At 37.8% G+C, this 263400-nt stretch overlaps 95 non-coding genes across 95 annotated transcripts; all 95 read left to right on the top strand.

Annotated features, from left to right (window-relative positions):
- The first annotated feature begins 11663 nt into the window (after positions 1 to 11663).
- Positions 11664 to 11736, top strand: trnav-aac (transfer RNA valine (anticodon AAC)). The gene has a single exon. It is a non-coding gene; the product is annotated as a tRNA-Val (tRNA).
- Positions 11737 to 14690: 2954 nt separating this feature from the next.
- On the top strand, positions 14691 to 14763 carry trnav-aac (transfer RNA valine (anticodon AAC)). Its single transcript has one exon. It is a non-coding gene; the product is annotated as a tRNA-Val (tRNA).
- Positions 14764 to 31369: 16606 nt separating this feature from the next.
- On the top strand, positions 31370 to 31442 carry trnav-aac (transfer RNA valine (anticodon AAC)). The gene has a single exon. It is a non-coding gene; the product is annotated as a tRNA-Val (tRNA).
- A 1741-nt stretch (positions 31443 to 33183) lies between these two features.
- trnav-aac (transfer RNA valine (anticodon AAC)) lies at positions 33184 to 33256 on the top strand. The gene has a single exon. It is a non-coding gene; the product is annotated as a tRNA-Val (tRNA).
- A 677-nt stretch (positions 33257 to 33933) lies between these two features.
- Positions 33934 to 34006, top strand: trnav-aac (transfer RNA valine (anticodon AAC)). Its single transcript has one exon. It is a non-coding gene; the product is annotated as a tRNA-Val (tRNA).
- Positions 34007 to 35747: 1741 nt separating this feature from the next.
- On the top strand, positions 35748 to 35820 carry trnav-aac (transfer RNA valine (anticodon AAC)). The gene has a single exon. It is a non-coding gene; the product is annotated as a tRNA-Val (tRNA).
- Positions 35821 to 36900: 1080 nt separating this feature from the next.
- Positions 36901 to 36973, top strand: trnav-cac (transfer RNA valine (anticodon CAC)). The gene has a single exon. It is a non-coding gene; the product is annotated as a tRNA-Val (tRNA).
- Positions 36974 to 51273: 14300 nt separating this feature from the next.
- Positions 51274 to 51346, top strand: trnav-aac (transfer RNA valine (anticodon AAC)). Its single transcript has one exon. It is a non-coding gene; the product is annotated as a tRNA-Val (tRNA).
- A 3380-nt stretch (positions 51347 to 54726) lies between these two features.
- On the top strand, positions 54727 to 54799 carry trnav-aac (transfer RNA valine (anticodon AAC)). The gene has a single exon. It is a non-coding gene; the product is annotated as a tRNA-Val (tRNA).
- An 892-nt stretch (positions 54800 to 55691) lies between these two features.
- On the top strand, positions 55692 to 55764 carry trnav-uac (transfer RNA valine (anticodon UAC)). Its single transcript has one exon. It is a non-coding gene; the product is annotated as a tRNA-Val (tRNA).
- A 1446-nt stretch (positions 55765 to 57210) lies between these two features.
- trnav-aac (transfer RNA valine (anticodon AAC)) lies at positions 57211 to 57283 on the top strand. Its single transcript has one exon. It is a non-coding gene; the product is annotated as a tRNA-Val (tRNA).
- A 2855-nt stretch (positions 57284 to 60138) lies between these two features.
- On the top strand, positions 60139 to 60211 carry trnav-uac (transfer RNA valine (anticodon UAC)). Its single transcript has one exon. It is a non-coding gene; the product is annotated as a tRNA-Val (tRNA).
- A 739-nt stretch (positions 60212 to 60950) lies between these two features.
- trnav-aac (transfer RNA valine (anticodon AAC)) lies at positions 60951 to 61023 on the top strand. Its single transcript has one exon. It is a non-coding gene; the product is annotated as a tRNA-Val (tRNA).
- A 5541-nt stretch (positions 61024 to 66564) lies between these two features.
- On the top strand, positions 66565 to 66637 carry trnav-uac (transfer RNA valine (anticodon UAC)). Its single transcript has one exon. It is a non-coding gene; the product is annotated as a tRNA-Val (tRNA).
- A 1876-nt stretch (positions 66638 to 68513) lies between these two features.
- Positions 68514 to 68586, top strand: trnav-uac (transfer RNA valine (anticodon UAC)). The gene has a single exon. It is a non-coding gene; the product is annotated as a tRNA-Val (tRNA).
- A 917-nt stretch (positions 68587 to 69503) lies between these two features.
- Positions 69504 to 69576, top strand: trnav-cac (transfer RNA valine (anticodon CAC)). The gene has a single exon. It is a non-coding gene; the product is annotated as a tRNA-Val (tRNA).
- Positions 69577 to 70305: 729 nt separating this feature from the next.
- trnav-uac (transfer RNA valine (anticodon UAC)) lies at positions 70306 to 70378 on the top strand. Its single transcript has one exon. It is a non-coding gene; the product is annotated as a tRNA-Val (tRNA).
- Positions 70379 to 72141: 1763 nt separating this feature from the next.
- On the top strand, positions 72142 to 72214 carry trnav-uac (transfer RNA valine (anticodon UAC)). The gene has a single exon. It is a non-coding gene; the product is annotated as a tRNA-Val (tRNA).
- Positions 72215 to 74524: 2310 nt separating this feature from the next.
- trnav-aac (transfer RNA valine (anticodon AAC)) lies at positions 74525 to 74597 on the top strand. The gene has a single exon. It is a non-coding gene; the product is annotated as a tRNA-Val (tRNA).
- Positions 74598 to 75166: 569 nt separating this feature from the next.
- On the top strand, positions 75167 to 75239 carry trnav-aac (transfer RNA valine (anticodon AAC)). Its single transcript has one exon. It is a non-coding gene; the product is annotated as a tRNA-Val (tRNA).
- A 507-nt stretch (positions 75240 to 75746) lies between these two features.
- On the top strand, positions 75747 to 75819 carry trnag-ucc (transfer RNA glycine (anticodon UCC)). Its single transcript has one exon. It is a non-coding gene; the product is annotated as a tRNA-Gly (tRNA).
- Positions 75820 to 76363: 544 nt separating this feature from the next.
- On the top strand, positions 76364 to 76436 carry trnav-aac (transfer RNA valine (anticodon AAC)). The gene has a single exon. It is a non-coding gene; the product is annotated as a tRNA-Val (tRNA).
- Positions 76437 to 77936: 1500 nt separating this feature from the next.
- On the top strand, positions 77937 to 78009 carry trnav-uac (transfer RNA valine (anticodon UAC)). Its single transcript has one exon. It is a non-coding gene; the product is annotated as a tRNA-Val (tRNA).
- A 2114-nt stretch (positions 78010 to 80123) lies between these two features.
- On the top strand, positions 80124 to 80196 carry trnav-uac (transfer RNA valine (anticodon UAC)). Its single transcript has one exon. It is a non-coding gene; the product is annotated as a tRNA-Val (tRNA).
- Positions 80197 to 88532: 8336 nt separating this feature from the next.
- On the top strand, positions 88533 to 88605 carry trnav-uac (transfer RNA valine (anticodon UAC)). Its single transcript has one exon. It is a non-coding gene; the product is annotated as a tRNA-Val (tRNA).
- A 1873-nt stretch (positions 88606 to 90478) lies between these two features.
- Positions 90479 to 90551, top strand: trnav-uac (transfer RNA valine (anticodon UAC)). Its single transcript has one exon. It is a non-coding gene; the product is annotated as a tRNA-Val (tRNA).
- Positions 90552 to 90888: 337 nt separating this feature from the next.
- Positions 90889 to 90961, top strand: trnav-uac (transfer RNA valine (anticodon UAC)). The gene has a single exon. It is a non-coding gene; the product is annotated as a tRNA-Val (tRNA).
- Positions 90962 to 92306: 1345 nt separating this feature from the next.
- On the top strand, positions 92307 to 92379 carry trnav-uac (transfer RNA valine (anticodon UAC)). The gene has a single exon. It is a non-coding gene; the product is annotated as a tRNA-Val (tRNA).
- A 355-nt stretch (positions 92380 to 92734) lies between these two features.
- On the top strand, positions 92735 to 92807 carry trnav-aac (transfer RNA valine (anticodon AAC)). The gene has a single exon. It is a non-coding gene; the product is annotated as a tRNA-Val (tRNA).
- Positions 92808 to 94502: 1695 nt separating this feature from the next.
- Positions 94503 to 94575, top strand: trnav-uac (transfer RNA valine (anticodon UAC)). The gene has a single exon. It is a non-coding gene; the product is annotated as a tRNA-Val (tRNA).
- Positions 94576 to 96145: 1570 nt separating this feature from the next.
- On the top strand, positions 96146 to 96218 carry trnav-aac (transfer RNA valine (anticodon AAC)). Its single transcript has one exon. It is a non-coding gene; the product is annotated as a tRNA-Val (tRNA).
- A 535-nt stretch (positions 96219 to 96753) lies between these two features.
- Positions 96754 to 96826, top strand: trnav-aac (transfer RNA valine (anticodon AAC)). The gene has a single exon. It is a non-coding gene; the product is annotated as a tRNA-Val (tRNA).
- Positions 96827 to 98163: 1337 nt separating this feature from the next.
- Positions 98164 to 98236, top strand: trnav-aac (transfer RNA valine (anticodon AAC)). The gene has a single exon. It is a non-coding gene; the product is annotated as a tRNA-Val (tRNA).
- Positions 98237 to 98771: 535 nt separating this feature from the next.
- Positions 98772 to 98844, top strand: trnav-aac (transfer RNA valine (anticodon AAC)). The gene has a single exon. It is a non-coding gene; the product is annotated as a tRNA-Val (tRNA).
- Positions 98845 to 100969: 2125 nt separating this feature from the next.
- On the top strand, positions 100970 to 101042 carry trnav-aac (transfer RNA valine (anticodon AAC)). The gene has a single exon. It is a non-coding gene; the product is annotated as a tRNA-Val (tRNA).
- Positions 101043 to 101523: 481 nt separating this feature from the next.
- On the top strand, positions 101524 to 101596 carry trnav-uac (transfer RNA valine (anticodon UAC)). Its single transcript has one exon. It is a non-coding gene; the product is annotated as a tRNA-Val (tRNA).
- Positions 101597 to 102140: 544 nt separating this feature from the next.
- trnav-aac (transfer RNA valine (anticodon AAC)) lies at positions 102141 to 102213 on the top strand. Its single transcript has one exon. It is a non-coding gene; the product is annotated as a tRNA-Val (tRNA).
- Positions 102214 to 106507: 4294 nt separating this feature from the next.
- On the top strand, positions 106508 to 106580 carry trnav-aac (transfer RNA valine (anticodon AAC)). The gene has a single exon. It is a non-coding gene; the product is annotated as a tRNA-Val (tRNA).
- Positions 106581 to 107276: 696 nt separating this feature from the next.
- On the top strand, positions 107277 to 107349 carry trnav-aac (transfer RNA valine (anticodon AAC)). Its single transcript has one exon. It is a non-coding gene; the product is annotated as a tRNA-Val (tRNA).
- A 507-nt stretch (positions 107350 to 107856) lies between these two features.
- Positions 107857 to 107929, top strand: trnav-uac (transfer RNA valine (anticodon UAC)). The gene has a single exon. It is a non-coding gene; the product is annotated as a tRNA-Val (tRNA).
- Positions 107930 to 108864: 935 nt separating this feature from the next.
- Positions 108865 to 108937, top strand: trnav-uac (transfer RNA valine (anticodon UAC)). Its single transcript has one exon. It is a non-coding gene; the product is annotated as a tRNA-Val (tRNA).
- Positions 108938 to 109633: 696 nt separating this feature from the next.
- On the top strand, positions 109634 to 109706 carry trnav-aac (transfer RNA valine (anticodon AAC)). The gene has a single exon. It is a non-coding gene; the product is annotated as a tRNA-Val (tRNA).
- A 507-nt stretch (positions 109707 to 110213) lies between these two features.
- Positions 110214 to 110286, top strand: trnav-uac (transfer RNA valine (anticodon UAC)). The gene has a single exon. It is a non-coding gene; the product is annotated as a tRNA-Val (tRNA).
- A 783-nt stretch (positions 110287 to 111069) lies between these two features.
- Positions 111070 to 111142, top strand: trnav-aac (transfer RNA valine (anticodon AAC)). Its single transcript has one exon. It is a non-coding gene; the product is annotated as a tRNA-Val (tRNA).
- Positions 111143 to 112401: 1259 nt separating this feature from the next.
- trnav-aac (transfer RNA valine (anticodon AAC)) lies at positions 112402 to 112474 on the top strand. Its single transcript has one exon. It is a non-coding gene; the product is annotated as a tRNA-Val (tRNA).
- Positions 112475 to 112981: 507 nt separating this feature from the next.
- On the top strand, positions 112982 to 113054 carry trnav-uac (transfer RNA valine (anticodon UAC)). The gene has a single exon. It is a non-coding gene; the product is annotated as a tRNA-Val (tRNA).
- Positions 113055 to 114741: 1687 nt separating this feature from the next.
- On the top strand, positions 114742 to 114814 carry trnav-aac (transfer RNA valine (anticodon AAC)). Its single transcript has one exon. It is a non-coding gene; the product is annotated as a tRNA-Val (tRNA).
- Positions 114815 to 115321: 507 nt separating this feature from the next.
- trnav-uac (transfer RNA valine (anticodon UAC)) lies at positions 115322 to 115394 on the top strand. Its single transcript has one exon. It is a non-coding gene; the product is annotated as a tRNA-Val (tRNA).
- Positions 115395 to 116177: 783 nt separating this feature from the next.
- trnav-aac (transfer RNA valine (anticodon AAC)) lies at positions 116178 to 116250 on the top strand. The gene has a single exon. It is a non-coding gene; the product is annotated as a tRNA-Val (tRNA).
- Positions 116251 to 117509: 1259 nt separating this feature from the next.
- trnav-aac (transfer RNA valine (anticodon AAC)) lies at positions 117510 to 117582 on the top strand. The gene has a single exon. It is a non-coding gene; the product is annotated as a tRNA-Val (tRNA).
- A 507-nt stretch (positions 117583 to 118089) lies between these two features.
- trnav-uac (transfer RNA valine (anticodon UAC)) lies at positions 118090 to 118162 on the top strand. The gene has a single exon. It is a non-coding gene; the product is annotated as a tRNA-Val (tRNA).
- Positions 118163 to 118945: 783 nt separating this feature from the next.
- Positions 118946 to 119018, top strand: trnav-aac (transfer RNA valine (anticodon AAC)). Its single transcript has one exon. It is a non-coding gene; the product is annotated as a tRNA-Val (tRNA).
- A 535-nt stretch (positions 119019 to 119553) lies between these two features.
- On the top strand, positions 119554 to 119626 carry trnav-aac (transfer RNA valine (anticodon AAC)). The gene has a single exon. It is a non-coding gene; the product is annotated as a tRNA-Val (tRNA).
- Positions 119627 to 123084: 3458 nt separating this feature from the next.
- Positions 123085 to 123157, top strand: trnav-aac (transfer RNA valine (anticodon AAC)). Its single transcript has one exon. It is a non-coding gene; the product is annotated as a tRNA-Val (tRNA).
- A 2978-nt stretch (positions 123158 to 126135) lies between these two features.
- Positions 126136 to 126208, top strand: trnav-cac (transfer RNA valine (anticodon CAC)). Its single transcript has one exon. It is a non-coding gene; the product is annotated as a tRNA-Val (tRNA).
- A 311-nt stretch (positions 126209 to 126519) lies between these two features.
- Positions 126520 to 126592, top strand: trnav-aac (transfer RNA valine (anticodon AAC)). The gene has a single exon. It is a non-coding gene; the product is annotated as a tRNA-Val (tRNA).
- Positions 126593 to 134267: 7675 nt separating this feature from the next.
- trnav-uac (transfer RNA valine (anticodon UAC)) lies at positions 134268 to 134340 on the top strand. Its single transcript has one exon. It is a non-coding gene; the product is annotated as a tRNA-Val (tRNA).
- A 954-nt stretch (positions 134341 to 135294) lies between these two features.
- On the top strand, positions 135295 to 135367 carry trnav-aac (transfer RNA valine (anticodon AAC)). The gene has a single exon. It is a non-coding gene; the product is annotated as a tRNA-Val (tRNA).
- A 1073-nt stretch (positions 135368 to 136440) lies between these two features.
- trnav-uac (transfer RNA valine (anticodon UAC)) lies at positions 136441 to 136513 on the top strand. The gene has a single exon. It is a non-coding gene; the product is annotated as a tRNA-Val (tRNA).
- Positions 136514 to 141435: 4922 nt separating this feature from the next.
- trnav-uac (transfer RNA valine (anticodon UAC)) lies at positions 141436 to 141508 on the top strand. The gene has a single exon. It is a non-coding gene; the product is annotated as a tRNA-Val (tRNA).
- A 1687-nt stretch (positions 141509 to 143195) lies between these two features.
- On the top strand, positions 143196 to 143268 carry trnav-uac (transfer RNA valine (anticodon UAC)). Its single transcript has one exon. It is a non-coding gene; the product is annotated as a tRNA-Val (tRNA).
- A 1210-nt stretch (positions 143269 to 144478) lies between these two features.
- Positions 144479 to 144551, top strand: trnav-uac (transfer RNA valine (anticodon UAC)). Its single transcript has one exon. It is a non-coding gene; the product is annotated as a tRNA-Val (tRNA).
- Positions 144552 to 145462: 911 nt separating this feature from the next.
- On the top strand, positions 145463 to 145535 carry trnaf-aaa (transfer RNA phenylalanine (anticodon AAA)). The gene has a single exon. It is a non-coding gene; the product is annotated as a tRNA-Phe (tRNA).
- A 2328-nt stretch (positions 145536 to 147863) lies between these two features.
- Positions 147864 to 147936, top strand: trnaf-aaa (transfer RNA phenylalanine (anticodon AAA)). Its single transcript has one exon. It is a non-coding gene; the product is annotated as a tRNA-Phe (tRNA).
- A 6549-nt stretch (positions 147937 to 154485) lies between these two features.
- trnav-uac (transfer RNA valine (anticodon UAC)) lies at positions 154486 to 154558 on the top strand. Its single transcript has one exon. It is a non-coding gene; the product is annotated as a tRNA-Val (tRNA).
- A 1687-nt stretch (positions 154559 to 156245) lies between these two features.
- trnav-uac (transfer RNA valine (anticodon UAC)) lies at positions 156246 to 156318 on the top strand. Its single transcript has one exon. It is a non-coding gene; the product is annotated as a tRNA-Val (tRNA).
- A 1210-nt stretch (positions 156319 to 157528) lies between these two features.
- On the top strand, positions 157529 to 157601 carry trnav-uac (transfer RNA valine (anticodon UAC)). The gene has a single exon. It is a non-coding gene; the product is annotated as a tRNA-Val (tRNA).
- A 15084-nt stretch (positions 157602 to 172685) lies between these two features.
- On the top strand, positions 172686 to 172758 carry trnav-uac (transfer RNA valine (anticodon UAC)). Its single transcript has one exon. It is a non-coding gene; the product is annotated as a tRNA-Val (tRNA).
- Positions 172759 to 174437: 1679 nt separating this feature from the next.
- On the top strand, positions 174438 to 174510 carry trnav-cac (transfer RNA valine (anticodon CAC)). The gene has a single exon. It is a non-coding gene; the product is annotated as a tRNA-Val (tRNA).
- Positions 174511 to 174847: 337 nt separating this feature from the next.
- On the top strand, positions 174848 to 174920 carry trnav-cac (transfer RNA valine (anticodon CAC)). The gene has a single exon. It is a non-coding gene; the product is annotated as a tRNA-Val (tRNA).
- Positions 174921 to 175649: 729 nt separating this feature from the next.
- Positions 175650 to 175722, top strand: trnav-uac (transfer RNA valine (anticodon UAC)). The gene has a single exon. It is a non-coding gene; the product is annotated as a tRNA-Val (tRNA).
- Positions 175723 to 176854: 1132 nt separating this feature from the next.
- On the top strand, positions 176855 to 176927 carry trnav-uac (transfer RNA valine (anticodon UAC)). The gene has a single exon. It is a non-coding gene; the product is annotated as a tRNA-Val (tRNA).
- Positions 176928 to 178015: 1088 nt separating this feature from the next.
- On the top strand, positions 178016 to 178088 carry trnav-uac (transfer RNA valine (anticodon UAC)). The gene has a single exon. It is a non-coding gene; the product is annotated as a tRNA-Val (tRNA).
- Positions 178089 to 178828: 740 nt separating this feature from the next.
- Positions 178829 to 178901, top strand: trnav-cac (transfer RNA valine (anticodon CAC)). Its single transcript has one exon. It is a non-coding gene; the product is annotated as a tRNA-Val (tRNA).
- Positions 178902 to 179220: 319 nt separating this feature from the next.
- Positions 179221 to 179293, top strand: trnav-uac (transfer RNA valine (anticodon UAC)). Its single transcript has one exon. It is a non-coding gene; the product is annotated as a tRNA-Val (tRNA).
- Positions 179294 to 180400: 1107 nt separating this feature from the next.
- trnav-uac (transfer RNA valine (anticodon UAC)) lies at positions 180401 to 180473 on the top strand. Its single transcript has one exon. It is a non-coding gene; the product is annotated as a tRNA-Val (tRNA).
- A 3099-nt stretch (positions 180474 to 183572) lies between these two features.
- Positions 183573 to 183645, top strand: trnav-uac (transfer RNA valine (anticodon UAC)). The gene has a single exon. It is a non-coding gene; the product is annotated as a tRNA-Val (tRNA).
- Positions 183646 to 184322: 677 nt separating this feature from the next.
- trnav-uac (transfer RNA valine (anticodon UAC)) lies at positions 184323 to 184395 on the top strand. The gene has a single exon. It is a non-coding gene; the product is annotated as a tRNA-Val (tRNA).
- A 1497-nt stretch (positions 184396 to 185892) lies between these two features.
- Positions 185893 to 185965, top strand: trnag-ucc (transfer RNA glycine (anticodon UCC)). The gene has a single exon. It is a non-coding gene; the product is annotated as a tRNA-Gly (tRNA).
- A 337-nt stretch (positions 185966 to 186302) lies between these two features.
- trnav-aac (transfer RNA valine (anticodon AAC)) lies at positions 186303 to 186375 on the top strand. The gene has a single exon. It is a non-coding gene; the product is annotated as a tRNA-Val (tRNA).
- Positions 186376 to 188080: 1705 nt separating this feature from the next.
- Positions 188081 to 188153, top strand: trnag-ucc (transfer RNA glycine (anticodon UCC)). Its single transcript has one exon. It is a non-coding gene; the product is annotated as a tRNA-Gly (tRNA).
- Positions 188154 to 188900: 747 nt separating this feature from the next.
- Positions 188901 to 188973, top strand: trnav-aac (transfer RNA valine (anticodon AAC)). Its single transcript has one exon. It is a non-coding gene; the product is annotated as a tRNA-Val (tRNA).
- Positions 188974 to 191883: 2910 nt separating this feature from the next.
- Positions 191884 to 191956, top strand: trnav-uac (transfer RNA valine (anticodon UAC)). Its single transcript has one exon. It is a non-coding gene; the product is annotated as a tRNA-Val (tRNA).
- Positions 191957 to 196857: 4901 nt separating this feature from the next.
- Positions 196858 to 196930, top strand: trnav-uac (transfer RNA valine (anticodon UAC)). The gene has a single exon. It is a non-coding gene; the product is annotated as a tRNA-Val (tRNA).
- Positions 196931 to 206517: 9587 nt separating this feature from the next.
- trnav-aac (transfer RNA valine (anticodon AAC)) lies at positions 206518 to 206590 on the top strand. The gene has a single exon. It is a non-coding gene; the product is annotated as a tRNA-Val (tRNA).
- A 24446-nt stretch (positions 206591 to 231036) lies between these two features.
- trnav-uac (transfer RNA valine (anticodon UAC)) lies at positions 231037 to 231109 on the top strand. Its single transcript has one exon. It is a non-coding gene; the product is annotated as a tRNA-Val (tRNA).
- A 1305-nt stretch (positions 231110 to 232414) lies between these two features.
- On the top strand, positions 232415 to 232487 carry trnav-uac (transfer RNA valine (anticodon UAC)). Its single transcript has one exon. It is a non-coding gene; the product is annotated as a tRNA-Val (tRNA).
- A 1153-nt stretch (positions 232488 to 233640) lies between these two features.
- On the top strand, positions 233641 to 233713 carry trnav-aac (transfer RNA valine (anticodon AAC)). The gene has a single exon. It is a non-coding gene; the product is annotated as a tRNA-Val (tRNA).
- A 1452-nt stretch (positions 233714 to 235165) lies between these two features.
- Positions 235166 to 235238, top strand: trnav-cac (transfer RNA valine (anticodon CAC)). Its single transcript has one exon. It is a non-coding gene; the product is annotated as a tRNA-Val (tRNA).
- Positions 235239 to 237520: 2282 nt separating this feature from the next.
- trnav-aac (transfer RNA valine (anticodon AAC)) lies at positions 237521 to 237593 on the top strand. Its single transcript has one exon. It is a non-coding gene; the product is annotated as a tRNA-Val (tRNA).
- A 13089-nt stretch (positions 237594 to 250682) lies between these two features.
- On the top strand, positions 250683 to 250755 carry trnav-aac (transfer RNA valine (anticodon AAC)). Its single transcript has one exon. It is a non-coding gene; the product is annotated as a tRNA-Val (tRNA).
- Positions 250756 to 254487: 3732 nt separating this feature from the next.
- trnav-aac (transfer RNA valine (anticodon AAC)) lies at positions 254488 to 254560 on the top strand. Its single transcript has one exon. It is a non-coding gene; the product is annotated as a tRNA-Val (tRNA).
- Positions 254561 to 257957: 3397 nt separating this feature from the next.
- On the top strand, positions 257958 to 258030 carry trnav-aac (transfer RNA valine (anticodon AAC)). Its single transcript has one exon. It is a non-coding gene; the product is annotated as a tRNA-Val (tRNA).
- Positions 258031 to 261427: 3397 nt separating this feature from the next.
- trnav-aac (transfer RNA valine (anticodon AAC)) lies at positions 261428 to 261500 on the top strand. The gene has a single exon. It is a non-coding gene; the product is annotated as a tRNA-Val (tRNA).
- A 1508-nt stretch (positions 261501 to 263008) lies between these two features.
- On the top strand, positions 263009 to 263081 carry trnav-aac (transfer RNA valine (anticodon AAC)). The gene has a single exon. It is a non-coding gene; the product is annotated as a tRNA-Val (tRNA).
- Positions 263082 to 263400: the final 319 nt, after the last annotated feature.

A 263400-nucleotide genomic window follows, 5' to 3' on the forward strand; every position in this document is an offset into this window, starting at 1 on the left:
CACACGCGAAAGGTCCCCGGTTCGAAACCTGGGTGGAAACAGTGCCCTTTGACACATTCAGTAAGAACTGTATTTATAACAGTGAATAGTTGCTTTCATAAATGCCTTATTTTGGAAATTCAAATAAATGATGTGAATATCAGTAAAATTTGGTTTAGTCCTTGCAAAAATCACATGCGGCAGTTTCTGTAGTGTAGTGGTTATCACGTTCGCTTTACACGCGAAAGGTCCCCGGTTCGAAACCGTGTGGAAACAATGCTCTTTGACACATTCAGTAAGAACTGTATTTATAACAGTGAATACTTGCTTTCATAAATGCCTTATTTTGGAAATTCAAAGACATGCAGTGAATATCAGTAAAATTTGGTTTAGTCCTTGCAAAAACCACATGAAGCAGTTTCTGTAGTGTAGTGGTTATCACATTCGCTTCACACGCGAAAGGTCCCCGGTTAGAAACCGGGTGGAAACAGTGCTCTTTGACACATTCAGTAAGAACTGTATTTATAACAGATAATAATATTTTGGAAATTCAAATACATGCAGTGAATATCAGTAAAATTTGGTTTAGTCCTTGCAAAAACCACATGCAGTAGTTTCTGTAGTGTATTGGTTATCACATTCGCTTTACATGCGAAAGGTCCCCGGTTCGAAACTGGGTGGAAACACTGCTCTTTGACATATTCAGTAAGAACTGAATTTATAACAGTGAATAGTTGCTTTCATAAATGCCTTATTTTGGAAATTCAAATACATGCAGTCAATATCAGTAAAATTTGGTTTAGTCCTTGCAAAAACCACATGCAGCAGTTTCTGTAGTGTAGTGGTTATCACATTTGCTTCACACGCTAAAGGTCCCCGGTTCGAAACCGGGTGGAAACAGTGCTCTTTGACACATTCAGTAAGAACTGTATTTATAACAGAGAATAATAATATTTTGGAAATTCAAATACATGCAGTGAATAGCAGTAAAATTTGGTTTAGTCCTTGCAAAAATCACATGCGGCAGTTTCTGTAGTGTAGTGGTTATTACGTTTGCTTTACACGCGAAAGGTCCCCGGTTCGAAACCGGGTGGAAACAGTGCATTCTTTCATAAATGCCTTATTTTGGAAATTCAAATTCATGCAGTGAATATCAGTAAAATTTGGTTTAGTCCTTGCGAAAATCACAAGCAGCAGTTTCTGTAGTGTAGTGGTTATCACGTTCGCTTAACACGCGAAAGATCCCCGTTTCGAAACCGGGTGGAAACAGTGCTCTTTGACACATTCAGTAAGAACTGTATTTATAACAGAGAATAGTTGCTTTCATAAATGCCTTATTTTGGAAATTCAAAGACATGCAGTGAATATCAGTAAAATTTGGTTTAGTCCTTGCAAAAACCACATGCAGTAGTTTCTGTAGTGTATTGGTTATCACATTCGCTTTACATGCGAAAGGTCCCCGGTTCGAAACTTGGTGGAAACAGTGCTCTTTGACACATTCAGTAAGAACTGTATTTATAACAGTGAATAGTTGCTTTCATAAATGCCTTATTTTGGAAATTCAAATAAATGATGTGAATATCAGTAAAATTTGGTTTAGTCCTTGCAAAAACCACATGCAGCAGTTTCTGTAGTGTAGTGGTTATCACATTCGCTTCACACGCGAAAGGTCCCCGGGTGGAAACAGTGCTCTTTGACACATTCAGTAAGAACTGTATTTATAACAGTGAATAGTTGCTTTCATAAATGCCTTATTTTGGAAATTCAAAGACATGCAGTGAATATCAGTAAAATTTGGTTTAGTCCTTGCAAAAATCACATGCAGCAGTTTCTGTAGTGTAGTGGTTATCACGTTCGCTTAACACGCAAAAGGTCCCTGGTTTGAAACAGGGTGGAAAAAGTGCTTTCTTTCATAAATGCCTTATTTTGGAAATTCAAATACATGCAGTGAATATCAGTAAAATTTGGTTTAGTCCTTGCAAAAACCAAATGCAGCGATTTCTGTAGTGTAGTGGTTATCACATTCGCTTCACACGCAAAAGGTCCCCGGTTTGAAACCGGGTGGAAACAGTGCTCTTTGACATATTCAGTAAGAACTGTATTTATAACAGTGAATAGTTGCTTTCATAAATGCCTTATTTTGGAAAGTCAAATAAATGATGTGAATATCAGTAAAATTTGGTTTAGTCCTTGCAAAAACCACATGCAGCAGTTTTTGTAGTGTAGTGGTTATCACGTTCGCTTAACACGCGAAAGGTCCCTGGTTCAAAAACGGGTGGAAACAGTGCTCTTTGACACATTCAGTAAGAACTGTATTTATAACAGTGAATAGTTGCTTTCATAAATGCCTTATTTTGGAAATTCAAAGACATGCAGTGAATATCAGTAAAATTTGGTTTAGACCTTGCAAAACCTACATGCAGCAGTTTCTGTAGTGTAGTGGTTATCACATTTGCTTCACACGCGAAAGGTCCTCGGTTCAAAACAGGGTGGAAACAGTGCTCATTGACACATTCAGTAAGAACTGTATTTATAACAGTGAATAGTTGCTTTCATAAATGCCTTATTTTGGAAATTCAAAGACATGCAGTGAATATCAGTAAAATTTGGTTTAGTCCTTGCAAAAACCACATGCAGCAGTTTCTGTAGTGTAGTGGTTATCACGTTCGCTTAACACGCAAAAGGTCCCTGGTTTGAAACCGGGTGGAAAACGTGCTTTCTTTCATAAATGCCTTATTTTGGAAATTCAAATACCTTGCAAAAACCACATGCAGCGATTTCTGTAATGTAGTGGTTATCACATTCGCTTCACACGCGAAAGGTCCCCGGTTCGAAACCGGGTGGAAACAGTGCTCTTTGACACATTCAGTAAGAACTGTATTTATAACAGATAATAATATTTTGGAAATTCAAATACATGCAGTGAATAGCAGTAAAATTTGGTTTAGTACTTGCAAAAATCACATGCGGCAGTTTCTGTAGTGTAGTGGTTATCACGTTCGCTTTACACGCGAAAGGTCCCCGGTTCGAAACCGGGTGGAAACAGTGCTCTTTGACACATTCAGTAAGAACTGTATTTATAACAGTGAATAGTTGCTTTCATAAATGCCTTATTTTGGAAATTCAAAGACATGCAGTGAATATCAGTAAAATTTGGTTTAGTCCTTGCAAAAATCACATGCAGCAGTTTCTGTAGTGTAGTGGTTATCACGTTCGCTTAACATGCGAAAGGTCCCCGGTTCGAAACCGGTTGGAAACATTGCATTCTTTCATAAATGCCTTATTTTGGAAATTCAAATAAATGATGTGAATATCAGTAAAATTTGGTTTAGTACTTGCAAAAACCGCATGCAGCAGTTTCTGTAGTGTAGTGGTTATCACATTCGCTTCACACGCGAAAGGTCCCCGGTTCGAAACCGGGTGGAAACAGTGCTCTTTGACACATTCAGTAAGAACTGTATTTATAACAGTGAATAGTTGCTTTCATAAATGCCTTATTTTGGAAATTCAAAGACATGCAGTGAATATCAGTAAAATTTGGTTTAGACCTTGCAAAAACCACATGCAGCAGTTTCTGTAGTGTAGTGGTTATCACGTTCGCTTAACACGCGAAAGGTCCCCGGTTCGAAATAGGGTGGAAACAGTGCATTCTTTCATAAATGCCTTATTTTGGAAATTCAAATACATGCAGTGAATATCAGTAAAATTTGGTTTAGTCCTTGCAAAAATCACATGAAGCAGTTTCTGTAGTGTAGTGGTTATCACATTTGCTTCACACGCGAAAGGTCCCCGGTTCGAAACCGGGTGGAAACAGTGCTCTTTGACACATTCAGTAAGAACTGTATTTATAACAGATAATAATATTTTGGAAATTCAAATACATGCAGTGAATAGCAGTAAAATTTGGTTTAGTCCTTGCAAAAATCACATGCGGCAGTTTCTGTAGTGTAGTGGTTATCACGTTCGCTTTACACGCGAAAGGTCCCCGGTTCGAAACCGGGTGGAAACAGTGCTCTTTGACACATTCAGTAAGAACTGTATTTATAACAGTAAATAGTTGCTTTCATAAATGCCTTATTTTGGAAATTCAAATAAATGATGTGAATATCAGTAAAATTTGGTTTAGTCCTTGCAAAAACCACATGCAGCAGTTTCTGTAGTGTAGTGGTTATCACATTTGCTTCACACGCGAAAGGTCCCCGGTTTGAAACCGCGTGGAAACAGTGCTCTTTGACACATTCAGTAAGAACTGTATTTATAACAGTGAATAGTTGCTTTCATAAATGCCTTATTTTGGAAATTCAAAGACATGCAGTGAATATCAGTAAAATTTGGTTCAGTCCTTGCAAAAATCACATGCGGCAGTTTCTATAGTGTAGTGGTTATCACGTTCGCTTAACACGCGAAAGGTCCCCGGTTTGAAATAGGGTGGAAACAGTGCATTCTTTCATAAATACCTTATTTTGGAAATTCAAATACATGCAGTGAATATCAGTAAAATTTGGTTTAGTCCTTGCAAAAACCACATGCAGCAGTTTCTATAGTGTAGTGGTTATCACATTCGCTTCACACGCAAAAGGTCCCCGGTTCGAAACCGGGTGGAAACAGTGCTCTTTGACACATTCAGTAAGAACTGTATTTATAACAGTGAATAGTTGCTTTCATAAATGCCTTATTTTGGAAATTCAAATAAATGATGTGAATATCAGTAAAATTTGGTTTAGTCCTTGCAAAAACCACATGCAGCAGTTTCTGTAGTGTAGTGGTTATCACGTTCGCTTAACACGCGAAAGGTCCCCGGTTCAAAAACGGGTGGAAACAGTGCTCTTTGACACATTCAGTAAGAACTGTATTTATAACAGTGAATAGTTGCTTTCATAAATGCCTTATTTTGGAAACTCAAAGACATGCAGTGAATATCAGTAAAATTTGGTTTAGACCTTGCAAAAACTACATGCAGCAGTTTCTGTAGTGTAGTGGTTATCACATTTGCTTCACACGCGAAAGGTCCTCGGTTCAAAACAGGGTGGAAACAGTGCTCATTGACACATTCAGTAAGAACTGTATTTATAACAGTGAATAGATGCTTTCATAAATGCCGTATTTTGGAAATTCAAAGACATGCAGTGAATATCAGTAAAATTTGGTTTAGTCCTTGCAAAAATCACATGCAGCAGTTTCTGTAGTGAAGTGGTTATCACGTTCGCTTAACACGCAAAAGGTCCCTGGTTTGAAACCGGGTGGAAAACGTGCTTTCTTTCATAAATGCCTTATTTTGGAAATTCAAATACCTTGCAAAAACCACATGCAGCGATTTCTGTAATGTAGTGGTTATCACATTCGCTTCACACGCGAAAGGTCCCCGGTTCGAAACCGGGTGGAAACAGTGCTCTTTGACACATTCAGTAAGAACTGTATTTATAACAGATAATAATATTTTGGAAATTCAAATACATGCAGTGAATAGCAGTAAAATTTGGTTTAGTACTTGCAAAAATCACATGCGGCAGTTTCTGTAGTGTAGTGGTTATCACGTTCGCTTTACACGCGAAAGGTCCCCGGTTCGAAACCGGGTGGAAACAGTGCTCTTTGACACATTCAGTAAGAACTGTATTTATAACAGTGAATAGTTGCTTTCATAAATGCCTTATTTTGGAAATTCAAAGACATGCAGTGAATATCAGTAAAATTTGGTTTAGTCCTTGCAAAAATCACATGCAGCAGTTTCTGTAGTGTAGTGGTTATCACGTTCGCTTAACATGCGAAAGGTCCCCGGTTCGAAACCGGTTGGAAACAGTGCATTCTTTCATAAATGCCTTATTTTGGAAATTCAAATAAATGATGTGAATATCAGTAAAATTTGGTTTAGTACTTGCAAAAACCGCATGCAGCAGTTTCTGTAGTGTAGTGGTTATCACATTCGCTTCACACGCGAAAGGTCCCCGGTTCGAAACCGGGTGGAAACAGTGCTCTTTGACACATTCAGTAAGAACTGTATTTATAACAGTGAATAGTTGCTTTCATAAATGCCTTATTTTGGAAATTCAAAGACATGCAGTGAATATCAGTAAAATTTGGTTTAGACCTTGCAAAAACCACATGCAGCAGTTTCTGTAGTGTAGTGGTTATCACGTTCGCTTAACACGCGAAAGGTCCCCGGTTCGAAATAGGGTGGAAACAGTGCATTCTTTCATAAATGCCTTATTTTGGAAATTCAAATACATGCAGTGAATATCAGTAAAATTTGGTTTAGTCCTTGCAAAAATCACATGAAGTAGTTTCTGTAGTGTAGTGGTTATCACATTTGCTTCACACGCGAAAGGTCCCCGGTTCGAAACCGGGTGGAAACAGTGCTCTTTGACACATTCAGTAAGAACTGTATTTATAACAGATAATAATATTTTGGAAATTCAAATACATGCAGTGAATAGCAGTAAAATTTGGTTTAGTCCTTGCAAAAATCACATGCGGCAGTTTCTGTAGTGTAGTGGTTATCACGTTCGCTTTACACGCGAAAGGTCCCCGGTTCGAAACCGGGTGGAAACAGTGCTCTTTGACACATTCAGTAAGAACTGAATTTATAACAGTGAATAGTTGCTTTCATAAATGCCTTATTTTGGAAATTCAAATAAATGATGTGAATATCAGTAAAATTTGGTTTAGTCCTTGCAAAAATCACATGCAGCAGTTTCTGTAGTGTAGTGGTTTCCACGTTCGCTTAACACGCGAAAGGTACCTGGTTTGAAACCGGGTGGAAAAAGTGCTTTCTTTCATAAATGCCTTATTTTGGAAATTCAAATACATGCAGTGAATATCAGTAAAATTTGGTTTAGTCCTTGCAAAAACCACATGAAGCAGTTTCTGTAGTGTAGTGGTTATCACATTCGCTTCACACACGAAAGGTCCCCGGTTCGAAACCGGGTGGAAACAGTGCTCTTTGACACATTCAGTAAGAACTGTATTTATAACAGATAATAATATTTTGGAAATTCAAATACATGCAGTGAATAGCAGTAAAATTTGGTTTAGTCCTTGCAAAAATCACATGCGGCAGTTTCTGTAGTGTAGTGGTTATCACATTCGCTTCACACGCGAAAGGTCCCCGGTTCGAAACCGGGTGGAAACAGTGCTCTTTGACACATTCAGTAAGAACTGTATTTATAACAGATAATAATATTTTGGAAATTCAAATACATGCAGTGAATATCAGTAAAATTTGGTTTAGTCCTTGCAAAAACCACACGAAGCAGTTTCTGTAGTGTAGTGGTTATCACATTTGCTTCACAAGCGAAAGGTCCCCGGTTCGAAACCGGGTGGAAACAGTGCTCTTTGACACATTCAGTAAGAACTGTATTTATAACAGTGAATAGTTGCTTTCATAAATGCCTTATTTTGGAAATTCAAATAAATGATGTGAATATCAGTAAAATTTGGTTTAGTCCTTGCAAAAATCACATGCGGCAGTTTCTGTAGTGTAGTGGTTATCACGTTCGCTTAACACGCGAAAGGTCCCTGGTTTGAAACCGGGTGGTAAAAGTGCTTTCTTTCATAAATGCCTTATATTGGAAATTCAAATACATGCAGTGAATATCAGTAAAATTTGGTTTAGTCCTTGCAAAAACCACATGCAGCGATTTCTGTAATGTAGTGATCATCACATTCGCTTCACACGCGAAAGGTCCCCGGTTCGAAACCTGGGTGGAAACAGTGCCCTTTGACACATTCAGTAAGAACTGTATTTATAACAGTGAATAGTTGCTTTCATAAATGCCTTATTTTGGAAATTCAAATAAATGATGTGAATATCAGTAAAATTTGGTTTAGTCCTTGCAAAAATCACATGCGGCAGTTTCTGTAGTGTAGTGGTTATCACGTTCGCTTTACACGCGAAAGGTCCCCGGTTCGAAACCGTGTGGAAACAATGCTCTTTGACACATTCAGTAAGAACTGTATTTATAACAGTGAATACTTGCTTTCATAAATGCCTTATTTTGGAAATTCAAAGACATGCAGTGAATATCAGTAAAATTTGGTTTAGTCCTTGCAAAAACCACATGAAGCAGTTTCTGTAGTGTAGTGGTTATCACATTCGCTTCACACGCGAAAGGTCCCCGGTTAGAAACCGGGTGGAAACAGTGCTCTTTGACACATTCAGTAAGAACTGTATTTATAACAGATAATAATATTTTGGAAATTCAAATACATGCAGTGAATATCAGTAAAATTTGGTTTAGTCCTTGCAAAAACCACATGCAGTAGTTTCTGTAGTGTATTGGTTATCACATTCGCTTTACATGCGAAAGGTCCCCGGTTCGAAACTGGGTGGAAACACTGCTCTTTGACATATTCAGTAAGAACTGTATTTATAACAGTGAATAGTTGCTTTCATAAATGCCTTATTTTGGAAATTCAAATACATGCAGTCAATATCAGTAAAATTTGGTTTAGTCCTTGCAAAAACCACATGCAGCAGTTTCTGTAGTGTAGTGGTTATCACATTTGCTTCACACGCTAAAGGTCCCCGGTTCGAAACCGGGTGGAAACAGTGCTCTTTGACACATTCAGTAAGAACTGTATTTATAACAGAGAATAATAATATTTTGGAAATTCAAATACATGCAGTGAATAGCAGTAAAATTTGGTTTAGTCCTTGCAAAAATCACATGCGGCAGTTTCTGTAGTGTAGTGGTTATTCCGTTTGCTTTCCACGCGAAAGGTCCCCGGTTCGAAACCGGGTGGAAACAGTGCATTCTTTCATAAATGCCTTATTTTGGAAATTCAAATTCATGCAGTGAATATCAGTAAAATTTGGTTTAGTCCTTGCGAAAATCACAAGCAGCAGTTTCTGTAGTGTAGTGGTTATCACGTTCGCTTAACACGCGAAAGATCCCCGTTTCGAAACTGGGTGGAAACAGTGCTCTTTGACACATTCAGTAAGAACTGTATTTATAACAGAGAATAGTTGCTTTCATAAATGCCTTATTTTGGAAATTCAAAGACATGCAGTGAATATCAGTAAAATTTGGTTTAGTCCTTGCAAAAACCACATGCAGTAGTTTCTGTAGTGTATTGGTTATCACATTCGCTTTACATGCGAAAGGTCCCCGGTTCGAAACTTGGTGGAAACAGTGCTCTTTGACACATTCAGTAAGAACTGTATTTATAACAGTGAATAGTTGCTTTCATAAATGCCTTATTTTGGAAATTCAAATAAATGATGTGAATATCAGTAAAATTTGGTTTAGTCCTTGCAAAAACCACATGCAGCAGTTTCTGTAGTGTAGTGGTTATCACATTCGCTTCACACGCGAAAGGTCCCCGGGTGGAAACAGTGCTCTTTGACACATTCAGTAAGAACTGTATTTATAACAGTGAATAGTTGCTTTCATAAATGCCTTATTTTGGAAATTCAAAGACATGCAGTGAATATCAGTAAAATTTGGTTTAGTCCTTGCAAAAACCAAATGCAGCGATTTCTGTAGTGTAGTGGTTATCACATTCGCTTCACACGCAAAAGGTCCCCGGTTTGAAACCGGGTGGAAACAGTGCCCTTTGACACATTCAGTAAGAACTGTATTTATAACAGTGAATAGTTGCTTTCATAAATGCCTTATTTTGGAAAGTCAAATAAATGATGTGAATATCAGTAAAATTTGGTTTAGTCCTTGCAAAAACCACATGCAGCAGTTTTTGTAGTGTAGTGGTTATCACGTTCGCTTAACACGCGAAAGGTCCCTGGTTCAAAAACGGGTGGAAACAGTGCTCTTTGACACATTCAGTAAGAACTGTATTTATAACAGTGAATAGTTGCTTTCATAAATGCCTTATTTTGGAAATTCAAAGACATGCAGTGAATATCAGTAAAATTTGGTTTAGACCTTGCAAAACCTACATGCAGCAGTTTCTGTAGTGTAGTGGTTATCACATTTGCTTCACACGCGAAAGGTCCTCGGTTCAAAACAGGGTGGAAACAGTGCTCATTGACACATTCAGTAAGAACTGTATTTATAACAGTGAATAGTTGCTTTCATAAATGCCTTATTTTGGAAATTCAAAGACATGCAGTGAATATCAGTAAAATTTGGTTTAGTCCTTGCAAAAACCACATGCAGCAGTTTCTGTAGTGTAGTGGTTATCACGTTCGCTTAACACGCGAAAGGTCCCTGGTTTGAAACCGGTTGGAAAAAGTGCTTTCTTTCATAAATGCCTTATTTTGGAAATTCAAATACCTTGCAAAAACCACATGCAGCGATTTCTGTAATGTAGTGGTTATCACATTTGCTTCACACGCGAAAGGTCCCCGGTTCGAAACCGGGTGGAAACAGTGCTCTTTGACACATTCAGTAAGAACTGTATTTATAACAGATAATAATATTTTGGAAATTCAAATACATGCAGTGAATAGCAGTAAAATTTGGTTTAGTACTTGCAAAAATCACATGCGGCAGTTTCTGTAGTGTAGTGGTTATCACGTTCGCTTTACACGCGAAAGGTCCCCGGGTGGAAACAGTGTTCTTTGACACATTCAGTAAGAACTGTATTTATAACAGTGAATAGTTGCTTTCATAAATGCCTTATTTTGGAAATTCAAAGACATGCAGTGAATATCAGTAAAATTTGGTTTAGTCCTTGCAAAAATCACATGCAGTAGTTTCTGTAGTGTAGTGGTTATCACATTCGCTTCACACGCGAAAGGTCCCCGGTTCGAAACCGGGTGGGAACAGTGCTCTTTGACACATTCAGTAAGAACTGTATTTATAACAGATAATAATATTTTGGAAATTCAAATACATGCAGTGAATAGCAGTAAAATTTGGTTTAGTACTTGCAAAAATCACATGCGGCAGTTTCTGTAGTAAAGTGGTTATCACGTTCGCTTTACACGCGAAAGGTCCCCGGTTCGAAACCGGGTGGAAACAGTGCTCTTTGACACATTCAGTAAGAACTGTATTTATAACAGTGAATAGTTGCTTTCATAAATGCCTTATTTTGGAAATTCAAAGACATGCAGTGAATATCAGTAAAATTTGGTTCAGTCCTTGCAAAAATCACATGCAGTAGTTTCTGTAGTGTAGTGGTTATCACATTCGCTTCACACGCGAAAGGTCCCCGGTTCGAAACCGGGTGGGAACAGTGCTCTTTGACACATTCAGTAAGAACTGTATTTATAACAGATAATAATATTTTGGAAATTCAAATACATGCAGTGAATAGCAGTAAAATTTGGTTTAGTACTTGCAAAAATGACATGCGGCAGTTTCTGTAGTGTAGTGGTTATCACGTTCGCTTTACACGCGAAAGGTCCCTGGTTCGAAACCGGGTGGAAACAGTGCTCTTTGACACATTCAGTAAGAACTGTATTTATAACAGTGAATAGTTGCTTTCATAAATGCCTTATTTTGGAAATTCAAAGACATGCAGTGAATATCAGTAAAATTTGGTTTAGTCCTTGCAAAAACCACATGAAGCAGTTTCTGTAGTGTAGTGGTTATCACGTTCGCTTAACACGCGAAAGGTCCCTGGTTCGAAACCGGGTGGAAACAGTGCTCTTTGACACATTCAGTAAGAACTGTATTTATAACAGTAAATAGTTGCTTTCATAAATGCCTTATTTTGGAAATTCAAATAAATGATGTGAATATCAGTAAAATTTGGTTTAGTCCTTGCAAAAATCACATGCAGCAGTTTCTGTAGTGTAGTGGTTATCACGTTCGCTTAACACGCGAAAGGTCCCCGGTTCGAAACCGGGTGGAAACAGTGCATTCTTTCATAAATGCATTATTTTGGAAATTCAAATACATGCAGTGAATATCAGTAAAATTTGGTTTAGTCCTTGCAAAAACAACATGCAGCAGTTTCAGTAGTGTAGTGTTTATCACATTCGCTTCACAGGTGAAAGGTCCCCGGTTCGAAACCGGGTGGAAACAGTGCTCTTTGACACATTCAGTAAGAACTGTTTTTATAACAGTAAATAGTTGCTTTCATAAATGCCTTATTTTGGAAATTCAAATAAATGATGTGAATATCAGTAAAATTTGGTTTAGTCCTTGCAAAAATAACATGCAGCAGTTTCTGTAGTGTAGTGGTTATCACATTCGCTTCACACGCGAAAGGTCCCAGGTTTGAAACCGGGTGGAAACAGTGCTCTTTGACACATTCAGTAAGAACTGTATTTATAACAGTGAATAGTTGCTTTCATAAATGCCTTATTTTGGAAAGTCAAATAAATGATGTGAATATCAGTAAAATTTGGTTTAGTCCTTGCAAAAACCACATGCAGCAGTTTCTGTAGTGTAGTGGTTATCACGTTCGCTTAACACGCGAAAGGTCCCCGGTTCAAAAACGGGTGGAAACAGTGCTCTTTGACACATTCAGTAAGAACTGTATTTATAACAGTGAATAGTTGCTTTCATAAATGCCTTATTTTGGAAATTCAAAGACATGCAGTGAATATCAGTAAAATTTGGTTTAGACCTTGCAAAAACTACATGCAGCAGTTTCTGTAGTGTAGTGGTTATCACATTTGCTTCACACGCGAAAGGTCCTCGGTTCAAAACAGGGTGGAAACAGTGCTCATTGACACATTCAGTAAGAACTGTATTTATAACAGTGAATAGTTGCTTTCATAAATGCCTTATTTTGGAAATTCAAAGACATGCAGTGAATATCAGTAAAATTTGGTTTAGTCCTTGCAAAAACCACATGCAGCAGTTTCTGTAGTGTAGTGGTTATCACGTTCGCTTAACACGCGAAAGGTCCCTGGTTTGAAACCGGTTGGAAAAAGTGCTTTCTTTCATAAATGCCATATTTTGGAAATTCAAATACCTTGCAAAAACCACATGCAGCGATTTCTGTAATGTAGTGGTTATCACATTCGCTTCACACGCGAAAGGTCCCCGGTTCGAAACCGGGTGGAAACAGTGCTCTTTGACACATTCAGTAAGAACTGTATTTATAACAGTAAATAGTTGCTTTCATAAATGCCTTATTTTGGAAATTAAAATAAATTATGTGAATATCAGTAAAATTTGGTTTAGTCCTTGCAAAAATCACATGCAGTAGTTTCTGTAGTGTAGTGGTTATCACATTCGCTTCACACGCGAAAGGTCCCCGGTTTGAAACCGGGTGGAAACAGTGCTCTTTGACACATTCAGTAAGAACTGTATTTATAACAGTGAATAGTTGCTTTCATAATTGCCTTATTTTGGAAATTCAAAGACATGCAGTGAATATCAGTAAAATTTGGTTTAGTCCTTGCAAAAATCACATGCAGCAGTTTCTGTAGTGTAGTGGTTATCACGTTCGCTTAACACGCGAAAGGTCCCGGGTTCGAAATCGGGTGGAAACAGTGCATTCTTTCGTAAATGCCTTATTTTGGAAATTCAAATACATGCAGTGAATACCAGTAAAATTTGGTTTAGTCCTTGCAAAAATCACATGCAGCAGTGTCTGTAGAGTAGTGGTTATCACGTTTGCTTTACACGCGAAAGGTCCCTGGTTCGAAACCGGGTGGAAACAGTGCTCTTTGACACATTCAGTAAGAACTGTATTTATAACAGTAAATAGTTGCTTTCATAAATGCCTTATTTTGGAAATTCAAATAAATGATGTGAATATCAGTAAAATTTGGTTTAGTCCTTGCAAAAATCACATGCAGTAGTTTCTGTAGTGTAGTGGTTATCACATTCGCTTCACAGGCGAAAGGTCCCCGGTTCGAAACCGGGTGGAAACAGTGCTCTTTGACTTATTCAGTAAGAACTGTATTTATAACAGTAAATAGTTGCTTTCATAAATGCCTTATTTTGGAAATTCAAATAAATGATGTGAATATCAGTAAAATTTGGTTTAGTCCTTGCAAAAACCACATGCAGCAGTTTCTGTAGTGTAGTGGTTATCACATTTGCTTCACACGCGAAAGGTCCCCGGTTCGAAACCGGATGGAAACAGTGCTCTTTGACACATTCAGTAAGAACTGTATTAATAACAGTGAATAGTTGCTTTCATAAATGCCTTATTTTGGAAATTCAAATAAATGATGTGAATATCAGTAAAATTTGGTTTAGTCCTTGCAAAAATCACATGCAGTAGTTTCTGTAGTGTAGTGGTTATCACATTCGCTTCACACGCGAAAGGTCCCCGGTTCGAAACCGGGTGGGAACAGTGCTCTTTGACACATTCAGTAAGAACTGTATTTATAACAGATAATAATATTTTGGAAATTCAAATACATGCAGTGAATAGCAGTAAAATTTGGTTTAGTACTTGCAAAAATGACATGCGGCAGTTTCTGTAGTGTAGTGGTTATCACGTTCGCTTTACACGCGAAAGGTCCCCGGTTCGAAACCGGGTGGAAACAGTGCTCTTTGACACATTCAGTAAGAACTGTATTTATAACAGTGAATAGTTGCTTTCATAAATGCCTTATTTTGGAAATTCAAAGACATGCAGTGAATATCAGTAAAATTTGGTTTAGTCCTTGCAAAAACCACATGAAGCAGTTTCTGTAGTGTAGTGGTTATCACGTTCGCTTAACACGCGAAAGGTCCCTGGTTCGAAACCGGGTGGAAACAGTGCTCTTTGACACATTCAGTAAGAACTGTATTTATAACAGTAAATAGTTGCTTTCATAAATGCCTTATTTTGGAAATTCAAATAAATGATGTGAATATCAGTAAAATTTGGTTTAGTCCTTGCAAAAATCACATGCAGCAGTTTCTGTAGTGTAGTGGTTATCACGTTCGCTTAACACGCGAAAGGTCCCCGGTTCGAAACCGGGTGGAAACAGTGCATTCTTTCATAAATGCATTATTTTGGAAATTCAAATAAATGATGTGAATATCAGTAAAATTTGGTTTAGTCCTTGCAAAAGTCACATGCAGCAGTTTCTGTAGTGTAGTGGTTATCACGTTCGCTTAACACGCGAAAGGTCCCCGGTTCAAAAACGGGTGGAAACAGTGCTCTTTGACACATTCAGTAAGAACTGTATTTATAACAGTGAATAGTTGCTTTCATAAATGCCTTATTTTGGAAATTCAAAGACATGCAGTGAATATCAGTAAAATTTGGTTTAGACCTTGCAAAAACTACATGCAGCAGTTTCTGTAGTGTAGTGGTTATCACATTTGCTTCACACGCGAAAGGTCCTCGGTTCAAAACAGGGTGGAAACAGTGCTCATTGACACATTCAGTAAGAACTGTATTTATAACAGTGAATAGTTGCTTTCATAAATGCCTTATTTTGGAAATTCAAAGACATGCAGTGAATATCAGTAAAATTTGGTTTAGTCCTTGCAAAAACCACATGCAGCAGTTTCTGTAGTGTAGTGGTTATCACGTTCGCTTAACACGCGAAAGGTCCCTGGTTTGAAACCGGTTGGAAAAAGTGCTTTCTTTCATAAATGCCATATTTTGGAAATTCAAATACCTTGCAAAAACCACATGCAGCGATTTCTGTAATGTAGTGGTTATCACATTCGCTTCACACGCGAAAGGTCCCCGGTTCGAAACCGGGTGGAAACAGTGCTCTTTGACACATTCAGTAAGAACTGTATTTATAACAGTAAATAGTTGCTTTCATAAATGCCTTATTTTGGAAATTAAAATAAATTATGTGAATATCAGTAAAATTTGGTTTAGTCCTTGCAAAAATCACATGCAGTAGTTTCTGTAGTGTAGTGGTTATCACATTCGCTTCACACGCGAAAGGTCCCCGGTTTGAAACCGGGTGGAAACAGTGCTCTTTGACACATTCAGTAAGAACTGTATTTATAACAGTGAATAGTTGCTTTCATAATTGCATTATTTTGGAAATTCAAAGACATGCAGTGAATATCAGTAAAATTTGGTTTAGTCCTTGCAAAAATCACATGCAGCAGTTTCTGTAGTGTAGTGGTTATCACGTTCGCTTAACACGCGAAAGGTCCCGGGTTCGAAATCGGGTGGAAACAGTGCATTCTTTCGTAAATGCCTTATTTTGGAAATTCAAATACATGCAGTGAATACCAGTAAAATTTGGTTTAGTCCTTGCAAAAATCACATGCAGCAGTGTCTGTAGAGTAGTGGTTATCACGTTTGCTTTACACGCGAAAGGTCCCTGGTTCGAAACCGGGTGGAAACAGTGCTCTTTGACACATTCAGTAAGAACTGTATTTATAACAGTAAATAGTTGCTTTCATAAATGCCTAATTTTGGAAATTCAAATAAATGATGTGAATATCAGTAAAATTTGGTTTAGTCCTTGCAAAAATCACATGCAGTAGTTTCTGTAGTGTAGTGGTTATCACGTTCGCTTCACAGGCGAAAGGTCCCCGGTTCGAAACCGGGTGGAAACAGTGCTCTTTGACTTATTCAGTAAGAACTGTATTTATAACAGTAAATAGTTGCTTTCATAAATGCCTTATTTTGGAAATTCAAATAAATGATGTGAATATCAGTAAAATTTGGTTTAGTCCTTGCAAAAACCACATGCAGCAGTTTCTGTAGTGTAGTGGTTATCACATTTGCTTCACACGCGAAAGGTCCCCGGTTCGAAACCGGATGGAAACAGTGCTCTTTGACACATTCAGTAAGAACTGTATTTATAACAGTGAATAGTTGCTTTCATAAATGCCTTATTTTGGAAATTCAAATAAATGATGTGAATATCAGTAAAATTTGGTTTAGTCCTTGCAAAAACCACATGCAGCAGTTTCTGTAGTGTAGTGGTTATCACATTCGCTTCACACGCGAAAGGTCCCCGGGTGGAAACAGTGCTCTTTGACACATTCAGTAAGAACTGTATTTATAACAGTGAATAGTTGCTTTCATAAATGCCTTATTTTGGAAATTCAAAGACATGCAGTGAATATCAGTAAAATTTGGTCCTTGCAAAAATCACATGCAGCAGTTTCTGTAGTGTAGTGGTTATCACGTTCGCTTAACACGCAAAAGGTCCCTGGTTTGAAACAGGGTGGAAAAAGTGCTTTCTTTCATAAATGCCTTATTTTGGAAATTCAAATACATGCAGTGAATATCAGTAAAATTTGGTTTAGTCCTTGCAAAAACCAAATGCAGCGATTTCTGTAGTGTAGTGGTTATCACATTCGCTTCACATGCAAAAGGTCCCCGGTTTGAAACCGGGTGGAAACAGTGCTCTTTGACACATTCAGTAAGAACTGTATTTATAACAGTGAATAGTTGCTTTCATAAATGCCTTATTTTGGAAAGTCAAATAAATGATGTGAATATCAGTAAAATTTGGTTTAGTCCTTACAAAAACCACATGCAGCAGTTTCTGTAGTGTAGTGGTTATCACGTTCGCTTAACACGCGAAAGGTCCCCGGTTCAAAAACGGGTGGAAACAGTGCTCTTTGACACATTCAGTAAGAACTGTATTTATAACAGTGAATAGTTGCTTTCATAAATGCCTTATTTTGGAAATTCAAAGACATGCAGTGAATATCAGTAAAATTTGGTTTAGACCTTGCAAAACCTACATGCAGCAGTTTCTGTAGTGTAGTGGTTATCACATTTGCTTCACACGCGAAAGGTCCTCGGTTCAAAACAGGGTGGAAACAGTGCTCATTGACACATTCAGTAAGAACTGTATTTATAACAGTGAATAGTTGCTTTCATAAATGCCTTATTTTGGAAATTCAAAGACATGCAGTGAATATCAGTAAAATTTGGTTTAGTCCTTGCAAAAACCACATGCAGCAGTTTCTGTAGTGTAGTGGTTATCACGTTCGCTTAACACGCGAAAGGTCCCTGGTTTGAAACCGGTTTGAAAAAGTGCTTTCTTTCATAAATGCCTTATTTTGGAAATTCAAATACCTTGCAAAAACCACATGCAGCGATTTCTGTAATGTAGTGGTTATCACATTCGCTTCACACGCGAAAGGTCCCCGGTTCGAAACCGGGTGGAAACAGTGCTCTTTGACACATTCAGTAAGAACTGTATTTATAACAGATAATAATATTTTGGAAATTCAAATACATGCAGTGAATAGCAGTAAAATTTGGTTTAGTACTTGCAAAAATCACATGCGGCAGTTTCTGTAGTGTAGTGGTTATCACGTTCGCTTTACACGCGAAAGGTCCCCGGTTCGAAACCGGGTGGAAACAGTGTTCTTTGACACATTCAGTAAGAACTGTATTTATAACAGTGAATAGTTGCTTTCATAAATGCCTTATTTTGGAAATTCAAAGACATGCAGTGAATATCAGTAAAATTTGGTTTAGTCCTTGCAAAAATCACATGCAGTAGTTTCTGTAGTGTAGTGGTTATCACATTCGCTTCACACGCGAAAGGTCCCCGGTTCGAAACCGGGTGGGAACAGTGCTCTTTGACACATTCAGTAAGAACTGTATTTATAACAGATAATAATATTTTGGAAATTCAAATACATGCAGTGAATAGCAGTAAAATTTGGTTTAGTACTTGCAAAAATCACATGCGGCAGTTTCTGTAGTGTAGTGGTTATCACGTTCGCTTTACACGCGAAAGGTCCCCGGTTCGAAACCGGGTGGAAACAGTGCTCTTTGACACATTCAGTAAGAACTGTATTTATAACAGTGAATAGTTGCTTTCATAAATGCCTTATTTTGGAAATTCAAAGACATGCAGTGAATATCAGTAAAATTTGGTTTAGTCCTTGCAAAAACCACATGAAGCAGTTTCTGTAGTGTAGTGGTTATCACGTTCGCTTAACACGCGAAAGGTCCCTGGTTCGAAACCGGGTGGAAACAGTGCTCTTTGACACATTCAGTAAGAACTGTATTCATAACAGTGAATAGTTGCTTTCATAAATGCCTTATTTTGGAAAGTCAAATAAATGATGTGAATATCAGTAAAATTTGGTTTAGTCCTTGCAAAAACCACATGCAGCAGTTTCTGTAGTGTAGTGGTTATCACGTTCGCTTAACACGCGAAAGGTCCCCGGTTCAAAAACGGGTGGAAACAGTGCTCTTTGACACATTCAGTAAGAACTGTATTTATAACAGTGAATAGTTGCTTTCATAAATGCCTTATTTTGGAAATTCAAAGACATGCAGTGAATATCAGTAAAATTTGGTTTAGACCTTGCAAAATCTACATGCAGCAGTTTCTGTAGTGTAGTGGTTATCACATTTGCTTCACACGCGAAAGGTCCTCGGTTCAAAACAGGGTGGAAACAGTGCTCATTGACACATTCAGTAAGAACTGTATTTATAACAGTGAATAGTTGCTTTCATAAATGCCTTATTTTGGAAATTCAAAGACATGCAGTGAATATCAGTAAAATTTGGTTTAGTCCTTGCAAAAACCACATGCAGCAGTTTCTGTAGTGTAGTGGTTATCACGTTCGCTTAACACGCGAAAGGTCCCTGGTTTTAAACCGGTTGGAAAAAGTGCTTTCTTTCATAAATGCCTTATTTTGGAAATTCAAATACCTTGCAAAAACCACATGCAGCGATTTCTGTAATGTAGTGGTTATCACATTCGCTTCACACGCGAAAGGTCCCCGGTTCGAAACCGGGTGGAAACAGTGCTCTTTGACACATTCAGTAAGAACTGTATTTATAACAGTAAATAGTTGCTTTCATAAATGCCTTATTTTGGAAATTAAAATAAATTATGTGAATATCAGTAAAATTTGGTTTAGTCCTTGCAAAAATCACATGCAGTAGTTTCTGTAGTGTAGTGGTTATCACATTCGCTTCACACGCGAAAGGTCCCCGGTTTGAAACCGGGTGGAAACAGTGCTCTTTGACACATTCAGTAAGAACTGTATTTATAACAGTGAATAGTTGCTTTCATAATTGCCTTATTTTGGAAATTCAAAGACATGCAGTGAATATCAGTAAAATTTGGTTTAGTCCTTGCAAAAATCACATGCAGCAGTTTCTGTAGTGTAGTGGTTATCACGTTCGCTTAACACGCGAAAGGTCCCGGGTTCGAAATCGGGTGGAAACAGTGCATTCTTTCGTAAATGCCTTATTTTGGAAATTCAAATACATGCAGTGAATACCAGTAAAATTTGGTTTAGTCCTTGCAAAAATCACATGCAGCAGTGTCTGTAGTGTAGTGGTTATCACGTTTGCTTTACACGCGAAAGGTCCCTGGTTCGAAACCGGGTGGAAACAGTGCTCTTTGACACATTCAGTAAGAACTGTATTTATAACAGTAAATAGTTGCTTTCATAAATGCCTAATTTTGGAAATTCAAATAAATGATGTGAATATCAGTAAAATTTGGTTTAGTCCTTGCAAAAATCACATGCAGTAGTTTCTGTAGTGTAGTGGTTATCACGTTCGCTTCACAGGCGAAAGGTCCCCGGTTCGAAACCGGGTGGAAACAGTGCTCTTTGACTTATTCAGTAAGAACTGTATTTATAACAGTAAATAGTTGCTTTCATAAATGCCTTATTTTGGAAATTCAAATAAATGATGTGAATATCAGTAAAATTTGGTTTAGTCCTTGCAAAAACCACATGCAGCAGTTTCTGTAGTGTAGTGGTTATCACATTTGCTTCACACGCGAAAGGTCCCCGGTTCGAAACCGGATGGAAACAGTGCTCTTTGACACATTCAGTAAGAACTGTATTTATAACAGTGAATAGTTGCTTTCATAAATGCCTTATTTTGGAAATTCAAAGACATGCAGTGAATATCAGTAAAATTTGGTTTAGTCCTTGCAAAAACCACATGAAGCAGTTTCTGTAGTGTAGTGGTTATCACGTTCGCTTAACACGCGAAAGGTCCCTGGTTCGAAACCGGGTGGAAACAGTGCTCTTTGACACATTCAGTAAGAACTGTATTTATAACAGTAAATAGTTGCTTTCATAAATGCCTTATTTTGGAAATTCAAATAAATGATGTGAATATCAGTAAAATTTGGTTTAGTCCTTGCAAAAATCACATGCAGCAGTTTCTGTAGTGTAGTGGTTATCACGTTCGCTTAACACTTGAAAGGTCCCCGGTTCGAAACCGGGTGGAAACAGTGCATTCTTTCATAAATGCCTTATTTTGGAAATTCAAATACATGCAGTGAATATCAGTAAAATTTGGTTTAGTCCTTGCAAAAACAACATGCAGCAGTTTCAGTAGTGTAGTGTTTCTCACATTCGCTTCACAAGCGAAAGGTCCCCAGTTCGAAACCGGTTGGAAACAGTGCTCTTTGACACATTCAGTAAGAACTGTTTTTATAACAGTAAATAGTTGCTTTCATAAATGCCTTATTTTGGAAATTCAAATAAATGATGTGAATATCAGTAAAATTTGGTTTAGTCCTTGCAAAAACAACATGCAGCAGTTTCTGTAGTGTAGTGGTTATCACATTCGCTTCACACGCGAAAGGTCCCCGGTTCGAAACCGGTTGGAAACAGTGCTCTTTGACACATTCAGTAAGAACTGTATTTATAACAGTGAATAGTTGCTTTCATAAATGCCTTATTTTGGAAATTCAAAGACATGCAGTGAATATCAGTAAAATTTGGTTTAGTGCTTGCAAAAACCACATGCAGCAGTTTCTGTAGTGTAGTGGTTATCACGTTCGCTTAACACGCGAAAGGTCCCTGGTTTGAAACCGGTTGGAAAAAGTGCTTTCTTTCATAAATGCCTTATTTTGGAAATTCAAATACCTTGCAAAAACCACATGCAGCGATTTCTGTAATGTAGTGGTTATCACATTCGCTTCACACGCGAAAGGTCCCCGGTTCGAAACCGGGTGGAAACAGTGCTCTTTGACACATTCAGTAAGAACTGTATTTATAACAGATAATAATATTTTGGAAATTCAAATACATGCAGTGAATAGCAGTAAAATTTGGTTTAGTACTTGCAAAAATCACATGCGGCAGTTTCTGTAGTGTAGTGGTTATCACGTTCGCTTTACACGCGAAAGGTCCCCGGTTCGAAACCGGGTGGAAACAGTGTTCTTTGACACATTCAGTAAGAACTGTATTTATAACAGTGAATAGTTGCTTTCATAAATGCCTTATTTTGGAAATTCAAAGACATGCAGTGAATATCAGTAAAATTTGGTTTAGTCCTTGCAAAAATCACATGCAGTAGTTTCTGTAGTGTAGTGGTTATCACATTCGCTTCACACGCGAAAGGTCCCCGGTTCGAAACCGGGTGGGAACAGTGCTCTTTGACACATTCAGTAAGAACTGTATTTATAACAGATAATAATATTTTGGAAATTCAAATACATGCAGTGAATAGCAGTAAAATTTGGTTTAGTACTTGCAAAAATCACATGCGGCAGTTTCTGTAGTGTAGTGGTTATCACGTTCGCTTTACACGCGAAAGGTCCCCGGTTCGAAACCGGGTGGAAACAGTGCTCTTTGACACATTCAGTAAGAACTGTATTTATAACAGTGAATAGTTGCTTTCATAAATGCCTTATTTTGGAAATTCAAAGACATGCAGTGAATATCAGTAAAATTTGGTTTAGTCCTTGCAAAAACCACATGAAGCAGTTTCTGTAGTGTAGTGGTTATCACGTTCGCTTAACACGCGAAAGGTCCCTGGTTCGAAACCGGGTGGAAACAGTGCTCTTTGACACATTCAGTAAGAACTGTATTCATAACAGTGAATAGTTGCTTTCATAAATGCCTTATTTTGGAAATTCAAAGACATGCAGTGAATATCAGTAAAATTTGGTTTAGACCTTGCAAAATCTACATGCAGCAGTTTCTGTAGTGTAGTGGTTATCACATTTGCTTCACACGCGAAAGGTCCTCGGTTCAAAACAGGGTGGAAACAGTGCTCATTGACACATTCAGTAAGAACTGTATTTATAACAGTGAATAGTTGCTTTCATAAATGCCTTATTTTGGAAATTCAAAGACATGCAGTGAATATCAGTAAAATTTGGTTTAGTCCTTGCAAAAACCACATGCAGCAGTTTCTGTAGTGTAGTGGTTATCACGTTCGCTTAACACGCGAAAGGTCCCTGGTTTTAAACCGGTTGGAAAAAGTGCTTTCTTTCATAAATGCCTTATTTTGGAAATTCAAATACCTTGCAAAAACCACATGCAGCGATTTCTGTAATGTAGTGGTTATCACATTCGCTTCACACGCGAAAGGTCCCCGGTTCGAAACCGGGTGGAAACAGTGCTCTTTGACACATTCAGTAAGAACTGTATTTATAACAGTAAATAGTTGCTTTCATAAATGCCTTATTTTGGAAATTAAAATAAATTATGTGAATATCAGTAAAATTTGGTTTAGTCCTTGCAAAAATCACATGCAGTAGTTTCTGTAGTGTAGTGGTTATCACATTCGCTTCACACGCGAAAGGTCCCCGGTTTGAAACCGGGTGGAAACAGTGCTCTTTGACACATTCAGTAAGAACTGTATTTATAACAGTGAATAGTTGCTTTCATAATTGCCTTATTTTGGAAATTCAAAGACATGCAGTGAATATCAGTAAAATTTGGTTTAGTCCTTGCAAAAATCACATGCAGCAGTTTCTGTAGTGTAGTGGTTATCACGTTCGCTTAACACGCGAAAGGTCCCGGGTTCGAAATCGGGTGGAAACAGTGCATTCTTTCGTAAATGCCTTATTTTGGAAATTCAAATACATGCAGTGAATACCAGTAAAATTTGGTTTAGTCCTTGCAAAAATCACATGCAGCAGTGTCTGTAGTGTAGTGGTTATCACGTTTGCTTTACACGCGAAAGGTCCCTGGTTCGAAACCGGGTGGAAACAGTGCTCTTTGACACATTCAGTAAGAACTGTATTTATAACAGTAAATAGTTGCTTTCATAAATGCCTAATTTTGGAAATTCAAATAAATGATGTGAATATCAGTAAAATTTGGTTTAGTCCTTGCAAAAATCACATGCAGTAGTTTCTGTAGTGTAGTGGTTATCACGTTCGCTTCACAGGCGAAAGGTCCCCGGTTCGAAACCGGGTGGAAACAGTGCTCTTTGACTTATTCAGTAAGAACTGTATTTATAACAGTAAATAGTTGCTTTCATAAATGCCTTATTTTGGAAATTCAAATAAATGATGTGAATATCAGTAAAATTTGGTTTAGTCCTTGCAAAAACCACATGCAGCAGTTTCTGTAGTGTAGTGGTTATCACATTTGCTTCACACGCGAAAGGTCCCCGGTTCGAAACCGGATGGAAACAGTGCTCTTTGACACATTCAGTAAGAACTGTATTTATAACAGTGAATAGTTGCTTTCATAAATGCCTTATTTTGGAAATTCAAAGACATGCAGTGAATATCAGTAAAATTTGGTTTAGTCCTTGCAAAAATCACATGCAGTAGTTTCTGTAGTGTAGTGGTTATCACATTCGCTTCACACGCGAAAGGTCCCCGGTTCGAAACCGGGTGGGAACAGTGCTCTTTGACACATTCAGTAAGAACTGTATTTATAACAGATAATAATATTTTGGAAATTCAAATACATGCAGTGAATAGCAGTAAAATTTGGTTTAGTACTTGCAAAAATCACATGCGGCAGTTTCTGTAGTGTAGTGGTTATCACGTTCGCTTTACACGCGAAAGGTCCCCGGTTCGAAACCGGGTGGAAACAGTGCTCTTTGACACATTCAGTAAGAACTGTATTTATAACAGTGAATAGTTGCTTTCATAAATGCCTTATTTTGGAAATTCAAAGACATGCAGTGAATATCAGTAAAATTTGGTTTAGTCCTTGCAAAAACCACATGAAGCAGTTTCTGTAGTGTAGTGGTTATCACGTTCGCTTAACACGCGAAAGGTCCCTGGTTCGAAACCGGGTGGAAACAGTGCTCTTTGACACATTCAGTAAGAACTGTATTCATAACAGTGAATAGTTGCTTTCATAAATGCCTTATTTTGGAAAGTCAAATAAATGATGTGAATATCAGTAAAATTTGGTTTAGTCCTTGCAAAAACCACATGCAGCAGTTTCTGTAGTGTAGTGGTTATCACGTTCGCTTAACACGCGAAAGGTCCCCGGTTCAAAAACGGGTGGAAACAGTGGTCTTTGACACATTCAGTAAGAACTGTATTTATAACAGTAAATAGTTGCTTTCATAAATGCCTTATTTTGGAAATTCAAAGACATGCAGTGAATATCAGTAAAATTTGGTTTAGACCTTGCAAAATCTACATGCAGCAGTTTCTGTAGTGTAGTGGTTATCACATTTGCTTCACACGCGAAAGGTCCTCGGTTCAAAACAGGGTGGAAACAGTGCTCATTGACACATTCAGTAAGAACTGTATTTATAACAGTGAATAGTTGCTTTCATAAATGCCTTATTTTGGAAATTCAAAGACATGCAGTGAATATCAGTAAAATTTGGTTTAGTCCTTGCAAAAACCACATGCAGCAGTTTCTGTAGTGTAGTGGTTATCACGTTCGCTTAACACGCGAAAGGTCCCTGGTTTTAAACCGGTTGGAAAAAGTGCTTTCTTTCATAAATGCCTTATTTTGGAAATTCAAATACCTTGCAAAAACCACATGCAGCGATTTCTGTAATGTAGTGGTTATCACATTCGCTTCACACGCGAAAGGTCCCCGGTTCGAAACCGGGTGGAAACAGTGCTCTTTGACACATTCAGTAAGAACTGTATTTATAACAGTAAATAGTTGCTTTCATAAATGCCTTATTTTGGAAATTAAAATAAATTATGTGAATATCAGTAAAATTTGGTTTAGTCCTTGCAAAAATCACATGCAGTAGTTTCTGTAGTGTAGTGGTTATCACATTCGCTTCACACGCGAAAGGTCCCCGGTTTGAAACCGGGTGGAAACAGTGCTCTTTGACACATTCAGTAAGAACTGTATTTATAACAGTGAATAGTTGCTTTCATAATTGCCTTATTTTGGAAATTCAAAGACATGCAGTGAATATCAGTAAAATTTGGTTTAGTCCTTGCAAAAATCACATGCAGCAGTTTCTGTAGTGTAGTGGTTATCACGTTCGCTTAACACGCGAAAGGTCCCGGGTTCGAAATCGGGTGGAAACAGTGCATTCTTTCGTAAATGCCTTATTTTGGAAATTCAAATACATGCAGTGAATACCAGTAAAATTTGGTTTAGTCCTTGCAAAAATCACATGCAGCAGTGTCTGTAGTGTAGTGGTTATCACGTTTGCTTTACACGCGAAAGGTCCCTGGTTCGAAACCGGGTGGAAACAGTGCTCTTTGACACATTCAGTAAGAACTGTATTTATAACAGTAAATAGTTGCTTTCATAAATGCCTAATTTTGGAAATTCAAATAAATGATGTGAATATCAGTAAAATTTGGTTTAGTCCTTGCAAAAATCACATGCAGTAGTTTCTGTAGTGTAGTGGTTATCACGTTCGCTTCACAGGCGAAAGGTCCCCGGTTCGAAACCGGGTGGAAACAGTGCTCTTTGACTTATTCAGTAAGAACTGTATTTATAACAGTAAATAGTTGCTTTCATAAATGCCTTATTTTGGAAATTCAAATAAATGATGTGAATATCAGTAAAATTTGGTTTAGTCCTTGCAAAAACCACATGCAGCAGTTTCTGTAGTGTAGTGGTTATCACATTTGCTTCACACGCGAAAGGTCCCCGGTTCGAAACCGGATGGAAACAGTGCTCTTTGACACATTCAGTAAGAACTGTATTTATAACAGTGAATAGTTGCTTTCATAAATGCCTTATTTTGGAAATTCAAAGACATGCAGTGAATATCAGTAAAATTTGGTTTAGTCCTTGCAAAAATCACATGCAGTAGTTTCTGTAGTGTAGTGGTTATCACATTCGCTTCACACGCGAAAGGTCCCCGGTTCGAAACCGGGTGGGAACAGTGCTCTTTGACACATTCAGTAAGAACTGTATTTATAACAGATAATAATATTTTGGAAATTCAAATACATGCAGTGAATAGCAGTAAAATTTGGTTTAGTACTTGCAAAAATCACATGCGGCAGTTTCTGTAGTGTAGTGGTTATCACGTTCGCTTTACACGCGAAAGGTCCCCGGTTCGAAACCGGGTGGAAACAGTGCTCTTTGACACATTCAGTAAGAACTGTATTTATAACAGTGAATAGTTGCTTTCATAAATGCCTTATTTTGGAAATTCAAAGACATGCAGTGAATATCAGTAAAATTTGGTTTAGTCCTTGCAAAAACCACATGAAGCAGTTTCTGTAGTGTAGTGGTTATCACGTTCGCTTAACACGCGAAAGGTCCCTGGTTCGAAACCGGGTGGAAACAGTGCTCTTTGACACATTCAGTAAGAACTGTATTCATAACAGTGAATAGTTGCTTTCATAAATGCCTTATTTTGGAAAGTCAAATAAATGATGTGAATATCAGTAAAATTTGGTTTAGTCCTTGCAAAAACCACATGCAGCAGTTTCTGTAGTGTAGTGGTTATCACGTTCGCTTAACACGCGAAAGGTCCCCGGTTCAAAAACGGGTGGAAACAGTGGTCTTTGACACATTCAGTAAGAACTGTATTTATAACAGTAAATAGTTGCTTTCATAAATGCCTTATTTTGGAAATTCAAAGACATGCAGTGAATATCAGTAAAATTTGGTTTAGACCTTGCAAAATCTACATGCAGCAGTTTCTGTAGTGTAGTGGTTATCACATTTGCTTCACACGCGAAAGGTCCTCGGTTCAAAACAGGGTGGAAACAGTGCTCATTGACACATTCAGTAAGAACTGTATTTATAACAGTGAATAGTTGCTTTCATAAATGCCTTATTTTGGAAATTCAAAGACATGCAGTGAATATCAGTAAAATTTGGTTTAGTCCTTGCAAAAACCACATGCAGCAGTTTCTGTAGTGTAGTGGTTATCACGTTCGCTTAACACGCGAAAGGTCCCTGGTTTTAAACCGGTTGGAAAAAGTGCTTTCTTTCATAAATGCCTTATTTTGGAAATTCAAATACCTTGCAAAAACCACATGCAGCGATTTCTGTAATGTAGTGGTTATCACATTCGCTTCACACGCGAAAGGTCCCCGGTTCGAAACCGGGTGGAAACAGTGCTCTTTGACACATTCAGTAAGAACTGTATTTATAACAGTAAATAGTTGCTTTCATAAATGCCTTATTTTGGAAATTAAAATAAATTATGTGAATATCAGTAAAATTTGGTTTAGTCCTTGCAAAAATCACATGCAGTAGTTTCTGTAGTGTAGTGGTTATCACATTCGCTTCACACGCGAAAGGTCCCCGGTTTGAAACCGGGTGGAAACAGTGCTCTTTGACACATTCAGTAAGAACTGTATTTATAACAGTGAATAGTTGCTTTCATAATTGCCTTATTTTGGAAATTCAAAGACATGCAGTGAATATCAGTAAAATTTGGTTTAGTCCTTGCAAAAATCACATGCAGCAGTTTCTGTAGTGTAGTGGTTATCACGTTCGCTTAACACGCGAAAGGTCCCGGGTTCGAAATCGGGTGGAAACAGTGCATTCTTTCGTAAATGCCTTATTTTGGAAATTCAAATACATGCAGTGAATACCAGTAAAATTTGGTTTAGTCCTTGCAAAAATCACATGCAGCAGTGTCTGTAGTGTAGTGGTTATCACGTTTGCTTTACACGCGAAAGGTCCCTGGTTCGAAACCGGGTGGAAACAGTGCTCTTTGACACATTCAGTAAGAACTGTATTTATAACAGTAAATAGTTGCTTTCATAAATGCCTAATTTTGGAAATTCAAATAAATGATGTGAATATCAGTAAAATTTGGTTTAGTCCTTGCAAAAATCACATGCAGTAGTTTCTGTAGTGTAGTGGTTATCACGTTCGCTTCACAGGCGAAAGGTCCCCGGTTCGAAACCGGGTGGAAACAGTGCTCTTTGACTTATTCAGTAAGAACTGTATTTATAACAGTAAATAGTTGCTTTCATAAATGCCTTATTTTGGAAATTCAAATAAATGATGTGAATATCAGTAAAATTTGGTTTAGTCCTTGCAAAAACCACATGCAGCAGTTTCTGTAGTGTAGTGGTTATCACATTTGCTTCACACGCGAAAGGTCCCCGGTTCGAAACCGGATGGAAACAGTGCTCTTTGACACATTCAGTAAGAACTGTATTTATAACAGTGAATAGTTGCTTTCATAAATGCCTTATTTTGGAAATTCAAAGACATGCAGTGAATATCAGTAAAATTTGGTTTAGTCCTTGCAAAAACCACATGAAGCAGTTTCTGTAGTGTAGTGGTTATCACGTTCGCTTAACACGCGAAAGGTCCCTGGTTCGAAACCGGGTGGAAACAGTGCTCTTTGACACATTCAGTAAGAACTGTATTTATAACAGTAAATAGTTGCTTTCATAAATGCCTTATTTTGGAAATTCAAATAAATGATGTGAATATCAGTAAAATTTGGTTTAGTCCTTGCAAAAATCACATGCAGCAGTTTCTGTAGTGTAGTGGTTATCACGTTCGCTTAACACTTGAAAGGTCCCCGGTTCGAAACCGGGTGGAAACAGTGCATTCTTTCATAAATGCCTTATTTTGGAAATTCAAATACATGCAGTGAATATCAGTAAAATTTGGTTTAGTCCTTGCAAAAACAACATGCAGCAGTTTCAGTAGTGTAGTGTTTATCACATTCGCTTCACAGGCGAAAGGTCCCCGGTTCGAAACCGGTTGGAAACAGTGCTCTTTGACACATTCAGTAAGAACTGTTTTTATAACAGTAAATAGTTGCTTTCATAAATGCCTTATTTTGGAAATTCAAATAAATGATGTGAATATCAGTAAAATTTGGTTTAGTCCTTGCAAAAACAACATGCAGCAGTTTCTGTAGTGTAGTGGTTATCACATTCGCTTCACACGCGAAAGGTCCCAGGTTTGAAACCGGGTGGAAACAGTGCTCTTTGACACATTCAGTAAGAACTGTATTTATAACAGTGAATAGTTGCTTTCATAAATATAACAGATAATAATATTTTGGAAATTCAAATACATGCAGTGAATAGCAGTAAAATTTGGTTTAGTCCTTGCAAAAATCACATGCAGCAGTGTCTGTAGTGTAGTGGTTATCACGTTTGCTTTACACGTGAAAGGTCCCTGGTTCGAAACCGGGTGGAAACAGTGCTCTTTGACACATTCAGTAAGAACTGTATTTATAACAGTAAATAGTTGCTTTCATAAATGCCTAATTTTGGAAATTCAAATAAATGATGTGAATATCAGTAAAATTTGGTTTAGTCCTTGCAAAAATCACATGCAGTAGTTTCTGTAGTGTAGTGGTTATCACGTTCGCTTCACAGGCGAAAGGTCCCCGGTTCGAAACCGGGTGGAAACAGTGCTCTTTGACTTATTCAGTAAGAACTGTATTTATAACAGTAAATAGTTGCTTTCATAAATGCCTTATTTTGGAAATTCAAATAAATGATGTGAATATCAGTAAAATTTGGTTTAGTCCTTGCAAAAACCACATGCAGCAGTTTCTGTAGTGTAGTGGTTATCACATTTGCTTCACACGCGAAAGGTCCCCGGTTCGAATCCGGATGGAAACAGTGCTCTTTGACACATTCAGTAAGAACTGTATTTATAACAGTGAATAGTTGCTTTCATAAATGCCTTATTTTGGAAATTGAAAGACATGCAGTGAATATCAGTAAAATTTGGTTTAGTCCTTGCAAAAACCACATGAAGCAGTTTCTGTAGTGTAGTGGTTATCACGTTCGCTTAACACGCGAAGGGTCCCTGGTTCGAAACCGGGTGGGAACAGTGCTCTTTGACACATTCAGTAAGAACTGTATTTATAACAGTAAATAGTTGCTTTCATAAGTGCCTTATTTTGGAAATTCAAATAAATGATGTGAATATCAGTAAAATTTGGTTTAGTCCTTGCAAAAATCACATGCAGCAGTTTCTGTAGTGTAGTGGTTATCACGTTCGCTTAACACTTGAAAGGTCCCCGGTTCGAAACCGGGTGGAAACAGTGCATTCTTTCATAAATGCCTTATTTTGGAAATTCAAATACATGCAGTGAATATCAGTAAAATTTGGTTTAGTCCTTGCAAAAACAACATGCAGCAGTTTCAGTAGTGTAGTGTTTATCACATTCGCTTCACAGGCGAAAGGTCCCCGGTTCGAAACCGGTTGGAAACAGTGCTCTTTGGCACATTCAGTAAGAACTGTTTTTATAACAGTAAATAGTTGCTTTCATAAATGCCTTATTTTGGAAATTCAAATAAATGATGTGAATATCAGTAAAATTTGGTTTAGTCCTTGCAAAAACAACATGCAGCAGTTTCTGTAGTGTAGTGGTTATCACATTCGCTTCACACGCGAAAGGTCCCAGGTTTGAAACCGGGTGGAAACAGTGCTCTTTGACACATTCAGTAAGAACTGTATTTATAACAGTGAATAGTTGCTTTCATAAATATAACAGATAATAATATTTTGGAAATTCAAATACATGCAGTGAATAGCAGTAAAATTTGGTTTAGTCCTTGCAAAAATCACATGCAGCAGTTTCTGTAGTGTAGTGGTTATCACGTTCGCTTAACACGCGAAAGGTCCCCGGTTCGAAACCGGGTGGAAACAGTGCATTCTTTCATAAATGCCTTATTTTGGAAATTCAAATACATGCAGTGAATATCAGTAAAATTTGGTTTAGTCCTTGCAAAAATCACATGCAGCAGTTTCTGTAGTGTAGTGGTTATCACGTTCGCTTAACACGCGAAAGGTCCCCGGTTCGAAAACGGGTGGAAACAGTGCTCTTTGACACATTCTGTAAGAACTGTATTTATAACAGTGAATAGTTGCTTTCATAAATGCCTTATTTTGGAAATTCAAATAAATGATGTGAATATCAGTAAAATTTGGTTTAGTCCTTGCAAAAATCACATGCAGCAGTTTCTGTAGTGTAGTGGTTATCACGTTCGCTTAACACGCGAAAGGTCCCTGGTTTGAAACCGGGTGGAAAAAGTGCTTTCTTTCATAAATGCCTTATTTTGGAAATTCAAATACATGCAGTGAATATCAGTAAAATTTGGTTTAGTCCTTGCAAAAACAACATGCAGCAGTTTCAGTAGTGTAGTGTTTATCACATTCGCTTCACACGCGAAAGGTCCCCGGTTCGAAACCGGTTGGAAACAGTGCTCTTTGACACATTCAGTAAGAACTGTTTTTATAACAGTAAATAGTTGCTTTCATAAATGCCTTATTTTGGAAATTCAAATAAATGATGTGAATATCAGTAAAATTTGGTTTAGTCCTTGCAAAAACAACATGCAGCAGTTTCTGTAGTGTAGTGGTTATCACATTCGCTTCACACGCGAAAGGTCCCAGGTTTGAAACCGGGTGGAAACAGTGCTCTTTGACACATTCAGTAAGAACTGTATTTATAACAGTGAATAGTTGCTTTCATAAATATAACAGATAATAATATTTTGGAAATTCAAATACATGCAGTGAATAGCAGTAAAATTTGGTTTAGTCCTTGCAAAAATCACATGCAGCAGTTTCTGTAGTGTAGTGGTTATCACGTTCGCTTAACACGCGAAAGGTCCCCGGTTCGAAAACGGCTGGAAACAGTGCTCTTTGACACATTCAGTAAGAACTGTATTTATAACAGTGAATAGTTGCTTTCATAAATGCCTTATTTTGGAAATTCAAATAAATGATGTGAATATCAGTAAAATTTGGTTTAGTCCTTGCAAAAATCACATGCAGCAGTTTCTGTAGTGTAGTGGTTATCACGTTCGCTTAACACGCGAAAGGTCCCTGGTTTGAAACCGGGTGGAAAAAGTGCTTTCTTTCATAAATGCCTTATTTTGGAAATTCAAATACATGCAGTGAATATCAGTAAAATTTGGTTTAGTCCTTGCAAAAATCGCATTAAGCAGTTTCTGTAGTGTAGTGGTTATCACATTCGCTTCACAGGCGAAAGGTCCCCGGTTCGAAACCGGTTGGAAACAGTGCTCTTTGACACATTCAGTAAGAACTGTTTTTATAACAGTAAATAGTTGCTTTCATAAATGCCTTATTTTGGAAATTCAAATAAATGATGTGAATATCAGTAAAATTTGGTTTAGTCCTTGCAAAAACAACATGCAGCAGTTTCTGTAGTGTAGTGGTTATCACATTCGCTTCACACGCGAAAGGTCCCAGGTTTGAAACCGGGTGGAAACAGTGCTCTTTGACACATTCAGTAAGAACTGTATTTATAACAGTGAATAGTTGCTTTCATAAATATAACAGATAATAATATTTTGGAAATTCAAATACATGCAGTGAATAGCAGTAAAATTTGGTTTAGTCCTTGCAAAAATCACATCCAGCAGTTTCTGTAGTGTAGTGGTTATCACGTTCGCTTAACACGCGAAAGGTCCCCGGTTCGAAACCGGGTGGAAACAGTGCATTCTTTCATAAATGCCTTATTTTGGAAATTCAAATACATGCAGTGAATATCAGTAAAATTTGGTTTAGTCCTTGCAAAAAACACATTAAGCAGTTTCTGTAGTGTAGTGGTTATCACATTCGCTTCACATGCAAAAGGTCCCTGGTTCGAAACCGGGTGTAAACAGTGCTCTTTGACCCATTCAGTAAGAACTGTATTTATAACAGTGAATAGTTGCTTTCATAAATGCCTTATTTTGGAAATTCAAAGAAATGATGTGAATATCAGTAAAATTTGGTTTAGTCCTTGCAAAAACCACATGCAGCAGTTTCTGTAGTGTAGTGGTTATCACGTTCGCTTAACACGCGAAAGGTCCCTGGTTTGAAACCAGGTGGAAAAAGTGCTTTCTTTCATAAATGCCTTATTTTGGAAATTCAAATACATGCAGTGAATATCAGTAAAATTTGGTTTAGTCCTTGCAAAAATCACATGAAGCAGTTTCTGTAGTGTAGTGGTTATCACATTCGCTTCACACGCGAAAGGTCCCCGGTTCGAAACCGGGTGGGAACAGTGCTCTTTGACACATTCAGTAAGAACTGTATTTATAACAGATAATAATATTTTGGAAATTCAAATACATGCAGTGAATAGCAGTAAAATTTGGTTTAGTACTTGCAAAAATCACATGCGGCAGTTTCTGTAGTGTAGTGGTTATCACGTTCGCTTAACACGCGAAAGGTCCCCGGTTCGAAACCGGGTGGAAACAGTGCATTCTTTCATAAATGCCTTATTTTGGAAATTCAAATACATGCAGTGAATATCAGTAAAATTTGGTTTAGTCCTTGCAAAAATCACATGCAGCAGTTTCTGTAGTGTAGTGGTTATCACGTTCGCTTAACACGCGAAAGGTCCCCGGTTCGAAAACGGGTGGAAACAGTGCTCTTTGACACATTCTGTAAGAACTGTATTTATAACAGTGAATAGTTGCTTTCATAAATGCCTTATTTTGGAAATTCAAATAAATGATGTGAATATCAGTAAAATTTGGTTTAGTCCTTGCAAAAATCACATGCAGCAGTTTCTGTAGTGTAGTGGTTATCACGTTCGCTTAACACGCGAAAGGTCCCTGGTTTGAAACCGGGTGGAAAAAGTGCTTTCTTTCATAAATGCCTTATTTTGGAAATTCAAATACATGCAGTGAATATCAGTAAAATTTGGTTTAGTCCTTGCAAAAACAACATGCAGCAGTTTCAGTAGTGTAGTGTTTATCACATTCGCTTCACACGCGAAAGGTCCCCGGTTCGAAACCGGTTGGAAACAGTGCTCTTTGACACATTCAGTAAGAACTGTTTTTATAACAGTAAATAGTTGCTTTCATAAATGCCTTATTTTGGAAATTCAAATAAATGATGTGAATATCAGTAAAATTTGGTTTAGTCCTTGCAAAAACAACATGCAGCAGTTTCTGTAGTGTAGTGGTTATCACATTCGCTTCACACGCGAAAGGTCCCAGGTTTGAAACCGGGTGGAAACAGTGCTCTTTGACACATTCAGTAAGAACTGTATTTATAACAGTGAATAGTTGCTTTCATAAATATAACAGATAATAATATTTTGGAAATTCAAATACATGCAGTGAATAGCAGTAAAATTTGGTTTAGTCCTTGCAAAAATCACATGCAGCAGTTTCTGTAGTGTAGTGGTTATCACGTTCGCTTAACACGCGAAAGGTCCCCGGTTCGAAAACGGCTGGAAACAGTGCTCTTTGACACATTCAGTAAGAACTGTATTTATAACAGTGAATAGTTGCTTTCATAAATGCCTTATTTTGGAAATTCAAATAAATGATGTGAATATCAGTAAAATTTGGTTTAGTCCTTGCAAAAATCACATGCAGCAGTTTCTGTAGTGTAGTGGTTATCACGTTCGCTTAACACGCGAAAGGTCCCTGGTTTGAAACCGGGTGGAAAAAGTGCTTTCTTTCATAAATGCCTTATTTTGGAAATTCAAATACATGCAGTGAATATCAGTAAAATTTGGTTTAGTCCTTGCAAAAATCGCATTAAGCAGTTTCTGTAGTGTAGTGGTTATCACATTCGCTTCACAGGCGAAAGGTCCCCGGTTCGAAACCGGTTGGAAACAGTGCTCTTTGACACATTCAGTAAGAACTGTTTTTATAACAGTAAATAGTTGCTTTCATAAATGCCTTATTTTGGAAATTCAAATAAATGATGTGAATATCAGTAAAATTTGGTTTAGTCCTTGCAAAAACAACATGCAGCAGTTTCTGTAGTGTAGTGGTTATCACATTCGCTTCACACGCGAAAGGTCCCAGGTTTGAAACCGGGTGGAAACAGTGCTCTTTGACACATTCAGTAAGAACTGTATTTATAACAGTGAATAGTTGCTTTCATAAATATAACAGATAATAATATTTTGGAAATTCAAATACATGCAGTGAATAGCAGTAAAATTTGGTTTAGTCCTTGCAAAAATCACATCCAGCAGTTTCTGTAGTGTAGTGGTTATCACGTTCGCTTAACACGCGAAAGGTCCCCGGTTCGAAACCGGGTGGAAACAGTGCATTCTTTCATAAATGCCTTATTTTGGAAATTCAAATACATGCAGTGAATATCAGTAAAATTTGGTTTAGTCCTTGCAAAAAACACATTTAGCAGTTTCTGTAGTGTAGTGGTTATCACATTCGCTTCACACGCAAAAGGTCCCTGGTTCGAAACCGGGTGTAAACAGTGCTCTTTGACCCATTCAGTAAGAACTGTATTTATAACAGTGAATAGTTGCTTTCATAAATGCCTTATTTTGGAAATTCAAAGAAATGATGTGAATATCAGTAAAATTTGGTTTAGTCCTTGCAAAAACCACATGCAGCAGTTTCTGTAGTGTAGTGGTTATCACGTTCGCTTAACACGCGAAAGGTCCCTGGTTTGAAACCAGGTGGAAAAAGTGCTTTCTTTCATAAATGCCTTATTTTGGAAATTCAAATACATGCAGTGAATATCAGTAAAATTTGGTTTAGTCCTTGCAAAAATCACATGAAGCAGTTTCTGTAGTGTAGTGGTTATCACATTCGCTTCACACGCGAAAGGTCCCCGGTTCGAAACCGGGTGGGAACAGTGCTCTTTGACAGATTCAGTAAGAACTGTATTTATAACAGATAATAATATTTTGGAAATTCAAATACATGCAGTGAATAGCAGTAAAATTTGGTTTAGTACTTGCAAAAATCACATGTGGCAGTTTCTGTAGTGTAGTGGTTATCACGTTCGCTTTACACGCGAAAGGTCCCCGGTTCGAAACCGGGTGGAAACAGTGCTCTTTGACACATTCAGTAAGAACTGTATTTATAACAGTGAATAGTTGCTTTCATAAATGCCTTATTTTGGAAATTCAAATAAATGATGTGAATATCAGTAAAACATGCAGCAGTTTCTGTAGTGTAGTGGTTATCACATTCGCTTTACAGGCGAAAGGTCCCCGGTTTGAAACCGGGTGGAAACAGTGCTCTTTGACACATTCAGTAAGAACTGTATTTATAACAGTGAATAGTTGCTTTCATAAATGCCTTATTTTGGAAATTCAAAGACATGCAGTGAATATCAGTAAAATTTGGTTTAGTCCTTGCAAAAACCACATGAAGCAGTTTCTGTAGTGTAGTGGTTATCACGTTCGCTTCACACGCGAAAGGTCCCTGGTTCGAAACCGGGTGGAAACAGTGCTCTTTGACACATTCAGTAAGAACTGTATTTATAACAGTAAATAGTTGCTTTCATAAATGCCTTATTTTGGAAATTCAAATAAATGATGTGAATATCAATAAAATTTGGTTTAGTCCTTGCAAAAACAACATGCAGCAGTTTCAGTAGTGTAGTGGTTATCACATTCGCTTCACAGGCGAAAGGTCCCCGGTTCGAAACCGGGTGGAAACAGTGCTCTTTGACACATTCAGTAAGAACTGTATTTATAACAGTAAATAGTTGCTTTCATAAATGCCTTATTTTGGAAATTCAAATAAATGATGTGAATATCAGTAAAATTTGGTTTAGTCCTTGCAAAAACAACATGCAGCAGTTTCTGTAGTGTAGTGGTTATCACATTCGCTTCACACGCGAAAGGTCCCAGGTTTGAAACCGGGTGGAAACAGTGCTCTTTGACACATTCAGTAAGAACTGTATTTATAACAGTGAATAGTTGCTTTCATAAATATAACAGATAATAATATTTTGGAAATTCAAATACATGCAGTGAATAGCAGTAAAATTTGGTTTAGTCCTTGCAAAAATCACATGCAGCAGTTTCTGTAGTGTAGTGGTTATCACGTTCGCTTAACACGCGAAAGGTCCCCTGTTCGAAACCGGGTGGAAACAGTGCATTCTTTCATAAATGCCTTATTTTGGAAATTCAAATACATGCAGTGAATATCAGTAAAATTTGGTTTAGTCCTTGCAAAAATCACATGCAGCAGTTTCTGTAGTGTAGTGGTTATCACGTTCGCTTAACACGCGAAAGGTCCCCGGTTCGAAAACGGGTGGAAACAGTGCTCTTTGACACATTCAGTAAGAACTGTATTTATAACAGTGAATAGTTGCTTTCATAAATGCCTTATTTTGGAAATTCAAATAAATGATGTGAATATCAGTAAAATTTGGTTTAGTCCTTGCAAAAATCACATGCAGCAGTTTCTGTAGTGTAGTGGTTATCACGTTCGCTTAACACCCGAAAGGTCCCTGGTTTGAAACCGGGTGGAAAAAGTGCTTTCTTTCATAAATGCCTTATTTTGGAAATTCAAATACATGCAGTGAATATCAGTAAAATTTGGTTTAGTCCTTGCAAAAACAACATGCAGCAGTTTCAGTAGTGTAGTGTTTATCACATTCGCTTCACACGCGAAAGGTCCCCGGTTCGAAACCGGTTGGAAACAGTGCTCTTTGACACATTCAGTAAGAACTGTTTTTATAACAGTAAATAGTTGCTTTCATAAATGCCTTATTTTGGAAATTCAAATAAATGATGTGAATATCAGTAAAATTTGGTTTAGTCCTTGCAAAAACAACATGCAGCAGTTTCTGTAGTGTAGTGGTTATCACATTCGCTTCACACGCGAAAGGTCCCAGGTTTGAAACCGGGTGGAAACAGTGCTCTTTGACACATTCAGTAAGAACTGTATTTATAACAGTGAATAGTTGCTTTCATAAATATAACAGATAATAATATTTTGGAAATTCAAATACATGCAGTGAATAGCAGTAAAATTTGGTTTAGTCCTTGCAAAAATCACATGCAGCAGTTTCTGTAGTGTAGTGGTTATCACGTTCGCTTAACACGCGAAAGGTCCCCGGTTCGAAAACGGCTGGAAACAGTGCTCTTTGACACATTCAGTAAGAACTGTATTTATAACAGTGAATAGTTGCTTTCATAAATGCCTTATTTTGGAAATTCAAATAAATGATGTGAATATCAGTAAAATTTGGTTTAGTCCTTGCAAAAATCACATGCAGCAGTTTCTGTAGTGTAGTGGTTATCACGTTCGCTTAACACGCGAAAGGTCCCTGGTTTGAAACCGGGTGGAAAAAGTGCTTTCTTTCATAAATGCCTTATTTTGGAAATTCAAATACATGCAGTGAATATCAGTAAAATTTGGTTTAGTCCTTGCAAAAATCACATTAAGCAGTTTCTGTAGTGTAGTGGTTATCACATTCGCTTCACAGGCGAAAGGTCCCCGGTTCGAAACCGGTTGGAAACAGTGATCTTTGACACATTCAGTAAGAACCGTTTTTATAACAGTAAATAGTTGCTTTCATAAATGCCTTATTTTGGAAATTCAAATAAATGATGTGAATATCAGTAAAATTTGGTTTAGTCCTTGCAAAAACAACATGCAGCAGTTTCTGTAGTGTAGTGGTTATCACATTCGCTTCACACGCGAAAGGTCCCAGGTTTGAAACCGGGTGGAAACAGTGCTCTTTGACACATTCAGTAAGAACTGTATTTATAACAGTGAATAGTTGCTTTCATAAATATAACAGATAATAATATTTTGGAAATTCAAATACATGCAGTGAATAGCAGTAAAATTTGGTTTAGTCCTTGCAAAAATCACATCCAGCAGTTTCTGTAGTGTAGTGGTTATCACGTTCGCTTAACACGTGAAAGGTCCCCGGTTTGAAACCGGGTGGAAACAGTGCATTCTTTCATAAATGCCTTATTTTGGAAATTCAAATACATGCAGTGAATATCAGTAAAATTTGGTTTAGTCCTTGCAAAAATCACATTAAGCAGTTTCTGTAGTGTAGTGGTTATCACATTCGCTTCACACGCAAAAGGTCCCTGGTTCGAAACCGGGTGTAAACAGTGCTCTTTGACCCATTCAGTAAGAACTGTATTTATAACAGTGAATAGTTGCTTTCATAAATGCCTTATTTTGGAAATTCAAATAAATGATGTGAATATCAGTAAAATTTGGTTTAGTCCTTGCAAAAACCACATGCAGCAGTTTCTGTAGTGTAGTGGTTATCACGTTCGCTTAACACGCGAAAGGTCCCTGGTTTGAAACCAGGTGGAAAAAGTGCTTTCTTTCATAAATGCCTTATTTTGGAAATTCAAATACATGCAGTGAATATCAGTAAAATTTGGTTTAGTCCTTGCAAAAATCACATGAAGCAGTTTCTGTAGTGTAGTGGTTATCACATTCGCTTCACACGCGAAAGGTCCCCGGTTCGAAACCGGGTGGGAACAGTGCTCTTTGACACATTCAGTAAGAACTGTATTTATAACAGATAATAATATTTTGGAAATTCAAATACATGCAGTGAATAGCAGTAAAATTTGGTTTAGTACTTGCAAAAATCACATGTGGCAGTTTCTGTAGTGTAGTGGTTATCACGTTCGCTTTACACGCGAAAGGTCCCCGGTTCGAAACCGGGTGGAAACAGTGCTCTTTGACACATTCAGTAAGAACTGTATTTATAACAGTGAATAGTTGCTTTCATAAATGCCTTATTTTGGAAATTCAAATAAATGATGTGAATATCAGTAAAACATGCAGCAGTTTCTGTAGTGTAGTGGTTATCACATTCGCTTTACAGGCGAAAGGTCCCCGGTTTGAAACCGGGTGGAAACAGTGCTCTTTGACACATTCAGTAAGAACTGTATTTATAACAGTGAATAGTTGCTTTCATAAATGCCTTATTTTGGAAATTCAAAGACATGCAGTGAATATCAGTAAAATTTGGTTTAGTCCTTGCAAAAACTACATGAAGCAGTTTCTGTAGTGTAGTGGTTATCACGTTCGCTTAACACGCGAAAGGTCCCTGGTTCGAAACCGGGTGGAAACAGTGCTCTTTGACACATTCATTAAGAACTGTATTTATAACAGTAAATAGTTGCTTTCATAAATGCCTTATTTTGGAAATTCAAATAAATGATGTGAATATCAATAAAATTTGGTTTAGTCCTTGCAAAAACAACATGCAGCAGTTTCAGTAGTGTAGTGGTTATCACATTCGCTTCACAGGCGAAAGGTCCCCGGGTGGAAACAGTGCTCTTTGACACATTCAGTAAGAACTGTATTTATAACAGTAAATAGTTGCTTTCATAAATGCCTTATTTTGGAAATTCAAATAAATGATGTGAATATCAGTAAAATTTGGTTTAGTCCTTGCAAAAACAACATGCAGCAGTTTCAGTAGTGTAGTGGTTATCACATTCGCTTCACAGGCGAAAGGTCCCCGGTTCGAAACCGGTTGGAAACAGTGCTCTTTGACACATTCAGTAAGAACTGTTTTTATAACAGTAAATAGTTGCTTTCATAAATGCCTTATTTTGGAAATTCAAATAAATGATGTGAATATCAGTAAAATTTGGTTTAGTCCTTGCAAAAACAACATGCAGCAGTTTCTGTAGTGTAGTGGTTATCACATTCGCTTCACACGCGAAAGGTCCCAGGTTTGAAACCGGGTGGAAACAGTGCTCTTTGACACATTCAGTAAGAACTGTATTTATAACAGTGAATAGTTGCTTTCATAAATATAACAGATAATAATATTTTGGAAATTCAAATACATGCAGTGAATAGCAGTAAAATTTGGTTTAGTCCTTGCAAAAATCACATGCAGCAGTTTCTGTAGTGTAGTGGTTATCACGTTCGCTTAACACGCGAAAGGTCCCCGGTTCGAAACCGGTGGAAACAGTGCATTCTTTCATAAATGCCTTATTTTGGAAATTCAAATACATGCAGTGAATATCAGTAAAATTTGGTTTAGTCCTTGCAAAAATCACATGCAGCAGTTTCTGTAGTGTAGTGGTTATCACGTTCGCTTAACACGCGAAAGGTCCCCGGTTCGAAAACGGGTGGAAACAGTGCTCTTTGACACATTCAGTAAGAACTGTATTTATAACAGTGAATAGTTGCTTTCATAAATGCCTTATTTTGGAAATTCAAATAAATGATGTGAATATCAGTAAAATTTGGTTTAGTCCTTGCAAAAATCACATGCAGCAGTTTCTGTAGTGTAGTGGTTATCACGTTCGCTTAACACGCGAAAGGTCCCTGGTTTGAAACCGGGTGGAAAAAGTGCTTTCTTTCATAAATGCCTTATTTTGGAAATTCAAATACATGCAGTGAATATCAGTAAAATTTGGTTTAGTCCTTGCAAAAATCACATTAAGCAGTTTCTGTAGTGTAGTGGTTATCACATTCGCTTCACAGGCGAAAGGTCCCCGGTTCGAAACCGGTTGGAAACAGTGCTCTTTGACACATTCAGTAAGAACTGTTTTTATAACAGTAAATAGTTGCTTTCATAAATGCCTTATTTTGGAAATTCAAATAAATGATGTGAATATCAGTAAAATTTGGTTTAGTCCTTGCAAAAGCCACATGCAGCAGTTTCTGTAGTGTAGTGGTTATCACATTCGCTTCACACGCGAAAGGTCCCAGGTTTGAAACCGGGTGGAAACAGTGCTCTTTGACACATTCAGTAAGAACTGTATTTATAACAGTGAATAGTTGCTTTCATAAATATAACAGATAATAATATTTTGGAAATTCAAATACATGCAGTGAATATCAGTAAAATTTGGTTTAGTCCTTGCAAAAATCACATGCAGCAGTTTCTGTAGTGTAGTGGTTATCACGTTCGCTTAACACGCGAAAGGTCCCCGGTTCGAAAACGGGTGGAAACAGTGCTCTTTGACACATTCAGTAAGAACTGTATTTATAACAGTGAATAGTTGCTTTCATAAATGCCTTATTTTGGAAATTCAAATAAATGATGTGAATATCAGTAAAATTTGGTTTAGTCCTTGCAAAAATCACATGCAGCAGTTTCTGTAGTGTAGTGGTTATCACGTTCGCTTAACACGCGAAAGGTCCCTGGTTTGAAACCGGGTGGAAAAAGTGCTTTCTTTCATAAATGCCTTATTTTGGAAATTCAAATACATGCAGTGAATATCAGTAAAATTTGGTTTAGTCCTTGCAAAAATCACATTAAGCAGTTTCTGTAGTGTAGTGGTTATCACATTCGCTTCACAGGCGAAAGGTCCCTGGTTCGAAACCGGTTGGAAACAGTGCTCTTTGACACATTCAGTAAGAACTGTTTTTATAACAGTAAATAGTTGCTTTCATAAATGCCTTATTTTGGAAATTCAAATAAATGATGTGAATATCAGTAAAATTTGGTTTAGTCCCTGCAAAAACAACATGCAGCAGTTTCTGTAGTGTAGTGGTTATCACATTCGCTTCACACGCGAAAGGTCCCAGGTTTGAAACCGGGTGGAAACAGTGCTCTTTGACACATTCAGTAAGAACTGTATTTATAACAGTGAATAGTTGCTTTCATAAATATAACAGATAATAATATTTTGGAAATTCAAATACATGCAGTGAATAGCAGTAAAATTTGGTTTAGTCCTTGCAAAAATCACATGCAGCAGTTTCTGTAGTGTAGTGGTTATCACGTTCGCTTAACACGCGAAAGGTCCCCGGTTCGAAACCGGGTGGGAACAGTGCTCTTTGACACATTCAGTAAGAACTGTATTTATAACAGATAATAATATTTTGGAAATTCAAATACATGCAGTGAATAGCAGTAAAATTTGGTTTAGTACTTGCAAAAATCACATGCGGCAGTTTCTGTAGTGTAGTGGTTATCACGTTCGCTTTACACGCGAAAGGTCCCCGGTTCGAAACCGGGTGGAAACAGTGCTCTTTGACACATTCAGTAAGAACTGTATTTATAACAGTGAATAGTTGCTTTCATAAATGCCTTATTTTGGAAATTCAAATAAATGATGTGAATATCAGTAAAACATGCAGCAGTTTCTGTAGTGTAGTGGTTATCACATTCGCTTTACAGGCGAAAGGTCCCCGGTTTGAAACCGGGTGGAAACAGTGCTCTTTGACACATTCAGTAAGAACTGTATTTATAACAGTGAATAGTTGCTTTCATAAATGCCTTATTTTGGAAATTCAAAGACATGCAGTGAATATCAGTAAAATTTGGTTTAGTCCTTGCAAAAACCACATGAAGCAGTTTCTGTAGTGTAGTGGTTATCACGTTCGCTTAACACGCGAAAGGTCCCTGGTTCGAAACCGGGTGGAAACAGTGCTCTTTGACACATTCATTAAGAACTGTATTTATAACAGTAAATAGTTGCTTTCATAAATGCCTTATTTTGGAAATTCAAATAAATGATGTGAATATCAATAAAATTTGGTTTAGTCCTTGCAAAAACAACATGCAGCAGTTTCAGTAGTGTAGTGGTTATCACATTCGCTTCACAGGCGAAAGGTCCCCGGTTCGAAACCGGGTGGAAACAGTGCTCTTTGACACATTCAGTAAGAACTGTATTTATAACAGTAAATAGTTGCTTTCATAAATGCCTTATTTTGGAAATTCAAATAAATGATGTGAATATCAGTAAAATTTGGTTTAGTCCTTGCAAAAATCACATGCAGTAGTTTCTGTAGTGTAGTGGTTATCACGTTCGCTTCACAGACGAAAGGTCCCCGGTTAGAATCCGGGTGGAAACAGTGCTCTTTGACACATTCAGTAAGAACTGTATTTATAACAGTAAATAGTTGCTTTCATAAATGCCTTATTTTGGAAATTCAAATAAATGATGTGAATATCAGTAAAATTTGGTTTAGTCCTTGCAAAAACCACATGCAGCAGTTTCTGTAGTGTAGTGGTTATCACATTCGCTTCACACGCGAAAGGTCCCCGGTTTGAAACCGGGTGGAAACAGTGCTCTTTGACACATTCAGTAAGAACTGTATTTATAACAGTGAATAGTTGCTTTCATAAATGCCTTATTTTGGAAATTCAAAGACATGCAGTGAATATCAGTAAAATTTGGTTCAGTCCTTGCAAAAATCACATGCGGCAGTTTCTGTAGTGTAGTGGTTATCACGTTCGCTTAACACGCGAAAGGTCCCCGGTTTGAAATAGGGTGGAAACAGTGAATTCTTTCATAAATACCTTATTTTGGAAATTCAAATACATGCAGTGAATATCAGTAAAATTTGGTTTAGTCCTTGCAAAAACCACATGCAGCAGTTTCTGTAGTGTAGTGGTTATCACATTCGCTTCACACGCAAAAGGTCCCCGGTTCGAAACCGGGTGGAAACAGTGCTCTTTGACACATTCAGTAAGAACTGTATTTATAACAGTGAATAGTTGCTTTCATAAATGCCTTATTTTGGAAATTCAAATAAATGATGTGAATATCAGTAAAATTTGGTTTAGTCCTTGCAAAAACCACATGCAGCAGTTTCTGTAGTGTAGTGGTTATCACGTTCGCTTAACACGCGAAAGGTCCCCGGTTCAAAAACGGGTGGAAACAGTGCTCTTTGACACATTCAGTAAGAACTGTATTTATAACAGTGAATAGTTGCTTTCATAAATGATTTATTTTGGAAATTCAAACACATGCAGTGAATATCAGTAAAATTTGGTTTAGACCTTGCAAAAACTACATGCAGCAGTTTCTGTAGTGTAGTGGTTATCACATTTGCTTCACACACGAAAGGTCCTCGGTTCAAAACAGGGTGGAAACAGTGCTCATTGACACATTCAGTAAGAACTGTAATTATAACAGTGAATAGTTGCTTTCATAAATGCCTTATTTTGGAAATTCAAAGACATGCAGTGAATATCAGTAAAATTTGGTTTAGTCCTTGCAAAAATCACATGCAGCAGTTTCTGTAGTGAAGTGGTTATCACGTTCGCTTAACACGCGAAAGGTCCCTGGTTTGAAACCGGGTGGAAAACGTGCTTTCTTTCATAAATGCCTTATTTTGGAAATTCAAATACCTTGCAAAAACCACATGCAGCGATTTCTGTAATGTAGTGGTTATCACATTCGCTTCACACGCGAAAGGTCCCCGGTTCGAAACCGGGTGGAAACAGTGCTCTTTGACACATTCAGTAAGAACTGTATTTATAACAGATAATAATATTTTGGAAATTCAAATACATGCAGTGAATAGCAGTAAAATTTGGTTTAGTACTTGCAAAAATCACATGCGGCAGTTTCTGTAGTGTAGTGGTTATCACGTTCGCTTTACACGCGAAAGGTCCCCGGTTCAAAACCGGGTGGAAACAGTGCTCTTTGACACATTCAGTAAGAACTGTATTTATAACAGTGAATAGTTGCTTTCATAAATGCCTTATTTTGGAAATTCAAAGACATGCAGTGAATATCAGTAAAATTTGGTTTAGTCCTTGCAAAAATCACATGCAGCAGTTTCTGTAGTGTAGTGGTTATCACGTTCGCTTAACATGCGAAAGGTCCCCGGTTCGAAACCGGGTGGAAACAGTGCATTCTTTCATAAATGCCTTATTTTCGAAATTCAAATACATGCAGTGAATATCAGTCAAATTTGGTTTAGTCCTTGCAAAAATTACATGCAGCAGTTTCTGTAGTGTAGTGGTTATCACGTTCGCTTAACACGCGAAAGGTCCCCGGTTCGAAAACGGGTGGAAACAGTGCTCTTTGACACATTCAGTAAGAACTGTATTCATAACAGTGAATAGTTGCTTTCATAAATGCCTTATTTTGGAAATTCAAATAAATGATGTGAATATCAGTAAAATTTGGTTTAGTACTTGCAAAAACCGCATGCAGCAGTTTCTGTAGTGTAGTGGTTATCACATTCGCTTAACACGCGAAAGGTCCCCGGTTCGAAATAGGGTGGAAACAGTGCATTCTTTCATAAATGCCTTATTTTGGAAATTCAAATACATGCAGTGAATATCAGTAAAATTTGGTTTAGTCCTTGCAAAAATCACATGCAGCAGTTTCTGTAGTGTAGTGGTTATCACGTTCGCTTAACACGCGAAAGGTCCCCGGTTCAAAACCCGGTGGAAACAGTGCTCTTTGACACATTCAGTAAGAACTGTATTTATAACAGTGAATAGTTGCTTTCATAAATGCCTTATTTTGGAAATTCAAAGACATGCAGTGAATATCAGTAAAATTTGGTTTAGACCTTGCAAAAATCACATGCAGCAGTTTCTGTAGTGTAGTGGTTATCACGTTCGCTTAACACGCGAAAGGTCCCCGGTTCGAAATAGGGTGGAAACAGTGCATTCTTTCATAAATGCCTTATTTTGGAAATTCAAATACATGCAGTGAATATCAGTAAAATTTGGTTTAGTCCTTGCAAAAATCACATGAAGCAGTTTCTGTAGTGTAGTGGTTATCACATTTGCTTCACACGCGAAAGGTCCCCGTTTCGAAACCGGGTGGAAACAGTGCTCTTTGACACATTCAGTAAGAACTGTATTTATAACAGATAATAATATTTTGGAAATTCAAATACATGCAGTGAATAGCAGTAAAATTTGGTTTAGTCCTTGCAAAAATCACATGCGGCAGTTTCTGTAGTGTAGTGGTTATCACGTTCGCTTTACACGCGAAAGGTCCCCGGTTCGAAACCGGGTGGAAACAGTGCATTCTTTCATAAATGCCTTATTTTGGAAATTCAAATACATGCAGTGAATATCAGTAAAATTTGGTTTAGTCCTTGCAAAAACAACATGCAGCAGTTTCAGTAGTGTAGTGGTTATCACATTCCCTTCACAGGCGAAAGGTCCCCGGTTCGAAACCGGGTGGAAACAGTGCTCTTTGACACATTCAGTAAGAACTGTTTTTATAACAGTAAATAGTTGCTTTCATAAATGCCTTATTTTGGAAATTCAAATAAATGATGTGAATATCAGTAAAATTTGGTTTAGTCCTTGCAAAAACAACATGCAGCAGTTTCTGTAGTGTAGTGGTTATCACATTCGCTTCACACGCGAAAGGTCCCCGGTTTGAAACCGGGTGGAAACAGTGCTCTTTGACACATTCAGTAAGAACTGTATTTATAACAGTGAATAGTTGCTTTCATAAATATAACAGATAATAATATTTTGGAAATTCAAATACATGCAGTGAATAGCAGTAAAATTTGGTTTAGTCCTTGCAAAAATCACATGCAGCAGTTTCTGTAGTGTAGTGGTTATCACGTTCGCTTAACACGCGAAAGGTCCCCGGTTCGAAAACGGGTGGAAACAGTGCATTCTTTCATAAATGCCTTATTTTGGAAATTCAAATACATGCAGTGAATATCAGTAAAATTTGGTTTAGTCCTTGCAAAAATCACATGCAGCAGTTTCTGTAGTGTAGTGGTTATCACGTTCGCTTAACACGCGAAAGGTCCCCGGTTCGAAAACGGGTGGAAACAGTGCTCTTTGACACATTCAGTAAGAACTGTATTTATAACAGTGAATAGTTGCTTTCATAAATGCCTTATTTTGGAAATTCAAATAAATGATGTGAATATCAGTAAAATTTGGTTTAGTCCTTGCAAAAATCACATGCAGCAGTTTCTGTAGTGTAGTGGTTATCACGTTCGCTTAACACGCGAAAGGTCCCTGGTTTGAAACCGGGTGGAAAAAGTGCTTTCTTTCATAAATGCCTTATTTTGGAAATTCAAATACATGCAGTGAATATCAGTAAAATTTGGTTTAGTCCTTGCAAAAATCACATTAAGCAGTTTCTGTAGTGTAGTGGTTATCACATTCGCTTCACACGCAAAAGGTCCCCGGTTCGAAACCGGGTGGAAACAGTGCTCTTTGACACATTCAGTAAGAACTGTATTTATAACAGTGAATAGTTGCTTTCATAAATGCCTTATTTTGGAAATTCAAATAAATGATGTGAATATCAGTAAAATTTGGTTTAGTCCTTGCAAAAACCACATGCAGCAGTTTATGTAGTGTAGTGGTTATCACGTTCGCTTCACACGCGAAAGGTCCCCGGTTCGAAACCGGGTGGGAACAGTGCTCTTTGACACATTCAGTAAGAACTGTATTTATAACAGATAATAATATTTTGGAAATTCAAATACATGCAGTGAATAGCAGTAAAATTTGGTTTAGTACTTGCAAAAATCACATGCGGCAGTTTCTGTAGTGTAGTGGTTATCACGTTCGCTTTACACGCGAAAGGTCCCCGGTTCGAAACCGGGTGGAAACAGTGCTCTTTGACACATTCAGTAAGAACTGTATTTATAACAGTGAATAGTTGCTTTCATAAATGCCTTATTTTGGAAATTCAAATAAATGATGTGAATATCAGTAAAACATGCAGCAGTTTCTGTAGTGTAGTGGTTATCACATTCGCTTCACAGGCGAAAGGTCCCCGGTTTGAAACCGGGTGGAAACAGTGCTCTTTGACACATTCAGTAAGAACTGTATTTATAACAGTGAATAGTTGCTTTCATAAATGCCTTATTTTGGAAATTCAAAGACATGCAGTGAATATCAGTAAAATTTGGTTTAGTCCTTGCAAAAACCACATGAAGCAGTTTCTGTAGTGTAGTGGTTATCACGTTCGCTTAACACGCGAAAGGTCCCTGGTTCGAAACCGGGTGGAAACAGTGCTCTTTGACACATTCAGTAAGAACTGTATTTATAACAGTAAATAGTTGCTTTCATAAATGCCTTATTTTGGAAATTCAAATAAATGATGTGAATATCAATAAAATTTGGTTTAGTCCTTGCAAAAATCACATGCAGCAGTTTCTGTAGTGTAGTGGTTATCACGTTCGCTTAATACGCGAAAGGTCCCCGGTTCGAAACCGGGTGGAAACAGTGCATTCTTTCATAAATGCCTTATTTTGGAAATTCAAATACATGCAGTGAATATCAGTAAAATTTGGTTTAGTCCTTGGAAAAACAACATTCAGTAGTGTAGTGGTTATCACATTCGCTTCACAGGCGAAAGGTCCCCGGTTCGAAACCGGGTGGAAACAGTGCTCTTTGACACATTCAGTAAGAACTGTATTTATAACAGTAAATAGTTTCTTTCATAAATGCCTTATTTTGGAAATTCAAATAAATGATGTGAATATCAGTAAAATTTGGTTTAGTCCTTGCAAAAATCACATGCAGTAGTTTCTGTAGTGTAGTGGTTATCACGTTCGCTTCACAGGCGAAAGGTCCCCGGTTAGAAACCGGGTGGAAACAGTGCTCTTTGACACATTCAGTAAGAACTGTATTTATAACAGTAAATAGTTGCTTTCATAAATGCCTTATTTTGGAAATTCAAATAAATGATGTGAATATCAGTAAAATTTGGTTTAGTCCTTGCAAAAACCACATGCAGCAGTTTCTGTAGTGTAGTGGTTATCACATTCGCTTCACACGCGAAAGGTCCCCGGTTTGAAACCGGGTGGAAACAGTGCTCTTTGACACATTCAGTAAGAACTGTATTTATAACAGTGAATAGTTGCTTTCATAAATGCCTTATTTTGGAAATTCAAAGACATGCAGTGAATATCAGTAAAATTTGGTTCAGTCCTTGCAAAAATCACATGCGGCAGTTTCTGTAGTGTAGTGGTTATCACGTTCGCTTAACACGCGAAAGGTCCCCGGTTTGAAATAGGGTGGAAACAGTGCATTCTTTCATAAATACCTTATTTTGGAAATTCAAATACATGCAGTGAATATCAGTAAAATTTGGTTTAGTCCTTGCAAAAACCACATACAGCAGTTTCTGTAGTGTAGTGGTTATCACATTCGCTTCACACGCAAAAGGTCCCCGGTTCGAAACCGGGTGGAAACAGTGCTCTTTGACACATTCAGTAAGAACTGTATTTATAACAGTGAATAGTTGCTTTCATAAATGCCTTATTTTGGAAATTCAAATAAATGATGTGAATATCAGTAAAATTTGGTTTAGTCCTTGCAAAAACCACATGCAGCAGTTTCTGTAGTGTAGTGGTTATCACGTTCGCTTAACACGCGAAAGGTCCCCGGTTCAAAAACGGGTGGAAACAGTGCTCTTTGACACATTCAGTAAGAACTGTATTTATAACAGTGAATAGTTGCTTTCATAAATGCCTTATTTTGGAAATTCAAAGACATGCAGTGAATATCAGTAAAATTTGGTTTAGACCTTGCAAAAACTACATGCAGCAGTTTCTGTAGTGTAGTGGTTATCACATTTGCTTCACACGCGAAAGGTCCTCGGTTCAAAACAGGGTGGAAACAGTGCTCATTGACACATTCAGTAAGAACTGTATTCATAACAGTGAATAGTTGCTTTCATAAATGCCTTATTTTGGAAATTCAAAGACATGCAGTGAATATCAGTAAAATTTGGTTTAGTCCTTGCAAAAATCACATGCAGCAGTTTCTGTAGTGAAGTGGTTATCACGTTCGCTTAACACGCGAAAGGTCCCTGGTTTGAAACCGGGTGGAAAACGTGCTTTCTTTCATAAATGCCTTATTTTGGAAATTCAAATACCTTGCAAAAACCACATGCAGCGATTTCTGTAATGTAGTGGTTATCACATTCGCTTCACACGCGAAAGGTCCCCGGTTCGAAACCGGGTGGAAACAGTGCTCTTTGACACATTCAGTAAGAACTGTATTTATAACAGATAATAATATTTTGGAAATTCAAAATACATGCAGTGAATAGCAGTAAAATTTGGTTTAGTACTTGCAAAAATCACATGCGGCAGTTTCTGTAGTGTAGTGGTTATCACGTTCGCTTAACACGCGAAAGGTCCCCGGTTCGAAACCGGGTGGAAACAGTGCTCTTTGACACATTCAGTAAGAACTGTATTTATAACAGTGAATAGTTGCTTTCATAAATGCCTTATTTTGGAAATTCAAAGACATGCAGTGAATATCAGTAAAATTTGGTTTAGTCCTTGCAAAAATCACATGCAGCAGTTTCTGTAGTGTAGTGGTTATCACGTTCGCTTAACATGCGAAAGGTCCCCGGTTCGAAACCGGGTGGAAACAGTGCATTCTTTCATAAATGCCTTATTTTCGAAATTCAAATACATGCAGTGAATATCAGTCAAATTTGGTTTAGTCCTTGCAAAAATCACATGCAGCAGTTTCTGTAGTGTAGTGGTTATCACGTTCGCTTAACACGTGAAAGGTCCCCGGTTCGAAACCGGGTGGAAACAGTGCTCTTTGAACACATTCAGTAAGAACTGTATTTATAACAGTGAATAGTTGCTTTCATAAATGCCTTATTTTGGAAATTCAAAGACATGCAGTGAATATCAGTAAAATTTGGTTTAGTCCTTGCAAAAATCACATGCAGCAGTTTCTGTAGTGTAGTGGTTATCACGTTCGCTTAACATGCGAAAGGTCCCCGGTTCGAAACCGGTTGGAAACAGTGCATTCTTTCATAAATGCCTTATTTTCGAAATTCAAATACATGCAGTGAATATCAGTAAAATTTGGTTTAGTCCTTGCAAAAATCACATGAAGCAGTTTCTGTAGTGTAGTGGTTATCACATTTGCTTCACACGCGAAAGGTCCCCGGTTCGAAACCGGGTGGAAACAGTGCTCTTTGACACATTCAGTAAGAACTGTATTTATAACAGATAATAATATTTTGGAAATTCAAATACATGCAGTGAATAGCAGTAAAATTTGGTTTAGTCCTTGCAAAAATCACATGCGGCAGTTTCTGTAGTGTAGTGGTTATCACGTTCGCTTTACACGCGAAAGGTCCCCGGTTCGAAACCGGGTGGAAACAGTGCTCTTTGACACATTCAGTAAGAACTGAATTTATAACAGTGAATAGTTGCTTTCATAAATGCCTTATTTTGGAAATTCAAATAAATGATGTGAATATCAGTAAAATTTGGTTTAGTCCTTGCAAAAATCACATGCAGCAGTTTCTGTAGTGTAGTGGTTATCACGTTCGCTTAACACGCGAAAGGTACCTGGTTTGAAACCGGGTGGAAAAAGTGCTTTCTTTCATAAATGCCTTATTTTGGAAATTCAAATACATGCAGTGAATATCAGTAAAATTTGGTTTAGTCCTTGGAAAAACCACATGAAGCAGTTTCTGTAGTGTAGTGGTTATCACATTCGCTTCACACGCGAAAGGTCCCTGGTTCAAAACCGGGTGGAAACAGTGCTCTTTGACACATTCAGTAAGAACTGTATTTATAACAGATAATAATATTTTGGAAATTCAAATACATGCAGTGAATAGCAGTAAAATTTGGTTTAGTCCTTGCAAAAATCACATGCGGCAGTTTCTGTAGTGTAGTGGTTATCACGTTCGCTTTACATGCGAAAGGTCCCCGGTTCGAAACCGGGTGGAAACAATGCTCTTTGACACATTCAGTAAGAACTGTATTTATAACAGTGAATAGTTGCTTTCATAAATGCCTTATTTTGGAAATTCAAAGACATGCAGTGAATATCAGTAAAATTTGGTTTAGTCCTTGCAAAAACCACATGAAGCAGTTTCTGTAGTGTAGTGGTTATCACATTCGCTTCACACGCGAAAGGTCCCCGCTTCGAAACCGGGTGGAAACAGTGCTCTTTGACACATTCAGTAAGAACTGTATTTATAACAGATAATAATATTTTGGAAATTCAAATACATGCAGTGAATATCAGTAAAATTTGGTTTAGTCCTTGCAAAAATCACATGCAGCAGTTTCTGTAGTGAAGTGGTTATCACGTTCACTTAACACGCGAAAGGTATCCTGGTTTGAAACCGGGTGGAAAACGTGCTTTCTTTCATAAATGCTTTATTTTGGAAATTCAAATACCTTGCAAAAACCACATGCAGCGATTTCTGTAATGTAGTGGTTATCACATTCGCTTCACACGCGAAAGGTCCCCGGTTCGAAACCGGGTGGAAACAGTGTTCTTTGACACATTCAGTAAGAACTGTATTTATAACAGTGAATAGTTGCTTTCATAAATGCCTTATTTTGGAAATTCAAAGACATGCAGTGAATATCAGTAAAATTTGGTTCAGTCCTTGCAAAAATCACATGCGGCAGTTTCTGTAGTGTAGTGGTTATCACGTTCGCTTAACACGCGAAAGGTCCCCGGTTTGAAATAGGGTGGAAACAGTGCATTCTTTCATAAATACCTTATTTTGGAAATTCAAATACATGCAGTGAATATCAGTAAAATTTGGTTTAGTCCTTGCAAAAACCACATACAGCAGTTTCTGTAGTGTAGTGGTTATCACATTCGCTTCACACGCAAAAGGTCCCCGGTTCGAAACCGGGTGGAAACAGTGCTCTTTGACACATTCAGTAAGAACTGTATTTATAACAGTGAATAGTTGCTTTCATAAATGCCTTATTTTGGAAATTCAAATAAATGATGTGAATATCAGTAAAATTTGGTTTAGTCCTTGCAAAAACCACATGCAGCAGTTTCTGTAGTGTAGTGGTTATCACGTTCGCTTAACACGCGAAAGGTCCCCGGTTCAAAAACGGGTGGAAACAGTGCTCTTTGACACATTCAGTAAGAACTGTATTTATAACAGTGAATAGTTGCTTTCATAAATGCCTTATTTTGGAAATTCAAAGACATGCAGTGAATATCAGTAAAATTTGGTTTAGACCTTGCAAAAACTACATGCAGCAGTTTCTGTAGTGTAGTGGTTATCACATTTGCTTCACACGCGAAAGGTCCTCGGTTCAAAACAGGGTGGAAACAGTGCTCATTGACACATTCAGTAAGAACTGTATTCATAACAGTGAATAGTTGCTTTCATAAATGCCTTATTTTGGAAATTCAAAGACATGCAGTGAATATCAGTAAAATTTGGTTTAGTCCTTGCAAAAATCACATGCAGCAGTTTCTGTAGTGAAGTGGTTATCACGTTCGCTTAACACGCGAAAGGTCCCTGGTTTGAAACCGGGTGGAAAACGTGCTTTCTTTCATAAATGCCTTATTTTGGAAATTCAAATACCTTGCAAAAACCACATGCAGCGATTTCTGTAATGTAGTGGTTATCACATTCGCTTCACACGCGAAAGGTCCCCGGTTCGAAACCGGGTGGAAACAGTGCTCTTTGACACATTCAGTAAGAACTGTATTTATAACAGATAATAATATTTTGGAAATTCAAAATACATGCAGTGAATAGCAGTAAAATTTGGTTTAGTACTTGCAAAAATCACATGCGGCAGTTTCTGTAGTGTAGTGGTTATCACGTTCGCTTAACACGCGAAAGGTCCCCGGTTCGAAACCGGGTGGAAACAGTGCTCTTTGACACATTCAGTAAGAACTGTATTTATAACAGTGAATAGTTGCTTTCATAAATGCCTTATTTTGGAAATTCAAAGACATGCAGTGAATATCAGTAAAATTTGGTTTAGTCCTTGCAAAAATCACATGCAGCAGTTTCTGTAGTGTAGTGGTTATCACGTTCGCTTAACATGCGAAAGGTCCCCGGTTCGAAACCGGGTGGAAACAGTGCATTCTTTCATAAATGCCTTATTTTCGAAATTCAAATACATGCAGTGAATATCAGTCAAATTTGGTTTAGTCCTTGCAAAAATCACATGCAGCAGTTTCTGTAGTGTAGTGGTTATCACGTTCGCTTAACACGTGAAAGGTCCCCGGTTCGAAACCGGGTGGAAACAGTGCTCTTTGAACACATTCAGTAAGAACTGTATTTATAACAGTGAATAGTTGCTTTCATAAATGCCTTATTTTGGAAATTCAAAGACATGCAGTGAATATCAGTAAAATTTGGTTTAGTCCTTGCAAAAATCACATGCAGCAGTTTCTGTAGTGTAGTGGTTATCACGTTCGCTTAACATGCGAAAGGTCCCCGGTTCGAAACCGGTTGGAAACAGTGCATTCTTTCATAAATGCCTTATTTTCGAAATTCAAATACATGCAGTGAATATCAGTAAAATTTGGTTTAGTCCTTGCAAAAATCACATGAAGCAGTTTCTGTAGTGTAGTGGTTATCACATTTGCTTCACACGCGAAAGGTCCCCGGTTCGAAACCGGGTGGAAACAGTGCTCTTTGACACATTCAGTAAGAACTGTATTTATAACAGATAATAATATTTTGGAAATTCAAATACATGCAGTGAATAGCAGTAAAATTTGGTTTAGTCCTTGCAAAAATCACATGCGGCAGTTTCTGTAGTGTAGTGGTTATCACGTTCGCTTTACACGCGAAAGGTCCCCGGTTCGAAACCGGGTGGAAACAGTGCTCTTTGACACATTCAGTAAGAACTGAATTTATAACAGTGAATAGTTGCTTTCATAAATGCCTTATTTTGGAAATTCAAATAAATGATGTGAATATCAGTAAAATTTGGTTTAGTCCTTGCAAAAATCACATGCAGCAGTTTCTGTAGTGTAGTGGTTATCACGTTCGCTTAACACGCGAAAGGTACCTGGTTTGAAACCGGGTGGAAAAAGTGCTTTCTTTCATAAATGCCTTATTTTGGAAATTCAAATACATGCAGTGAATATCAGTAAAATTTGGTTTAGTCCTTGGAAAAACCACATGAAGCAGTTTCTGTAGTGTAGTGGTTATCACATTCGCTTCACACGCGAAAGGTCCCTGGTTCAAAACCGGGTGGAAACAGTGCTCTTTGACACATTCAGTAAGAACTGTATTTATAACAGATAATAATATTTTGGAAATTCAAATACATGCAGTGAATAGCAGTAAAATTTGGTTTAGTCCTTGCAAAAATCACATGCGGCAGTTTCTGTAGTGTAGTGGTTATCACGTTCGCTTTACATGCGAAAGGTCCCCGGTTCGAAACCGGGTGGAAACAATGCTCTTTGACACATTCAGTAAGAACTGTATTTATAACAGTGAATAGTTGCTTTCATAAATGCCTTATTTTGGAAATTCAAAGACATGCAGTGAATATCAGTAAAATTTGGTTTAGTCCTTGCAAAAACCACATGAAGCAGTTTCTGTAGTGTAGTGGTTATCACATTCGCTTCACACGCGAAAGGTCCCCGGTTCGAAACCGGGTGGAAACAGTGCTCTTTGACACATTCAGTAAGAACTGTATTTATAACAGATAATAATATTTTGGAAATTCAAATACATGCAGTGAATATCAGTAAAATTTGGTTTAGTCCTTGCAAAAACCACACGAAGCAGTTTCTGTAGTGTAGTGGTTATCACATTCGCTTCACACGCGAAAGGTCCCCGCTTCGAAACCGGGTGGAAACAGTGCTCTTTGACACATTCAGTAAGAACTGTATTTATAACAGATAATAATATTTTGGAAATTCAAATACATGCAGTGAATATCAGTAAAATTTGGTTTAGTCCTTGCAAAAATCACATGCAGCAGTTTCTGTAGTGAAGTGGTTATCACGTTCACTTAACACGCGAAAGGTCCCTGGTTTGAAACCGGGTGGAAAACGTGCTTTCTTTCATAAATGCTTTATTTTGGAAATTCAAATACCTTGCAAAAACCACATGCAGCGATTTCTGTAATGTAGTGGTTATCACATTCGCTTCACACGCGAAAGGTCCCCGGTTCGAAACCGGGTGGAAACAGTGCTCTTTGACACATTCAGTAAGAACTGTATTTATAACAGATAATAATATTTTGGAAATTCAAATACATGCAGTGAATAGCAGTAAAATTTGGTTTAGTACTTGAAAAAATCACATGCGGCAGTTTCTGTAGTGTAGTGGTTATCACGTTCGCTTAACACGCGAAAGGTCCCCGGTTCGAAACCGGGTGGAAACAGTGCTCTTTGACACATTCAGTAAGAACTGTATTTATAACAGTGAATAGTTGCTTTCATAAATGCCTTATTTTGGAAATTCAAAGACATGCAGTGAATATCAGTAAAATTTGGTTTAGTCCTTGCAAAAATCACATGCAGCAGTTTCTGTAGTGTAGTGGTTATCACGTTCGCTTAACATGCGAAAGGTCCCCGGTTCGAAACCGGGTGGAAACAGTGCATTCTTTCATAAATGCCTTATTTTCGAAATTCAAATACATGCAGTGAATATCAGTAAAATTTGGTTTAGTCCTTGCAAAAATCACATGCAGCAGTTTCTGTAGTGTAGTGGTTATCACGTTCGCTTAACACGTGAAAGGTCCCCGGTTCGAAACCGGGTGGAAACAGTGCTCATTGAACACATTCAGTAAGAACTGTATTTATTACAGTGAATAGTTGCTTTCATAAATGCCTTATTTTGGAAATTCAAATAAATGATGTGAATATCAGTAAAATTTGGTTTAGTCCTTGCAAAAATCACATGCAGCAGTTTCTGTAGTGTAGTGGTTATCACGTTCGCTTAACACGCGAAAGGTACCTGGTTTGAAACCGGGTGGAAAAAGTGCTTTCTTTCATAAATGCCTTATTTTGGAAATTCAAATACATGCAGTGAATATCAGTAAAATTTGGTTTAGTCCTTGCAAAAACCACATGAAGCAGTTTCTGTAGTGTAGTGGTTATCACATTCGCTTCACACGCGAAAGGTCCCCGGTTCGAAACCGGGTGGAAACAGTGCTCTTTGACACATTCAGTAAGAACTGTATTTATAACAGATAATAATATTTTGGAAATTCAAATACATGCAGTGAATAGCAGTAAAATTTGGTTTAGTCCTTGCAAAAATCACATGCGGCAGTTTCTGTAGTGTAGTGGTTATCACGTTCGCTTTACATGCGAAAGGTCCCCGGTTCGAAACCGGGTGGAAACAATGCTCTTTGACACATTCAGTAAGAACTGTATTTATAACAGTGAATAGTTGCTTTCATAAATGCCTTATTTTGGAAATTCAAAGACATGCAGTGAATATCAGTAAAATTTGGTTTAGTCCTTGCAAAAACCACATGAAGCAGTTTCTGTAGTGTAGTGGTTATCACATTCGCTTCACACGCGAAAGGTCCCCGGTTCGAAACCGGGTGGAAACAGTGCTCTTTGACACATTCAGTAAGAACTGTATTTATAACAGATAATAATATTTTGGAAATTCAAATACATGCAGTGAATATCAGTAAAATTTGGTTTAGTCCTTGCAAAAACCACACAAAGCAGTTTCTGTAGTGTAGTGGTTATCACATTCGCTTCACACGCGAAAGGTCCCCGCTTCGAAACCCGGTGGAAACAGTGCTCTTTGACACATTCAGTAAGAACTGTATTTATAACAGATAATAATATTTTGGAAATTCAAATACATGCAGTGAATAGCAGTAAAATTTGGTTTAGTCCTTGCAAAAATCCCATGCAGCAGTTTCTGTAGTGTAGTGGTTATCACGTTCGCTTAACATGCGAAAGGTCCCCGGTTCGAAACCGGGTGGAAACAGTGCATTCTTTCATAAATGCCTTATTTTCGAAATTCAAATACATGCAGTGAATATCAGTCAAATTTGGTTTAGTCCTTGCAAAAATCACATGCAGCAGTTTCTGTAGTGTAGTGGTTATCACGTTCGCTTAACACGTGAAAGGTCCCCGGTTCGAAACCGGGTGGAAACAGTGCTCATTGAACACATTCAGTAAGAACTGTATTTATAACAGTGAATAGTTGCTTTCATAAATGCCTTATTTTGGAAATTCAAATAAATGATGTGAATATCAGTAAAATTTGGTTTAGTCCTTGCAAAAATCACATGCAGCAGTTTCTGTAGTGTAGTGGTTATCACGTTCGCTTAACACGCGAAAGGTACCTGGTTTGAAACCGGGTGGAAAAAGTGCTTTCTTTCATAAATGCCTTATTTTGGAAATTAAAATACATGCAGTGAATATCAGTAAAATTTGGTTTAGTCCTTGCAAAAACCACATGAAGCAGTTTCTGTAGTGTAGTGGTTATCACATTCGCTTCACACGCGAAAGGTCCCCGGTTCGAAACCGGGTGGAAACAGTGCTCTTTGACACATTCAGTAAGAACTGTATTTATAACAGATAATAATATTTTGGAAATTCAAATACATGCAGTGAATAGCAGTAAAATTTGGTTTAGTCCTTGCCAAAATCACATGCGGCAGTTTCTGTAGTGTAGTGGTTATCACGTTCGCTTTACATGCGAAAGGTCCCCGGTTCGAAACTGGGTGGAAACAATGCTCTTTGACACATTCAGTAAGAACTGTATTTATAACAGTGAATAGTTGCTTTCATAAATGCCTTATTTTGGAAATTCAAAGACATGCAGTGAATATCAGTAAAATTTGGTTTAGTCCTTGCAAAAACCACATGAAGCAGTTTCTGTAGTGTAGTGGTTATCACATTCGCTTCACACGCGAAAGGTCCCCGGTTCGAAACCGGGTGGAAACAGTGCTCTTTGACACATTCAGTAAGAACTGTATTTATAACAGATAATAATATTTTGGAAATTCAAATACATGCAGTGAATATCAGTAAAATTTGGTTTAGTCCTTGCAAAAACCACACGAAGCAGTTTCTGTAGTGTAGTGGTTATCACATTCGCTTCACACGCGAAAGGTCCCCGCTTCGAAACCCGGTGGAAACAGTGCTCTTTGACACATTCAGTAAGAACTGTATTTATAACAGATAATAATATTTTGGAAATTCAAATACATGCAGTGAATAGCAGTAAAATTTGGTTTAGTCCTTGCAAAAGTCACATGCGGCAGTTTCTGTAGTGTAGTGGTTATCACGTTCGCTTTACACGCGAAAGGTCCCCGGTTCGAAACCGGGTGGAAACAGTGCGTTTGACACATTCAGTAAGAACTGTATTTATAACAGTGAATAGTTGCTTTCATAAATGCCTTATTTTGGAAATTCAAATAAATGATGTGAATATCAGTAAAATTTGGTTTAGTCCTTGCAAAAATCACATGCGGCAGTTTCTGTAGTGTAGTGGTTATCACGTTCGCTTAACACGCGAAAGGTCCCTGCTTTGAAACCGGGTGGTAAAAGTGCTTTCTTTCATAAATGCCTTATATTGGAAATTCAAATACATGCAGTGAATATCAGTAAAATTTGGTTTAGTCCTTGCAAAAACCACATGCAGCGATTTCTGTAATGTAGTGATTATCACATTCGCTTCACACGCGAAAGGTCCCCGGTTCGAAACCTGGGTGGAAACAGTGCCCTTTGACACATTCAGTAAGAACTGTATTTATAACAGTGAATAGTTGCTTTCATAAATGCCTTATTTTGGAAATTCAAATAAATTATGTGAATATCAGTAAAATTTGGTTTAGTCCTTGCAAAAATCACATGCGGCAGTTTCTGTAGTGTAGTGGTTATCACGTTCGCTTTACACGCGAAAGGTCCCCGGTTCGAAACCGTGTGGAAACAATGCTCTTTGACACATTCAGTAAGAACTGTATTTATAACAGTGAATAGTTGCTTTCATAAATGCCTTATTTTGGAAATTCAAAGACATGCAGTGAATATCAATAAAATTTGGTTTAGTCCTTGCAAGAATCACATGCAGCAGTTTCTGTAGTGTAGTGGTTATCACGTTCGCTTAACACGCGAAAGGTCCCCGGTTCGAAACCGGGTGGAAACAGTACATTCTTTCATAAATGCCTTATTTTGGAAATTCAAATACATGCAGTGAATATCAGTAAAATTTGGTTTAGTCCTTGCAAAAACAACATGCAGCAGTTTCAGTAGTGTAGTGGTTATCACATTCGCTTCACAGGCGAAAGGTCCCCGGTTCGAAACCGGGTGGAAACAGTGCTCTTTGACACATTCAGTAAGAACTGTATTTATTACAGTGAATAGTTGCTTTCATAAATGCCTTATTATGGAAAATTCAAATAAATGATGTGAATATCAGTAAAATTTGGTTTAGTCCTTGCAAAAACCACATGCAGCAGTTTCTGTAGTGTAGTGGTTATCACGTTCGCTTCACAGGCGAAAGGTCCCCGGTTCGAAACCGGGTGGAAACAGTGCTCTTTGACACATTCAGTAAGAACTGTATTTATTACAGTGAATAGTTGCTTTCATAAATGCCTTATTATGGAAAATTCAAATAAATGATGTGAATATCAGTAAAATTTGGTTTAGTCCTTGCAAAAACCACATGCAGCAGTTTCTGTAGTGTAGTGGTTATCACGTTCGCTTAACACGCGAAAGGTCCCCGGTTCAAAAACGGGTGGAAACAGTGCTCTTTGACACATTCAGTAAGAACTGTATTTATAACAGTGAATAGTTGCTTTCATAAATGCCTTATTTTGGAAATTCAAAGACATGCAGTGAATATCAGTAAAATTTGGTTTAGACCTTGCAAAAACTACATGCAGCAGTTTCTGTAGTGTAGTGGTTATCACATTTGCTTCACACGCGAAAGGTCCTCGGTTCAAAACAGGGTGGAAACAGTGCTCATTGACACATTCAGTAAGAACTGTATTTATAACAGTGAATAGTTGCTTTCATAAATGCCTTATTTTGGAAATTCAAAGACATGCAGTGAATATCAGTAAAATTTGGTTTAGTCCTTGCAAAAATCACATGCAGCAGTTTCTGTAGTGAAGTGGTTATCACGTTCGCTTAACACGCGAAAGGTCCCTGGTTTGAAACCGGGTGGAAAACGTGCTTTCTTTCATAAATGCCTTATTTTGGAAATTCAAATACCTTGCAAAAACCACATGCAGCGATTTCTGTAATGTAGTGGTTATCACATTCGCTTCACACGCGAAAGGTCCCCGGTTCGAAACCGGGTGGAAACAGTGCTCTTTGACACATTCAGTAAGAACTGAATTTATAACAGTGAATAGTTGCTTTCATAAATGCCTTATTTTGGAAATTCAAATAAATGATGTGAATATCAGTAAAATTTGGTTTAGTCCTTGCAAAAATCACATGCAGCAGTTTCTGTAGTGTAGTGGTTATCACGTTCGCTTAACACGCGAAAGGTACCTGGTTTGAAACCGGGTGGAAAAAGTGCTTTCTTTCATAAATGCCTTATTTTGGAAATTCAAATACATGCAGTGAATATCAGTAAAATTTGGTTTAGTCCTTGCAAAAACCACATGAAGCAGTTTCTGTAGTGTAGTGGTTATCACATTCGCTTCACACGCGAAAGGTCCCCGGTTCGAAACCGGGTGGAAACAGTGCTCATTGACACAATCAGTAAGAACTGTATTTATAACAGATAATAATATTTTGGAAATTCAAATACATGCAGTGAATAGCAGTAAAATTTGGTTTAGTCCTTGCAAAAATCACATGCGGCAGTTTCTGTAGTGTAGTGGTTATCACGTTCGCTTTACATGCGAAAGGTCCCCGGTTCGAAACCGGGTGGAAACAATGCTCTTTGACACATTCAGTAAGAACTGTATTTATAACAGTGAATAGTTGCTTTCATAAATGCCTTATTTTGGAAATTCAAAGACATGCAGTGAATATCAGTAAAATTTGGTTTAGTCCTTGCAAAAACCACATGAAGCAGTTTCTGTAGTGTAGTGGTTATCACATTCGCTTCACACGCGAAAGGTCCCCGGTTCGAAACCGGGTGGAAACAGTGCTCTTTGACACATTCAGTAAGAACTGTATTTATAACAGATAATAATATTTTGGAAATTCAAATACATGCAGTGAATATCAGTAAAATTTGGTTTAGTCCTTGCAAAAACCACACGAAGCAGTTTCTGTAGTGTAGTGGTTATCACATTCGCTTCACACGCGAAAGGTCCCCGGTTCGAAACCGGGTGGAAACAGTGCTCTTTGACACATTCAGTAAGAACTGTATTTATAACAGTGAATAGTTGCTTTCATAAATGCCTTATTTTGGAAATTCAAATAAATGATGTGAATATCAGTAAAATTTGGTTTAGTCCTTGCAAAAATCACATGCAGCAGTTTCTGTAGTGTAGTGGTTATCACGTTCGCTTAACATGCGAAATTTGGTTTAGTCCTTGCAAAAATCACATGCAGCAGTTTCTGTAGTGTAGTGGTTATCACGTTCGCTTAACACGTGAAAGGTCCCCGGTTCGAAACCGGGTGGAAACAGTGCTCTTTGAACACATTCAGTAAGAACTGTATTTATAACAGTGAATAGTTGCTTTCATAAATGCCTTATTTTGGAAATTCAAAGACATGCAGTGAATATCAGTAAAATTTGGTTTAGTCCTTGCAAAAATCACATGCAGCAGTTTCTGTAGTGTAGTGGTTATCACGTTCGCTTAACATGCGAAAGGTCCCCGGTTCGAAACCGGTTGGAAACAGTGGATTCTTTCATAAATGCCTTATTTTCGAAATTCAAATACATGCAGTGAATATCAGTAAAATTTGGTTTAGTCCTTGCAAAAATCACATGCAGCAGTTTCTGTAGTGTAGTGGTTATCACGTTCGCTTAACACGCGAAAGGTCCCCGGTTCGAAAACGGGTGGAAACAGTGCTCTTTGACACATTCAGTGAGAACTGTATTTATAACAGTGAATAGTTGCTTTCATCAATGCCTTATTTTGGAAATTCAAATAAATGATGTGAATATCAGTAAAATTTGGTTTAGTACTTGCAAAAAACGCATGCAGCAGTTTCTGTAGTGTAGTGGTTATCACATTCGCTTCACACGCGAAAGGTCCCCGGTTCGAAACCGGGTGGAAACAGTGCTCTTTGACACATTCAGTAAAAACTGTATTTATAACAGATAATAATATTTTGGAAATTCAAATACATGCAGTGAATAGCAGTAAAATTTGGTTTAGTCCTTGCAAAAATCACATGCGGCAGTTTCTGTAGTGTAGTGGTTATCACGTTCGCTTTACACGCGAAAGGTCCCCGGTTCGAAACCGGGTGGAAACCGTGCTCTTTGACACATTCAGTAAGAACTGAATTTATAACAGTGAATAGTTGCTTTCATAAATGCCTTATTTTGGAAATTCAAATAAATGATGTGAATATCAGTAAAATTTGGTTTAGTCCTTGCAAAAATCACATGCAGCAGTTTCTGTAGTGTAGTGGTTATCACGTTCGCTTAACACGCGAAAGGTACCTGGTTTGAAACCGGGTGGAAAAAGTGCTTTCTTTCATAAATGCCTTATTTTGGAAATTCAAATACATGCAGTGAATATCAGTAAAATTTGGTTTAGTCCTTGCAAAAACCACATGAAGCAGTTTCTGTAGTGTAGTGGTTATCACATTCGCTTCACACGCGAAAGGTCCCCGGTTCGACACCGGGTGGAAACAGTGCTCTTTGACACAATCAGTAAGAACTGTATTTATAACAGATAATAATATTTTGGAAATTCAAATACATGCAGTGAATAGCAGTAAAATTTGGTTTAGTCCTTGCAAAAATCACATGCGGCAGTTTCTGTAGTGTAGTGGTTATCACGTTCGCTTTACATGCGAAAGGTCCCCGGTTCGAAACCGGGTGGAAACAATGCTCTTTGACACATTCAGTAAGAACTGTATTTATAACAGTGAATAGTTGCTTTCATAAATGCCTTATTTTGGAAATTCAAAGACATGCAGTGAATATCAGTAAAATTTGGTTTAGTCCTTGCAAAAACCACATGAAGCAGTTTCTGTAGTGTAGTGGTTATCACATTCGCTTCACACGCGAAAGGTCCCCGGTTCGAAACCGGGTGGAAACAGTGCTCTTTGACACATTCAGTAAGAACTGTATTTATAACAGATAATAATATTTTGGAAATTCAAATACATGCTGTGAATATCAGTAAAATTTGGTTTAGTCCTTGCAAAAACCACACGAAGCAGTTTCTGTAGTGTAGTGGTTATCACATTCGCTTCACACGCGAAAGGTCCCCGGTTCGAAACCGGGTGGAAACAGTGCTCTTTGACACATTCAGTAAAAACTGTATTTATAACAGATAATAATATTTTGGAAATTCAAATACATGCAGTGAATAGCAGTAAAATTTGGTTTAGTCCTTGCAAAAATCACATGCGGCAGTTTCTGTAGTGTAGTGGTTATCACGTTCGCTTTACACGCGAAAGGTCCCCGGTTCGAAACCGGGTGGAAACCGTGCTCTTTGACACATTCAGTAAGAACTGAATTTATAACAGTGAATAGTTGCTTTCATAAATGCCTTATTTTGGAAATTCAAATAAATGATGTGAATATCAGTAAAATTTGGTTTAGTCCTTGCAAAAATCACATGCAGCAGTTTCTGTAGTGTAGTGGTTATCACGTTCGCTTAACACGCGAAAGGTACCTGGTTTGAAACCGGGTGGAAAAAGTGCTTTCTTTCATAAATGCCTTATTTTGGAAATTCAAATACATGCAGTGAATATCAGTAAAATTTGGTTTAGTCCTTGCAAAAACCACATGAAGCAGTTTCTGTAGTGTAGTGGTTATCACATTCGCTTCACACGCGAAAGGTCCCCGGTTCGAAACCGGGTGGAAACAGTGCTCTTTGACACAATCAGTAAGAACTGTATTTATAACAGATAATAATATTTTGGAAATTCAAATACATGCAGTGAATAGCAGTAAAATTTGGTTTAGTCCTTGCAAAAATCACATGCGGCAGTTTCTGTAGTGTAGTGGTTATCACGTTCGCTTTACATGCGAAAGGTCCCCGGTTCGAAACCGGGTGGAAACAATGCTCTTTGACACATTCAGTAAGAACTGTATTTATAACAGTGAATAGTTGCTTTCATAAATGCCTTATTTTGGAAATTCAAAGACATGCAGTGAATATCAGTAAAATTTGGTTTAGTCCTTGCAAAAACCACATGAAGCAGTTTCTGTAGTGTAGTGGTTATCACATTCGCTTCACACGCGAAAGGTCCCCGGTTCGAAACCGGGTGGAAACAGTGCTCTTTGACACATTCAGTAAGAACTGTATTTATAACAGATAATAATATTTTGGAAATTCAAATACATGCTGTGAATATCAGTAAAATTTGGTTTAGTCCTTGCAAAAACCACACGAAGCAGTTTCTGTAGTGTAGTGGTTATCACATTCGCTTCACACGCGAAAGGTCCCCGGTTCGAAACCGGGTGGAAACAGTGCTCTTTGACACATTCAGTAAGAACTGTATTTATAACAGATAATAATATTTTGGAAATTCAAATACATGCAGTGAATAGCAGTAAAATTTGGTTTAGTCCTTGCAAAAATCACATGCGGCAGTTTCTGTAGTGTAGTGGTTATCACGTTCGCTTTACACGCGAAAGGTCCCCGGTTCGAAACCGGGTGGAAACAGTGCTCTTTGACACATTCAGTAAGAACTGTATTTATAACAGTGAATAGTTGCTTTCATAAATGCCTTATTTTGGAAATTCAAATAAATGATGTGAATATCAGTAAAATTTGGTTTAGTCCTTGCAAAAAACACATGCGGCAGTTTCTGTAGTGTAGTGGTTATCACGTTCGCTTAACACGCGAAAGGTCCCTGGTTTGAAACCGGGTGGTAAAAGTGCTTTCTTTCATAAATGCCTTATATTGGAAATTCAAATACATGCAGTGAATATCAGTAAAATTTGGTTTAGTCCTTGCAAAAACCACATGCAGCGATTTCTGTAATGTAGTGATTATCACATTCGCTTCACACGCGAAATGTCCCCGGTTCGAAACCTGGGTGGAAACAGTGCCCTTTGACACATTCAGTAAGAACTGTATTTATAACAGTGAATAGTTGCTTTCATAAATGCCTTATTTTGGAAATTCAAATAAATGATGTGAATATCAGTAAAATTTGGTTTTTGTCCTTGCAAAAATCACATGCAGCAGTTTCTGTAGTGTAGTGGTTATCACGTTCGCTTAACATGCGAAAGGTCCCCGGTTCGAAACCGGGTGGAAACACTGCATTCTTTCATAAATGCCTTATTTTCGAAATTCAAATACATGCAGTGAATATCAGTCAAATTTGGTTTAGTCCTTGCAAAAATCACATGCAGCAGTTTCTGTAGTGTAGTGGTTATCACGTTCGCTTAACACGTGAAAGGTCCCCGGTTCGAAACCGGGTGGAAACAGTGCTTTTTGAACACATTCAGTAAGAACTGTATTTATAACAGTGAATAGTTGCTTTCATAAATGCCTTATTTTGGAAATTCAAAGACATGCAGTGAATATCAGTAAAATTTGGTTTAGTCCTTGCAAAAATCACATGCAGCAGTTTCTGTAGTGTAGTGGTTATCACGTTCGCTTAACATGCGAAAGGTCCCCGGTTCAAAACCGGTTGGAAACAGTGCATTCTTTCATAAATGCCTTATTTTCGAAATTCAAATACATGCAGTGAATATCAGTAAAATTTGGTTTAGTCCTTGCAAAAATCACATGCAGCAGTTTCTGTAGTGTAGTGGTTATCACGTTTGCTTAACACGCGAAAGGTCCCTGGTTCGAAAACGGGTGGAAACAGTGCTCTTTGACACATTCAGTGAGAACTGTATTTATAACAGTGAATAGTTGCTTTCATCAATGCCTTATTTTGGAAATTCAAATAAATGATGTGAATATCAGTAAAATTTGGTTTAGTACTTGCAAAAAACACATGCAGCAGTTTCTGTAGTGTAGTGGTTATCACATTCGCTTCACACGCGAAAGGTCCCCGGTTCGAAACCGGGTGGAAACAGTGCTCTTTGACACATTCAGTAAGAACTGTATTTATAACAGTGAATAGTTGCTTTCATAAATGCCTTATTTTGGAAATTCAAAGACATGCAGTGAATATCAGTAAAATTTGGTTTAGACCTTGCAAAAACCACATGCAGCAGTTTCTGTAGTGTAGTGGTTATCACGTTCGCTTAACACGCGAAAGGTCCCCGGTTCGAAATAGGGTGGAAACAGTGCATTCTTTCATAAATGCCTTATTTTGGAAATTCAAATACATGCAGTGAATATCAGTAAAATTTGGTTTAGTCCTTGCAAAAATCACATGAAGCAGTTTCTGTAGTGTAGTGGTTATCACATTTGCTTCATACGCGAAAGGTCCCCGGTTCGAAACCGGGTGGAAACAGTGCTCTTTGACACATTCAGTAAGAACTGTATTTATAACAGATAATAATATTTTGGAAATTCAAATACATGCAGTGAATAGCAGTAAAATTTGGTTTAGTCCTTGCAAAAATCACATGCGGCAGTTTCTGTAGTGTAGTGGTTATCACGTTCGCTTTACACGCGAAAGGTCCCCGGTTCGAAACCGGGTGGAAACAGTGCTCTTTGACACATTCAGTAAGAACTGAATTTATAACAGTGAATAGTTGCTTTCATAAGTGCCTTATTTTGGAAATTCAAATAAATGATGTGAATATCAGTAAAATTTGGTTTAGTCCTTGCAAAAATCACATGCAGCAGTTTCTGTAGTGTAGTGGTTATCACGTTCGCTTAACACGCGAAAGGTACCTGGTTTGAAACCGGGTGGAAAAAGTGCTTTCTTTCATAAATGCCTTATTTTGGAAATTCAAATACATGCAGTGAATATCAGTAAAATTTGGTTTAGTCCTTGCAAAAACCACATGAAGCAGTTTCTGTAGTGTAGTGGTTATCACATTCGCTTCACACGCGAAAGGTCCCCGGTTCGAAACCGGGTGGAAACAGTGCTCTTTGACACAATCAGTAAGAACTGTATTTATAACAGATAATATTATTTTGGAAATTCAAATACATGCAGTGAATAGCAGTAAAATTTGGTTTAGTCCTTGCAAAAATCACATGCGGCAGTTTCTGTAGTGTAGTGGTTATCACGTTCGCTTTACATGCGAAAGGTCCCCGGTTCGAAACCGGGTGGAAACAATGCTCTTTGACACATTCAGTAAGAACTGTATTTATAACAGTGAATAGTTGCTTTCATAAATGCCTTATTTTGGAAATTCAAAGACATGCAGTGAATATCAGTAAAATTTGGTTTAGTCCTTGCAAAAACCACATGAAGCAGTTTCTGTAGTGTAGTGGTTATCACATTCGCTTCACACGCGAAAGGTCCCCGGTTCGAAACCGGGTGGAAACAGTGCTCTTTGACACATTCAGTAAGAACTGTATTTATAACAGATAATAATATTTTGGAAATTCAAATACATGCAGTGAATATCAGTAAAATTTGGTTTAGTCCTTGCAAAAACCACACGAAGCAGTTTCTATAGTGTAGTGGTTATCACATTCGCTTCACACGCGAAAGGTCCCCGGTTCGAAACCGGGTGGAAACAGTGCTCTTTGACACAATCAGTAAGAACTGTATTTATAACAGATAATAATATTTTGGACATTCAAATACATGCAGTGAATAGCAGTAAAATTTGGTTTAGTCCTTGCAAAAATCACATGCGGCAGTTTCTGTAGTGTAGTGGTTATCACGTTCGCTTTACATGTGAAAGGTCCCCGGTTCGAAACCGGGTGGAAACAATGCTCTTTGACACATTCAGTAAGAACTGTATTTATATCAGTGAATAGTTGCTTTCATAAATGCCTTATTTTGGAAATTCAAAGACATGCAGTGAATATCAGTAAAATTTGGTTTAGTCCTTGCAAAAACCACATGAAGCAGTTTCTGTAGTGTAGTGGTTATCACATTCGCTTCACACGCGAAAGGTCCCCGGTTCGAAACCGGGTGGAAACAGTGCTCTTTGACACATTCAGTAAGAACTGTATTTATAACAGATAATAATATTTGGGAAATTCAAATACATGCAGTGAATATCAGTAAAATTTGGTTTAGTCCTTGCAAAAACCACACGAAGCAGTTTCTGTAGTGTAGTGGTTATCACATTCGCTTCACACGCGAAAGGTCCCCGGTTCGAAACCGGGTGGAAACAGTGCTCTTTGACACATTCAGTAAGAACTGTATTTATAACAGATAATAATATTTTGGAAATTCAAATACATGCAGTGAATAGCAGTAAAATTTGGTTTAGTCCTTGCAAAAATATCATGCGGCAGTTTCTGTAGTGTAGTGGTTATCACGTTCGCTTTACACGCGAAAGGTCCCCGGTTCGAAACCGGGTGGAAACAGTGCTCTTTGACACATTCAGTAAGAACTGAATTTATAACAGTGAATAGTTGCTTTCATAAATGCCTTATTTTGGAAATTCAAATAAATGATGTGAATATCAGTAAAATTTGGTTTAGTCCTTGCAAAAACCACATGAAGCAGTTTCTGTAGTGTAGTGGTTATCACATTCGCTTCACACGCGAAAGGTCCCCGGTTCGAAACCGGGTGGAAACAGTGCTCTTTGACACAATCAGTAAGAACTGTATTTATAACAGATAATAATATTTTGGAAATTCAAATACATGCAGTGAATAGCAGTAAAATTTGGTTTAGTCCTTGCAAAAATCACATGCGGCAGTTTCTGTAGTGTAGTGGTTATCACGTTCGCTTTACATGCGAAAGGTCCCCGGTTCGAAACCGGGTGGAAACAATGCTCTTTGACACATTCAGTAAGAACTGTATTTATAACAGTGAATAGTTGCTTTCATAAATGCCTTATTTTGGAAATTCAAAGACATGCAGTGAATATCAGTAAAATTTGGTTTAGTCCTTGCAAAAACCACATGAAGCAGTTTCTGTAGTGTAGTGGTTATCACATTCGCTTCACACGCGAAAGGTCCCCGGTTCGAAACCGGGTGGAAACAGTGCTCTTTGACACATTCAGTAAGAACTGTATTTATAACAGATAATAATATTTTGGAAATTCAAATACATGCAGTGAATATCAGTAAAATTTGGTTTAGTCCTTGCAAAAACCACACGAAGCAGTTTCTGTAGTGTAGTGGTTATCACATTCGCTTCACACGCGAAAGGTCCCGGGTTCGAAACCGGGTGGAAACAGTGCTCTTTGACACATTCAGTAAGAACTGTATTTATAACAGATAATAATATTTTGGAAATTCAAATACATGCAGTGAATAGCAGTAAAATTTGGTTTAGTCCTTGCAAAAACCACATGAAGCAGTTTCTGTAGTGTAGTTGTTATCACGTTCGCTTAACACGCGAAAGGTCCCCGGTTCGAAACCGGGTGGAAACAGTGCTCTTTGACACATTCAGTAAGAACTGTATTTATAACAGTAAATAGTTGCTTTCATAAATGCCTTATTTTGGAAATTCAAATAAATGATGTGAATATCAGTAAAATTTGGTTTAGTACTTGCAAAAATCACATGCGGCAGTTTCTGTAGGGTAGTGGTTATCACGTTCGCTTTACACGCGAAAGGTCCCCGGTTCGAAACCGGGTGGAAACAGTGCTCTTTGACACATTCAGTAAGAACTGTATTTATAACAGTGAATAGTTGCTTTCATAAATGCCTTATTTTGGAAATTCAAAGACATGCAGTGAATATCAGTAAAATTTGGTTTAGTCCTTGCATAAACCACATGAAGCAGTTTCTGTAGTGTAGTGGTTATCACATTCGCTTCACACGCGAAAGGTCCCCGGTTCGAAACCGGGTGGAAACAGTGCTCTTTGACACATTCAGTAAGAACTGTATTTATAACAGATAATAATATTTTGGAAATTCAAATACATGCAGTGAATATCAGTAAAATTTGGTTTAGTCCTTGCAAAAACCACACAAAGTAGTTTCTGTAGTGTAGTGGTTATCACATTCGCTTCACACGCGAAAGGTCCCCGGTTCGAAACCGGGTGGAAACAGTGCACTTTGACACATTCAGTAAGAACTGTATTTATAACAGATAATAATATTTTGGAAATTCAAATACATGCAGTGAATAGCAGTAAAATTTGGTTTAGTCCTTGCAAAAATATCATGCGGCAGTTTCTGTAGTGTAGTGGTTATCACGTTCGCTTTACACGCGAAAGGTCCCCGGTTCGAAACCGGGTGGAAACAGTGCTCTTTGACACATTCAGTAAGAACTGAATTTATAACAGTGAATAGTTGCTTTCATAAATGCCTTATTTTGGAAATTCAAATAAATGATGTGAATATCAGTAAAATTTGGTTTAGTCCTTGCAAAAATCACATGCAGCAGTTTCTGTAGTGTAGTGGTTATCACGTTCGCTTAACACGCGAAAGGTACCTAGTTTGAAACCGGGTGGAAAAAGTGCTTTCTTTCATAAATGCCTTATTTTGGAAATTCAAATACATGCAGTGAATATCAGTAAAATTTGGTTTAGTCCTTGCAAAAACCACATGAAGCAGTTTCTGTAGTGTAGTGGTTATCACATTCGCTTCACACGCGAAAGGTCCCCGGTTCGAAACCGGGTGGAAACAGTGCTCTTTGACACAATCAGTAAGAACTGTATTTATAACAGATAATAATATTTTGGAAATTCAAATACATGCAGTGAATAGCAGTAAAATTTGGTTTAGTCCTTGCAAAAATCACATGCGGCAGTTTCTGTAGTGTAGTGGTTATCACGTTCGCTTTACATGCGAAAGGTCCCCGGTTCGAAACCGGGTGGAAACAATGCTCTTTGACACATTCAGTAAGAACTGTATTTATAACAGTGAATAGTTGCTTTCATAAATGCCTTATTTTGGAAATTCAAAGACATGCAGTGAATATCAGTAAAATTTGGTTTAGTCCTTGCAAAAACCACATGAAGCAGTTTCTGTAGTGTAGTGGTTATCACATTCGCTTCACACGCGAAAGGTCCCCGGTTCGAAACCGGGTGGAAACAGTGCTCTTTGACACATTCAGTAAGAACTGTATTTATAACAGATAATAATATTTTGGAAATTCAAATACATGCAGTGAATATCAGTAAAATTTGGTTTAGTCCTTGCAAAAACCACACGAAGCAGTTTCTGTAGTGTAGTGGTTATCACATTCGCTTCACACGCGAAAGGTCCCCGGTTCGAAACCGGGTGGAAACAGTGCTCTTTGACACATACAGTAAGAACTGTATTTATAACAGATAATAAAATTTTGGAAATTCAAATACATGCAGTGAATAGCAGTAAAATTTGGTTTAGTCCTTGCAAAAACCACATGAAGCAGTTTCTGTAGTGTAGTGGTTATCACATTCGATTCACACGCGAAAGGTCCCCGGTTCGAAACCGGGTGGAAACAGTGCTCTTTGACACATTCAGTAAGAACTGTATTTATAACAGATAATAATATTTTGGAAATTCAAATACATGCAGTGAATAGCAGTAAAATTTGGTTTAGTACTTGCAAAAATCACATGCGGCAGTTTCTGTAGGGTAGTGGTTATCACGTTCGCTTTACACGCGAAAGGTCCCCGGTTCGAAACCGGGTGGAAACAGTGCTCTTTGACACATTCAGTAAGAACTGTATTTATAACAGTAAATAGTTGCTTTCATAAATGCCTTATTTTGGAAATTCAAATAAATGATGTGAATATCAGTAAAATTTGGTTTAGTCCTTGCAAAAATCACATGCAGTAGTTTCTGTAGTGTAGTGGTTATCACATTCGCTTCACATGCGAAAGGTCCCCGGTTTGAAACCGGGTGGAAACAGTGCTCTTTGACACATTCAGTAAGAACTGTATTTATAACAGTGAATAGTTGCTTTCATAATTGCCTTATTTTGGAAATTCAAAGACATGCAGTGAATATCAGTAAAATTTGGTTTAGTCCTTGCAAAGATCACATGCAGCAGTTTCTGTAGTGTAGTGGTTATCACGTTCGCTTAACACGCGAAAGGTCCCGGGTTCGAAACCGGGTGGAAACAGTATATCCTTTCGTAAATGCCTTATTTTGGAAATTCAAATACATGCAGTGAATACCAGTAAAATTTGGTTTAGTCCTTGCAAAAATCACATGCAGCAGTTTCTGTAGTGTAGTGGTTATCACGTTCGCTTAACACGCGAAAGGTCCCCGCTTCGAAAACGGGTGGAAACAGTGCTCTTTGACACATTCAGTAAGAACTGTATTTATAACAGTGAATAGTTGCTTTCATAAATGCCTTATTTTGGAAATTCAAAGACATGCAGTGAATATCAGTAAAATTTGGTTTAGTCCTTGCAAAAATCACATGCAGCAGTTTCTGTAGTGTAGTGGTTATCACGTTTGCTTCACACGCGAAAGGTCCCCGGTTCGAAACCGTTTGGAAACAGTGCTCTTTGACACATTCAGCAAGAACTGTATTTATAACAGTAAATAGTTGCTTTCATAAATGCCGTATTTTGGAAATTCAAATAAATGATGTGAATATCAGTAAAACATGCAGCAGTTTCTGTAGTGTAGTGGTTATCACGTTCGCTTAACACGCGAAAGGTCCCCGGTTCGAAACCGGGTGGAAACAGTGCTCTTTGACACATTCAGTAAGAACTGTATTTATAACAGTAAATAGTTGCTTTCATAAATGCCTAATTTTGGAAATTCAAATAAATGATGTGAATATCAGTAAAATTTGGTTTAGTCCTTGCAAAAATCACATGCAGTAGTTTCTGTAGTGTAGTGGTTATCACATTCGCTTAACAGGCGAAAGGTCCCCGGTTCAAAACCGGGTGGAAACAGTGCTCTTTGACACATTCAGTAAGAACTGTATTTATAACAGTGAATAGTTGCTTTCATAAATGCCTTATTTTGGAAATTCAAAGACATGCAGTGAATATCAGTAAAATTTGGTTTAGTCCTTGCAAAAACCACATGAAGCAGTTTCTGTAGTGTAGTGGTTATCACGTTCGCTTAACACGCGAAAGGTCCCTGGTTTGAAACCGGGTGGAAACAGTGCTCTTTGACACATTCAGTAAGAACTGTATTTATAACAGTAAATAGTTGCTTTCATAAATGCCTTATTTTGGAAATTCAAATAAATGATGTGAATATCAGTAAAATTTGGTTTAGTCCTTGCAAAAATCACATGCAGCAGTTTCTGTAGTGTAGTGGTTATCACGTTCGCTTAACACGCGAAAGGTCCCCGGTTCGAAACCGGGTGGAAACAGTGCATTCTTTCATAAATGCCTTATTTTGGAAATTCAAATACATGCAGTGAATATCAGTAAAATTTGTTTTAGTCCTTGCAAAAATCACATGCAGCAGTTTCTGTAGTGTAGTGGTTATCACGTTCGCTTAACACGCGAAAGGTCCCCGGTTCGAAAACGGGTGGAAACAGTGCTCTTTGACACATTCAGTAAGAACTGTATTTATAACAGTGAATAGTTGCTTTCATCAATGCCTTATTTTGGAAATTCAAATAAATGATGTGAATATCAGTAAAATTTGGTTTAGTCCTTGCAAAAACCACATGCAGCAGTTTCTGTAGTGTAGTGGTTATCACATTCGCTTCACACGCGAAAGGTCCCCGGTTCGAAACCGGGTGGGAACAGTGCTCTTTGACACATTCAGTAAGAAATGTATTTATAACAGATAATAATATTTTGGAAATTCAAATACATGCAGTGAATAGCAGTAAAATTTGGTTTAGTACTTGCAAAAATCACACGCGGCAGTTTCTGTAGTGTAGTGGTTATCACGTTCGCTTTCCACGCGAAAGGTCCCCGGTTCGAAACCGGGTGGAAACAGTGCTCTTTGACACATTCAGTAAGAACTGTATTTATAACAGTGAATAGTTGCTTTCATAAATGCCTTATTTTGGAAATTCAAATAAATGATGTGAATATCAGTAAAACATGCAGCAGTTTCTGTAGTGTAGTGGTTATCACATTCGCTTCACAGGCGAAAGGTCCCCGGTTTGAAACCGGGTGGAAACAGTGCTCTTTGACACATTCAGTAAGAACTGTATTTATAACAGTGAATAGTTGCTTTCATAAATGCCTTATTTTGGAAATTCAAAGACATGCAGTGAATATCAGTAAAATTTGGTTTAGTCCTTGCAAAAACCACATGAAGCAGTTTCTGTAGTGTAGTGGTTATCACGTTCGCTTAACACGCGAAAGGTCCCTGGTTCGAAACCGGGTGGAAACAGTGCTCTTTGACACATTCAGTAAGAACTGTATTTATAACAGTAAATAGTTGCTTTCATAAATGCCTTATTTTGGAAATTTAAATAAATGATGTGAATATCAGTAAAATTTGGTTTAGTCCTTGCAAAAATCACATGCAGCAGTTTCTGTAGTGTAGTGGTTATCACGTTCGCTTAACACGCGAAAGGTCCCCGGTTCGAAACCGGGTGGAAACAGTGCATTCTTTCATAAATGCCTTATTTTGGAAATTCAAATACATGCAGTGAATATCAGTAAAATTTGGTTTAGTCCTTGCAAAAACAACATGCAGCAGTTTCAGTAGTGTAGTGGTTATCACATTTGCTTCACAGGCGAAAGGTCCCCGGTTCGAAACCGGGTGGAAACAGTGCTCTTTGACACATTCAGTAAGAACTGTTTTTATAACAGTAAATAGTTGCTTTCATAAATGCCTTATTTTGGAAATTCAAATAAATGATGTGAATATCAGTAAAATTTGGTTTAGTCCTTGCAAAAATCACATGCAGTAGTTTCTGTAGTGTAGTGGTTATCACGTTCGCTTCACAGGCGAAAGGTCCCCGGTTAGAAACCGGGTGGAAACAGTGCTCTTTGACACATTCAGTAAGAACTGTATTTATAACAGTAAATAGTTGCTTTCATAAATGCCTTATTTTGGAAATTCAAATAAATGATGTGAATATCAGTAAAATTTGGTTTAGTACTTGCAAAAACCACATGCAGCAGTTTCTGTAGTGTAGTGGTTATCACATTCGCTTCACACGCGAAAGGTCCCCGGTTTGAAACCGGGTGGAAACAGTGCTCTTTGACACATTCAGTAAGAACTGTATTTATAACAGTGAATAGTTGCTTTCATAAATGCCTTATTTTGGAAATTCAAAGACATGCAGTGAATATCAGTAAAATTTGGTTCAGTCCTTGCAAAAATCACATGCGGCAGTTTCTGTAGTATAGTGGTTATCACGTTCGCTTAACACGCGAAAGGTCCCCGGTTTGAAATAGGGTGGAAACAGTGCTCTTTGACACATTCAGTAAGAACTGTATTTATAACAGTGAATAGTTGCTTTCATAAATGCCTTATTTTGGAAACTCAAAGACATGCAGTGAATATCAGTAAAATTTGGTTTAGACCTTGCAAAAACTACATGCAGCAGTTTCTGTAGTGTAGTGGTTATCACATTTGCTTCACACGCGAAAGGTCCTCGGTTCAAAACAGGGTGGAAACAGTGCTCATTGACACATTCAGTAAGAACTGTATTTATAACAGTGTATAGATGCTTTCATAAATGCCTTATTTTGGAAATTCAAAGACATGCAGTGAATATCAGTAAAATTTGGTTTAGTCCTTGCAAAAATCACATGCAGCAGTTTCTGTAGTGAAGTGGTTATCACGTTCGCTTAACACGCGAAAGGTCCCTGGTTTGAAACCGGGTGGAAAACGTGCTTTCTTTCATAAATGCCTTATTTTGGAAATTCAAATACCTTGCAAAAACCACATGCAGCGATTTCTGTAATGTAGTGGTTATCACATTCGCTTCACACGCGAAAGGTCCCCGGTTCGAAACCGGATGGAAACAGTGCTCTTTGACACATTCAGTAAGAACTGTATTTATAACAGATAATAATATTTTGGAAATTCAAATACATGCAGTGAATAGCAGTAAAATTTGGTTTAGTACTTGCAAAAATCACATGCGGCAGTTTCTGTAGTGTAGTGGTTATCACGTTCGCTTTACACGCGAAAGGTCCCCGGTTCGAAACCGGGTGGAAACAGTGCTCTTTGACACATTCAGTAAGAACTGTATTTATAACAGTGAATAGTTGCTTTCATAAATGCCTTATTTTGGAAATTCAAAGACATGCAGTGAATATCAGTAAAATTTGGTTTAGTCCTTGCAAAAATCACATGCAGCAGTTTCTGTAGTGTAGTGGTTATCACGTTCGCTTAACATGCGAAAGGTCCCCGGTTCGAAACCGGGTGGAAACAGTGCATTCTTTCATAAATGCCTTATTTTGGAAATTCAAATAAATGATGTGAATATCAGTAAAATTTGGTTTAGTACTTGCAAAAACCGCATGCAGCAGTTTCTGTAGTGTAGTGGTTATCACATTCGCTTCACACGCGAAAGGTCCCCGGTTCGAAACCGGGTGGAAACAGTGCTCTTTGACACATTCAGTAAGAACTGTATTTATAACAGTGAATAGTTGCTTTCATAAATGCCTTATTTTGGAAATTCAAAGACATGCAGTGAATATCAGTAAAATTTGGTTTAGACCTTGCAAAAACCACATGCAGCAGTTTCTGTAGTGTAGTGGTTATCACGTTCGCTTAACACGCGAAAGGTCCCCGGTTCGAAATAGGGTGGAAACAGTGCATTCTTTCATAAATGCCTTATTTTGGAAATTCAAATACATGCAGTGAATATCAGTAAAATTTGGTTTAGTCCTTGCAAAAATCACATGCGGCAGTTTCTGTAGTGTAGTGGTTATCATGTTCGCTTTACATGCGAAAGGTCCCCGGTTCGAAACCGAGTGGAAACAATGCTCTTTGGCACATTCATAAAAGAACTATATTTATAATAGTGATTAGTTGCTTTCATAAATGCCTTATTTTGGAAATTCAAAGACATGCAGTGAATATCAGTAAAATTTGGTTTAGTCCTTGCAAAAACCACATGAAGCAGTTTCTGTAGTGTAGTGGTTATCACATTCGCTTCACACGCGAAAGGTCCCCGGTTCGAAACCGGGTGGAAACAGTGCTCTTTGACACATTCAGTAAGAACTGTATTTATAACAGATAATAATATTTTGGAAATTCAAATACATGCAGTGAATATCAGTAAAATTTGGTTTAGTCCTTGCAAAAACCACACGAAGCAGTTTCTGTAGTGTAGTGGTTATCACATTCGCTTCACACGCGAAAGGTCCCCGGTTCGAAACCGGGTGGAAACAGTGCTCTTTGACACATTCAGTAAGAACTGTATTTATAACAGTGAATAGTTGCTTTCATAAATGCCTTATTTTGGAAATTCAAATAAATGATGTGAATATCAGTAAAATTTGGTTTAGTCCTTGCAAAAACCACATGAAGCAGTTTCTGTAGTGTAGTGGTTATCACGTTCGCTTAACACGCGAAAGGTCCCTGGTTTGAAACCGGGTGGAAACAGTGCTCTTTGACACATTCAGTAAGAACTGTATTTATAACAGTAAATAGTTGCTTTCATAAATGCCTTATTTTGGAAATTCAAATAAATGATGTGAATATCAGTAAAATTTGGTTTAGTCCTTGCAAAAATCACATGCAGCAGTTTCTGTAGTGTAGTGGTTATCACGTTCGCTTAACACGCGAAAGGTCCCCGGTTCGAAACCGGTTGGAAACAGTGCATTCTTTCATAAATGCCTTATTTTGGAAATTCAAATACATGCAGTGAATATCAGTAAAATTTGTTTTAGTCCTTGCAAAAATCACATGCAGCAGTTTCTGTAGTGTAGTGGTTATCACGTTCGCTTAACACGCGAAAGGTCCCCGGTTCGAAAACGGGTGGAAACAGTGCTCTTTGACACATTCAGTAAGAACTGTATTTATAACAGTGAATAGTTGCTTTCATCAATGCCTTATTTTGGAAATTCAAATAAATGATGTGAATATCAGTAAAATTTGGTTTAGTCCTTGCAAAAACCACATGCAGCAGTTTCTGTAGTGTAGTGGTTATCACATTCGCTTCACACGCGAAAGGTCCCCGGTTCGAAACCGGGTGGGAACAGTGCTCTTTGACACATTCAGTAAGAAATGTATTTATAACAGATAATAATATTTTGGAAATTCAAATACATGCAGTGAATAGCAGTAAAATTTGGTTTAGTACTTGCAAAAATCACATGCGGCAGTTTCTGTAGTGTAGTGGTTATCACGTTCGCTTTACACGCGAAAGGTCCCCGGTTCGAAACCGGGTGGAAACAGTGCTCTTTGACACATTCAGTAAGAACTGTATTTATAACAGTGAATAGTTGCTTTCATAAATGCCTTATTTTGGAAATTCAAATAAATGATGTGAATATCAGTAAAACATGCAGCAGTTTCTGTAGTGTAGTGGTTATCACATTCGCTTCACAGGCGAAAGGTCCCCGGTTTGAAACCGGGTGGAAACAGTGCTCTTTGACACATTCAGTAAGAACTGTATTTATAACAGTGAATAGTTGCTTTCATAAATGCCTTATTTTGGAAATTCAAAGACATGCAGTGAATATCAGTCAAATTTGGTTTAGTCCTTGCAAAAACCACATGAAGCAGTTTCTGTAGTGTAGTGGTTATCACGTTCGCTTAACACGCGAAAGGTCCCTGGTTCGAAACCGGGTGGAAACAGTGCTCTTTGACACATTCAGTAAGAACTGTATTTATAACAGTAAATAGTTGCTTTCATAAATGCCTTATTTTGGAAATTTAAATAAATGATGTGAATATCAGTAAAATTTGGTTTAGTCCTTGCAAAAATCACATGCAGCAGTTTCTGTAGTGTAATGGTTATCACGTTCGCTTAACACGCGAAAGGTCCCCGGTTCGAAACCGGGTGGAAACAGTGCATTCTTTCATAAATGCCTTATTTTGGAAATTCAAATACATGCAGTGAATATCAGTAAAATTTGGTTTAGTCCTTGCAAAAACAACATGCAGCAGTTTCAGTAGTGTAGTGGTTATCACATTTGCTTCACAGGCGAAAGGTCCCCGGTTCGAAACCGGGTGGAAACAGTGCTCTTTGACACATTCAGTAAGAACTGTTTTTATAACAGTAAATAGTTGCTTTCATAAATGCCTTATTTTGGAAATTCAAATAAATGATGTGAATATCAGTAAAATTTGGTTTAGTCCTTGCAAAAATCACATGCAGTAGTTTCTGTAGTGTAGTGGTTATCACGTTCGCTTCACAGGCGAAAGGTCCCCGGTTAGAAACCGGGTGGAAACAGTGCTCTTTGACACATTCAGTAAGAACTGTATTTATAACAGTAAATAGTTGCTTTCATAAATGCCTTATTTTGGAAATTCAAATAAATGATGTGAATATCAGTAAAATTTGGTTTAGTACTTGCAAAAACCACATGCAGCAGTTTCTGTAGTGTAGTGGTTATCACATTCGCTTCACACGCGAAAGGTCCCCGGTTTGAAACCGGGTGGAAACAGTGCTCTTTGACACATTCAGTAAGAACTGTATTTATAACAGTGAATAGTTGCTTTCATAAATGCCTTATTTTGGAAATTCAAAGACATGCAGTGAATATCAGTAAAATTTGGTTCAGTCCTTGCAAAAATCACATGCGGCAGTTTCTGTAGTATAGTGGTTATCACGTTCGCTTAACACGCGAAAGGTCCCCGGTTTGAAATAGGGTGGAAACAGTGCTCTTTGACACATTCAGTAAGAACTGTATTTATAACAGTGAATAGTTGCTTTCATAAATGCCTTATTTTGGAAACTCAAAGACATGCAGTGAATATCAGTAAAATTTGGTTTAGACCTTGCAAAAACTACATGCAGCAGTTTCTGTAGTGTAGTGGTTATCACATTTGCTTCACACGCGAAAGGTCCTCGGTTCAAAACAGGGTGGAAACAGTGCTCATTGACACATTCAGTAAGAACTGTATTTATAACAGTGTATAGATGCTTTCATAAATGCCTTATTTTGGAAATTCAAAGACATGCAGTGAATATCAGTAAAATTTGGTTTAGTCCTTGCAAAAATCACATGCAGCAGTTTCTGTAGTGAAGTGGTTATCACGTTCGCTTAACACGCGAAAGGTCCCTGGTTTGAAACAGGGTGGAAAACGTGCTTTCTTTCATAAATGCCTTATTTTGGAAATTCAAATACCTTGCAAAAACCACATGCAGCGATTTCTGTAATGTAGTGGTTATCACATTCGCTTCACACGCGAAAGGTCCCCGGTTCGAAACCGGATGGAAACAGTGCTCTTTGACACATTCAGTAAGAACTGTATTTATAACAGATAATAATATTTTGGAAATTCAAATACATGCAGTGAATAGCAGTAAAATTTGGTTTAGTCCTTGCAAAAATCACATGCAGCAGTTTCTGTAGTGTAGTGGTTATCACGTTCGCTTAACATGCGAAAGGTCCCCGGTTCGAAACCGGGTGGAAACAGTGCATTCTTTCATAAATGCCTTATTTTGGAAATTCAAATAAATGATGTGAATATCAGTAAAATTTGGTTTAGTACTTGCAAAAACCGCATGCAGCAGTTTCTGTAGTGTAGTGGTTATCACATTCGCTTCACACGCGAAAGGTCCCCGGTTCGAAACCGGGTGGAAACAGTGCTCTTTGACACATTCAGTAAGAACTGTATTTATAACAGTGAATAGTTGCTTTCATAAATGCCTTATTTTGGAAATTCAAAGACATGCAGTGAATATCAGTAAAATTTGGTTTAGACCTTGCAAAAACCACATGCAGCAGTTTCTGTAGTGTAGTGGTTATCACGTTCGCTTAACACGCGAAAGGTCCCCGGTTCGAAATAGGGTGGAAACAGTGCATTCTTTCATAAATGCCTTATTTTGGAAATTCAAATACATGCAGTGAATATCAGTAAAATTTGGTTTAGTCCTTGCAAAAATCACATGCGGCAGTTTCTGTAGTGTAGTGGTTATCATGTTCGCTTTACATGCGAAAGGTCCCCGGTTCGAAACCGAGTGGAAACAATGCTCTTTGGCACATTCATAAAAGAACTATATTTATAATAGTGATTAGTTGCTTTCATAAATGCCTTATTTTGGAAATTCAAAGACATGCAGTGAATATCAGTAAAATTTGGTTTAGTCCTTGCAAAAACCACATGAAGCAGTTTCTGTAGTGTAGTGGTTATCACATTCGCTTCACACGCGAAAGGTCCCCGGTTCGAAACCGGGTGGAAACAGTGCTCTTTGACACATTCAGTAAGAACTGTATTTATAACAGATAATAATATTTTGGAAATTCAAATACATGCAGTGAATATCAGTAAAATTTGGTTTAGTCCTTGCAAAAACCACACGAAGCAGTTTCTGTAGTGTAGTGGTTATCACATTCGCTTCACACGCGAAAGGTCCCCGGTTCGAAACCGGGTGGAAACAGTGCTCTTTGACACATTCAGTAAGAACTGTATTTATAACAGTGAATAGTTGCTTTCATAAATGCCTTATTTTGGAAATTCAAATAAATGATGTGAATATCAGTAAAATTTGGTTTAGTCCTTGCAAAAAACACATGCGGCAGTTTCTGTAGTGTAGTGGTTATCACGTTCGCTTAACACGCGAAAGGTCCCTGGTTTGAAACCGGGTGGTAAAAGTGCTTTCTTTCATAAATGCCTTATATTGGAAATTCAAATACATGCAGTGAATATCAGTAAAATTTGGTGTAGTCCTTGCAAAAACCACATGCAGCGATTTCTGTAATGTAGTGATTATCACATTCGCTTCACACGCGAAAGGTCCCCGGTTCGAAACCTGGGTGGAAACAGTGCCCTTTGACACATTCAGTAAGAACTGTATTTATAACAGTGAATAGTTGCTTTCATAAATGCCTTATTTTGGAAATTCAAATAAATGATGTGAATATCAGTAAAATTTGGTTTAGTCCTTGCAAAAATCACATGTGGCAGTTTCTGTAGTGTAGTGGTTATCACGTTCGCTTTACACGCGAAAGGTCCCCGGTTCGAAACCGTGTGGAAACAATGCTCTTTGACACATTCAGTAAGAACTGTATTTATAACAGTGAATAGTTGCATTCATAAATGCCTTATTTTGGAAATTCAAAGACATGCAGTGAATATCAGTACAATTTGGTTTAGTCCTTGCAAAAACCACATGAAGCAGTTACTGTAGTGTAGTGGTTATCACATTCGCTTAACACGTGAAAGGTCCCTGGTTCGAAACCGGGTGGAAAAAGTGCTTTCTTTCATAAATGCCTTATTTTGGAAATTCAAATACATGCAGTCAATATCAGTAAAATTTGGTTTAGTCCTTGCAAAAACCACATGCAGCAGTTTCTGTAGTGTAGTGGTTATCACATTTGCTTCACACGCTAAAGGTCCCCGGTTCGAAACCGGGTGGAAACAGTGCTCTTTGACACATTCAGTAAGAACTGTATTTATAACAGAGAATAATAATATTTTGGAAATTCAAATACATGCAGTGAATAGCAGTAAAATTTGGTTTAGTCCTTGCAAAAATCACATGCGGCAGTTTCTGTAGTGTAGTGGTTATTACGTTTGCTTTACACGCGAAAGGTCCCCGGTTCGAAACCGGGTGGAAACAGTGCATTCTTTCATAAATGCCTTATTTTGGAAATTCAAATTCATGCAGTGAATATCAGTAAAATTTGGTTTAGTCCTTGCGAAAATCACAAGCAGCAGTTTCTGTAGTGTAGTGGTTATCACGTTCGCTTAACACGCGAAAGATCCCCGTTTCGAAACCGGGTGGAAACAGTGCTCTTTGACACATTCAGTAAGAACTGTATTTATAACAGAGAATAGTTGCTTTCATAAATGCCTTATTTTGGAAATTCAAAGACATGCAGTGAATATCAGTAAAATTTGGTTTAGTCCTTGCAAAAACCACATGCAGTAGTTTCTGTAGTGTATTTGTTATCACATTCGCTTTACATGCGAAAGGTCCCCGGTTCGAAACTTGGTGGAAACAGTGCTCTTTGACACATTCAGTAAGAACTGTATTTATAACAGTGAATAGTTGCTTTCATAAATGCCTTATTTTGGAAATTCAAATAAATGATGTGAATATCAGTAAAATTTGGTTTAGTCCTTGCAAAAACCACATGCAGCAGTTTCTGTAGTGTAGTGGTTATCACATTCGCTTCACACGCGAAAGGTCCCCGGGTGGAAACAGTGCTCTTTGACACATTCAGTAAGAACTGTATTTATAACAGTGAATAGTTGCTTTCATAAATGCCTTATTTTGGAAATTCAAAGACATGCAGTGAATATCAGTAAAATTTGGTTTAGTCCTTGCAAAAATCACATGCAGCAGTTTCTGTAGTGTAGTGGTTATCACGTTCGCTTAACACGCAAAAGGTCCCTGGTTTGAAACAGGGTGGAAAAAGTGCTTTCTTTCATAAATGCCTTATTTTGGAAATTCAAATACATGCAGTGAATATCAGTAAAATTTGGTTTAGTCCTTGCAAAAACCACATGAAGCAGTTTCTGTAGTGTAGTGGTTATCACGTTTGCTTTACACGCGAAAGGTCCCCGGTTCGAAACCGGGTGGAAACAGTGCTCTTTGACACATTCAGTAAGAACTGTATTTATAACAGTGAATAGTTGCTTTCATAAATGCCTTATTTTGGAAATTCAAAGACATGCAGTGAATATCAGTAAAATTTGGTTTAGTCCTTGCAAAAATCACATGCAGCAGTTTCTGTAGTGTAGTGGTTATCAAATTCGCTTAACACGCGAAAGGTCCCTGGTTTGAAACCGGGTGGAAAAAGTGCTTTCTTTCATAAATGCCTTATATTGGAAATTCAAATACATGCAGTAAATATCAGTAAAATTTGGTTTAGTCCTTGCAAAAACCACATGCAGCAGTTTCTGTAGTGTAGTGGTTATCACATTTGCTTCACACGCTAAAGGTCCCCGGTTCGAAACCGGGTGGAAACAGTGCTCTTTGACACATTCAGTAAGAACTGTATTTATAACAGAGAATAGTTGCTTTCATAAATGCCTTATTTTGGAAATTCAAATAAATGATGTGAATATCAGTAAAATTTGGTTTAGTCCTTGCAAAAATCACATGTGGCAGTTTCTGTAGTGTAGTGGTTATCACGTTCGCTTTACACGCGAAAGGTCCCCGGTTCGAAACCGTGTGGAAACAATGCTCTTTGACACATTCAGTAAGAACTGTATTTATAACAGTGAATAGTTGCATTCATAAATGCCTTATTTTGGAAATTCAAAGACATGCAGTGAATATCAGTACAATTTGGTTTAGTCCTTGCAAAAACCACATGAAGCAGTTACTGTAGTGTAGTGGTTATCACATTCGCTTAACACGTGAAAGGTCCCTGGTTCGAAACCGGGTGGAAAAAGTGCTTTCTTTCATAAATGCCTTATTTTGGAAATTCAAATACATGCAGTCAATATCAGTAAAATTTGGTTTAGTCCTTGCAAAAACCACATGCAGCAGTTTCTGTAGTGTAGTGGTTATCACATTTGCTTCACACGCTAAAGGTCCCCGGTTCGAAACCGGGTGGAAACAGTGCTCTTTGACACATTCAGTAAGAACTGTATTTATAACAGAGAATAATAATATTTTGGAAATTCAAATACATGCAGTGAATAGCAGTAAAATTTGGTTTAGTCCTTGCAAAAATCACATGCGGCAGTTTCTGTAGTGTAGTGGTTATTACGTTTGCTTTACACGCGAAAGGTCCCCGGTTCGAAACCGGGTGGAAACAGTGCATTCTTTCATAAATGCCTTATTTTGGAAATTCAAATTCATGCAGTGAATATCAGTAAAATTTGGTTTAGTCCTTGCGAAAATCACAAGCAGCAGTTTCTGTAGTGTAGTGGTTATCACGTTCGCTTAACACGCGAAAGATCCCCGTTTCGAAACCGGGTGGAAACAGTGCTCTTTGACACATTCAGTAAGAACTGTATTTATAACAGAGAATAGTTGCTTTCATAAATGCCTTATTTTGGAAATTCAAAGACATGCAGTGAATATCAGTAAAATTTGGTTTAGTCCTTGCAAAAACCACATGCAGTAGTTTCTGTAGTGTATTTGTTATCACATTCGCTTTACATGCGAAAGGTCCCCGGTTCGAAACTTGGTGGAAACAGTGCTCTTTGACACATTCAGTAAGAACTGTATTTATAACAGTGAATAGTTGCTTTCATAAATGCCTTATTTTGGAAATTCAAATAAATGATGTGAATATCAGTAAAATTTGGTTTAGTCCTTGCAAAAACCACATGCAGCAGTTTCTGTAGTGTAGTGGTTATCACATTCGCTTCACACGCGAAAGGTCCCCGGGTGGAAACAGTGCTCTTTGACACATTCAGTAAGAACTGTATTTATAACAGTGAATAGTTGCTTTCATAAATGCCTTATTTTGGAAATTCAAAGACATGCAGTGAATATCAGTAAAATTTGGTTTAGTCCTTGCAAAAATCACATGCAGCAGTTTCTGTAGTGTAGTGGTTATCACGTTCGCTTAACACGCAAAAGGTCCCTGGTTTGAAACAGGGTGGAAAAAGTGCTTTCTTTCATAAATGCCTTATTTTGGAAATTCAAATACATGCAGTGAATATCAGTAAAATTTGGTTTAGTCCTTGCAAAAACCACATGAAGCAGTTTCTGTAGTGTAGTGGTTATCACGTTTGCTTTACACGCGAAAGGTCCCCGGTTCGAAACCGGGTGGAAACAGTGCTCTTTGACACATTCAGTAAGAACTGTATTTATAACAGTGAATAGTTGCTTTCATAAATGCCTTATTTTGGAAATTCAAAGACATGCAGTGAATATCAGTAAAATTTGGTTTAGTCCTTGCAAAAATCACATGCAGCAGTTTCTGTAGTGTAGTGGTTATCAAGTTCGCTTAACACGCGAAAGGTCCCTGGTTTGAAACCGGGTGGAAAAAGTGCTTTCTTTCATAAATGCCTTATATTGGAAATTCAAATACATGCAGTAAATATCAGTAAAATTTGGTTTAGTCCTTGCAAAAACCACATGCAGCAGTTTCTGTAGTGTAGTGGTTATCACATTTGCTTCACACGCTAAAGGTCCCCGGTTCGAAACCGGGTGGAAACAGTGCTCTTTGACACATTCAGTAAGAACTGTATTTATAACAGAGAATAATAATATTTTGGAAATTCAAATACATGCAGTGAATAGCAGTAAAATTTGGTTTAGTCCTTGCAAAAATCACATGCGGCAGTTTCTGTAGTGTAGTGGTTATTACGTTTGCTTTACACGCGAAAGGTCCCCGGTTCGAAACCGGGTGGAAACAGTGCATTCTTTCATAAATGCCTTATTTTGGAAATTCAAATTCATGCAGTGAATATCAGTAAAATTTGGTTTAGTCCTTGCGAAAATCACATGCAGTAGTTTCTGTAGTGTAGTGGTTATCACATTCGCTTCACACGCGAAAGGTCCCCGGTTCGAAACCGGGTGGGAACTGTGCTCTTTGACACATTCAGTAAGAACTGTATTTATAACAGATAATAATATTTTGGAAATTCAAATACATGCAGTGAATAGCAGTAAAATTTGGTTTAGTACTTGCAAAAATCACATGAGGCAGTTTCTGTAGTGTAGTGGTTATCACGTTCGCTTTACACGCGAAAGGTCCCCGGTTCGAAACCGGGTGGAAACAGTGCTCTTTGACACATTCAGTAAAAACTGTATTTATAACAGTGAATAGTTGCTTTCATAAATGCCTTATTTTGGAAATTCAAAGACATGCAGTGAATATCAGTAAAATTTGGTTTAGTCCTTGCAAAAACCACATGCAGTAGTTTCTGTAGTGTATTTGTTATCACATTCGCTTTACATGCGAAAGGTCCCCGGTTCGAAACTTGGTGGAAACAGTGCTCTTTGACACATTCAGTAAGAACTGTATTTATAACAGTGAATAGTTGCTTTCATAAATGCCTTATTTTGGAAATTCAAATAAATGATGTGAATATCAGTAAAATTTGGTTTAGTCCTTGCAAAAACCACATGCAGCAGTTTCTGTAGTGTAGTGGTTATCACATTCGCTTCACACGCGAAAGGTCCCCGGGTGGAAACAGTGCTCTTTGACACATTCAGTAAGAACTGTATTTATAACAGTGAATAGTTGCTTTCATAAATGCCTTATTTTGGAAATTCAAAGACATGCAGTGAATATCAGTAAAATTTGGTTTAGTCCTTGCAAAAATCACATGCAGCAGTTTCTGTAGTGTAGTGGTTATCACGTTCGCTTAACACGCAAAAGGTCCCTGGTTTGAAACAGGGTGGAAAAAGTGCTTTCTTTCATAAATGCCTTATTTTGGAAATTCAAATACATGCAGTGAATATCAGTAAAATTTGGTTTAGTCCTTGCAAAAACCACATGAAGCAGTTTCTGTAGTGTAGTGGTTATCACGTTTGCTTTACACGCGAAAGGTCCCCGGTTCGAAACCGGGTGGAAACTGTGCTCTTTGACACATTCAGTAAGAACTGTATTTATAACAGTGAATAGTTGCTTTCATAAATGCCTTATTTTGGAAATTCAAAGACATGCAGTGAATATCAGTAAAATTTGGTTTAGTCCTTGCAAAATTCACATGCAGCAGTTTCTGTAGTGTAGTGGTTATCACGTTCGCTTAACACGCGAAAGGTCCCTGGTTTGAAACCGGGTGGAAAAAGTGCTTTCTTTCATAAATGCCTTATATTGGAAATTCAAATACATGCAGTAAATATCAGTAAAATTTGGTTTAGTCCTTGCAAAAACCAAATGCAGTAGTTTCTGTAGTGTAGTGGTTATCACATTCGCTTCACACGCAAAAGGTCCCCGGTTCGAAACCGGGTGGAAACAGTGCTCTTTGACACATTCAGTAAGAACTGTATTTATAACAGTGAATAGTTGCTTTCATAAATGCCTTATTTTGGAAAGTCAAATAAATGATGTGAATATCAGTAAAATTTGGTTTAGTCCTTGCAAAAACCACATGCAGCAGTTTCTGTAGTGTAGTGGTTATCACGTTCGCTTAACACGCGAAAGGTCCCCGGTTCAAAAACGGGTGGAAACAGTGCTCTTTGACAAATTCAGTAAGAACTGTATTTATAACAGTGAATAGTTGCTTTCATAAATGCCTTATTTTGGAAATTCAAAGACATGCAGTGAATATCAGTAAAATTTGGTTTAGTCCTTGCAAAAACCACATGCAGCAGTTTCTGTAGTGTAGTGGTTATCACGTTCGCTTAACACGCGAAAGGTCCCTGGTTTGAAACCGGTTGGAAAAAGTGCTTTCTTTCATAAATGCCTTATTTTGGAAATTCAAATACCTTGCAAAAACCACATGCAGCGATTTCTGTAATGTAGTGGTTATCACATTCGCTTCACACGCGAAAGGTCCCCGGTTCGAAACCGGGTGGAAACAGTGCTCTTTGACACATTCAGTAAGAACTGTATTTATAACAGATAATAATATTTTGGAAATTCAAATACATGCAGTGAATAGCAGTAAAATTTGGTTTAGTACTTGCAAAAATAACATGCGGCAGTTTCTGTAGTGTAGTGGTTATCACGTTCGCTTTACACGCGAAAGGTCCCCGGTTCGAAACCGGGTGGAAACAGTGCTCTTTGACACATTCAGTAAGAACTGTATTTATAACAGTGAATAGTTGCTTTCATAAATGCCTTATTTTGGAAATTCAAAGACATGCAGTGAATATCAGTAAAATTTGGTTTAGTCCTTGCAAAAATCACATGCAGTAGTTTCTGTAGTGTAGTGGTTATCACATTCGCTTCACACGCGAAAGGTCCCCGGTTCGAAACCGGGTGGGAACAGTGCTCTTTGACACATTCAGTAAGAACTGTATTTATAACAGATAATAATATTTTGGAAATTCAAATACATGCAGTGAATAGCAGTAAAATTTGGTTTAGTACTTGCAAAAATCACATGCGGCAGTTTCTGTAGTGTAGTGGTTATCACGTTCGCTTTACACGCGAAAGGTCCCCGGTTCGAAACCGGGTGGAAACAGCGCTCTTTGACACATTCAGTAAGAACTGTATTTATAACAGTGAATAGTTGCTTTCATAAATGCCTTATTTTGGAAATTCAAAGACATGCAGTGAATATCAGTAAAATTTGGTTTAGTCCTTGCAAAAACCACATGAAGCAGTTTCTGTAGTGTAGTGGTTATCACGTTCGCTTAACACGCGAAAGGTCCCTGGTTCGAAACCGGGTGGAAACAGTGCTCTTTGACACATTCAGTAAGAACTGTATTTATAACAGTAAATAGTTGCTTTCATAAATGCCTTATTTTGGAAATTCAAATAAATGATGTGAATATCAGTAAAATTTGGTTTAGTCCTTGCAAAAATCACATGCAGCAGTTTCTGTAGTGTAGTGGTTATCACGTTCGTTTAACACGCGAAAGGTCCCCGGTTCGAAATAGGGTGGAAACAGTGCATTCTTTCATAAATGCCTTATTTTGGAAATTCAAATACATGCAGTGAATATCAGTAAAATTTGGTTTAGTCCTTGCAAAAACAACATGCAGCAGTTTCAGTAGTGTAGTGGTTATCACATTCGCTTCACAGGTGAAAGGTCCCCGGTTCGAAACCGGGTGGAAACAGTGCTCTTTGACACATTCAGTAAGAACTGTTTTTATAACAGTAAATAGTTGCTTTCATAAATGCCTTATTTTGGAAATTCAAATAAATGATGTGAATATCAGTAAAATTTGGTTTAGTCCTTGCAAAAACAACATGCAGCAGTTTCTGTAGTGTAGTGGTTATCACATTCGCTTCACACGCGAAAGGTCCCAGGTTTGAAACCGGGTGGAAACAGTGCTCTTTGACACATTCAGTAAGAACTGTATTTATAACAGATAATAATATTTTGGAAATTCAAATACATGCAGTGAATAGCAGTAAAATTTGGTTTAGTACTTGCAAAAATCACATGCGGCATTTTCTGTAGTGTAGTGGTTATCACGTTCGCTTTACACGCGAAAGGTCCCCGGTTCGAAACCGGGTGGAAACAGTGCTCTTTGACACATTCAGTAAGAACTGTATTTATAACAGTGAATAGTTGCTTTCATAAATGCCTTATTTTGGAAATTCAAAGACATGCAGTGAATATCAGTAAAATTTGGTTTAGTCCTTGCAAAAATCACATGCAGTAGTTTCTGTAGTGTAGTGGTTATCACATTCGCTTCACACGCGAAAGGTCCCCGGTTCGAAACCGGGTGGGAACTGTGCTCTTTGACACATTCAGTAAGAACTGTATTTATAACAGATAATAATATTTTGGAAATTCAAATACATGCAGTGAATAGCAGTAAAATTTGGTTTAGTACTTGCAAAAATCACATGCGGCAGTTTCTGTAGTGTAGTGGTTATCACGTTCGCTTTACACGCGAAAGGTCCCCGGTTCGAAACCGGGTGGAAACAGTGCTCTTTGACACATTCAGTAAAAACTGTATTTATAACAGTGAATAGTTGCTTTCATAAATGCCTTATTTTGGAAATTCAAAGACATGCAGTGAATATCAGTAAAATTTGGTTTAGTCCTTGCAAAAACCACATGAAGCAGTTTCTGTAGTGTAGTGGTTATCACGTTCGCTTAACACGCGAAAGGTCCCTGGTTCGAAACCGGGTGGAAACAGTGCTCTTTGACACATTCAGTAAGAACTGTATTTATAACAGTAAATAGTTGCTTTCATAAATGCCTTATTTTGGAAATTCAAATAAATGATGTGAATATCAGTAAAATTTGGTTTAGTCCTTGCAAAAATCACATGCAGCAGTTTCTGTAGTGTAGTGGTTATCACGTTCGCTTAACACGCGAAAGGTCCCCGGTTCGAAACCGGGTGGAAACAGTGCATTCTTTCATAAATGCCTTATTTTGGAAATTCAAATACATGCAGTGAATATCAGTAAAATTTGGTTTAGTCCTTGCAAAAACAACATGCAGCAGTTTCAGTAGTGTAGTGTTTATCACATTCGCTTCACAGGTGAAAGGTCCCCGGTTCGAAACCGGGTGGAAACAGTGCTCTTTGACACATTCAGTAAGAACTGTTTTTATAACAGTAAATAGTTGCTTTCATAAATGCCTTATTTTGGAAATTCAAATAAATGATGTGAATATCAGTAAAATTTGGTTTAGTCCTTGCAAAAACAACATGCAGCAGTTTCTGTAGTGTAGTGGTTATCACAATCGCTTCACACGCGAAAGGTCCCAGGTTTGAAACCGGGTGGAAACAGTGCTCTTTGACACATTCAGTAAGAACTGTATTTATAACAGTGAATAGTTGCTTTCATAAATGCCTTATTTTGGAAAGTCAAATAAATGATGTGAATATCAGTAAAATTTGGTTTAGTCCTTGCAAAAACCACATGCAGCAGTTTCTGTAGTGTAGTGGTTATCACGTTCGCTTAACACGCGAAAGGTCCCCGGTTCAAAAACGGGTGGAAACAGTGCTCTTTGACACATTCAGTAAGAACTGTATTTATAACAGTGAATAGTTGCTTTCATAAATGCCTTATTTTGGAAATTCAAAGACATGCAGTGAATATCAGTAAAATTTGGTTTAGACCTTGCAAAAACTACATGCAGCAGTTTCTGTAGTGTAGTGGTTATCACATTTGCTTCACACGCGAAAGGTCCTCGGTTCAAAACAGGGTGGAAACAGTGTCATTGACACATTCAGTAAGAACTGTATTTATAACAGTGAATAGTTGCTTTCATAAATGCCTTATTTTGGAAATTCAAAGACATGCAGTGAATATCAGTAAAATTTGGTTTAGTCCTTGCAAAAACCACATGCAGCAGTTTCTGTAGTGTAGTGGTTATCACGTTCGCTTAACACGCGAAAGGTCCCTGGTTTGAAACCGGTTGGAAAAAGTGCTTTCTTTCATAAATGCCTTATTTTGGAAATTCAAATACCTTGCAAAAACCACATGCAGCGATTTCTGTAATGTAGTGGTTATCACATTCGCTTCACACGCGAAAGGTCCCCGGTTCGAAACCGGGTGGAAACAGTGCTCTTTGACACATTCAGTAAGAACTGTATTTATAACAGATAATAATATTTTGGAAATTCAAATACATGCAGTGAATAGCAGTAAAATTTGGTTTAGTACTTGCAAAAATCACATGCGGCAGTTTCTGTAGTGTAGTGGTTATCACGTTCGCTTTACACGCGAAAGGTCCCCGGTTCGAAACCGGGAGGAAACAGTGCTCTTTGACACATTCAGTAAGAACTGTATTTATAACAGTGAATAGTTGCTTTCATAAATGCCTTATTTTGGAAATTCAAAGACATGCAGTGAATATCAGTAAAATTTGGTTTAGTCCTTGCAAAAATCACATGCAGTAGTTTCTGTAGTGTAGTGGTTATCACATTCGCTTCACACGCGAAAGGTCCCCGGTTCGAAACCGGGTGGGAACAGTGCTCTTTGACACATTCAGTAAGAACTGTATTTATAACAGATAATAATATTTTGGAAATTCAAATACATGCAGTGAATAGCAGTAAAATTTGGTTTAGTACTTGCAAAAAACACATGCGGCAGTTTCTGTAGTGTAGTGGTTATCACGTTCGCTTTACACGCGAAAGGTCCCCGGTTCGAAACCGGGTGGAAACAGTGCTCTTTGACACATTCAGTAAGAACTGTATTTATAACAGTGAATAGTTGCTTTCATAAATGCCTTATTTTGGAAATTCAAATAAATGATGTGAATATCATTAAAACATGCAGCAGTTTCTGTAGTGTAGTGGTTATCACGTTCGCTTAACATGCGAAAGGTCCCCGGTTCGAAACCGGGTGGAAACAGTGCTCTTTGACACATTCAGTAAGAACTGTATTTATAACAGTAAATAGTTGCTTTCATAAATGCCTTATTTTGGAAATTAAAATAAATTATGTGAATATCAGTAAAATTTGGTTTAGTCCTTGCAAAAATCACATGCAGTAGTTTCTGTAGTGTAGTGGTTATCACATTCGCTTCACACGCGAAAGGTCCCCGGTTTGAAACCGGGTGGAAACAGTGCTCTTTGACACATTCAGTAAGAACTGTATTTATAACAGTGAATAGTTGCTTTCATAATTGCCTTATTTTGGAAATTCAAAGACATGCAGTGAATATCAGTAAAATTTGGTTTAGTCCTTGCAAAAATCACATGCAGCAGTTTCTGTAGTGTAGTGGTTATCACGTTCGCTTAACACGCGAAAGGTCCCTGGTTCGAAATCGGGTGGAAACAGTGCATTCTTTCGTAAATGCCTTATTTTGGAAATTCAAATACATGCAGTGAATACCAGTAAAATTTGGTTTAGTCCTTGCAAAAATCACATGCAGCAGTGTCTGTAGTGTAGTGGTTATCACGTTTGCTTTACACGCGAAAGGTCCCTGGTTCGAAACCGGGTGGAAACAGTGCTCTTTGACACATTCAGTAAGAACTGTATTTATAACAGTAAATAGTTGCTTTCATAAATGCCTAATTTTGGAAATTCAAATAAATGATGTGAATATCAGTAAAATTTGGTTTAGTCCTTGCAAAAATCACATGCAGTAGTTTCTGTAGTGTAGTGGTTATCACGTTCGCTTCACAGGCGAAAGGTCCCCGGTTCGAAACCGGGTGGAAACAGTGCTCTTTGACACATTCAGTAAGAACTGTCTTTATAACAGTAAATAGTTGCTTTCATAAATGCCTTATTTTGGAAATTCAAATAAATGATGTGAATATCAGTAAAATTTGGTTTAGTCCTTGCAAAAACCACATGCAGCAGTTTCTGTAGTGTAGTGGTTATCACATTTGCTTCACACGCGAAAGGTCCCTGGTTCGAAACCGGGTGGAAACAGTGCTCTTTGACACATTCAGTAAGAACTGTATTTATAACAGTGAATAGTTGCTTTCATAAATGCCTTATTTTGGAAATTCAAAGACATGCAGTGAATATCAGTAAAATTTGGTTTAGTCCTTGCAAAAACCACATGAAGCAGTTTCTGTAGTGTAGTGGTTATCACGTTCGCTTAACACGCGAAAGGTCCCTGGTTCGAAACCGGGTGGAAACAGTGCTCTTTGACACATTCAGTAAGAATTGTATTTATAACAGTAAATAGTTGCTTTCATAAATGCCTTATTTTGGAAATTCAAATAAATGATGTGAATATCAGTAAAATTTGGTTTAGTCCTTGCAAAAATCACATGCAGCAGTTTCTGTAGTGTAGTGGTTATCACGTTCGCTTAACACGCGAAAGGTCCCCGGTTCGAAACCGGGTGGAAACAGTGCATTCTTTCATAAATGCCTTATTTTGGAAATTCAAATACATGCAGTGAATATCAGTAAAATTTGGTTTAGTCCTTGCAAAAACAACATGCAGCAGTTTCAGTAGTGTAGTGTTTATCACATTCGCTTCACAGGCGAAAGGTCCCCGGTTCGAAACCGGTTGGAAACAGTGCTCTTTGACACATTCAGTAAGAACTGTTTTTAATACAGTAAATAGTTGCTTTCATAAATGCCTTATTTTGGAAATTCAAATAAATGATGTGAATATCAGTAAAATTTGGTTTAGTCCTTGCAAAAACAACATGCAGCAGTTTCTGTAGTGTAGTGGTTATCACATTCGCTTCACACGCGAAAGGTCACAGGTTTGAAACCGGGTGGAAACAGTGCTCTTTGACACATTCAGTAAGAACTGTATTTATAACAGTGAATAGTTGCTTTCATAAATATAACAGATAATAATATTTTGGAAATTCAAATACATGCAGTGAATAGCAGTAAAATTTGGTTTAGTCCTTGCAAAAATCACATGCAGCAGTTTCTGTAGTGTAGTGGTTATCACGTTCGCTTAACACGCGAAAGGTCCCCGGTTCGAAACCGGGTGGAAACAGTGCATTCTTTCATAAATGCCTTATTTTGGAAATTCAAATACATGCAGTGAATATCAGTAAAATTTGGTTTAGTCCTTGCAAAAATCACATGCAGCATTTTCTGTAGTGTAGTGGTTATCACGTTCGCTTAACACACGAAAGGTCCCCGGTTCGAAAACGGGTGGAAACAGTGCTCTTTGACACATTCAGTAAGAACTGTATTTATAACAGTGAATAGTTGCTTTCATAAATGCCTTATTTTGGAAATTCAAATAAATGATGTGAATATCAGTAAAATTTGGTTTAGTCCTTGCAAAATTCACATGCAGCAGTTTCTGTAGTGTAGTGGTTATCACGTTCGCTTAACACGCGAAAGGTCCCTGGTTTGAAACCGGGTGGAAAAAGTGCTTCCTTTCATAAATGCCTTATTTTGGAAATTCAAATACATGCAGTGAATATCAGTAAAATTTGGTTTAGTCCTTGCAAAAATCACATTAAGCAGTTTCTGTAGTGTAGTGGTTATCACATTCGCTTCACACGCAAAAGGTCCCTGGTTCGAAACCGGGTTGAAACAGTGCTCTTTGACACATTCAGTAAGAACTGTATTTATAACAGTGAATAGTTGCTTTCATAAATGCCTAATTTTGGAAATTCAAATAAATGATGTGAATATCAGTAAAATTTGGTTTAGTCCTTGCAAAAATCACATGCAGTAGTTTCTGTAGTGTAGTGGTTATCACGTTCGCTTCACAGGCGAAAGGTCCCCGGTTCGAAACCGGGTGGAAACAGTGCTCTTTGACACATTCAGTAAGAACTGTCTTTATAACAGTAAATAGTTGCTTTCATAAATGCCTTATTTTGGAAATTCAAATAAATGATGTGAATATCAGTAAAATTTGGTTTAGTCCTTGCAAAAACCACATGCAGCAGTTTCTGTAGTGTAGTGGTTATCACATTTGCTTCACACGCGAAAGGTCCCTGGTTCGAAACCGGGTGGAAACAGTGCTCTTTGACACATTCAGTAAGAACTGTATTTATAACAGTGAATAGTTGCTTTCATAAATGCCTTATTTTGGAAATTCAAAGACATGCAGTGAATATCAGTAAAATTTGGTTTAGTCCTTGCAAAAACCACATGAAGCAGTTTCTGTAGTGTAGTGGTTATCACGTTCGCTTAACACGCGAAAGGTCCCTGGTTCGAAACCGGGTGGAAACAGTGCTCTTTGACACATTCAGTAAGAATTGTATTTATAACAGTAAATAGTTGCTTTCATAAATGCCTTATTTTGGAAATTCAAATAAATGATGTGAATATCAGTAAAATTTGGTTTAGTCCTTGCAAAAATCACATGCAGCAGTTTCTGTAGTGTAGTGGTTATCACGTTCGCTTAACACGCGAAAGGTCCCCGGTTCGAAACCGGGTGGAAACAGTGCATTCTTTCATAAATGCCTTATTTTGGAAATTCAAATACATGCAGTGAATATCAGTAAAATTTGGTTTAGTCCTTGCAAAAACAACATGCAGCAGTTTCAGTAGTGTAGTGTTTATCACATTCGCTTCACAGGCGAAAGGTCCCCGGTTCGAAACCGGTTGGAAACAGTGCTCTTTGACACATTCAGTAAGAACTGTTTTTAATACAGTAAATAGTTGCTTTCATAAATGCCTTATTTTGGAAATTCAAATAAATGATGTGAATATCAGTAAAATTTGGTTTAGTCCTTGCAAAAACAACATGCAGCAGTTTCTGTAGTGTAGTGGTTATCACATTCGCTTCACACGCGAAAGGTCCCAGGTTTGAAACCGGGTGGAAACAGTGCTCTTTGACACATTCAGTAAGAACTGTATTTATAACAGTGAATAGTTGCTTTCATAAATATAACAGATAATAATATTTTGGAAATTCAAATACATGCAGTGAATAGCAGTAAAATTTGGTTTAGTCCTTGCAAAAATCACATGCAGCAGTTTCTGTAGTGTAGTGGTTATCACGTTCGCTTAACACGCGAAAGGTCCCCGGTTCGAAACCGGGTGGAAACAGTGCATTCTTTCATAAATGCCTTATTTTGGAAATTCAAATACATGCAGTGAATATCAGTAAAATTTGGTTTAGTCCTTGCAAAAATCACATGCAGCATTTTCTGTAGTGTAGTGGTTATCACGTTCGCTTAACACGCGAAAGGTCCCCGGTTCGAAAACGGGTGGAAACAGTGCTCTTTGACACATTCAGTAAGAACTGTATTTATAACAGTGAATAGTTGCTTTCATAAATGCCTTATTTTGGAAATTCAAATAAATGATGTGAATATCAGTAAAATTTGGTTTAGTCCTTGCAAAATTCACATGCAGCAGTTTCTGTAGTGTAGTGGTTATCACGTTCGCTTAACACGCGAAAGGTCCCTGGTTTGAAACCGGGTGGAAAAAGTGCTTTCTTTCATAAATGCCTTATTTTGGAAATTCAAATACATGCAGTGAATATCAGTAAAATTTGGTTTAGTCCTTGCAAAAATCACATTAAGCAGTTTCTGTAGTGTAGTGGTTATCACATTCGCTTCACACGCAAAAGGTCCCTGGTTCGAAACCGGGTGGAAACAGTGCTCTTTGACACATTCAGTAAGAACTGTATTTATAACAGTGAATAGTTGCTTTCATAAATGCCTTATTTTGGAAATTCAAATAAATGATGTGAATATCAGTCAAATTTGGTTTAGTCCTTGCAAAAATCACATGAAGCAGTTTCTGTAGTGTAGTGGTTATCACGTTCGCTTAACACCCGAAAGGTCCCCGGTTCGAAACCGGGTGGAAACAGTGCTTTCTTTCATAAATGCCTTATTTTGGAAATTCAAATACATGCAGTGAATATCAGTAAAATTTGGTTTAGTCCTTGCAAAAACAACATGCAGCAGTTTCAGTAGTGTAGTGTTTATCACATTCGCTTCACACGCGAAAGGTCCCCGGTTCGAAACCGGTTGGAAACAGTGCTCTTTGACACATTCAGTAAGAACTGTTTTTATAACAGTAAATAGTTGCTTTCATAAATGCCTTATTTTGGAAATTCAAATAAATGATGTGAATATCAGTAAAATTTGGTTTAGTCCTTGCAAAAACAACATGCAGCAGTTTCTGTAGTGTAGTGGTTATCACATTCGCTTCACACGCGAAAGGTCCCAGGTTTGAAACCGGGTGGAAACAGTGCTCTTTGACACATTCAGTAAGAACTGTATTTATAACAGTGAATAGTTGCTTTCATAAATATAACAGATAATAATATTTTGGAAATTCAAATACATGCAGTGAATAGCAGTAAAATTTGGTTTAGTCCTTGCAAAAATCACATGCAGCAGTTTCTGTAGTGTAGTGGTTATCACATTCGCTTAACACGCGAAAGGTCCCCGGTTCGAAAACGGGTGGAAACAGTGCTCTTTGACACATTCAGTAAGAACTGTATTTATAACAGTGAATAGTTGCTTTCATAAATGCCTTATTTTGGAAATTCAAATAAATGATGTGAATATCAGTAAAATTTGGTTTAGTCCTTGCAAAAATCACATGCAGCAGTTTCTGTAGTGTAGTGGTTATCACGTTCGCTTAACACGCGAAAGGTCCCTGGTTTGAAACCGGGTGGAAAAAGTGCTTTCTTTCATAAATGCCTTATTTTGGAAATTCAAATACATGCAGTGAATATCAGTAAAATTTGGTTTAGTCCTTGCAAAAATCACATTAAGCAGTTTCTGTAGTGTAGTGGTTATCACATTCGCTTCACAGGCGAAAGGTCCCCGGTTCGAAACCGGTTGAAAACAGTGCTCTTTGACACATTCAGTAAGAACTGTTTTTATAACAGTAAATAGTTGCTTTCATAAATGCCTTATTTTGGAAATTCAAATAAATGATGTGAATATCAGTAAAATTTGGTTTAGTCCTTGCAAAAACAACATGCAGCAGTTTCTGTAGTGTAGTGGTTATCACATTCGCTTCACATGCGAAAGGTCCCAGGTTTGAAACCGGGTGGAAACAGTGCTCTTTGACACATTCAGTAAGAACTGTATTTATAACAGTGAATAGTTGCTTTCATAAATATAACAGATAATAATATTTTGGAAATTCAAATACATGCAGTGAATAGCAGTAAAATTTGGTTTAGTCCTTGCAAAAATCACATGCAGCAGTTTCTGTAGTGTAGTGGTTATCACGTTCGCTTAACACGCGAAAGGTCCCCGGTTCGAAACCGGGTGGAAACAGTGCATTCTTTCATAAATGCCTTATTTTGGAAATTCAAATACATGCAGTGAATATCAGTAAAATTTGGTTTAGTCCTTGCAAAAATCACATGCAGCAGTTTCTGTAGTGTAGTGGTTATCACGTTCGCTTAACATGCGAAAGGTCCCCGGTTCGAAAACGGGTGGAAACAGTGCTCTTTGACACATTCAGTAAGAACTGTATTTATAACAGTGAATAGTTGCTTTCATAAATGCCTTATTTTGGAAATTCAAATAAATGATGTGAATATCAGTAAAATTTGGTTTAGTCCTTGCAAAAATCACATGCAGCAGTTTCTGTAGTGTAGTGGTTATCACGTTCGCTTAACACGCGAAAGGTCCCTGGTTTGAAACCGGGTGGAAAAAGTGCTTTCTTTCATAAATGCCTTATTTTGGAAATTCAAATACATGCAGTGAATAGCAGTAAAATTTGGTTTAGTACTTGCAAAAATCACATGCGGCAGTTTCTGTAGTGTAGTGGTTATCACGTTCGCTTTACACGCGAAAGGTCCCCGGTTCGAAACCGGGTGGAAACAGTGCTCTTTGACACATTCAGTAAGAACTGTATTTATAACAGTGAATAGTTGCTTTCATAAATGCCTTATTTTGGAAATTCAAATAAATGATGTGAATATCAGTAAAACATGCAGCAGTTTCTGTAGTGTAGTGGTTATCACATTCGCTTTACAGGCGAAAGGTCCCCGGTTTGAAACCGGGTGGAAACAGTGCTCTTTGACACATTCAGTAAGAACTGTATTTATAACAGTGAATAGTTGCTTTCATAAATGCCTTATTTTGGAAATTCAAAGACATGCAGTGAATATCAGTAAAATTTGGTTTAGTCCTTGCAAAAACCACATGAAGCAGTTTCTGTAGTGTAGTGGTTATCACGTTCGCTTAACACGCGAAAGGTCCCTGGTTCGAAACCGGGTGGAAATAGTGCTCTTTGACACATTCATTAAGAACTGTATTTATAACAGTAAATAGTTGCTTTCATAAATGGCTTATTTTGGAAATTCAAATAAATGATGTGAATATCAATAAAATTTGGTTTAGTCCTTGCAAAAATCACATGCAGCAGTTTCTGTAGTGTAGTGGTTATCACGTTCGCTTAACACGCGAAAGGTCCCCGGTTCGAAACCGGGTGGAAACAGTGCATTCTTTCATAAATGCCTTATTTTGGAAATTCAAATACATGCAGTGAATATCAGTAAAATTTGGTTTAGTCCTTGCAAAAACAACATGCAGCAGTTTCAGTAGTGTAGTGGTTATCACATTCGCTTCACAGGCGAAAGGTCCCCGGTTCGAAACCGGGTGGAAACAGTGCTCTTTGACACATTCAGTAAGAACTGTATTTATAACAGTAAATAGTTGCTTTCATAAATGCCTTATTTTGGAAATTCAAATAAATGATGTGAATATCAGTAAAATTTGGTTTAGTCCTTGCAAAAATCACATGCAGTAGTTTCTGTAGTGTAGTGGTTATCACGTTCGCTTCACAGGCGAAAGGTCCCCGGTTAGAAACCGGGTGGAAACAGTGCTCTTTGACACATTCAGTAAGAACTGTATTTATAACAGTAAATAGTTGCTTTCATAAATGCCTTATTTTGGAAATTCAAATAAATGATGTGAATATCAGTAAAATTTGGTTTAGTCCTTGCAAAAACCACATGCAGCAGTTTCTGTAGTGTAGTGGTTATCACATTCGCTTCACACGCGAAAGGTCCCCGGTTTGAAACCGGGTGGAAACAGTGCTCTTTGACACATTCAGTAAGAACTGTATTTATAACAGTGAATAGTTGCTTTCATAAATGCCTTATTTTGGAAATTCAAAGACATGCAGTGAATATCAGTAAAATTTGGTTTAGTCCTTGCAAAAATCACATGCAGCAGTTTCTGTAGTGTAGTGGTTATCACGTTCGCTTAACACGCGAAAGGTCCCCGGTTTGAAATAGGGTGGAAACAGTGAATTCTTTCATAAATACCTTATTTTGGAAATTCAAATACATGCAGTGAATATCAGTAAAATTTGGTTTAGTCCTTGCAAAAACCACATGCAGCAGTTTCTGTAGTGTAGTGGTTATCACATTCGCTTCACACGCAAAAGGTCCCCGGTTCGAAACCGGGTGGAAACAGTGCTCTTTGACACATTCAGTAAGAACTGTATTTATAACAGTGAATAGTTGCTTTCATAAATGCCTTATTTTGGAAATTCAAATAAATGATGTGAATATCAGTAAAATTTGGTTTAGTCCTTGCAAAAACCACATGCAGCAGTTTCTGTAGTGTAGTGGTTATCACGTTCGCTTAACACGCGAAAGGTCCCCGGTTCAAAAACGGGTGGAAACAGTGCTCTTTGACACATTCAGTAAGAACTGTATTTATAACAGTGAATAGTTGCTTTCATAAATGATTTATTTTGGAAATTCAAACACATGCAGTGAATATCAGTAAAATTTGGTTTAGACCTTGCAAAAACTACATGCAGCAGTTTCTGTAGTGTAGTGGTTATCACATTTGCTTCACACACGAAAGGTCCTCGGTTCAAAACAGGGTGGAAACAGTGCTCATTGACACATTCAGTAAGAACTGTAATTATAACAGTGAATAGTTGCTTTCATAAATGCCTTATTTTGGAAATTCAAAGACATGCAGTGAATATCAGTAAAATTTGGTTTAGTCCTTGCAAAAATCACATGCAGCAGTTTCTGTAGTGAAGTGGTTATCACGTTCGCTTAACACGCGAAAGGTCCCTGGTTTGAAACCGGGTGGAAAACGTGCTTTCTTTCATAAATGCCTTATTTTGGAAATTCAAATACCTTGCAAAAACCACATGCAGCGATTTCTGTAATGTAGTGGTTATCACATTCGCTTCACACGCGAAAGGTCCCCGGTTCGAAACCGGGTGGAAACAGTGACTCTTTGACAGATTCTGTAAGAACTGTATTTATAACAGATAATAATATTTTGGAAATTCAAATACATGCAGTGAATAGCAGTAAAATTTGGTTTTGTCCTTGCAAAAATCACATGCAGCAGTTTCTGTAGTGTAGTGGTTATCACGTTCGCTTAACATGCGAAAGGTCCCCGGGTGGAAACAGTGCATTCTTTCATAAATGCCTTATTTTCGAAATTCAAATACATGCAGTGAATATCAGTCAAATTTGGTTTAGTCCTTGCAAAAATCACATGCAGCAGTTTCTGTAGTGTAGTGGTTATCACGTTCGCTTAACACGTGAAAGGTCCCCGGTTCGAAACCGGGTGGAAACAGTGCTCTTTGAACATATTCAGTAAGAACTGTATTTATAACAGTGAATAGTTGCTTTCATAAATGCCTTATTTTGGAAATTCAAAGACATGCAGTGAATATCAGTAAAATTTGGTTCAGTCCTTGCAAAAATCACATGCAGCAGTTTCTGTAGTGTAGTGGTTATCACGTTCGCTTAACACGCGAAAGGTCCCCGGTTTGAAATAGGGTGGAAACAGTGAATTCTTTCATAAATACCTTATTTTGGAAATTCAAATACATGCAGTGAATATCAGTAAAATTTGGTTTAGTCCTTGCAAAAACCACATGCAGCAGTTTCTGTAGTGTAGTGGTTATCACATTCGCTTCACACGCAAAAGGTCCCCGGTTCGAAACCGGGTGGAAACAGTGCTCTTTGACACATTCAGTAAGAACTGTATTTATAACAGTGAATAGTTGCTTTCATAAATGCCTTATTTTGGAAATTCAAATAAATGATGTGAATATCAGTAAAATTTGGTTTAGTCCTTGCAAAAACCACATGCAGCAGTTTCTGTAGTGTAGTGGTTATCACGTTCGCTTAACACGCGAAAGGTCCCCGGTTCAAAAACGGGTGGAAACAGTGCTCTTTGACACATTCAGTAAGAACTGTATTTATAACAGTGAATAGTTGCTTTCATAAATGATTTATTTTGGAAATTCAAACACATGCAGTGAATATCAGTAAAATTTGGTTTAGACCTTGCAAAAACTACATGCAGCAGTTTCTGTAGTGTAGTGGTTATCACATTTGCTTCACACACGAAAGGTCCTCGGTTCAAAACAGGGTGGAAACAGTGCTCATTGACACATTCAGTAAGAACTGTAATTATAACAGTGAATAGTTGCTTTCATAAATGCCTTATTTTGGAAATTCAAAGACATGCAGTGAATATCAGTAAAATTTGGTTTAGTCCTTGCAAAAATCACATGCAGCAGTTTCTGTAGTGAAGTGGTTATCACGTTCGCTTAACACGCGAAAGGTCCCTGGTTTGAAACCGGGTGGAAAACGTGCTTTCTTTCATAAATGCCTTATTTTGGAAATTCAAATACCTTGCAAAAACCACATGCAGCGATTTCTGTAATGTAGTGGTTATCACATTCGCTTCACACGCGAAAGGTCCCCGGTTCGAAACCGGGTGGAAACAGTGACTCTTTGACAGATTCTGTAAGAACTGTATTTATAACAGATAATAATATTTTGGAAATTCAAATACATGCAGTGAATAGCAGTAAAATTTGGTTTAGTCCTTGCAAAAATCACATGCAGCAGTTTCTGTAGTGTAGTGGTTATCACGTTCGCTTAACATGCGAAAGGTCCCCGGTTCGAAACCGGGTGGAAACAGTGCATTCTTTCATAAATGCCTTATTTTCGAAATTCAAATACATGCAGTGAATATCAGTCAAATTTGGTTTAGTCCTTGCAAAAATCACATGCAGCAGTTTCTGTAGTGTAGTGGTTATCACGTTCGCTTAACACGTGAAAGGTCCCCGGTTCGAAACCGGGTGGAAACAGTGCTCTTTGAACATATTCAGTAAGAACTGTATTTATAACAGTGAATAGTTGCTTTCATAAATGCCTTATTTTGGAAATTCAAAGACATGCAGTGAATATCAGTAAAATTTGGTTTAGTCCTTGCAAAAATCACATGCAGCAGTTTCTGTAGTGTAGTGGTTATCACGTTCGCTTAACATGCGAAAGGTCCCCGGTTCGAAACCGGGTGGAAACAGTGCATTCTTTCATAAATGCCTTATTTTCGAAATTCAAATACCTTGCAAAAACCACATGCAGCGATTTCTGTAATGTAGTGGTTATCACATTCGCTTCACACGCGAAAGGTCCCCGGTTCGAAACCGGGTGGAAACAGTGACTCTTTGACAGATTCTGTAAGAACTGTATTTATAACAGATAATAATATTTTGGAAATTCAAATACATGCAGTGAATAGCAGTAAAATTTGGTTTAGTCCTTGCAAAAATCACATGCAGCAGTTTCTGTAGTGTAGTGGTTATCACGTTCGCTTAACATGCGAAAGGTCCCCGGTTCGAAACCGGGTGGAAACAGTGCATTCTTTCATAAATGCCTTATTTTCGAAATTCAAATACATGCAGTGAATATCAGTCAAATTTGGTTTAGTCCTTGCAAAAATCACATGCAGCAGTTTCTGTAGTGTAGTGGTTATCACGTTCGCTTAACACGCGAAAGGTCCCCGGTTCGAAACCGGGTGGAAACAGTGCTCTTTGAACATATTCAGTAAGAACTGTATTTATAACAGTGAATAGTTGCTTTCATAAATGCCTTATTTTGGAAATTCAAAGACATGCAGTGAATATCAGTAAAATTTGGTTTAGTCCTTGCAAAAATCACATGCAGCAGTTTCTGTAGTGTAGTGGTTATCACGTTCGCTTAACATGCGAAAGGTCCCCGGTTCGAAACCGGTTGGAAACAGTGCATTCTTTCATAAATGCCTTATTTTCGAAATTCAAATACATGCAGTGAATATCAGTAAAATTTGGTTTAGTCCTTGCAAAAATCACATGCAGCAGTTTCTGTAGTGTAGTGGTTATCACGTTCGCTTAACACGCGAAAGGTCCCCGGTTCGAAAACGGGTGGAAACAGTGCTCTTTGACACATTCAGTAAGAACTGTATTTATAACAGTGAATAGTTGCTTTCATAAATGCCTTATTTTGGAAATTCAAATAAATGATGTGAATATCAGTAAAATTTGGTTTAGTACTTGCAAAAACCGCATGCAGCAGTTTCTGTAGTGTAGTGGTTATCACATTCGCTTAACACGCGAAAGGTCCCCGGTTCGAAATAGGGTGGAAACAGTGCATTCTTTCATAAATGCCTTATTTTGGAAATTCAAATACATGCAGTGAATATCAGTAAAATTTGGTTTAGTCCTTGCAAAAATCACATGCAGCAGTTTCTGTAGTGTAGTGGTTATCACGTTCGCTTAACACGCGAAAGGTCCCCGGTTCGAAACCGGGTGGAAACAGTGCTCTTTGACACATTCAGTAAGAACTGTATTTATAACAGTGAATAGTTGCTTTCATAAATGCCTTATTTTGGAAATTCAAAGACATGCAGTGAATATCAGTAAAATTTGGTTTAGACCTTGCAAAAACCACATGCAGCAGTTTCTGTAGTGTAGTGGTTATCACGTTCGCTTAACACGCGAAAGGTCCCTGGTTCGAAATAGGGTGGAAACAGTGCATTCTTTCATAAATGCCTTATTTTGGAAATTCAAATACATGCAGTGAATATCAGTAAAATTTGGTTTAGTCCTTGCAAAAATCACATGAAGCAGTTTCTGTAGTGTAGTGGTTATCACATTTGCTTCACACGCGAAAGGTCCCCGGTTCGAAACCGGGTGGAAACAGTGCTCTTTGACACATTCAGTAAGAACTGTATATATAACAGATAATAATATTTTGGAAATTCAAATACATGCAGTGAATAGCAGTAAAATTTGGTTTAGTCCTTGCAAAAATCACATGCGGCAGTTTCTGTAGTGTAGTGGTTATCACGTTCGCTTTACACGCGAAAGGTCCCCGGTTCGAAACCGGGTGGAAACAGTGCTCTTTGACACATTCAGTAAGAACTGTATTTATAACAGTAAATAGTTGCTTTCATAAATGCCTAATTTTGGAAATTCAAATAAATGATGTGAATATCAGTAAAATTTGGTTTAGTCCTTGCAAAAATCACATGCAGTAGTTTCTGTAGTGTAGTGGTTATCACGTTCGCTTCACAGGCGAAAGGTCCCCGGTTCGAAACCGGGTGGAAACAGTGCTCTTTGACACATTCAGTAAGAACTGTATTTATAACAGTAAATAGTTGCTTTCATAAATGCCTTATTTTGGAAATTCAAATAAATGATGTGAATATCAGTAAAATTTGGTTTAGTCCTTGCAAAAACCACATGCAGCAGTTTCTGTAGTGTAGTGGTTATCACATTCGCTTCACACGCGAAAGGTCCCCGGTTCGAAACCGGATGGAAACAGTGCTCTTTTACACATTCAGTAAGAACTGTATTTATAACAGTGAATAGTTGCTTTCATAAATGCCTTATTTTGGAAATTCAAAGACATGCAGTGAATATCAGTAAAATTTGGTTTAGTCCTTGCAAAAACCACATGAAGCAGTTTCTGTAGTGTAGTGGTTATCACGTTCGCTTAACACGCGAAAGGTCCCCGGTTCGAAATAGGGTGGAAACAGTGCATTCTTTCATAAATGCCTTATTTTGGAAATTCAAATACATGCAGTGAATATCAGTAAAATTTGGTTTAGTCCTTGCAAAAATCACATGAAGCAGTTTCTGTAGTGTAGTGGTTATCACATTTGCTTCACACGCGAAAGGTCCCCGGTTCGAAACCGGGTGGAAACAGTGCTCTTTGACACATTCAGTAAGAACTGTATATATAACAGATAATAATATTTTGGAAATTCAAATACATGCAGTGAATAGCAGTAAAATTTGGTTTAGTCCTTGCAAAAATCACATGCGGCAGTTTCTGTAGTGTAGTGGTTATCACGTTCGCTTTACACGCGAAAGGTCCCCGGTTCGATACCGGGTGGAAACAGTGCTCTTTGAACATATTCAGTAAGAACTGTATTTATAACAGTGAATAGTTGCTTTCATAAATGCCGTATTTTGGAAATTCAAAGACATGCAGTGAATATCAGTAAAATTTGGTTTAGTCCTTGCAAAAATCACATGCAGCAGTTTCTGTAGTGTAGTGGTTATCACGTTCGCTTAACATGCGAAAGGTCCCCGGTTCGAAACCGGTTGGAAACAGTGCATTCTTTCATAAATGCCTTATTTTCGAAATTCAAATACATGCAGTGAATATCAGTAAAATTTGGTTTAGTCCTTGCAAAAATCACATGCAGCAGTTTCTGTAGTGTAGTGGTTATCACGTTCGCTTAACACGCGAAAGGTCCCCGGTTCGAAAACGGGTGGAAACAGTGCTCTTTGACACATTCAGTAAGAACTGTATTTATAACAGTGAATAGTTGCTTTCATAAATGCCTTATTTTGGAAATTCAAATAAATGATGTGAATATCAGTAAAATTTGGTTTAGTACTTGCAAAAACCGCATGCAGCAGTTTCTGTAGTGTAGTGGTTATCACATTAGCTTAACACGCGAAAGGTCCCCGGTTCGAAATAGGGTGGAAACAGTGCATTCTTTCATAAATGCCTTATTTTGGAAATTCAAATACATGCAGTGAATATCAGTAAAATTTGGTTTAGTCCTTGCAAAAATCACATGCAGCAGTTTCTGTAGTGTAGTGGTTATCACGTTCGCTTAACACGCGAAAGGTCCCCGGTTCGAAACCGGGTGGAAACAGTGCTCTTTGACACATTCAGTAAGAACTGTATTTATAACAGTGAATAGTTGCTTTCATAAATGCCTTATTTTGGAAATTCAAAGACATGCAGTGAATATCAGTAAAATTTGGTTTAGACCTTGCAAAAACCACATGCAGCAGTTTCTGTAGTGTAGTGGTTATCACGTTCGCTTAACACGCGAAAGGTCCCCGGTTCGAAATAGGGTGGAAACAGTGCATTCTTTCATAAATGCCTTATTTTGGAAATTCAAATACATGCAGTGAATATCAGTAAAATTTGGTTTAGTCCTTGCAAAAATCACATGAAGCAGTTTCTGTAGTGTAGTGGTTATCACATTTGCTTCACACGCGAAAGGTCCCCGGTTCGAAACCGGGTGGAAACAGTGCTCTTTGACACATTCAGTAAGAACTGTATATATAACAGATAATAATATTTTGGAAATTCAAATACATGCAGTGAATAGCAGTAAAATTTGGTTTAGTCCTTGCAAAAATCACATGCGGCAGTTTCTGTAGTGTAGTGGTTATCACGTTCGCTTTACACGCGAAAGGTCCCCGGTTCGAAACCGGGTGGAAACAGTGCTCTTTGACACATTCAGTAAGAACTGTATTTATAACAGTAAATAGTTGCTTTCATAAATGCCTAATTTTGGAAATTCAAATAAATGATGTGAATATCAGTAAAATTTGGTTTAGTCCTTGCAAAAATCACATGCAGTAGTTTCTGTAGTGTAGTGGTTATCACGTTCGCTTCACAGGCGAAAGGTCCCCGGTTCGAAACCGGGTGGAAACAGTGCTCTTTGACACATTCAGTAAGAACTGTATTTATAACAGTAAATAGTTGCTTTCATAAATGCCTTATTTTGGAAATTCAAATAAATGATGTGAATATCAGTAAAATTTGGTTTAGTCCTTGCAAAAACCACATGCAGCAGTTTCTGTAGTGTAGTGGTTATCACATTCGCTTCACACGCGAAAGGTCCCCGGTTCGAAACCGGATGGAAACAGTGCTCTTTGACACATTCAGTAAGAACTGTATTTATAACAGTGAATAGTTGCTTTCATAAATGCCTTATTTTGGAAATTCAAAGACATGCAGTGAATATCAGTAAAATTTGGTTTAGTCCTTGCAAAAACCACATGAAGCAGTTTCTGTAGTGTAGTGGTTATCACGTTCGCTTAACACGCGAAAGGTCCCTGGTTCGAAACCGGGTGGAAACAGTGCTCTTTGACACATTCAGTAAGAACTGTATTTATAACAGTAAATAGTTGCTTTCATAAATGCCTTATTTTGGAAATTCAAATAAATGATGTGAATATCAGTAAAATTTGGTTTAGTCCTTGCAAAAATCACATGCAGCAGTTTCTGTAGTGTAGTGGTTATCACGTTCGCTTAACACGCGAAAGGTCCCCGGTTCGAAACCGGGTGGAAACAGTGCATTCTTTCATAAATGCCTTATTTTGGAAATTCAAATACATGCAGTGAATATCAGTAAAATTTGGTTTAGTCCTTGCAAAAACAACATGCAGCAGTTTCAGTAGTGTAGTGGTTATCACATTCGCTTCACAGGCGAAAGGTCCCCGGTTCGAAACCGGGTGGAAACAGTGATCTTTGACACATTCAGTAAGAACTGTTTTTATAACAGTAAATAGTTGCTTTCATAAATGCCTTATTTTGGAAATTCAAATAAATGATGTGAATATCAGTAAAATTTGGTTTAGTCCTTGCAAAAACAACATGCAGCAGTTTCTGTAGTGTAGTGGTTATCACATTCGCTTCACACGCGAAAGGTCCCCGGTTTGAAACCGGGTGGAAACAGTGCTCTTTGACACATTCAGTAAGAACTGTATTTATAACAGTGAATAGTTGCTTTCATAAATATAACAGATAATAATATTTTGGAAATTCAAATACATGCAGTGAATAGCAGTAAAATTTGGTTTAGTCCTTGCAAAAATCACATGCAGCAGTTTCTGTAGTGTAGTGGTTATCACGTTCGCTTAACACGCGAAAGGTCCCCGGTTCGAAAACGGGTGGAAACAGTGCATTCTTTCATAAATGCCTTATTTTGGAAATTCAAATACATGCAGTGAATATCAGTAAAATTTGGTTTAGTCCTTGCAAAAATCACATGCAGCAGTTTCTGTAGTGTAGTGGTTATCACGTTCGCTTAACACGCGAAAGGTCCCCGGTTCGAAACCGGTTGGAAACAGTGCATTCTTTCATAAATGCCTTATTTTCGAAATTCAAATACATGCAGTGAATATCAGTAAAATTTGGTTTAGTCCTTGCAAAAATCACATGCAGCAGTTTCTGTAGTGTAGTGGTTATCACGTTCGCTTAACACGCGAAAGGTCCCCGGTTCGAAAACGGGTGGAAACAGTGCTCTTTGACACATTCAGTAAGAACTGTATTTATAACAGTGAATAGTTGCTTTCATAAATGCCTTATTTTGGAAATTCAAATAAATGATGTGAATATCAGTAAAATTTGGTTTAGTACTTGCAAAAACCGCATGCAGCAGTTTCTGTAGTGTAGTGGTTATCACATTAGCTTAACACGCGAAAGGTCCCCGGTTCGAAATAGGGTGGAAACAGTGCATTCTTTCATAAATGCCTTATTTTGGAAATTCAAATACATGCAGTGAATATCAGTAAAATTTGGTTTAGTCCTTGCAAAAATCACATGCAGCAGTTTCTGTAGTGTAGTGGTTATCACGTTCGCTTAACACGCGAAAGGTCCCCGGTTCGAAACCGGGTGGAAACAGTGCTCTTTGACACATTCAGTAAGAACTGTATTTATAACAGTGAATAGTTGCTTTCATAAATGCCTTATTTTGGAAATTCAAAGACATGCAGTGAATATCAGTAAAATTTGGTTTAGACCTTGCAAAAACCACATGCAGCAGTTTCTGTAGTGTAGTGGTTATCACGTTCGCTTAACACGCGAAAGGTCCCCGGTTCGAAATAGGGTGGAAACAGTGCATTCTTTCATAAATGCCTTATTTTGGAAATTCAAATACATGCAGTGAATATCAGTAAAATTTGGTTTAGTCCTTGCAAAAATCACATGAAGCAGTTTCTGTAGTGTAGTGGTTATCACATTTGCTTCACACGCGAAAGGTCCCCGGTTCGAAACCGGGTGGAAACAGTGCTCTTTGACACATTCAGTAAGAACTGTATATATAACAGATAATAATATTTTGGAAATTCAAATACATGCAGTGAATAGCAGTAAAATTTGGTTTAGTCCTTGCAAAAATCACATGCGGCAGTTTCTGTAGTGTAGTGGTTATCACGTTCGCTTTACACGCGAAAGGTCCCCGGTTCGAAACCGGGTGGAAACAGTGCTCTTTGACACATTCAGTAAGAACTGTATTTATAACAGTAAATAGTTGCTTTCATAAATGCCTAATTTTGGAAATTCAAATAAATGATGTGAATATCAGTAAAATTTGGTTTAGTCCTTGCAAAAATCACATGCAGTAGTTTCTGTAGTGTAGTGGTTATCACGTTCGCTTCACAGGCGAAAGGTCCCCGGTTCGAAACCGGGTGGAAACAGTGCTCTTTGACACATTCAGTAAGAACTGTATTTATAACAGTAAATAGTTGCTTTCATAAATGCCTTATTTTGGAAATTCAAATAAATGATGTGAATATCAGTAAAATTTGGTTTAGTCCTTGCAAAAACCACATGCAGCAGTTTCTGTAGTGTAGTGGTTATCACATTCGCTTCACACGCGAAAGGTCCCCGGTTCGAAACCGGGTGGAAACAGTGCATTCTTTCATAAATGCCTTATTTTGGAAATTCAAATACATGCAGTGAATATCAGTAAAATTTGGTTTAGTCCTTGCAAAAACAACATGCAGCAGTTTCAGTAGTGTAGTGGTTATCACATTCGCTTCACAGGCGAAAGGTCCCCGGTTCGAAACCGGGTGGAAACAGTGCTCTTTGACACATTCAGTAAGAACTGTTTTTATAACAGTAAATAGTTGCTTTCATAAATGCCTTATTTTGGAAATTCAAATAAATGATGTGAATATCAGTAAAATTTGGTTTAGTCCTTGCAAAAACAACATGCAGCAGTTTCTGTAGTGTAGTGGTTATCACATTCGCTTCACACGCGAAAGGTCCCCGGTTTGAAACCGGGTGGAAACAGTGCTCTTTGACACATTCAGTAAGAACTGTATTTATAACAGTGAATAGTTGCTTTCATAAATATAACAGATAATAATATTTTGGAAATTCAAATACATGCAGTGAATAGCAGTAAAATTTGGTTTAGTCCTTGCAAAAATCACATGCAGCAGTTTCTGTAGTGTAGTGGTTATCACGTTCGCTTAACACGCGAAAGGTCCCCGGTTCGAAAACGGGTGGAAACAGTGCATTCTTTCATAAATGCCTTATTTTGGAAATTCAAATACATGCAGTGAATATCAGTAAAATTTGGTTTAGTCCTTGCAAAAATCACATGCAGCAGTTTCTGTAGTGTAGTGGTTATCACGTTCGCTTAACACGCGAAAGGTCCCCGGTTCGAAACCGGTTGGAAACAGTGCATTCTTTCATAAATGCCTTATTTTCGAAATTCAAATACATGCAGTGAATATCAGTAAAATTTGGTTTAGTCCTTGCAAAAATCACATGCAGCAGTTTCTGTAGTGTAGTGGTTATCACGTTCGCTTAACACGCGAAAGGTCCCCGGTTCGAAAACGGGTGGAAACAGTGCTCTTTGACACATTCAGTAAGAACTGTATTTATAACAGTGAATAGTTGCTTTCATAAATGCCTTATTTTGGAAATTCAAATAAATGATGTGAATATCAGTAAAATTTGGTTTAGTACTTGCAAAAACCGCATGCAGCAGTTTCTGTAGTGTAGTGGTTATCACATTAGCTTAACACGCGAAAGGTCCCCGGTTCGAAATAGGGTGGAAACAGTGCATTCTTTCATAAATGCCTTATTTTGGAAATTCAAATACATGCAGTGAATATCAGTAAAATTTGGTTTAGTCCTTGCAAAAATCACATGCAGCAGTTTCTGTAGTGTAGTGGTTATCACGTTCGCTTAACACGCGAAAGGTCCCCGGTTCGAAACCGGGTGGAAACAGTGCTCTTTGACACATTCAGTAAGAACTGTATTTATAACAGTGAATAGTTGCTTTCATAAATGCCTTATTTTGGAAATTCAAAGACATGCAGTGAATATCAGTAAAATTTGGTTTAGACCTTGCAAAAACCACATGCAGCAGTTTCTGTAGTGTAGTGGTTATCACGTTCGCTTAACACGCGAAAGGTCCCCGGTTCGAAATAGGGTGGAAACAGTGCATTCTTTCATAAATGCCTTATTTTGGAAATTCAAATACATGCAGTGAATATCAGTAAAATTTGGTTTAGTCCTTGCAAAAATCACATGAAGCAGTTTCTGTAGTGTAGTGGTTATCACATTTGCTTCACACGCGAAAGGTCCCCGGTTCGAAACCGGGTGGAAACAGTGCTCTTTGACACATTCAGTAAGAACTGTATATATAACAGATAATAATATTTTGGAAATTCAAATACATGCAGTGAATAGCAGTAAAATTTGGTTTAGTCCTTGCAAAAATCACATGCGGCAGTTTCTGTAGTGTAGTGGTTATCACGTTCGCTTTACACGCGAAAGGTCCCCGGTTCGAAACCGGGTGGAAACAGTGCTCTTTGACACATTCAGTAAGAACTGTATTTATAACAGTAAATAGTTGCTTTCATAAATGCCTAATTTTGGAAATTCAAATAAATGATGTGAATATCAGTAAAATTTGGTTTAGTCCTTGCAAAAATCACATGCAGTAGTTTCTGTAGTGTAGTGGTTATCACGTTCGCTTCACAGGCGAAAGGTCCCCGGTTCGAAACCGGGTGGAAACAGTGCTCTTTGACACATTCAGTAAGAACTGTATTTATAACAGTAAATAGTTGCTTTCATAAATGCCTTATTTTGGAAATTCAAATAAATGATGTGAATATCAGTAAAATTTGGTTTAGTCCTTGCAAAAACCACATGCAGCAGTTTCTGTAGTGTAGTGGTTATCACATTCGCTTCACACGCGAAAGGTCCCCGGTTCGAAACCGGATGGAAACAGTGCTCTTTGACACATTCAGTAAGAACTGTATTTATAACAGTGAATAGTTGCTTTCATAAATGCCTTATTTTGGAAATTCAAAGACATGCAGTGAATATCAGTAAAATTTGGTTTAGTCCTTGCAAAAACCACATGAAGCAGTTTCTGTAGTGTAGTGGTTATCACGTTCGCTTAACACGCGAAAGGTCCCTGGTTCGAAACCGGGTGGAAACAGTGCTCTTTGACACATTCAGTAAGAACTGTATTTATAACAGTAAATAGTTGCTTTCATAAATGCCTTATTTTGGAAATTCAAATAAATGATGTGAATATCAGTAAAATTTGGTTTAGTCCTTGCAAAAATCACATGCAGCAGTTTCTGTAGTGTAGTGGTTATCACGTTCGCTTAACACGCGAAAGGTCCCCGGTTCGAAACCGGGTGGAAACAGTGCATTCTTTCATAAATGCCTTATTTTGGAAATTCAAATACATGCAGTGAATATCAGTAAAATTTGGTTTAGTCCTTGCAAAAACAACATGCAGCAGTTTCAGTAGTGTAGTGGTTATCACATTCGCTTCACAGGCGAAAGGTCCCCGGTTCGAAACCGGGTGGAAACAGTGATCTTTGACACATTCAGTAAGAACTGTTTTTATAACAGTAAATAGTTGCTTTCATAAATGCCTTATTTTGGAAATTCAAATAAATGATGTGAATATCAGTAAAATTTGGTTTAGTCCTTGCAAAAACAACATGCAGCAGTTTCTGTAGTGTAGTGGTTATCACATTCGCTTCACACGCGAAAGGTCCCCGGTTTGAAACCGGGTGGAAACAGTGCTCTTTGACACATTCAGTAAGAACTGTATTTATAACAGTGAATAGTTGCTTTCATAAATATAACAGATAATAATATTTTGGAAATTCAAATACATGCAGTGAATAGCAGTAAAATTTGGTTTAGTCCTTGCAAAAATCACATGCAGCAGTTTCTGTAGTGTAGTGGTTATCACGTTCGCTTAACACGCGAAAGGTCCCCGGTTCGAAAACGGGTGGAAACAGTGCATTCTTTCATAAATGCCTTATTTTGGAAATTCAAATACATGCAGTGAATATCAGTAAAATTTGGTTTAGTCCTTGCAAAAATCACATGCAGCAGTTTCTGTAGTGTAGTGGTTATCACGTTCGCTTAACACGCGAAAGGTCCCCGGTTCGAAACCGGTTGGAAACAGTGCATTCTTTCATAAATGCCTTATTTTCGAAATTCAAATACATGCAGTGAATATCAGTAAAATTTGGTTTAGTCCTTGCAAAAATCACATGCAGCAGTTTCTGTAGTGTAGTGGTTATCACGTTCGCTTAACACGCGAAAGGTCCCCGGTTCGAAAACGGGTGGAAACAGTGCTCTTTGACACATTCAGTAAGAACTGTGTTTATAACAGTGAATAGTTGCTTTCATAAATGCCTTATTTTGGAAATTCAAATAAATGATGTGAATATCAGTAAAATTTGGTTTAGTACTTGCAAAAACCGCATGCAGCAGTTTCTGTAGTGTAGTGGTTATCACATTAGCTTAACACGCGAAAGGTCCCCGGTTCGAAATAGGGTGGAAACAGTGCATTCTTTCATAAATGCCTTATTTTGGAAATTCAAATACATGCAGTGAATATCAGTAAAATTTGGTTTAGTCCTTGCAAAAATCACATGCAGCAGTTTCTGTAGTGTAGTGGTTATCACGTTCGCTTAACACGCGAAAGGTCCCCGGTTCGAAACCGGGTGGAAACAGTGCTCTTTGACACATTCAGTAAGAACTGTATTTATAACAGTGAATAGTTGCTTTCATAAATGCCTTATTTTGGAAATTCAAAGACATGCAGTGAATATCAGTAAAATTTGGTTTAGACCTTGCAAAAACCACATGCAGCAGTTTCTGTAGTGTAGTGGTTATCACGTTCGCTTAACACGCGAAAGGTCCCCGGTTCGAAATAGGGTGGAAACAGTGCATTCTTTCATAAATGCCTTATTTTGGAAATTCAAATACATGCAGTGAATATCAGTAAAATTTGGTTTAGTCCTTGCAAAAATCACATGAAGCAGTTTCTGTAGTGTAGTGGTTATCACATTTGCTTCACACGCGAAAGGTCCCCGGTTCGAAACCGGGTGGAAACAGTGCTCTTTGACACATTCAGTAAGAACTGTATATATAACAGATAATAATATTTTGGAAATTCAAATACATGCAGTGAATAGCAGTAAAATTTGGTTTAGTCCTTGCAAAAATCACATGCGGCAGTTTCTGTAGTGTAGTGGTTATCACGTTCGCTTTACACGCGAAAGGTCCCCGGTTCGAAACCGGGTGGAAACAGTGCTCTTTGACACATTCAGTAAGAACTGTATTTATAACAGTAAATAGTTGCTTTCATAAATGCCTAATTTTGGAAATTCAAATAAATGATGTGAATATCAGTAAAATTTGGTTTAGTCCTTGCAAAAATCACATGCAGTAGTTTCTGTAGTGTAGTGGTTATCACGTTCGCTTCACAGGCGAAAGGTCCCCGGTTCGAAACCGGGTGGAAACAGTGCTCTTTGACACATTCAGTAAGAACTGTATTTATAACAGTAAATAGTTGCTTTCATAAATGCCTTATTTTGGAAATTCAAATAAATGATGTGAATATCAGTAAAATTTGGTTTAGTCCTTGCAAAAACCACATGCAGCAGTTTCTGTAGTGTAGTGGTTATCACATTCGCTTCACACGCGAAAGGTCCCCGGTTCGAAACCGGATGGAAACAGTGCTCTTTGACACATTCAGTAAGAACTGTATTTATAACAGTGAATAGTTGCTTTCATAAATGCCTTATTTTGGAAATTCAAAGACATGCAGTGAATATCAGTAAAATTTGGTTTAGTCCTTGCAAAAACCACATGAAGCAGTTTCTGTAGTGTAGTGGTTATCACGTTCGCTTAACACGCGAAAGGTCCCTGGTTCGAAACCGGGTGGAAACAGTGCTCTTTGACACATTCAGTAAGAACTGTATTTATAACAGTAAATAGTTGCTTTCATAAATGCCTTATTTTGGAAATTCAAATAAATGATGTGAATATCAGTAAAATTTGGTTTAGTCCTTGCAAAAATCACATGCAGCAGTTTCTGTAGTGTAGTGGTTATCACGTTCGCTTAACACGCGAAAGGTCCCCGGTTCGAAACCGGGTGGAAACAGTGCATTCTTTAATAAATGCCTTATTTTGGAAATTCAAATACATGCAGTGAATATCAGTAAAATTTGGTTTAGTCCTTGCAAAAACAACATGCAGCAGTTTCAGTAGTGTAGTGGTTATCACATTCGCTTCACAGGCGAAAGGTCCCCGGTTCGAAACCGGGTGGAAACAGTGATCTTTGACACATTCAGTAAGAACTGTTTTTATAACAGTAAATAGTTGCTTTCATAAATGCCTTATTTTGGAAATTCAAATAAATGATGTGAATATCAGTAAAATTTGGTTTAGTCCTTGCAAAAACAACATGCAGCAGTTTCTGTAGTGTAGTGGTTATCACATTCGCTTCACACGCGAAAGGTCCCCGGTTTGAAACCGGGTGGAAACAGTGCTCTTTGACACATTCAGTAAGAACTGTATTTATAACAGTGAATAGTTGCTTTCATAAATATAACAGATAATAATATTTTGGAAATTCAAATACATGCAGTGAATAGCAGTAAAATTTGGTTTAGTCCTTGCAAAAATCACATGCAGCAGTTTCTGTAGTGTAGTGGTTATCACGTTCGCTTAACACGCGAAAGGTCCCCGGTTCGAAACCGGGTGGAAACAGTGCTCTTTGACACATTCAGTAAGAACTGTATTTATAACAGTGAATAGTTGCTTTCATAAATGCCTTATTTTGGAAATTCAAATAAATGATGTGAATATCAGTAAAATTTGGTTTAGTCCTTGCAAAAATCACATGCAGCAGTTTCTGTAGTGTAGTGGTTATCACGTTCGCTTCACACGCGAAAGGTCCCTGGTTTGAAACCGGGTGGAAAAAGTGCTTTCTTTCATAAATGCCTTATTTTGGAAATTCAAATACATGCAGTGAATATCAGTAAAATTTGGTTTAGTCCTTGCAAAAATCACATTAAGCAGTTTCTGTAGTGTAGTGGTTATCACATTCGCTTCACACGCAAAAGGTCCCCGGTTCGAAACCGGGGTGGAAACAGTGCTCTTTGACACATTCAGTAAGAACTGTATTTATAACAGTGAATAGTTGCTTTCATAAATGCCTTATTTTGGAAATTCAAATAAATGATGTGAATATCAGTAAAATTTGGTTTAGTCCTTGCAAAAACCACATGCAGCAGTTTATGTAGTGTAGTGGTTATCACGTTCGCTTCACACGCGAAAGGTCCCCGGTTCGAAACTGGGTGGGAACAGTGCTCTTTGACACATTCAGTAAGAACTGTATTTATAACAGATAATAATATTTTGGAAATTCAAATACATGCAGTGAATAGCAGTAAAATTTGGTTTAGTACTTGCAAAAATCACATGTGGCAGTTTCTGTAGTGTAGTGGTTATCACGTTCGCTTTACACGCGAAAGGTCCCCGGTTCGAAACCGGTTGGAAACAGTGCTCTTTGACACATTCAGTAAGAACTGTATTTATAACAGTGAATAGTTGCTTTCATAAATGCCTTATTTTGGAAATTCAAATAAATGATGTGAATATCAGTAAAACATGCAGCAGTTTCTGTAGTGTAGTGGTTATCACATTCGCTTCACAGGCGAAAGGTCCCCGGTTTGAAACCGGGTGGAAACAGTGCTCTTTGACACATTCAGTAAGAACTGTATTTATAACAGTGAATAGTTGCTTTCATAAATGCCTTATTTTGGAAATTCAAAGACATGCAGTGAATATCAGTAAAATTTGGTTTAGTCCTTGCAAAAACCACATGAAGCAGTTTCTGTAGTGTAGTGGTTATCACGTTCGCTTAACACGCGAAAGGTCCCTGGTTCGAAACCGGGTGGAAACAGTGCTCTTTGACACATTCAGTAAGAACTGTATTTATAACAGTAAATAGTTGCTTTCATAAATGCCTTATTTTGGAAATTCAAATAAATGATGTGAATATCAATAAAATTTGGTTTAGTCCTTGCAATAATCACATGCAACAGTTTCTGTAGTGTAGTGGTTATCACGTTCGCTTAATACGCGAAAGGTCCCCGGTTCGAAACCGGGTGGAAACAGTGCCTTCTTTCATAAATGCCTTATTTTGGAAATTAAAATACATGCAGTGAATATCAGTAAAATTTGGTTTAGTCCTTGCAAAAACAACATTCAGTAGTGTAGTGGTTATCACATTTGCTTCACAGGCGAAAGGTCCCCGGTTCGAAACCGGGTGGAAACAGTGCTATTTGACACATTCAGTAAGAACTGTATTTATAACAGTAAATAGTTGCTTTCATAAATGCCTTATTTTGGAAATTCAAATAAATGATGTGAATATCAGTAAAATTTGGTTTAGTCCTTGCAAAAATCACATGCAGTAGTTTCTGTAGTGTAGTGGTTATCACGTTCGCTTCACAGGCGAAAGGTCCCCGGTTAGAAACCGGGTGGAAACAGTGCTCTTTGACACATTCAGTAAGAACTGTATTTATAACAGTAAATAGTTGCTTTCATAAATGCCTTATTTTGGAAATTCAAATAAATGATGTGAATATCAGTAAAATTTGGTTTAGTCCTTGCAAAAACCACATGCAGCAGTTTCTGTAGTGTAGTGGTTATCACATTCGCTTCACACGCGAAAGGTCCCCGGTTTGAAACCGGGTGGAAACAGTGCTCTTTGACACATTCAGTAAGAACTGTATTTATAACAGTGAATAGTTGCTTTCATAAATGCCTTATTTTGGAAATTCAAAGACATGCAGTGAATATCAGTAAAATTTGGTTCAGTCCTTGCAAAAATCACATGCGGCAGTTTCTGTAGTGTAGTGGTTATCACGTTCGCTTAACACGCGAAAGGTCCCCGGTTTGAAATAGGGTGGAAACAGTGCATTCTTTCATAAATACCTTATTTTGGAAATTCAAATACATGCAGTGAATATCAGTAAAATTTGGTTTAGTCCTTGCAAAAACCACATGCAGCAGTTTCTGTAGTGTAGTGGTTATCACATTCGCTTCACACGCAAAAGGTCCCCGGTTCGAAAACGGGTGGAAACAGTGCTCTTTGACACATTCAGTAAGAACTGTATTTATAACAGTGAATAGTTGCTTTCATAAATGCCTTATTTTGGAAATTCAAATAAATGATGTGAATATCAGTAAAATTTGGTTTAGTCCTTGCAAAAACCACATGCAGCAGTTTCTGGAGTGTAGTGGTTATCACGTTTGCTTAACACGCGAAAGGTCCCCGGTTCAAAAACGGGTGGAAACAGTGCTCTTTGACACATTCAGTAAGAACTGTATTTATAACAGTGAATAGTTGCTTTCATAAATGCCTTATTTTGGAAATTCAAAGACATGCAGTGAATATCAGTAAAATTTGGTTTAGTCCTTGCAAAAATCACATGCAGCAGTTTCTGTAGTGAAGTGGTTATCACGTTCGCTTAACACGCGAAAGGTCCCTGGTTTGAAACCGGGTGGAAAACGTGCTTTCTTTCATAAATGCCTTATTTTGGAAATTCAAATACCTTGCAAAAACCACATGCAGCGATTTCTGTAATGTAGTGGTTATCACATTCGCTTCACACGCGAAAGGTCCCCGGTTCGAAACCGGGTGGAAACAGTGCTCTTTGACACATTCAGTAAGAACTGTATTTATAACAGATAATAATATTTTGGAAATTCAAAATACATGCAGTGAATAGCAGTAAAATTTGGTTTAGTACTTGCAAAAATCACATGCGGCAGTTTCTGTAGTGTAGTGGTTATCACGTTCGCTTAACACGCGAAATGTCCCCGGTTCGAAACCGGGTGGAAACAGTGCTCTTTGACACATTCAGTAAGAACTGTATTTATAACAGTGAATAGTTGCTTTCATAAATGCCTTATTTTGGAAATTCAAAGACATGCAGTGAATATCAGTAAAATTTGGTTTAGTCCTTGCAAAAATCACATGCAGCAGTTTCTGTAGTGTAGTGGTTATCACGTTCGCTTAACATGCGAAAGGTCCCCGGTTCGAAACCGGGTGGAAACAGTGCATTCTTTCATAAATGCCTTATTTTCGAAATTCAAATACATGCAGTGAATATCAGTCAAATTTGGTTTAGTCCTTGCAAAAATCACATGCAGCAGTTTCTGTAGTGTAGTGGTTATCACGTTCGCTTAACACGCGAAAGGTCCCCGGTTCGAAACCGGGTGGAAACAGTGCTCTTTGAACACATTCAGTAAGAACTGTATTTATAACAGTGAATAGTTGCTTTCATAAATGCCTTATTTTGGAAATTCAAAGACATGCAGTGAATATCAGTAAAATTTGGTTTAGTCCTTGCAAAAATCACAAGGCAGCAGTTTCTGTAGTGTAGTGGTTATCACGTTCGCTTAACATGCGAAAGGTCCCCGGTTCGAAACCGGTTGGAAACAGTGCATTCTTTCATAAATGCCTTATTTTCGAAATTCAAATACATGCAGTGAATATCAGTAAAATTTGGTTTAGTCCTTGCAAAAATCACATGAAGCAGTTTCTGTAGTGTAGTGGTTATCACATTTGCTTCACACGCGAAAGGTCCCCGGTTCGAAACCGGGTGGAAACAGTGCTCTTTGACACATTCAGTAAGAACTGTATTTATAACAGATAATAATATTTTGGAAATTCAAATACATGCAGTGAATAGCAGTAAAATTTGGTTTAGTCCTTGCAAAAATCACATGCGGCAGTTACTGTAGTGTAGTGGTTATCACGTTCGCTTTACACGCGAAAGGTCCCCGGTTCGAAACCGGGTGGAAACAGTGCTCTTTGACACATTCAGTAAGAACTGAATTTATAACAGTGAATAGTTGCTTTCATAAATGCCTTATTTTGGAAATTCAAATAAATGATGTGAATATCAGTAAAATTTGGTTTAGTCCTTGCAAAAATCACATGCAGCAGTTTCTGTAGTGTAGTGGTTATCACGTTCGCTTAACACGCGAAAGGTACCTGGTTTGAAACCGGGTGGAAAAAGTGCTTTCTTTCATAAATGCCTTATTTTGGAAATTCAAATACATGCAGTGAATATCAGTAAAATTTGGTTTAGTCCTTGGAAAAACCACATGAAGCAGTTTCTGTAGTGTAGTGGTTATCACATTCGCTTCACACGCGAAAGGTCCCTGGTTCGAAACCGGGTGGAAACAGTGCTCTTTGACACATTCAGTAAGAACTGTATTTATAACAGATAATAATATTTTGGAAATTCAAATACATGCAGTGAATAGCAGTAAAATTTGGTTTAGTCCTTGCAAAAACCACACGAAGCAGTTTCTGTAGTGTAGTGGTTATCACATTTGCTTCACACGCGAAAGGTCCCCGCTTCGAAACCGGGTGGAAACAGTGCTCTTTGACACATTCAGTAAGAACTGTATTTATAACAGATAATAATATTTTGGAAATTCAAATACATGCAGTGAATATCAGTCAAATTTGGTTTAGTCCTTGCAAAAACCACACGAAGCAGTTTCTGTAGTGTAGTGGTTATCACATTTGCTTCACACGCGAAAGGTCCCCGCTTCGAAACCGGGTGGAAACAGTGCTCTTTGACACATTCAGTAAGAACTGTATTTATAACAGATAATAATATTTTGGAAATTCAAATACATGCAGTGAATATCAGTAAAATTTGGTTTAGTCCTTGCAAAAATCACATGCAGCAGTTTCTGTAGTGAAGTGGTTATCACGTTCGCTTAACACGCGAAAGGTCCCTGGTTTGAAACCGGGTGGAAAACGTGCTTTCTTTCATAAATGCCTTATTTTGGAAATTCAAATACCTTGCAAAAACCACATGCAGCGATTTCTGTAATGTAGTGGTTATCACATTCGCTTCACACGCGAAAGGTCCCCGGTTCGAAACCGGGTGGAAACAGTGCTCTTTGACACATTCAGTAAGAACTGTATTTATAACAGTAAATAGTTGCTTTCATAAATGCCTTATTTTGGAAATTCAAATAAATGATGTGAATATCAGTAAAATTTGGTTTAGTCCTTGCAAAAACCACATGCAGCAGTTTCTGTAGTGTAGTGGTTATCACATTCGCTTCACACGCGAAAGGTCCCCGGTTTGAAACCGGGTGGAAACAGTGCTCTTTGACACATTCAGTAAGAACTGTATTTATAACAGTGAATAGTTGCTTTCATAAATGCCTTATTTTGGAAATTCAAAGACATGCAGTGAATATCAGTAAAATTTGGTTCAGTCCTTGCAAAAATCACATGCGGCAGTTTCTGTAGTGTAGTGGTTATCACGTTCGCTTAACACGCGAAAGGTCCCCGGTTTGAAATAGGGTGGAAACAGTGCATTCTTTCATAAATACCTTATTTTGGAAATTCAAATACATGCAGTGAATATCAGTAAAATTTGGTTTAGTCCTTGCAAAAACCACATGCAGCAGTTTCTGTATTGTAGTGGTTATCACATTCGCTTCACACGCAAAAGGTCCCCGGTTCGAAACCGGGTGGAAACAGTGCTCTTTGACACATTCAGTAAGAACTGTATTTATAACAGTGAATAGTTGCTTTCATAAATGCCTTATTTTGGAAATTCAAATAAATGATGTGAATATCAGTAAAATTTGGTTTAGTCCTTGCAAAAACCACATGCAGCAGTTTCTGTAGTGTAGTGGTTATCACGTTTGCTTAACACGCGAAAGGTCCCCGGTTCAAAAACGGGTGGAAACAGTGCTCTTTGACACATTCAGTAAGAACTGTATTTATAACAGTGAATAGTTGCTTTCATAAATGCCTTATTTTGGAAATTCAAAGACATGCAGTGAATATCAGTAAAATTTGGTTTAGTCCTTGCAAAAATCACATGCAGCAGTTTCTGTAGTGAAGTGGTTATCACGTTCGCTTAACACGCGAAAGGTCCCTGGTTTGAAACCGGGTGGAAAACGTGCTTTCTTTCATAAATGCCTTATTTTGGAAATTCAAATACCTTGCAAAAACCACATGCAGCGATTTCTGTAATGTAGTGGTTATCACATTCGCTTCACACGCGAAAGGTCCCCGGTTCGAAACCGGGTGGAAACAGTGCTCTTTGACACATTCAGTAAGAACTGTATTTATAACAGATAATAATATTTTGGAAATTCAAAATACATGCAGTGAATAGCAGTAAAATTTGGTTTAGTACTTGCAAAAATCACATGCGGCAGTTTCTGTAGTGTAGTGGTTATCACGTTCGCTTCACATGCGAAAGGTCCCCGGTTCGAAACCGGGTGGAAACAATGCTCTTTGACACATTCAGTAAGAACTGTATTTATAACAGTGAATAGTTGCTTTCATAAATGCCTTATTTTGGAAATTCAAAGACATGCAGTGAATATCAGTAAAATTTGGTTTAGTCCTTGCAAAAACCACATGAAGCAGTTTCTGTAGTGTAGTGGTTATCACATTCGCTTCACACGCGAAAGGTCCCCGGTTCGAAACCGGGTGGAAACAGTGCATTCTTTCATAAATGCCTTATTTTCGAAATTCAAATACATGCAGTGAATATCAGTCAAATTTGGTTTAGTCCTTGCAAAAATCACATGCAGCAGTTTCTGTAGTGTAGTGGTTATCACGTTCGCTTAACACGCGAAAGGTCCCCGGTTCGAAACCGGGTGGAAACAGTGCTCTTTGAACACATTCAGTAAGAACTGTATTTATAACAGTGAATAGTTGCTTTCATAAATGCCTTATTTTGGAAATTCAAAGACATGCAGTGAATATCAGTAAAATTTGGTTTAGTCCTTGCAAAAATCACAAGGCAGCAGTTTCTGTAGTGTAGTGGTTATCACGTTCGCTTAACATGCGAAAGGTCCCCGGTTCGAAACCGGTTGGAAACAGTGCATTCTTTCATAAATGCCTTATTTTCGAAATTCAAATACATGCAGTGAATATCAGTAAAATTTGGTTTAGTCCTTGCAAAAATCACATGAAGCAGTTTCTGTAGTGTAGTGGTTATCACATTTGCTTCACACGCGAAAGGTCCCCGGTTCGAAACCGGGTGGAAACAGTGCTCTTTGACACATTCAGTAAGAACTGTATTTATAACAGATAATAATATTTTGGAAATTCAAATACATGCAGTGAATAGCAGTAAAATTTGGTTTAGTCCTTGCAAAAATCACATGCGGCAGTTACTGTAGTGTAGTGGTTATCACGTTCGCTTTACACGCGAAAGGTCCCCGGTTCGAAACCGGGTGGAAACAGTGCTCTTTGACACATTCAGTAAGAACTGAATTTATAACAGTGAATAGTTGCTTTCATAAATGCCTTATTTTGGAAATTCAAATAAATGATGTGAATATCAGTAAAATTTGGTTTAGTCCTTGCAAAAATCACATGCAGCAGTTTCTGTAGTGTAGTGGTTATCACGTTCGCTTAACACGCGAAAGGTACCTGGTTTGAAACCGGGTGGAAAAAGTGCTTTCTTTCATAAATGCCTTATTTTGGAAATTCAAATACATGCAGTGAATATCAGTAAAATTTGGTTTAGTCCTTGGAAAAACCACATGAAGCAGTTTCTGTAGTGTAGTGGTTATCACATTCGCTTCACACGCGAAAGGTCCCTGGTTCGAAACCGGGTGGAAACAGTGCTCTTTGACACATTCAGTAAGAACTGTATTTATAACAGATAATAATATTTTGGAAATTCAAATACATGCAGTGAATAGCAGTAAAATTTGGTTTAGTCCTTGCAAAAATCACATGCGGCAGTTTCTGTAGTGTAGTGGTTATCACGTTCGCTTTACATGCGAAAGGTCCCCGGTTCGAAACCGGGTGGAAACAATGCTCTTTGACACATTCAGTAAGAACTGTATTTATAACAGTGAATAGTTGCTTTCATAAATGCCTTATTTTGGAAATTCAAAGACATGCAGTGAATATCAGTAAAATTTGGTTTAGTCCTTGCAAAAACCACATGAAGCAGTTTCTGTAGTGTAGTGGTTATCACATTCGCTTCACACGCGAAAGGTCCCCGGTTCGAAACCGGGTGGAAACAGTGCTCTTTGACACATTCAGTAAGAACTGTATTTATAACAGATAATAATATTTTGGAAATTCAAATACATGCAGTGAATATCAGTCAAATTTGGTTTAGTCCTTGCAAAAACCACACGAAGCAGTTTCTGTAGTGTAGTGGTTATCACATTCGCTTCACACGCGAAAGGTCCCCGCTTCGAAACCGGGTGGAAACAGTGCTCTTTGACACATTCAGTAAGAACTGTATTTATAACAGATAATAATATTTTGGAAATTCAAATACATGCAGTGAATATCAGTAAAATTTGGTTTAGTCCTTGCAAAAATCACATGCAGCAGTTTCTGTAGTGAAGTGGTTATCACGTTCGCTTAACACGCGAAAGGTCCCTGGTTTGAAACCGGGTGGAAAACGTGCTTTCTTTCATAAATGCCTTATTTTGGAAATTCAAATACCTTGCAAAAACCACATGCAGCGATTTCTGTAATGTAGTGGTTATCACATTCGCTTCACACGCGAAAGGTCCCCGGTTCGAAACCGGGTGGAAACAGTGCTCTTTGACACATTCAGTAAGAACTGTATTTATAACAGATAATAATATTTTGGAAATTCAAAATACATGCAGTGAATAGCAGTAAAATTTGGTTTAGTACTTGCAAAAATCACATGCGGCAGTTTCTGTAGTGTAGTGGTTATCCCGTTCGCTTCACACGCGAAAGGTCCCCGGTTCGAAACCGGGTGGAAACAGTGCTCTTTGACACATTCAGTAAGAACTGTATTTATAACAGTGAATAGTTGCTTTCATAAATGCCTTATTTTGGAAATTCAAAGACATGCAGTGAATATCAGTAAAATTTGGTTTAGTCCTTGCAAAAATCACATGCAGCAGTTTCTGTAGTGTAGTGGTTATCACGTTCGCTTAACATGCGAAAGTTCCCCGGTTCGAAACCGGGTGGAAACAGTGCATTCTTTCATAAATGCCTTATTTTCGAAATTCAAATACATGCAGTGAATATCAGTCAAATTTGGTTTAGTCCTTGCAAAAATCACATGCAGCAGTTTCTGTAGTGTAGTGGTTATCACGTTCGCTTAACACGCGAAAGGTCACCGGTTCGAAACCGGGTGGAAACAGTGCTCTTTGAACACATTCAGTAAGAACTGTATTTATAACAGTGAATAGTTGCTTTCATAAATGCCTTATTTTGGAAATTCAAAGACATGCAGTGAATATCAGTAAAATTTGGTTTAGTCCTTGCAAAAATCACAAGGCAGCAGTTTCTGTAGTGTAGTGGTTATCACGTTCGCTTAACATACGAAAGGTCCCCGGTTCGAAACCGGTTGGAAACAGTGCATTCTTTCATAAATGCCTTATTTTCGAAATTCAAATACATGCAGTGAATATCAGTAAAATTTGGTTTAGTCCTTGCAAAAATCACATGAAGCAGTTTCTGTAGTGTAGTGGTTATCACATTTGCTTCACACGCGAAAGGTCCCCGGTTCGAAACCGGGTGGAAACAGTGCTCTTTGACACATTCAGTAAGAACTGTATTTATAACAGATAATAATATTTTGGAAATTCAAATACATGCAGTGAATAGCAGTAAAATTTGGTTTAGTCCTTGCAAAAATCACATGCGGCAGTTACTGTAGTGTAGTGGTTATCACGTTCGCTTTACACGCGAAAGGTCCCCGGTTCGAAACCGGGTGGAAACAGTGCTCTTTGACACATTCAGTAAGAACTGAATTTATAACAGTGAATAGTTGCTTTCATAAATGCCTTATTTTGGAAATTCAAATAAATGATGTGAATATCAGTAAAATTTGGTTTAGTCCTTGCAAAAATCACATGCAGCAGTTTCTGTAGTGTAGTGGTTATCACGTTCGCTTAACACGCGAAAGGTACCTGGTTTGAAACCGGGTGGAAAAAGTGCTTTCTTTCATAAATGCCTTATTTTGGAAATTCAAATACATGCAGTGAATATCAGTAAAATTTGGTTTAGTCCTTGGAAAAACCTCATGAAGCAGTTTCTGTAGTGTAGTGGTTATCACATTCGCTTCACACGCGAAAGGTCCCTGGTTCGAAACCGGGTGGAAACAGTGCTCTTTGACACATTCAGTAAGAACTGTATTTATAACAGATAATAATATTTTGGAAATTCAAATACATGCAGTGAATAGCAGTAAAATTTGGTTTAGTCCTTGCAAAAATCACATGCGGCAGTTTCTGTAGTGTAGTGGTTATCACGTTCGCTTTACATGCGAAAGGTCCCCGGTTCGAAACCGGGTGGAAACAATGCTCTTTGACACATTCAGTAAGAACTGTATTTATAACAGTGAATAGTTGCTTTCATAAATGCCTTATTTTGGAAATTCAAAGACATGCAGTGAATATCAGTAAAATTTGGTTTAGTCCTTGCAAAAACCACATGAAGCAGTTTCTGTAGTGTAGTGGTTATCACATTCGCTTCACACGCGAAAGGTCCCCGGTTCGAAACCGGTTGGAAACAGTGCTCTTTGACACATTCAGTAAGAACTGTATTTATAACAGATAATAATATTTTGGAAATTCAAATACATGCAGTGAATATCAGTCAAATTTGGTTTAGTCCTTGCAAAAACCACACGAAGCAGTTTCTGTAGTGTAGTGGTTATCACATTCGCTTCACACGCGAAAGGTCCCCGCTTCGAAACCGGGTGGAAACAGTGCTCTTTGACACATTCAGTAAGAACTGTATTTATAACAGATAATAATATTTTGGAAATTCAAATACATGCAGTGAATAGCAGTAAAATTTGGTTTAGTACTTGCAAAAATCACATGCGGCAGTTTCTGTAGTGTAGTGGTTATCACGTTCGCTTAACATGCGAAAGGTCCCCGGTTCGAAACCGTGTGGAAACAGTGCTCTTTGACACATTCAGTAAGAACTGTATTTATAACAGTGAATAGTTGCTTTCATAAATGCCTTATTTTGGAAAGTCAAAGACATGCAGTGAATATCAGTAAAATTTGGTTTAGTCCTTGCAAAAATCACATGCAGCAGTATCTGTAGTGTAGTGGTTATCACGTTCGCTTAACATGCGAAAGGTCCCCGGTTCGAAACCGGGTGGAAACAGTGCTCTTTGAACACATTCAGTAAGAACTGTATTTATAACAGTGAATAGTTGCTTTCATAAATGCCTTATTTTGGAAATTCAAATAAATGATGTGAATATCAGTAAAATTTGGTTTAGTCCTTGCAAAAATCACATGCAGCAGTTTCTGTAGTGTAGTGGTTATCACGTTCGCTTTACATGCGAAAGGTCCCCGGTTCGAAACCGGGTGGAAACAATGCTCTTTGACACATTCAGTAAGAACTGTATTTATAACAGATAATAATATTTTGGAAATTCAAATACATGCAGTGAATATCAGTAAAATTTGGTTTAGTCCTTGCAAAAACCACACGAAGCAGTTTCTGTAGTGTAGTGGTTATCACATTCGCTTCACACGCGAAAGGTCCCCGCTTCGAAACCGGGTGGAAACAGTGCTCTTTGACACATTCAGTAAGAACTGTATTTATAACAGATAATAATATTTTGGAAATTCAAATACATGCAGTGAATATCAGTAAAATTTGGTTTAGTCCTTGCAAAAATCACATGCAGCAGTTTCTGTAGTGAAGTGGTTATCACGTTCGCTTAACACGCGAAAGGTCCCTGGTTTGAAACCGGGTGGAAAACGTGCTTTCTTTCATAAATGCCTTATTTTGGAAATTCAAATACCTTGCAAAAACCACATGCAGCGATTTCTGTAATGTAGTGGTTATCACATTCGCTTCACACGCGAAAGGTCCCCGGTTCGAAACCGGGTGGAAACAGTGCTCTTTGACACATTCAGTAAGAACTGTATTTATAACAGATAATAATATTTTGGAAATTCAAATACATGCAGTGAATAGCAGTAAAATTTGGTTTAGTACTTGCAAAAATCACATGCGGCAGTTTCTGTAGTGTAGTGGTTATCACGTTCGCTTTACATGCGAAAGGTCCCCGGTTCGAAACCGGGTGGAAACAATGCTCTTTGACACATTCAGTAAGAAATGTATTTATAACAGTGAATAGTTGCTTTCATAAATGCCTTATTTTGGAAACTCAAAGACATGCAGTGAATATCAGTAAAATTTGGTTTAGTCCTTGCAAAAACCACATGAAGCAGTTTCTGTAGTGTAGTGGTTATCACATTCGCTTCACACGCGAAAGGTCCCCGGTTCGAAACCGGGTGGAAACAGTGCTCTTTGACACATTCAGTAAGAACTGTATTTATAACAGATAATAATATTTTGGAAATTCAAATACATGCAGTGAATATCAGTAAAATTTGGTTTAGTCCTTGCAAAAACCACACGAAGCAGTTTCTGTAGTGTAGTGGTTATCACATTCGCTTCACACGCGAAAGGTCCCCGCTTCGAAACCGGGTGGAAACAGTGCTCTTTGACACATTCAGTAAGAACTGTATTTATAACAGATAATAATATTTTGGAAATTCAAATACATGCAGTGAATATCAGTAAAATTTGGTTTAGTCCTTGCAAAAATCACATGCAGCAGTTTCTGTAGTGAAGTGGTTATCACGTTCGCTTAACACGCGAAAGGTCCCTGGTTTGAAACCGGGTGGAAAACGTGCTTTCTTTCATAAATGCCTTATTTTGGAAATTCAAATACCTTGCAAAAACCACATGCAGCGATTTCTGTAATGTAGTGGTTATCACATTCGCTTCACACGCGAAAGGTCCCCGGTTCGAAACCGGGTGGAAACAGTGCTCTTTGACACATTCAGTAAGAACTGTATTTATAACAGATAATAATATTTTGGAAATTCAAATACATGCAGTGAATAGCAGTAAAATTTGGTTTAGTACTTGCAAAAATCACATGCGGCAGTTTCTGTAGTGTAGTGGTTATCACGTTCGCTTAACATGCGAAAGGTCCCCGGTTCGAAACCGGGTGGAAACAGTGCTCTTTGACACATTCAGTAAGAACTGTATTTATAACAGTGAATAGTTGCTTTCATAAATGCCTTATTTTGGAAATTCAAAGACATGCAGTGAATATCAGTAAAATTTGGTTTAGTCCTTGCAAAAATCACATGCAGCAGTTTCTGTAGTGTAGTGGTTATCACGTTCGCTTAACATGTGAAAGGTCCCCGGTTCGAAACCGGGTGGAAACAGTGCTCTTTGAACACATTCAGTAAGAACTGTATTTATAACAGTGAATAGTTGCTTTCATAAATGCCTTATTTTGGAAATTCAAATAAATGATGTGAATATCAGTAAAATTTGGTTTAGTCCTTGCAAAAATCACATGCAGCAGTTTCTGTAGTGTAGTGGTTATCACGTTCGCTTAACACGCGAAAGGTACCTGGTTTGAAACCGGGTGGAAAAAGTGCTTTCTTTCATAAATGCCTTATTTTGGAAATTCAAATACATGCAGTGAATATCAGTAAAATTTGGTTTAGTCCTTGCAAAAACCACATGAAGCAGTTTCTGTAGTGTAGTGGTTATCACATTCGCTTCACACGCGAAAGGTCCCCGGTTCGAAACCGGGTGGAAACAGTGCTCTTTGACACATTCAGTAAGAACTGTATTTATAACAGATAATAATATTTTGGAAATTCAAATACATGCAGTGAATAGCAGTAAAATTTGGTTTAGTCCTTGCAAGAATCACATGCGGCAGTTTCTGTAGTGTAGTGGTTATCACGTTCGCTTTACATGCGAAAGGTCCCCGGTTCGAAACCGGTTGGAAACAATGCTCTTTGACACATTCAGTAAGAACTGTATTTATAACAGTGAATAGTTGCTTTCATAAATGCCTTATTTTGGAACTTCAAAGACATGCAGTGAATATCAGTAAAATTTGGTTTAGTCCTTGCAAAAACCACATGAAGCAGTTTCTGTAGTGTAGTGGTTATCACATTCGCTTCACACGCGAAAGGTCCCCGGTTCGAAACCGGGTGGAAACAGTGCTCTTTGACACATTCAGTAAGAACTGTATTTATAACAGATAATAATATTTTGGAAATTCAAATACATGCAGTGAATATCAGTAAAATTTGGTTTAGTCCTTGCAAAAACCACACGAAGCAGTTTCTGTAGTGTAGTGGTTATCACATTCGCTTCACACGCGAAAGGTCCCCGCTTCGAAACCGGGTGGAAACAGTGCTCTTTGACACATTCAGTAAGAACTGTATTTATAACAGATAATAATATTTTGGAAATTCAAATACATGCAGTGAATAGCAGTAAAATTTGGTTTAGTCCTTGCAAAAGTCACATGCGGCAGTTTCTGTAGTGTAGTGGTTATCACGTTCGCTTTACACGCGAAAGGTCCCCGGTTCGAAACCGGGTGGAAACAGTGCTCTTTGACACATTCAGTAAGAACTGTATTTATAACAGTGAATAGTTGCTTTCATAAATGCCTTATTTTGGAAATTCAAATAAATGATGTGAATATCAGTAAAATTTGGTTTAGTCCTTGCAAAAATCACATGCGGCAGTTTCTGTAGTGTAGTGGTTATCACGTTCGCTTAACACGCGAAAGGTCCCTGCTTTGAAACCGGGTGGTAAAAGTGCTTTCTTTCATAAATGCCTTATATTGGAAATTCAAATACATGCAGTGAATATCAGTAAAATTTGGTTTAGTCCTTGCAAAAACCACATGCAGCGATTTCTGTAATGTAGTGATTATCACATTCGCTTCACACGCGAAAGGTCCCCGGTTCGAAACCTGGGTGGAAACAGTGCCCTTTGACACATTCAGTAAGAACTGTATTTATAACAGTGAATAGTTGCTTTCATAAATGCCTTATTTTGGAAATTCAAATAAATGATGTGAATATCAGTAAAATTTGGTTTAGTCCTTGCAAAAATCACATGCGGCAGTTTCTGTAGTGTAGTGGTTATCACGTTCGCTTTACACGCGAAAGGTCCCCGGTTCGAAACCGTGTGGAAACAATGCTCTTTGACACATTCAGTAAGAACTGTATTTATAACAGTGAATAGTTGCTTTCATAAATGCCTTATTTTGGAAATTCAAAGACATGCAGTGAATATCAGTAAAATTTGGTTTAGTCCTTGCAAAAACCACATGAAGCAGTTTCTGTAGTGTAGTGGTTATCACATTCGCTTCACACGCGAAAGGTCCCCGGTTCGAAACCGGGTGGAAACAGTGCTCTTTGACACATTCAGTAAGAACTGTATTTATAACAGTAAATAGTTGCTTTCATAAATGCCTTATTTTGGAAATTCAAATAAATGATGTGAATATCAATAAAATTTGGTTTAGTCCTTGCAAAAATCACATGCAGCAGTTTCTGTAGTGTAGTGGTTATCACGTTCGCTTAACACGCGAAAGGTCCCCGGTTCGAAACCGGGTGGAAACAGTGCATTCTTTCATAAATGTACTTATTTTGGAAATTCAAATACATGCAGTGAATATCAGTAAAATTTGGTTTAGTCCTTGCAAAAACAACATGCAGCAGTTTCAGTAGTGTAGTGGTTATCCCATTCGCTTCACAGGCGAAAGGTCCCCGGTTCGAAACCGGGTGGAAACAGTGCTCTTTGACACATTCAGTAAGAACTGTATTTATAACAGTAAATAGTTGCTTTCATAAATGCCTTATTTTGGAAATTCAAATAAATGATGTGAATATCAGTAAAATTTGGTTTAGTCCTTGCAAAAATCACATGCAGTAGTTTCTGTAGTGTAGTGGTTATCACGTTCGCTTCACAGGCGAAAGGTCCCCGGTTAGAAACCGGGTGGAAACAGTGCTCTTTGACACATTCAGTAAGAACTGTATTTATAACAGTAAATAGTTGCTTTCATAAATGCCTTATTTTGGAAATTCAAATAAATGATGTGAATATCAGTAAAATTTGGTTTAGTCCTTGCAAAAACCACATGCAGCAGTTTCTGTAGTGTAGTGGTTATCACATTCGCTTCACACGCGAAAGGTCCCCGGTTTGAAACCGGGTGGAAACAGTGCTCTTTGACACATTCAGTAAGAACTGTATTTATAACAGTGAATAGTTGCTTTCATAAATGCCTTATTTTGGAAATTCAAAGACATGCAGTGAATATCAGTAAAATTTGGTTCAGTCCTTGCAAAAATCACATGCAGCAGTTTCTGTAGTGAAGTGGTTATCACGTTCGCTTAACACGCGAAAGGTCCCTGGTTTGAAACCGGGTGGAAAACGTGCTTTCTTTCATAAATGCCTTATTTTGGAAATTCAAATACCTTGCAAAAACCACATGCAGCGATTTCTGTAATGTAGTGGTTATCACATTCGCTTCACACGCGAAAGGTCCCCGGTTCGAAACCGGGTGGAAACAGTGCTCTTTGACACATTCAGTAAGAACTGTATTTATAACAGATAATAATATTTTGGAAATTCAAATACATGCAGTGAATAGCAGTAAAATTTGGTTTAGTACTTGCAAAAATCACATGCGGCAGTTTCTGTAGTGTAGTGGTTATCACGTTCGCTTTACACGCGAAAGGTCCCCGGTTCGAAACCGGGTGGAAACAGTGCTCTTTGACACATTCAGTAAGAACTGTATTTATAACAGTGAATAGTTGCTTTCATAAATGCCTTATTTTGGAAATTCAAAGACATGCAGTGAATATCAGTAAAATTTGCTTTAGTCCTTGCAAAAATCACATGCAGCAGTTTCTGTAGTGTAGTGGTTATCACGTTCGCTTAACATGCGAAAGGTCCCCGGTTCGAAACCGGTGGAAACAGTGAATTCTTTCATAAATGCCTTATTTTCGAAATTCAAATACATGCAGTGAATATCAGTCAAATTTGGTTTAGTCCTTGCAAAAATCACATGCAGCAGTTTCTGTAGTGTAGTGGTTATCACGTTCGCTTAACACGTGAAAGGTCCCCGGTTCGAAACCGGGTGGAAACAGTGCTCTTTGAACACATTCAGTAAGAACTGTATTTATAACAGTGAATAGTTGCTTTCATAAATGCCTTATTTTGGAAATTCAAAGACATGCAGTGAATATCAGTAAAATTTGGTTTAGTCCTTGCAAAAATCACATGCAGCAGTTTCTGTAGTGTAGTGGTTATCACGTTCGCTTAACATGCGAAAGGTCCCCGGTTGGAAACCGGTTGGAAACAGTGCATTCTTTCATAAATGCCTTATTTTCGAAATTCAAATACATGCAGTGAATATCAGTAAAATTTGGTTTAGTCCTTGCAAAAATCACATGCAGCAGTTTCTGTAGTCTAGTGGTTATCACGTTCGCTTAACACGCGAAAGGTCCCCGGTTCGAAAACGGGTGGAAACAGTGCTCTTTGACACATTCAGTGAGAACTGTATTTATAACAGTGAATAGTTGCTTTCATCAATGCCTTATTTTGGAAATTCAAATAAATGATGTGAATATCAGTAAAATTTGGTTTAGTACTTCCAAAAAACGCATGCAGCAGTTTCTGTAGTGTAGTGGTTATCACATTCGCTTCACACGCGAAAGGTCCCCGGTTCGAAACCGGGTGGAAACAGTGCTCTTTGACACATTCAGTAAGAACTGTATTTATAACAGATAATAATATTTTGGAAATTCAAATACATGCAGTGAATAGCAGTAAAATTTGGTTTAGTCCTTGCAAAAATCACATGCGGCAGTTTCTGTAGTGTAGTGGTTATCAGGTTCGCTTTACACGCGAAAGGTCCCCGGTTCGAAACCGGGTGGAAACAGTGCTCTTTGACACATTCAGTAAGAACTGAATTTATAACAGTGAATAGTTGCTTTCATAAATGCCTTATTTTGGAAATTCAAATAAATGATGTGAATATCAGTAAAATTTGGTTTAGTCCTTGCAAAAATCACATGCAGCAGTTTCTGTAGTGTAGTGGTTATCACGTTCGCTTAACACGCGAAAGGTACCTGGTTTGAAACCGGGTGGAAAAAGTGCTTTCTTTCATAAATGCCTTATTTTGGAAATTCAAATACATGCAGTGAATATCAGTAAAATTTGGTTTAGTCCTTGCAAAAACCACATGAAGCAGTTTCTGTAGTGTAGTGGTTATCACATTCGCTTCACACGCGAAAGGTCCCCGGTTCGAAACCGGGTGGAAACAGTGCTCTTTGACACAATCAGTAAGAACTGTATTTATAACAGATAATAATATTTTGGAAATTCAAATACATGCAGTGAATAGCAGTAAAATTTGGTTTAGTCCTTGCAAAAATCACATGCGGCAGTTTCTGTAGTGTAGTGGTTATCACGTTCGCTTTACATGTGAAAGGTCCCCGGTTCGAAACCGGGTGGAAACAATGCTCTTTGACACATTCAGTAAGAACTGTATTTATAACAGTGAATAGTTGCTTTCATAAATGCCTTATTTTGGAAATTCAAAGACATGCAGTGAATATCAGTAAAATTTGGTTTAGTCCTTGCAAAAACCACATGAAGCAGTTTCTGTAGTGTAGTGGTTATCACATTCGCTTCACACGCGAAAGGTCCCCGGTTCGAAACCGGGTGGAAACAGTGCTCTTTGACACATTCAGTAAGAACTGTATTTATAACAGATAATAATATTTTGGAAATTCAAATACATGCAGTGAATATCAGTAAAATTTGGTTTAGTCCTTGCAAAAACCACACGAAGCAGTTTCTGTAGTGTAGTGGTTATCACATTCGCTTCACACGCGAAAGGTCCCCGGTTCGAAACCGGGTGGAAACAGTACTCTTTGACACATTCAGTAAGAACTGTATTTATAACAGTGAATAGTTGCTTTCATAAATGCCATATTTTGGAAATTCAAATAAATGATGTGAATATCAGTAAAATTTGGTTTAGTCCTTGCAAAAAACACATGCGGCAGTTTCTGTAGTGTAGTGGTTATCACGTTCGCTTAACACGCGAAAGGTCCCTGGTTTGAAACCGGGTGGTAAAAGTGCTTTCTTTCATAAATGCCTTATATTGGAAATTCAAATACATGCAGTGAATATCAGTAAAATTTGGTTTAGTCCTTGCAAAAACCACATGCAGCGATTTCTGTAATGTAGTGATTATCACATTCGCTTCACACGCGAAAGGTCCCCGGTTCGAAACCTGGGTGGAAACAGTGCCCTTTGACACATTCAGTAAGAACTGTATTTATAACAGTGAATAGTTGCTTTCATAAATGCCTTATTTTGGAAATTCAAATAAATGATGTGAATATCAGTAAAATTTGGTTTAGTCCTTGCAAAAATCACATGCAGCAGTTTCTGTAGTGTAGTGGTTATCACGTTCGCTTAACATGCGAAATTTGGTTTAGTCCTTGCAAAAATCACATGCAGCAGTTTCTGTAGTGTAGTGGTTATCACGTTCGCTTAACACGTGAAAGGTCCCCGGTTCGAAACCGGGTGGAAACAGTGCTCTTTGAACACATTCAGTAAGAACTGAATTTATAACAGTGAATAGTTGCTTTCATAAATGCCTTATTTTGGAAATTCAAATAAATGATGTGAATATCAGTAAAATTTGGTTTAGTCCTTGCAAAAATCACATGCAGCAGTTTCTGTAGTGTAGTGGTTATCACGTTCGCTTAACACGCGAAAGGTACCTGGTTTGAAACCGGGTGGAAAAAGTGCTCTCTTTCATAAATGCCTTATTTTGGAAATTCAAATACATGCAGTGAATATCAGTAAAATTTGGTTTAGTCCTTGCAAAAACCACATGAAGCAGTTTCTGTAGTGTAGTGGTTATCACATTCGCTTCACACGCAAAAGGTCCCCGGTTCGAAACCGGGTGGAAACAGTGCTCTTTGACACAATCAGTAAGAACTGTATTTATAACAGATAATAATATTTTGGAAATTCAAATACATGCAGTGAATAGCAGTAAAATTTGGTTTAGTCCTTGCAAAAATCACATGCGGCAGTTTCTGTAGTGTAGTGGTTATCACGTTCGCTTTACATGCGAAAGGTCCCCGGTTCGAAACCGGTTGGAAACAGTGGATTCTTTCATAAATGCCTTATTTTGGAAATTCAAATACATGCAGTGAATATCAGTAAAATTTGGTTTAGTCCTTGCAAAAATCACATGCAGCAGTTTCTGTAGTGTAGTGGTTATCACGTTCGCTTCACACGCGAAAGGTCCCCGGTTCGAAAACGGGTGGAAACAGTGCTCTTTGACACATTCAGTGAGAACTGTATTTATAACAGTGAATAGTTGCTTTCATCAATGCCTTATTTTGGAAATTCAAATAAATGATGTGAATATCAGTAAAATTTGGTTTAGTACTTGCAAAAAACGCATGCAGCAGTTTCTGTAGTGTAGTGGTTATCACATTCGCTTCACACGCGAAAGGTCCCCGGTTCGAAACCGGGTGGAAACAGTGCTCTTTGACACATTCAGTAAGAACTGTATTTATAACAGATAATAATATTTTGGAAATTCAAATACATGCAGTGAATAGCAGTAAAATTTGGTTTAGTCCATGCAAAAATCACATGCGGCAGTTTCTGTAGTGTAGTGGTTATCACGTTCGCTTTACACGCGAAAGGTCCCCGGTTCGAAACCGGGTGGAAACCGTGCTCTTTGACACATTCAGTAAGAACTGAATTTATAACAGTGAATAGTTGCTTTCATAAATGCCTTATTTTGGAAATTCAAATAAATGATGTGAATATCAGTAAAATTTGGTTTAGTCCTTGCAAAAATCACATGCAGCAGTTTCTGTAGTGTAGTGGTTATCACGTTCGCTTAACACGCGAAAGGTACCTGGTTTGAAACCGGGTGGAAAAAGTGCTCTCTTTCATAAATGCCTTATTTTGGAAATTCAAATACATGCAGTGAATATCAGTAAAATTTGGTTTAGTCCTTGCAAAAACCACATGAAGCAGTTTCTGTAGTGTAGTGGTTATCACATTCGCTTCACACGCAAAAGGTCCCCGGTTCGAAACCGGGTGGAAACAGTGCTCTTTGACACAATCAGTAAGAACTGTATTTATAACAGATAATAATATTTTGGAAATTCAAATACATGCAGTGAATAGCAGTAAAATTTGGTTTAGTCCTTGCAAAAATCACATGCGGCAGTTTCTGTAGTGTAGTGGTTATCACGTTCGCTTTACATGCGAAAGGTCCCCGGTTCGAAACCGGGTGGAAACAATGCTCTTTGACACATTCAGTAAGAACTGTATTTATAACAGTGAATAGTTGCTTTCATAAATGCCTTATTTTGGAAATTCAAAGACATGCAGTGAATATCAGTAAAATTTGGTTTAGTCCTTGCAAAAACCACATGAAGCAGTTTCTGTAGTGTAGTGGTTATCACATTCGCTTCACACGCGAAAGGTCCCCGGTTCGAAACCGGGGGGAAACAGTGCTCTTTGACACATTCAGTAAGAACTGTATTTATAACAGATAATAATATTTTGGAAATTCAAATACATGCAGTGAATATCAGTAAAATTTGGTTTAGTCCTTGCAAAAACCACACGAACAGTTTCTGTAGTGTAGTGGTTATCACGTTCGCTTTACACGCGAAAGGTCCCCGGTTCGAAACCGGGTGGAAACAGTGCTCTTTGACACATTCAGTAAGAACTGTATTTATAACAGTGAATAGTTGCTTTCATAAATGCCTTATTTTGGAAATTCAAATAAATGATGTGAATATCAGTAAAATTTGGTTTAGTCCTTGCAAAAAACACATGCGGCAGTTTCTGTAGTGTAGTGGTTATCACGTTCGCTTAACACGCGAAAGGTCCCTGGTTTGAAACCGGGTGGTAAAAGTGCTTTCTTTCATAAATGCCTTATATTGGAAATTCAAATACATGCAGTGAATATCAGTAAAATTTGGTTTAGTCCTTGCAAAAACCACATGCAGCGATTTCTGTAATGTAGTGATTATCACATTCGCTTCACACGCGAAATGTCCCCGGTTCGAAACCTGGGTGGAAACAGTGCCCTTTGACACATTCAGTAAGAACTGTATTTATAACAGTGAATAGTTGCTTTCATAAATGCCATATTTTGGAAATTCAAATAAATGATGTGAATATCAGTAGAATTTGGTTTAGTCCTTGCAAAAATCACATGCAGCAGTTTCTGTAGTGTAGTGGTTATCACGTTCGCTTAACATGCGAAAGGTCCCCGGTTCGAAACCGGGTGGAAACACTACATTCTTTCATAAATGCCTTATTTTCGAAATTCAAATACATGCAGTGAATATCAGTCAAATTTGGTTTAGTCCTTGCAAAAATCACATGCAGCAGTTTCTGTAGTGTAGTGGTTATCACGTTCGCTTAACACGTGAAAGGTCCCCGGTTCGAAACCGGGTGGAAACAGTGCTCTTTGAACACATTCAGTAAGAACTGTATTTATAACAGTGAATAGTTGCTTTCATAAATGCCTTATTTTGGAAATTCAAAGACATGCAGTGAATATCAGTAAAATTTGGTTTAGACCTTGCAAAAACCACATGCAGCAGTTTCTGTAGTGTAGTGGTTATCACGTTCGCTTAACACGCGAAAGGTACCTGGTTTGAAACCGGGTGGAAAAAGTGCTTTCTTTCATAAATGCCTTATTTTGGAAATTCAAATACATGCAGTGAATATCAGTAAAATTTGGTTTAGTCCTTGCAAAAACCACATGAAGCAGTTTCTGTAGTGTAGTGGTTATCACATTCGCTTCACACGCGAAAGGTCCCCGGTTCGAAACCGGGTGGAAACAGTGCTCTTTGACACAATCAGTAAGAACTGTATTTATAACAGATAATATTATTTTGGAAATTCAAATACATGCAGTGAATAGCAGTAAAATTTGGTTTAGTCCTTGCAAAAATCACATGCGGCAGTTTCTGTAGTGTAGTGGTTATCACGTTCGCTTTACATGCGAAAGGTCCCCGGTTCGAAACCGGGTGGAAACAATGCTCTTTGACACATTCAGTAAGAACTGTATTTATAACAGTGAATAGTTGCTTTCATAAATGCCTTATTTTGGAAATTCAAAGACATGCAGTGAATATCAGTAAAATTTGGTTTAGTCCTTGCAAAAACCACATGAAGCAGTTTCTGTAGTGTAGTGGTTATCACATTCGCTTCACACGCGAAAGGTCCCCGGTTCGAAACCGGGTGGAAACAGTGCTCTTTGACACATTCAGTAAGAACTGTATTTATAACAGATAATAATATTTTGGAAATTCAAATACATGCAGTGAATATCAGTAAAATTTGGTTTAGTCCTTGCAAAAACCACACGAAGCAGTTTCTGTAGTGTAGTGGTTATCACGTTCGCTTTACACGCGAAAGGTCCCCGGTTCGAAACCGGGTGGAAACAGTGCTCTTTGACACAATCAGTAAGAACTGTATTTATAACAGATAATAATATTTTGGAAATTCAAATATATGCAGTGAATAGCAGTAAAATTTGGTTTAGTCCTTGCAAAAATCACATGCGGCAGTTTCTGTAGTGTAGTGGTTATCACGTTCCCTTTACATGCGAAAGGTCCCCGGTTCGAAACCGGGTGGAAACAATGCTCTTTGACACATTCAGTAAGAACTGTATTTATAACAGTGAATAGTTGCTTTCATAAATGCCTTATTTTGGAAATTCAAAGACATGCAGTGAATATCAGTAAAATTTGGTTTAGTCCTTGCAAAAACCACATGAAGCAGTTTCTGTAGTGTAGTGGTTATCACATTCGCTTCACACGCGAAAGGTCCCCGGTTCGAAACCGGGTGGAAACAGTGCTCTTTGACACATTCAGTAAGAACTGAATTTATAACAGTGAATAGTTGCTTTCATAAATGCCTTATTTTGGAAATTCAAATAAATGATGTGAATATCAGTAAAATTTGGTTTAGTCCTTGCAAAAATCACATGCAGCAGTTTCTGTAGTGTAGTGGTTATCACGTTCGCTTAACATGCGAAATTTGGTTTAGTCCTTGCAAAAATCACATGCAGCAGTTTCTGTAGTGTAGTGGTTATCACGTTCGCTTAACACGTGAAAGGTCCCCGGTTCGAAACCGGGTGGAAACAGTGCTCTTTGAACACATTCAGTAAGAACTGTATTTATAACAGTGAATAGTTGCTTTCATAAATGCCTTATTTAGGAAATTCAAAGACATGCAGTGAATATCAGTAAAATTTGGTTTAGTCCTTGCAAAAATCACATGCAGCAGTTTCTGTAGTGTAGTGGTTATCACGTTCGCTTAACATGCGAAAGGTCCCCGTTTCGAAACCGGTTGGAAACAGTGGATTCTTTCATAAATGCCTTATTTTGGAAATTCAAATAAATGATGTGAATATCAGTAAAATTTGGTTTAGTACTTGCAAAAAACGCATGCAGCAGTTTCTGTAGTGTAGTGGTTATCACATTCGCTTCACACGCGAAAGGTCCCCGGTTCGAAACCGGGTGGAAACAGTGCTCTTTGACACATTCAGTAAGAACTGTATTTATAACAGATAATAATATTTTGGAAATTCAAATACATGCAGTGAATAGCAGTAAAATTTGGTTTAGTCCTTGCAAAAATCACATGCGGCAGTTTCTGTAGTGTAGTGGTTATCACGTTCGCTTTACACGCGAAAGGTCCCCGGTTCGAAACCGGGTGGAAACAGTGCTCTTTGACACATTCAGTAAGAACTGTATTTATAACAGTGAATAGTTGCTTTCATAAATGCCTTATTTTGGAAATTCAAATAAATGATGTGAATATCAGTAAAATTTGGTTTAGTCCTTGCAAAAAACACATGCGGCAGTTTCTGTAGTGTAGTGGTTATCACGTTCGCTTAACACGCGAAAGTTCCCTGGTTTGAATCCGGGTGGTAAAAGTGCTTTCTTTCATAAATGCCTTATATTGGAAATTCAAATACATGCAGTGAATATCAGTAAAATTTGGTTTAGTCCTTGCAAAAACCACATGCAGCGATTTCTGTAATGTAGTGATTATCACATTCGCTTCACACGCGAAATGTCCCCGGTTCGAAACCTGGGTGGAAACAGTGCCCTTTGACACATTCAGTAAGAACTGTATTTATAACAGTGAATAGTTGCTTTCATAAATGCCTTATTTTGGAAATTCAAATAAATGATGTGAATATCAGTAAAATTTGGTTTAGTCCTTGCAAATATCACATGCAGCAGTTTCTGTAGTGTAGTGGTTATCACGTTCGCTTAACATGCGAAAGGTCCCCGGTTCGAAACCGGGTGGAAACACTGCATTCTTTCATAAATGCCTTATTTTCGAAATTCAAATACATGCAGTGAATATCAGTCAAATTTGGTTTAGTCCTTGCAAAAATCACATGCAGCAGTTTCTGTAGTGTAGTGGTTATCACGTTCGCTTAACACGTGAAAGGTCCCCGGTTCGAAACCGGGTGGAAACAGTGCTCTTTGAACACATTCAGTAAGAACTGTATTTATAACAGTGAATAGTTGCTTTCATAAATGCCTTATTTTGGAAATTCAAAGACATGCAGTGAATATCAGTAAAATTTGGTTTAGACCTTGCAAAAACCACATGCAGCAGTTTCTGTAGTGTAGTGGTTATCACGTTCGCTTAAAACGCGAAAGGTCCCCGGTTCGAAATAGGGTGGAAACAGTGCATTCTTTCATAAATGCCTTATTTTGGAAATTCAGTAAGAACTGAATTTATAACAGTGAATAGTTGCTTTCATGAGTGCCTTATTTTGGAAATTCAAATAAATGATGTGAATATCAGTAAAATTTGGTTTAGTCCTTGCAAAAATCACATGCAGCAGTTTCTGTAGTGTAGTGGTTATCACGTTCGCTTAACACGCGAAAGGTACCTGGTTTGAAACCGGGTGGAAAAAGTGCTTTCTTTCATAAATGCCTTATTTTGGAAATTCAAATACATGCAGTGAATATCAGTAAAATTTGGTTTAGTCCTTGCAAAAACCACATGAAGCAGTTTCTGTAGTGTAGTGGTTATCACATTCGCTTCACACGCGAAAGGTCCCCGGTTCGAAACCGGGTGGAAACAGTGCTCTTTGACACAATCAGTAAGAACTGTATTTATAACAGATAATATTATTTTGGAAATTCAAATACATGCAGTGAATAGCAGTAAAATTTGGTTTAGTCCTTGCAAAAATCACATGCGGCAGTTTCTGTAGTGTAGTGGTTATCACGTTCGCTTTACATGCGAAAGGTCCCCGGTTCGAAACCGGGTGGAAACAATGCTCTTTGACACATTCAGTAAGAACTGTATTTATAACAGTGAATAGTTGCTTTCATAAATGCCTTATTTTGGAAATTCAAATACATGCAGTGAATATCAGTAAAATTTGGTTTAGTCCTTGCAAAAATCACACGAAGCAGTTTCTGTAGTGTAGTGGTTATCACATTCGCTTCACACGTGAAAGGTCCCCGGTTCGAAACCGGGTGGAAACAGTGCTCTTTGACACAATCAGTAAGAACTGTATTTATAACAGATAATAATATTTTGGAAATTCAAATACATGCAGTGAATAGCAGTAAAATTTGGTTTAGTCCTTGCAAAAATCACATGCGGCAGTTTCTGTAGTGTAGTGGTTATCACGTTCGCTTTACATGCGAAAGGTCCCCGGTTCGAAACCGGGTGGAAACAATGCTCTTTGACACATTCAGTAAGAACTGTATTTATAACAGTGAATAGTTGCTTTCATAAATGCCTTATTTTGGAAATTCAAAGACATGCAGTGAATATCAGTAAAATTTGGTTTAGTCCTTGCAAAAACCACATGAAGCAGTTTCTGTAGTGTAGTGGTTATCACATTCGCTTCACACGCGAAAGGTCCCCGGTTCGAAACCGGGTGGAAACAGTGCTCTTTGACACATTCAGTAAGAACTGTATTTATAACAGATAATAATATTTTGGAAATTCAAATACATGCAGTGAATATCAGTAAACTTTGGTTTAGTCCTTGCAAAAACCACACGAAGCAGTTTCTGTAGTGTAGTGGTTATCACATTCGCTTCACACGCGAAAGGTCCCCGGTTCGAAACCGGGTGGAAACAGTGCTCTTTGACACATTCAGTAAGAACTGAATTTATAACAGTGAATAGTTGCTTTCATAAATGCCTTATTTTGGAAATTCAAATAAATGATGTGAATATCAGTAAAATTTGGTTTAGTCCTTGCAAAAATCACATGCAGCAGTTTCTGTAGTGTAGTGGTTATCACGTTCGCTTAACACGCGAAAGGTACCTGGTTTGAAACCGGGTGGAAAAAGTGCTTTCTTTCATAAATGCCTTATTTTGCAAATTCAAATACATGCAGTGAATATCAGTAAAATTTGGTTTAGTCCTTGCAAAAACCACACGAAGCAGTTTCTGTAGTGTAGTGGTTATCACATTCGCTTCACACGCGAAAGGTCCCCGGTTCGAAACCGGGTGGAAACAATGCTCTTTGACACATTCAGTAAGAACTGTATTTATAACAGTGAATAGTTGCTTTCATAAATGCCTTATTTTGGAAATTCAAATAAATGATGTGAATATCAGTAAAATTTGGTTTAGTCCTTGCAAATATCACATGCAGCAGTTTCTGTAGTGTAGTGGTTATCACGTTCGCTTAACATGCGAAAGGTCCCCGGTTCGAAACCGGGTGGAAACACTGCATTCTTTCATAAATGCCTTATTTTCGAAATTCAAATACATGCAGTGAATATCAGTCAAATTTGGTTTAGTCCTTGCAAAAATCACATGCAGCAGTTTCTGTAGTGTAGTGGTTATCACGTTCGCTTAACACGTGAAAGGTCCCCGGTTCGAAACCGGGTGGAAACAGTGCTCTTTGAACACATTCAGTAAGAACTGTATTTATAACAGTGAATAGTTGCTTTCATAAATGCCTTATTTTGGAAATTCAAAGACATGCAGTGAATATCAGTAAAATTTGGTTTAGACCTTGCAAAAACCACATGCAGCAGTTTCTGTAGTGTAGTGGTTATCACGTTCGCTTAAAACGCGAAAGGTCCCCGGTTCGAAATAGGGTGGAAACAGTGCATTCTTTCATAAATGCCTTATTTTGGAAATTCAGTAAGAACTGAATTTATAACAGTGAATAGTTGCTTTCATGAGTGCCTTATTTTGGAAATTCAAATAAATGATGTGAATATCAGTAAAATTTGGTTTAGTCCTTGCAAAAATCACATGCAGCAGTTTCTGTAGTGTAGTGGTTATCACGTTCGCTTAACACGCGAAAGGTACCTGGTTTGAAACCGGGTGGAAAAAGTGCTTTCTTTCATAAATGCCTTATTTTGGAAATTCAAATACATGCAGTGAATATCAGTAAAATTTGGTTTAGTCCTTGCAAAAACCACATGAAGCAGTTTCTGTAGTGTAGTGGTTATCACATTCGCTTCACACGCGAAAGGTCCCCGGTTCGAAACCGGGTGGAAACAGTGCTCTTTGACACAATCAGTAAGAACTGTATTTATAACAGATAATATTATTTTGGAAATTCAAATACATGCAGTGAATAGCAGTAAAATTTGGTTTAGTCCTTGCAAAAATCACATGCGGCAGTTTCTGTAGTGTAGTGGTTATCACGTTCGCTTTACATGCGAAAGGTCCCCGGTTCGAAACCGGGTGGAAACAATGCTCTTTGACACATTCAGTAAGAACTGTATTTATAACAGTGAATAGTTGCTTTCATAAATGCCTTATTTTGGAAATTCAAATACATGCAGTGAATATCAGTAAAATTTGGTTTAGTCCTTGCAAAAATCACACGAAGCAGTTTCTGTAGTGTAGTGGTTATCACATTCGCTTCACACGTGAAAGGTCCCCGGTTCGAAACCGGGTGGAAACAGTGCTCTTTGACACAATCAGTAAGAACTGTATTTATAACAGATAATAATATTTTGGAAATTCAAATACATGCAGTGAATAGCAGTAAAATTTGGTTTAGTCCTTGCAAAAATCACATGCGGCAGTTTCTGTAGTGTAGTGGTTATCACGTTCGCTTTACATGCGAAAGGTCCCCGGTTCGAAACCGGGTGGAAACAATGCTCTTTGACACATTCAGTAAGAACTGTATTTATAACAGTGAATAGTTGCTTTCATAAATGCCTTATTTTGGAAATTCAAAGACATGCAGTGAATATCAGTAAAATTTGGTTTAGTCCTTGCAAAAACCACATGAAGCAGTTTCTGTAGTGTAGTGGTTATCACATTCGCTTCACACGCGAAAGGTCCCCGGTTCGAAACCGGGTGGAAACAGTGCTCTTTGACACATTCAGTAAGAACTGTATTTATAACAGATAATAATATTTTGGAAATTCAAATACATGCAGTGAATATCAGTAAACTTTGGTTTAGTCCTTGCAAAAACCACACGAAGCAGTTTCTGTAGTGTAGTGGTTATCACATTCGCTTCACACGCGAAAGGTCCCCGGTTCGAAACCGGGTGGAAACAGTGCTCTTTGACACATTCAGTAAGAACTGAATTTATAACAGTGAATAGTTGCTTTCATAAATGCCTTATTTTGGAAATTCAAATAAATGATGTGAATATCAGTAAAATTTGGTTTAGTCCTTGCAAAAATCACATGCAGCAGTTTCTGTAGTGTAGTGGTTATCACGTTCGCTTAACACGCGAAAGGTACCTGGTTTGAAACCGGGTGGAAAAAGTGCTTTCTTTCATAAATGCCTTATTTTGCAAATTCAAATACATGCAGTGAATATCAGTAAAATTTGGTTTAGTCCTTGCAAAAACCACACGAAGCAGTTTCTGTAGTGTAGTGGTTATCACATTCGCTTCACACGCGAAAGGTCCCCGGTTCGAAACCGGGTGGAAACAATGCTCTTTGACACATTCAGTAAGAACTGTATTTATAACAGTGAATAGTTGCTTTCATAAATGCCTTATTTTGGAAATTCAAAGACATGCAGTGAATATCAGTAAAATTTGGTTTAGTCCTTGCAAAAACCACATGAAGCAGTTTCTGTAGTGTAGTGGTTATCACATTCGCTTCACATGCGAAAGGTCCCCGGTTCGAAACCGGGTGGAAACAGTGCTCTTTGACACATTCAGTAAGAACTGTATTTATAACAGATAATAATATTTTGGAAATTCAAATACATGCAGTGAATAGCAGTAAAATTTGGTTTAGTCCTTGCAAAAACCACACGAAGCAGTTTCTGTAGTGTAGTGGTTATCACATTCGCTTCACACGCGAAAGGTCCCCGGTTCGAAACCGGGTGGAAACAGTGCTCTTTGACACATTCAGTAAGAACTGTATTTATAACAGTGAATAGTTGCTTTCATAAATGCCTTATTTTGGAAATTCAAATAAATGATGTGAATATCAGTAAAATTTGGTTTAGTCCTTGCAAAAAACACATGCGGCAGTTTCTGTAGTGTAGTGGTTATCACGTTCGCTTAACACGCGAAAGGTCCCTGGTTTGAATCCGGGTGGTAAAAGTGCTTTCTTTCATAAATGCCTTATATTGGAAATTCAAATACATGCAGTGAATATCAGTAAAATTTGGTTTAGTCCTTGCAAAAACCACATGCAGCGATTTCTGTAATGTAGTGATTATCACATTCGCTTCACACGCGAAATGTCCCCGGTTCGAAACCTGGGTGGAAACAGTGCCCTTTGACACATTCAGTAAGAACTGTATTTATAACAGTGAATAGTTGCTTTCATAAATGCCTTATTTTGGAAATTCAAATAAATGATGTGAATATCAGTAAAATTTGGTTTAGTCCTTGCAAAAATCACATGCAGCAGTTTCTGTAGTGTAGTGGTTATCACGTTCGCTTAACATGCGAAAGGTCCCCGGTTCGAAACCGGGTGCAAACACTGCATTCTTTCATAAATGCATTATTTTCGAAATTCAAATACATGCAGTGAATATCAGTCAAATTTGGTTTAGTCCTTGCAAAAATCACATGCAGCAGTTTCTGGAGTGTAGTGGTTATCACGTTCGCTTAACACGTGAAAGGTCCCCGGTTCGAAACCGGGTGGAAACAGTGCTCTTTGAACACATTCAGTAAGAACTGTATTTATAACAGTGAATAGTTGCTTTCATAAATGCCTTATTTTGGAAATTCAAAGACATGCAGTGAATATCAGTAAAATTTGGTTTAGACCTTGCAAAAACCACATGCAGCAGTTTCTGTAGTGTAGTGGTTATCACGTTCGCTTAACACGCGAAAGGTCCCCGGTTCGAAATAGGGTGGAAACAGTGCATTCTTTCATAAATGCCTTATTTTGGAAATTCAGTAAGAACTGAATTTATAACAGTGAATAGTTGCTTTCATGAGTGCCTTATTTTGGAAATTCAAATAAATGATGTGAATATCAGTAAAATTTGGTTTAGTCCTTGCAAAAATCACATGCAGCAGTTTCTGTAGTGTAGTGGTTATCACGTTCGCTTAACACGCGAAAGGTACTTGGTTTGAAACCGGGTGGAAAAAGTGCTTTCTTTCATAAATGCCTTATTTTGGAAATTCAAATACATGCAGTGAATATCAGTAAAATTTGGTTTAGTCCTTGCAAAAACCACATGAAGCAGTTTCTGTAGTGTAGTGGTTATCACATTCGCTTCACACGCGAAAGGTCCCCGGTTCGAAACCGGGTGGAAACAGTGCTCTTTGACACAATCAGTAAGAACTGTATTTATAACAGATAATATTATTTTGGAAATTCAAATACATGCAGTGAATAGCAGTAAAATTTGGTTTAGTCCTTGCAAAAACCACACGAAGCAGTTTCTGTAGTGTAGTGGTTATCACATTCGCTTCACACGCGAAAGGTCCCCGGTTCGAAACCGGGTGGAAACAGTACTCTTTGACACATTCAGTAAGAACTGTATTTATAACAGTGAATAGTTGCTTTCATAAATGCCATATTTTGGAAATTCAAATAAATGATGTGAATATCAGTAAAATTTGGTTTAGTCCTTGCAAAAAACACATGCGGCAGTTTCTGTAGTGTAGTGGTTATCACGTTCGCTTAACACGCGAAAGGTCCCTGGTTTGAAACCGGGTGGTAAAAGTGCTTTCTTTCATAAATGCCTTATATTGGAAATTCAAATACATGCAGTGAATATCAGTAAAATTTGGTTTAGTCCTTGCAAAAACCACATGCAGCGATTTCTGTAATGTAGTGATTATCACATTCGCTTCACACGCGAAAGGTCCCCGGTTCGAAACCTGGGTGGAAACAGTGCCCTTTGACACATTCAGTAAGAACTGTATTTATAACAGTGAATAGTTGCTTTCATAAATGCCTTATTTTGGAAATTCAAATAAATGATGTGAATATCAGTAAAATTTGGTTTAGTCCTTGCAAAAATCACATGCAGCAGTTTCTGTAGTGTAGTGGTTATCACGTTCGCTTAACATGCGAAATTTGGTTTAGTCCTTGCAAAAATCACATGCAGCAGTTTCTGTAGTGTAGTGGTTATCACGTTCGCTTAACACGTGAAAGGTCCCCGGTTCGAAACCGGGTGGAAACAGTGCTCTTTGAACACATTCAGTAAGAACTGAATTTATAACAGTGAATAGTTGCTTTCATAAATGCCTTATTTTGGAAATTCAAATAAATGATGTGAATATCAGTAAAATTTGGTTTAGTCCTTGCAAAAATCACATGCAGCAGTTTCTGTAGTGTAGTGGTTATCACGTTCGCTTAACACGCGAAAGGTACCTGGTTTGAAACCGGGTGGAAAAAGTGCTCTCTTTCATAAATGCCTTATTTTGGAAATTCAAATACATGCAGTGAATATCAGTAAAATTTGGTTTAGTCCTTGCAAAAACCACATGAAGCAGTTTCTGTAGTGTAGTGGTTATCACATTCGCTTCACACGCAAAAGGTCCCCGGTTCGAAACCGGGTGGAAACAGTGCTCTTTGACACAATCAGTAAGAACTGTATTTATAACAGATAATAATATTTTGGAAATTCAAATACATGCAGTGAATAGCAGTAAAATTTGGTTTAGTCCTTGCAAAAATCACATGCGGCAGTTTCTGTAGTGTAGTGGTTATCACGTTCGCTTTACATGCGAAAGGTCCCCGGTTCGAAACCGGTTGGAAACAGTGGATTCTTTCATAAATGCCTTATTTTGGAAATTCAAATACATGCAGTGAATATCAGTAAAATTTGGTTTAGTCCTTGCAAAAATCACATGCAGCAGTTTCTGTAGTGTAGTGGTTATCACGTTCGCTTAACACGCGAAAGGTCCCCGGTTCGAAAACGGGTGGAAACAGTGCTCTTTGACACATTCAGTGAGAACTGTATTTATAACAGTGAATAGTTGCTTTCATCAATGCCTTATTTTGGAAATTCAAATAAATGATGTGAATATCAGTAAAATTTGGTTTAGTACTTGCAAAAAACGCATGCAGCAGTTTCTGTAGTGTAGTGGTTATCACATTCGCTTCACACGCGAAAGGTCCCCGGTTCGAAACCGGGTGGAAACAGTGCTCTTTGACACATTCAGTAAGAACTGTATTTATAACAGATAATAATATTTTGGAAATTCAAATACATGCAGTGAATAGCAGTAAAATTTGGTTTAGTCCTTGCAAAAATCACATGCGGCAGTTTCTGTAGTGTAGTGGTTATCACGTTCGCTTTACACGCGAAAGGTCCCCGGTTCGAAACCGGGTGGAAACCGTGCTCTTTGACACATTCAGTAAGAACTGAATTTATAACAGTGAATAGTTGCTTTCATAAATGCCTTATTTTGGAAATTCAAATAAATGATGTGAATATCAGTAAAATTTGGTTTAGTCCTTGCAAAAATCACATGCAGCAGTTTCTGTAGTGTAGTGGTTATCACGTTCGCTTCACACGCGAAAGGTACCTGGTTTGAAACCGGGTGGAAAAAGTGCTCTCTTTCATAAATGCCTTATTTTGGAAATTCAAATACATGCAGTGAATATCAGTAAAATTTGGTTTAGTCCTTGCAAAAACCACATGAAGCAGTTTCTGTAGTATGGTGGTTATCATAATTCGCTTCACACACAAAAGGTCCCCGGTTCGAAACCGGGTGGAAACAGTGCTCTTTGACACAATCAGTAAGAACTGTATTTATAACAGATAATAATATTTTGGAAATTCAAATACATGCAGTGAATAGCAGTAAAATTTGGTTTAGTCCTTGCAAAAATCACATGCGGCAGTTTCTGTAGTGTAGTGGTTATCACGTTCGCTTTACATGCGAAAGGTCCCCGGTTCGAAACCGGGTGGAAACAATGCTCTTTGACACATTCAGTAAGAACTGTATTTATAACAGTGAATAGTTGCTTTCATAAATGCCTTATTTTGGAAATTCAAAGACATGCAGTGAATATCAGTAAAATTTGGTTTAGTCCTTGCAAAAACCACATGAAGCAGTTTCTGTAGTGTAGTGGTTATCACATTCGCTTCACACGCGAAAGGTCCCCGGTTCGAAACCGGGGGGAAACAGTGCTCTTTGACACATTCAGTAAGAACTGTATTTATAACAGATAATAATATTTTGGAAATTCAAATACATGCAGTGAATATCAGTAAAATTTGGTTTAGTCCTTGCAAAAACCACACGAACAGTTTCTGTAGTGTAGTGGTTATCACGTTCGCTTTACACGCGAAAGGTCCCCGGTTCGAAACCGGGTGGAAACAGTGCTCTTTGACACATTCAGTAAGAACTGTATTTATAACAGTGAATAGTTGCTTTCATAAATGCCTTATTTTGGAAATTCAAATAAATGATGTGAATATCAGTAAAATTTGGTTTAGTCCTTGCAAAAAACACATGCGGCAGTTTCTGTAGTGTAGTGGTTATCACGTTCGCTTAACACGCGAAAGGTCCCTGGTTTGAAACCGGGTGGTAAAAGTGCTTTCTTTCATAAATGCCTTATATTGGAAATTCAAATACATGCAGTGAATATCAGTAAAATTTGGTTTAGTCCTTGCAAAAACCACATGCAGCGATTTCTGTAATGTAGTGATTATCACATTCGCTTCACACGCGAAATGTCCCCGGTTCGAAACCTGGGTGGAAACAGTGCCCTTTGACACATTCAGTAAGAACTGTATTTATAACAGTGAATAGTTGCTTTCATAAATGCCTTATTTTGGAAATTCAAATAAATGATGTGAATATCAGTAAAATTTGGTTTAGTCCTTGCAAAAATCACATGCAGCAGTTTCTGTAGTGTAGTGGTTATCACGTTCGCTTAACATGCGAAAGGTCCCCGGTTCGAAACCGGGTGGAAACACTGCATTCTTTCATAAATGCCTTATTTTCGAAATTCAAATACATGCAGTGAATATCAGTCAAATTTGGTTTAGTCCTTGCAAAAATCACATGCAGCAGTTTCTGTAGTGTAGTGGTTATCACGTTCGCTTAACACGTGAAAGGTCCCCGGTTCGAAACCGGGTGGAAACAGTGCTCTTTGAACACATTCAGTAAGAACTGTATTTATAACAGTGAATAGTTGCTTTCATAAATGCCTTATTTTGGAAATTCAAAGACATGCAGTGAATATCAGTAAAATTTGGTTTAGACCTTGCAAAAACCACATGCAGCAGTTTCTGTAGTGTAGTGGTTATCACGTTCGCTTAACACGCGAAAGGTACCTGGTTTGAAACCGGGTGGAAAAAGTGCTTTCTTTCATAAATGCCTTATTTTGGAAATTCAAATACATGCAGTGAATATCAGTAAAATTTGGTTTAGTCCTTGCAAAAACCACATGAAGCAGTTTCTGTAGTGTAGTGGTTATCACATTCGCTTCACACGCGAAAGGTCCCCGGTTCGAAACCGGGTGGAAACAGTGCTCTTTGACACAATCAGTAAGAACTGTATTTATAACAGATAATATTATTTTGGAAATTCAAATACATGCAGTGAATAGCAGTAAAATTTGGTTTAGTCCTTGCAAAAATCACATGCGGCAGTTTCTGTAGTGTAGTGGTTATCACGTTCGCTTTACATGCGAAAGGTCCCCGGTTCGAAACCGGGTGGAAACAATGCTCTTTGACACATTCAGTAAGAACTGTATTTATAACAGTGAATAGTTGCTTTCATAAATGCCTTATTTTGGAAATTCAAAGACATGCAGTGAATATCAGTAAAATTTGGTTTAGTCCTTGCAAAAACCACATGAAGCAGTTTCTGTAGTGTAGTGGTTATCACATTCGCTTCACACGCGAAAGGTCCCCGGTTCGAAACCGGGTGGAAACAGTGCTCTTTGACACATTCAGTAAGAACTGTATTTATAACAGATAATAATATTTTGGAAATTCAAATACATGCAGTGAATATCAGTAAAATTTGGTTTAGTCCTTGCAAAAACCACACGAAGCAGTTTCTGTAGTGTAGTGGTTATCACGTTCGCTTTACACGCGAAAGGTCCCCGGTTCGAAACCGGGTGGAAACAGTGCTCTTTGACACAATCAGTAAGAACTGTATTTATAACAGATAATAATATTTTGGAAATTCAAATATATGCAGTGAATAGCAGTAAAATTTGGTTTAGTCCTTGCAAAAATCACATGCGGCAGTTTCTGTAGTGTAGTGGTTATCACGTTCCCTTTACATGCGAAAGGTCCCCGGTTCGAAACCGGGTGGAAACAATGCTCTTTGACACATTCAGTAAGAACTGTATTTATAACAGTGAATAGTTGCTTTCATAAATGCCTTATTTTGGAAATTCAAAGACATGCAGTGAATATCAGTAAAATTTGGTTTAGTCCTTGCAAAAACCACATGAAGCAGTTTCTGTAGTGTAGTGGTTATCACATTCGCTTCACACGCGAAAGGTCCCCGGTTCGAAACCGGGTGGAAACAGTGCTCTTTGACACATTCAGTAAGAACTGAATTTATAACAGTGAATAGTTGCTTTCATAAATGCCTTATTTTGGAAATTCAAATAAATGATGTGAATATCAGTAAAATTTGGTTTAGTCCTTGCAAAAATCACATGCAGCAGTTTCTGTAGTGTAGTGGTTATCACGTTCGCTTAACATGCGAAATTTGGTTTAGTCCTTGCAAAAATCACATGCAGCAGTTTCTGTAGTGTAGTGGTTATCACGTTCGCTTAACACGTGAAAGGTCCCCGGTTCGAAACCGGGTGGAAACAGTGCTCTTTGAACACATTCAGTAAGAACTGTATTTATAACAGTGAATAGTTGCTTTCATAAATGCCTTATTTAGGAAATTCAAAGACATGCAGTGAATATCAGTAAAATTTGGTTTAGTCCTTGCAAAAATCACATGCAGCAGTTTCTGTAGTGTAGTGGTTATCACGTTCGCTTAACATGCGAAAGGTCCCCGTTTCGAAACCGGTTGGAAACAGTGGATTCTTTCATAAATGCCTTATTTTGGAAATTCAAATAAATGATGTGAATATCAGTAAAATTTGGTTTAGTACTTGCAAAAAACGCATGCAGCAGTTTCTGTAGTGTAGTGGTTATCACATTCGCTTCACACGCGAAAGGTCCCCGGTTCGAAACCGGGTGGAAACAGTGCTCTTTGACACATTCAGTAAGAACTGTATTTATAACAGATAATAATATTTTGGAAATTCAAATACATGCAGTGAATAGCAGTAAAATTTGGTTTAGTCCTTGCAAAAATCACATGCGGCAGTTTCTGTAGTGTAGTGGTTATCACGTTCGCTTTACACGCGAAAGGTCCCCGGTTCGAAACCGGGTGGAAACAGTGCTCTTTGACACATTCAGTAAGAACTGTATTTATAACAGTGAATAGTTGCTTTCATAAATGCCTTATTTTGGAAATTCAAATAAATGATGTGAATATCAGTAAAATTTGGTTTAGTCCTTGCAAAAAACACATGCGGCAGTTTCTGTAGTGTAGTGGTTATCACGTTCGCTTAACACGCGAAAGGTCCCTGGTTTGAATCCGGTTGGTAAAAGTGCTTTCTTTCATAAATGCCTTATATTGGAAATTCAAATACATGCAGTGAATATCAGTAAAATTTGGTTTAGTCCTTGCAAAAACCACATGCAGCGATTTCTGTAATGTAGTGATTATCACATTCGCTTCACACGCGAAATGTCCCCGGTTCGAAACCTGGGTGGAAACAGTGCCCTTTGACACATTCAGTAAGAACTGTATTTATAACAGTGAATAGTTGCTTTCATAAATGCCTTATTTTGGAAATTCAAATAAATGATGTGAATATCAGTAAAATTTGGTTTAGTCCTTGCAAAAATCACATGCAGCAGTTTCTGTAGTGTAGTGGTTATCACGTTCGCTTAACATGCGAAAGGTCCCCGGTTCGAAACCGGGTGGAAACACTGCATTCTTTCATAAATGCCTTATTTTCGAAATTCAAATACATGCAGTGAATATCAGTCAAATTTGGTTTAGTCCTTGCAAAAATCACATGCAGCAGTTTCTGTAGTGTAGTGGTTATCACGTTCGCTTAACACGTGAAAGGTCCCCGGTTCGAAACCGGGTGGAAACAGTGCTCTTTGAACACATTCAGTAAGAACTGTATTTATAACAGTGAATAGTTGCTTTCATAAATGCCTTATTTTGGAAATTCAAAGACATGCAGTGAATATCAGTAAAATTTGGTTTAGACCTTGCAAAAACCACATGCAGCAGTTTCTGTAGTGTAGTGGTTATCACGTTCGCTTAACACGCGAAAGGTCCCCGGTTCGAAATAGGGTGGAAACAGTGCATTCTTTCATAAATGCCTTATTTTGGAAATTCAGTAAGAACTGAATTTATAACAGTGAATAGTTGCTTTCATGAGTGCCTTATTTTGGAAATTCAAATAAATGATGTGAATATCAGTAAAATTTGGTTTAGTCCTTGCAAAAATCACATGCAGCAGTTTCTGTAGTGTAGTGGTTATCACGTTCGCTTAACACGCGAAAGGTACCTGGTTTGAAACCGGGTGGAAAAAGTGCTTTCTTTCATAAATGCCTTATTTTGGAAATTCAAATACATGCAGTGAATATCAGTAAAATTTGGTTTAGTCCTTGCAAAAACCACATGAAGCAGTTTCTGTAGTGTAGTGGTTATCACATTCGCTTCACACGCGAAAGGTCCCCGGTTCGAAACCGGGTGGAAACAGTGCTCTTTGACACAATCAGTAAGAACTGTATTTATAACAGATAATATTATTTTGGAAATTCAAATACATGCAGTGAATAGCAGTAAAATTTGGTTTAGTCCTTGCAAAAATCACATGCGGCAGTTTCTGTAGTGTAGTGGTTATCACGTTCGCTTTACATGCGAAAGGTCCCCGGTTCGAAACCGGGTGGAAACAATGCTCTTTGACACATTCAGTAAGAACTGTATTTATAACAGTGAATAGTTGCTTTCATAAATGCCTTATTTTGGAAATTCAAATACATGCAGTGAATATCAGTAAAATTTGGTTTAGTCCTTGCAAAAATCACACGAAGCAGTTTCTGTAGTGTAGTGGTTATCACATTCGCTTCACACGTGAAAGGTCCCCGGTTCGAAACCGGGTGGAAACAGTGCTCTTTGACACAATCAGTAAGAACTGTATTTATAACAGATAATAATATTTTGGAAATTCAAATACATGCAGTGAATAGCAGTAAAATTTGGTTTAGTCCTTGCAAAAATCACATGCGGCAGTTTCTGTAGTGTAGTGGTTATCACGTTCGCTTTACATGCGAAAGGTCCCCGGTTCGAAACCGGGTGGAAACAATGCTCTTTGACACATTCAGTAAGAACTGTATTTATAACAGTGAATAGTTGCTTTCATAAATGCCTTATTTTGGAAATTCAAAGACATGCAGTGAATATCAGTAAAATTTGGTTTAGTCCTTGCAAAAACCACATGAAGCAGTTTCTGTAGTGTAGTGGTTATCACATTCGCTTCACACGCGAAAGGTCCCCGGTTCGAAACCGGGTGGAAACAGTGCTCTTTGACACATTCAGTAAGAACTGTATTTATAACAGATAATAATATTTTGGAAATTCAAATACATGCAGTGAATATCAGTAAACTTTGGTTTAGTCCTTGCAAAAACCACACGAAGCAGTTTCTGTAGTGTAGTGGTTATCACATTCGCTTCACACGCGAAAGGTCCCCGGTTCGAAACCGGGTGGAAACAGTGCTCTTTGACACATTCAGTAAGAACTGTATTTATAACAGTGAATAGTTGCTTTCATAAATGCCTTATTTTGGAAATTCAAATAAATGATGTGAATATCAGTAAAATTTGGTTTAGTCCTTGCAAAAATCACATGCAGCAGTTTCTGTAGTGTAGTGGTTATCACGTTCGCTTAACACGCGAAAGGTACCTGGTTTGAAACCGGGTGGAAAAAGTGCTTTCTTTCATAAATGCCTTATTTTGCAAATTCAAATACATGCAGTGAATATCAGTAAAATTTGGTTTAGTCCTTGCAAAAACCACACGAAGCAGTTTCTGTAGTGTAGTGGTTATCACATTCGCTTCACACGCGAAAGGTCCCCGGTTCGAAACCGGGTGGAAACAATGCTCTTTGACACATTCAGTAAGAACTGTATTTATAACAGTGAATAGTTGCTTTCATAAATGCCTTATTTTGGAAATTCAAAGACATGCAGTGAATATCAGTAAAATTTGGTTTAGTCCTTGCAAAAACCACATGAAGCAGTTTCTGTAGTGTAGTGGTTATCACATTCGCTTCACATGCGAAAGGTCCCCGGTTCGAAACCGGGTGGAAACAGTGCTCTTTGACACATTCAGTAAGAACTGTATTTATAACAGATAATAATATTTTGGAAATTCAAATACATGCAGTGAATAGCAGTAAAATTTGGTTTAGTCCTTGCAAAAACCACACGAAGCAGTTTCTGTAGTGTAGTGGTTATCACATTCGCTTCACACGCGAAAGGTCCCCGGTTCGAAACCGGGTGGAAACAGTGCTCTTTGACACATTCAGTAAGAACTGTATTTATAACAGTGAATAGTTGCTTTCATAAATGCCTTATTTTGGAAATTCAAATAAATGATGTGAATATCAGTAAAATTTGGTTTAGTCCTTGCAAAAAACACATGCGGCAGTTTCTGTAGTGTAGTGGTTATCACGTTCGCTTAACACGCGAAAGGTCCCTGGTTTGAATCCGGGTGGTAAAAGTGCTTTCTTTCATAAATGCCTTATATTGGAAATTCAAATACATGCAGTGAATATCAGTAAAATTTGGTTTAGTCCTTGCAAAAACCACATGCAGCGATTTCTGTAATGTAGTGATTATCACATTCGCTTCACACGCGAAATGTCCCCGGTTCGAAACCTGGGTGGAAACAGTGCCCTTTGACACATTCAGTAAGAACTGTATTTATAACAGTGAATAGTTGCTTTCATAAATGCCTTATTTTGGAAATTCAAATAAATGATGTGAATATCAGTAAAATTAGGTTTAGTCCTTGCAAAAATCACATGCAGCAGTTTCTGTAGTGTAGTGGTTATCACGTTCGCTTAACATGCGAAAGGTCCCCGGTTCGAAACCGGGTGGAAACACTGCATTCTTTCATAAATGCCTTATTTTCGAAATTCAAATACATGCAGTGAATATCAGTCAAATTTGGTTTAGTCCTTGCAAAAATCACATGCAGCAGTTTCTGTAGTGTAGTGGTTATCACGTTCGCTTAACACGTGAAAGGTCCCCGGTTCGAAACCGGGTGGAAACAGTGCTCTTTGAACACATTCAGTAAGAACTGTATTTATAACAGTGAATAGTTGCTTTCATAAATGCCTTATTTTGGAAATTCAAAGACATGCAGTGAATATCAGTAAAATTTGGTTTAGACCTTGCAAAAACCACATGCAGCAGTTTCTGTAGTGTAGTGGTTATCACGTTCGCTTAACACGCGAAAGGTCCCCGGTTCGAAATAGGGTGGAAACAGTGCATTCTTTCATAAATGCCTTATTTTGGAAATTCAGTAAGAACTGAATTTATAACAGTGAATAGTTGCTTTCATGAGTGCCTTATTTTGGAAATTCAAATAAATGATGTGAATATCAGTAAAATTTGGTTTAGTCCTTGCAAAAATCACATGCAGCAGTTTCTGTAGTGTAGTGGTTATCACGTTCGCTTAACACGCGAAAGGTACCTGGTTTGAAACCGGGTGGAAAAAGTGCTTTCTTTCATAAATGCCTTATTTTGGAAATTCAAATACATGCAGTGAATATCAGTAAAATTTGGTTTAGTCCTTGCAAAAACCACATGAAGCAGTTTCTGTAGTGTAGTGGTTATCACATTCGCTTCACACGCGAAAGGTCCCCGGTTCGAAACCGGGTGGAAACAGTGCTCTTTGACACAATCAGTAAGAACTGTATTTATAACAGATAATATTATTTTGGAAATTCAAATACATGCAGTGAATAGCAGTAAAATTTGGTTTAGTCCTTGCAAAAATCACATGCGGCAGTTTCTGTAGTGTAGTGGTTATCACGTTCGCTTTACATGCGAAAGGTCCCCGGTTCGAAACCGGGTGGAAACAATGCTCTTTGACACATTCAGTAAGAACTGTATTTATAACAGTGAATAGTTGCTTTCATAAATGCCTTATTTTGGAAATTCAAATACATGCAGTGAATATCAGTAAAATTTGGTTTAGTCCTTGCAAAAATCACACGAAGCAGTTTCTGTAGTGTAGTGGTTATCACATTCGCTTCACACGTGAAAGGTCCCCGGTTCGAAACCGGGTGGAAACAGTGCTCTTTGACACAATCAGTAAGAACTGTATTTATAACAGATAATAATATTTTGGAAATTCAAATACATGCAGTGAATAGCAGTAAAATTTGGTTTAGTCCTTGCAAAAATCACATGCGGCAGTTTCTGTAGTGTAGTGGTTATCACGTTCGCTTTACATGCGAAAGGTCCCCGGTTCGAAACCGGGTGGAAACAATGCTCTTTGACACATTCAGTAAGAACTGTATTTATAACAGTGAATAGTTGCTTTCATAAATGCCTTATTTTGGAAATTCAAAGACATGCAGTGAATATCAGTAAAATTTGGTTTAGTCCTTGCAAAAACCACATGAAGCAGTTTCTGTAGTGTAGTGGTTATCACATTCGCTTCACACGCGAAAGGTCCCCGGTTCGAAACCGGGTGGAAACAGTGCTCTTTGACACATTCAGTAAGAACTGTATTTATAACAGATAATAATATTTTGGAAATTCAAATACATGCAGTGAATATCAGTAAACTTTGGTTTAGTCCTTGCAAAAACCACACGAAGCAGTTTCTGTAGTGTAGTGGTTATCACATTCGCTTCACACGCGAAAGGTCCCCGGTTCGAAACCGGGTGGAAACAGTGCTCTTTGACACATCCAGTAAGAACTGAATTTATAACAGTGAATAGTTGCTTTCATAAATGCCTTATTTTGGAAATTCAAATAAATGATGTGAATATCAGTAAAATTTGGTTTAGTCCTTGCAAAAATCACATGCAGCAGTTTCTGTAGTGTAGTGGTTATCACGTTCGCTTAACACGCGAAAGGTACCTGGTTTGAAACCGGGTGGAAAAAGTGCTTTCTTTCATAAATGCCTTATTTTGCAAATTCAAATACATGCAGTGAATATCAGTAAAATTTGGTTTAGTCCTTGCAAAAACCACACGAAGCAGTTTCTGTAGTGTAGTGGTTATCACATTCGCTTCACACGCGAAAGGTCCCCGGTTCGAAACCGGGTGGAAACAATGCTCTTTGACACATTCAGTAAGAACTGTATTTATAACAGTGAATAGTTGCTTTCATAAATGCCTTATTTTGGAAATTCAAAGACATGCAGTGAATATCAGTAAAATTTGGTTTAGTCCTTGCAAAAACCACATGAAGCAGTTTCTGTAGTGTAGTGGTTATCACATTCGCTTCACATGCGAAAGGTCCCCGGTTCGAAACCGGGTGGAAACAGTGCTCTTTGACACATTCAGTAAGAACTGTATTTATAACAGATAATAATATTTTGGAAATTCAAATACATGCAGTGAATAGCAGTAAAATTTGGTTTAGTCCTTGCAAAAACCACACGAAGCAGTTTCTGTAGTGTAGTGGTTATCACATTCGCTTCACACGCGAAAGGTCCCCGGTTCGAAACCGGGTGGAAACAGTGCTCTTTGACACATTCAGTAAGAACTGTATTTATAACAGATAATAATATTTTGGAAATTCAAATACATGCAGTGAATAGCAGTAAAATTTGGTTTAGTCCTTGCAAAAATCACATGCGGCAGTTTCTGTAGTGTAGTGGTTATCACGTTCGCTTAACACGCGAAAGGTCCCTGGTTTGAAACCGGGTGGTAAAAGTGCTTTCTTTCATAAATGCCTTATATTGGAAATTCAAATACATGCAGTGAATATCAGTAAAATTTGGTTTAGTCCTTGCAAAAACCACATGCAGCGATTTCTGTAATGTAGTGATTATCACATTCGCTTCACAAGCGAAATGTCCCCGGTTCGAAACCTGGGTGGAAACAGTGCCCTTTGACACATTCAGTAAGAACTGTATTTATAACAGTGAATAGTTGCTTTCATAAATGCCTTATTTTGGAAATTCAAATAAATGATGTGAATATCAGTAAAATTTGGTTTAGTCCTTGCAAAAATCACATGCAGCAGTTTCTGTAGTGTAGTGGTTATCACGTGCGCTTAACACGCGAAAGGTACCTGGTTTGAAACCGGGTGGAAAAAGTGCTTTCTTTCATAAATGCCTTATTTTGGAAATTCAAATACATGCAGTGAATATCAGTAAAATTTGGTTTAGTCCTTGCAAAAACCACATGAAGCAGTTTCTGTAGTGTAGTGGTTATCACATTCGCTTCACACGCGAAAGGTCCCCGGTTCGAAACCGGGTGGAAACAATGCTCTTTGACACATTCAGTAAGAACTGTATTTATAACAGTGAATAGTTGCTTTCATAAATGCCTTATTTTGGAAATTCAAAGACATGCAGTGAATATCAGTAAAATTTGGTTTAGTCCTTGCAAAAACCACATGAAGCAGTTTCTGTAGTGTAGTGGTTATCACATTCGCTTCACACGCGAAAGGTCCCCGGTTCGAAACCGGGTGGAAACAGTGCTCTTTGACACATTCAGTAAGAACTGTATTTATAACAGATAATAATATTTTGGAAATTCAAATACATGCAGTGAATATCAGTAAAATTTGGTTTAGTCCTTGCAAAAACCACACGAAGCAGTTTCTGTAGTGTAGTGGTTATCACATTCGCTTCACACGCGAAAGGTCCCCGGTTCGAAACCGGGTGGAAACAGTGCTCTTTGACACAATCAGTAAGAACTGTATTTATAACAGATAATAATATTTTGGAAATTCAAATACATGCAGTGAATAGCAGTAAAATTTGGTTTAGTCCTTGCAAAAATTACATGTGGCAGTTTCTGTAGTGTAGTGGTTATCACGTTCGCTTTACATGCGAAAGGTCCCCGGTTCGAAACCGGGTGGAAACAATGCTCTTTGACACATTCAGTAAGAACTGTATTTATAACAGTGAATAGTTGCTTTCATAAATGCCTTATTTTGGAAATTCAAAGACATGCAGTGAATATCAGTAAAATTTGGTTTAGTCCTTGCAAAAACCACATGAAGCAGTTTCTGTAGTGTAGTGGTTATCACATTCGCTTCACACGCGAAAGGTCCCCGGTTCGAAACCGGGTGGAAACAGTGCTCTTTGACACAATCAGTAAGAACTGTATTTATAACAGATAATAATATTTTGGAAATTCAAATACATGCAGTGAATAGCAGTAAAATTTGGTTTAGTCCTTGCAAAAAACACATGCGGCAGTTTCTGTAGTGTAGTGGTTATCACGTTTGCTTTACATGCGAAAGGTCCCCGGTTCGAAACCGGGTGGAAACAATGCTCTTTGACACATTCAGTAAGAACTGTATTTATAACAGTGAATAGTTGCTTTCATAAATGCCTTATTTTGGAAATTCAAAGACATGCAGTGATATCAGTAAAATTTGGTTTAGTCCTTGCAAAAACCACATGAAGCAGTTTCTGTAGTGTAGTGGTTATCACATTCGCTTCACACGCGAAAGGTCCCCGGTTCGAAACCGGGTGGAAACAGTGCTCTTTGACACATTCAGTAAGAACTGTATTTATAACAGATAATAATATTTTGGAAATTCAAATACATGCAGTGAATATAAGTAAAATTTGGTTTAGTCCTTGCAAAAACCACACGAAGCAGTTTCTGTAGTGTAGTGGTTATCACATTCGCTTCACACGCGAAAGGTCCCCGGTTCGAAACCGGGTGGAAACAGTGCTCTTTGACACAATCAGTAAGAACTGTATTTATAACAGATAATAATATTTTGGAAATTCAAATACATGCAGTGAATAGCAGTAAAATTTGGTTTAGTCCTTGCAAAAATCACATGCGGCAGTTTCTGTAGTGTAGTGGTTATCACGTTCGCTTTACATGCGAAAGGTCCCCGGTTCGAAACCGGGTGGAAACAATGCTCTTTGACACATTCAGTAAGAACTGTATTTATAACAGTGAATAGTTGCTTTCATAAATGCCTTATTTTGGAAATTCAAAGACATGCAGTGAATATCAGTAAAATTTGGTTTAGTCCTTGCAAAAACCACATGAAGCAGTTTCTGTAGTGTAGTGGTTATCACATTCGCTTCACACGCGAAAGGTCCCCGGTTCGAAACCGGGTGGAAACAGTGCTCTTTGACACAATCAGTAAGAACTGTATTTATAACAGATAATAATATTTTGGAAATTCAAATACATGCAGTGAATAGCAGTAAAATTTGGTTTAGTCCTTGCAAAAAACACATGTGGCAGTTTCTGTAGTGTAGTGGTTCTCCCATTTGCTTTCCATGCGAAAGGTCCCCGGTTCGAAACCGGGTGGAAACAATGCTCTTTGACACATTCAGTAAGAACTGTATTTATAACAGTGAATAGTTGCTTTCATAAATGCCTTATTTTGGAAATTCAAAGACATGCAGTGATATCAGTAAAATTTGGTTTAGTCCTTGCAAAAACCACATGAAGCAGTTTCTGTAGTGTAGTGGTTATCACATTCGCTTCACACGCGAAAGGTCCCCGGTTCGAAACCGGGTGGAAACAGTGCTCTTTGACACATTCAGTAAGAACTGTATTTATAACAGATAATAATATTTTGGAAATTCAAATACATGCAGTGAATATCAGTAAAATTTGGTTTAGTCCTTGCAAAAACCACACGAAGCAGTTTCTGTAGTGTAGTGGTTATCACATTAGCTTCACACGCGAAAGGTCCCCGGTTCGAAACCGGGTGGAAACAGTGCTCTTTGACACATTCAGTAAGAACTGAATTTATAACAGTGAATAGTTGCTTTCATAAATGCCTTATTTTGGAAATTCAAATAAATGATGTGAATATCAGTAAAATTTGGTTTAGTCCTTGCAAAAATCACATGCAGCAGTTTCTGTAGTGTAGTGGTTATCACGTTCGCTTAACACGCGAAAGGTACCTGGTTTGAAACCGGGTGGAAAAAGTGCTTTCTTTCATAAATGCCTTATTTTGGAAATTCAAATACATGCAGTGAATATCAGTAAAATTTGGTTTAGTCCTTGCAAAAACCACACGAAGCAGTTTCTGTAGTGTAGTGGTTATCACATTCGCTTCACACGCGAAAGGTCCCCGGTTCGAAACCGGGTGGAAACAATGCTCTTTGACACATTCAGTTAGAACTGTATTTATAACAGTGAATAGTTGCTTTCATAAATGCCTTATTTTGGAAATTCAAAGACATGCAGTGAATATCAGTAAAATTTGGTTTAGTCCTTGCAAAAACCACATGAAGCAGTTTCTGTAGTGTAGTGGTTATCACATTCGCTTCACACGCGAAAGGTCCCCGGTTCGAAACCGGGTGGAAACAGTGCTCTTTGACACATTCAGTAAGAACTGTATTTATAACAGATAATAATATTTTGGAAATTCAAATACATGCAGTGAATATCAGTAAAATTTGGTTTAGTCCTTGCAAAAACCACACGAAGCAGTTTCTGTAGTGTAGTGGTTATCACATTCGCTTCACACGCGAAAGGTCCCCGGTTCGAAACCGGGTGGAAACAGTGCTCTTTGACACATTCAGTAAGAACTGTATTTATAACAGATAATAATATTTTGGAAATTCAAATACATGCCGTGAATAGCAGTAAAATTTGGTTTAGTCCTTGCAAAAATCACATGCGGCAGTGTCTGTAGTGTAGTGGTTATCACGTTCGCTTTACACGCGAAAGGTCCCCGGTTCGAAACCGGGTGGAAACAGTGCTCTTTGACACATTCAGTAAGAACTGTATTTATAACAGTGAATAGTTGCTTTCATAAATGCCTTATTTTGGAAATTCAAATAAATGATGTGAATATCAGTAAAATTTGGTTTAGTCCTTGCAAAAAACACATGCGGCAGTTTCTGTAGTGTAGTGGTTATCACGTTCGCTTAACACGCGAAAGGTCCCTGGTTTGAAACCGGGTGGTAAAAGTGCTTTCTTTCATAAATGCCTTATATTGGAAATTCAAATACATGCAGTGAATATCAGTAAAATTTGGTTTAGTCCTTGCAAAAACCACATGCAGCGATTTCTGTAATGTAGTGATTATCACATTCGCTTCACACGCGAAATGTCCCCGGTTCGAAACCTGGGTGGAAACAGTGCCCTTTGACACATTCAGTAAGAACTGTATTTATAACAGTGAATAGTTGCTTTCATAAATGCCTTATTTTGGAAATTCAAAGACATGCAGTGAATATCAGTAAAATTTGGTTTAGTCCTTGCAAAAACCACATGAAGCAGTTTCTGTAGTGTAGTGGTTATCACATTCGCTTCACACGCGAAAGGTCCCCGGTTCGAAACCGGGTGGAAACAGTGCTCTTTGACACAATCAGTAAGAACTGTATTTATAACAGATAATAATATTTTGGAAATTCAAATACATGCAGTGAATAGCAGTAAAATTTGGTTTAGTCCTTGCAAAAAACACATGCGGCAGTTTCTGTAGTGTAGTGGTTATCACGTTTGCTTTACATGCGAAAGGTCCCCGGTTCGAAACCGGGTGGAAACAATGCTCTTTGACACATTCAGTAAGAACTGTATTTATAACAGTGAATAGTTGCTTTCATAAATGCCTTATTTTGGAAATTCAAAGACATGCAGTGATATCAGTAAAATTTGGTTTAGTCCTTGCAAAAACCACATGAAGCAGTTTCTGTAGTGTAGTGGTTATCACATTCGCTTCACACGCGAAAGGTCCCCGGTTCGAAACCGGGTGGAAACAGTGCTCTTTGACACATTCAGTAAGAACTGTATTTATAACAGATAATAATATTTTGGAAATTCAAATACATGCAGTGAATATAAGTAAAATTTGGTTTAGTCCTTGCAAAAACCACACGAAGCAGTTTCTGTAGTGTAGTGGTTATCACATTCGCTTCACACGCGAAAGGTCCCCGGTTCGAAACCGGGTGGAAACAGTGCTCTTTGACACAATCAGTAAGAACTGTATTTATAACAGATAATAATATTTTGGAAATTCAAATACATGCAGTGAATAGCAGTAAAATTTGGTTTAGTCCTTGCAAAAATCACATGCGGCAGTTTCTGTAGTGTAGTGGTTATCACGTTCGCTTTACATGCGAAAGGTCCCCGGTTCGAAACCGGGTGGAAACAATGCTCTTTGACACATTCAGTAAGAACTGTATTTATAACAGTGAATAGTTGCTTTCATAAATGCCTTATTTTGGAAATTCAAAGACATGCAGTGAATATCAGTAAAATTTGGTTTAGTCCTTGCAAAAACCACATGAAGCAGTTTCTGTAGTGTAGTGGTTATCACATTCGCTTCACACGCGAAAGGTCCCCGGTTCGAAACCGGGTGGAAACAGTGCTCTTTGACACAATCAGTAAGAACTGTATTTATAACAGATAATAATATTTTGGAAATTCAAATACATGCAGTGAATAGCAGTAAAATTTGGTTTAGTCCTTGCAAAAAACACATGTGGCAGTTTCTGTAGTGTAGTGGTTATCACGTTTGCTTTACATGCGAAAGGTCCCCGGTTCGAAACCGGGTGGAAACAATGCTCTTTGACACATTCAGTAAGAACTGTATTTATAACAGTGAATAGTTGCTTTCATAAATGCCTTATTTTGGAAATTCAAAGACATGCAGTGATATCAGTAAAATTTGGTTTAGTCCTTGCAAAAACAACATGAAGCAGTTTCTGTAGTGTAGTGGTTATCACATTCGCTTCACACGCGAAAGGTCCCCGGTTCGAAACCGGGTGGAAACAGTGCTCTTTGACACATTCAGTAAGAACTGTATTTATAACAGATAATAATATTTTGGAAATTCAAATACATGCAGTGAATATCAGTAAAATTTGGTTTAGTCCTTGCAAAAACCACACGAAGCAGTTTCTGTAGTGTAGTGGTTATCACATTAGCTTCACACGCGAAAGGTCCCCGGTTCGAAACCGGGTGGAAACAGTGCTCTTTGACACATTCAGTAAGAACTGAATTTATAACAGTGAATAGTTGCTTTCATAAATGCCTTATTTTGGAAATTCAAATAAATGATGTGAATATCAGTAAAATTTGGTTTAGTCCTTGCAAAAATCACATGCAGCAGTTTCTGTAGTGTAGTGGTTATCACGTTCGCTTAACACGCGAAAGGTACCTGGTTTGAAACCGGGTGGAAAAAGTGCTTTCTTTCATAAATGCCTTATTTTGGAAATTCAAATACATGCAGTGAATATCAGTAAAATTTGGTTTAGTCCTTGCAAAAACCACACGAAGCAGTTTCTGTAGTGTAGTGGTTATCACATTCGCTTCACACGCGAAAGGTCCCCGGTTCGAAACCGGGTGGAAACAATGCTCTTTGACACATTCAGTTAGAACTGTATTTATAACAGTGAATAGTTGCTTTCATAAATGCCTTATTTTGGAAATTCAAAGACATGCAGTGAATATCAGTAAAATTTGGTTTAGTCCTTGCAAAAACCACATGAAGCAGTTTCTGTAGTGTAGTGGTTATCACATTCGCTTCACACGCGAAAGGTCCCCGGTTCGAAACCGGGTGGAAACAGTGCTCTTTGACACATTCAGTAAGAACTGTATTTATAACAGATAATAATATTTTGGAAATTCAAATACATGCAGTGAATATCAGTAAAATTTGGTTTAGTCCTTGCAAAAACCACACGAAGCAGTTTCTGTAGTGTAGTGGTTATCACATTCGCTTCACACGCGAAAGGTCCCCGGTTCGAAACCGGGTGGAAACAGTGCTCTTTGACACATTCAGTAAGAACTGTATTTATAACAGATAATAATATTTTGGAAATTCAAATACATGCCGTGAATAGCAGTAAAATTTGGTTTAGTCCTTGCAAAAATCACATGCGGCAGTGTCTGTAGTGTAGTGGTTATCACGTTCGCTTTACACGCGAAAGGTCCCCGGTTCGAAACCGGGTGGAAACAGTGCTCTTTGACACATTCAGTAAGAACTGTATTTATAACAGTGAATAGTTGCTTTCATAAATGCCTTATTTTGGAAATTCAAATAAATGATGTGAATATCAGTAAAATTTGGTTTAGTCCTTGCAAAAAACACATGCGGCAGTTTCTGTAGTGTAGTGGTTATCACGTTCGCTTAACACGCGAAAGGTCCCTGGTTTGAAACCGGGTGGTAAAAGTGCTTTCTTTCATAAATGCCTTATATTGGAAATTCAAATACATGCAGTGAATATCAGTAAAATTTGGTTTAGTCCTTGCAAAAACCACATGCAGCGATTTCTGTAATGTAGTGATTATCACATTCGCTTCACACGCGAAATGTCCCCGGTTCGAAACCTGGGTGGAAACAGTGCCCTTTGACACATTCAGTAAGAACTGTATTTATAACAGTGAATAGTTGCTTTCATAAATGCCTTATTTTGGAAATTCAAATAAATGATGTGAATATCAGTAAAATTTGGTTTAGTCCTTGCAAAAATCACATGCAGCAGTTTCTGTAGTGTAGTGGTTATCACGTTCGCTTAACACGCGAAAGGTACCTGGTTTGAAACCGGGTGGAAAAAGTGCTTTCTTTCATAAATGCCTTATTTTGGAAATTCAAATACATGCAGTGAATATCAGTAAAATTTGGTTTAGTCCTTGCAAAAACCACATGAAGCAGTTTCTGTAGTGTAGTGGTTATCACATTTGCTTCACACGCGAAAGGTCCCCGGTTCGAAACCGGGTGGAAACAATGCTCTTTGACACATTCAGTAAGAACTGTATTTATAACAGTGAATAGTTGCTTTCATAAATGCCTTATTTTGGAAATTCAAAGACATGCAGTGAATATCAGTAAAATTTGGTTTAGTCCTTGCAAAAACCACATGAAGCAGTTTCTGTAGTGTAGTGGTTATCACATTCGCTTCACACGCGAAAGGTCCCCGGTTCGAAACCGGGTGGAAACAGTGCTCTTTGACACATTCAGTAAGAACTGTATTTATAACAGATAATAATATTTTGGAAATTCAAATACATGCAGTGAATATCAGTAAAATTTGGTTTAGTCCTTGCAAAAACCACACGAAGCAGTTTCTGTAGTGTAGTGGTTATCACATTCGCTTCACACGCGAAAGGTCCCCGGTTCGAAACCGGGTGGAAACAGTGCTCTTTGACACATTCAGTAAGAACTGTATTTATAACAGATAATAATATTTTGGAAATTCAAATACATGCAGTGAATAGCAGTAAAATTTGGTTTAGTCCTTGCAAAAATCACTTGCGGCAGTTTCTGTAGTGTAGTGGTTATCACGTTCGCTTTACACGCGAAAGGTCCCCGGTTCGAAACCGGGTGGAAACAGTGCTCTTTGACACATTCAGTAAGAACTGTATTTATAACAGTGAATAGTTGCTTTCATAAATGCCTTATTTTGGAAATTCAAATAAATGATGTGAATATCAGTAAAATTTGGTTTAGTCCTTGCAAAAAACACATGCGGCAGTTTCTGTAGTGTAGTGGTTATCACGTTCGCTTAACACGCGAAAGGTCCCTGGTTTGAAACCGGGTGGTAAAAGTGCTTTCTTTCATAAATGCCTTATATTGGAAATTCAAATACATGCAGTGAATATCAGTAAAATTTGGTTTAGTCCTTGCAAAAACCACATGCAGCGATTTCTGTAATGTAGTGATTATCACATTCGCTTCACACGCGAAATGTCCCCGGTTCGAAACCTGGGTGGAAACAGTGCCCTTTGACACATTCAGTAAGAACTGTATTTATAACAGTGAATAGTTGCTTTCATAAATGCCTTATTTTGGAAATTCAAATAAATGATGTGAATATCAGTAAAATTTGGTTTAGTCCTTGCAAAAATCACATGCAGCAGTTTCTGTAGTGTAGTGGTTATCACGTTCGCTTAACATGCGAAAGGTCCCCGGTTCGAAACCGGGTGGGAACAGTGCATTCTTTCATAAATGCCTTATTTTCGAAATTCAAATACATGCAGTGAATATCAGTCAAATTTGGTTTAGTCCTTGCAAAAATCACATGCAGCAGTTTCTGTAGTGTAGTGGTTATCACGTTCGCTTAACACGTGAAAGGTCCCCGGTTCGAAACCGGGTGGAAACAGTGCTCTTTGAACACATTCAGTAAGAACTGTATTTATAACAGTGAATAGTTGCTTTCATAAATGCCTTATTTTGGAAATTCAAAGACATGCAGTGAATATCAGTAAAATTTGGTTTAGTCCTTGCAAAAATCACATGCAGCAGTTTCTGTAGTGTAGTGGTTATCACGTTCGCTTAACATGCGAAAGGTCCCCGGTTCGAAACCGGTTGGAAACAGTGCATTCTTTCATAAATGCCTTATTTTCGAAATTCAAATACATGCAGTGAATATCAGTAAAATTTGGTTTAGTCCTTGCTAAAATCACATGCAGCAGTTTCTGTAGTGTAGTGGTTATCACGTTCGCTTAACACGCGAAAGGTCCCCGGTTCGAAAACGGGTGGAAACAGTGCTCTTTGACACATTCAGTGAGAACTGTATTTATAACAGTGAATAGTTGCTTTCATCAATGCCTTATTTTGGAAATTCAAATAAATGATGTGAATATCAGTAAAATTTGGTTTAGTACTTGCAAAAAATGCATGCAGCAGTTTCTGTAGTGTAGTGGTTATCACATTCGCTTCACACGCGAAAGGTCCCCGGTTCGAAACCGGATGGAAACAGTGCTCTTTGACACATTCAGTAAGAACTGAATTTATAACAGTGAATAGTTGCTTTCATAAATGCCTTATTTTGGAAATTCAAATAAATGATGTGAATATCAGTAAAATTTGGTTTAGTCCTTGCAAAAATCACATGCAGCAGTTTCTGTAGTGTAGTGGTTATCACGTTCGCTTAACACGCGAAAGGTACCTGGTTTGAAACCGGGTGGAAAAAGTGCTTTCTTTCATAAATGCCTTATTTTGGAAATTCAAATACATGCAGTGAATATCAGTAAAATTTGGTTTAGTCCTTGCAAAAAACACATGAAGCAGTTTCTGTAGTGTAGTGGTTATCACATTCGCTTCACACGCGAAAGGTCCCCGGTTCGAATCCGGGTGGAAACAGTGCTCTTTGACACAATCAGTAAGAACTGTATTTATAACAGATAATATTATTTTGGAAATTCAAATACATGCAGTGAATAGCAGTAAAATTTGGTTTAGTCCTTGCAAAAATCACATGCGGCAGTTTCTGTAGTGTAGTGGTTATCACGTTCGCTTTACATGCGAAAGGTCCCCGGTTCGAAACCGGGTGGAAACAATGCTCTTTGACACATTCAGTAAGAACTGTATTTATAACAGTGAATAGTTGCTTTCATAAATGCCTTATTTTGGAAATTCAAAGACATGCAGTGAATATCAGTAAAATTTGGTTTAGTCCTTGCAAAAACCACATGAAGCAGTTTCTGTAGTGTAGTGGTTATCACATTCGCTTCACACGCGAAAGGTCCCCGGTTCGAATCCGGGTGGAAACAGTGCTCTTTGACACAATCAGTAAGAACTGTATTTATAACAGATAATATTATTTTGGAAATTCAAATACATGCAGTGAATAGCAGTAAAATTTGGTTTAGTGCTTGCAAAAATCACATGCGGCAGTTTCTGTAGTGTAGTGGTTATCACGTTCGCTTTACATGCGAAAGGTCCCCGGTTCGAAACCGGGTGGAAACAATGCTCTTTGACACATTCAGTAAGAACTGTATTTATAACAGTGAATAGTTGCTTTCATAAATGCCTTATTTTGGAAATTCAAAGACATGCAGTGAATATCAGTAAAATTTGGTTTAGTCCTTGCAAAAACCACATGAAGCAGTTTCTGTAGTGTAGTGGTTATCACATTCGCTTCACACGCGAAAGGTCCCCGGTTCGAAACCGGGTGGAAACAGTGCTCTTTGACACATTCAGTAAGAACTGTATTTATAACAGATAATAATATTTTGGAAATTCAAATACATGCAGTGAATATCAGTAAAATTTGGTTTAGTCCTTGCAAAAACCACACGAAGCAGTTTCTGTAGTGTAGTGGTTATCACATTCGCTTCACACGCGAAAGGTCCCCGGTTCGAAACCGGGTGGAAACAGTGCTCTTTGACACATTCAGTAAGAACTGTATTTATAACAGATAATAATATTTTGGAAATTCAAATACATGCAGTGAATAGCAGTAAAATTTGGTTTAGTCCTTGCAAAAATCACATGCGGCAGTTTCTGTAGTGTAGTGGTTATCACGTTCGCTTTACACGCGAAAGGTCCCCGGTTCGAAACCGGGTGGAAACAGTGCTCTTTGACACATTCAGTAAGAACTGTATTTATAACAGTGAATAGTTGCTTTCATAAATGCCTTATTTTGGAAATTCAAATAAATGATGTGAATATCAGTAAAATTTGGTTTAGTCCTTGCAAAAAACACATGCGGCAGTTTCCGTAGTGTAGTGGTTATCACGTTCGCTTCACACGCGAAAGGTCCCTGGTTTGAAACCGGGTGGTAAAAGTGCTTTCTTTCATAAATGCCTTATATTGGAAATTCAAATACATGCAGTGAATATCAGTAAAATTTGGTTTAGTCCTTGCAAAAACCACATGCAGCGATTTCTGTAATGTAGTGATTATCACATTCGCTTCACACGCGAAAGGTCCCCGGTTCGAAACCTGGGTGGAAACAGTGCCCTTTGACACATTCAGTAAGAACTGTATTTATAACAGTGAATAGTTGCTTTCATAAATGCCTTATTTTGGAAATTCAAATAAATGATGTGAATATCAGTAAAATTTGGTTTAGTCCTTGCAAAAATCACATGCAGCAGTTTCTGTAGTGTAGTGGTTATCACGTTCGCTTTACATGCGAAAGGTCCCCGGTTCGAAACCGGGTGGAAACAATGCTCTTTGACACATTCAGTAAGAACTGTATTTATAACAGTGAATAGTTGCTTTCATAAATGCCTTATTTTGGAAATTCAAAGACATGCAGTGAATATCAGTAAAATTTGGTTTAGTCCTTGCAAAAACCACATGAAGCAGTTTCTGTAGTGTATTGGTTATCACATTCGCTTCACAAGCGAAAGGTCCCCGGTTCGAAACCGGGTGGAAACAGTGCTCTTTGACACATTCAGTAAGAACTGTATTTATAACAGATAATAATATTTTGGAAATTCAAATACATGCAGTGAATATCAGTAAAATTTGGTTTAGTCCTTGCAAAAACCACACGAAGCAGTTTCTGTAGTGTAGTGGTTATCACATTCGCTTCACACGCGAAAGGTCCCCGGTTCGAAACCGGGTGGAAACAGTGCTCTTTGACACATTCAGTAAGAACTGTATTTATAACAGATAATAATATTTTGGAAATTCAAATACATGCAGTGAATAGCAGTAAAATTTGGTTTAGTCCTTGCAAAAATCACATGCGGCAGTTTCTGTAGTGTAGTGGTTATCACGTTCGCTTTACACGCGAAAGGTCCCCGGTTCGAAACCGGGTGGAAACAGTGCTTTTTGACACATTCAGTAAGAACTGTATTTATAACAGTGAATAGTTGCTTTCATAAATGCCTTATTTTGGAAATTCAAATAAATGATGTGAATATCAGTAAAATTTGGTTTAGTCCTTGCAAAAAACACATGCGGCAGTTTCTGTAGTGTAGTGGTTATCACGTTCGCTTAACACGCGAAAGGTCCCTGGTTTGAAACCGGGTGGTAAAAGTGCTTTCTTTCATAAATGCCTTATATTGGAAATTCAAATACATGCAGTGAATATCAGTAAAATTTGGTTTAGTCCTTGCAAAAACCACATGCAGCGATTTCTGTAATGTAGTGATTATCACATTCGCTTCACACGCGAAATGTCCCTGGTTCGAAACCTGGGTGGAAACAGTGCCCTTTGACACATTCAGTAAGAACTGTATTTATAACAGTGAATAGTTGCTTTCATAAATGCCTTATTTTGGAAATTCAAATAAATGATGTGAATATCAGTAAAATTTGGTTTAGTCCTTGCAAAAATCACATGCAGCAGTTTCTGTAGTGTAGTGGTTATCACGTTCGCTTAACATGCGAAAGGTCCCCGGTTCGAAACCGGGTGGGAACAGTGCATTCTTTCATAAATGCCTTATTTTCGAAATTCAAATACATGCAGTGAATATCAGTCAAATTTGGTTTAGTCCTTGCAAAAACCACATGAAGCAGTTTCTGTAGTGTAGTGGTTATCACATTCGCTTCACACGCGAAAGGTCCCCGGTTCGAAACCGGGTGGAAACAGTGCTCTTTGACACATTCAGTAAGAACTGTATTTATAACAGATAATAATATTTTGGAAATTCAAATACATGCAGTGAATATCAGTAAAATTTGGTTTAGTCCTTGCAAAAACCACACGAAGCAGTTTCTGTAGTGTAGTGGTTATCACATTCGCTTCACACGCGAAAGGTCCCCGGTTCGAAACCGGGTGGAAACAGTGCTCTTTGACACATTCAGTAAGAACTGTATTTATAACAGATAATAATATTTTGGAAATTCAAATACATGCAGTGAATAGCAGTAAAATTTGGTTTAGTCCTTGCAAAAATCACATGCGGCAGTTTCTGTAGTGTAGTGGTTATCACGTTCGCTTTACACGCGAAAGGTCCCCGGTTCGAAACCGGGTGGAAACAGTGCTCTTTGACACATTCAGTAAGAACTGTATTTATAACAGTGAATAGTTGCTTTCATAAATGCCTTATTTTGGAAATTCAAATAAATGATGTGAATATCAGTAAAATTTGGTTTAGTCCTTGCAAAAAACACATGCGGCAGTTTCTGTAGTGTAGTGGTTATCACGTTCGCTTAACACGCGAAAGGTCCCTGGTTTGAAACCGGGTGGTAAAAGTGCTTTCTTTCATAAATGCCTTATATTGGAAATTCAAATACATGCAGTGAATATCAGTAAAATTTGGTTTAGTCCTTGCAAAAACCACATGCAGCGATTTCTGTAATGTAGTGATTATCACATTCGCTTCACACGCGAAAGGTCCCCGGTTCGAAACCTGGGTGGAAACAGTGCCCTTTGACACATTCAGTAAGAACTGTATTTATAACAGTGAATAGTTGCTTTCATAAATGCCTTATTTTGGAAATTCAAATAAATGATGTGAATATCAGTAAAATTTGGTTTAGTCCTTGCAAAAACCACATGCAGCAGTTTCTGTAGTGTAGTGGTTATCACGTTCGCTTTACATGCGAAAGGTCCCCGGTTCGAAACCGGGTGGAAACAATGCTCTTTGACACATTCAGTAAGAACTGTATTTATAACAGTGAATAGTTGCTTTCATAAATGCCTTATTTTGGAAATTCAAAGACATGCAGTGAATATCAGTAAAATTTGGTTTAGTCCTTGCAAAAACCACATGAAGCAGTTTCTGTAGTGTAGTGGTTATCACATTCGCTTCACAAGCGAAAGGTCCCCGGTTCGAAACCGGGTGGAAACAGTGCTCTTTGACACATTCAGTAAGAACTGTATTTATAACAGATAATAATATTTTGGAAATTCAAATACATGCAGTGAATATCAGTAAAATTTGGTTTAGTCCTTGCAAAAACCACACGAAGCAGTTTCTGTAGTGTAGTGGTTATCACATTCGCTTCACACGCGAAAGGTCCCCGGTTCGAAACCGGGTGGAAACAGTGCTCTTTGACACATTCAGTAAGAACTGTATTTATAACAGATAATAATATTTTGGAAATTCAAATACATGCAGTGAATAGCAGTAAAATTTGGTTTAGTCCTTGCAAAAATCACATGCGGCAGTTTCTGTAGTGTAGTGGTTATCACGTTCGCTTTACACGCGAAAGGTCCCCGGTTCGAAACCGGGTGGAAACAGTGCTCTTTGACACATTCAGTAAGAACTGTGTTTATAACAGTGAATAGTTGCTTTCATAAATGCCTTATTTTGGAAATTCAAATAAATGATGTGAATATCAGTAAAATTTGGTTTAGTCCTTGCAAAAAACACATGCGGCAGTTTCTGTAGTGTAGTGGTTATCACGTTCGCTTAACACGCGAAAGGTCCCTGGTTTGAAACCGGGTGGTAAAAGTGCTTTCTTTCATAAATGCCTTATATTGGAAATTCAAATACATGCAGTGAATATCAGTAAAATTTGGTTTAGTCCTTGCAAAAACCACATGCAGCGATTTCTGTAATGTAGTGATTATCACATTCGCTTCACACGCGAAATGTCCCCGGTTCGAAACCTGGGTGGAAACAGTGCCCTTTGACACATTCAGTAAGAACTGTATTTATAACAGTGAATAGTTGCTTTCATAAATGCCTTATTTTGGAAATTCAAATAAATGATGTGAATATCAGTAAAATTTGGTTTAGTCCTTGCAAAAATCACATGCAGCAGTTTCTGTAGTGTAGTGGTTATCACGTTCGCTTAACATGCGAAAGGTCCCCGGTTCGAAACCGGGTGGGAACAGTGCATTCTTTCATAAATGCCTTATTTTCGAAATTCAAATACATGCAGTGAATATCAGTCAAATTTGGTTTAGTCCTTGCAAAAATCACATGCAGCAGTTTCTGTAGTGTAGTGGTTATCACATTCGCTTCACACGCGAAAGGTCCCCGGTTCGAAACCGGGTGGAAACAGTGCTCTTTGAACACCTTCAGTAAGAACTGTCTTTCTAACAGTGAATAGTTGCTTTCATAAATGCCTTATTTTGGAAATTCAAAGACATGCAGTGAATATCAGTAAAATTTGGTTTAGTCCTTGCAAAAATCACATGCAGCAGTTTCTGTAGTGTAGTGGTTATCACGTTCGCTTAACATGCGAAAGGTCCCCGGTTCGAAAACGGGTGGAAACAGTGCTCTTTGACACATTCAGTAAGAACTGTATTTATAACAGATAATAATATTTTGGAAATTCAAATACATGCAGTGAATAGCAGTAAAATTTGGTTTAGTCCTTGCAAAAATCACATGCGGCAGTTTCTGTAGTGTAGTGGTTATCACGTTCGCTTTACACGCGAAAGGTCCCCGGTTCGAAACCGGGTGGAAACAGTGCTCTTTGACACATTCAGTAAGAACTGTATTTATAACAGTGAATAGTTGCTTTCATAAATGCCTTATTTTGGAAATTCAAATAAATGATGTGAATATCAGTAAAATTTGGTTTAGTCCTTGCAAAAAACACATGCGGCAGTTTCTGTAGTGTAGTGGTTATCACGTTCGCTTAACACGCGAAAGGTCCCTGGTTTGAAACCGGGTGGTAAAAGTGCTTTCTTTCATAAATGCCTTATATTGGAAATTCAAATACATGCAGTGAATATCAGTAAAATTTGGTTTAGTCCTTGCAAAAACCACATGCAGCGATTTCTGTAATGTAGTGATTATCACATTCGCTTCACACGCGAAATGTCCCCGGTTCGAAACCTGGGTGGAAACAGTGCCCTTTGACACATTCAGTAAGAACTGTATTTATAACAGTGAATAGTTGCTTTCATAAATGCCTTATTTTGGAAATTCAAATAAATGATGTGAATATCAGTAAAATTTGGTTTAGTCCTTGCAAAAATCACATGCAGCAGTTTCTGTAGTGTAGTGGTTATCACGTTCGCTTAACATGCGAAAGGTCCCCGGTTCGAAACCGGGTGGGAACAGTGCATTCTTTCATAAATGCCTTATTTTCGAAATTCAAATACATGCAGTGAATATCAGTCAAATTTGGTTTAGTCCTTGCAAAAATCACATGCAGCAGTTTCTGTAGTGTAGTGGTTATCACGTTCGCTTAACACGTGAAAGGTCCCCGGTTCGAAACCGGGTGGAAACAGTGCTCTTTGAACACATTCAGTAAGAACTGTATTTATAACAGTGAATAGTTGCTTTCATAAATGCCTTATTTTGGAAATTCAAAGACATGCAGTGAATATCAGTAAAATTTGGTTTAGTCCTTGCAAAAATCACATGCAGCAGTTTCTGTAGTGTAGTGGTTATCACGTTCGCTTAACATGCGAAAGGTCCCCGGTTCGAAAACGGGTGGAAACAGTGCTCCTTGACACATTCAGTGAGAACTGTATTTATAACAGTGAATAGTTGCTTTCATCAATGCCTTATTTTGGAAATTCAAATAAATGATGTGAATATCAGTAAAATTTGGTTTAGTCCTTGCAAAAAACACATGCGGCAGTTTCTGTAGTGTAGTGGTTATCACGTTCGCTTAACACGCGAAAGGTCCCTGGTTTGAAACCGGGTGGTAAAAGTGCTTTCTTTCATAAATGCCTTATATTGGAAATTCAAATACATGCAGTGAATATCAGTAAAATTTGGTTTAGTCCTTGCAAAAACCACATGCAGCGATTTCTGTAATGTAGTGATTATCACATTCGCTTCACACGCGAAATGTCCCCGGTTCGAAACCTGGGTGGAAACAGTGCCCTTTGACACATTCAGTAAGAACTGTATTTATAACAGTGAATAGTTGCTTTCATAAATGCCTTATTTTGGAAATTCAAATAAATGATGTGAATATCAGTAAAATTTGGTTTAGTCCTTGCAAAAATCACATGCAGCAGTTTCTGTAGTGTAGTGGTTATCACGTTCGCTTAACATGCGAAAGGTCCCCGGTTCGAAACCGGGTGGGAACAGTGCATTCTTTCATAAATGCCTTATTTTCGAAATTCAAATACATGCAGTGAATATCAGTCAAATTTGGTTTAGTCCTTGCAAAAATCACATGCAGCAGTTTCTGTAGTGTAGTGGTTATCACGTTCGCTTAACACGTGAAAGGTCCCCGGTTCGAAACCGGGTGGAAACAGTGCTCTTTGAACACATTCAGTAAGAACTGTATTTATAACAGTGAATAGTTGCTTTCATAAATGCCTTATTTTGGAAATTCAAAGACATGCAGTGAATATCAGTAAAATTTGGTTTAGTCCTTGCAAAAATCACATGCAGCAGTTTCTGTAGTGTAGTGGTTATCACATTCGCTTAACATGCGAAAGGTCCCCGGTTCGAAAACGGGTGGAAACAGTGCTCCTTGACACATTCAGTGAGAACTGTATTTATAACAGTGAATAGTTGCTTTCATCAATGCCTTATTTTGGAAATTCAAATAAATGATGTGAATATCAGTAAAATTTGGTTTAGTACTTGCAAAAAACGCATGCAGCAGTTTCTGTAGTGTAGTGGTTATCACATTCGCTTCACACGCGAAAGGTCCCCGGTTCGAAACCGGGTGGAAACAGTGCTCTTTGACACATTCAGTAAGAACTGAATTTATAACAGTGAATAGTTGCTTTCATAAATGCCTTATTTTGGAAATTCAAATAAATGATGTGAATATCAGTAAAATTTGGTTTAGTCCTTGCAAAAATCACATGCAGCAGTTTCTGTAGTGTAGTGGTTATCACGTTCGCTTAACACGCGAAAGGTACCTGGTTTGAAACCGGGTGGAAAAAGTGCTTTCTTTCATAAATGCCTTATTTTGGAAATTCAAATACATGCAGTGAATAGCAGTAAAATTTGGTTTAGTCCTTGCAAAAATCACATGCGGCAGTTTCTGTAGTGTAGTGGTTATCACGTTCGCTTTACATGCGAAAGTGCCCCGGTTCGAAACCGGGTGGAAACAATGCTCTTTGACACATTCAGTAAGAACTGTATTTATAACAGTGAATAGTTGCTTTCATAAATGCCTTATTTTGGAAATTCAAAGACATGCAGTGAATATCAGTAAAATTTGGTTTAGTCCTTGCAAAAACCACATGAAGCAGTTTCTGTAGTGTAGTGGTTATCACATTCGCTTCACACGCGAAAGGTCCCCGGTTCGAAACCGGGTGGAAACAGTGCTCTTTGACACATTCAGTAAGAACTGTATTTATAACAGATAATAATATTTTGGAAATTCAAATACATGCAGTGAATATCAGTAAAATTTGGTTTAGTCCTTGCAAAAACCACACGAAGCAGTTTCTGTAGTGTAGTGGTTATCACATTCGCTTCACACGCGAAAGGTCCCCGGTTCGAAACCGGGTGGAAACAGTGCTCTTTGACACATTCAGTAAGAACTGTATTTATAACAGATAATAATATTTTGGAAATTCAAATACATGCAGTGAATAGCAGTAAAATTTGGTTTAGTCCTTGCAAAAATCACATGCGGCAGTTTCTGTAGTGTAGTGGTTATCACGTTCGCTTTACACGCGAAAGGTCCCCGGTTCGAAACCGGGTGGAAACAGTGCTCTTTGACACATTCAGTAAGAACTGTATTTATAACAGTGAATAGTTGCTTTCATAAATGCCTTATTTTGGAAATTCAAATAAATGATGTGAATATCAGTAAAATTTGGTTTAGTCCTTGCAAAAAAAACATGCGGCAGTTTCTGTAGTGTAGTGGTTATCACGTTCGCTTAACACGCGAAAGGTCCCTGGTTTGAAACCGGGTGGTAAAAGTGCTTTCTTTCATAAATGCCTTATATTGGAAATTCAAATACATGCAGTGAATATCAGTAAAATTTGGTTTAGACCTTGCAAAAACCACATGCAGCAGTTTCTGTAGTGTAGTGGTTATCACGTTCGCTTAACACGCGAAAGGTCCCCGGTTCGAAATAGGGTGGAAACAGTGAATTCTTTCATAAATGCCTTATTTTGGAAATTCAAATACATGCAGTGAATATCAGTAAAATTTGGTTTAGTCCTTGCAAAAATCACATGAAGCAGTTTCTGTAGTGTAGTGGTTATCACATTTGCTTCATACGCGAAAGGTCCCCGGTTCGAAACCGGGTGGAAACAGTGCTCTTTGACACATTCAGTAAGAACTGTATTTATAACAGATAATAATATTTTGGAAATTCAAATACATGCAGTGAATAGCAGTAAAATTTGGTTTAGTCCTTGCAAAAATCACATGCGGCAGTTTCTGTAGTGTAGTGGTTATCACGTTCGCTTTACACGCGAAAGGTCCCCGGTTCGAAACCGGGTGGAAACAGTGCTCTTTGACACATTCAGTAAGAACTGAATTTATAACAGTGAATAATTGCTTTCATAAATGCCTTATTTTGGAAATTCAAATAAATGATGTGAATATCAGTAAAATTTGGTTTAGTCCTTGCAAAAATCACATGCAGCAGTTTCTGTAGTGTAGTGGTTATCACGTTCGCTTAACACGCGAAAGGTACCTGGTTTGAAACCGGGTGGAAAAAGTGCTTTCTTTCATAAATGCCTTATTATGGAAATTCAAATACATGCAGTGAATATCAGTATAATTTGGTTTAGTCCTTGCAAAAACCACATGAAGCAGTTTCTGTAGTGTAGTGGTTATCACATTCGCTTCACACGCGAAAGGTCCCCGGTTCGAAACCGGGTGGAAACAGTCCTCTTTGACACAATCAGTAAGAACTGTATTTATAACAGATAATATTATTTTGGAAATTCAAATACATGCAGTGAATAGCAGTAAAATTTGGTTTAGTCCTTGCAAAAATCACATGCGGCAGGTTCTGTAGTGTAGTGGTTATCACGTTCGCTTTACATGCGAAAGGTCCCCGGTTCGAAACCGGGTGGAAACAATGCTCTTTGACACATTCAGTAAGCACTGTATTTATAACAGTGAATAGTTGCTTTCATAAATGCCTTATTTTGGAAATTCAAAGACATGCAGTGAATATCAGTAAAATTTGGTTTAGTCCTTTCAAAAACCACACGAAGCAGTTTCTGTAGTGTAGTGGTTCTCACATTCGCTTCACACGCGAAAGGTCCCCGGTTCGAAACCGGGTGGAAACAGTGCTCTTTGACACATTCAGTAAGAACGGTATTTATAACAGATAATAATATTTTGGAAATTCAAAGACATGCAGTGAATATCAGTAAAATTTGGTTTAGACCTTGCAAAAACCACATGCAGCAGTTTCTGTAGTGTAGTGGTTATCACGTTCGCTTAACACGCGAAAGGTCCCCGGTTCAAAACCGGGTGGAAACAGTGCTCTTTGACACATTCAGTAAGAACTGAATTTATAACAGTGAATAGTTGCTTTCATAAATGCCTTATTTTGGAAATTCAAATAAATGATGTGAATATCAGTAAAATTTGGTTTAGTCCTTGCAAAAATCACATGCAGCAGTTTCTGTAGTGTAGTGGTTATCACGTTCGCTTAACACGCGAAAGGTACCTGGTTTGAAACCGGGTGGAAAAAGTGCTTTCTTTCATAAATGCCTTATTTTGGAAATTCAAATACATGCAGTGAATATCAGTAAAATTTGGTTTAGTCCTTGCAAAAACCACATGAAGCAGTTTCTGTAGTGTAGTGGTTATCACATTCGCTTCACACGCGAAAGGTCCCCGGTTCGAAACCGGGTGGAAACAGTCCTCTTTGACACAATCAGTAAGAACTGTATTTATAACAGATAATATTATTTTGGAAATTCAAATACATGCAGTGAATAGCAGTAAAATTTGGTTTAGTCCTTGCAAAAATCACATGCGGCAGGTTCTGTAGTGTAGTGGTTATCACGTTCGCTTTCCATGCGAAAGGTCCCCGGTTCGAAACCGGGTGGAAACAATGCTCTTTGACACATTCAGTAAGAACTGTATTTATAACAGTGAATAGTTGCTTTCATAAATGCCTTATTTTGGAAATTCAAAGACATGCAGTGAATATCAGTAAAATTTGGTTTAGTCCTTGCAAAAACCACACGAAGCAGTTTCTCTAGTGTAGTGGTTATCACATTCGCTTCACACGCGAAAGGTCCCCGGTTCGAAACCGGGTGGAAACAGTGCTCTTTGACACATTCAGTAAGAACTGTATTTATAACAGATAATAATATTTTGGAAATTCAAAGACATGCAGTGAATATCAGTAAAATTTGGTTTAGACCTTGCAAAAACCACATGCAGCAGTTTCTGTAGTGTAGTGGTTATCACGTTCGCTTAACACGCGAAAGGTCCCCGGTTCGAAACCGGGTGGAAACAGTGCTCTTTGACACATTCAGTAAGAACTGTATTTATAACAGTGAATAGTTGCTTTCATAAATGCCTTATTTTGGAAATTCAAATAAATGATGTGAATATCAGTAAAATTTGGTTTAGTCCTTGCAAAAAACACATGCGGCAGTTTCTGTAGTGTAGTGGTTATCACGTTCGCTTAACACGCGAAAGGTCCCTGGTTTGAAACCGGGTGGTAAAAGTGCTTTCTTTCATAAATGCCTTATATTGGAAATTCAAATACATGCAGTGAATATCAGTAAAATTTGGTTTAGTCCTTGCAAAAACCACATGCAGCGATTTCTGTAATGTAGTGATTATCACATTCGCTTCACACGCGAAAGGTCCCCGGTTCGAAACCTGGGTGGAAACAGTGCCCTTTGACACATTCAGTAAGAACTGTATTTATAACAGTGAATAGTTGCTTTCATAAATGCCTTATTTTGGAAATTCAAATACATGCAGTGAATATCAGTCAAATTTGGTTTAGTCCTTGCAAAAATCACATGCAGCAGTTTCTGTAGTGTAGTGGTTATCACGTTCGCTTAACACGTGAAAGGTCCCCGGTTCGAAACCGGGTGGAAACAGTGCTCTTTGAACACATTCAGTAAGAACTGTATTTATAACAGTGAATAGTTGCTTTCATAAATGCCTTATTTTGGAAATTCAAAGACATGCAGTGAATATCAGTAAAATTTGGTTTAGTCCTTGCAAAAATCACATGCAGCAGTTTCTGTAGTGTAGTGGTTATCACGTTCGCTTAACATGCGAAAGGTCCCCGGTTCGAAACCGGTTGGAAACAGTGCATTCTTTCATAAATGCCTTATTTTCGAAATTCAAATACATGCAGTGAATATCAGTAAAATTTGGTTTAGTCCTTGCAAAAATCACATGCAGCAGTTTCTGTAGTGTAGTGGTTATCACGTTCGCTTCACACGCGAAAGGTCCCCGGTTCGAAAACGGGTGGAAACAGTGCTCTTTGACACATTCAGTGAGAACTGTATTTATAACAGTGAATAGTTGCTTTCATCAATGCCATATTTTGGAAATTCAAATAAATGATGTGAATATCAGTAAAATTTGGTTTAGTACTTGCAAAAAACACATGCAGCAGTTTCTGTAGTGTAGTGGTTATCACATTCGCTTCACACGCGAAAGGTCCCCGGTTCGAAACCGGGTGGAAACAGTACTCTTTGACACATTCAGTAAGAACTGTATTTATAACAGTGAATAGTTGCTTTCATAAATGCCTTATTTTGGAAATTCAAAGACATGCAGTGAATATCAGTAAAATTTGGTTTAGACCTTGCAAAAACCACATGCAGCAGTTTCTGTAGTGTAGTGGTTATCACGTTCGCTTAACACGCGAAAGGTACCTGGTTTGAAACCGGGTGGAAAAAGTGCTTTCTTTCATAAATGCCTTATTTTGGAAATTCAAATACATGCAGTGAATATCAGTAAAATTTGGTTTAGTCCTTGCAAAAACCACATGAAGCAGTTTCTGTAGTGTAGTGGTTATCACATTCGCTTCACACGCGAAAGGTCCCCGGTTCGAAACCGGGTGGAAACAGTCCTCTTTGACACAATCAGTAAGAACTGTATTTATAACAGATAATATTATTTTGGAAATTCAAATACATGCAGTGAATAGCAGTAAAATTTGGTTTAGTCCTTGCAAAAATCACATGCGGCAGGTTCTGTAGTGTAGTGGTTATCACATTCGCTTTCCATGCGAAAGGTCCCCGGTTCGAAACCGGGTGGAAACAATGCTCTTTGACACATTCAGTAAGAACTGTATTTATAACAGTGAATAGTTGCTTTCATAAATGCCTTATTTTGGAAATTCAAAGACATGCAGTGAATATCAGTAAAATTTGGTTTAGTCCTTGCAAAAACCACATGAAGCAGTTTCTGTAGTGTAGTGGTTATCACATTCGCTTCACACGCGAAAGGTCCCCGGTTCGAAACCGGGTGGAAACAGTCCTCTTTGACACAATCAGTAAGAACTGTATTTATAACAGATAATATTATTTTGGAAATTCAAATACATGCAGTGAATAGCAGTAAAATTTGGTTTAGTCCTTGCAAAAATCACATGCGGCAGGTTCTGTAGTGTAGTGGTTATCACGTTCGCTTTACATGCGAAAGGTCCCCGGTTCGAAACTGGGTGGAAACAATGCTCTTTGACACATTCAGTAAGAACTGTATTTATAACAGTGAATAGTTGCTTTCATAAATGCCTTATTTTGGAAATTCAAAGACATGCAGTGAATATCAGTAAAATTTGGTTTAGTCCTTGCAAAAACCACACGAAGCAGTTTCTGTAGTGTAGTGGTTATCACATTCGCTTCACACGCGAAAGGTCCCCGGTTCGAAACCGGGTGGAAACAGTGCTCTTTGACACATTCAGTAAGAACTGTATTTATAACAGATAATAATATTTTGGAAATTCAAAGACATGCAGTGAATATCAGTAAAATTTGGTTTAGACCTTGCAAAAACCACATGCAGCAGTTTCTGTAGTGTAGTGGTTATCACGTTCGCTTAACACGCGAAAGGTCCCCGGTTCGAAACCGGGTGGAAACAGTGCTCTTTGACACATTCAGTAAGAACTGTATTTATAACAGTGAATAGTTGCTTTCATAAATGCCTTATTTTGGAAATTCAAATAAATGATGTGAATATCAGTAAAATTTGGTTTAGTCCTTGCAAAAAACACATGCGGCAGTTTCTGTAGTGTAGTGGTTATCACGTTCGCTTAACACGCGAAAGGTCCCTGGTTTGAAACCGGGTGGTAAAAGTGCTTTCTTTCATAAATGCCTTATATTGGAAATTCAAATACATGCAGTGAATATCAGTAAAATTTGGTTTAGTCCTTGCAAAAACCACATGCAGCGATTTCTGTAATGTAGTGATTATCACATTCGCTTCACGCGCGAAAGGTCCCCGGTTCGAAACCTGGGTGGAAACAGTGCTCTTTGACACATTCAGTAAGAACTGTATTTATAACAGTGAATAGTTGCTTTCATAAATGCCTTATTTTGGAAATTCAAATAAATGATGTGAATATCAGTAAAATTTGGTTTAGTCCTTGCAAAAATCAAATGCAGCAGTTTCTGTAGTGTAGTGGTTATCACGTTCGCTTAACATGCGAAAGGTCCCCGGTTCGAAACCGGGTGGAAACAGTGCATTCTTTCATAAATGCCTTATTTTCGAAATTCAAATACATGCAGTGAATATCAGTCAAATTTGGTTTAGTCCTTGCAAAAATCACATGCAGCAGTTTCTGTAGTGTAGTGGTTATCACGTTCGCTTAACACGTGAAAGGTCCCCGGTTCGAAACCGGGTGGAAACAGTGCTCTTTGAACACATTCAGTAAGAACTGTATTTATAACAGTGAATAGTTGCTTTCATAAATGCCTTATTTTGGAAATTCAAAGACATGCAGTGAATATCAGTAAAATTTGGTTTAGTCCTTGCAAAAATCACATGCAGCAGTTTCTGTAGTGTAGTGGTTATCACGTTCGCTTAACATGCGAAAGGTCCCCGGTTCGAAACCGGTTGGAAACAGTGCATTCTTTCATAAATGCCTTATTTTCGAAATTCAAATACATGCAGTGAATATCAGTAAAATTTGGTTTAGTCCTTGCAAAAATCACATGCAGCAGTTTCTGTAGTGTAGTGGTTATCACTTTCGCTTAACACGCGAAAGGTCCCCGGTTCGAAAACGGGTGGAAACAGTGCTCTTTGACACATTCAGTGAGAACTGTATTTATAACAGTGAATAGTTGCTTTCATCAATACCTTATTTTGGAAATTCAAATAAATGATGTGAATATCAGTAAAATTTGGTTTAGTCCTTGCAAAAACCACATGAAGCAGTTTCTGTAGTGTAGTGGTTATCACATTCGCTTCACACGCGAAAGGTCCCCGGTTCGAAACCGGGTGGAAACAGTGCTCTTTGACACAATCAGTAAGAACTGTATTTATAACAGATAATATTATTTTGGAAATTCAAATACATGCAGTGAATAGCAGTAAAATTTGGTTTAGTCCTTGCAAAAATCACATGCGGCAGTTTCTGTAGTGTAGTGGTTATCACGTTCGCTTTACATGCGAAAGGTCCCCGGTTCGAAACCGGGTGGAAACAATGCTCTTTGACACATTCAGTAAGAACTGTATTTATAACAGTGAATAGTTGCTTTCATAAATGCCTTATTTTGGAAATTCAAAGACATGCAGTGAATATCAGTAAAATTTGGTTTAGTCCTTGCAAAAACCACATGAAGCAGTTTCTGTAGTGTAGTGGTTATCACATTCGCTTCACACGCGAAAGGTCCCCGGTTCGAAACCGGGTGGAAACAGTGCTCTTTGACACATTCAGTAAGAACTGTATTTATAACAGATAATAATATTATGGAAATTCAAATACATGCAGTGAATATCAGTAAAATTTGGTTTAGTCCTTGCAAAAACCACACGAAGCAGTTTCTGTAGTGTAGTGGTTATCACATTCGCTTCACACGCGAAAGGTCCCCGGTTCGAAACCGGGTGGAAACAGTGCTCTTTGACACATTCAGTAAGAACTGTATTTATAACAGTGAATAGTTGCTTTCATAAATGCCTTATTTTGGAAATTCAAATAAATGATGTGAATATCAGTAAAATTTGGTTTAGTCCTTGCAAAAATCACATGCGGCAGTTTCTGTAGTGTAGTGGTTATCACGTTCGCTTAACACGCGAAAGGTCCCTGGTTTGAAACCGGGTGGTAAAAGTGCTTTCTTTCATAAATGTCTTATATTGGAAATTCAAATACATGCAGTGAATATCAGTAAAATTTGGTTTAGTCCTTGCAAAAACCACATGCAGCGATTTCTGTAATGTAGTGATTATCACATTCGCTTCACACGCGAAAGGTCCCCGGTTCGAAACCTGGGTGGAAACAGTGCCCTTTGACACATTCAGTAAGAACTGTATTTATAACAGTGAATAGTTGCTTTCATAAATGCCTTATTTTGGAAATTCAAATAAATGATGTGAATATCAGTAAAATTTGGTTTAGTCCTTGCAAAAATCACATGCGGCAGTTTCTGTAGTGTAGTGGTTATCACGTTCGCTTTACACGCGAAAGGTCCCCGGTTCGAAACCGTGTGGAAACAATGCTCTTTGACACATTCAGTAAGAACTGTATTTATAACAGTGAATAGTTGCTTTCATAAATGCCTTATTTTGGAAATTCAAAGACATGCAGTGAATATCAGTAAAATTTGGTTTAGTCCTTGCAAAAACCACATCAAGCAGTTTCTGTAGTGTAGTGGTTATCACATTCGCTTCACACGCGAAAGGTCCCCGGTTCGAAACCGGGTGGAAACAGTGCTCTTTGACACATTCAGTAAGAACTGTATTTATAACAGATAATAATATTTTGGAAATTCAAATACATGCAGTGAATAGCAGTAAAATTTGGTTTAGTCCTTGCAAAAATCACATGCGGCAGTTTCTGTAGTGTAGTGGTTATCACGTTCGCTTTACACGCGAAAGGTCCCCGGTTCGAAACCGGGTGGAAACAGTGCTCTTTGACACATTCAGTAAGAACTGTATTTATAACAGTGAATAGTTGCTTTCATAAATGCCTTATTTTGGAAATTCAAATAAATGATGTGAATATCAGTAAAATTTGGTTTAGTCCTTGCAAAAATCACATGCGGCAGTTTCTGTAGTGTAGTGGTTATCACGTTCGCTTAACACGCGAAAGGTCCCTGGTTTGAAACCGGGTGGTAAAAGTGCTTTCTTTCATAAATGCCTTATATTGGAAATTCAAATACATGCAGTGAATATCAGTAAAATTTGGTTTAGTCCTTGCAAAAACCACATGCAGCGATTTCTGTAATGTAGTGATTATCACATTCGCTTCACACGCGAAAGGTCCCCGGTTCGAAACCTGGGTGGAAACAGTGCTCTTTGACACATTCAGTAAGAACTGTATTTATAACAGTGAATAGTTGCTTTCATAAATGCCTTATTTTGGAAATTCAAATAAATGATGTGAATATCAGTAAAATTTGGTTTAGTCCTTGCAAAAATCACATGCGGCAGTTTCTGTAGTGTAGTGGTTATCACGTTCGCTTTACACGCGAAAGGTCCCCGGTTCGAAACCGTGTGGAAACAATGCTCTTTGACACATTCAGTAAGAACTGTATTTATAACAGTGAATAGTTGCTTTCATAAATGCCTTATTTTGGAAATTCAAAGACATGCAGTGAATATCAGTAAAATTTGGTTTAGTCCTTGCAAAAACCACATCAAGCAGTTTCTGTAGTGTAGTGGTTATCACATTCGCTTCACACGCGAAAGGTCCCCGGTTCGAAACCGGGTGGAAACAGTGCTCTTTGACACATTCAGTAAGAACTGTATTTATAACAGATAATAATATTTTGGAAATTCAAATACATGCAGTGAATAGCAGTAAAATTTGGTTTAGTCCTTGCAAAAATCACATGCGGCAGTTTCTGTAGTGTAGTGGTTATCACGTTCGCTTTACACGCGAAAGGTCCCCGGTTCGAAACCGTGTGGAAACAGTGCTCTTTGACACATTCAGTAAGAACTGTATTTATAACAGTGAATAGTTGCTTTCATAAATGCCTTATTTTGGAAATTCAAATAAATGATGTGAATATCAGTAAAATTTGGTTTAGTCCTTGCAAAAATCACATGCGGCAGTTTCTGTAGTGTAGTGGTTATCACGTTCGCTTTACACGAAAGGTCCCCGGTTCGAAACCGTGTGGAAACAATGCTCTTTGACACATTCAGTAAGAACTGTATTTATAACAGTGAATAGTTGCTTTCATAAATGCCTTATTTTGGAAATTCAAAGACATGCAGTGAATATCAGTAAAATTTGGTTTAGTCCTTGATAAAAACCACATGAAGCAGTTTCTGTAGTGTAGTGGTTATCACATTCGCTTAACACGCGAAAGGTCCCCGGTTCGAAACCGGGTGGAAACAGTGCTCTTTGACACATTCAGTAAGAACTGTGTTTATAACAGATAATAATATTTTGGAAATTCAAATACATGCAGTGAATATCAGTAAAATTTGGTTTAGTCCTTGCAAAAACCTCATGCAGCGATTTCTGTAGTGTAGTGGTTATCACATTTGCTTCACACGCTAAAGGTCCCCGGTTCGAAACCGGGTGGAAACAGTGCTCTTTGACACATTCAGTAAGAACTGTATTTATAACAGAGAATAATAATATTTTGGAAATTCAAATACATGCAGTGAATAGCAGTAAAATTTGGTTTAGTCCTTGCAAAAATCACATGCGGCAGTTTCTGTAGTGTAGTGGTTATCACGTTTGCTTTACACGCGAAAGGTCCCCGGTTCGAAACCGGGTGGAAACAGTGCATTCTTTCATAAATGCCTTATTTTGGAAATTCAAAGACATGCAGTGAATATCAGTAAAATTTGGTTTAGTCCTTGCAAAAACCACATGCAGTAGTTTCTGTAGTGTATTGGTTATCACATTCGCTTTACATGCGAAAGGTCCCCGGTTCGAAACTTGGTGGAAACAGTGCTCTTTGACACATTCAGTAAGAACTGCATTTATAACAGTGAATAGTTGCTTTCATAAATGCCTTATTTTGGAAATTCAAATAAATGATGTGAATATCAGTAAAATTTGGTTTAGTCCTTGCAAAAACCACATGCAGCAGTTTCTGTAGTGTAGTGGTTATCACATTCGCTTCACACGCGAAAGGTCCCCGGGTGGAAACAGTGCTCTTTGACACATTCAGTAATAACTGTATTTATAACAGTGAATAGTTGCTTTCATAAATGCCTTATTTTGGAAATTCAAAGACATGCAGTGAATATCAGTAAAATTTGGTTTAGTCCTTGCAAAAATCACATGCAGCAGTTTCTGTAGTGTAGTGGTTATCACGTTCGCTTAACACGCAAAAGGTCCCTGGTTTGAAACCGGGTGGAAAAAGTGCTTTCTTTCATAAATGCCTTATTTTGGAAATTCAAATACATGCAGTGAATATCAGTAAAATTTGGTTTAGTCCTTGCAAAAACCACATGAAGCAGTTTCTGTAGTGTAGTGGTTATCACGTTTGCTTTACACGCGAAAGGTCCCCGGTTCGAAACCGGGTGGAAACAGTGCTCTTTGACACATTCAGTAAGAACTGTATTTATAACAGTGAATAGTTGCTTTCATAAATGCCTTATTTTGGAAATTCAAAGACATGCAGTGAATATCAGTAAAATTTGGTTTAGTCCTTGCAAAAATCACATGCAGCAGTTTCTGTAGTGTAGTGGTTATCACGTTCGCTTCACACGCGAAAGGTCCCTGGTTTGAAACCGGGTGGAAAAAGTGCTTTCTTTCATAAATGCCTTATATTGGAAATTCAAATACATGCAGTAAATATCAGTAAAATTTGGTTTAGTCCTTGCAAAAACCAAATGCAGCGATTTCTGTAGTGTAGTGGTTATCACATTCGCTTCACACGCAAAAGGTCCCCGGTTCGAAACCGGGTGGAAACAGTGCTCTTTGACACATTCAGTAAGAACTGTATTTATAACAGTGAATAGTTGCTTTCATAAATGCCTTATTTTGGAAAGTCAAATAAATGATGTGAATATCAGTAAAATTTGGTTTAGTCCTTGCAAAAACCACATGCAGCAGTTTCTGTAGTGTAGTGGTTATCACGTTTGCTTAACACGCGAAAGGTCCCCGGTTCAAAAACGGGTGGAAACAGTGCTCTTTGACAAATTCAGTAAGAACAGTATTTATAACAGTGAATAGTTGCTTTCATAAATGCCTTATTTTGGAAATTCAAAGACATGCAGTGAATATCAGTAAAATTTGGTTTAGACCTTGCAAAAACTACATGCAGCAGTTTCTGTAGTGTAGTGGTTATCACATTTGCTTCACACGCGAAAGGTCCTCGGTTCAAAACAGGGTGGAAACAGTGCTCTTTGACAAATTCAGTAAGAACTGTATTTATAACAGTGAATAGTTGCTTTCATAAATGCCTTATTTTGGAAATTCAAAGACATGCAGTGAATATCAGTAAAATTTGGTTTAGTCCTTGCAAAAATCACATGCAGCAGTTTCTGTAGTGAAGTGGTTATCACGTTCGCTTAACACGCGAAAGGTCCCTGGTTTGAAACCGGGTGGAAACAGTGCTTTCTTTCATAAATGCCTTATTTTGGAAATTCAAATACCTTGCAAAAACCACATGCAGCGATTTCTGTAATGTAGTGGTTATCACATTCGCTTCACACGCGAAAGGTCCCCGGTTCGAAACCGGGTGGAAACAGTGCTCTTTGACACATTCAGTAAGAACTGTATTTATAACAGATAATAATATTTTGGAAATTCAAATACATGCAGTGAATAGCAGTAAAATTTGGTTTAGTACTTGCAAAAATCACATGCGGCAGTTTCTGTAGTGTAGTGGTTATCACGTTGGCTTTACAAGCGAAAGGTCCCCGGTTCGAAACCGGGTGGAAACAGTGCATTCTTTCATAAATGCCTTATTTTCGAAATTCAAATACATGCAGTGAATATCAGTCAAATTTGGTTTAGTCCTTGCAAAAATCACATGCAGCAGTTTCTGTAGTGTAGTGGTTATCACGTTCGCTTAACACGTGAAAGGTCCCCGGTTTGAAACCGGGTGGAAACAGTGCTCTTTGAACACATTCAGTAAGAACTGTATTTATAACAGTGAATAGTTGCTTTCATAAATGCCTTATTTTGGAAATTCAAAGACATGCAGTGAATATCAGAAAAATTTGGTTTAGTCCTTGCAAAAATCACATGCAGCAGTTTCTGTAGTGTAGTGGTTATCACGTTCGCTTAACACGCGAAAGGTCCCCGGTTCGAAAACGGGTGGAAACAGTGCTCTTTGACACATTCAGTAAGAACTGTATTTATAACAGTGAATAGTTGCTTTCATAAATGCCTTATTTTGGAAATTCAAAGACATGCAGTGAATATCAGAAAAATTTGGTTTAGTCCTTGCAAAAATCACATGCAGCAGTTTCTGTAGTGTAGTGGTTATCACGTTCGCTTAACACGCGAAAGGTCCCCGGTTCGAAAACGGGTGGAAACAGTGCTCTTTGACACATTCAGTAAGAACTGTATTTATAACAGTGAATAGTTGCTTTCATAAATGCCTTATTTTGGAAATTCAAATAAATGATGTGAATATCAGTAAAATTTGGTTTAGTACTTGAAAAAACCACATGCAGCAGTTTCTGTAGTGTAGTGGTTATCACATTCGCTTCACACGCGAAAGGTCCCCGGTTCGAAACCGGGTGGAAACAGTGCTCTTTGACACATTCAGTAAGAACTGTATTTATAACAGTGAATAGTTGCTTTCATAAATGCCTTATTTTGGAAATTCAAATACATGCAGTGAATAGCAGTAAAATTTGGTTTAGTCCTTGCAAAAATCACATGCGGCAGTTTCTGTAGTGTAGTGGTTATCACGTTCGCTTTACACGCGAAAGGTCCCCGGTTCGAAACCGGGTGGAAACAGTGCTCTTTGACACATTCAGTAAGAACTGTATTTATAACAGTGAATAGTTGCTTTCATAAATGCCTTATTATGGAAATTCAAATAAATGATGTGAATATCAGTAAAATTTGGTTTAGTCCTTGCAAAAATCACATGCGGCAGTTTCTGTAGTGTAGTGGTTATCACGTTCGCTTAACACGCGAAAGGTCCCTGGTTTGAAACCGGGTGGTAAAAGTGCTTTCTTTCATAAATGCCTTATATTGGAAATTCAAATACATGCAGTGAATATCAGTAAAATTTGGTTTAGTCCTTGCAAAAACCACATGCAGCGATTTCTGTAATGTAGTGATTATCACATTCGCTTCACACGCGAAAGGTCCCCGGTTCGAAACCTGGGTGGAAACAGTGCTCTTTGACACATTCAGTAAGAACTGTATTTATAACAGTGAATAGTTGCTTTCATAAATGCCTTATTTTGGAAATTCAAATAAATGATGTGAATATCAGTAAAATTTGGTTTAGTCCTTGCAAAAATCACATGCGGCAGTTTCTGTAGTGTAGTGGTTATCACGTTCGCTTTACACGAAAGGTCCCCGGTTCGAAACCGTGTGGAAACAATGCTCTTTGACACATTCAGTAAGAACTGTATTTATAACAGTGAATAGTTGCTTTCATAAATGCCTTATTTTGGAAATTCAAAGACATGCAGTGAATATCAGTAAAATTTGGTTTAGTCCTTGATAAAAACCACATGAAGCAGTTTCTGTAGTGTAGTGGTTATCACATTCGCTTAACACGCGAAAGGTCCCCGGTTCGAAACCGGGTGGAAACAGTGCTCTTTGACACATTCAGTAAGAACTGTGTTTATAACAGATAATAATATTTTGGAAATTCAAATACATGCAGTGAATATCAGTAAAATTTGGTTTAGTCCTTGCAAAAACCACATGCAGCGATTTCTGTAGTGTAGTGGTTATCACATTTGCTTCACACGCTAAAGGTCCCCGGTTCGAAACCGGGTGGAAACAGTGCTCTTTGACACATTCAGTAAGAACTGTATTTATAACAGAGAATAATAATATTTTGGAAATTCAAATACATGCAGTGAATAGCAGTAAAATTTGGTTTAGTCCTTGCAAAAATCACATGCGGCAGTTTCTGTAGTGTAGTGGTTATCACGTTTGCTTTACACGCGAAAGGTCCCCGGTTCGAAACCGGGTGGAAACAGTGAATTCTTTCATAAATGCCTTATTTTGGAAATTCAAAGACATGCAGTGAATATCAGTAAAATTTGGTTTAGTCCTTGCAAAAACCACATGCAGTAGTTTCTGTAGTGTATTGGTTATCACATTCGCTTTACATGCGAAAGGTCCCCGGTTCGAAACTTGGTGGAAACAGTGCTCTTTGACACATTCAGTAAGAACTGCATTTATAACAGTGAATAGTTGCTTTCATAAATGCCTTATTTTGGAAATTCAAATAAATGATGTGAATATCAGTAAAATTTGGTTTAGTCCTTGCAAAAACCACATGCAGCAGTTTCTGTAGTGTAGTGGTTATCACATTCGCTTCACACGCGAAAGGTCCCCGGGTGGAAACAGTGCTCTTTGACACATTCAGTAATAACTGTATTTATAACAGTGAATAGTTGCTTTCATAAATGCCTTATTTTGGAAATTCAAAGACATGCAGTGAATATCAGTAAAATTTGGTTTAGTCCTTGCAAAAATCACATGCAGCAGTTTCTGTAGTGTAGTGGTTATCACGTTCGCTTAACACGCAAAAGGTCCCTGGTTTGAAACCGGGTGGAAAAAGTGCTTTCTTTCATAAATGCCTTATTTTGGAAATTCAAATACATGCAGTGAATATCAGTAAAATTTGGTTTAGTCCTTGCAAAAACCACATGAAGCAGTTTCTGTAGTGTAGTGGTTATCACGTTTGCTTTACACGCGAAAGGTCCCCGGTTCGAAACCGGGTGGAAACAGTGCTCCTTGACACATTCAGTAAGAACTGTATTTATAACAGTGAATAGTTGCTTTCATAAATGCCTTATTTTGGAAATTCAAAGACATGCAGTGAATATCAGTAAAATTTGGTTTAGTCCTTGCAAAAATCACATGCAGCAGTTTCTGTAGTGTAGTGGTTATCACGTTCGCTTAACACGCGAAAGGTCCCTGGTTTGAAACCGGGTGGAAAAAGTGCTTTCTTTCATAAATGCCTTATATTGGAAATTCAAATACATGCAGTAAATATCAGTAAAATTTGGTTTAGTCCTTGCAAAAACCAAATGCAGCGATTTCTGTAGTGTAGTGGTTATCACATTCGCTTCACACGCAAAAGGTCCCCGGTTCGAAACCGGGTGGAAACAGTGCTCTTTGACACATTCAGTAAGAACTGTATTTATAACAGTGAATAGTTGCTTTCATAAATGCCTTATTTTGGAAAGTCAAATAAATGATGTGAATATCAGTAAAATTTGGTTTAGTCCTTGCAAAAACCACATGCAGCAGTTTCTGTAGTGTAGTGGTTATCACGTTCGCTTAACACGCGAAAGGTCCCCGGTTCAAAAACGGGTGGAAACAGTGCTCTTTGACAAATTCAGTAAGAACAGTATTTATAACAGTGAATAGTTGCTTTCATAAATGCCTTATTTTGGAAATTCAAAGACATGCAGTGAATATCAGTAAAATTTGGTTTAGACCTTGCAAAAACTACATGCAGCAGTTTCTGTAGTGTAGTGGTTATCACATTTGCTTCACACGCGAAAGGTCCTCGGTTCAAAACAGGGTGGAAACAGTGCTCTTTGACAAATTCAGTAAGAACTGTATTTATAACAGTGAATAGTTGCTTTCATAAATGCCTTATTTTGGAAATTCAAAGACATGCAGTGAATATCAGTAAAATTTGGTTTAGTCCTTGCAAAAATCACATGCAGCAGTTTCTGTAGTGAAGTGGTTATCACGTTCGCTTAACACGCGAAAGGTCCCTGGTTTGAAACCGGGTGGAAAAAGTGCTTTCTTTCATAAATGCCTTATTTTGGAAATTCAAATACCTTGCAAAAACCACATGCAGCGATTTCTGTAATGTAGTGGTTATCACATTCGCTTCACACGCGAAAGGTCCCCGGTTCGAAACCGGGTGGAAACAGTGCTCTTTGACACATTCAGTAAGAACTGTATTTATAACAGATAATAATATTTTGGAAATTCAAATACATGCAGTGAATAGCAGTAAAATTTGGTTTAGTACTTGCAAAAATCACATGCGGCAGTTTCTGTAGTGTAGTGGTTATCACGTTGGCTTTACAAGCGAAAGGTCCCCGGTTCGAAACCGGGTGAAAACAGTGCTCTTTGACACATTCAGTAACAACTGTATTTATAACAGTGAATAGTTGCTTTCATAAATGCCTTATTTTGGAAATTCAAAGACATGCAGTGAATATCAGTAAAATTTGGTTTAGTCCTTGCAAAAATCACATGCAGCAGTTTCTGTAGTGTAGTGGTTATCACGTTCGCTTAACATGCGAAAGGTCCCCGGTTCGAAACCGGGTGGAAACAGTGCATTCTTTCATAAATGCCTTATTTTCGAAATTCAAATACATGCAGTGAATATCAGTCAAATTTGGTTTAGTCCTTGCAAAAATCACATGCAGCAGTTTCTGTAGTGTAGTGGTTATCACGTTCGCTTAACACGTGAAAGGTCCCCGGTTCGAAACCGGGTGGAAACAGTGCTCTTTGAACACATTCAGTAAGAACTGTATTTATAACAGTGAATAGTTGCTTTCATAAATGCCTTATTTTGGAAATTCAAAGACATGCAGTGAATATCAGAAAAATTTGGTTTAGTCCTTGCAAAAATCACATGCAGCAGTTTCTGTAGTGTAGTGGTTATCACGTTCGCTTAACACGCGAAAGGTCCCTGGTTCGAAAACGGGTGGAAACAGTGCTCTTTGACACATTCAGTAAGAACTGTATTTATAACAGTGAATAGTTGCTTTCATAAATGCCTTATTTTGGAAATTCAAATAAATGATGTGAATATCAGTAAAATTTGGTTTAGTACTTGAAAAAACCGCATGCAGCAGTTTCTGTAGTGTAGTGGTTATCACATTCGCTTCACACGCGAAAGGTCCCCGGTTCGAAACCGGGTGGAAACAGTGCTCTTTGACACATTCAGTAAGAACTGTATTTATAACAGTGAATAGTTGCTTTCATAAATGCCTTATTTTGGAAATTCAAATAAATGATGTGAATATCAGTAAAATTTGGTTTAGTCCTTGCAAAAATCACATGCGGCAGTTTCTGTAGTGTAGTGGTTATCACGTTCGCTTAACACGCGAAAGGTCCCTGGTTTGAAACCGGGTGGAAAAAGTGCCTTCTTTCATAAATGCCTTATATTGGAAATTCAAATACATGCAGTGAATATCAGTAAAATTTGGTTTAGTCCTTGCAAAAACCACATGCAGCGATTTCTGTAATGTAGTGATTATCACATTCGCTTCACACGCGAAAGGTCCCCGGTTCGAAACCTGGGTGGAAACAGTGCTCTTTGACACATTCAGTAAGAACTGTATTTATAACAGTGAATAGTTGCTTTCATAAATGCCTTATTTTGGAAATTCAAATAAATGATGTGAATATCAGTAAAATTTTGTTTAGTCCTTGCAAAAATCACATGCGGCAGTTTCTGTAGTGCAGTGGTTATCACGTTCGCTTTACACGCGAAAGGTCCCCGGTTCGAAACCGTGTGGAAACAATGCTCTTTGACACATTCAGTAAGAACTGTATTTATAACAGTGAATAGTTGCTTTCATAAATGCCTTATTTTGGAAATTCAAAGACATGCAGTGAATATCAGTAAAATTTGGTTTAGTCCTTGCAAAAACCACATGAAGCAGTTTCTGTAGTGTAGTGGTTATCACATTCGCTTCACACGCGAAAGGTCCCCGGTTCGAAACCGGGTGGAAACAGTGCTCTTTGACACATTCAGTAAGAACTGTATTTATAACAGATAATAATATTTTGGAAATTCAAATACATGCAGTGAATATCAGTAAAATTTGGTTTAGTCCTTGCAAAAACCACATGCAGTAGTTTCTGTAGTGTATTGGTTATCACATTCGCTTTACATGCGAAAGGTCCCCGGTTCAAAAACGGTTGGAAACAGTGCTCTTTGACACATTCAGTAAGAACTGTATTTATAACAGTGAATAGTTGCTTTCATAAATGCCTTATTTTGGAAATTCAAAGACATGCAGTGAATATCAGTAAAATTTGGTTTAGACCTTGCAAAAACTACATGCAGCAGTTTCTGTAGTGTAGTGGTTATCACATTTGCTTCACACGCGAAAGGTCCTCGGTTCAAAACAGGGTGGAAACAGTGCTCATTGACACATTCAGTAAGAACTGTATTTATAACAGTGAATAGTTGCTTTCATAAATGCCTTATTTTGGAAATTCAAAGACATGCAGTGAATATCAGTAAAATTTGGTTTAGTCCTTGCAAAAATCACATGCAGCAGTTTCTGTAGTGAAGTGGTTATCACGTTCGCTTAACACGCGAAAGGTCCCTGGTTTGAAACCGGGTGGAAAAAGTGCTTTCTTTCATAAATGCCTTATTTTGGAAATTCAAATACCTTGCAAAAACCACATGCAGCGATTTCTGTAATGTAGTGGTTATCACATTCGCTTCACACGCGAAAGGTCCCCGGTTCGAAACTGGGTGGAAACAGTGCTCTTTGACACATTCAGTAAGAACTGTATTTATAACAGTGAATAGTTGCTTTCATAAATGCCTTATTTTGGAAATTCAAATAAATGATGTGAATATCAGTAAAATTTGGTTTAGTCCTTGCAAAAATCACATGCGGCAGTTTCTGTAGTGTAGTGGTTATCACGTTCGCTTAACACGCGAAAGGTCCCTGGTTTGAAACCGGGTGGAAAAAGTGCTTTCTTTCATAAATGCCTTATATTGGAAATTCAAATACATGCAGTGAATATCAGTAAAATTTGGTTTAGTCCTTGCAAAAACCACATGCAGCGATTTCTGTAATGTAGTGATTATCACATTCGCTTCACACGCGAAAGGTCCCCGGTTCGAAACCTGGGTGGAAACAGTGCTCTTTGACACATTCAGTAAGAACTGTATTTATAACAGTGAATAGTTGCTTTCATAAATGCCTTATTTTGGAAATTCAAATAAATAATGTGAATATCAGTAAAATTTGGTTTAGTCCTTGCAAAAATCACATGCGGCAGTTTCTGTAGTGTAGTGGTTATCACGTTCGCTTTACACGCGAAAGGTCCCCGGTTCGAAACCGTGTGGAAACAATGCTCTTTGACACATTCAGTAAGAACTGTATTTATAACAGTGAATAGTTGCTTTCATAAATGCCTTATTTTGGAAATTCAAAGACATGCAGTGAATATCAGTAAAATTTGGTTTAGTCCTTGCAAAAACCACATGAAGCAGTTTCTGTAGTGTAGTGGTTATCACATTCGCTTCACACGCGAAAGGTCCCCGGTTCGAAACCGGGTGGAAACAGTGCTCTTTGACACATTCAGTAAGAACTGTATTTATAACAGATAATAATATTTTGGAAATTCAAATACATGCAGTGAATATCAGTAAAATTTGGTTTAGTCCTTGCAAAAACTACATGCAGCAGTTTCTGTAGTGTAGTGGTTATCAGATTTGCTTCACACGCGAAAGGTCCTCGGTTCAAAACAGGGTGGAAACAGTGCTCATTGACACATTCAGTAAGAACTGTATTTATAACAGTGAATAGTTGCTTTCATAAATGCCTTATTTTGGAAATTCAAAGACATGCAGTGAATATCAGTAAAATTTGGTTTAGTCCTTGCAAAAATCACATGCAGCAGTTTCTGTAGTGAAGTGGTTATCACGTTCGCTTAACACGCGAAAGGTCCCTGGTTTGAAACCGGGTGGAAAAAGTGCTTTCTTTCATAAATGCCTTATTTTGGAAATTCAAATACCTTGCAAAAACCACATGCAGCGATTTCTGTAACGTAGTGGTTATCACATTCGCTTCACACGCGAAAGGTCCCCGGTTCGAAACCGGGTGGAAACAGTGCTCTTTGACACATTCAGTAAGAACTGTATTTATAACAGATAATAATATTTTGGAAATTCAAATACATGCAGTGAATAGCAGTAAAATTTGGTTTAGTACTTGCAAAAATCACATGCGGCAGTTTCTGTAGTGTAGTGGTTATCACGTTCGCTTTACACGCGAAAGGTCCCCGGTTCGAAACCGGGTGAAAACAGTGCTCTTTGACACATTCAGTAAGAACTGTATTTATAACAGTGAATAGTTGCTTTCATAAATGCCTTATTTTGGAAATTCAAAGACATGCAGTGAATATCAGTAAAATTTGGTTTAGTCCTTGCAAAAATCACATGCAGCAGTTTCTGTAGTGTAGTGGTTATCACATTCGCTTCACACGCGAAAGGTCCCCGGTTCGAAACCGGGTGGAAACAGTGCATTCTTTCATAATTGCCTTATTTTCGAAATTCAAATACATGCAGTGAATATCAGTCAAATTTGGTTTAGTCCTTGCAAAAATCACATGCAGCAGTTTCTGTAGTGTAGTGGTTATCACATTCGCTTCACACGCGAAAGGTCCCCGGTTCGAAACCGGGTGGAAACAGTGCTCTTTGACACATTCAGTAAGAACTGTATTTATAACAGTGAATAGTTGCTTTCATAAATTCCTTATTTTGGAAATTCAAATAAATGATGTGAATATCAGTAAAATTTGGTTTAGTCCTTGCAAAAATCACATGCGGCAGTTTCTGTAGTGTAGTGGTTATCACGTTCGCTTTACACGCGAAAGGTCCCCGGTTCGAAACCGTGTGGAAACAATGCTCTCTGACACATTCAGTAAGAACTGTATTTATAACAGTGAATAGTTGCTTTCATAAATGCCTTATTTTGGAAATTCAAAGACATGCAGTGAATATCAGTAAAATTTGGTTTAGTCCTTGCAAAAACCACATGAAGCAGTTTCTGTAGTGTAGTGGTTATCACATTCGCTTCACACGCGAAAGGTCCCCGGTTCGAAACCGGGTGGAAACAGTGCTCTTTGACACATTCAGTAAGAACTGTATTTATAACAGATAATAATATTTTGGAAATTCAAATACATGCAGTGAATATCAGTAAAATTTGGTTTAGTCCTTGCAAACACCACATGCAGTAGTTTCTGTAGTGTATTGGTTATCAACTTCGCTTTACATGCGAAAGGTCCCCGGTTCGAAACTGGGTGGAAACAGTGCTCTTTGACACATTCAGTAAGAACTGTATTTATAACAGTGAATAGTTGCTTTCATAAATGCCTTATTTTGGAAATTCAAATAAATGATGTGAATATCAGTAAAATTTGGTTTAGTCCTTGCAAAAATCACATGCGGCAGTTTCTGTAGTGTAGTGGTTATCACGTTCGCTTAACACGCGAAAGGTCCCTGGTTTGAAACCGGGTGGAAAAAGTGCTTTCTTTCATAAATGCCTTATATTGGAAATTCAAATACATGCAGTGAATATCAGTAAAATTTGGTTTAGTCCTTGCAAAAACCACATGCAGCGATTTCTGTAATGTAGTGATTATCACATTCGCTTCACACGCGAAAGGTCCCCGGTTCGAAACCTGGGTGGAAACAGTGCTCTTTGACACATTCAGTAAGAACTGTACTTATAACAGTGAATAGTTGCTTTCATAAATGCCTTATTTTGGAAATTCAAATAAATGATGTGAATATCAGTAAAATTTGGTTTAGTCCTTGCAAAAATCACATGCGGCAGTTTCTGTAGTGTAGTGGTTATCACGTTCGCTTTACACGCGAAAGGTCCTCGGTTCGAAACCGTGTGGAAACAATGCTCTTTGACACATTCAGTAAGAACTGTATTTATAACAGTGAATAGTTGCTTTCATAAATGCCTTATTTTGGAAATTCAAAGACATGCAGTGAATATCAGTAAAATTTGGTTTAGTCCTTGCAAAAACCACATGAAGCAGTTTCTGTAGTGTAGTGGTTATCACATTCGCTTCACACGCGAAAGGTCCCCGGTTCGAAACCGGGTGGAAACAGTGCTCTTTGACACATTCAGTAAGAACTGTATTTATAACAGAGAATAATAATATTTTGGAAATTCAAATACATGCAGTGAATAGCAGTAAAATTTGGTTTAGTCCTTGCAAAAATCACATGCGGCAGTTTCTGTAGTGTAGTGGTGATCATGTTTGCTTTACACGCGAAAGGTCCCCGGTTCGAAACCGGGTGGAAACAGTGCATTCTTTCATAAATGCCTTATTTTGGAAATTCAAATTCATGCAGTGAATATCAGTAAAATTTGGTTTAGTCCTTGCGAAAATCACAAGCAGCAGTTTCTGTAGTGTAGTGGTTATCACGTTCGCTTAACACGCGAAAGGTCCCTGTTTCGAAACCGGGTGGAAACAGTGCTCTTTGACACATTCAGTAAGAACTGTATTTATAACAGAGAATAGTTGCTTTCATAAATGCCTTATTTTGGAAATTCAAAGACATTCAGTAAAATTTGGTTTAGTCCTTGCAAAAATAAAATGCAGCAGTTTCTGTAGTGTAGTGGTTATCACGTTCGCTTAACACGCGAAAGGTCCCCGGTTCGAAACCGGGTGGAAACAGTGAATTCTTTCATAAATGCCTTATTTTGGAAATTCAAATACCTGCAGTGAATAGCAGTAAAATTTGGTTTAGTCCTTGCAAAAACCACATGCAGTAGTTTCTGTAGTGTATTGGTTATCACATTCGCTTTACATGCGAAAGGTCCCCGGTTCGAAACTTGGTGGAAACAGTGCTCTTTGACACATTCAGTAAGAACTGTATTAATAACAGTGAATAGTTGCTTTCATAAATGCCTTATTTTGGAAATTCAAATAAATGATGTGAATATCAGTAAAATTTGGTTTAGTCCTTGCAAAAACCACATGCAGCAGTTTCTGTAGTGTAGTGGTTATCACATTCGCTTCACACGCGAAAGGTCCCCGGGTGGAAACAGTGCTCTTTGACACATTCAGTAAGAACTGTATTTATAACAGTGAATAGTTGCTTTCATAAATGCCTTATTTTGGAAATTCAAATAAATGATGTGAATATCAGTCAAATTTGGTTTAGTCCTTGCAAAAATCACATGCGGCAGTTTCTGTAGTGTAGTGGTTATCACGTTCGCTTTACACGCGAAAGGTCCCCGGTTCGAAACCGTGTGGAAACAATGCTCTTTGACAGATTCAGTAAGAACTGTATTTATAACAGTGAATAGTTGCTTTCATAAATGCCTTATTTTGGAAATTCAAAGACATGCAGTGAATATCAGTAAAATTTGGTTTAGTCCTTGCAAAAACCACATGCAGTAGTTTCTGTAGTGTATTGGTTATCACATTCGCTTTACATGCGAAAGGTCCCCGGTTCGAAACTTGGTGGAAACAGTGCTCTTTGACACATTCAGTAAGAACTGTATTTATAACAGTGAATAGTTGCTTTCATAAATGCCTTATTTTGGAAATTCAAATACATGCAGTGAATATCAGTAAAATTTGGTTTAGTCCTTGCAAAAACCACATGAAGCAGTTTCTGTAGTGTAGTGGTTATCACATTCGCTTCACACGCGAAAGGTCCCCGGTTCGAAACCGGGTGGAAACAGTGCTCTTTGACACATTCAGTAAGAACTGTATTTATAACAGATAATAATATTTTGGAAATTCAAATACATGCAGTGAATAGCAGAAAAATTTGGTTTAGTCCTTGCAAAAATCACATGCGGCATTTTCTGTAGTGTAGTGGTTATCACGTTCGCTTTACATGCGAAAGGTCCCCGGTTCGAAACCGGGTGGAAACAATGCTCTTTGACACATTCAGTAAGAACTGTATTTATAACAGTGAATAGTTGCTTTCATAAATGCCTTATTTTGGAAATTCAAAGACATGCAGTGAATATCAGTAAAATTTGGTTTAGTCCTTGCAAAAACCACATGAAGCAGTTTCTGTAGTGTAGTGGTTATCACATTCGCTTCACACGCGAAAGGTCCCCGGTTCGAAACCGGGTGGAAACAGTGCTCTTTGACACATTCAGTAAGAACTGTATTTATAACAGATAATAATATTTGGGAAATTCAAAGACATGCAGTGAATATCAGTAAAATTTGGTTTAGTCCTTGCAAAAACCACATGAAGCAGTTTCTGTAGTGTAGTGGTTATCACATTCGCTTCACACGCGAAAGGTCCCCGGTTCGAAACCGGGTGGAAACAGTGCTCTTTGACACATTCAGTAAGAACTGTTTTTATAACAGATAATAATATTTTGGAAATTCAAATACATGCAGTGAATATCAGTAAAATTTGGTTTAGTCCTTGCAAAAACCACATGCAGTAGTTTCTGTAGTGTATTGGTTATCACATTCGCTTTACATGCGAAAGGTCCCCGGTTCGAAACTGGGTGGAAACAGTGCTCTTTGACACATTCAGTAAGAACTGTATTTATAACAGTGAATAGTTGCTTTCATAAATTCCTTATTTTGGAAATTCAAATAAATGATGTGAATATCAGTAAAATTTGGTTTAGTCCTTGCAAAAACCACATGCAGCAGTTTCTGTAGTGTAGTTGTTATCACGTTCGCTTAACACGTGAAAGGTCCCCGGTTCGAAACCGGGTGGAAAAAGTGCTTTCTTTCATAAATGCCTTATTTTGGAAATTCAAATACCTGCAGTGAATAGCAGTAAAATTTGGTTTAGTCCTTGCAAAAACCACATGCAGCAGTTTCTGTAGTGTATTGGTTATCACATTCGCTTTACATGCGAAAGGTCCCCGGTTCGAAACTTGGTGGAAACAGTGCTCTTTGACACATTCAGTAAGAACTGTATTTATAACAGTGAATAGTTGCTTTCATAAATGCCTTATTTTGGAAATTCAAATACATGCAGTGAATATCAGTAAAATTTGGTTTAGTCCTTGCAAAAACCACATGAAGCAGTTTCTGTAGTGTAGTGGTTATCACATTCGCTTCACACGCGAAAGGTCCCCGGTTCGAAACCGGGTGGAAACAGTGCTCTTTGACACATTCAGTAAGAACTGTATTTATAACAGATAATAATATTTTGGAAATTCAAATACATGCAGTGAATAGCAGAAAAATTTGGTTTAGTCCTTGCAAAAATCACATGCGGCATTTTCTGTAGTGTAGTGGTTATCACGTTCGCTTTACATGCGAAAGGTCCCCGGTTTGAAACCGGGTGGAAACAATGCTCTTTGACACATTCAGTAAGAACTGTATTTATAACAGTGAATAGTTGCTTTCATAAATGCCTTATTTTGGAAATTCAAAGACATGCAGTGAATATCAGTAAAATTTGGTTTAGTCCTTGCAAAAACCACATGAAGCAGTTTCTGTAGTGTAGTGGTTATCACATTCGCTTCACACGCGAAAGGTCCCCGGTTCGAAACCGGGTGGAAACAGTGCTCTTTGACACATTCAGTAAGAACTGTATTTATAACAGATAATAATATTTGGGAAATTCAAAGACATGCAGTGAATATCAGTAAAATTTGGTTTAGTCCTTGCAAAAACCAAATGAAGCAGTTTCTGTAGTGTAGTGGTTATCACATTCGCTTCACACGCGAAAGGTCCCCGGTTCGAAACCAGGTGGAAACAGTGCTCTTTGACACATTCAGTAAGAACTGTTTTTATAACAGATAATAATATTTTGGAAATTCAAATACATGCAGTGAATATCAGTAAAATTTGGTTTAGTCCTTGCAAAAACCACATGCAGTAGTTTCTGTAGTGTATTGGTTATCACATTCGCTTTACATGCGAAAGGTCCCCGGTTCGAAACTGGGTGGAAACAGTGCTCTTTGACACATTCAGTAAGAACTGTTTTTATAACAGATAATAATATTTTGGAAATTCAAATACATGCAGTGAATATCAGTAAAATTTGGTTTAGTCCTTGCAAAAACCACATGCAGTAGTTTCTGTAGTGTATTGGTTATCACATTCGCTTTACATGCGAAAGGTCCCCGGTTCGAAACTGGGTGGAAACAGTGCTCTTTGACACATTCAGTAAGAACTGTTTTTATAACAGATAATAATATTTTGGAAATTCAAATACATGCAGTGAATATCAGTAAAATTTGGTTTAGTCCTTGCAAAAACCACATGCAGTAGTTTCTGTAGTGTATTGGTTATCACATTCGCTTTACATGCGAAAGGTCCCCGGTTCGAAACTGGGTGGAAACAGTGCTCTTTGACACATTCAGTAAGAACTGTATTTATAACAGTGAATAGTTGCTTTCATAAATTCCTTATTTTGGAAATTCAAATAAATGATGTGAATATCAGTAAAATTTGGTTTAGTCCTTGCAAAAACCACATGCAGCAGTTTCTGTAGTGTAGTGGTTATCACGTTCGCTTAACACGTGAAAGGTCCCCGGTTCGAAACCGGGTGGAAAAAGTGCTTTCTTTCATAAATGCCTTATTTTGGAAATTCAAATACATGCAGTCAATATCAGTAAAATTTGGTTTAGTCCTTGCAAAAACCACATGCAGCAGTTTCTGTAGTGTAGTGGTTATCACATTCGCTTCACACGCGAAAGGTCCCCGGTTCGAAACCGGGTGGAAACAGTGCTCTTTGACACATTCAGTAAGAACTGTATTTATAACAGATAATAATATTTGGGAAATTCAAAGACATGCAGTGAATATCAGTAAAATTTGGTTTAGTCCTTGCAAAAACCACATGAAGCAGTTTCTGTAGTGTAGTGGTTATCACATTCGCTTCACACGCGAAAGGTCCCCGGTTCGAAACCGGGTGGAAACAGTGCTCTTTGACACATTCAGTAAGAACTGTTTTTATAACAGATAATAATATTTTGGAAATTCAAATACATGCAGTGAATATCAGTAAAATTTGGTTTAGTCCTTGCAAAAACCACATGCAGTAGTTTCTGTAGTGTATTGGTTATCACATTCGCTTTACATGCGAAAGGTCCCCGGTTCGAAACTGGGTGGAAACAGTGCTCTTTGACACATTCAGTAAGAACTGTTTTTATAACAGATAATAATATTTTGGAAATTCAAATACATGCAGTGAATATCAGTAAAATTTGGTTTAGTCCTTGCAAAAACCACATGCAGTAGTTTCTGTAGTGTATTGGTTATCACATTCGCTTTACATGCGAAAGGTCCCCGGTTCGAAACTGGGTGGAAACAGTGCTCTTTGACACATTCAGTAAGAACTGTATTTATAACAGTGAATAGTTGCTTTCATAAATTCCTTATTTTGGAAATTCAAATAAATGATGTGAATATCAGTAAAATTTGGTTTAGTCCTTGCAAAAACCACATGCAGCAGTTTCTGTAGTGTAGTGGTTATCACGTTCGCTTAACACGTGAAAGGTCCCCGGTTCGAAACCGGGTGGAAAAAGTGCTTTCTTTCATAAATGCCTTATTTTGGAAATTCAAATACCTGCAGTGAATAGCAGTAAAATTTGGTTTAGTCCTTGCAAAAACCACATGCAGTAGATTCTGTAGTGTATTGGTTATCACATTCGCTTTACATGCGAAAGGTCCCCGGTTCGAAACTTGGTGGAAACAGTGCTCTTTGACACATTCGGTAAGAACTGAATTTATAACAGTGAATAGTTGCTTTCATAAATGCCTTATTTTGGAAATTCAAATACATGCAGTGAATATCAGTAAAATTTGGTTTAGTCCTTGCAAAAACCACATGAAGCAGTTTCTGTAGTGTAGTGGTTATCACATTCGCTTCACACGCGAAAGGTCCCCGGTTCGAAACCGGGTGGAAACAGTGCTCTTTGACACATTCAGTAAGAACTGTATTTATAACAGATAATAATATTTTGGAAATTCAAATACATGCAGTGAATAGCAGAAAAATTTGGTTTAGTCCTTGCAAAAATCACATGCGGCATTTTCTGTAGTGTAGTGGTTATCACGTTCGCTTTACATGCGAAAGGTCCCCGGTTCGAAACCGGGTGGAAACAATGCTCTTTGACACATTCAGTAAGAACTGTATTTATAACAGTGAATAGTTGCTTTCATAAATGCCTTATTTTGGAAATTCAAAGACATGCAGTGAATATCAGTAAAATTTGGTTTAGTCCTTGCAAAAACCACATGAAGCAGTTTCTGTAGTGTAGTGGTTATCACATTCGCTTCACACGCGAAAGGTCCCCGGTTCGAAACCGGGTGGAAACAGTGCTCTTTGACACATTCAGTAAGAACTGTTTTTATAACAGATAATAATATTTTGGAAATTCAAATACATGCAGTGAATATCAGTAAAATTTGGTTTAGTCCTTGCAAAAACCACATGCAGTAGTTTCTGTAGTGTATTGGTTATCACATTCGCTTTACATGCGAAAGGTCCCCGGTTCGAAACTGGGTGGAAACAGTGCTCTTTGACACATTCAGTAAGAACTGTTTTTATAACAGATAATAATATTTTGGAAATTCAAATACATGCAGTGAATATCAGTAAAATTTGGTTTAGTCCTTGCAAAAACCACATGCAGTAGTTTCTGTAGTGTATTGGTTATCACATTCGCTTTACATGCGAAAGGTCCCCGGTTCGAAACTGGGTGGAAACAGTGCTCTTTGACACATTCAGTAAGAACTGTTTTTATAACAGATAATAATATTTTGGAAATTCAAATACATGCAGTGAATATCAGTAAAATTTGGTTTAGTCCTTGCAAAAACCACATGCAGTAGTTTCTGTAGTGTATTGGTTATCACATTCGCTTTACATGCGAAAGGTCCCCGGTTCGAAACTGGGTGGAAACAGTGCTCTTTGACACATTCAGTAAGAACTGTTTTTATAACAGATAATAATATTTTGGAAATTCAAATACATGCAGTGAATATCAGTAAAATTTGGTTTAGTCCTTGCAAAAACCACATGCAGTAGTTTCTGTAGTGTATTGGTTATCACATTCGCTTTACATGCGAAAGGTCCCCGGTTCGAAACTGGGTGGAAACAGTGCTCTTTGACACATTCAGTAAGAACTGTTTTTATAACAGATAATAATATTTTGGAAATTCAAATACATGCAGTGAATATCAGTAAAATTTGGTTTAGTCCTTGCAAAAACCACATGCAGTAGTTTCTGTAGTGTATTGGTTATCACATTCGCTTTACATGCGAAAGGTCCCCGGTTCGAAACTGGGTGGAAACAGTGCTCTTTGACACATTCAGTAAGAACTGTATTTATAACAGTGAATAGTTGCTTTCATAAATTCCTTATTTTGGAAATTCAAATAAATGATGTGAATATCAGTAAAATTTGGTTTAGTCCTTGCAAAAACCACATGCAGCAGTTTCTGTAGTGTAGTGGTTATCACGTTCGCTTAACACGTGAAAGGTCCCCGGTTCGAAACCGGGTGGAAAAAGTGCTTTCTTTCATAAATGCCTTATTTTGGAAATTCAAATACATGCAGTCAATATCAGTAAAATTTGGTTTAGTCCTTGCAAAAACCACATGCAGCAGTTTCTGTAGTGTAGTGGTTATCACATTTGCTTCACACGCTAAAGGTCCCCGGTTCGAAAACGGGTGGAAACAGTGCTCTTTGACACATTCAGTAAGAACTGTATTTATAACAGAGAATAATAATATTTTGGAAATTCAAATACATGCAGTGAATAGCAGTAAAATTTGGTTTAGTCCTTGCGAAAATCACAAGCAGCAGTTTCTGTAGTGTAGTGGTTATCACGTTCGCTTAACACGCGAAAGGTCCCCGTTTCGAAACCGGGTGGAAACAGTGCTCTTTGACACATTCAGTAAGAACTGTATTTATAACAGAGAATAGTTGCTTTCATAAATGCCTTATTTTGGAAATTCAAAGACATGCAGTGAATATCAGTAAAATTTGGTTTAGTCCTTGCAAAAATATAATGCAGCAGTTTCTGTAGTGTAGTGGTTATCACATTCGCTTAACACGCGAAAGGTCCCCGGTTCGAAACCGGGTGGAAACAGTGCATTCTTTCATAAATGCCTTATTTTGGAAATTCAAATACCTGCAGTGAATAGCGGTAAAATTTGGTTTAGTCCTTGCAAAAACCACATGAAGCAGTTTCTGTAGTGTAGTGGTTATCACATTCGCTTCACACGCGAAAGGTCCCCGGTTCGAAACCGGGTGGAAACAGTGCTCTTTGACACATTCAGTAAGAACTGTATTTATAACAGATAATAATATTTGGGAAATTCAAAGACATGCAGTGAATATCAGTAAAATTTGGTTTAGTCCTTGCAAAAACCACATGAAGCAGTTTCTGTAGTGTAGTGGTTATCACATTCGCTTCACACGCGAAAGGTCCCCGGTTCGAAACCGGGTGGAAACAGTGCTCTTTGACACATTCAGTAAGAACTGTTTTTATAACAGATAATAATATTTTGGAAATTCAAATACATGCAGTGAATATCAGTAAAATTTGGTTTAGTCCTTGCAAAAACCACATGCAGTAGTTTCTGTAGTGTATTGGTTATCACATTCGCTTTACATGCGAAAGGTCCCCGGTTCGAAACTGGGTGGAAACAGTGCTCTTTGACACATTCAGTAAGAACTGTTTTTATAACAGATAATAATATTTTGGAAATTCAAATACATGCAGTGAATATCAGTAAAATTTGGTTTAGTCCTTGCAAAAACCACATGCAGTAGTTTCTGTAGTGTATTGGTTATCACATTCGCTTTACATGCGAAAGGTCCCCGGTTCGAAACTGGGTGGAAACAGTGCTCTTTGACACATTCAGTAAGAACTGTTTTTATAACAGATAATAATATTTTGGAAATTCAAATACATGCAGTGAATATCAGTAAAATTTGGTTTAGTCCTTGCAAAAACCATATGCAGTAGTTTCTGTAGTGTATTGGTTATCACATTCGCTTTACATGCGAAAGGTCCCCGGTTCGAAACTGGGTGGAAACAGTGCTCTTTGACACATTCAGTAAGAACTGTATTTATAACAGTGAATTGTTGCTTTCATAAATTCCTTATTTTGGAAATTCAAATAAATGATGTGAATATCAGTAAAATTTGGTTTAGTCCTTGCAAAAACCACATGCAGCAGTTTCTGTAGTGTAGTGGTTATCACGTTCGCTTAACACGTGAAAGGTCCCCGGTTCGAAACCGGGTGGAAAAAGTGCTTTCTTTCATAAATGCCTTATTTTGGAAATTCAAATACATGCAGTCAATATCAGTAAAATTTGGTTTAGTCCTTGCAAAAACCACATGCAGCAGTTTCTGTAGTGTAGTGGTTATCACATTTGCTTCACACGCTAAAGGTCCCCGGTTCGAAAACGGGTGGAAACAGTGCTCTTTGACACATTCAGTAAGAACTGTATTTATAACAGAGAATAATAATATTTTGGAAATTCAAATACATGCAGTGAATAGCAGTAAAATTTGGTTTAGTCCTTGCGAAAATCACAAGCAGCAGTTTCTGTAGTGTAGTGGTTATCACGTTCGCTTAACACGCGAAAGGTCCCCGTTTCGAAACCGGGTGGAAACAGTGCTCTTTGACACATTCAGTAAGAACTGTATTTATAACAGAGAATAGTTGCTTTCATAAATGCCTTATTTTGGAAATTCAAAGACATGCAGTGAATATCAGTAAAATTTGGTTTAGTCCTTGCAAAAATATAATGCAGCAGTTTCTGTAGTGTAGTGGTTATCACATTCGCTTAACACGCGAAAGGTCCCCGGTTCGAAACCGGGTGGAAACAGTGCATTCTTTCATAAATGCCTTATTTTGGAAATTCAAATACCTGCAGTGAATAGCGGTAAAATTTGGTTTAGTCCTTGCAAAAACCACATGAAGCAGTTTCTGTAGTGTAGTGGTTATCACATTCGCTTCACACGCGAAAGGTCCCCGGTTCGAAACCGGGTGGAAACAGTGCTCTTTGACACATTCAGTAAGAACTGTATTTATAACAGATAATAATATTTGGGAAATTCAAAGACATGCAGTGAATATCAGTAAAATTTGGTTTAGTCCTTGCAAAAACCACATGAAGCAGTTTCTGTAGTGTAGTGGTTATCACATTCGCTTCACACGCGAAAGGTCCCCGGTTCGAAACCGGGTGGAAACAGTGCTCTTTGACACATTCAGTAAGAACTGTTTTTATAACAGATAATAATATTTTGGAAATTCAAATACATGCAGTGAATATCAGTAAAATTTGGTTTAGTCCTTGCAAAAACCACATGCAGTAGTTTCTGTAGTGTATTGGTTATCACATTCGCTTTACATGCGAAAGGTCCCCGGTTCGAAACTGGGTGGAAACAGTGCTCTTTGACACATTCAGTAAGAACTGTTTTTATAACAGATAATAATATTTTGGAAATTCAAATACATGCAGTGAATATCAGTAAAATTTGGTTTAGTCCTTGCAAAAACCACATGCAGTAGTTTCTGTAGTGTATTGGTTATCACATTCGCTTTACATGCGAAAGGTCCCCGGTTCGAAACTGGGTGGAAACAGTGCTCTTTGACACATTCAGTAAGAACTGTTTTTATAACAGATAATAATATTTTGGAAATTCAAATACATGCAGTGAATATCAGTAAAATTTGGTTTAGTCCTTGCAAAAACCATATGCAGTAGTTTCTGTAGTGTATTGGTTATCACATTCGCTTTACATGCGAAAGGTCCCCGGTTCGAAACTGGGTGGAAACAGTGCTCTTTGACACATTCAGTAAGAACTGTATTTATAACAGTGAATTGTTGCTTTCATAAATTCCTTATTTTGGAAATTCAAATAAATGATGTGAATATCAGTAAAATTTGGTTTAGTCCTTGCAAAAACCACATGCAGCAGTTTCTGTAGTGTAGTGGTTATCACGTTCGCTTAACACGTGAAAGGTCCCCGGTTCGAAACCGGGTGGAAAAAGTGCTTTCTTTCATAAATGCCTTATTTTGGAAATTCAAATACATGCAGTCAATATCAGTAAAATTTGGTTTAGTCCTTGCAAAAACCACATGCAGCAGTTTCTGTAGTGTAGTGGTTATCACATTCGCTTCACACGCGAAAGGTCCCCGGTTCGAAACCGGGTGGAAACAGTGCTCTTTGACACATTCAGTAAGAACTGTATTTATAACAGATAATAATATTTGGGAAATTCAAAGACATGCAGTGAATATCAGTAAAATTTGGTTTAGTCCTTGCAAAAACCACATGAAGCAGTTTCTGTAGTGTAGTGGTTATCACATTCGCTTCACACGCGAAAGGTCCCCGGTTTGAAACCGGGTGGAAACAGTGCTCTTTGACACATTCAGTAAGAACTGTTTTTATAACAGATAATAATATTTTGGAAATTCAAATACATGCAGTGAATATCAGTAAAATTTGGTTTAGTCCTTGCAAAAACCACATGCAGTAGTTTCTGTAGTGTATTGGTTATCACATTCGCTTTACATGCGAAAGGTCCCCGGTTCGAAACTGGGTGGAAACAGTGCTCTTTGACACATTCAGTAAGAACTGTTTTTATAACAGATAATAATATTTTGGAAATTCAAATACATGCAGTGAATATCAGTATAATTTGGTTTAGTCCTTGCAAAAACCACATGCAGTAGTTTCTGTAGTGTATTGGTTATCACATTCGCTTTACATGCGAAAGGTCCCCGGTTCGAAACTGGGTGGAAACAGTGCTCTTTGACACATTCAGTAAGAACTGTTTTTATAACAGATAATAATATTTTGGAAATTCAAATACATGCAGTGAATATCAGTAAAATTTGGTTTAGTCCTTGCAAAAACCACATGCAGTAGTTTCTGTAGTGTATTGGTTATCACATTCGCTTTACATGCGAAAGGTCCCCGGTTCGAAACTGGGTGGAAACAGTGCTCTTTGACACATTCAGTAAGAACTGTATTTATAACAGTGAATAGTTGCTTTCATAAATTCCTTATTTTGGAAATTCAAATAAATGATGTGAATATCAGTAAAATTTGGTTTAGTCCTTGCAAAAACCACATGCAGCAGTTTCTGTAGTGTAGTGGTTATCACGTTCGCTTAACACGTGAAAGGTCCCCGGTTCGAAACCGGGTGGAAAAAGTGCTTTCTTTCATAAATGCCTTATTTTGGAAATTCAAATACATGCAGTCAATATCAGTAAAATTTGGTTTAGTCCTTGCAAAAACCACATGCAGCAGTTTCTGTAGTGTAGTGGTTATCACATTTGCTTCACACGCTAAAGGTCCCCGGTTCGAAACCGGGTGGAAACAGTGCTCTTTGACACATTCAGTAAGAACTGTATTTATAACAGAGAATAATAATATTTTGGAAATTCAAATACATGCAGTGAATAGCAGTAAAATTTGGTTTAGTCCTTGCGAAAATCACAAGCAGCAGTTTCTGTAGTGTAGTGGTTATCACATTCGCTTAACACGCGAAAGGTCCCCGTTTCGAAACCGGGTGGAAACAGTGCTCTTTGACACATTCAGTAAGAACTGTATTTATAACAGAGAATAGTTGCTTTCATAAATGCCTTATTTTGGAAATTCAAATACATGCAGTCAATATCAGTAAAATTTGGTTTAGTCCTTGCAAAAACCACATGCAGCAGTTTCTGTAGTGTAGTGGTTATCACATTTGCTTCACACGCTAAAGGTCCCCGGTTCGAAACCGGGTGGAAACAGTGCTCTTTGACACATTCAGTAAGAACTGTATTTATAACAGAGAATAATAATATTTTGGAAATTCAAATACATGCAGTGAATAGCAGTAAAATTTGGTTTAGTCCTTGCAAAAATATAATGCAGCAGTTTCTGTAGTGTAGTGGTTATCACATTCGCTTAACACGCGAAAGGTCCCCGGTTCGAAACCGGGTGGAAACAGTGCATTCTTTCATAAATGCCTTATTTTGGAAATTCAAATACCTGCAGTGAATAGCGGTAAAATTTGGTTTAGTCCTTGCAAAAACCACATGAAGCAGTTTCTGTAGTGTAGTGGTTATCACATTCGCTTCACACGCGAAAGGTCCCCGGTTCGAAACCGGGTGGAAACAGTGCTCTTTGACACATTCAGTAAGAACTGTATTTATAACAGATAATAATATTTGGGAAATTCAAAGACATGCAGTGAATATCAGTAAAATTTGGTTTAGTCCTTGCAAAAACCACATGAAGCAGTTTCTGTAGTGTAGTGGTTATCACATTCGCTTCACACGCGAAAGGTCCCCGGTTCGAAACCGGGTGGAAACAGTGCTCTTTGACACATTCAGTAAGAACTGTTTTTATAACAGATAATAATATTTTGGAAATTCAAATACATGCAGTGAATATCAGTAAAATTTGGTTTAGTCCTTGCAAAAACCACATGCAGTAGTTTCTGTAGTGTATTGGTTATCACATTCGCTTTACATGCGAAAGGTCCCCGGTTCGAAACTGGGTGGAAACAGTGCTCTTTGACACATTCAGTAAGAACTGTTTTTATAACAGATAATAATATTTTGGAAATTCAAATACATGCAGTGAATATCAGTAAAATTTGGTTTAGTCCTTGCAAAAACCACATGCAGTAGTTTCTGTAGTGTATTGGTTATCACATTCGCTTTACATGCGAAAGGTCCCCGGTTCGAAACTGGGTGGAAACAGTGCTCTTTGACACATTCAGTAAGAACTGTTTTTATAACAGATAATAATATTTTGGAAATTCAAATACATGCAGTGAATATCAGTAAAATTTGGTTTAGTCCTTGCAAAAACCACATGCAGTAGTTTCTGTAGTGTATTGGTTATCACATTCGCTTTACATGCGAAAGGTCCCCGGTTCGAAACTGGGTGGAAACAGTGCTCTTTGACACATTCAGTAAGAACTGTATTTATAACAGTGAATAGTTGCTTTCATAAATTCCTTATTTTGGAAATTCAAATAAATGATGTGAATATCAGTAAAATTTGGTTTAGTCCTTGCAAAAACCACATGCAGCAGTTTCTGTAGTGTAGTGGTTATCACGTTCGCTTAACACGTGAAAGGTCCCCGGTTCGAAACCGGGTGGAAAAAGTGCTTTCTTTCATAAATGCCTTATTTTGGAAATTCAAATACATGCAGTCAATATCAGTAAAATTTGGTTTAGTCCTTGCAAAAACCACATGCAGCAGTTTCTGTAGTGTAGTGGTTATCACATTTGCTTCACACGCTAAAGGTCCCCGGTTCGAAAACGGGTGGAAACAGTGCTCTTTGACACATTCAGTAAGAACTGTATTTATAACAGAGAATAATAATATTTTGGAAATTCAAATACATGCAGTGAATAGCAGTAAAATTTGGTTTAGTCCTTGCGAAAATCACAAGCAGCAGTTTCTGTAGTGTAGTGGTTATCACGTTCGCTTAACACGCGAAAGGTCCCCGTTTCGAAACCGGGTGGAAACAGTGCTCTTTGACACATTCAGTAAGAACTGTATTTATAACAGAGAATAGTTGCTTTCATAAATGCCTTATTTTGGAAATTCAAAGACATGCAGTGAATATCAGTAAAATTTGGTTTAGTCCTTGCAAAAATATAATGCAGCAGTTTCTGTAGTGTAGTGGTTATCACATTCGCTTAACACGCGAAAGGTCCCCGGTTCGAAACCGGGTGGAAACAGTGCATTCTTTCATAAATGCCTTATTTTGGAAATTCAAATACCTGCAGTGAATAGCGGTAAAATTTGGTTTAGTCCTTGCAAAAACCACATGAAGCAGTTTCTGTAGTGTAGTGGTTATCACATTCGCTTCACACGCGAAAGGTCCCCGGTTCGAAACCGGGTGGAAACAGTGCTCTTTGACACATTCAGTAAGAACTGTATTTATAACAGATAATAATATTTGGGAAATTCAAAGACATGCAGTGAATATCAGTAAAATTTGGTTTAGTCCTTGCAAAAACCACATGAAGCAGTTTCTGTAGTGTAGTGGTTATCACATTCGCTTCACACGTGAAAGGTCCCCGGTTCGAAACCGGGTGGAAACAGTGCTCTTTGACACATTCAGTAAGAACTGTTTTTATAACAGATAATAATATTTTGGAAATTCAAATACATGCAGTGAATATCAGTAAAATTTGGTTTAGTCCTTGCAAAAACCACATGCAGTAGTTTCTGTAGTGTATTGGTTATCACATTCGCTTTACATGCGAAAGGTCCCCGGTTCGAAACTGGGTGGAAACAGTGCTCTTTGACACATTCAGTAAGAACTGTTTTTATAACAGATAATAATATTTTGGAAATTCAAATACATGCAGTGAATATCAGTAAAATTTGGTTTAGTCCTTGCAAAAACCACATGCAGTAGTTTCTGTAGTGTATTGGTTATCACATTCGCTTTACATGCGAAAGGTCCCCGGTTCGAAACTGGGTGGAAACAGTGCTCTTTGACACATTCAGTAAGAACTGTATTTATAACAGTGAATAGTTGCTTTCATAAATTCCTTATTTTGGAAATTCAAATAAATGATGTGAATATCAGTAAAATTTGGTTTAGTCCTTGCAAAAACCATATGCAGCAGTTTCTGTAGTGTAGTGGTTATCACGTTCGCTTAACACGTGAAAGGTCCCCGGTTCGAAACCGGGTGGAAAAAGTGCTTTCTTTCATAAATGCCTTATTTTGGAAATTCAAATACATGCAGTCAATATCAGTAAAATTTGGTTTAGTCCTTGCAAAAACCACATGCAGCAGTTTCTGTAGTGTAGTGGTTATCACATTCGCTTCACACGCGAAAGGTCCCCGGTTCGAAACCGGGTGGAAACAGTGCTCTTTGACACATTCAGTAAGAACTGTATTTATAACAGATAATAATATTTGGGAAATTCAAAGACATGCAGTGAATATCAGTAAAATTTGGTTTAGTCCTTGCAAAAACCACATGAAGCAGTTTCTGTAGTGTAGTGGTTATCACATTCGCTTCACACGCGAAAGGTCCCCGGTTTGAAACCGGGTGGAAACAGTGCTCTTTGACACATTCAGTAAGAACTGTTTTTATAACAGATAATAATATTTTGGAAATTCAAATACATGCAGTGAATATCAGTAAAATTTGGTTTAGTCCTTGCAAAAACCACATGCAGTAGTTTCTGTAGTGTATTGGTTATCACATTCGCTTTACATGCGAAAGGTCCCCGGTTCGAAACTGGGTGGAAACAGTGCTCTTTGACACATTCAGTAAGAACTGTTTTTATAACAGATAATAATATTTTGGAAATTCAAATACATGCAGTGAATATCAGTATAATTTGGTTTAGTCCTTGCAAAAACCACATGCAGTAGTTTCTGTAGTGTATTGGTTATCACATTCGCTTTACATGCGAAAGGTCCCCGGTTCGAAACTGGGTGGAAACAGTGCTCTTTGACACATTCAGTAAGAACTGTTTTTATAACAGATAATAATATTTTGGAAATTCAAATACATGCAGTGAATATCAGTAAAATTTGGTTTAGTCCTTGCAAAAACCACATGCAGTAGTTTCTGTAGTGTATTGGTTATCACATTCGCTTTACATGCGAAAGGTCCCCGGTTCGAAACTGGGTGGAAACAGTGCTCTTTGACACATTCAGTAAGAACTGTATTTATAACAGTGAATAGTTGCTTTCATAAATTCCTTATTTTGGAAATTCAAATAAATGATGTGAATATCAGTAAAATTTGGTTTAGTCCTTGCAAAAACCACATGCAGCAGTTTCTGTAGTGTAGTGGTTATCACGTTCGCTTAACACGTGAAAGGTCCCCGGTTCGAAACCGGGTGGAAAAAGTGCTTTCTTTCATAAATGCCTTATTTTGGAAATTCAAATACATGCAGTCAATATCAGTAAAATTTGGTTTAGTCCTTGCAAAAACCACATGCAGCAGTTTCTGTAGTGTAGTGGTTATCACATTTGCTTCACACGCTAAAGGTCCCCGGTTCGAAACCGGGTGGAAACAGTGCTCTTTGACACATTCAGTAAGAACTGTATTTATAACAGAGAATAATAATATTTTGGAAATTCAAATACATGCAGTGAATAGCAGTAAAATTTGGTTTAGTCCTTGCGAAAATCACAAGCAGCAGTTTCTGTAGTGTAGTGGTTATCACGTTCGCTTAACACGCGAAAGGTCCCCGTTTCGAAACCGGGTGGAAACAGTGCTCTTTGACACATTCAGTAAGAACTGTATTTATAACAGAGAATAGTTGCTTTCATAAATGCCTTATTTTGGAAATTCAAATACATGCAGTCAATATCAGTAAAATTTGGTTTAGTCCTTGCAAAAACCACATGCAGCAGTTTCTGTAGTGTAGTGGTTATCACATTTGCTTCACACGCTAAAGGTCCCCGGTTCGAAACCGGGTGGAAACAGTGCTCTTTGACACATTCAGTAAGAACTGTATTTATAACAGATAATAATATTTGGGAAATTCAAAGACATGCAGTGAATATCAGTAAAATTTGGTTTAGTCCTTGCAAAAACCACATGAAGCAGTTTCTGTAGTGTAGTGGTTATCACATTCGCTTCACACGCGAAAGGTCCCCGGTTTGAAACCGGGTGGAAACAGTGCTCTTTGACACATTCAGTAAGAACTGTTTTTATAACAGATAATAATATTTTGGAAATTCAAATACATGCAGTGAATATCAGTAAAATTTGGTTTAGTCCTTGCAAAAACCACATGCAGTAGTTTCTGTAGTGTATTGGTTATCACATTCGCTTTACATGCGAAAGGTCCCCGGTTCGAAACTGGGTGGAAACAGTGCTCTTTGACACATTCAGTAAGAACTGTTTTTATAACAGATAATAATATTTTGGAAATTCAAATACATGCAGTGAATATCAGTATAATTTGGTTTAGTCCTTGCAAAAACCACATGCAGTAGTTTCTGTAGTGTATTGGTTATCACATTCGCTTTACATGCGAAAGGTCCCCGGTTCGAAACTGGGTGGAAACAGTGCTCTTTGACACATTCAGTAAGAACTGTTTTTATAACAGATAATAATATTTTGGAAATTCAAATACATGCAGTGAATATCAGTAAAATTTGGTTTAGTCCTTGCAAAAACCACATGCAGTAGTTTCTGTAGTGTATTGGTTATCACATTCGCTTTACATGCGAAAGGTCCCCGGTTCGAAACTGGGTGGAAACAGTGCTCTTTGACACATTCAGTAAGAACTGTATTTATAACAGTGAATAGTTGCTTTCATAAATTCCTTATTTTGGAAATTCAAATAAATGATGTGAATATCAGTAAAATTTGGTTTAGTCCTTGCAAAAACCACATGCAGCAGTTTCTGTAGTGTAGTGGTTATCACGTTCGCTTAACACGTGAAAGGTCCCCGGTTCGAAACCGGGTGGAAAAAGTGCTTTCTTTCATAAATGCCTTATTTTGGAAATTCAAATACATGCAGTCAATATCAGTAAAATTTGGTTTAGTCCTTGCAAAAACCACATGCAGCAGTTTCTGTAGTGTAGTGGTTATCACATTTGCTTCACACGCTAAAGGTCCCCGGTTCGAAACCGGGTGGAAACAGTGCTCTTTGACACATTCAGTAAGAACTGTATTTATAACAGAGAATAATAATATTTTGGAAATTCAAATACATGCAGTGAATAGCAGTAAAATTTGGTTTAGTCCTTGCGAAAATCACAAGCAGCAGTTTCTGTAGTGTAGTGGTTATCACGTTCGCTTCACACGCGAAAGGTCCCCGTTTCGAAACCGGGTGGAAACAGTGCTCTTTGACACATTCAGTAAGAACTGTATTTATAACAGAGAATAGTTGCTTTCATAAATGCCTTATTTTGGAAATTCAAAGACATGCAGTGAATATCAGTAAAATTTGGTTTAGTCCTTGCAAAAATAAAATGCAGCAGTTTCTGTAGTGTAGTGGTTATCACATTCGCTTAACACGCGAAAGGTCCCCGGTTCGAAACCGGGTGGAAACAGTGCATTCTTTCATAAATGCCTTATTTTGGAAATTCAAATACCTGCAGTGAATAGCGGTAAAATTTGGTTTAGTCCTTGCAAAAACCACAAGCAGTAGTTTCTGTAGTGTATTGGTTATCACATTCGCTTTACATGCGAAAGGTCCCCGGTTCAAAACTTGGTGGAAACAGTGCTCTTTGACACATTCAGTAAGAACTGTATTTATAACAGTGAATAGTTGCTTTCATAAATGCCTTATTTTGGAAATTCAAATAAATGATGTGAATATCAGTAAAATTTGGTTTAGTCCTTGCAAAAACCACATGCAGCAGTTTCTGTATTGTAGTGGTTATCACATTCGCTTCACACGCGAAAGGTCCCCGGGTGGAAACAGTGCTCTTTGACACATTCAGTAAGAACTGTATTTATAACAGTGAATAGTTGCTTTCATAAATGCCTTATTTTGGAAATTCAAAGACATGCAGTGAATATCAGTAAAATTTGGTTTAGTCCTTGCAAAAATCACATGCAGCAGTTTCTGTAGTGTAGTGGTTATCACGTTCGCTTAACACGCGAAAGGTACCTGGTTTGAAACCGGGTGGAAAAAGTGATTTCTTTCATAAATGCCTTATTTTGGAAATTCAAATACATGCAGTGAATAGCAGTAAAATTTGGTTTAGTCCTTGCAAAAACCACATGCAGTAGTTTCTGTAGTGTAGTGGTTATCACATTCGCTTTACATGCGAAAGGTCCCCGGTTCGAAACCGGGTGGAAACAATGCTCTTTGACACATTCAGTAAGAACTGTATTTATAACAGATAATAATATTTTGGAAATTCAAATACATGCAGTGAATAGCAGAAAAATTTGGTTTAGTCCTTGCAAAAATCACATGCGGCATTTTCTGTAGTGTAGTGGTTATCACGTTCGCTTTACATGCGAAAGGTCCCCGGTTCGAAACCGGGTGGAAACAATGCTCTTTGACACATTCAGTAAGAACTGTATTTATAACAGTGAATAGTTGCTTTCATAAATGCCTTATTTTGGAAATTCAAAGACATGCAGTGAATATCAGTAAAATTTGGTTTAGTCCTTGCAAAAACCACATGAAGCAGTTTCTGTAGTGTAGTGGTTATCACATTCGCTTCACACGCGAAAGGTCCCCGGTTCGAAACCGGGTGGAAACAGTGCATTCTTTCATAAATGCCTTATTTTGGAAATTCAAATACCTGCAGTGAATAGCGGTAAAATTTGGTTTAGTCCTTGCAAAAACCACATGAAGCAGTTTCTGTAGTGTAGTGGTTATCACATTCGCTTCACACGCGAAAGGTCCCCGGTTCGAAACCGGGTGGAAACAGTGCTCTTTGACACATTCAGTAAGAACTGTATTTATAACAGATAATAATATTTGGGAAATTCAAAGACATGCAGTGAATATCAGTAAAATTTGGTTTAGTCCTTGCAAAAACCACATGAAGCAGTTTCTGTAGTGTAGTGGTTATCACATTCGCTTCACACGCGAAAGGTCCCCGGTTCGAAACCGGGTGGAAACAGTGCTCTTTGACACATTCAGTAAGAACTGTTTTTATAACAGATAATAATATTTTGGAAATTCAAATACATGCAGTGAATATCAGTAAAATTTGGTTTAGTCCTTGCAAAAACCACATGCAGTAGTTTCTGTAGTGTATTGGTTATCACATTCGCTTTACATGCGAAAGGTCCCCGGTTCGAAACTGGGTGGAAACAGTGCTCTTTGACACATTCAGTAAGAACTGTTTTTATAACAGATAATAATATTTTGGAAATTCAAATACATGCAGTGAATATCAGTAAAATTTGGTTTAGTCCTTGCAAAAACCATATGCAGTAGTTTCTGTAGTGTATTGGTTATCACATTCGCTTTACATGCGAAAGGTCCCCGGTTCGAAACTGGGTGGAAACAGTGCTCTTTGACACATTCAGTAAGAACTGTTTTTATAACAGATAATAATATTTTGGAAATTCAAATACATGCAGTGAATATCAGTAAAATTTGGTTTAGTCCTTGCAAAAACCACATGCAGTAGTTTCTGTAGTGTATTGGTTATCACATTCGCTTTACATGCGAAAGGTCCCCGGTTCGAAACTGGGTGGAAACAGTGCTCTTTGACACATTCAGTAAGAACTGTTTTTATAACAGATAATAATATTTTGGAAATTCAAATACATGCAGTGAATATCAGTAAAATTTGGTTTAGTCCTTGCAAAAACCATATGCAGTAGTTTCTGTAGTGTATTGGTTATCACATTCGCTTTACATGCGAAAGGTCCCCGGTTCGAAACTGGGTGGAAACAGTGCTCTTTGACACATTCAGTAAGAACTGTATTTATAACAGTGAATAGTTGCTTTCATAAATTCCTTATTTTGGAAATTCAAATAAATGATGTGAATATCAGTAAAATTTGGTTTAGTCCTTGCAAAAACCACATGCAGCAGTTTCTGTAGTGTAGTGGTTATCACGTTCGCTTAACACGTGAAAGGTCCCCGGTTCGAAACCGGGTGGAAAAAGTGCTTTCTTTCATAAATGCCTTATTTTGGAAATTCAAATACATGCAGTCAATATCAGTAAAATTTGGTTTAGTCCTTGCAAAAACCACATGCAGCAGTTTCTGTAGTGTAGTGGTTATCACATTCGCTTCACACGCGAAAGGTCCCCGGTTCGAAACCGGGTGGAAACAGTGCTCTTTGACACATTCAGTAAGAACTGTATTTATAACAGATAATAATATTTGGGAAATTCAAAGACATGCAGTGAATATCAGTAAAATTTGGTTTAGTCCTTGCAAAAACCACATGAAGCAGTTTCTGTAGTGTAGTGGTTATCACATTCGCTTCACACGCGAAAGGTCCCCGGTTTGAAACCGGGTGGAAACAGTGCTCTTTGACACATTCAGTAAGAACTGTTTTTATAACAGATAATAATATTTTGGAAATTCAAATACATGCAGTGAATATCAGTAAAATTTGGTTTAGTCCTTGCAAAAACCACATGCAGTAGTTTCTGTAGTGTATTGGTTATCACATTCGCTTTACATGCGAAAGGTCCCCGGTTCGAAACTGGGTGGAAACAGTGCTCTTTGACACATTCAGTAAGAACTGTTTTTATAACAGATAATAATATTTTGGAAATTCAAATACATGCAGTGAATATCAGTATAATTTGGTTTAGTCCTTGCAAAAACCACATGCAGTAGTTTCTGTAGTGTATTGGTTATCACATTCGCTTTACATGCGAAAGGTCCCCGGTTCGAAACTGGGTGGAAACAGTGCTCTTTGACACATTCAGTAAGAACTGTTTTTATAACAGATAATAATATTTTGGAAATTCAAATACATGCAGTGAATATCAGTAAAATTTGGTTTAGTCCTTGCAAAAACCACATGCAGTAGTTTCTGTAGTGTATTGGTTATCACATTCGCTTTACATGCGAAAGGTCCCCGGTTCGAAACTGGGTGGAAACAGTGCTCTTTGACACATTCAGTAAGAACTGTATTTATAACAGTGAATAGTTGCTTTCATAAATTCCTTATTTTGGAAATTCAAATAAATGATGTGAATATCAGTAAAATTTGGTTTAGTCCTTGCAAAAACCACATGCAGCAGTTTCTGTAGTGTAGTGGTTATCACGTTCGCTTAACACGTGAAAGGTCCCCGGTTTGAAACCGGGTGGAAAAAGTGCTTTCTTTCATAAATGCCTTATTTTGGAAATTCAAATACATGCAGTCAATATCAGTAAAATTTGGTTTAGTCCTTGCAAAAACCACATGCAGCAGTTTCTGTAGTGTAGTGGTTATCACATTTGCTTCACACGCGAAAGGTCCCCGTTTCGAAACCGGGTGGAAACAGTGCTCTTTGACACATTCAGTAAGAACTGTATTTATAACAGAGAATAGTTGCTTTCATAAATGCCTTATTTTGGAAATTCAAAGACATGCAGTGAATATCAGTAAAATTTGGTTTAGTCCTTGCAAAAATATAATGCAGCAGTTTCTGTAGTGTAGTGGTTATCACATTCGCTTAACACGCGAAAGGTCCCCGGTTCGACACCGGGTGGAAACAGTGCATTCTTTCATAAATGCCTTATTTTGGAAATTCAAATACCTGCAGTGAATAGCGGTAAAATTTGGTTTAGTCCTTGCAAAAACCACAAGCAGTAGTTTCTGTAGTGTATTGGTTATCACATTCGCTTTACATGCGAAAGGTCCCCGGTTCAAAACTTGGTGGAAACAGTGCTCTTTGACACATTCAGTAAGAACTGTATTTATAACAGTGAATAGTTGCTTTCATAAATGCCTTATTTTGGAAATTCAAATAAATGATGTGAATATCAGTAAAATTTGGTTTAGTCCTTGCAAAAACCACATGCAGCAGTTTCTGTATTGTAGTGGTTATCACATTCGCTTCACACGCGAAAGGTCCCCGGGTGGAAACAGTGCTCTTTGACACATTCAGTAAGAACTGTATTTATAACAGTGAATAGTTGCTTTCATAAATGCCTTATTTTGGAAATTCAAAGACATGCAGTGAATATCAGTAAAATTTGGTTTAGTCCTTGCAAAAATCACATGCAGCAGTTTCTGTAGTGTAGTGGTTATCACGTTCGCTTAACACGCGAAAGGTACCTGGTTTGAAACCGGGTGGAAAAAGTGATTTCTTTCATAAATGCCTTATTTTGGAAATTCAAATACATGCAGTGAATAGCAGTAAAATTTGGTTTAGTCCTTGCAAAAACCACATGCAGTAGTTTCTGTAGTGTAGTGGTTATCACATTCGCTTTACATGCGAAAGGTCCCCGGTTCGAAACTTGGTGGAAACAGTGCTCTTTGACACATTCAGTAAGAACTGTATTTATAACAGTGAATAGTTGCTTTCATAAATGCCTTATTTTGGAAATTCAAATAAATGATGTGAATATCAGTAAAATTTGGTTTAGTCCTTGCAAAAACCACATGCAGCAGTTTCTGTAGTGTAGTGGTTATCACATTCGCTTCACACGCAAAAGGTCCCCGGGTGGAAACAGTGCTCTTTGACACATTCAGTAAGAACTGTATTTATAACAGTGAATAGTTGCTTTCATAAATGCCATATTTTGGAAATTCAAAGACATGCAGTGAATATCAGTAAAATTTGGTTTAGTCCTTGCAAAAATCACATGCAGCAGTTTCTGTAGTGTAGTGGTTATCACGTTCGCTTAACACGCGAAAGGTACCTGGTTTGAAACCGGGTGGAAAAAGTGCTTTCTTTCATAAATGCCATATTTTGGAAATTCAAATACATGCAGTGAATATCAGTAAAATTTGGTTTAGTCCTTGCAAAAAGCACATGAAGCAGTTTCTGTAGTGTAGTGGTTATCACATTCGCTTCACACGCGAAAGGTCCCCGGTTCGAAACCGGGTGGAAACAGTGCTCTTTGACACATTCAGTAAGAACTGTATTTATAACAGATAATAATATTTTGGAAATTCAAATACATGCAGTGAATAGCAGTAAAATTTGGTTTAGTCCTTGCAAAAATCACATGCGGCAGTTTCTGTAGTGTAGTGGTTATCACGTTCGCTTTACATGCGAAAGGTCCCCGGTTCGAAACCGGGTGGAAACAATGCTCTTTGACACATTCAGTAAGAACTGTATTTATAACAGTGAATAGTTGCTTTCATAAATGCCTTATTTTGGAAATTCAAAGACATGCAGTGAATATCAGTAAAATTTGGTTTAGTCCTTGCAAAAACCACATGAAGCAGTTTCTGTAGTGTAGTGGTTATCACATTTGCTTCACACGCGAAAGGTCCCCGGTTCGAAACCGGGTGGAAACATTGCTCTTTGACACATTCAGTAAGAACTGTATTTATAACAGATAATAATATTTTGGAAATTCAAATACATGCAGTGAATATCAGTAAAATTTGGTTTAGTCCTTGCAAAAACCACACGAAGCAGTTTCTGTAGTGTAGTGGTTATCACATTCGCTTCACACGCGAAAGGTCCCCGGTTCGAAACCGGGTGGAAACAGTGCTCTTTGACACATTCAGTAAGAACTGTATTTATAACAGATATTAATATTTTGGAAATTCAAATACATGCAGTGAATAGCAGTAAAATTTGGTTTAGTCCTTGCAAAAATCACATGCGGCAGTTTCTGTAGTGTAGTGGTTATCACGTTCGCTTTACACGCGAAAGGTCCCCGGTTCGAAACCGGGTGGAAACAGTGCTCTTTAACACATTCAGTAAGAACTGTATTTATAACAGTGAATAGTTGCTTTCATAAATGCCTTATTTTGGAAATTCAAATAAATGATGTGAATATCAGTAAAATTTGGTTTAGTCCTTGCAAAAATCACATGCGGCAGTTTCTGTAGTGTAGTGGTTATCACGTTCGCTTAACACGCGAAAGGTCCCTGGTTTGAAACCGGGTGGAAAAAGTGCTTTCTTTCATAAATGCCTTATATTGGAAATTCAAATACATGCAGTGAATATCAGTAAAATTTGGTTTAGTCCTTGCAAAAACCACATGCAGCGATTTCTGTAATGTAGTGATTATCACATTCGCTTCACACGCGAAAGGTCCCCGGTTCGAAACCTGGGTGGAAACAGTGCTCTTTGACACATTCAGTAAGAACTGTATTTATAACAGTGAATAGTTGCTTTCATAAATGCCTTATTTTGGAAATTCAAATAAATGATGTGAATATCAGTAAAATTTGGTTTAGTCCTTGCAAAAATCGCATGCGGCAGTTTCTGTAGTGTAGTGGTTATCACGTTCGCTTTACACGCGAAAGGTCCCCGGTTCGAAACCGTGTGGAAACAATGCTCTTTGACACATTCAGTAAGAACTGTATTTATAACAGTGAATAGTTGCTTTCATAAATGCCTTATTTTGGAAATTCAAAGACATGCAGTGAATATCAGTAAAATTTGGTTTAGTCCTTGCAAAAACCACATGAAGCAGTTTCTGTAGTGTAGTGGTTATCACATTTGCTTCACACGCGAAAGGTCCCCGGTTCGAAACCGGGTGGAAACAGTGCTCTTTGACACATTCAGTAAGAACTGTATTTATAACAGATAATAATATTTTGGAAATTCAAATACATGCAGTGAATATCAGTAAAATTTGGTTTAGTCCTTGCAAAAACCACATGCAGTAGTTTCTGTAGTGTATTGGTTATCACATTCGCTTTACATGCGAAAGGTCCCCGGTTTGAAACTGGGTGGAAAAAGTGCTTTCTTTCATAAATGCCTTATTTTGGAAATTCAAATACATGCAGTCAATATCAGTAAAATTTGGTTTAGTCCTTGCAAAAACCACATGCAGCAGTTTCTGTAGTGTAGTGGTTATCACATTTGCTTCACACGCTAAAGGTCCCCGGTTCGAAACCGGGTGGAAACAGTGCTCTTTGACACATTCAGTAAGAACTGTATTTATAACAGAGAATAATAATATTTTGGAAATTCAAATACATGCAGTGAATAGCAGTAAAATTTGGTTTAGTCCTTGCAAAAATCACATGCGGCAGTTTCTGTAGTGTAGTGGTTATCACGTTCGCTTTACACGCGAAAGGTCCCCGGTTCGAAACCGGGTGGAAACAGTGCTCTTTAACACATTCAGTAAGAACTGTATTTATAACAGTGAATAGTTGCTTTCATAAATGCCTTATTTTGGAAATTCAAATAAATGATGTGAATATCAGTAAAATTTGGTTTAGTCCTTGCAAAAATCACATGCGGCAGTTTCTGTAGTGTAGTGGTTATCACGTTCGCTTAACACGCGAAAGGTCCCTGGTTTGAAACCGGGTGGAAAAAGTGCTTTCTTTCATAAATGCCTTATATTGGAAATTCAAATACATGCAGTGAATATCAGTAAAATTTGGTTTAGTCCTTGCAAAAACCACATGCAGCGATTTCTGTAATGTAGTGATTATCACATTCGCTTCACACGCGAAAGGTCCCCGGTTCGAAACCTGGGTGGAAACAGTGCTCTTTGACACATTCAGTAAGAACTGTATTTATAACAGTGAATAGTTGCTTTCATAAATGCCTTATTTTGGAAATTCAAATAAATGATGTGAATATCAGTAAAATTTGGTTTAGTCCTTGCAAAAATCACATGCGGCAGTTTCTGTAGTGTAGTGGTTATCACGTTCGCTTTACACGCGAAAGGTCCCCGGTTCGAAACCGTGTGGAAACAATGCTCTTTGACACATTCAGTAAGAACTGTATTTATAACAGTGAATAGTTGCTTTCATAAATGCCTTATTTTGGAAATTCAAAGACATGCAGTGAATATCAGTAAAATTTGGTTTAGTCCTTGCAAAAACCACATGCAGCAGTTTCTGTAGTGTAGTGGTTATCACATTTGCTTCACACGCTAAAGGTCCCCGGTTCGAAACCGGGTGGAAACAGTGCTCTTTGACACATTCAGTAAGAACTGTATTTATAACAGAGAATAATAATATTTTGGAAATTCAAATACATGCAGTGAATAGCAGTAAAATTTGGTTTAGTCCTTGCAAAAATCACATGCGGCAGTTTCTGTAGTGTAGTGGTTATCACGTTTGCTTTACACGCGAAAGGTCCCCGTTTCGAAACCGGGTGGAAACAGTGTTCTTTGACACATTCAGTAAGAACTGTATTTATAACAGTGAATAGTTGCTTTCATAAATGCCTTATTTTGGAAATTCAAAGACATGCAGTGAATATCAGTAAAATTTGGTTTAGTCCTTGCAAAAATAAAATGCAGCAGTTTCTGTAGTGTAGTGGTTATCACGTTCGCTTAACACGCGAAAGGTCCCCGGTTCGAAACCGGGTGGAAACAGTGCATTCTTTCATAAATGCCTTATTTTGTAAATTCAAATACCTGCAGTGAATAGCAGTAAAATTTGGTTTAGTCCTTGCAAAAACCACATGCAGTAGTTTCTGTAGTGTATTGGTTATCACATTCGCTTTACATGCGAAAGGTCCCCGGTTCGAAACTTGGTGGAAACAGTGCTCTTTGACACATTCAGTAAGAACTGTATTTATAACAGTGAATAGTTGCTTTCATAAATGCCTTATTTTGGAAATTCAAATAAATGATGTGAATATCAGTAAAATTTGGTTTAGTCCTTGCAAAAACCACATGCAGCAGTTTCTGTAGTGTAGTGGTTATCACATTCGCTTCACATGCGAAAGGTCCCCGGGTGGAAACAGTGCTCTTTGACACATTCAGTAAGAACTGTATTTATAACAGTGAATAGTTGCTTTCATAAATGCCTTATTTTGGAAATTCAAAGACATGCAGTGAATATTAGTAAAATTTGGTTTAGTCCTTGCAAAAATCACATGCAGCAGTTTCTGTAGTGTAGTGGTTATCACGTTCGCTTAACACGCAAAAGGTCCCTGGTTTGAAACCCGGTGGAAAAAGTGCTTTCTTTCATAAATGCCTTATTTTGGAAATTCAAATACATGCAGTGAATATCAGTAAAATTTGGTTTAGTCCTTGCAAAAACCACATGAAGCAGTTTCTGTAGTGTAGTGGTTATCACGTTTGCTTTACACGTGAAAGGTCCCCGGTTCGAAACCGGGTGTAAACAGTGCTCTTTGACACATTCAGTAAGAACTGTATTTATAACAGTGAATAGTTGCTTTCATAAATGCCTTATTTTGGAAATTCAAAGACATGCAGTGAATATCAGTAAAATTTGGTTTAGTCCTTGCAAAAATCACATGCAGCAGTTTCTGTAGTGTAGTGGTTATCACGTTCGCTTAACACGCGAAAGGTCCCTGGTTTGAAACCGGGTGGAAAAAGTGCTTTCTTTCATAAATGCCTTATATTGGAAATTCAAATACATGCAGTAAATATCAGTAACATTTGGTTTAGTCCTTGCAAAAACCAAATGCAGCGATTTCTGTAGTGTAGTGGTTATCACATTCGCTTCACACCAGAAAGTTCCCCGGTTTGAAACCGGGTGGTAACAGTGCTCTTTGACCAATTCAGTAAGAACTGTATTTATAACAGTGAATAGTTGCTTTCATAAATGCCTTATTTTGGAAATTCAAATAAATGATGTGAATATCAGTAAAATTTGGTTTAGTCCTTGCAAAAATCACATGCAGCAGTTTCTGTAGTGTAGTGGTTATCACGTTCGCTTAACACGCGAAAGGTCCCTGGTTTGAAACCGGGTGGAAAAAGAGCTTTCTTTCATAAATGCCTTATTTTGGAAATTCAAATACATGCAGTGAATATCAGTAAAATTTGGTTTAGTCCTTGCAAAAAACACATGAAGCAGTTTCTGTAGTGTAGTGGTTATCACGTTCGCTTCACACGCGAAAGGTCCCCGGTTCGAAACCGGGTGGAAACAGTGCTCTTTGACACATTCAGTAAGAACTGTATTTATAACAGTGAATAGTTGCTTTCATAAATGCCTTATTTTGGAAATTCAAAGACATGCAGTGAATATCAGTAAAATTTGGTTTAGTCCTTGCAAAAATAAAATGCAGCAGTTTCTGTAGTGTAGTGGTTATCACGTTTGCTTAACACGCGAAAGGTCCCCGGTTCGAAACCGGGTGGAAACAGTGAATTCTTTCATAAATGCCTTATTTTGGAAATTCAAATACCTGCAGTGAATAGCAGTAAAATTTGGTTTAGTCCTTGCAAAAACCACATGCAGTAGTTTCTGTAGTGTATTGGTTATCACATTCGCTTTACATGCGAAAAGTCCCCGGTTCAAAACTTGGTGGAAACAGTGATCTTTGACACATTCAGTAAGAACTGTATTTATAACAGTGAATAGTTGCTTTCATAAATGCCTTATTTTGGAAATTCAAATAAATGATGTGAATATCAGTAAAATTTGGTTTAGTCCTTGCAAAAACCACATGCAGCAGTTTCTGTAGTGTAGTGGTTATCACATTCGCTTCACACGCGAAAGGTCCCCGGGTGGAAACAGTGCTCTTTGACACATTCAGTAAGAACTGTATTTATAACAGTGAATAGTTGCTTTCATAAATGCCTTATTTTGGAAATTCAAAGACATGCAGTGAATATCAGTAAAATTTGGTTTAGTCCTTGCAAAAATAAAATGCAGCAGTTTCTGTAGTGTAGTGGTTATCACGTTTGCTTAACACGCGAAAGGTCCCCGGTTCGAAACCGGGTGGAAACAGTGAATTCTTTCATAAATGCCTTATTTTGGAAATTCAAATACCTGCAGTGAATAGCAGTAAAATTTGGTTTAGTCCTTGCAAAAACCACATGCAGTAGTTTCTGTAGTGTATTGGTTATCACATTCGCTTTACATGCGAAAGGTCCCCGGTTCAAAACTTGGTGGAAACAGTGATCTTTGACACATTCAGTAAGAACTGTATTTATAACAGTGAATAGTTGCTTTCATAAATGCCTTATTTTGGAAATTCAAATAAATGATGTGAATATCAGTAAAATTTGGTTTAGTCCTTGCAAAAACCACATGCAGCAGTTTCTGTAGTGTAGTGGTTATCACATTCGCTTCACACGCGAAAGGTCCCCGGGTGGAAACAGTGCTCTTTGACACATTCAGTAAGAACTGTATTTATAACAGTGAATAGTTGCTTTCATAAATGCCTTATTTTGGAAATTCAAAGACATGCAGTGAATATCAGTAAAATTTGGTTTAGTCCTTGCAAAAATCACATGCAGCAGTTTCTGTAGTGTAGTGGTTATCACGTTCGCTTAACACGCAAAAGGTCCCTGGTTTGAAACCGGGTGGAAAAAGTGCTTTCTTTCATAAATGCCTTATTTTGGAAATTCAAATACATGCAGTGAATATCAGTAAAATTTGGTTTAGTCCTTGCAAAAACCACATGAAGCAGTTTCTGTAGTGTAGTGGTTATCACGTTTGCTTTACACGCGAAAGGTCCCCGTTTCGAAACCGGGTGGAAACAGTGCTCTTTGACACATTCAGTAAGAACTGTATTTATAACAGTGAATAGTTGCTTTCATAAATGCCTTATTTTGGAAATTCAAAGACATGCAGTGAATATCAGTAAAATTTGGTTTAGTCCTTGCAAAAATCACATGCAGCAGTTTCTGTAGTGTAGTGGTTATCACGTTCGCTTAACACGCGAAAGGTCCCTGGTTTGAAACCGGGTGGAAAAAGAGCTTTCTTTCATAAATGCCTTATTTTGGAAATTCAAATACATGCAGTGAATATCAGTAAAATTTGGTTTAGTCCTTGCGAAAATCACATGCAGCAGTTTCTGTAGTGTAGTGGTTATCACATTTGCTTCACACGCTAAAGGTCCCCGGTTCGAAACCGGGTGGAAACAGTGCTCTTTGACACATTCAGTAAGAACTGTATTTATAACAGAGAATAATAATATTTTGGAAATTCAAATACATGCAGTGAATAGCAGTAAAATTTGGTTTAGTCCTTGCAAAAATCACATGCGGCAGTTTCTGTAGTGTAGTGGTTATCACGTTTGCTTTACACGCGAAAGGTCCCCGTTTCGAAACCGGGTGGAAACAGTGTTCTTTGACACATTCAGTAAGAACTGTATTTATAACAGAGAATAGTTGCTTTCATAAATGCCTTATTTTGGAAATTCAAAGACATGCAGTGAATATCAGTAAAATTTGGTTTAGTCCTTGCAAAAATAAAATGCAGCAGTTTCTGTAGTGTAGTGGTTATCACGTTCGCTTAACACGCGAAAGGTCCCCGGTTCGAAACCGGGTGGAAACAGTGCATTCTTTCATAAATGCCTTATTTTGGAAATTCAAATACCTGCAGTGAATAGCAGTAAAATTTGGTTTAGTCCTTGCAAAAACCACATGCAGTAGTTTCTGTAGTGTATTGGTTATCACATTCGCTTTACATGCGAAAGGTCCCCGGTTCGAAACTTGGTGGAAACAGTGCTCTTTGACACATTCAGTAAGAACTGTATTTATAACAGTGAATAGTTGCTTTCATAAATGCCTTATTTTGGAAATTCAAATAAATGATGTGAATATCAGTAAAATTTGGTTTAGTCCTTGCAAAAACCACATGCAGCAGTTTCTGTAGTGTAGTGGTTATCACATTCGCTTCACACGCGAAAGGTCCCCGGGTGGAAACAGTGCTCTTTGACACATTCAGTAAGAACTGTATTTATAACAGTGAATAGTTGCTTTCATAAATGCCTTATTTTGGAAATTCAAAGACATGCAGTGAATATTAGTAAAATTTGGTTTAGTCCTTGCAAAAATCACATGCAGCAGTTTCTGTAGTGTAGTGGTTATCACGTTCGCTTAACACGCAAAAGGTCCCTGGTTTGAAACCCGGTGGAAAAAGTGCTTTCTTTCATAAATGCCTTATTTTGGAAATTCAAATACATGCAGTGAATATCAGTAAAATTTGGTTTAGTCCTTGCAAAAACCACATGAAGCAGTTTCTGTAGTGTAGTGGTTATCACGTTTGCTTTACACGTGAAAGGTCCCCGGTTCGAAACCGGCTGTAAACAGTGCTCTTTGACACATTCAGTAAGAACTGTATTTATAACAGTGAATAGTTGCTTTCATAAATGCCTTATTTTGGAAATTCAAAGACATGCAGTGAATATCAGTAAAATTTGGTTTAGTCCTTGCAAAAATCACATGCAGCAGTTTCTGTAGTGTAGTGGTTATCACGTTCGCTTAACACGCGAAAGGTCCCTGGTTTGAAACCGGGTGGAAAAAGTGCTTTCTTTCATAAATGCCTTATATTGGAAATTCAAATACATGCAGTAAATATCAGTAACATTTGGTTTAGTCCTTGCAAAAACCAAATGCAGCGATTTCTGTAGTTTAGTGGTTATCACATTCGCTTCACACCAGAAAGTTCCCCGGTTCGAAACCGGGTGGTAACAGTGCTCTTTGACCAATTCAGTAAGAACTGTATTTATAACAGTGAATAGTTGCTTTCATAAATGCCTTATTTTGGAAATTCAAATAAATGATGTGAATATCAGTAAAATTTGGTTTAGTCCTTGCAAAAATCACATGCAGCAGTTTCTGTAGTGTAGTGGTTATCACGTTCGCTTAACACGCGAAAGGTCCCTGGTTTGAAACCGGGTGGAAAAAGAGCTTTCTTTCATAAATGCCTTATTTTGGAAATTCAAATACATGCAGTGAATATCAGTAAAATTTGGTTTAGTCCTTGCAAAAAACACATGAAGCAGTTTCTGTAGTGTAGTGGTTATCACGTTCGCTTCACACGCAAAAGGTCCCCGGTTCGAAACCGGGTGGAAACAGTGCTCTTTGACACATTCAGTAAGAACTGTATTTATAACAGTGAATAGTTGCTTTCATAAATGCCTTATTTTGGAAATTCAAAGACATGCAGTGAATATCAGTAAAATTTGGTTTAGTCCTTGCAAAAAGAAAATGCAGCAGTTTCTGTAGTGTAGTGGTTATCACGTTTGCTTAACACGCGAAAGGTCCCCGGTTCGAAACCGGGTGGAAACAGTGAATTCTTTCATAAATGCCTTATTTTGGAAATTCAAATACCTGCAGTGAATAGCAGTAAAATTTGGTTTAGTCCTTGCAAAAACCACATGCAGTAGTTTCTGTAGTGTATTGGTTATCACATTCGCTTTACATGCGAAAAGTCCCCGGTTCAAAACTTGGTGGAAACAGTGATCTTTGACACATTCAGTAAGAACTGTATTTATAACAGTGAATAGTTGCTTTCATAAATGCCTTATTTTGGAAATTCAAATAAATGATGTGAATATCAGTAAAATTTGGTTTAGTCCTTGCAAAAACCACATGCAGCAGTTTCTGTAGTGTAGTGGTTATCACATTCGCTTCACACGCGAAAGGTCCCCGGGTGGAAACAGTGCTCTTTGACACATTCAGTAAGAACTGTATTTATAACAGTGAATAGTTGCTTTCATAAATGCCTTATTTTGGAAATTCAAAGACATGCAGTGAATATCAGTAAAATTTGGTTTAGTCCTTGCAAAAATAAAATGCAGCAGTTTCTGTAGTGTAGTGGTTATCACGTTTGCTTAACACGCGAAAGGTCCCCGGTTCGAAACCGGGTGGAAACAGTGAATTCTTTCATAAATGCCTTATTTTGGAAATTCAAATACCTGCAGTGAATAGCAGTAAAATTTGGTTTAGTCCTTGCAAAAACCACATGCAGTAGTTTCTGTAGTGTATTGGTTATCACATTCGCTTTACATGCGAAAGGTCCCCGGTTCAAAACTTGGTGGAAACAGTGATCTTTGACACATTCAGTAAGAACTGTATTTATAACAGTGAATAGTTGCTTTCATAAATGCCTTATTTTGGAAATTCAAATAAATGATGTGAATATCAGTAAAATTTGGTTTAGTCCTTGCAAAAACCACATGCAGCAGTTTCTGTAGTGTAGTGGTTATCACATTCGCTTCACACGCGAAAGGTCCCCGGGTGGAAACAGTGCTCTTTGACACATTCAGTAAGAACTGTATTTATAACAGTGAATAGTTGCTTTCATAAATGCCTTATTTTGGAAATTCAAAGACATGCAGTGAATATCAGTAAAATTTGGTTTAGTCCTTGCAAAAATCACATGCAGCAGTTTCTGTAGTGTAGTGGTTATCACGTTCGCTTAACACGCAAAAGGTCCCCGGTTTGAAACCGGGTGGAAAAAGTGCTTTCTTTCATAAATGCCTTATTTTGGAAATTCAAATACATGCAGTGAATATCAGTAAAATTTGGTTTAGTCCTTGCAAAAACCACATGAAGCAGTTTCTGTAGTGTAGTGGTTATCACGTTTGCTTTACATGCGAAAGGTCCCCGTTTCGAAACCGGGTGGAAACAGTGCTCTTTGACACATTCAGTAAGAACTGTATTTATAACAGTGAATAGTTGCTTTCATAAATGCCTTATTTTGGAAATTCAAAGACATGCAGTGAATATCAGTAAAATTTGGTTTAGTCCTTGCAAAAATCACATGCAGCAGTTTCTGTAGTGTAGTGGTTCTCACGTTCGCTTAACACGCGAAAGGTCCCTGGTTTGAAACCGGGTGGAAAAAGAGCTTTCTTTCATAAATGCCTTATTTTGGAAATTCAAATACATGCAGTGAATATCAGTAAAATTTGGTTTAGTCCTTGCGAAAATCACAAGCAGCATTTTCTGTAGTGTAGTGGTTATCACGTTCGCTTAACACGCGAAAGGTCCCCGTTTCGAAACCGGGTGGAAACAGTGCTCTTTGACACATTCAGTAAGAACTGTATTTATAACAGAGAATAGTTGCTTTCATAAATGCCTTATTTTGGAAATTCAAAGACATGCAGTGAATATCAGTAAAATTTGGTTTAGTCCTTGCAAAAATAAAATGCAGCAGTTTCTGTAGTGTAGTGGTTATCACGTTCGCTTAACACGTGAAAGGTCCCCGGTTCGAATCCGGGTGGAAACAGTGCATTCTTTCATAAATGCCTTATTTTGGAAATTCAAATACCTGCAGTGAATAGCAGTAAAATTTGGTTTAGTCCTTGCAAAAACCACATGCAGTAGTTTCTGTAGTGTATTGGTTATCACATTCGCTTTACATGCGAAAGGTCCCCGGTTCAAAACTTGGTGGAAACAGTGCTCTTTGACACATTCAGTAAGAACTGTATTTATAACAGTGAATAGTTGCTTTCATAAATGCCTTATTTTGGAAATTCAAATAAATGATGTGAATATCAGTAAAATTTGGTTTAGTCCTTGCAAAAACCACATGCAGCAGTTTCTGTAGTGTAGTGGTTATCACATTCGCTTCACACGCGAAAGGTCCCCGGGTGGAAACAGTGCTCTTTGACACATTCAGTAAGAACTGTATTTATAACAGTGAATAGTTGCTTTCATAAATGCCTTATTTTGGAAATTCAAAGACATGCAGTGAATATCAGTAAAATTTGGTTTAGTCCTTGCAAAAATCACATGCAGCAGTTTCTGTAGTGTAGTGGTTATCACGTTCGCTTAACACGCAAAAGGTCCCCGGGTGGAAACAGTGCTCTTTGACACATTCAGTAAGAACTGTATTTATAACAGTGAATAGTTGCTTTCATAAATGCCTTATTTTGGAAATTCAAATAAATGATGTGAATATCAGTAAAATTTGGTTTAGTCCTTGCAAAAATCAAATGCAGCAGTTTCTGTAGTGTATTGGTTATCACATTCGCTTTACATGCGAAAGGTCCCCGGTTCAAAACTTGGTGGAAACAGTGCTCTTTGACACATTCAGTAAGAACTGTATTTATAACAGTGAATAGTTGCTTTCATAAATGCCTTATTTTGGAAATTCAAATAAATGATGTGAATATCAGTAAAATTTGGTTTAGTCCTTGCAAAAACCACATGCAGCAGTTTCTGTAGTGTAGTGGTTATCACATTCGCTTCACACGCGAAAGGTCCCCGGGTGGAAACAGTGCTCTTTGACACATTCAGTAAGAACTGTATTTATAACAGTGAATAGTTGCTTTCATAAATGCCTTATTTTGGAAATTCAAAGACATGCAGTGAATATCAGTAAAATTTGGTTTAGTCCTTGCAAAAATCACATGCAGCAGTTTCTGTAGTGTAGTGGTTATCACGTTCGCTTAACACGCAAAAGGTCCCTGGTTTGAAACCGGGTGGAAAAAGTGCTTTCTTTCATAAATGCCTTATTTTGGAAATTCAAATACATGCAGTGAATATCAGTAAAATTTGGTTTAGTCCTTGCAAAAACCACATGAAGCAGTTTCTGTAGTGTAGTGGTTATCACGTTTGCTTTACATGCGAAAGGTCCCCGGGTGGAAACAGTGCTCTTTGACACATTCAGTAAGAACTGTATTTATAACAGTGAATAGTTGCTTTCATAAATGCCTTATTTTGGAAATTCAAAGACATGCAGTGAATATCAGTAAAATTTGGTTTAGTCCTTGCAAAAATCACATGCAGCAGTTTCTGTAGTGTAGTGGTTATCACATTCGCTTCACACGCGAAAGCTCCCCGGGTGGAAACAGTGCTCTTTGACACATTCAGTAAGAACTGTATTTATAACAGTGAATAGTTGCTTTCATAAATATCTTATTTTGGAAATTCAAATAAATGATGTGAATATCAGTCAAATTTGGTTTAGTCCTTGCAAAACTCACATGCAGCAGTTTCTGTAGTGTAGTGGTTATGACGTTCGCTTAACACGCGAAAGGTCCCCGGTTCGAAACCTTTGTGGAAACAGTGCTCTTTGACACATTCAGTAGAACTGTATTTATAACAGTGAATAGTTGCTTTCATAAATGCCTTTTTTTGGAAATTCAAAGACATGCAGTGAATATCAGTAAAATTTGGTTTAGTCCTTGCAAAAACCACATGCAGCAGTTTCTGTAGTGTAGTGGTTAGGACATTCGCTACACACGCGAAAGGTCCCCGGTTCGAAACCGGGTGGAAACAGTGCTCTTTGACACATTCAGTAAGAACTGTATTCATAACAGTGTATAGTTGCTTTCATAAATGCCTTATTTTGGAAATTCAAAGACATGCAGTGAATATCAGTCAAATTTGGTTTAGTCCTTGCAAAACTCACATGCAGCAGTTTCTGTAGTGTAGTGGTTATGACGTTCGCTTAACACGCGAAAGGTCCCCGGGTCGAAACCAGGTGGAAACAGTGCTCTTTGACACATTCAGTAGAACTGTATTTATAACAGTGAATAGTTGCTTTCATAAATGCCTATTTTTGGAAATTCAAAGACATGCAGTGAATATCAGTAAAATTTGGTTTAGTCCTTGCAAAAACCACATGCAGCAGTTTCTGTAGTGTAGTGGTTATCACATTTGCTTCACACGCGAAAGGTCCCCGGTTCGGAACCGGGTGGAAACAGTGCTCTTTGACACATTCAGTAAGAACTGTATTTATAACAGTGAATAGTTGCTTTCATAAATGCCTTATTTTGGAAATTCAAAGACATGCAGTGAATATCAGTAAAATTTGGTTTAGTCCTTGCAAAACTCACATGCAGCAGTTTCTGTAGTGTAGTGGTTATCACGTTCGCTTAACACGCGAAAGGTCCCTGGTTTGAAACCGGGTGGAAAAAGTGCTTTCTTTCATAAATGCCTTATTTTGGAAATTCAAATACATGCAGTGAATATCAGTAAAATTTGGTTTGGTCCATGCAAAAAACACATGCAGCAGTTTCTGTAGTGTAGTGGTTATCACATTCGCTTCACATGCGAAAGGTCCCCGGTTCAAAACCGGGTGGAAACAGTGCTCTTTGACACATTCAGTAAGAACTGTATTTATAACAGAGAATAATAATATTTTGGAAATTCAAATAAATGATGTGAATATCAGTAAAATTTGGTTTAGTCCTTGCAAAACTCACATGCAGCAGTTTCTGTAGTGTAGTGGTTATCACGTTTGCTTAACACGCGAAAGGTCCCCGGTTTGAAACCGGGTGGAAACAGTGCTCTTTGACACATTCAGTAAGAACTGTATTTATAACAATGAATAGTTGCTTTCATAAATATCTTATTTTGGAAATTCAAATAAATGATGTGAATATCAGTAAAATTTGGTTTAGTCCTTGAAAAAATCTCATGCAGAAGTTTCTGTAGTGTAGTGGTTATCACGTTCGCTTAACACGCGAGAGGTCTTCTGTTCGAAACCGGGTGGAAACAGTGCTCTTTGACACATTCAGTAAGAAATGTATTTATAACAGAGAATAGTTGCTTTCATAAATGCCTTATATTGGAAATTCAAATACATGCAGTGAATATCAGTAAAATTTGGTTTAGTCCTTGCAAAAATCACATGTAGCAGTTTCTGTAGTATAGTGGTTATCACATGCCCTCAACACGCGAAACGTCCCTGGTTCGAAAACGGGTGGGAACAGTGCTTTCTTTCATAAATGCCTTATTTTGGAAATTAAAATACATGCAGTGAATATCAGTAATATTTGGTTTAGTCCTTGCAAAAACCACATGCAGCAGTTTCTGTAGTGTAGTGGTTATCACGTTTGCTTAACATGCGAAAGGTCCCCGGTTCGAAACCGGGTGGAAACAGTGCCCTTTGACACATTCAGTAAGGACTGTATTTATAACAGTGAATAGTTGCTTTCATAAATGCCTTATTTTGGAAATTCAAAGACATGCAGTGAATATCAGTAAAATTTGGTTTAGTCCTTGCAAAAACCACATGCAGCAGTTTCTGTAGTGTAGTGGTTATCACATTCGCTTCACACGTGAAAGGTCCCCGGTTCGAAACCGGGTGGAAACAGTGCTCTTTGACACATTCAGTAAGAACTGTATTTATAACAGTGAATAGTTGCTTTCATAAATGCCTTATTTTGGAAGTTCAAAGACATGCAGTGAATATCAGTAAAATTTGGTTTAGTCCTTGCAAAAATCACATGCAGCAGTTTCTGTAGTGTAGTGGTTATCACGTTCGCTTAACACGCAAAAGGGCCCTGGTTTGAAACCGGGTGGAAAAAGTGCTTTCTTTCATAAATGCCTTATTTTGGAAATTCAAATACATGCAGTGAATATCAGTAAAATCTGGTTTAGTCCTTGCAAAAACCACATGAAGCAGTTTCTGTAGTGTAGTGGTTATCACGTTTGCTTTACATGCGAAAGGTCCCCGGTTCGAAACCGGGTGGAAACAGTGCTCTTTGACACATTCAGTAAGAACTGTATTTATAACAGTGAATAGTTGCTTTCATAAATGCCTTATTTTGGAAATTCAAAGACATGCAGTGAATATCAGTAAAATTTGGTTTAGTCCTTGCAAAAATCACATGCAGCAGTTTCTGTAGTGTAGTGGTTATCACGTTCGCTTAACACGCGAAAGGTCCCTGGTTTGAAACCGGGTGGAAAAAGAGCTTTCTTTCATAAATGCCTTATTTTGGAAATTCAAATACATGCAGTGAATATCAGTAAAATTTGGTTTAGTCCTTGCGAAAATCACAAGCAGCAGTTTCTGTAGTGTATGGTTATCACGTTCGCTTAACACGCGAAAGGTCCCCCTTTCGAAACCGGGTGGAAACAGTGCTCTTTGACACATTCAGTAAGAACTGTATTTATAACAGAGAATAGTTGCTTTCATAAATGCCTTATTTTGGAAATTCAAAGACATGCAGTGAATATCAGTAAAATTTGGTTTAGTCCTTGCAAAAATAAAATGCAGCAGTTTCTGTAGTGTAGTGGTTATCACGTTCACTTAACACGCGAAAGGTCCCCGGTTCGAAACCGGGTGGAAACAGTGCATTCTTTCATAAATGCCTTATTTTGGAAATTCAAATACCTGCAGTGAATAGCAGTAAAATTTGGTTTAGTCCTTGCAAAAACCACATGCAGTAGTTTCTGTAGTGTATTGGTTATCACATTCGCTTTACATGCGAAAGGTCCCCGGTTCGAAACTTGGTGGAAACAGTGCTCTTTGGCACATTCAGTAAGAACTGTATTTATAACAGTGAATAGTTGCTTTCATAAATGCCTTATTTTGGAAATTCAAATAAATGATGTGAATATCAGTAAAATTTGGTTTAGTCCTTGCAAAAACCACATGCAGCAGTTTCTGTAGTGTAGTGGTTATCACATTCGCTTCACACGCGAAAGGTCCCCGGGTGGAAACAGTGCTCTTTGACACATTCAGTAAGAACTGTATTTATAACAGTGAATAGTTGCTTTCATAAATGCCTTATTTTGGAAATTCAAAGACATGCAGTGAATATCAGTAAAATTTGGTTTAGTCCTTGCAAAAATCACATGCAGCAGTTTCTGTAGTGTAGTGGTTATCACGTTCGCTTAACATGCGAAAGGTCCCTGGTTTGAAACCGGGTGGAAAAAGTGCTTTCTTTCATAAATGCCTTATATTGGAAATTCAAAGACATGCAGTAAATATCAGTAAAATTTGGTTTAGTCCTTGCAAAAACCAAATTCAGCGATTTCTGTAGTGTAGTGGTTATCACATTCGCTTCACACCAGAAAGTTCCCCGGTTCGAAACCGGGTGGAAACAGTGCTCTTTGACCAATTCAGTAAGAACTGTATTTATAACAGTGAATAGTTGCTTTCATAAATGCCTTATTTTGGAAATTCAAATAAATGATGTGAATATCAGTAAAATTTGGTTTAGTCCTTGCAAAAATCACATGCAGCAGTTTCTGTAGTGTAGTGGTTATCACGTTCGCTTAACACGCGAAAGGTCCCTGGTTTGAAACCGGGTGGAAAAAGAGCTTTCTTTCATAAATGCCTTATTTTGGAAATTCAAATACATGCAGTGAATATCAGTAAAATTTGGTTTAGTCCTTGCAAAAAACACATGAAGCAGTTTCTGTAGTGTAGTGGTTATCACGTTTGCTTCACACGCGAAAGGTCCCCGGTTCGAAACCGGGTGGAAACAGTGCTCTTTGACACATTCAGTAAGAACTGTATTTATAACAGTGAATAGTTGCTTTCATAAATGCCTTATTTTGGAAATTCAAAGACATGCAGTGAATATCAGTAAAATTTGGTTTAGTCCTTGCAAAAATAAAATGCAGCAGTTTCTGTAGTGTAGTGGTTATCACGTTCGCTTAACACGCCAAAGGGCCCCGGTTCGAAACCGGGTGGAAACAGTGCATTCTTTCATAAATGCCTTATTTTGGAAATTCAAATACCTGCAGTGAATAGCAGTAAAATTTGGTTTAGTCCTTGCAAAAACCACATGCAGTAGTTTCTGTAGTGTATTGGTTATCACATTCGCTTTACATGCGAAAGGTCCCCGGTTCAAAACTTGGTGGAAACAGTGCTCTTTGACACATTCAGTAAGAACTGTATTTTTAACAGTGAATAGTTGCTTTCATAAATGCCTTATTTTGGAAATTCAAATAAATGATGTGAATATCAGTAAAATTTGGTTTAGTCCTTGCAAAAACCACATGCAGCAGTTTCTGTAGTGTAGTGGTTATCACATTCGCTTCACACGCGAAAGGTCCCCAGGTGGAAACAGTGCTCTTTGACACATTCAGTAAGAACTGTATTTATAACAGTGAATAGTTGCTTTCATAAATGCCTTATTTTGGAAATTCAAATAAATGATGTGAATATCAGTAAAATTTGGTTTAGTCCTTGCAAAAATCACATGCAGCAGTTTCTGTAGTGTAGTGGTTATCACGTTCGCTTAACACGCGAAAGGTCCCCGGTTCGAAACCGTGTGGAAACAGTACATTCTTTCATAAATGCCTTATTTTGGAAATTCTAATACCTGCAGTGAATAGCAGTAAAATTTGGTTTAGTCCTTGCAAAAACCACATGCAGTAGTTTCTGTAGTGTATTGGTTATCACATTCGCTTTACATGCGAAAGGTCCCCGGTTCAAAACTTGGTGGAAACAGTGCTCTTTGACACATTCAGTAAGAACTGTATTTATAACAGTGAATAGTTGCTTTCATAAATGCCTTATTTTGGAAATTCAAATAAATGATGTGAATATCAGTAAAATTTGGTTTAGTCCTTGCAAAAACCACATGCAGCAGTTTCTGTAGTGTAGTGGTTCTCACATTTGCTTCACACGCGAAAGGTCCCCGGGTGGAAACAGTGCTCTTTGACACATTCAGTAAGAACTGTATTTATAACAGTGAATAGTTGCTTTCATAAATGCCTTATTTTGGAAATTCAAAGACATGCAGTGAATATCAGTAAAATTTGGTTTAGTCCTTGCAAAAATCACATGCAGCAGTTTCTGTAGTGTAGTGGTTATCACGTTCGCTTCACACGCAAAAGGTCCCTGGTTTGAAACCGGGTGGAAAAAGTGCTTTCTTTCATAAATGCCTTATTTTGGAAATTCAAATACATGCAGTGAATATCAGTAAAATTTGGTTTAGTCCTTGCAAAAACCACATGAAGCAGTTTCTGTAGTGTAGTGGTTATCACGTTTGCTTTACATGCGAAAGGTCCCCGGTTCGAAACCGGGTGGAAACAGTACATTCTTTCATAAATGCCTTATTTTGGAAATTCTAATACCTGCAGTGAATAGCAGTAAAATTTGGTTTAGTCCTTGCAAAAACCACATGCAGTAGTTTCTGTAGTGTATTGGTTATCACATTCGCTTTACATGCGAAAGGTCCCCGGTTCAAAACTTGGTGGAAACAGTGCTCTTTGACACATTCAGTAAGAACTGTATTTATAACAGTGAATAGTTGCTTTCATAAATGCCTTATTTTGGAAATTCAAATAAATGATGTGAATATCAGTAAAATTTGGTTTAGTCCTTGCAAAAACCACATGCAGCAGTTTCTGTAGTGTAGTGGTTATCACATTCGCTTCACACGCGAAAGGTCCCCGGGTGGAAACAGTGCTCTTTGACACATTCAGTAAGAACTGTATTTATAACAGTGAATAGTTGCTTTCATAAATGCCTTATTTTGGAAATTCAAAGACATGCAGTGAATATCAGTAAAATTTGGTTTAGTCCTTGCAAAAATCAAATGCAGCAGTTTCTGTAGTGTAGTGGTTATCACGTTCGCTTAACACGCAAAAGGTCCCTGGTTTGAAACCGGGTGGAAAAAGAGCTTTCTTTCATAAATGCCTTATTTTGGAAATTCAAATACATGCAGTGAATATCAGTAAAATTTGGTTTGGTCCATGCAAAAAACACACGCAGCAGTTTCTGTAGTGTAGTGGTTATCACATTCGCTTCACATGCTAAAGGTCCCCGGTTCGAAACCGGGTGGAAACAGTGCTCTTTGACACATTCAGTAAGAACTGTATTTATAACAGAGAATAATAATATTTTGGAAATTCAAATAAATGATGTGAATATCAGTAAAATTTGGTTTAGTCCTTGCAAAACTCACATGCAGCAGTTTCTGTAGTGTAGTGGTTATCACGTTTGCTTAACACGCGAAAGGTCCCCGGTTTGAAACCGGGTGGAAACAGTACTCTTTGACACATTCAGTAAGAACTGTATTTATAACAATGAATAGTTGCTTTCATAAATATCTTATTTTGGAAATTCAAATAAATGATGTGAATATCAGTAAAATTTGGTTTAGTCCTTGCAAAAATCACATGCAGAACTTTCTGTAGTGTAGTGGTTATCACGTTCGCTTAACATGCGAAAGGTCCCCGGTTCGAAACCGGGTGGAAACAGTGCCCTTTGACACATTCAGTAAGAACTGTATTTATAACAGTGAATAGTTGCTTTCATAAATGCCTTTTTTTGGAAATTCAAATACATGCAGTGAATATCAGTAAAATTTGGTTTAGTCCTTGCAAAAGCCACATGCAGCAGTTTCTGTAGTGTAGTGGTTATCACGTTCGCTTCACACGCAAAAGGTCCCAGGTTCGAAACCCGGTGGAAACAGTGCTCTTTGACACATTCAGTAAGAACTGTATTTATAACAGTGAATAGTTGCTTTCATAAATGCCTTATTTTGGAAATTCAAAGACATGCAGTGAATATCAGTAAAATTTGGTTTAGTCCTTGCAAAAGTCACATGCAGCAGTTTCTGTAGTGTAGTGGTTATCACGTTAGCTTAACACGCGAAAGGTCCCTGGTTCGAAACCGGGTGGAAACAATGGTTTCTTTCATAAATGCCTTATTTTGGAAATTCAAATATATGCAGTGAATATCAGTAAAATTTGGTTTAGTCCTTGCAAAAATCACATGCAGCAGTTTCTGTAGTGTAGTGGTTATCACTTTTGCTTCACACGCGAAAGGATACAGGTTCGAAACCGGGTGGAAACAGTGCTCTTTGACACATTCAGTAAGAACTGTATTTATAACAGTGAATAGTTGCTTTCATAAATGCCTTATTTTGGAAATTAAAAGACATGCAGTGAATATCAGTAAAATTTGGTTTAGTCCTTGCAAAAATCACATGCAGCAGTTTCTGTAGTGTAGTGGTTATCACGTTCGCTTAACACGCGAAAGGTCCCCGGTTCGAAACCGGGTGGAAACAGTGCATTCTTACATAAATGCCTTATTTTGGAAATTCAAATACATGCAGTGAATATCAGTAAAATTTGGTTTAGTCCTTGCAAGAACCACATGCAGCAGTTTCTGTAGTGTAGTGGTTATCACGTTCGCTTAACACGCGAAAGGTCCCCGGTTCGAAACTGGGTGAAACAGTGCTTTCTTTCATAAATGCCTTATTTTGGAAATTCAAATACATGCAGTGAATATCAGTAAAATTTGGTTTAGTCCTTGCAAAAGCCACATGCAGCAGTTTCTGTAGTGTAGTGGTTATCAAATTCGCTTCACACGCGAAAGGTCACCGGTTCGAAACCCGGTGGAAACAGTGCTCTTTGACACATTCAGTAAGAACTGTATTTATAACAGTGAATAGTTGCTTTCATAAATGCCTTATTTTGGAAATTCAAAGACATGCAGTGAATATCAGTAAAATTTGGTTTAGTCCTTGCAAAAACCACATGCAGCAGTTTCTGTAGTGTAGTGGTTATCACATTCGCTTCACACGTGAAAGGTCCCCGGTTCGAAACCGGGTGGAAACAGTGCTCTTTGACACATTCAGTAAGAACTGCATTTATAACAGTGAATAGTTGCTTTCATAAATGCCTTATTTTGGAAATTCAAATAAATGATGTGAATATCAGTAAAATTTGGTTTAGTCCTTGCAAAAATCACATGCAGCAGTTTCTGTAGTGTAGTGGTTATCACGTTCGCTTAACACGCGAAAGGTCCCTGGTTCGAAACCGGGTGGAAACAATGGTTTCTTTCATAAATGCCTTATTTTGGAAATTCAAATATATGCAGTGAATATCAGTAAAATTTGGTTTAGTCCTTGCAAAAATCACATGCAGCAGTTTCTGTAGTGTAGTGGTTATCACTTTCGCTTTACACGCCAAAGGTCCCCGGTTCCAAACCGGGTGTAAACAGTGCTCTTTGACACATTCAGTAAGAACTGTATTTATAACAGTGAATAGTTGCTTTCTTAAATGCCTTATTTTGGAAATTCAAAGACATGCAGTGAATATCAGTAAAATTTGGTTTAGTCCTTGCAAAAACCACATGCAGTAGTTTCTGTAGTGTAGTGGTTATCACATTCGCTTCACACGCGAAAGGATACAGGTTCGAAAACGGGTGGAAACAGTGCTCTTTGACACATTCAGTAAGAACTGTATTTATAACAGTGAATAGTTGCTTTCATAAATGCCTTATTTTGGAAATTCAAAGACATGCAGTGAATATCAGTAAAATTTGGTTTAGTCCTTGCAAAAATCACATGCAGCAGTTTCTGTAGTGTAGTGGTTATCACGTTCGCTTAACACGTGAAAGGTCCCCGGTTCGCAACCGGGTGGAAACAGTGAATTCTTACATAAATGCCTTATTTTGGAAATTCAAATACATGCAGTGAATATCAGTAAAATTTGGTTTAGTCCTTGCAAAAATCACATGCAGCAGTTTCTGTAGTGTAGTGGTTATCACGTTCGCTTAACACGCGAAAGGTCCCCGGTTTGAAACTGGGTGAAACAGTGCTTTCTTTCATAAATGCCTTATTTTGGAAATTCAAATACATGCAGTGAATATCAGTAAAATTTGGTTTAGTCCTTGCAAAAGCCACATGCAGCAATTTCTGTAGTGTAGTGGCTATCACGTTCGCTTCACACGCAAAAGGTCCCAGGTTCGAAACCCGGTGGAAACAGTGCTCTTTGACACATTCAGTAAGAACTGTATTTATAACAGAGAATAGTTGCTTTCATAAATGCCTTATTTTGGAAATTCAAATACATGCAGTGAATATCAGTGAAATTTGGTTTAGTCATTCGCTTCAGACGCAAAAGGTCCCCGGTTCGAAACCGGGTGGAAACAGTGCTCTTTGACACATTAAGTAAGAACTGTATTTATAACAGAGAATAGTTGCTTTCATAAATGCCTTCAGTAAGAACTGTATTTATAACAGTGAATAGTTGCTTTCATATATGCCTTATTTTGGAAATTCAAATAAATGATGTGAATATCAGTAAAATTTGGTTTAGTCCTTGCAAAATCACATTCAACAGGTTCTGTAGTGTAGTGGTTATCCCGTTCGCTTAACATTGGAAAGTTCCCCGGTTCGAAACCGGGTGGAAACAGTGCTCTTTGACACATGCAGTAAGAACTGTATTGTTAACAGTGAATAGTTACTTTCATAAATGCCTTATTTTGGAAATTCAAATACATGAAGTGAATATCAGTAAAATTTGGTTTAGTCCTTGCAAAAACCACATGCAGCAGTTTCTGTAGTGTAGAGGTTATCACATTCGCTTCACATGCGAAAGGTCCCCGGTTCGAAACCGGGTGGAAACAGTGCTCTTTGACACATTCAGTAAGAACTGTATTTATAACAGTGAATAGTTGCTTTCATAAATGCCTTATTTTGGAAATTCAAAGACATGCAGTGAATATCAGTAAAATTTGGTTTAGTCCTTGCAAAAACCACATGCAGCAGTTTCTGTAGTGTAGTGGTTATCACATTTGCTTCACACGTGAAAGGTCCCCGGTTCGAAACCGGGTGGAAACAGTGCTCTTTGACACATTCAGTAAGAACTGCATTTATAACAGAGAATAGGTGCTTTCATAAATGCCTTATTTTGGAAATTCAAATACATGCAGTGAATATCAGTGAAATTTGGTTTAGTCATTCGCTTCAGACGCAAAAGGTCCCCGGTTCGAAACCGGGTGGAAACAGTGCTCTTTGACACATTAAGTAAGAACTGTATTTATAACAGAGAATAGTTGCTTTCATAAATGCCTTCAGTAAGAACTGTATTTATAACAGTGAATAGTTGCTTTCATAAATGCCTTATTTTGGAAATTCAAAGACATGCAGTGAATATCAGTAAAATTTGGTTTAGTCCTTGCAAAAACCACATGCAGCAGTTTCTGTAGTGTAGTGGTTATCACATTCGCTTCACACGTGAAAGGTCCCCGGTTCGAAACCGGGTGGAAACATTGCTCTTTGACACATTCAGTAAGAACTGCATTTATAACAGTGAATAGTTGCTTTCATAAATGCCTTATTTTGGAAATTCAAATAAATGATGTGAATATCAGTAAAATTTGGTTTAGTCCTTGCAAAAATCACATGCAGCAGTTTCTGTAGTGTAGTGGTTATCACGTTCGCTTAACACGCGAAAGGTCCCTGGTTCGAAACCGGGTGGAAACAATGGTTTCTTTCATAAATGCCTTATTTTGGAAATTCAAATATATGCAGTGAATATCAGTAAAATTTGGTTTAGTCCTTGCAAAAATCACATGCAGCAGTTTCTGTAGTGTAGTGGTTATCACTTTCGCTTTACACGCCAAAGGTCCCCGGTTCCAAACCGGGTGTTAACAGTGCTCTTTGACACATTCAGTAAGAACTGTATTTATAACAGTGAATAGTTGCTTTCATAAATGCCTTATTTTGGAAATTCAAAGACATGCAGTGAATATCAGTAAAATTTGGTTTAGTCCTTGCAAAAACCACATGCAGTAGTTTCTGTAGTGTAGTGGTTATCACATTCGCTTCACACGCGAAAGGATACAGGTTCGAAACCGGGTGGAAACAGTGCTCTTTGACACATTCAGTAAGAACTGTATTTATAACAGTGAATAGTTGCTTTCATAAATGCCTTATTTTGGAAATTCAAAGACATGCAGTGAATATCAGTAAAATTTGGTTTAGTCCTTGCAAAAATCACATGCAGCAGTTTCTGTAGTGTAGTGGTTATCACGTTCGCTTAACACGCGAAAGGTCCCCGGTTCGAAACCGGGTGGAAACAGTGCATTCTTACATAAATGCCTTATTTTGGAAATTCAAATACATGCAGTGAATATCAGTAAAATTTGGTTTAGTCCTTGCAAAAACCACATGCAGCAGTTTCTGTAGTGTAGTGGTTATCACGTTCGCTTAACACGCGAAAGGTCCCCGGTTCGAAACTGGGTGAAACAGTGCTTTCTTTCATAAATGCCTTATTTTGGAAATTCAAATACATGCAGTGAATATCAGTAAAATTTGGTTTAGTCCTTGCAAAAGCCACATGCAGCAGTTTCGGTAGTGTAGTGGTTATCACGTTCGCTTCACACGCAAAAGGTCCCAGGTTCGAAACCCGTTGGAAACAGTGCTCTTTGACACATTCAGTAAGAACTGTATTTATAACAGAGAATAGTTGCTTTCATAAATGCCTTATTTTGGAAATTCAAATACATGCAGTGAATATCAGTGAAATTTGGTTTAGTCATTCGCTTCAGACGCAAAAGGTCCCCGGTTCGAAACCGGGTGGAAACAGTGCTCTTTGACACATTAAGTAAGAACTGTATTTATAACAGAGAATAGTTGCTTTCATAAATGCCTTCAGTAAGAACTGTATTTATAACAGTGAATAGTTGCTTTCATATATGCCTTATTTTGGAAATTCAAATAAATGATGTGAATATCAGTAAAATTTGGTTTAGTCCTTGCAAAATCACATTCAACAGTTTCTGTAGTGTAGTGGTTATCACGTTCGCTTAACATTGGAAAGGTCCCCGGTTCGAAACCGGGTGGAAACAGTGCTCTTTGACACATTCAGTAAGAACTGCATTTATAACAGTGAATAGTTGCTTTCATAAATGCCTTATTTTGGAAATTCAAATAAATGATGTGAATATCAGTAAAATGTGGTTTAGTCCTTGCAAAAATCACATGCAGCAGTTTCTGTAGTGTAGTGGTTATCACGTTCGCTTAACACGCGAAAGGTCCCTGGTTCGAAACCGGGTGGAAACAATGGTTTCTTTCATAAATGCCTTATTTTGGAAATTCAAATATATGCAGTGAATATCAGTAAAATTTGGTTTAGTCCTTGCAAAAATCACATGCAGCAGTTTCTGTAGTGTAGTGGTTATCACTTTCGCTTTACACGCCAAAGGTCCCCGGTTCCAAACCGGGTGTAAACAGTGCTCTTTGACACATTCAGTAAGAACTGTATTTATAACAGTGAATAGTTGCTTTCATAAATGCCTTATTTTGGAAATTCAAAGACATGCAGTGAATATCAGTAAAATTTGGTTTAGTCCTTGCAAAAACCACATGCAGTAGTTTCTGTAGTGTAGTGGTTATCACATTCGCTTCACACGCGAAAGGATACAGGTTCGAAACCGGGTGGAAACAGTGCTCTTTGACACATTCAGTAAGAACTGTATTTATAACAGTGAATAGTTGCTTTCATAAATGCCTTATTTTGGAAATTCAAAGACATGCAGTGAATATCAGTAAAATTTGGTTTAGTCCTTGCAAAAACCACATGCAGTAGTTTCTGTAGTGTAGTGGTTATCACGTTCGCTTAACACGCGAAAGGTCCCCGGTTTGAAACTGGGTGAAACAGTGCTTTCTTTCATAAATGCCTTATTTTGGAAATTCAAATACATGCAGTGAATATCAGTGAAATTTGGTTTAGTCCTTGCAAAAGCCACATGCAGCAATTTCTGTAGTGTAGTGGCTATCACGTTCGCTTCAGACGCAAAAGGTCCCCGGTTCGAAACCCGGTGGAAACAGTGCTCTTTGACACATTAAGTAAGAACTGTATTTATAACAGAGAATAGTTGCTTTCATAAATGCCTTCAGTAAGAACTGTATTTATAACAGTGAATAGTTGCTTTCATATATGCCTTATTTTGGAAATTCAAATAAATGATGTGAATATCAGTAAAATTTGGTTTAGTCCTTGCAAAATCACATTCAACAGGTTCTGTAGTGTAGTGGTTATCACGTTCGCTTCACACTGGAAAGTTCCCCAGTTCGAAACCGGGTGGAAACAGTGCTCTTTGACACATGCAGTAAGAACTGTATTGTTAACAGTGAATAGTTACTTTCATAAATGCCTTATTTTGGAAATTCAAATACATGCAGTGAATATCAGTAAAATTTGGTTTAGTCCTTGCAAAAACCACATGCAGCAGTTTCTGTAGTGTAGTGGTTATCACATTTGCTTCACACGTGGAAGGTCCCCGGTTCGAAACCGGGTGGAAACAGTGCTCTTTGACACATTCAGTAAGAACTGCATTTATAACAGAAAATAGTTGCTTTCATAAATGCCTTATTTTGGAAATTCAAATACATGCAGTGAATATCAGTGAAATTTGGTTTAGTCATTCGCTTCAGACGCAAAAGGTCCCCGGTTCGAAACCGGGTGGAAACAGTGCTCTTTGACACATTAAGTAAGAACTGTATTTATAACAGAGAATAGTTGCTTTCATAAATGCCTTCAGTAAGAACTGTATTTATAACAGTGAATAGTTGCTTTCATAAATGCCTTATTTTGGAAATTCAAAGACATGCAGTGAATATCAGTAAAATTTGGTTTAGTCCTTGCAAAAACCACATGCAGCAGTTTCTGTAGTGTAGTGGTTATCACATTCGCTTCACACGTGAAAGGTCCCCGGTTCGAAACCGGGTGGAAACAGTGCTCTTTGACACATTCAGTAAGAACTGCATTTATAACAGTGAATAGTTGCTTTCATAAATGCCTTATTTTGGAAATTCAAATAAATGATGTGAATATCAGTAAAATTTGGTTTAGTCCTTGCAAAAATCACATGCAGCAGTTTCTGTAGTGTAGTGGTTATCACGTTCGCTTAACACGCGAAAGGTCCCTGGTTCGAAACCGGGTGGAAACAATGGTTTCTTTCATAAATGCCTTATTTTGGAAATTCAAATATATGCAGTGAATATCAGTAAAATTTGGTTTAGTCCTTGCAAAAATCACATGCAGCAGTTTCTGTAGTGTAGTGGTTATCACTTTCGCTTTACACGCCAAAGGTCCCCGGTTCCAAACCGGGTGTAAACAGTGCTCTTTGACACATTCAGTAAGAACTGTATTTATAACAGTGAATAGTTGCTTTCATAAATGCCTTATTTTGGAAATTCAAAGACATGCAGTGAATATCAGTAAAATTTGGTTTAGTCCTTGCAAAAACCACATGCAGTAGTTTCTGTAGTGTAGTGGTTATCACATTCGCTTCACACGCGAAATGATACAGGTTCGAAACCGGGTGGAAACAGTGCTCTTTGACACATTCAGTAAGAACTGTATTTATAACAGTGAATAGTTGCTTTCATAAATGCCTTATTTTGGAAATTCAAAGACATGCAGTGAATATCAGTAAAATTTGGTTTAGTCCTTGCAAAAATCACATGCAGCAGTTTCTGTAGTGTAGTGGTTATCACGTTCGCTTAACACGCGAAAGGTCCCCGGTTCGAAACCGGGTGGAAACAGTGCATTCTTACATAAATGCCTTATTTTGGAAATTCAAATACATGCAGTGAATATCAGTAAAATTTGGTTTAGTCCTTGCAAAAACCACATGCAGCAGTTTCTGTAGTGTAGTGGTTATCACGTTCGCTTAACACGCGAAAGGTCCCCGTTTCGAAACTGGGTGAAACAGTGCTTTCTTTCATAAATGCCTTATTTTGGAAATTCAAATACATGCAGTGAATATCAGTAAAATTTGGTTTAGTCCTTGCAAAAGCCACATGCAGCAGTTTCGGTAGTGTAGTGGTTATCACGTTCGCTTCACACGCAAAAGGTCCCAGGTTCGAAACCCGTTGGAAACAGTGCTCTTTGACACATTCAGTAAGAACTGTATTTATAACAGAGAATAGTTGCTTTCATAAATGCCTTATTTTGGAAATTCAAATACATGCAGTGAATATCAGTGAAATTTGGTTTAGTCATTCGCTTCAGACGCAAAAGGTCCCCGGTTCGAAACCGGGTGGAAACAGTGCTCTTTGACACATTAAGTAAGAACTGTATTTATAACAGAGAATAGTTGCTTTCATAAATGCCTTCAGTAAGAACTGTATTTATAACAGTGAATAGTTGCTTTCATATATGCCTTATTTTGGAAATTCAAATAAATGATGTGAATATCAGTAAAATTTGGTTTAGTCCTTGCAAAATCACATTCAACAGTTTCTGTAGTGTAGTGGTTATCACGTTCGCTTAACATTGGAAAGGTCCCCGGTTCGAAACCGGGTGGAAACAGTGCTCTTTGACACATTCAGTAAGAACTGCATTTATAACAGTGAATAGTTGCTTTCATAAATGCCTTATTTTGGAAATTCAAATAAATGATGTGAATATCAGTAAAATGTGGTTTAGTCCTTGCAAAAATCACATGCAGCAGTTTCTGTAGTGTAGTGGTTATCACGTTCGCTTAACACGCGAAAGGTCCCTGGTTCGAAACCGGGTGGAAACAATGGTTTCTTTCATAAATGCCTTATTTTGGAAATTCAAATATATGCAGTGAATATCAGTAAAATTTGGTTTAGTCCTTGCAAAAATCACATGCAGCAGTTTCTGTAGTGTAGTGGTTATCACTTTCGCTTTACACGCCAAAGGTCCCCGGTTCCAAACCGGGTGTAAACAGTGCTCTTTGACACATTCAGTAAGAACTGTATTTATAACAGTGAATAGTTGCTTTCATAAATGCCTTATTTTGGAAATTCAAAGACATGCAGTGAATATCAGTAAAATTTGGTTTAGTCCTTGCAAAAACCACATGCAGTAGTTTCTGTAGTGTAGTGGTTATCACATTCGCTTCACACGCGAAAGGATACAGGTTCGAAACCGGGTGGAAACAGTGCTCTTTGACACATTCAGTAAGAACTGTATTTATAACAGTGAATAGTTGCTTTCATAAATGCCTTATTTTGGAAATTCAAAGACATGCAGTGAATATCAGTAAAATTTGGTTTAGTCCTTGCAAAAACCACATGCAGTAGTTTCTGTAGTGTAGTGGTTATCACGTTCGCTTAACACGCGAAAGGTCCCCGGTTTGAAACTGGGTGAAACAGTGCTTTCTTTCATAAATGCCTTATTTTGGAAATTCAAATACATGCAGTGAATATCAGTGAAATTTGGTTTAGTCCTTGCAAAAGCCACATGCAGCAATTTCTGTAGTGTAGTGGCTATCACGTTCGCTTCAGACGCAAAAGGTCCCCGGTTCGAAACCCGGTGGAAACAGTGCTCTTTGACACATTAAGTAAGAACTGTATTTATAACAGAGAATAGTTGCTTTCATAAATGCCTTCAGTAAGAACTGTATTTATAACAGTGAATAGTTGCTTTCATATATGCCTTATTTTGGAAATTCAAATAAATGATGTGAATATCAGTAAAATTTGGTTTAGTCCTTGCAAAATCACATTCAACAGGTTCTGTAGTGTAGTGGTTATCACGTTCGCTTCACATTGGAAAGTTCCCCGGTTCGAAACCGGGTGGAAACAGTGCTCTTTGACACATGCAGTAAGAACTGTATTTTTAACAGTGAATAGTTACTTTCATAAATGCCTTATTTTGGAAATTCAAATACATGCAGTGAATATCAGTAAAATTTGGTTTAGTCCTTGCAAAAACCACATGCAGCAGTTTCTGTAGTGTAGTGGTTATCACATTTGCTTCACACGTGAAAGGTCCCCGGTTCGAAACCGGGTGGAAACAGTGCTCTTTGACACATTCAGTAAGAACTGCATTTATAACAGAAAATAGTTGCTTTCATAAATGCCTTATTTTGGAAATTCAAATACATGCAGTGAATATCAGTGAAATTTGGTTTAGTCATTCGCTTCAGACGCAAAAGGTCCCCGGTTCGAAACCGGGTGGAAACAGTGCTCTTTGACACATTAAGTAAGAACTGTATTTATAACAGAGAATAGTTGCTTTCATAAATGCCTTCAGTAAGAACTGTATTTATAACAGTGAATAGTTGCTTTCATAAATGCCTTATTTTGGAAATTCAAAGACATGCAGTGAATATCAGTAAAATTTGGTTTAGTCCTTGCAAAAACCACATGCAGCAGTTTCTGTAGTGTAGTGGTTATCACATTCGCTTCACACGTGAAAGGTCCCCGGTTCGAAACCGGGTGGAAACAGTGCTCTTTGACACATTCAGTAAGAACTGCATTTATAACAGTGAATAGTTGCTTTCATAAATGCCTTATTTTGGAAATTCAAATAAATGATGTGAATATCAGTAAAATTTGGTTTAGTCCTTGCAAAAATCACATGCAGCAGTTTCTGTAGTGTAGTGGTTATCACGTTCGCTTAACACGCGAAAGGTCCCTGGTTCGAAACCGGGTGGAAACAATGGTTTCTTTCATAAATGCCTTATTTTGGAAATTCAAATATATGCAGTGAATATCAGTAAAATTTGGTTTAGTCCTTGCAAAAATCACATGCAGCAGTTTCTGTAGTGTAGTGGTTATCACTTTCGCTTTACACGCCAAAGGTCCCCGGTTCCAAACCGGGTGTAAACAGTGCTCTTTGACACATTCAGTAAGAACTGTATTTATAACAGTGAATAGTTGCTTTCATAAATGCCTTATTTTGGAAATTCAAAGACATGCAGTGAATATCAGTAAAATTTGGTTTAGTCCTTGCAAAAACCACATGCAGTAGTTTCTGTAGTGTAGTGGTTATCACATTCGCTTCACACGCGAAATGATACAGGTTCGAAACCGGGTGGAAACAGTGCTCTTTGACACATTCAGTAAGAACTGTATTTATAACAGTGAATAGTTGCTTTCATAAATGCCTTATTTTGGAAATTCAAAGACATGCAGTGAATATCAGTAAAATTTGGTTTAGTCCTTGCAAAAATCACATGCAGCAGTTTCTGTAGTGTAGTGGTTATCACGTTCGCTTAACACGCGAAAGGTCCCCGGTTCGAAACCGGGTGGAAACAGTGCATTCTTACATAAATGCCTTATTTTGGAAATTCAAATACATGCAGTGAATATCAGTAAAATTTGGTTTAGTCCTTGCAAAAACCACATGCAGCAGTTTCTGTAGTGTAGTGGTTATCACGTTCGCTTAACACGCGAAAGGTCCCCGTTTCGAAACTGGGTGAAACAGTGCTTTCTTTCATAAATGCCTTATTTTGGAAATTCAAATACATGCAGTGAATATCAGTAAAATTTGGTTTAGTCCTTGCAAAAGCCACATGCAGCAGTTTCGGTAGTGTAGTGGTTATCACGTTCGCTTCACACGCAAAAGGTCCCAGGTTCGAAACCCGTTGGAAACAGTGCTCTTTGACACATTCAGTAAGAACTGTATTTATAACAGAGAATAGTTGCTTTCATAAATGCCTTATTTTGGAAATTCAAATACATGCAGTGAATATCAGTGAAATTTGGTTTAGTCATTCGCTTCAGACGCAAAAGGTCCCCGGTTCGAAACCGGGTGGAAACAGTGCTCTTTGACACATTAAGTAAGAACTGTATTTATAACAGAGAATAGTTGCTTTCATAAATGCCTTCAGTAAGAACTGTATTTATAACAGTGAATAGTTGCTTTCATATATGCCTTATTTTGGAAATTCAAATAAATGATGTGAATATCAGTAAAATTTGGTTTAGTCCTTGCAAAATCACATTCAACAGTTTCTGTAGTGTAGTGGTTATCACGTTCGCTTAACATTGGAAAGGTCCCCGGTTCGAAACCGGGTGGAAACAGTGCTCTTTGACACATTCAGTAAGAACTGCATTTATAACAGTGAATAGTTGCTTTCATAAATGCCTTATTTTGGAAATTCAAATAAATGATGTGAATATCAGTAAAATTTGGTTTAGTCCTTGCAAAAATCACATGCAGCAGTTTCTGTAGTGTAGTGGTTATCACGTTCGCTTAACACGCGAAAGGTCCCTGGTTCGAAACCGGGTGGAAACAATGGTTTCTTTCATAAATGCCTTATTTTGGAAATTCAAATATATGCAGTGAATATCAGTAAAATTTGGTTTAGTCCTTGCAAAAATCACATGCAGCAGTTTCTGTAGTGTAGTGGTTATCACTTTCGCTTTACACGCCAAAGGTCCCCGGTTCCAAACCGGGTGTAAACAGTGCTCTTTGACACATTCAGTAAGAACTGTATTTATAACAGTGAATAGTTGCTTTCATAAATGCCTTATTTTGGAAATTCAAAGACATGCAGTGAATATCAGTAAAATTTGGTTTAGTCCTTGCAAAAACCACATGCAGTAGTTTCTGTAGTGTAGTGGTTATCACATTCGCTTCACACGCGAAAGGATACAGGTTCGAAACCGGGTGGAAACAGTGCTCTTTGACACATTCAGTAAGAACTGTATTTATAACAGTGAATAGTTGCTTTCATAAATGCCTTATTTTGGAAATTCAAAGACATGCAGTGAATATCAGTAAAATTTGGTTTAGTCCTTGCAAAAATCACATGCAGCAGTTTCTGTAGTGTAGTGGTTATCACGTTCGCTTAACACGCGAAAGGTCCCCGGTTCGAAACCGGGTGGAAACAGTGCATTCTTACATAAATGCCTTATTTTGGAAATTCAAATACATGCAGTGAATATCAGTAAAATTTGGTTTAGTCCTTGCAAAAATCACATGCAGCAGTTTCTGTAGTGTAGTGGTTATCACGTTCGCTTCACACGCGAAAGGTCCCCGGTTTGAAACTGGGTGAAACAGTGCTTTCTTTCATAAATGCCTTATTTTGGAAATTCAAATACATGCAGTGAATATCAGTAAAATTTGGTTTAGTCCTTGCAAAAGCCACATGCAGCAATTTCTGTAGTGTAGTGGCTATCACGTTCGCTTCAGACGCAAAAGGTCCCCGG

This window comes from Salvelinus alpinus, chromosome 3 (genome assembly GCF_045679555.1).
Source record: "Salvelinus alpinus chromosome 3, SLU_Salpinus.1, whole genome shotgun sequence".
NCBI lineage: Eukaryota > Metazoa > Chordata > Actinopteri > Salmoniformes > Salmonidae > Salvelinus > Salvelinus alpinus.